The sequence below is a fragment of the Macaca mulatta genome, chromosome 11, assembly GCF_049350105.2.
Source record: "Macaca mulatta isolate MMU2019108-1 chromosome 11, T2T-MMU8v2.0, whole genome shotgun sequence".
NCBI classification, from domain to species: Eukaryota; Metazoa; Chordata; class Mammalia; order Primates; family Cercopithecidae; genus Macaca; species Macaca mulatta.
The window spans coordinates 120,970,091-121,257,079 of record NC_133416.1 but is presented as its reverse complement, the minus strand read 5'-3'; the positions used below and the strand labels follow the sequence as shown (position 1 = coordinate 121,257,079).

Genomic DNA, 286,989 nt, shown 5'->3' with positions numbered 1-286,989 from the left:
GGCTTCCTTATAAGAAGAGATTAGGACACAGACGTTGATAAAGGGAGAATATCATATGAACTTGAAGATGGCCATCTACAAGTCAAGGAGAAGGGACCTCAAAGAATCACGTTTGCCAATAACTTGATCTCAGACTTCTAGCCTCCAGAATCATGAGAAAATTAATTTGTTATTTAGGCCATCCCATCTGCAATACTTTGTGACGTCAGCCCTAGCAAACTAATACACCATGAAATTGAAAACCAGTATTAGACACAAAAGATAACTTTAATAAAATCCTTTTCCTTTGTTGTGTCTTTTTATGCCTCATGATGCCTCCAGTGCTAAGCATACCACACTTTGAGAAAAACTATATATTCTCATCTACTAAATGAGGGTTTTAGATTAGGATAGAGGCCCAAGAGAGGCAGTGGCATGTCAAGGTCGCAGGGCATGTTGATTGACAGAATTGGAATGAGAGTCAAAGCTTCCTAACTCCCAAGCCATCAACCCAAACTGGCTTAGGAGGTTCTAAGAAACATTTCTTGGCCCTAACTGTCTCTGCAATTCATGGGGAATTTCTAGCATCAAATAGAGTGGACAACCTCTTAATGCAAAGAAATACAATTTCATGCAAAATTGAAAGAGGAGGAAGATCTTTAATATTATGTCAATTGTATTAGGGTTCTCTAGAGGGACAGGACGAATAGGATAGATGTATACATGAAAGGGAGTTTATTAAGGATCATTGACTCATGTGATCACAAGGTGAAGTCCCACAATAGGCTGTCTGCAAGCTGAGGAGCAAGGAAGCCAGTGTGAGTCCCAAAACCTCAAAAGTAAGGAAGCCAACAGTATTGCCTTCAGTCTGTGGCTGAAGGCAGGAGTGCACCTGGAAACCACTGGTATAAGTCCAAGAGTCCAAAAGCTGAAGAATTTAGAGTCTGATGTTTGAGGGCAGGAAGCATCCAGCAGGGGAGAAAGATGAAGGCTGGAAGACTCAACCAGTCTAGTCCTTCCACGTTCCTCTGCCTGCTTTTATCCTAGCTGCACTAGCAGCTGATTAGATGGTGCCCACTCAGAGTGAGGGTAGGTCTGCCTTTCCCAGTCCACTGACTCAAATGTTAATTTCCTTTGGCAACATCCTCACAGACACACCCAGGAACAATACTTTGCATCCTTCAATCCAATCAAGTTGACAATATTAACCATCACAATTTATTGGTCCATTTTCATACTGCTATGAAGAAATACTGAGGACTGGGTAGTTTATTAAGAAAAAGAGGTTTAATTGATTCACAGTTCCACATGGCTGGGGAGGCCTCACAATCATGGCAGAAGGCAAAGGAGGAGCAAAGGTATGTCTTACATGGCAGCAGGGCAAGAGAGCATATGCAGGGGAACCGCCTTCTATAAAACCATCAGATTGCAAAAATTTTCTCCCATTCTGTAGGTTGCCTGTTCACTCTGATGGTAGTTTCTTTTGCTGTGTAGAAGTTCTTTAGTTTAATTAGATCCCGTTTGTCGATTTTGGCTTTTGTTGCCATTGCTTTTGGTGTTTTAGACATGAAGTCCTTGCCCATGCCTATGTCCTGAATGGTATTGCCTAGGATTTCTTCTAGGGTTTTTATGGTTTTAGGTCTAACATTTAAGTCTCTAATCCATCTTGAATTAATTTTTGTATAAGGTGTGAGGAAGGGATCCATTTTCAGCTTTCTACTTATGGCTGGCCAGTTTTCCCAGCACCATTTATTAAATAGGGAATCCATTCCCCATTTCTTATTTTTGTCAGGCTTGTCAAAGATCAGATGGTTGTAGATGTGTGGTATTATTTCTGAGGGCTCTGTTCTGTTCCATTGGTCTGTATCTCTGTTTTGGTACCAGTACCATGCTGTTTTGGCTACCGTATAGTTTGAAATCAGGTAGTGTGATGCCTCCAGCTTTGTTCTTTGCAATCTACTCATCTGGAAAAGGGCAAATATCCAGAACCTACAGAGAACTCAAACAAATTTACAAGAAAAAAACAACCCCATCAAAAAGTGGGCAAAGGATATGAACAGACACTTCTCAAAAGACATTTATGCAGCCAACAGACACATGAAAAAGTGTTCATTACTGGCTATCAGACAAGTGGAAATCAAAACCACAATGAGATGCCATCTCACACCAGTTAGAATGGTGATCATTAAAAAGTCAGGAAACAACAGGTACTGGAGAGGATGTGAAGAAATAGGAACACTTTTACACTGTTGGTGGGACTGTAAACTAGTTCAACCATTGTGGAAGACAGTGTAGCGATTCCTCAAGGATCCAGAACTAGAAATACCATTTGACCCAGCCATCCCATTACTGGGTATATACCCAAAGGATTATAAATCATGCTGCTATAAAGACGCATGCACACATATGTTTATTGCAGCACTATTCACAATAGCAAAGACTTGGAACCAACCCAAATGTCCATCAATGATAGACTGGATTAAGAAAATATGGCACATATACACCATGGAATACTATGCAGCCATAAAAAAGGATGAGTTCATGTCCTTTGTAGGGACATGGATGAAGCTGGGAACCATCATTCTCGGCAAACTATTGCAAGGACAAAAAACCAAACACCGCATGTTCTCACTCATAGGTCAGAATTGAACAATGAGAACACTTGGACACAGGAAGGGGAACATCATACACTGGGGCCTGTTGTGGGGTTGGGGGAGGGAAAAGGGATAGCATTAGGAGATATACCTAACGTAAATGACGAGTAAATGGGTGGAGTACACCAACATGGCACATGTATACATATGTAACAAGCCTGCACGTTGTGCATATGTACCCTAGAACTTAAAGTACAAAAAAAATTAATAAAACCATCAGATCTTGTGAGACTTATTTACTGTCACAAGAATAGCAGAGGAAAAACCCACCCCCGTAATTCAATTACTTCCCACCAGGTCCCTCCCACAAAACGTGGGGATTATGGGAACTACAATTCAAGATGAGATTTGGAGGGGGGACACAGCCAAGCCATATCATCACTCATTAAAACTTTACTATGAATGTATTTGCTGTGTTTCCTTAGTGGGATCAGGTCCAGGGCAGCATAGACATACTGGTGAGAACCAAGAGCTGAAACAGTGCCAAAAGCTATTGAAGAGTGAGAGATCCCTGCCATGGTCTGAATGTTTGTGTCCCTGCAAAATTCTTGTGTTGAAATCCTCAACTCAAAGGTGATAGCATTAGGAGATGCAGCCTTTTTGAAGGTGATTAGGTCATGGAGCCCTCATGAACAGTATTAGCAGCCTTATAAAAGAGGCCCCAGAGAAATCTCTTGTCCCTTCCACCATGCAAGGACAGAGTCAAAAGGTGCCATGTATGAACCAGGAAAGAGACCCTCATCAGACACTGAATCTGTTGGCACCTTGATCTTGAACCTCCCAGCCTCCAGGACTGTAAAGCATACATTTCTGTACTTTATATGCTACCCAGTTCATGCTATTTTATTTATATAGACTCTATAGTCTAACAGACTAAGACAGTTTCTAATTCATTTCTTTGCCTGGAGTACTCCCTGCCAACACAGATATACAATCGTAAAACTCAAGCATGCCATGCTGCATGATCTATTAGAGAGGTAAATCTAATACTATTCTATGCAATAATGTTTTCTGAACCCTTCGTGTATGCTAGACTCTTTGCTTGGGTTCTCTTACACTTCTCATTGATAAATCTACGAGGGAAGTCATATCATTGTGCCCATTTTTCAGACTCTCAACCTCTCCATCCTGCTATCTGGGGGATTTGAAAATCATGATTCTGCATGTGCCATTCCCTTTGCCTGCATTGTTCCTTCTTTTCTTGTTCCCTGAGTATTTTGAATTTGTCCTCCAAGATTTATCTCCAACATCACCACTTCTCTGAAGCCTTCCCAGGTTCCCCTTTCCAAACATCTGAGAAGTGCTCTGAGCCTCCATATTACCTCAGTTTCCTTTTTACATGCAGATCCTTGCCATGCACTGTGATATGATACATGCAATGTGACACTCAGTATCTGGATCCGGGCAGTGTGCTCCTTCATTCCAGGAAATGTGTCTAATTCATCTCAGAATCTATTCTTTGTGCACTAGTTCATTCGGTTGACACTCTAAAAGGATGGAATCCTTGTTGCTCTTGTTCACAAGTGAATAAACATTCCCTGATGTGCAGTGCACCACAGGGTTTTAGAGAAAAAGGTTGGCTTTCTTTTCTTAATTCATTGGCACACATATGGGGTCTGCTTGCCCTGGCTGCTGGACTGTTGTCACAGAGGGGGCTGGTGCTGAGGGGAATCACTGGGATTGTTCTATTAGAAGCTCCCAGCACCCAGTCCTCTGCCTCTCTCTTCCTCAGTTAAGGGCCCTTACATTTGCCCACACGGATAATCCAGGATAATCTATCCATTTTAAGGTAAAACAAGTGGCAGCCTTAATTCATCTGCAGCTTTAATTCCCTTTACCATGTTACGTAATGCATGCACAGGGTTCCAGGGATTCGGACATCGACATCCTTAAGAGGCCTTATTCTGCTAACCATACCAGTAGCACGTGTGCTCCCATCCCAAGTCATGACAACCAGGTATATCTCCAAACATTGTCAAATGTCCCCTGGGGAGAGGGCAAAATCCGCCTTACTGGAGAATCATTGATTTAGAGAATTCCTAAGAATTGTAAGGCCTTGCTTCCGATATTTGCTCTTTCTTGTGACAGTAAGAATTGTGGCTGGGCTGGGTGGCTCACATCTATAATCCTAGCATTTTGGGAGGCTGAGGCAGGAGGATCACTTGAGACCAGCATGCAAGACCAGCCTGGGTAACATAGTGAAACCCCCATCTCTATCAAAAAAAAAAAAAAAAAAAAAAAAAAAAAAAAAAAAAAAAACGCCAGGCAGGGTGTCATGCACCCGTAGTCCCAGCTACTCAGGAGGCTGGGGAGGGACAGTTGCTTGAGTCTAGTAGGTCAAGGCTGCAGTGAGCCAAGACCACGCCATTGCACTCCAGTCTGGGCTACAGAGTGAGATCTGTCTCAAAAAAAGAAAAAAAATGAATTGCAGGGAGTCTGGGGGTGAAGTGAATTACACCAAATGACCAAATGGTGCTGAATGACTTAGTCTGAGACTCCATTTCCTCATTTGTACCAGGAGGAAAATAAAAACATGTACTTCTAGAGTTGCAGAGAACATTAAAGGAGGAAATGTATGGAAATGGCTCTTAGTGCCTGGGGAACAGAGATGCTTAAATATTAGATCCTGAGAAAAATTGTCTTGAGTAGAGACATAGTATTAATACTAACTGTCTAGCTTTGGGTGTTGCCCAAATTAGAGCCCAACACAAAGGTTATTTGGGCAAGTGGTCCGCAGGAGTGGAAGCAGGGAGCTGGGGTGAGGTGAGATAGGGAAGGAGAGAAAGCTGATTTGCAGGTGCATTATTCAGTTGGGTTCCACTAGGGACACGTGGTCTCAGTCTCACCTGGGCACCCTCAGGGAAACCACGTAGCACCTGCCCCAAATGTTTCCACCCAAGACAAGGGACAGAGGCATGGAGAGTTCCTAATTAACCTACACTATGCGATGGCCTCCATTCAAATCCCAGCTTCACCACTGGCTAGTCATGTCACCTGAAGTCATATCACCTCTTTCTGCATCAACCTCCTCATCAATGGGGATGTTGATGGCACCAATTTCATAGGTGGTTGCAAGGAAGAGATGAAATCACACATATAAAGTGCTTAGCAGGCTGGGCACAGTGGCTTATCCCTGTTATCCCACACTTTGAGAAGCCGAGGTGGGATTTGAGACCAGCCTGAGCAACAGAGCGTGACCCTGTGTCTCCAAAACAAACACAAAAAAGTAGCCAGGCATAGTGGCATGCACCCATAGTCTCAGCCACTCAGGAGTCTGAGGCAGGAAGACTGCTAGAGGCCAGATGTTCAAGGCTATGGTGAGCTATTACCACATCACTGCCCCAGCCTGGGCAACAGAGCTCACTGCAAAATTAAAAACTGCTTAGTAGTAAGTATTTAATTAAAGGAAGTTCATAATATGGGAACAGTGTAAATATGAATATCAGACCCCACTGCCTGGGGAAGGGCTTCTGCCCTACTTGCTCTCCCTTTGTGAAATGCTGGAAAATGGACCTCAGTGTCCTCATCTGTAAGACAGAAAAATAATAAAACCTGCCTCAGAGGGTTAGAGGGAGGAGTAAGTGAGACAAAGCACGTAAGTGTTCAAAGGGCATCTAGCATAGAGGTGTCCAGGCTTGGCACTGTTGTAACTCACTCTCTGTGTTAGCTGCATTAGAAAGCAGCTTCAGAGAGTAAACAGACTGGGGCCTGAGTCATGTGTGGGGGTTCAGAATGAGCCGAGGTCAGAAAGGGCTCCATGCTAGACTCTGAGGTGATGGGGATGAGTCCTAGGGAAGCCAGCATGGAGCCCAGAGTGTTGTCCTATCTCACGCCTCTAGGTGAAGGTAGAAACCCAAGAGGGACCTACCATAGGGGTCCAGCTGTGTCAAAGGAGATGTGGGGGACTCATTACAGTGCTTCTGTCATTAGAAGACCTGAATTCCAGGGGCAAGGCGCGGTGGCTGACGCATGTAATCCCAGCACTTTGGGAGGCCGAGGCAGGCAGGTCACCTGAGGTCAGGAGTTCGATACCAGCCTGGCTAACATGGTGAAACCCTGTCTCTACTAAAAATACAAAAAATTAGTTGGGTGTGGTGGTGCACACCTGTAATCCCAGGTACTTGGGAGGCTGAGGCAGGACAATTGCTTGAACCTGGGATGCAGAAGTTGCAGTGCGCTGATGTTATGCCACTGCACTCCAGCCTGGGTGACAGAGCGAGATTCCATCTAAGAAAAAAAAAGACCTGAATTCCAGACCCTGCTCTGCCCCAGTCTTGTTGTGAGACCTTGGGTGAGTCCCCACTCCTCGCTGGGTCCCAGCTGAGCAGACAGACTGTAGACTGCAGAACAGCCCAGGGTTCTCTCTCTTTCTAGCACTCCGTCCGTCCATCCATCTCTCCTTCCCCAGATGCTCATGTGATCCCAGGTGATCCTGTGCATTGGGAGCCTCAGGGCTACTGTGTCCTGGCAGAGCTTACTTGTCCAATGATTGTCACCTGGCTAACTAGACTTGACCACATGCCTGTCCCGTTGGACACAGTGCTCTTCAGTCCTTTCTACCAAGGCTCTGTCTGCCACTGCCCTGCAGCGGGTTCCGTGTCTCCTCCCTCTCAGTTTCCTTTATTACCTTTTCCCCACCCTTGGCTGGTTCTGAATTCTGGGTAACAAATGTCACCAAGAGACCAGCAGAGACATTAGCAACCTCATAACCACTTTTATGATCAGTGAAATTTAACAGACCTCTCGTGTGGCCTAGGGAAGGTCATCCTCCCTTCTCCTTCCCCTTCCTCTTTGGTTGCCGCGAGGTAGGTGCATGAATCGTGTCTTTTTATTTTCTGTATTTTCTGATGTGTTGACATCTGGGGCTTCACTGATCCTGGAGAGAATGTCCTTCCCAGGGGTAGCTAATTTCTAGAGATATTAAGGAATTCATCTGCAAGTGCACCTGTCATGTGTAAACCAAACAATCTGAAGTCCACAGCCCAGCCACCTTTTCTACTGGGCTCTCACACTCAGGCCACTATTCCCCTGCCTTAATCACCCCAGGGCTGGGGCAAAAAACTAGGGACAGCCCCTCTGTGCCTATGCTCCAGAACCTGCTGGAATTATCCCAGTTTGCCAATCCTAAGCATACTTACCCTGCCTTGTCTTGTCTTCCTGCAAAAGCCACAATAAAGGTTCTTGCCCACGTTTTGCCTCCCTCCGCCACTACCTTCTGGCCAACTCTGGTGCTGCCCCGTGCTGCCTTCCATAGGTGATATGTCTCCTGTTTCTAGGGTCACGTGAGGAAACCTTCTTTCTTCATAACAGTCATTTCCATGTCTGTGTATCTTACCATCCACGATTAAAATAAATCCTGGGTACATTTTAAAGACTGGGGTGGACCATCTTGCATTGGTGGTTCAGAATGGTATAGAAAGTGTGCACACAGCATTAAATGATCTTGAGAAAGCCAATACCACACACATTAACTCACTCATTTGTTTATTTCTATTCAACCCTTTAGGTTACCCAGAGAAGAAAGTCTCAGCTTGGTGCTGTTAAGATTTTAACATGTCTGTTTAAATAGACAAACGACCCTAAAGACTTTATTTCATTTGGTCAAAAATAAATGTCATTTTTATTACATTTGTGATGATGGTTCCCTGCAAGTGACAGCAAATAGAGCTGATTTTCCATTTGCAACCTACTAGTCAGGGTCCCTACAGGATTACACAGTGCAGTTAGGATGATCTACAAAAGCACTTGTTGCAGGAGTATGGCAGGGTGGAAGGGGGACCAAGAGGGAGGACACAGGATCCTGGGTAGCAGAAGCAAAATTGTTGCCACTCTTAGACCAGAAGGGACCAGGGGGAGGAACTATCACAACCTGTAAGCAAAGGGAGATGTGCAGAGCTGGCCGACTTGAGAGAAGCAGGGATCTTCATGGTCAGGCCAAGACCATCTCCAAGGGAGGGAGCCACACAGACCAACAATCTGACCTAACTCTCCTTTGTCTACGCTCCTGCTTCAGGTTGGCCAGAACCAACCAGAAGTCAGGGCTAGGGGGGGTACATGGATGGTGCTTACAGGTCAGCCTTGCAGGACACAGAACAGGGTGGAGAGTAGGTCTAGAGGGGTAGAGAATGGGGTGGGGGAAATAGAAGAGATCCTATACAGAAGCAAACAGATAGACAGACAGAAACCAAATTACTTCCCGTGCCTGAACAGAAGACAGAGAATCACCCCACCTCCAAAACATATATTCTACAATATATATTAATATATAACATATCAGCTGGGTGATATATTACAGGGTGGCTCATGCCTGTAATCCCAGCACTTTGGGATGCCGAGGCGGGTGGATCACCTGAGGTCAGGAGTTTCAGACCAGCCTGGCCAACATGACAAAACCCCGTCTTTACTAAAAATACAAAAAAATAGCCAAGCGTGGTGGCGGGCGCCTATAATCCCAGCTACTCGGGAGGCTGAGGCAAGACAATTGCTTGAACCTGGGAGGCGGAGGTTACAGTGAACTGAGATCATGCCATTGCACTCCAGCCTAAGTGATAGAGTGAGACTCTGTCTCAAAAAAAACAAACAAATAAATATATATATATATGTGTGTGTGTGTGTGTTTTTGTGTGTGTGTGTGTATCAACCATATGTTGTAATTATATACCGTAATATATAATATATGTTATTATCACATATCTATAATTTACATTCCTTAGAGAAGAAGAATTTGCATTATCTTTGAATTCTTATCAAGTTTCCATATAACAGGAGCCTTCTCCATTATTTTACTTTGAACAACAAAGTATTACTTGGGGAAGACACTTAGCCTAAAAAGGTGTTTCCTACACTCTGTTGCACAGTGGAGTCACCTGGGATGTTTTTAAAGGCCTGAAGCCAGGCCCCACCCCCAGAAAACCTGACTGTAATTGGTCTGAGCTGGGCTTGGCATAAGGAGTTTTCAGCACTTGCTGATGAGGTCAAGCCTGAGAACCCCCACCTAGAACAATCTCAGTCTCTGCAAGTGTGCAATGCTCGTGGAAACCACCTGGCACTTATAACTCCTCGTTAGCCTAAATCCCTAATTCAGTCAGGGCGTAATTATTCCTGGCGGGATAAGTTCACCATAGCGTGTGCTGGATGCCACAGTCGAGAAGCCTCTTAAAGATGATCATTTAATGAAATATACTAAGGGACTGCATTGTAGAGAATAAAGATACCTCCAAGACAAATCAAAAACTCAACCATCCTAATAGTAGGCAAAACTGTTCCTGTGGCTTGCAATACAACTTCCAGTGTCACTATCTCTCATCTGCTAAATTGTATCCCCCAAAATTCATATGTTAAATTCCTAAACCAAGTGTGGTGGTCGTGTCTGTAGGCCCAGCTCCCAGGGAAGCTGGGGTGGGAGAATTGTTGAGCCTGGAAGTTTGAGGCTGCAGTGAGCACAGCCATCCCACCCTAATGCACCTGATCTCGTCTGAAGCTGCCGCAAGCTATCACTGCACCATGGCACTCCAGCCTGGGTAACACAATGAGACGCTGTATCTAAAAATTAATTAAATTCCTAACTCCAGTACCTCAGAATGGAATTGTATTTGGAGATGGGGGTGGGGGGTTGTTGTTGGGGGGTGTGTGTGTGTGTGTGTGTGTGTGTGTTTTGAGACAGAGTTTCGCTCTTGTCACCTAGGCTGGAGTGCAATGGCATATTCTCGGCTCACTGCAACCTCCGCCTCCCAGGTTCAAGCGATTCTCCCGGCCTAGCCTCCCAAGTAGCTGGGATTACAGGTGCCCGCCACCATGACCGGCTAATTTTTGTATTTCTAGTAGAGAGGGAGTTTCACCATATTGGCCAAGCTGGTCTCAAACTCCTGACCTCAGGTGATCTACGTGCCTCAGCCCCCCAAAGAGTTGGAATCACAAGCATGAGCCACCACAGCCGGCCAGAGATAGGGCCTTTAAAGAGGTAATTTAGCTGAAGGAGGCTGTTGGGGTGGGCCCTAATCCAATATGATTGGTTTCCTAAGGAGAGATTAGGACACAGACACACCCACAGAGGGATGACCACGTGAAGACACAGGGAGGAGGCCATCAACAAGCCGAGAGAGAGGCCCCAGAAGCAGCCAGTCCTGCCTACACCTTGATGTTGAACTTCTAGCCCCCGGAATGGTGAGAGAAGACGTTTCTGTTTAAGCTACCCAGTCTGTAGCACTTTGTTACAGAAGCTGGTGCAGACACATACAATGCTATACACGGGTTTTTAAAGTGCTGCATTTCAGACAACTTGTTTTTAACACAGGACTGCCAGCCACCTAGTCAAAGCTTTTCCTCTTATGAATGAAGAATAAGAGACAGGGCTCTGGAGCCATGGGATCGCTTCTCTCTCTTCCCCATTTCACTTCCCTGACCCTTTCCGAGTGCTTCCTGGGCTCATGTCCCAAACAAACTACTGTCACTGGATTCATTGTCTCTAGGTTGGCTTCTAGGGGAGTCCAGCCCAAGATACCTCCCAAACCAGGGGTTTGAGTCTTTGATCCCTCTGCTGATGCAGGCTGAGGTTGTTTTCATGTGTCTGATATGCTTGGCTAGGCTTGTATCCACCAAGGCAGGTAATATTAGGATATTAGGAGAAGACGGCTTCCCAGGGTGCTGCCTGAGCTGCCCAGCATCGCAACCTTCCTCTGGAGCACACGGCAGCCTCCCTTGCTCCTGTCCCACCTCAAAGAGGCAAAGTGCCTGCAATTCTAGATATCACAAGGCCCAGGTCAGAGCCCCATGCAGGCTCTCAGCCTGGACACCCTCTCATCTCTCCACCCTCAACATGCTACAATTTATGCAACAGATTTTTTTTCAAATTCCATTCAAAAGGGGGTGACTATTAGCCTGTAGAGAGTCTTATGGGGGCAGGGGGTGGAATGGCTAAACTAGGATATTCTTAGGATCCAGAGACCTGCAGATCACTAAGTGGCACATTTGAAACACACACGCACAAACTTCCCTAAATGTTGAGAACACAAGACCAAGTTATCACATTCTTAATGCACTAGACAGAAAAGAGTTAAAAAGAAATCTCTCTTCATCAGCTTGCCCATGCTTGGGTGGTGCCCAACCAAGATGCATTTCCTTTGGCTGTAAGATTGTTTTATGGGCTGCTTTTGGAAAAGACGTAGAATAAGGTTTTTGAAAAATCATCAAACGCTTCCAAGAAAACTCAAAATTCTCACCAGCATGGGAGGTGGTTTTCCCTTCCCTGGTCATAAGCTGCCCAGGAGCCCTGGGGAGTCCTGCCAGTTCCCTGGACAGGGCCAGCTGAGCCCAGGGCAGAGGAGGTCAGGCTCACAGAGATGCCAGTGGACCATCCTGGGCAGGGCAACCCTGCAGGGCTCACAAGTGGCTCATTCTCTCCAAGACAGCTGGGCACTGGGCTCGGGAGAAAAGGCAGAGACTGTATGTATCTTGGCAGAGCCCGGGAGGAGGGTCCAGGAGATAGTCATTTTACAAGAAGGGTATTTGCGTCTCCCATCCTTGTGGAGAAGAAAGCCAGGGTGGCCATGTGCGGTGGCTCACGCCTGTAATCCCAGCACTCTGGGAGGCCGAGGCGGGTGGATCACCTGAGGTTGGGGGAGTTTGAGACCAGCCTGACCAACACAGAGAAACCCTATCTCTACCAAAAATACAAAATTAGCCAGACATGGTGGTGCATGCCTGTAATCCCAGCTATTCAGGAGGCTGAGGCAGGAGAATCGCTTGAACCCGGGCGGCAGAGGTTGCAGTGAGCCGAGATCGCACCATTGCACATTGCACTCCAGCCTGGGTAACAAGAGTGAAACTCCGTCTCAAAATAAAATAAAAATAAAAATAAAAATAAAAGAGAGCGAGCACCAGGGTGGGCTCTGAAACAGCTGGAGCCTTTGGTGGACTGCAAACATAAAGAAGCCTTCGTGATTGGTGTGATTTGGCTCTGTGTCCCCAACCAAATCTCATCTTGTAGCTCCCATAACTCCCATGTGTTGTGGGAGGGACCCAGTGGGAGGTGATTGAATTATGGAGGTGGGCCTTCCTGTGTTGTTCTGATGATGGTGAATGGCTCTCATGAGATCTGATGGTTTTAAAAACCAGCGTTGCCCTGCACAAGCTCTCTCTTTGCCTGCTGCCATCCACATCCCAAGATGTGACTTGCTCCTCCTTGCCTTCTGCCATGATTGTGAGGCCTCCCAGCCACGGGAAACTGTGAGTTCAATTAAGCCTCTTTCTTTTGTAAATTGCCCCGTCTCTGGTATGTCTTTAGCAGCAGCATGAAAACAGACTAATGCAGTGATCTAAGTAGGTCAGTCTCTCTTTTTAGAGAGAGAGATTGTGCAGTAGAAAGATGCAAATGTGGGAAGACCAGAAATGAGAGTCCCACTTCCTGGTAGCAGTGGGGAAGCAGAAACAGGAGAGTGGATCCTCTGATTCAGCCACATGACCCATCAGGACAGAACTAATCTTGAGCCAAAATCTCCCCATCTTCAAAACTAGGGCTCAGATCAGTAGCCACCAAACTACCATCTTCTGCTACCCCAGGAGGAAAATAAGGAAATGTCTGGAAGATGCTTCAGATTATCAGTTTATTGTGACATACTATTAGGAATAGACTTAGTAGAGGTATGTCACCTCTGGTCTGCAGGTAAAGCTGATATGTGAGAATCCTATGGATTAGGTGGCTCAGCCCACCTTCCACTAATAGGATGATTTACCATCCTGGTTTGCCTGGGACTCTCCTGGTTTTAATGTAGAAAAGTCTTGCATCCTGGGAAACCCCTCTCTGCTAGGAAAAGGCATGTGGTTCATTAGTCTTGCTAACTACACACATACACAAATAAATACACCCCTAGCCAACCCTGATCTTTTCAAGGATATTGGTGAATCAAGTGCAAACATTATTCCCACATTCCTCTTGACCCTCCAGGCACAATGCTGAGTCCCATGTACGTGGTCCATAAATGCTGTAGATGTAGCTGACATCCCCCTCACCCTTCTCATCCCCTTTGACACTAATGTACCCATTCTTTAAATGCTGCAAGTACTGCAGGCAGCTTACAACCACCAACCACCATGCCTGGAGAATTAACTTTGACTGAGTCAAGCCACTTCATCCAGAGATGCAGACCCCTGGAGGCCATACCACTCCTCACTGGGGGCAGCCAATCATTGACTGATATAGGGACAATTCTGTAATGCAGTTTATGCTCCAGTATCCCCCTGAGGGTCAGACCAAGGCTAGACTGCACCTGAGACCACATCCTGGCTCAGCCCCTCCCCAACTTCTGGACTCTGCTTCTACAAATCCCAACCTAGGGCAATACATGCTGTCCTCTTCCCCTCCACAGTACCTCCTGAGGCTATGCCCTTCTTTCTATTGCTGCTACCAGAGTTGAAGCCACCACCATCTCTCATGGGTGACCACACAGCCTCCACCCTGTCTCCCTGCCTCCACTCCTCCCTTCAATCCCCCCATTTTCTTCAAAATGACCAGAGGGAGCTTTTAAAAGTAAAAATCAGCTCAAGATACTTGTCTTTGTCCATTCAGGCTGCTATAACAAAATATCATACACTAGGTATAACAAAATACCATATGCTAGGTAGCTTAGGAACAACAGAAATGTCTCACTGTTCCAGAGGCTGGGAAGTTCAAGGTCAAGGTGCCCGGTAAGAGTCCATTTTCCGGCTTAGAGATGGTGCCTTCTTGCCACGTCTTCACATGGTGAAAGGGACTAGCAAGCTCTCTGTGGCATCTTTTATAAGACACTAATCCCTTTCCTGAGGGCTCTGTCCCCATGACCTAATCACCTGCCAAAGGCCCCACCTGCTAAGACTAGTGCCTTAAGGGTTAGGATTTCACAGGACACAAACATTCAGACCAGAGCACTCCCCTCTGCAAATCCTTCTGCAAATCTAACATCTTTTTTTTTTTTTTTTTTTTTTTTGGGACGGAATCTTGCTCTGTCACCCAGGCTGGAGTGCAGTGGCACAACCTCGGCTCACTGCAACCTCTGCCTCCCAGTTTCAAGCGATTCTTCTGCCTCAGCCTCCCAAGTAGTTGGGACTACAAGCGTGGGCCCCCATGCCCGGCTAATTTTTGTATTTTTTTAGTAGAGACTGGATTTCACCATATCAGTCAGGCTGGTCTTGAAATCCTAACCTCGTGATCTGCCCACCTTGGCCTCCCAAAGTGCTAGGATTACAGGCTTGAGCCACCGCACCTGGCTTCTAACACCCTTTTATGGAGAAAACAAAAAAATACTCGACAACTTAGGAATCGAAGGGAACTTCCTCAACCTGATAAAGAGCATCTGTAAGAAACCAGGGCCACACCTGATTTCTTATGGTGGCTCACACCTATAATCCCAGCACTTTGGGAGGCCAAGGTGGGCAGATCACTTTGAGCCCAGGAGTTCAAGATCAGCATGGGCAACATGGTGAGACCCCCACCTCTACAAAAAATACAAAAATTAGCCAGGCATGGTGGTGCATGCCTGTAGTCCCAGTTACTCGGGAGGCAGAGGGAGGAGGATTGCTCAAGCCCAGGAGGTGGAGGCTGTAGTGAGCTATGATCATGCCACCACACTCCAACCTGGGTGACAGAGCCAGAACTTGTCTCAAGAAAAGAGAAAAAAACCCAACAGTAAACATCATACTTAATGATAAAAAACTGAAAGCATTTCCCTTAAGATCAGGAACATGATAGGAATGGCCATTCTTGCCACTTCTAGTCACTATTTTGCTGAAGAGTCAAACCAGGGAATTAGGCAAGAAATAGAAAAGCAATCATATTAGAAAGGAGGGATGGAGTAAAACTCTGTTTGTGGTTACTGTGATCTTGTGGGGCACGTGGAGGGTAAGGTCCTAATTTGTAGCACTTGCTGACTTCTGAGGTGTAAATACACCCACTGCATTTGAGGTCAAGCTACTGATATGATGTCACTGAACGTAGAACTGAGAAGAAATGCACAGAATTGGTCCTCTCAACTATGACAATATACACAGAGGGGACCTCACCACTCATTACAATCCTTCCTCTGAAATCCCTTCTCTCACCCTCACTCACACACTGTCCGGAACAGAGCAGGCATTTGATAAATAAATTGAATGGGGAAAATCCCATCTGTGGCTTTCCATTTCTCTTAAGATCTAAAGTCTTTGCAGTGGCCTGCATGTCCCTGCATCATCTGGCCTCTGCCCACCCTTCCAGCTTCATCTCGCACTGCATCTCCCCCTTCTCTCTGTACTCAGCTGCACGGTCCTCCTTTGTCTCCCCCAGTGATCTAAGTTCTTCCCACTGCTGGGCTTTTGCACATGCTATTCCTGCTACCTGGAATGCTGACTTCTCTTGGCTAAGCCTTACTCCTCTCTCAGGCCTTGGTTTATTGTGGCATTTCTCAACCAGGGAACATTTGGAAATGTCTGGAGACTTTTTTAGAAAAATAAAGATACAGGGTCTTGCTCTGTCACCCAGGCTGGAATCCAATGTCATGGTCATAGCTCACTGCAGCCTTGACTTCCAGGGCTCAATCGATCCTCCTCCCTCAGCCTCCTGCAAAGCTGGGACCACAGGCGCATGACACATAGCCAAGTTGTTTTAACTTTTTTTCTTTTTTTTTTTTTTGGCAGGACAGGGTCTTGCTATGTTGCCCAGGCTGGTCTCGAACTCCTGAACTCAAGTGGTCCTCCATCCTCAGCCTCCCAAAGTGCTGGGATTACAGGCATGATCCACCACACCTGGCCTGGAGACATTTTTTATTATCACAACTGGAGGAATCCTACTGGCCTCTCGGATAGAGGCCAGAGATTCTGCTCCATATCCTAAAATGCCCAGGACAGCCCTTCCCAACAAGGAATTACCCAGCTCAAAGTGTCAATAGTAGCAAGATGGAGAAACCACGATTCAATATGAGATCACCTTCCCTGATCACCTCATTAACTGATGGAGGTTTCCCCTGTTGTTCTCTCTCATGATACTCAAGTCTCTCCTTGTACCACTTATGCACAATTTGGACCTGGGCCACAGTAGACAGTCTTATATATTTGAGAAGATATTCGGGAGGTGGGGGGTTTAGAAGGATCTAAACCTCCCTGCTTTATGTCAGGTTTGCAGAGGCAGGAACTGACCTGAGGAGTCTTGCACAAGTGATTTATTAAGGACGTGCTCCAGGAGAAACCAACAGACAATGAGGGGAGCAAAACTGGGGAAGGGAAGAAGCCAAGCCAGCGTAAGATTTCAGCAAAGCCTCAGCACTAGCTGAGCCTTTGGGGAGCTCTCAGCATAAATTACGGCTCTGAGTGTGTCCCCACTCACTCAAGGCAGAGAAGCTGGGTTTTCATGCTTCTGCACGTGTCAGTCTTCAGCTAGGGGTCACCCCAGATCTCCACTCCCTCCCAATGCCATCAGTCCTCTGGGCTTGCGGGCAGAGCAGCTGGTAGCCTCAAAGCAGGCCTTCAGAGAGAGCCACAGTCGCAACCACAAGAGGCCAGAGCTCCTAGAAGCCAGAGAATATTTTCACAGAAGCAGTAAAAGAAAGAGAATCTGACTGGGACATCAACAGTGCAAATCTGCTAGACAGCTGGGTGATCAGATTAAAACGAATTAACCTCGTGGGACTTCTGTTGGTGTACAAAGTAGTGGCTCCTGTTCCTGGATATGTCCCTCCTTCTCAGGAGCCCGCAGAAAGCTCCCTAGTATGAGTCGGCATCTGTGATATGACCTCACTGGGCATTTATACCAAAGCCCTGCCAACAGTTTCTGCCACCGTGCTCCTCTGGTTGTGAAAGTTACAGATTTCTCTCCCTGCTTCTACAAAGCAGGGATTTATGCTTCTGCAAAGGTAGCTCATAACAAAAGAACATCTGTATATCAAACCTGCTTGACTTGGTCAACCAAGATGTTTCTTCACTCCCCTATGAAGCCACCAATGGGCTTGAGGATATTGGAGAGCTTCCGAAAGTTGTCTTCAAAATTCTATGTGGATATGAGTTCTCTGTAGAGCAGATCCGTTGTTTGGTTTGATTATCCAGGTGGCTCATGACCCAAAATAAATCCAAGATAAAAGTTCCTCTGTTTGGTGGAATTGAATTTTCTATATTAGGATGTTTATTAGTTTGCTAGGGCTGTTTAAACAAAACACTACAGGCTGGGCACGGTGACTCATACCTGTAATCCCACACTTTGGGAGGCCAAGGTGGGAGGATCACTTGAGCCCAGGAGTTCAAGACCAGCCTGGGCAATATAGCAATACCCTGTCTCTACAAAAAAAAAAAAAAAAAAAAATCTTAAAAATTAGCCAGGCAGGAGCTGTGCACTGTAGTCCCACCTACCTGGAAGGCAGAGGTGGAAGGATCACTTGAGCCCAGGAGTTCGAAGCTGCAGTGAGCACTGATCGCGCCACCGCACTCCATCCTGAGCGAAAGGGTGAGCCCTGATCTCAAACAAAACAAAACCACAGATTGGGTGGCTCATACCAGATAAACAATAAATTGACTGTCTTACAGTTCAGGAAGAACAGAAGTCCAAGACCCAGGGTGGCATGATCGGTCACCTCTGAGGGCTCTGTGGGTGAACCTGGCCCATGCCTCTCTCTGGCTTCTGACAATTGCTGGCATCTTTGGCATTCCTTGGCTTGTAGATGTTTCACCCGGATCCCTGTCTTCACCTTGACATGGTGTTCTCCGTGTGTGTGTGTGTGTGTGTGTGTGTCTGTGTCCACATTTCCCCTTTTTATAAAGATACAAATTCTATAAGATTTAGGGCCACCCTATCCGGTATGACCTCATCCCAACAAATTACATCTGTGACTACCTTTTTAAAAATTTGTTTTTGAGACAGGGATTTTCTCTGCTACCCAGGCTGGAGTGCCGTGGTATGACCACAGCTCACTGCAGCCTCAACCTCCTGGGCTCACAGGATCCTCCTACTCCAGCCTCCTGAGGAGCTGGGACCACAGGTGTGCATCACCATGTCACCATGCCTGGGTAACTTTTTTTTTTCTTGTAGAGATTGGGGGGTTCTCTCTATGTTGTCCAGGCTGGTCTCCAACTCCTCAAGTAATCCAACTCAGCCTCCCAAAGTGCTGGGATTACAAGCATGAGCCACTGCACTCAACCTACCTATTTCTAAATAAGGTGACATTTTGAGATACTGGCGGTCAGGACATAAACATGTGATTATTTGGGAAACACAATTCGGCCCATAACAGAGCGTCTTAAAGTGGGATAGGCCAATATCTTGAGTTGTCAGGGATGGTGCTGGGGCAAAGGACGGAAGAAAAGTGTTCATCCGACTAGAGGGTGGGAAGGAGGAAGGACACCTGAGAGTGGAGAGGACTGGTTGACTATGGGGAGAATGAGCCAGCCTCAGCCCATGGGCTCTGAGAAGCCTCCCTAGTTGCATCCAGTGTCTCCAGTTCCGTTCATGCACCCCTTTCTGTTTACTCAGGCTCATCCCTTACCCCTACTGCTGGTGGGGCAAGCAGCCGCAGGTCAGCCGCCACCAGCTTGGTGCAGGAGCTTGTGGATACCCTCAGTAAAGCAAGGGCCACACCATCACACAAGCTAAAAGCTGGATGAGTTAAAAGCCACAGGACCGTCTTGACCAATGGGGGAAGGGAGCCCATGGATAACTGCTTCTCTCCCTCCTGCCCTGGGCAGACACTTCTGAGGTGCCTCTCACAAGGTTTCACAGATCCTGCAAAATATGCACCAGATGCCTATAGTGGTGGCCAAGTCCTCTCCTTCCTGCACTGTCCCTTTTTGCTTCTCCCTGGGATCATGTATTAGTCTGTTCTAATGCTGCTAGTAAAGACATACTGGAGGCTGAGTGGGGTGGCTCCCACCTGTAATTCCAGCACTTTGGGAGGCTCAGGAGGGGGCGGATCATTGGAGGTCAGGAGTTCGAGACTAGCCTGGCCAACATGGTAAAAACCCATCTCTACTAGAAAAAAACTACACAAATTAGCTGGGCATGGTGGTGCATGCCTGTAATCCTAACTACTTGGGAGGCTGAGGCATGAGAATCGCTTGAACCCGGGAGGCAGAGGTGGCAGTGAGCCGAGACTGCACCACTGCACTCCAGCCTGGGCAACAGAGTGAGACTCCATCTCAAAAAATAAAAACAAAGACATACCTGAGACTGGGTAATTTATAAAGGAAATTTATAAAGTTCTGCAGCCAGGACTTGGAGCTTTGAAGCCCCGCCTACCAATGTGTGACCTTGGACAAGTTACTTAGACTTCTTGTGCCTCTGTTTTTCTCATCTGTAAAATGGGCATGATAATAGCACTAGCCTCATAGTGTGGTGGCAAGGTTTATGAAGGTCAGTGCCTATCTCATCTGATTCTTAGTGGAGGAGACAGTGACTGGAAGGGTATACAAGAGGGGTTTCCGTGGGGACTGGGAATGCTCTGCTTCTCTACTTGGCTGCTGGTTCCAGTGGGTGGGTACAGTCATTGATAAGTCAAATGTGCTGATCAGTGCACTCTTCTGTATATATTGTATATTTTAATGAGAAGTCTAAAGCAAAAAATAAAATAACCTGCTGCTGCTTGTGGTGGTGATATTATTAAACTCCAAGCTGTAGGAGAAAGTGGATGCATTTTTGGTTAATATAAAATGCCCAGTGGCATTGCCTTGGGCTCCTTTTTATTGGTAGCACTCCTGAGCGGAGCCCAACCAGCCAATTCAGGGCAACTCCCAGGTGGGAATATACTGGGCTGGTTCCTCATTGCATGACCTCTCATCTCAAGACCTCAGTTTCTCCACTGGTAAAATGGAAAGAAATTGTCCCTGTCTAATTCCAAAGTCCTGTCATGGTTTTCCATTTTACACGTGGCAAAACTGAGATTCGAAATGGTTCATTACAAACTCACAGGCACTAAAGCTTTCGGGAAGACCAGACTCTCTCATTCCCTCCCTGGCTGGTCCCAGGAATAAGAACAGGAATAATCCCAGCACAGCAACAAGAGGTGATGTATATGAGCTCTTACGCCTGGAACCAGGCACTGTTCTATTCCTTACCTCATTTTGTGCTCACATTATTGTCCCATTTTACAGGAAAGCAAACTGAGGCTCAGAGAGTCAAGGTCACAGAGGCAAAGCTCATGTTTCTACCCACTGCCCTTCCGCCAGGTCCTTCGGATTTTGTGGGTTGCTTCTGTGCCCTTCCCCTGCCCCCATCCCTGTTCCTCCCTACTCCCAAGCCTATCCTTTCCCTCCCCCACACGTGTATTTAGCCAGGCTGGGTCCCAGCCAAGTCTCGGCTGTCACAGCGTTCCCATCTTTGATCACCCGTCAGCCCAGATGTTGGGCTGATCAAAGGCAGCTGTTACCCAGTCCCTCCCCAAAGCACAGGATTATGGATGCACGTAGGAGAGAGGTGGGAGGGCGGGAAGGTGGGGGAACAGCCATGTGACAATGGAGACACGCTAGGCCACTGTGGAGTGATAGGCTGGGTCAAGGGGGAGCCAGCCGGGCTTGGGGACCTACTTCTGTCGCTGTAAGGTCTCAGAAGGACCAAGGTCCACCAACACTGAGCAGAGAAACTGATGCTTAACTTTGAAAATCCTGGAGCTCGATTCAGGGCCCTAGCCTCAAAATGAGCTAAGAAACAAAATCTCAGAGATGAAGGAAGAGGTTGCCAGTGATGAAGGAAGAGGTTGCCAGTAGCTCTACCCATGACAATAATATACATCTGTTACCTGACTCAAAGCGCTGGCTCCAGCCATCTTTTCTCCCAGGTTTCTCAAGAACTGAATTTTCTGTTTACAATTAATTAAATAAAAAATGCATGAAACAGCATGTAGGAGATAGCCTTGTGACATTTTACTTTTAAAAATACAGTTATAAGAACCGAGAAAACAAACACACACACACTGGAAGTGCATACACCAGAATATTCAGTGGCTGGCCATGTGTGGGTAGGGAGAAGGCATTTCCCTTTGCTTTTTTTTTTCTTCATCGACTCAATAAAATTTACGAGCATGTTTCCAAATAATAACACCTAAGATGTATCAAATGTTCACTGGATTACAGAAACAGGCTCATCTCTATTTGGTGGAATTAATATGTTATTTTTACAAAAAAGAATTATAAAATTTAAGCAAAATATAAAATGGTATATATAATTCAATAACAATTTTCTAAAAGGCATGATGAGAGAGATGAAATAGATTGATAGATGATGCATACATAGATGATTGATTGATACATAGATGATAGATAGATAGATAGATAGATAGATAGATAGATAGATAGATAGACAGACAGACAGACGTGATATAAGGTTGAAAAAAATGCTGGAATATACAAGGAGCCCCCAGCACCTGCAACCTAATTGGCAAGTAGCAAACCCCAACTACCCTCTCTCGCCCCAGTTTCCAATTCCCATATGGTCTCATTCTCCTTCCAGACTCAACTAGGGTCCCCTCTTTCCACTTTCTCTTGGTTTATCTTCACCGACCAACCTCTTTCCACTTTCTCTTGGTTTATCTTCACCGACCAACCTCTTTCCACTTTCTCTTGGTTTATCTTCACCGACCAACCTGGGCAGGTGAGGGCCTTCTCTGTGGCCTTCAGGCTCTCAGATAAACTGCCCGAAGTGACAATCAAAATATCTAAACCTGGTAAGCTGCAGTAATAACCCATCGCCATCAACTCTGACCCAATCAAAAGAGATATTTACAATAAAAAAAAAAACTGGTCTAACCCACCTTGCTGTACAGCAACCAAACATCAACTCTGCTTAGCCTTAGCCCTCATCACACTGAATCACAAAATTCTATTTCCCACCTGTCTCCCTCTGAAGAATGTCAACAACTGAAGAAAAGGATCTGTGTCCCACCATCTTGATCAATCAATGTTTTCTTTATTCTCTTTTTCTTTTTTTTTTTTTGTTTGTTTGTTTGTTTGAGAAAGAGTCTTGCTCTGTCACCCAGGCTGGAGAGCAGTGGTGCAATCTCGGCTCACTGCAACCTCTGCCTTGTAGGTTCAAGCAATTCTCCTGCCTCAGCCTCACGAGTAGCTGGGAGTACAGGTGCCCACCACCAGGCCCAGCTAATTTTTGTATTTTTAGTAGAGACAGGGTTTCGCCATGCTGGCCAGGCTGGTCTCTAACTCCTCACCTCCAGTGATCTGCACACCTCAGCCTCCCAAAGTGCTGGGATTACAGGTATGAGCTACTGCGCCTGGCCAGATCAATCAATATTTTCTCAATGCCAACTGGCATCCAATCTCACTGCTTACTAGCTCTTTGCTCTTAGCCTTCTCTGTAAAATGGGCCAATAAAGACACCTGCCTTGTGGTTTGCCCGAAAAGGGATAATGCATCCAAAGTGTTTAGTGTAATTAACATGCTCATTCAACAAATGGTAGTTGTTTATTATTATTTTGAGTGTGTTAGTCTTATGGATTTATAGATTGAAAAGGGAGTTCTCTCCAGGAGGGAAGAAGAGATGAATTGGGCAGTCTGGAGGTGCCACCTAAGTACTGAAAAGCTCTGCCTCGATGCTCTCAGAGCTGGAATCTCCCCACCCTTCCACCCTGGCCCCTAAGAGCATGAGACCAAAGAGGAGGCTGATCAATCAACAGGACTTTAAAGGCCAGTCGGCTTTCATACACTGTGTCCTCCCAATGTTTCTTTTAACTACATGGTAACACTCATTTGTTTAGAACTCACAGCAAATACATCTTGGAGAGGACTTTGATCCCTGGCAGCTGTGTACGTGTGAGTGAGGCAGAGTCTCAGGGGCAGAGAGAGCCTGGAAAGGAGGCGGACTGGTCTTGTGGCTCTCATGCCCTCTGGGCTTGGCACTTCATCCCGCAGCCCCCTCCCCAGCAAGGCTGCACTTGGTGGCAGAATGGAGAGAAAAGCCAAGTCAGAGAGCCCTGCATTCAAATCCTGGGTCTGCCACTTTTCAGATGTGTGACCTTGGGCAAGTCACTCAACCTCCATGGCATCACCTTCTTTATCTACGAAATAGGCATCATAATAGTCCTTGGATAGGTATGGTGGCTCATGCCAGTAATCCTAGCACTTCGGGGGACTGAGGTGGGAGGATTCCTTGAGCCCAGGAGTTCAACACCAGCCTGGGCAACATAGTGAGACCCTGTGTCTACAAAAGATATATATATACAAATATTAGCCAGGCGTGGTGGTGTGTGCCTGTAATCCTGGCTGCTCAGGAGGTGGGATTATCACCTAAGCCTAGGAGGTCGAGGCTGCTGTGAGTTGAGATCATGCCACTGTACTCCAGTCTGAGCAACAGAGTATGACCCTGTCTCAACAATAATGATAGTTTTTGAAGCCAGTAGTTTGCACAGGAGTAGATGGATCAAGCATGTATTAATAAAGTGCCTTGGGATAAGGTAGGAACTTAAACATTTGAATGAACCAATACTTTGGCTCTGCTTGTGAGAAAGGCAGCCTAACATTGTAGTCATAATGTTACCATGCGACCTGTACAAATTACAGTATAACACTGGAATTAAAATGTGACAGATCACATCCCTACTGTCTGGCTGTATGACCTTGGGTAAGTTACTTCCCCTTTCTGAACCCTGGTCTCCTCATTTATAAAATAGAAATCATAATAGTATCTCCCTAATAGGGAGGTTAGCATGAAAATTAACTAAGGCAGTTACTTTCAAGTGCTTACAGCAGTAGTCAGCACATTGTACAAACTCAATATTACCTTCTTCATCATTATGAGTCACTTGGCAACATGGAGTGGAAAGGGGACCCAGGCAATGCAGATCTTAGCTTAGGAGGCATGTGCCCAGAACTGGAGGTGGGGTATTGGTGATGAGAGTTTTATGCCGTAACTACCAAAGAGGAGGCCACATCCCCTTTGAGGAAGACAGGTCTTAGAGCTCCCACCCCAGCCCTCACCCCATCCTTACTTTAATCTCAGCACCTTGGCCCAGCCTTGCCCTCTGATCCTAAGACATCATTCAAAATCCCCTTTTGGGGTTGCCCCAAGGTCTTATTTTGTCACCTTATGACCTCATTTAACCTTAATTACCTCCTTAGAGGCCCTATCTCAAATACAGTTGCATAGGAGGCTAGGACTTCAACATATGAATTGGGACGGGAGGATACAATTCAGTCCACACAAGCCTGCTCTTCCCTTTTTGAGAAGCATTTGAGTCCCCCTTCCATTTGTTTTGTTTTGTTTTTTTGGGACAAGGTCTCACTGTTACCCAGGAGTGCGGTGACGCGATCATGGCTCACTGCAGTTTCAAACTCCCACCTCAGCCTCCTGAGTAGCTGGGACTACAAGCATGCACAACCATGCCCGGCTAATTTTTTGTATTTTTTGTAGAAAGGGGGTCTAGCTATGTTGCCCAGGCTGGTTTGAATTTTTGGACTCAAGTGATCCTCCTGCCTTAGCCTACCAAAGTGCTGGGATTACAGGCATGAGCCACCGGGCCTGAACTCCCTCCCATTTGGGTTGAATTGAATTTGCCTTCAAGTTCATAGAAGCACAAAATAAACCCTTCAGCCTAACCAAGAAGGGAAAATGGTCATGAATATGCCCCTTTCCCCCCGAAGAAAACTGGCACTCTTTATAACTATCCAGCTGACAGGAAAATGTCACTGAGCTGTGCATCGTCTTTGAGATGACCATCCATCCCGTGCCTAGAATTTACCTTCTCTCCACTGTAACTAATAGAGAAACACAACTTCCATTGACAAGCAGGGAAGTCTAGTGTTTCTCAGCTTCCAAAATGCTCTGCTCAACAGGAGCTTGTTTAATTCTCACACCCACACCTAGGATGCAGGATCCCACACACAGCTCCAATCCCACATGTTTTTTCTCACAATGCAGCTGACACTCCCCGAATCCCACCCCAGCAAGAGGCCAGGTCTGTGTCCCCGCCCTTAAATTCATTTGGGGCCATGACTGCTCTGCCCAATAGGGTATAGTAGAAGTGATGCTCCATGACTTTAGAGGCCAGATTTTAAAACTATATACAGTTTCTGCTTGTCTCTCTTGCTCCCAGGGAAAACCACCTTGGAGGCCAGCCGCCATGCTGTGAGGAAGCTGAAACAAGCCTAGGTTAAGAACTTACGTGAAGAGGCCTCTGAGGTCCCAGACAAGCCAGCCCACCTGTGTCCCATTTGAATTCTAACCCATGTGAATCCATGAGCATAATGAATGGATATGCTATACCATCAGGTTTGGGATAATTTGCTATGCAACCTTAGTACCTAGAAAAACAATGTGTTCGCTTTCTAGAGCTGCTGTAACAAATTATCACAGTCTGCTTGCCTTAAAACAACAGAATTCATTCATGCAGAGTTCTGGAGGCCAGAAGTTCAGAGTCAAGGTGTCAGCAGGGCTCTGCTCCCTCTGTGGGCTCTGGGGGGAGTCCGTGCCTTTTCCTTAGTTTCTGGTGTTGTTGGCAAATCTTGGCATTCTCTGTCTTACAGATGCATCGCTCCAGGCTGGGCCTCCATTGTCACTTGGTGTCCTCCCAGTGTGTCTGTGTCTGTTCTCTTCTTATAAGGACTTTGGTCATATTGGAGTAGGGCTCACCCTACTGCAGTAGACCTCAACTTAATTTGATTATATCTGTAAAGATCCTGTTTCCAAATAAGGTCACACACATGAAAATTAGGACTTCAACATCTCTTTTGGAGAAACATAATTCAATCCATAACAAATAGTCAAGATAGGTACTCCATTTTGCAGATGAGAAAACCGAGGCTCAGAGAGGTAGAGTGACTTTCCCAAGGTCACACAGCTGGGGAAGTCACTCTACCTCTACTTCTAATGACTGAGATGAGCTTGGAACCCAGGTTTTAGTCTAGAGGTTTGTCTTCATGGCACCAGCTCAGAGAGGTTAAGTAATTACCCTAAGGCCACACAGCTTCCAAGTTTAGCTGCTGAATTTTGAACCCAGATATTAAGTGACAAATCAAAACGCTACTCTCCTAAGCCTCACTGATTACACTGGGTCAGAAGGGCAAGTTCCCTAAGGGAGTGAAGAAGGCAGACTTTTCTGGAGGATTCCAGGAAACACTTATGAAAGGATCCTGGGTTCTGACATTGCTGAGAAGTCAAGCAACTTCCCCAACCTCACTTCACTAAATCATCTCTCCAAGATGCTCAGAGACTTAATCCTCAGGCTTAATGACATTGCAACAGATTGATGGTTTTCTCCTCCTTGTCCCGAGGGTCAAGGACTTAACCCTCAAGAGGGAGCCCAGAGATCATGAGTCCTACCTGCACATCCCCACAGGGAGAAGGGGAGGTGATGGGAAGCTTCCAGAAGGCTTGTTTGCTGTCTGCCCTTCTCCACACCCACCTTCCCCATGCTGCTTAGTGCTGTGGGAGACGGCCTGGAACAGATCCTGCAGGTTCTGCTGCGCCCTCTGGCTTCCAGTTTGGTTTGGCCAAAGGGGATCTCCAACAGGAGATCACAGGGAGGGAAGCATGTTGGGCTGGGTCATTTATTCCAACAGCTCCTCCCTGCAGGGTTACCTTGGGCTGGTCGCATGCCTGACAGGCCCCAGCTCCCATCAGACACAGCCCGCATCCCTTTGATGGGTCCAGAGGCCTTGCTCTCCCCTCCCTCTTCAGTACTAGACACATCCTGCTCCTGACTGTAGTGGCCCTGAACACCGTGCTCTCCCGCACCCTGCACACACATCGGTAAACGTTCCCCTTTACCAAACTTTCCTCAATTTCCTCAATTTGAATTGAGGCCAGAGCCAGGTTGATACAAGAGGTATTGCACTCGCTAACCATTTTCTGACTACAATTGCCTTTTAATTTTTCAGATTCCACCAGGCCACCGCACTAAGCATCCCCATCTTATAAGCTCAGGACGTGCTATTTCTTTCAGGTTCTACTGGGCCTGGCCAGGCAGTTGACGCTTCAGTGGTTCCTCCAGTGGTTCAGGAACCAGGATGGATTCAGGTCACTAGGTTCCTCCCATGACCCAAGCCACTTTGTGCCACTGAGTTCAAAGTGTGCTAGGATTTGCAAGAAGGGGCCTTTCTAGACGGGGAAGCTGCAAGACCTCAGGCACAGCCCTGTGCTGGGAAGTGTCTGTGACACTCTTCCTTAAGCCATCTGTTTCCTGAAATATCTCTGCACCATGTTAGAGGCAACAGGGAGTAATAGTTAAGAAGACAAATTTTGCAGCCAGACAGACTTGAGTCCAGCTCTGCCTCTCAATGCATGACATACGACGAGTCCCTCACTTCAGCCTCCTCAGCATGTAAAATAGGAAAACCAGTAGAACCCACGTTGGAGGCCAGTGGTAAGGATTTCATTAGGATAATTCATAGTGCATAGCAAGCCCTAAGCAATTAGTAAGTGCTGCTGAATTTTTATTTTTATTTTTTTGAGATAGGGTCTCACTCTCACGACTCAGGCTGGAGGGCAGTGGTGTGATCACAGCTCACCGCAGCTTCAGCCTCCTGGGTTCAAGGGGTCCTCTTGCCTCAGCCTCCAAGGTAGCTGGGGCTATGGACGCATGCCACAATGCCGGCTAATTTTTTTGTATTTTTAGTAGAGATGGGGTGTTGGCATGTTGCCCAGGCTGATCTCGAACTTCTGGGCTCGGGCGATCCCCACTACCTTAGCCTCCCAAAGTTGCTCATTTATTTAAGAGAGGATAAGAATAAGTGCTTAGGAGTGCTGACCACAGCCAGGAACTGTGTGATGCACTTTCCGCTTATTAACGCATTTGATTATCACAGCACACCTATGTAGGATCCACTGTCATCACTATCCCCATATTGCAGGTAAGAAAAATGAGGAACAGAGAGGTTAAGTGTCTTGCCCACGGTGACACAGCTCTTAAGAGGCAGAGCTGGGATTACAAACCCAGGCAGATGACTCCAAAGTGCATGCTTTCATCCACTCCATGAAAACACCTCCTGGGATCTGGGGGCTGTTCTGGATTACGTCCACTCGGCCTGAATCCCACCAGTTAATCAAGTGCTCCCGGTTACTGTTGGGTGTCCCCTTCTTGCGAATGTATGGAATACAGTCAGGTTTGAGGTTCTTTGGGGGTAGGACTCCTGACTCTCACATTTATTCAGTCACCCCGTTTTCCCAAGCTCAAAATTAAGCCATTTGCAATCAAATGGATAACTCTTTTTTTCCTAATCAGTCAAGGTGTTTTAAACAAAGTGTTTCCAAAGCACCAAAGCTAACGCACATTGCAATGTACATAAGTTACTGTTGTTGAAGAGGGGAAAATCCACCCAAATCTGGAGCTGTCCTGGAGAATGGAGATCTTGGCTGGGTATACACGTGCATGCTGGGCACACAGCAGGTGCGCTGGTTATGAGCCATGTGTCCCCCTCAACCGCCCAGCTCTGTGCCCAGGAGGCTGGCCCATTGGACTGCATCACCCATGGCTCCCTTACCTGTTGTCCTTCACCTTCTGGCTGGGGTCAGCCCATGGGAGGCACCGACAGGCGATTGCAGCAGGAGGGGGAAGAAGAGGCAGTTAGAGCCCCAGGCCCAGCCAGGGCTCTGCTGGTCCTCTCTAAGTAGTCCAGTAACCTCACTCCCTCTCCCTGCATCTGGGTTCCTTTCCTGTGGCTGCTGTAATAAATGACCACACACATTGAAAACAATGCAAATTTATTTTCTCACAGCCCTGGAAGCTAGAAGCCTGAAATCAGCATGGCTGGGTTAAAATTTAGGTTATCAGCAGGTCCCCTTTGAAGGCTCTAGGGGAGAACCCACCCCATTCTCCCTTCCGATTTCAGGGGCCTGCCAACTTTCCTTGGCTTGTGGCTGCATCACACCAGTCTTCAAGGCTGACACCCTTTAGTTTCTCTGCATTCCATCTCCACAGTGCTATTTTTTTTTTTTTTTTTTTGAGATAGGGTCTCACTCTGTTGCCCAGGCTGGAGTGCAGTGGTACAATCTCAGCTCACTGCAACCTCCACTTCCTGGGTTCTAGTAATCCTCCCACCTCAACCTCCCAAGTAGCTGGGACTACAGGTGTGTTTCACCACACCTGGCTAATTTTTGTATGTTTTGTAGAGACGGGTTTTACCATGTTGGCCAGGCTGACTTCGAGCTCCTGACCTCAAGCTATCTGCCCACCTCGGCCTTCCAAAGTGTTGGGATTACAAGCGTGAGCCACCACACCTGGCTCCATCTCTGCTGTGTGTCAAATCTCCCTCTGCCTCCCCCTGTAAGGGTACATGCGATGGCATGTAGGGATAATCTCTCATCCCAAGAGCCTTAACTTCATCACATCTGTAAAGACCTCTCCCCTTTTTTTGAGGGAGTGCGTATCTTGCAAGGGGCCATTTCTCAGCCTACCGTGACTCCCACTGTTGCAGGTTCCTGGTGCCCTAGGACTTCTTGGCATTTCCTTATCCTGGCCCCACCTTCATAGAAGTAGCTGCAAAACTTCAGTGGCCTCTTCCTTGCATAAGACCCTCATGAGCTCAGTTTCCCTGCCCAGCCAGATAGCTCCTTCTTGCTGTCTGTACTGAGGCCCCTCTGGCTTCTTTAACTTCCTCCCGGTTCAAATCTACATATTTATTTATGCAGAAAAATTTATTGACCAACTAGAGCTGGACGCTCTGTTCATCAGGGTCCTTCCAGTGAGAAGGCCGGATTCTGTCTCCCTACAGGGGCAAAATCAGGAATAAGATCCATCCATTGTGCACAAGGCCAGCTTGGGCACGTCTCTCGCTGTTGTGAAAGTCCCAGCTCTCCTAATTCAGCCTCCTAAGGATTTTTCGCATTGCTGCTAAGGCGCTGCACGGGCTTATCCACGGTCCTCTGGCGTCCCCTGCTGGTAATTATATAGAATTGTAGGCAGTTTTTCTAACACCCTCACAAAGATCAGCTGAGTTAAGATGCCTCTCACCTAATAAGAAAAAGAGAAAAGGAGATGAGAAGTGGGGACTGGCAATTAGCGAGAATACTGGGAGGCAAAAATGTAACACCAGCAAAGAGGCATCGACTGCAGCTATTCGATACATGGCATAGTGGATACAATGCAGATTCTGAATCTCTGTTCACTACTTCCTGGCTGAGTGAGCCCAGGTAAGTCACTTCACCTCTCTGTGCTTGAATTTCTTCATCTATAATAATTCTACCTACATCACTTGTTGCTGTGAGGTTTAAACGAGCTAGTCTGTTTTAACCAGTACCTGGCACATCAAAATACAATTTGGTTATTACTGCTGTTGGCATTGTGCTAGGCAGCATAAATATATTCTCTCTAATCCTCACCACGACCCTGGAAGTAGGCATTACTGGTCCTGCTTTGCAAATGAGGAATGAGGTTCAGAGAGGGTGACTGACTGACCCAAGGTCACACAGCATGAAGTGTCAGAGATGGGATTTGGACTCGGGTGTCTCTACCGCCTATGTTTCTTCTCTCTCCAGGGCTCCATGTCATCATCACGGATGAGTTACTTCATGGCTCTGACTTTCCAGGGCTCCCCTCGGAAGTGGAATGGAAGAGGACAACTGGAGAGATGATGATGATGCTTACTTCAAGAGAAAAGCCAGGAGGGGTAGGCAGGCACAGCCCATGGTTGAAGAGGAGGATTTTCCACTCATTTCAAAGCAGAAACTAGACTTGGACATGACCTTGGAGAAGCACAGCCCCTTCTCCTCCAAGATGGTGCCTATGAAGGTGAAGAACTTGTCCCATAATGAGTATATCATTCATTGTGATGGCAACAATGAACATAATGATGAATTATAGGAGTATGCCTTTTTTTTTTTTTTTTTTTTTTTTTGAGACCCAGAGTCTTGCTCTGTCACCCAGGCTGGAGTGCAGTGATACAATCTCGGCTCACATCAACCTCCACCTCCCGGGTTCAAGCCATTCTTGTGCCTCAGCCTCCCAAGTCTCTATAGGCGTGTGCCAACACATCCAGCTAATTTTTGTATTTTTAGTAGAGACATGATTTCGCCATGTTGGCCAGGCTGGTCTTGAAATCCTGGCCTCAGGTGATCTGCCTGCCTCGGCCCCCCAAAGTGTTGGGATTACAGGAGTGAGCCACCATGCCCAGCCAGAGTATGCCTTTTAATGTCAGTCTCTCTGACTAGACTATAACCCTCCTAAGGACAAGGAATATGTCTGTCCTGACCAGTGCTATACTCTCAGTTCCTGGAACAGGGTCTGGAACAGAGCAGGTGCTCAGTAACTATGTGAATAATAAGTGAGTGAATGAATGGTCATGTCTGCCTCCCTGAAGCAGAGCTCCCTGTCTAGTTGAACCACAATCAAATGTAGTGATGGGGCTGGTGTCATTGCTGACATCTCTAATCCCAGAACTTTGGGAGGCTGAGTTTGGCGGATCACTTGAACCCAGGAGTTTGAGACCAGCCAGGGCAACATGCAAAAACTCCATCTCTACAAAAATTGTTTTAAAAATTATCTGAGTGTGGTGGAGTGCACCTGTGGTCCCCGCTACTTGGGAGGCTGAAGTGGGAGAATCACCTGAGCCCAGGAAGTCAAGGCTGCAGTGAGCCACAGTTGTGCCACTGCTCTCCAACCTGGGTGAGAGAGTTAGACCCTGACTCAAAAAAAAAAAAAAAAAAAAAACCTCTCTTTCATTTCATTTATTTATTTATTTATTTATTTTTTCTGGCAAACCATTCCTTCAACCGAACTCTTTTTTAAGCCAGACCTTGATGATTCTCTGTATGTGTGAAAGTGGTATCAGCCCACAGCACTGCTGGAAAATTTAAAAAGGAGACAATGATTCCGATTTTAATTCCAACCCATCCCTAGATCACCCTGCCTGGGTCCTCACTGAGCATCACAGCCAGCCCCAGTGAAAGCGGCCCTGGAATTTGAGCCTCCAGAGCCTGGCATAAGACACCTCGATGGCTTGTCTTCTCAGAGTAAATTTAGCTTTTTCCCATCCATAGTCTGTTTGATGAATAATTTGTTATTTCTCCTCCTCCCAGGTGAATATTTCTGGTTCACTGCCAAGAGCAGGAGGGCCCCCCATCTCTAATGCTGGGCCCCCAGCAGGGCCCACCGGGGCCAAGGCTCAGCTGCCACCTGCCGCAGGTGAACTGCCTGGTCTCCGTGCAGGCGTGGCTGAAGCTAGTACATACCTGGTCTCCTGTTTCGAGTCATCCTGGCCACTTGGATTCTCCCTTGAGGCTCCTCTGCAATTGCCTGGGAGTAGGAGGATGCCCTTCAGAGATGCCTTTTTGGGGTGGGCAGTGAAATGCTGGGCTACATTGGTGACACTCAACATAGCAGATGGTGACACCCCAGGGCAACCATCTCTAGCACCCCCCTCCACTGGCTCCACTTCCTGGCCCCTAGGGGTGGTCACAGGTAGCAAGAAGCAAAGGGAGCCAAACTCGAACCTGGCCTTGGTCTCTACAATGTGATCTTGGGCAAGCGTTTCCTGCTTTCCGGGCCTCAGTTTCCCTGTATGTCAGCAGATGAGAAGAAGGTTGCCTCAGGACCTATGTACACCTTTAAAAAAAAAAAAAAAACTAAATTAACTAAAATGCACTCTCTCTGAGCCTTTCTACATACTAACAACATTTCTAAAAACCTATAGATTACTTGTTAATGACAAAAAGAAAAAATTTACAAAAGAGGAACCTGGCAGGCACCCCTCAGCCAAGCGATCAAAGTTACCATCACAGGCTGGGAGCGGTGGCTCACATCTGTATTCCTAGCACTTTGGGAGGCCAAGGTGGATGGATCACGAGGTCAAGAGATCAAGACCATCGTGGCCAATATGGTGAAACCTCGTCTCTACTAAAAATACAAAAATTAGCTGGGCTTGGTGGCGCATGCCTTAGTCCCAGCTACTCGTGAGGCTGAGGCAGGAGAATTGCTTGAACTTGGGAGGTGGAAGTTGCAGTGAGATCATGCCACTGTACTCCAGCCTGGCGGCAGAGCGAGACTCTGTCTCAAAAAAAATAAATAAAAAGTAAAGTTATCATCATCAGTTTTGAGGCAAATTGATGTCACATGCCTCTCAGTTTGGTGCGCTATAAAGGACACAGCACCATGTGAGCCTGCAGAATTGTTGCCAAAAAAGCAAGATGCAGCTGTGTGCTATCTTGATGACTTGGAATATACTTTGGCTATTAATACACATCTATAAATACAGAATTACTGCACCCTTCTTTTTTCACTTTCAAAATGTCTTTTAAGAGATATCTAATAGACCAGGTGCAGTGGCTTACACTTGTAATCCCAGCATTTGGGAGATGGAGGTAGGCAGATCACTTGAGGTCAGGGGTTCAAGACCAGCCTGGCCAACACGGTGAAACCCCACCTCTACTAAAAGTGCAAAAATTATGTCCGAGTGGTGGCACGTGCCTGTAATCCCAGCTACTCAGGAAGATGGGGCAGGAGAATCGCTTGAACCTGGGAGGCGGAGGCTGCAGTGAGCTGAGGTCACATCGCTGCACTCCAGCCTGGGCAAAAACAACAACAAAAGAAATATTTAATAAACTATTTTGGAGTAGTTTAAATTTACAGAAGAGTTGTGAAAACCTTACAGAGAGTTCCCAAATTCCCTGTACCCAGATTTCCTTATTGTCAGCATCACTCTGGAATGTTTGTCCCAATTAATGAACCAATACTGATACATTACTATTCATTCAAGTCCATGCTCTATTCAGACATTTTGTTTGTTTGTTTGTATCTAATGTCCTTTTTCTGTCCCAGCATCCCATATTCTGTTTATTCCTTAGGCTCTTCTTGGCTGTGACAGTTTCTCAGATTTCTCCTGTTTTCAATGGCCTTGACAGTGTTGAGGGCCACTGCCCAGGGATTTTGAAGGATGTCCTTCAACGGGGGTTGGTCTGATGTTTTCTCATAATTAGACTTTGGTTGTGGGTCTCTGGGGGGATGACCACAGATGTGAACGGTCATTTCCTATCAAGCGTACATACGTCAACATGACTCATCTCTGTTGATCTTAACCTTAGCCACCTGGCTCAGGTCACATTTCTCAGGTTTCTCCACCATAAAGCTACTCTTCTCCCTCCTTTTCTGTAATATAGTCTCTGGAAGTCATGATGCACAGCCCATACATAAGGCTTGGAAGTGATGTTTCTTCTTCTTCTCCTTCTCCTCCTCCTCTTCCTCCTCCTCCTCCTCCTTCTTCTTCTTCTTCTTCTTCTTCTTTTCTTCTTTTCTTCTTTTTTTGAGACAGGGTCTCACTCTGTTGCCCAGGCTGGAGTATAGTGGTGAAACCATGGCTCACTGCAGCCTCAACCTCCTGGGCTCAAGCAATCCTCCCACCTCAGCCCCCCAAGTAGCTGGGCCTACAGGTGCACACCACCATGCTTGGCTAATTTTCCATTTTTTGTAGAGATTGGGATCTTGCCATGTTGCCCAGGCTGGTCTCCTGGGCCCAAGCAATCCTCCCGCCTTGGCCTCCCAAAGAGCCAGGATTACAAGCTGTGAGCCACCATGCCCAGCCTTGAGGGACAAGTATTATCATAGATGATTTGAAATTCTCAATTTATTTATCCTCCACATGTATTTTATTTTCTATTACTTATTTATATCACTGGGCTTATGAATTTTTTTTTTGTACTTTGGGTTATAATCCAATACTACTTTATTTATTTATTTATTTATTTATTTAGAGACGGAGTTTCACTCTGTTGCCCAGGCTAGAGTACAGTGGTGCTATCTCGACTCACTGCAACCTCCACCTCCCAGGTTCAGGCAATTCTCCTGCCTTAGCCTCCCGAGTAGCTGGGATTACAGGCGCCACTACCATGCCTGGCTAATTTTTATATTTTTAGTAGAACTAAAAATACAACATGGTGTTTCACCATGTTGGCCAGGCTGGTCTCAAACTCCCGACCTCAGGTGATCCACCCGCCTCAGCCTCGCAAAGTGTTGGGATTACCGGCGCGAGCCACGGTGCCAGGCCATATTATTTACTTTGTTACTCAAAATATTCCAGCCTTGGGCACTGGAAGCCCTTTCAGTTGGCTCTTGTGTCCCATTAGGGAACAAATTTTGTTTTGAGCTTGTTCTTACTTTTTGGCATTACAAGATACTCCAGGTTCACCTGTGTATTCCCTGCCCCAGCCCTAGAAATAGCCATTACTCCAAAGAGCCCTGGTCCTTTTTATTAAAGAATGGATTTGAAATCAAGAGCTGAGCACTGCTTCATTCTTTTCTGAATATCTACATGATATTTTATCCATTGTCTCACCAGTTCTCTATTGATGGGCATTTTGGCTATTGCCCATCCTTGGTGATTGCAAACAATGTTGCAATAAATATTAATGTGTAAGCATAGCTATATGATACATTTCTACAAGTCCTCCCCAGTGCCTCTGAACCATGCCCAGCAGGGACAGAAGGATTGGGGCAAGAGAGCAACAGCTTTCTCCCTATTACCCCTCACCCTGAACAAAGCTGAATTCTCAGTTCCTGTGCACATTTTCACCTCTTGAAACTGCCGTCATCGCCCTGCCCGTCTCACGCCAAGCAAGGAAAGTTTCCTCCTCCTTTCTCTCCCAACCCCCAACCCTTACCCAAAATATCTTTTGCAATGCACCTATGGTTACCCATTGAGTCAATTCTTCAAGGTGTGGTCAATAAAGGGTCAGAAAACAATTCAAACCAAAGGTCTTGCCTCAGAGGGTCTGGTGGGGCACAGGATTGGGTGCCAGGGACACCCAGTACATAAATCAGATGCAATCTCTGCTTTCGTGGATAATGCTGCTACTGGGAGAGACCAACAAACAGACACATAAAAAGTAAGAAATGCCAGGTCATAATAACACGATGAAAAAACGGACTAGGCCAGGTGCAGTGGCTCACACCTGTAATCCCACCACTTTGGGAGGCCAAGGCGGGTGGATCACAAGGTCAAGAGATCGAGACCATCCTGGCCAACATGGTGAAACCCCATCTCTACTAAAAATACAAAAATTAGCCAGTGTGGTGGCATGCACCTGTAGTCTCAGCTACTCAGGAGGCTGGGACAGGACAATCGCTCAAACCTGGGAGGCAGAGGTTGCAGTGAGCTAAGATCACACCACTGCACTCCAGCCTGGCAACAGAGCAATACACTCTGTCTCAAGAAAAGAAGAAGAAAAACAGAAAAAAACGGACTGTAGGGTAGAATGGAGTGGTTGGTGCCCTTTCAGAGATGGTGGCCAGGAAGGGCTTTTCTGGGAAGATGAACTTTGATCAGAGACCTGAGGGAAGTGAGTGAGGGAGGGGACCCATGGAGGGGGAAAGGTGCTCCAGGCAGAGAACACGGCAAATTGCAAAGGTCTTGGGGCAGAAGCCTGCAGGAGGGGGTTGAGGACAAGCAGGGAGGCTGGACAGGATGAAGCAAAGTCAGAGACTGAGGTGACACCTTCTTCTTTTGGTCAGACCCCAGGGGCACTGGGAGGCTTCGGCAGTGAAGGCACTGGTCAGTCTGGCTTTTGTTTTAAAGAGTCCGCAGAAGTAAAAGACAGAACAAGGGGACCAATGAGGGTGTTGGTGGAATAACATGGGCAGGATGATGGTTTTGGTAGGCTGAATCATGTCTGCCAATGGTATCTACGTCCTAATCCCTGGGACCTGTAAGTACATCGCCTTCTACAGCAAAGGGACTTTTTCAGTTGATAAATTAAGGATCTTGAGATGAGGAGATAACCCTGGATTATCCAGGTGAGCCCAGTGTAGTGATAAATGTACAGCAGGAGGGTCAGAGCGAAGAGAAGATGTGACCACAGACCAGAGGGTCAAAGAGAGAACTTTGAGGATGGGGGCAGGAGCCACGAGCTAAGGGAAACAGGTTCTCCCCTGCAGCCTCCAGAGCCCTGCTGCCGCCTCTACCACCCTGCCACCCTCGGCTTTAGGGTTTCTGCTGTCCAGACTGCAGATCATAAATGCGTGTAGTTTTAAGCCACTAAATTTGGGGTTGTTACAGCAGCCGCAGGAAATGAATACAATATGTGCTTGGACTAGCCTGATAGCAGTGGAGACAGGCAAAAGATGATGTGTTCGGCAAATCTTTAAAAATTGGGGTTGGCAGAACTTGATGATGGGTTAGACATAGGCTGGTGAGTGAGGGGTGGGCTCAGGACGACCCCTAGGTTTCTAGCCAGAGCAGCTGGGTGCCCATTGGTCCCTCTCACTGGGACCAACTGACATAGGAAGGAAATCAAGTTTGCTTTCCTCTCCTCTCTCCATTATCTTCTAGAACCTTCTAGAATCCCTCCCCAATAACTGGCTTTTCTCCAGCTGGGAAGTTAATTCCCTCAGGGACCAGGCACTACTTCTCTCACGTCCTCAAGTACATACACTTATGCTTTTTGTTTTGGGATTTTTGTTTTGTTTTGTTTTTGAGGTAGGATCTCCCTCTGTTGCCCAAGCTGGAGTGTGGGGGCACAATTATAGCTCACTGCAGCCTCAACTTCCTGGGCTCAGGTGATCCTCCCACCTCAGCCTCCCAAGAAGCTGGGTCTACAGGCATGTGCCACCACACTTCACTAATTTTTGTACTTTTTTGTAGAGACAGGAGCTCACTATGTTGCCCAGGCTGGTCTTGAATTCCTGGGCTCGAGGGATCCTTCCATCTCGGCCTCCCAAAGAAGTACACTGATGAAGCCCAGGGATGGAGCTGGCTTAGACCGGACTGAATTTTTTAAACATCTAGGTATAATTGGAGAGCCCAGCCTGGTGGCATCGAGGTGCCTCTGGCTTAGTTCTGCTGGGAGAAAAAAGGAGGCAGGAGACAAAACAGGAAGGCTGGAGAGCAGGAAGACTAATAATAATGTTATAATGTCGCTGCTTATTAAATGCACGGGAATATATAACCTGAGAATGGTCCCTCCTCCTCACACATGTGGCGACCATATTTTCTGGACCCAGAATTGGGATGTGGGGATTCGTAATGGGCATTCCATTTTCTTTTAATACCTTTGAAAGACCTTCTGATTTGTGAAATTTTTTAGGGCAGGCTACATTGAATTGTACATTTTAATAAAGGCAGTTCATGAAAATAATAAAAGTACGTGAAACTAGGACTGGCTGGGCAACATTGGCCCTCTTGTAAAAGGCTAATATCTCAGAGCTGCCTCATAAAGCCTGCCCCAGCCCACCCTAACCAGGGTCACGGTTTGCAGCAAACAACCCCCCAGTTGTCATTTAATTCATATCACATATCAATAAATATCTGTTAAATATCACAGTGTGCAGGAAACAACCCTCCAGTTATTATTTAATTAAAGACATAACAATAAATATCTGTTGACTTTGAAACAGTGACCCGTAAGTCATTGACTCCAGGCTTGAGGGTACATTTTTACATGCATGTGTGTTTTAATTGAATAGACAAAGTCTACACAAGACAGAGAGAGGGTGAAATCTGATCTTCAGAGTAAACTACTACAAAGCAAGCAGATCTCATGGGTCGAATAGCAGCCCCCAAAAAGATATGCCTACATCCTAATCCTCAAAACCTGTGAATGTGACTCTTTTTGGAAAAAGGGTCTATGCAGATATAATTAGCTAAGGATCTCGAGATGAGATTGACCTGGATTTAGAGTGAGCCCTAAGCTCAATGGCAGGTGTCCTGCTAAGAGGAAGCATAGAGAGGTGGATCTGACTCAGACACCAGAGTGGAGAAGGTCATGTGAAAACAGAGGCAGAGATGGGAGCTATGCAGCCACAAGCCAAGGAATACCTACTGCCACCAGAAGCTGGAGGAGACAAAAAAGGATCCTCCCACCTTGAGCCTTTAGACAGGCCACTGCCCTGCTGACACCTTCATTTTAAATTCCTGGCCTCCAGAACTGCAAGAGAATACATTTCTGTTGTTTGAAGCCATCCAGTTTCTGGTAATTTAATACAGAAGCCATAGAAAACCAATACATCCCATAATCCTGTAACTTAAAACTACAGCTCATGGGGTAGCTTCCTGGTTTTGTAAATAAAGTTTTATTGGAACATGGCCACACATGTTAGCTCTGGATGTGTTCAAAATACAGCAGCAGGGTGGAGTCGTCGCATTAGAGACCACATAGCCCACCAAGCCTGAAATACTTACTCTCTGGCTGTTTAAGAAAAAGTTTGCCAATCTCTGGTTTAAAACATATACAGACCAGGCACAGTGGCGTGCACCTGTGATCCCAGCACTTTGGGAGGCCAAGGCGAGAGGATCACTTGAGCCCAGAAATTTGAAACCAGCCTGGGCAACAAAGCCAGACCCTGTCTCTACAAAAAATTTAAAAATTAACTGGGTGTGGTGATTCATGCCTGTAGTCCCAGCCACTTAGGAGGCTGAGGAAGGAGGATCACTTGTGCCCAGGAGGTCGAGGCAGCAGTAAGCCATGATCACACCACTGCACACAAGCTTGGGCGACAGAGCAAGACCTTGTCTCAGAAAAAAAAAAAAAAAAAAAAAAAAAGGCCGGGCACAGTCACTCCTGCCTGTAATCCAAGCACTTTGGGAGGCCGAGGCATGTGGATCACTTGAGGTCTGGAGTTTGAGACCAGCCTGGCCAACATAGTGAAACCCCATCTGTATTCAAAATACAAAAAATTAGCCAGGCATGGTGGTGTGCACCTATAATCCCAGTTACTGTCTCAAAAAAAAAAAAAAAAAAAAAAGACAAAACCCAAAATAGATACATAGAGATTTATTAGTCTCCCTACAATTTCACCCCTCCAAAGCCACCCTTCAGAAATGACCACAATTAATATACATGCTTGTTGACTTTACCCTATAGTTAAGTATAAATACATGCAGATGTAGTTTGTACATGATTAACATTTTTATGTATTAAAAATAATAGATAATTTTTTCATAATGAAATATCAAAATTACAAGAGGTTACTCAAGGTAAACGACATTTCCATCCATCCTTATACCCACTTCCTCAGTCCCCTCCCCAGAAGCAACTGCTGTTACCACTTCCTCACATATCTTTTGAGATCACCTTTGCTTACATAAGTCATATATAGTGTCCCCTCCAAATTCCTATGCTGGAGTCTTAACCTTTCATATCTCACAAAGTGACGTTGTTTGGAAACAGTCTTTACAGAAGTAACTATGTTAAAATGAGGTCATTAGGATGAGCTCTAATCCAATGTGACCGTTGTCTTTATAAAATGGGGAAGTTTGTACACAAACTCGTGGACACAGGGAGACTGTCATGTGGAGATGAAGGCTGAGGTTGGGGTGACGTGTCTACAGGCCAAGGAGTATCAAAGATTGTCAGCACACCACCAGAAGTGCGACAGGAGGAACAGATTCACCCCCATGGCTCTCAGAAGGAATCAGCACTGCCAACACCTTCATCTTGAACTTCTAGCCTTCAGAACTGCAAGACAATAAATTTGGAAATTTACGAGTACCCTGTCAACAAACATGACAACTATCTGTGTATCCTTGCCCACCTCCCTCCCGTTTTCTTTTTTTAACCTAAGTGACAGTATACGTAATAAATTACTTAGTACATTGCTGGTTTTCACTTAACGATATATTTTGGAGATTGTCCCATGTGCTAGTTCCTCTCCAACACCCCATCTCCTGTTCCCTGAGCTTGCTCCTCCACCCTGCTCTGTGCCCCAGATGCAATCTGTGTGCACTGCAACACCTGTGACCATGCCTCCAGCTTCCCGTTGGTTCAGCCAAGGGGAGGCTCCAGTAGGAAACTACAGCTGGGAAGAGAAAGAGGCGACAGGGTATTTATTCCCGACACACACACACCTGTGGTTCCACAGTGGCTGTATCTCTCTATAGCTCTAGTCCTTAAAGCACGCCCCTCTTCCACAGCTTCTGGCATCACTGAGGCCCTGGGATGACATGTCCCGCTCTGCCCTTCAGCCCCAGGGGTGGTGATAGCTCCCCACTGTTGCTGGGCCCTGGGGTTTGACCGTCCTTTGTTGGTTCCCTTAACCCTTCCGTATTCATTTTCTGTAGCTGCTGTCTCAAATTACCACAAATTAGATGGCATAACAATGCAAAGTTATTCTGTCACATTTCTGGAGGCCAGAAGCCCCCAAAGTACCAGCAGGGCCATGCTCCCTCCAAAACCTCCAGGGGAGAACCCTTCCTTGCTTATTCCAGCTTCCAGGTCTTCGTTGACTTGTGACTGCATCACTCCAGACTCTGCCTCCACCTTCACATGATGTTCTCTGTGTGTCCTTTAAGAGGGTCCTAGATTTAGGGTCTACCAGGATAATTCAGGATGATCTCATTTTGAGATCCTTAAGTACATTTGCAAAGACCCTTGATATGGTTTGGTTGTGTCCCCACCAAATCTCATCTTGAATTGTAGCTCCCATAATCCCCATGTGTACTGGGAGGGAGCCGGTGGGAGATAATTGAATCACGGGGGTGGTTTCCCCCACACTGTTCTCATGGTAGTGAATAAGTCTCACGAGATCTGATGGTTTTATAAGGGGAAAGCCTTTCACTTGGTTCTCATCCTCTCTTTGCCTGCCACCATATAAGACATCCCTCGCTCTTCCACCATGATTGTGAGGCCTCCTCAGTCATGTGGAACTGTGAGTCCATTAAATCTCTTTCCTTTATAAATTACCCAGTCTCGGGTATGTCTTCATTAGCGGCGTGAGAACAAACTAATACAACCCTTTTTGCAAATAAAGTCACATTTACAGCTTCCAGGGGTCAGGATGCCCCCAGTGTGTGTGGTGGTGAGGGGAGGGGGGATCATTCATCCCATTACACTGCCCACACTTCCGTAAATAGCTTCTTGTCCAGATTTTCTTTCATTAAATCTTTTTGAGTATACATCTGCGTCCTGCTGACTGATGCATTTCCTTCAAAAACATTTATAGCTACATACCTACCTGTTTTTTAACAACTGCATGGAATTCTGTTGAACGGACAGACCTTAATTTACAATTAGCATTTAATGAACTCCTATTACCTGTCTCTTCCTGGTGCCCGGTGTGATGCTTTGCAAAGATAGATCTAAGGACGCCCCTTTGGCAATATAATGTGGAGAGAACAAGTGGCCTCATCTATAACTCTCAACCTACACCGTGTGCTCCTCACCAGCGATTTCTGTAGGTTTATGCTGTGGCAGACGTATGAGCTCCCTGCATTTGGGTCTCAGTAGGAAAGAGGCATATTCGAGGACGCCATGCTTGAGCTGGTCTTAGAGAGGGGATGGGAGTGGGTTCAGAAAGATATTCCAGTGGCCAAAAGCACATGAAAGATGCTGTTTCATTAGTCATCGGGGAAATGCAAATCAAAACCATATTGAGTCACCATTGTACACCCACGAGAATGGCTATTATTATAAAGACCAATAACAAACATTGGAGGAGATGTGGGAGACATTTGAACCTTCATATACTGCTGCTAGGAATGTAAAATGGGGAAGCCATTTTGGATAACAGGTTAGCAGGTTCTAAAAGGTTAAGTATAGAGTTACCATATGATCAGGCAATCCTACTCCTAGGAATATAGCCAAGAGAAATAAGAACATATGCCAACACAGGAACTTATAGGTAAGTGTTCACAGTCAGATTATTCACAATAGCCACAAGGTGAAAACAACCCAAATGCCCATCAACTGATGAATAAATAAAATGTAGTACATCCATATATGTAATACTATTCAGCAAAAAAAGTGTGGTGGCTCACGTCTGTAATCCCAGCTCTTTGAAATGTTAAGGCAGGTGGATTGCTTGAGCCCAGGAATTCAAGACCAGCCTGGGTAACATGTTGAAACCTCGTGTTTACCAAAAAATTACCAAAAAAAAAAATTAGCCAGGCATGGTGGCATGTGCCTGTAGTCCCAGCTACTCAGGAGACTGAGGTGGGAGGATGGCTTGAGCCTGGGAGGCAGAGGTTGCAGTGAGCTGAGATTGTGCCACTGCACTCCAGTAGGGGTGACAGAGCCAGAAACTGTCTCAAATAAATAAACAAATAAATAAAGTGCTGATTCATGCTGCAACATGGAACAACCTTGAAAACATTATGCTAAGTGAAAGAAGTCAGTCACAAAAGACTACATATTGTATTATTCCATTTATATGAAATGTCCATAATAGACAAATCCATAGAGACAGAAAGTAGATTAGTGGTTATCAGGGGGAAGGGAGAGGGAAGAATTGGCAGGTTATAGCTAAAGGGTGCGGTGTTTCTTTGGGGGTAACGAAAATGTCCTAGCATTGACTGTGGTGATGGCTGCACACCTCTGTAAATATACTCAGCACCGTTTAATTGTGCACTTTAAGTGGGTGAATTGTATGGTTTGTGATAAAGCTGTTAACAATAAGAAGTGAGGAGGGAATGTCTTTTAGGTGAAGGAAATTGCAAAAGCGTGGGAGCAACGTCCAGTGCAGCTGAGGCACTGTGGGGAAACGGAAAGGAAATACTGTCATTCAAGAGCGAAAATAGGGGTTTTCACGGGCTGTCTCCATCCAAGAGTGGGTACTGAGAATGCTCAGAGAAGCAATAGGAAGATAACATCCCTTTTACATTCTCACCTCCTTAACCCCTAGCATAATAAAGAATTATTCCCATTTTACAGAAGTAGACACAAAGGCTCAGAGGCCATTTTGGCCAAGATATCTCAGCTAGAAGATCGGCCAGCTGAGAGTTCCAAACATTAGGAAGGGAGGCAAAATGCTTGTGGTGTTGGGGTTGAAGGCGTAGAGACTCATTGTAGGGCCCTAGGCAGCCCCTAGTTCGAATCTGACTTTCCAATTCATAGTTACAAGACTTTGAGCAAGCTGCTTTACACGCACGATTCCCAGTTTATCTGCCTGCAAAATGAGAGCCTTTATTTCCAACATGCTCATTCCAAGTATTTACACAAAAGGCTCAATACTTGATTTATGTTGGCTGGCAATCTCTCTAAGCTTCACTTTCCCCATTTCTACGAGGAACGCAAGGGTCCCTAATCTTGCCCCCGTTCTCAGGGCGGTCCTAGGGCTCAATAATAAAAATAAAGTAGGAAAACGGCGAGAACGCGACTGCCCTGTTGGCGCGACCCTTAACACCAAGCGGACCCAGCGCACGTTAGGGACCGGCACCCCCTGCTGCCTTCGCCGCTGCATTGGCATCTCCAGAATCCGCCCAAAACCCTGCGCCTGCGCAAAATGCAAGCGCCCGGGCCCACCCCTTGTAGGGTGTGACTTCCCTGAGTGGCTTTGATTTAGCCACGCCTACTTCCGGACAGATCAGGCAGAGGTCTCAGCCACATGACTGTGTTCCGGGTCGGCAAAGATGGCGGCGCCCAGGGCGGTAGCGTGAAAGTTGTTGGTGGAAGACGCTGTCCAGTTGTGTTGGAATCAAAACAGCGGGGACTCTGCGCCATGTCGCGATTGATCGTGAAGAATCTCCCGAATGGGGTGAGTGCAGAGGCAGGAGTTGGGAATCTGAAATGAGACCAGCCGGGAGCTGTGAGGTAGGGAGGAGATGCCTGGAGGTAATGGAAGATTTTTTGCTCTGGGGCAGGACTCCGGGCCAATTCCGAACTCAAAAAGGGCGGGATCCTGGGCTTATCCCCATTTGATCCCGGGGAAAGAGGAATAGTGACTGCTTACGGTTTCACAACCGGTTGTTTGGTACCTGACTCCTAACCCAACTCTTCCCGGGGAGGTGACAACTCCCACCTTGTGGCGAATGCCCTGCTCCCACAACCTCTTTCATTCCATCACTGTGTTTTAGTTGTTGACCTGGGATATTGTCCAACACTGTATTTATATTCCTCTCCCAGTCTGGAGACTGTTGGGGAAGACATGGGGAATATTAATCTGCGGACCTGCGTTCCAATTCCCACTCCCATCCTTAGGGCAAGTAGGAATACGGAGTGGGTAAAAGGCTTTACAGCATTTATCTAGTAAGTGGGGAGTGGTGACCCAGCCATAATTTTTTGTTTCGCTAGAGCCCAGCACAGAACTCGACACATGGTAGGCAAAATAGGTGAATGTACGTAATACTAGATGATTAGATGCGGTGGGCTCGAATGGATCATCCTTTTCTCTCTTTGTCGCGTTTTTTTTTTTTTTTTTTTTTAATGGATTACTGATCCATCCATCAGGTTAGACAGTGTCTCTTGATGCCTCGCTTTGTGGGATGAGGATTTTTAGCTGCACTTCCTTTCCCTCCCAAATTCAGCTTTGTTGTGCTTCACTGTGTAGTTGATTCTCTTATCATTGTTTGTCTTATATCCTTTTTTTTCTCTCTCTCTCTCGCATGTTTTTGTTTTGTTTTGTTTTTTGTTTTGTTTTGTTTTGTTTTGAAATGGAGTCTGGCCCTGTCGCCCAGGCTGGAGTGCGGTGGCGCAATCTCGGCAGTCTCCAGTCACTGCAACCTGTCCCTCCTGGGTTCAAGTGATTCTCCTGCCTCAGCCTCCCAAGTAGCTGGGACTACAGGCACGCGACACTACGCCTAACTAATTTTTGTATTTTTAGTAGAGACATGGGGTTTTGCCAGGTTGGCCAAACTGGTCTCGAACTCCTGACTTCAGGTGATCCACCGCCTGGGCCTCCCAAAGTGCTGGGATTACAGGCCTAAGCCACTGCGCCTGGCCCCAATTTCTGTTTTAATGTTGTGAGTTTTTTCCTTTCCTTTTTTTTTTTCCCCCTTTGTCAGGTGGGACAAAGGAACTTTGTAACACACGGTTTTCAAAATTCAAGCAGTATAGTAGTGTATATCATGAGTAGCAAAGTCTTTGCTCTGTCCTACCTTCCCTCTCTGTCCAGGAGGAACCATCTTCATTGATTTGTTTTTGGGACTCCTCACATGTATCTCTGTATATTCAAGGAGTGTACCTTCCTCCTTTTGACCTGCCTGCTCCAGTGACTATCTGCTAGCCCTCAACTATGAAAAATAAGGAATTTAGATCATCTGTTCCTCCCTTCCAGTGTCTGTAATATTCTTGTTTTTAATTCTCCTGTCATCATCTCTGAGCAGTATACTTAAAAATATCTATTTTAGCCTGGCTGCACTTCCTTTTCTTCCCAAATTCAGCTTTGTTGCACTTCACAGTGTAGTTGACTCTCTTATTGTTTGCCTTATCTCATGAATGAAAGAATAACAAAAACAAGGGCAGTTGCAGCTGACACTTGGAGAGTTTACTATGTACCAGGCACGGTTCCAGGTGCTTTAGGTAAAGTAACATTTAATCCTCACCTCATCCCTGTGAGGTAAGTTTTATGTTTACGTCCATTTTAAAGGTAAAGAAACCAAGATGCAGAGAGGTACAGGGATTTGCCTGAGCTCACACACTGGTGTAATTTATAGAGCAGGGGTTGAATTGAGCAATCTTTTTCTAGAATTTGCATTCCTCACTGCTACACCTGACTCTCTCTTACCATGATTGCCTGCACTGGTCTTAATTATTTTTCAACAAATATTTAGTAGTGAGTACTTGTGATATTGCCGACACTTTAGATAGAGGTGGATAAGCCTGGGTCCTTATTTTTAATGGAACTTGCAGGCTAGCAGAAAAGAGAGGCACCAGATCATTATGCTGCAAGGTGCCTCACTGAAATATGAACAGGGTGCTATGGGAGCACAGTGAGGGTTGGTTATCTCGTCCACCTAAGGCATCTAAGAAAGACCTCTTGGAATAGATGTTTGAACTGAGAATGAGGAGTTAGCCAGGGCCTGTCTTGGGAAATGTAACCCAGAGGGGACAACAAAAGTAAAACCTCAGAGGTGAGAAGGCTGTGAGGAGTTTGGCAAACGTAGTGCTGAAGCGGTTAGTCGGGGCAGATCTTGAAGAATTGCATGTTTTTCTTTAGATGCTTGTCCTTGAGACTTTGGTGCCAGAAAGTCACCAAAAGGTTTTTGACAAAGGAATGATGGATTCAGACTTGAGCCTGGTCTCTCCCAGGCACTGAGGACTTGAATTCACTGTCTTCTATATTTCTGAATTGAGTCACAAACCTTGATTCTGTAGGCCTTGGGCAGATCATTTATCCCTTATGAGTTTCATTTTCTCCTCTATAAAATGTGGATAAAAATTCCTAACTCACAGTGTGATTGAGATTTTGATGAGATCAGTTAGTAAGAAGCTACCTCAGAAAATGTCATCTTCTAGTTGGACTGCCAAGGCCTCTAGCTTCTTGCATTTTCAAACTTGTTTTGACTGTTTGTGGGCCCTGAATGTCCCCTCAACTCCACTACCACACACACTAATCTCCCAGTATCTGCTTAGAAAACTGAGTTGTGAGGGTAGCCTGGCTGCAGTGAAGATGGTGAGAAGCCAGGAGCCTGTTTTCCATAGGGTGGGGCTTCTTGACCAAATTATAATATTAGTGTGTTAGTTTTTTAATGCAGCTATAGCAAATTCGCACAAACTTACTGGCTTAAACAATCCAAATTTGTTATCTTACAGTTTTGCAAGTCAGAAATCCTAAAATCGAGGCTTTATCAGGGCTGCAGTCCTTCTGGGAAGCTTTATAGGAGCATCTGTCCCTTTGCCTTTTTTCAGCTTCTAGAAGCACCTGCCTTCCTTGGCTCATGGTTATGTACTCCATTTTTGGAGCCATTAGGATAACATCTTCCAATCTTCTCTGTTTCCATCTTCTCTCATCTTCCTGCCTCCCTCTCGTAAGGACCCATGAGGTGACATTGGGCCTGGCTGCATAATCCAGGTCATCTCTCCATCTCCACATCAGTCACACCTGCCAAGTCCCTTTTGCCATGTAAGGTAACATATCCACAGGTTCCAAGGATTAGGATGTGGGCATCTTTTTGTGGGAGGCTTCATTGACAAAGATATATAGAGCTTATCCTGCCTGTTCATTCATTCATTTATTCCGATAAGTATTTATTAGGTGTCTACTATGTAGCAGATGTAATACTACCTCTGTAATTGGTCTTATCCTCATAGGAGCCCCATAGGGTAGGAAGATGTCATCTGCAGCCATTATGAGTCATGATTTCCACATCAGTGAGTGGTTAAGGGACTTTCTCAAGGCCACACTACTCGTGCTAGAGTCACAGCTGGAACCTGTTGTAGCTAGAAAAGCACACTCTGCCCCTCTTCATCTAAGGCCACCCTTAGAGAATCTCATGACCTCAGGTTTCCAGCCCATTTCGTCCCCTTGCTCTGGGGACTTTCCCGTTTGTCTCTCATTCCTCTCCCTCTGTCCTAGATGAAGGAGGAGCGTTTCAGGCAGCTGTTTGCTGCCTTCGGCACGCTGACGGACTGCAGTCTGAAGTTCACCAAAGATGGCAAGTTCCGCAAGTTTGGCTTTATTGGCTTCAAGTCTGAGGAAGAGGCCCAAAAGGCACTGAAGCATTTCAACAAGAGCTTCATCGACACATCCCGGATCACAGTGAGTGGGCGAGAGTCTCACCCTTACCTGCTGTCGAGTGTGATGTTGTTTGATCTTTCACTCAACACTTGAGTTCAAAGACCATCCCTCTTCAGTTTGTGATGTCTTTGGTCTTCTTCCTCACTGATTCACACACTTTTATGTGCATACGAATCACCTGAGAGCTTGTTATAACAGCTTCCTGGGCCCGTCCCCAGAGCATCTGATTCAGTGCATGGAGGCAGGACCCAAGAATTCACACATCCAGCAAGCCCTCAGGTGACACCCATGCTGCTGGTCTGAGGCCCACACCTTGAGAACCACAGCTGTACCTCATCCATTCACTCATGCATTTAGCAAGCACTCAATGATGCTGGGAATTTAGAGAAAAAGGTGACGTCTCAGCCCCTGTCCTCACGGAGCCAGCTGCCTCTGGGCAGGCAGGGGGCTGATAGGTCAGTAGGCTGCTTTGGCTCAGTGACATCAGTGCTATGATGAGGTGAGCCTCAGGGACTGTGGGAGAACAAAGATCTCTAGCCTGACCAGGGAGGAGTCAGGAAAGCTTCCTGCAGGAGGGGGCTCCACTTCAGGTCACTCGTGTATTTAGTGTGACTTCGTAAAAACATCTCTAACGCTTTTTGAGAAGGAAAAAACAGATGATGGACAAATACATGTATGTCTCATGTGATCCCATTTAGACACAATCGTATTCCTCCATACATGTATGATAAATGCATAGAAGGCCATAGGATAGGATTTGTACCAAAATACTAATCATTCCTCTCTATGAGTGATAGGAATTGGAGTACTTTTTTTTTAACTTTCATTGTACTTTTGTATATTATTTGAATTTTGTACCATGAGTACATGTCATTATTATAGAAATAACAAGCCTGTTTTGAAAGTGTGCACAAAAGGGATTGTAACTGGCCAGGTGTGGTGGCTCATGCCTATGCCTGCACTTTGGGAGGCTGAGGTGGGAGGATCACTTGAGGCCAGGAGTTCAAGACCAGCCTGTGCAACATAGCAAGACTGCGTCTTTACAGAAATAAAAAAAATTAGCCGGGCATGGTGACATGTGCCTGCAGTCCTAGGTATTCAGAAGGCTGAGACAAGAGGCTCTCTTGAGCCCAAGAGTTTGAGGCTGCAGTGAGCTATGATCATGCCACTGCAGTCCAGCCTGGTCAATGGAGTGAGAGCCTGTGTCTTAAAAAGGACTGCAACCAGATGGCAGCTCCTTCCCCTAGGGGCAGTGGTTGGTTGACCAGCGTCAGCCTTAACCGTGGCTGGGAGTGGCTGGCAGTGGTGGATGCCTGAATAACTAGCACTCTCAAAGTCCTCTCAGAGGAGTGTATTGGAGGTTTTAGGGCCTGAATGGTGCGTCAGCTCAGACTGGGTCTCCAGTACTCTTCCGTCCCTCCAGTGGTCACCCCACTGTCCCTATCACTCTAGAATTGTTCTCTGGAGCCAGATAAGCTCACTTTATGATAATTAACCTAAGGCAGTGTGGGGTGACCCTGGTAGCCACTGCCCCACATTGCCCTGCCCAGAGCCTGATTGAGTTTTTGGCCCAGGTCATCTCGCCACCCTGTAGAGTGGATGGTTAAGAACTCAGGTTCCAGAGCCCAGAGACCCCCTGAGTACCAGTCTTCACTGTATCACTTACTGCCTGGGTAACCCAGAGCAATTGACTTCTTGGTGCTTCAGTTTCTTGATCTGAATTATAGAAAGTCGTAGCTGTCACTGATGTGAGAGGCTCAGTGTATCAGTACTTGCAGAGCACTTTAGACAGTACCTGGTATGTGGAATTCCTCAGTAAGTGGCAGCTATTACCATTACAGTATTACAGACTCATACTGATAGGCTGTTAAAGTATTACATTCTAGACTTGAAGAAGAAAGCCCAGGCTAAGGGGCGATGTGTAATCTACTTCAGCAAACTCAGCTAGGCAGTGGCAGTTGTCTAAAATGCCCGAGCTCCCAGGTGCCGAAGGGCAGCACCTAACACCTGGGTGCCGTGGCTCTTTTCCCACACAGGTGGAGTTCTGCAAGTCATTTGGGGACCCGGCCAAACCCAGAGCCTGGAGCAAACATGCCCAGAAACCAAGCCAGCCCAAGCAGCCTCCAAAAGACTCTACTACTCCAGAAATTAAGAAAGTATGTAAAGGGTCACTCTGGCCTCTGTCCCCAGTGCCAGCAGGGTAGTCACTCCCTTTTGGTTCCCGAAGATGGGCCCTCCCAAGTCAATGCAGTTCTGTTTCCCAGCTCTCTTCATCTGTGTGACCCTCACTCTCTGTGCCTTCTGTTTTCAGGACGAGAAGAAGAAAAAGGTGGCAGGTCAACTGGAGAAGGTGAGTCTGTCCTGTTGCCCAAGAGGGAGGGAGGGTGGGCAGCAGGTGGAAGAGGGTGGAGACTGGAGAGGGTAGAGGCTGGGAGAGGGTGGAGGCTGAAGAGGGTGAAGAGGAAGGAGGCTACAGAGGGTGGAGGCTGGAGAGGGCGGAAGCTGGGAGAGGGAGGAGTCTGGGAAAGGGAAGAGACTGGAGAGGGAGGAGGCTGGAGAGGGTGGAGGCTGGGAGAGGGAAGAGGCTGGAGAGGATGGAGGCTGGCCCTGGGAAGCAGAGAGCTGTGCCTCTGGTCTCGCCTGGCCTTGTCTTCATGTCCTCTTAGTTTTGTCTGGTGAGAAGTCAACTCTGCCTTCCTCAGAACTGACCCAGCTGAACCTCGGGGTCCTCTAGAGAATGGGGGAAATGAGCTTGAGGGATCTTCTCACCCTCCTAAGAGTCAGAAAGATCAAGCCCCACCTGAGCCTTCTCTGCCTCTTCCTCTCCGTTTTTCCCGTGTCCCTGCTGCCCGGGTTCTGGTGCCACCAGCTGAAGGAGGACACAGAGTTCCAGGAGTTTCTGTCAGTTCATCAGAGGCGGGCGCAGGCAGCCACTTGGGCGAACGATGGCCTGGATGCTGAGCCCTCGAAAGGGAAGAGCAAGCCGGCCAGCGACTACCTGAACTTCGACTCCGATTCTGGGCAGGAGAGTGAGGAGGAGGGAGCCGGGGAGGACCTGGAAGGTGAGGGCATGGGGACTGTGTGCTCCATGTGCACGGACCTGTGCTTGCCATTGGGCTCATCGGCACTGGGGGCCCCTCTGTACCAGACTCTAGGAGTCAGGTGAGCCCTTGAGCTCTCCAGTGGGGGTGATGATCCCTCTGCAGGTGCGTCTGCCTTCACTGATCCTACTTGGGTATTCAGTCAGTCAGTCAATCACTCAACAAATATTTCTTGAGCACCTACTATCTGCCAGGCATACTTCAGGCATTGGGACCATGTTGATAAGCAAAAGACAGAAGGGTCTGTTCCCCCATGGAGCTGTGATTATGGTTGTGGAGAGGAACAATAAGCAGATAAGTCCACTGTCGGGTATATCAGAGGATGATGAATGCTACAGAGAGAAAGCAGGAAAGGCGGACAGGAGAGTTATCAGGGAAGGCCTCCCTGAGGAGGTAAAGGAGTGAGCCTTTGTCCTCAGAAGGGGTTTGTGGTGTAGGGGGAGGCCTGGTGGGCAAGGGAGCAACTGCAGCACAGGAGAGTACTTGCTCAGTGGAGAGCTGGGAGTGTATTTGGGTCTGAAGGTGAGAGGATGTGCATTTAGTGCAGTTATGCCTGGTAATGTTTCTGTGCTAAGTTCACATCTGAGGAACTCAGGGGACTTAGTGGGACACGGTAGGGGAGGGGAGAAGAAAGGGGTTCCAGGCAGGGGAACAGCAAAGACACAGAGGAAAGGAAAATGCATGGGCTTGAGGGGCTTGATGTAGGTTGGGATGGCTGGAGCAGGAGGAGACAGTGGGAGAAGCCCACGCAGCCGTCCCTGATGAGGAGCTTGAGTTTCACCCTGAGCATCCAGAAACCCCTGGAAGGTGTTAAGCAGAGACTGACCGTCCTGTACCTACTCTGAAAAGTGCCGTGGAGGCTGCCATATAGAGAGAACTGGGGGAGACATGGCTGGCGGCAGGGAGCCAGGAGCTCAGTGTGTGGCACAGAGAATATCAAAGCTGCAGTAGCCCCACCCCATTTGGCACTGCTAATCAGAGGACTTATGGGGGATGCTGGGCACAGGGGCCATGGACACAGTGTGGTGAGGACACCAGGGCGTGCGGCCTCAGGCCTCTCACTAGGAGGACCATCTGCCATTTGCTGCCTCCGAACTCCGGTTTGCTCATAGCTATCACTGATCTCAGCCTCCCTGTCTTTCCAGAAGAGGCAGGCCTCGAACTGAAGGCAGCTGTGCAGAAGGAGCTGTCAGACATGGATTACCTGAAATCCAAGATGGTGAAGGCCGGGTCATCCTCTTCCTCGGAAGAAGAGGAAAGTGAAGATGAAGCCGTGCACTGTGATGAAGGGAGTGAGGCCGAGGAAGAGGCTTTCTCCGCCACCCCAATCCTGCAGGAAAGAGACGGCAAGGGTGCAGGCCAAGAGCAAGGGATGCCAGCTGGGAAAAAGAGACCGCCGGAGGCCAGAGCTGAGGTGCGTGTGTATCCCGCAGATGCCAAGGGAGGAGGTCCGCTCTCCTGCTTGCCCATGGTCCCCACAGCTCCTCTGTTAGGAGAGTGGAATGTTGGGGAAAGACGCAGCTCTGCAGTCCAAAGGCTTCCCGATCTTGGCCCTGCCACTTGCTCGCCGTGTGTCCTTTCTGCATTTCTTTTCTGTTTTTATTTTTATTTTATTTTATTTTGTTGAGACAGAGTCTCCCTCTGTCGCCCGGGCTGGAGTGTGGTGGTGCGATCTCAGCTCACTGCAACCTGCGCTTCCTGGGTTCAAGTGATTCTCCTGCCTCAGCCTCCCGAGTAGCTGTGATTATAGTCATGCACTACCACACCCAGCTAATTTTTTGTATTTTTAGTCAAGATGGGGTTTTGCCATGTCAGCCAGGCTGGTCTCAAACTCCTGACCTCAAGTGATCCACTCACCTTAACCTCCCAAAGTGCTGGGATTACAGGCATGAACCACTGCACCCAGCCTCTGCATTTATTTTCTGTTGCTAACCTGGAGAGGTCACCTGCCTTCCAGAAATTGCCTATAAGTAGGGTAACAAATTATTATGCGCACTAAGTTAAAAGTGAGATGCTAGTCCAATGGGGTGCCAGGCTGTGGATGTAGTTACTGCAGGTCTAATGACTACAGATACAGTGACCAGCTATCCTGGGCAAACTGGAGCAGCCCGGTCAACACACCCACATCCCACCAATGGGGCGGGAGTGAGCTGAGTGATGGCTCTGAGCCTTTATCCTTTGTATTTAGTAACAACACAGGCAGAGGGGTGCAGAGCAGTCATCAGCAATAATAGGGAGGATCAACTGAGCCTGCGCTACACACTAGGCACCATGCCTGCCATGCCGTTGCATTTCATTATGATCTTGAGGGCAGGTATTGCTCTTGTTCCATTTTACAGATGAGGAAACTGAGGCCTGGAGAAGGAAAGTGCCTCAGCCAAGGTCATGGCTGGGAAGTGGTGGGTTCAGGACTTAGCCCCAGGTCTTTGGGGTCTGAAGTCAAGATCATAAACGTGGGCGCTTCCCTGGAAGTCAGCCAGCTCGTCTCCGACCTGGGAGTCCTCTCTGCATCAGAGACAGAGCAGTTTGACATGTTGTCCAGGTCCCTGTTCCCTCTTTCTGTGAAGTATCACTTCTCTCCCTGCCTAGCCCTGTATTTTCTTTTTTTTTTTTTTCCTCTTTGTTTAAGACAGTCTTGCTCTGTCACCCAGGCTGGAGTGCGATGGTGCAGTCTCAGCTCACTGCAGCCTCGGCCTCCCGGGTTCAAGTGATTCTTATGCCTCAGCCTCCTGAGTAGCTGGGATTACAGGCACATGCCACCACGCCCAGCTAATTTTTGTATTTTTAGTAGAGATAGAGTTTCACCATATTAGCCGGGCTGATCTCGAGCTCCTGGCCTCAAGTAATCAACCCACCTCAGCCTCCCAAATTGCTGGGATTACAGGCGTGAGCCACTGCACCTGGCCCCAGCCCTGTATTTTCAAATGAGATGAAAGCAGGCTTCATCCTCCTCTTTTGTTTCCTCTTTTCCCTTTCTTCCTCCCTCCTTTCATTTTCTGCCTCTTCTAATTATGCACCCTGTCCTTTTTTTTTCCCCCAAAATTGTATATTTCAGAGAGGTAGTAGAGTGTGGGGAAGTTAGAATTATGAGTTCAAATCCTAGCTCCATCATTTAGTAGCTGTTGGTCCTTAGGTGAGATACTTTACTTCCTTCAGCCTCTTAATTTTCATCTACAAAAAGACACTCATGGTAGCACTGCTCCCTGCCTCTGGTTTCTGACCCTGTGGCTAAGTATATGCTGGAATTCTGGAATCTTCAGATTTTAGGAAGAGAACCCTCTGGAATGAAGTACCCCCAGCAGGGCTCACTCCCCTCTGCCTACCTTGTTACTAAATACAGGATAAAAGGCAGCACCCCATTGTCTTTTTCTGCAATGCATAGACAAGACTGCTTGCGCTGCGTGAATCAGCATAAGCTATAAATGGGCCCACATCCACTCACGGCAGGCTTTGCTGGGAAGTGCATTTGAGTCGGGGCAGGTTTTGTTGCCATAAAAGTTACTAGAAACTTAGGTTTTTCAGAGCTGTTTGTATTCCAGAATTGCGGGGAAAAGACATCCGGAACCCATAATCCCCATTGGATTGTTGTAAAGATTTAGTAGATCACTGGCATCTGTAAAGTGCTTGACTCAGTGTCTGGCACTGATAAGCCCTGCATAGTGGTACTGACAGCCCTGTTCTTCAGGGCTCCTTCCCATTCTCACCCTGCCCCTCCCTGTGGCCCCAGGGCTCCTGTCCAAGTGCCCATAGCTTGCCAGGCTCTGGTTCCAGCCCTCATCTCAGGGGCACATGGAGACTTGGCATCACCTAGCCCCACCTCTGGCCAGACTCCATGCACGGTAGACATGGATTCTTCCCAGCGTTCCCCAGTTCTCCCTAACAGCAGGCACCTTCTCTGGCACTGAAATGTCCCAGTGTGCCACCTCCTGCAGCTGTATGAAGGGTTAATGTGGCCACTTCTGTTTGTTTTTCTGATCACTCAGACAGAGAAACCAGCAAACCAGAAGGAACCCACCACCTGCCACACCGTGAAGCTGCGGGGGGCCCCGTTCAATGTCACAGAGGTATGTGCTGACTGAGGACAAGGGTCGGGAGCCTGTGGGAGCAGAAGACGAGGGTGGGAAGGCCAGGAGCCTTTGGTGCATGGGGGCGTTAGAGTCCGTTGAGGACATGAGCTGGAAGGAACTGGGGCCAAAAAGGCTGAGAAATAAGATCTCTGGCTTGTCAGGGTCAGGAAACAGGGATGGCTACACCAAGACAAAGGAGGTCTGGTTTCACTCACTGGTACCCATACCAGGGTGGACACACTCTGTTAAAGAAAAGCGTGGGGGTTGGGTCAGCCAGTAAATATTTAAGGCTTCGTGATCAACATGTCTCTGTTGTGACTACTCATGCTGCTCTTATAGCAAGGAAGCGGTCTCAGAATGTAGGTAAAAATAGATAAAACTTTATTTATAAAAACAGGCAGTGGGCCAGATTTGGCCTGTGGACTGTAGTTTGCTGCCTTTGGGTCTGTAACAGCGGAAGAACACTTTTAATTTTCACTTTTCATGAAAGTAATAGAAGTTCAATATAGAAAATTCAAAACTGTGTAGCTAAATAAAACATATTTAAAAATTGCCTCTAAGTAGGATGACTACTAAATTATCATCTACACTAAATTGAGAGTGAGAAGGGTGCTACCCCAACGGGGTGCCAGGCTGTGGATGTAATTACCACAGGTCTAATGACTCCAGATACAGTGACAACTCATCCCAGGCAAACTGGGGCTGTCCGGCCAACACACCTGTGTCCTACCCAGTGACATCCACTGCTACATTTTGGATGTGTCTTCTTAGATGGTTTTTGTTTTGTTTTCCTTTGTTTTTTGTGGTTTTTTTTCTTTTCTTTTTTTTTTTTTTTGTGAGACAGGGTCTTGCTGTGTTGCCCAGGCTGTAGTACAGTAGTGCCATCATCGCTCACTGAAGCCTCTTCTTGGACGTTTTTGTCTTTGTATGTCTAAGAAGCAATCCTTTACTGGGAACTCTTTGGAAACCCCTTTTTCCTCCTCATCACGATATGTCATAGACCTCTTTGAGTATTGAAGATACTCTGTTACAGCAGCAGTTTTTATACTCATGCTCTTCCTTACTCAGGGTAAACTTCTACAGGTTTACTCAGCCCCCTAAATTGGGACATGGGAGTTATATCCAATTTTTTTTTGTTATAATAATTCAGTTCCTTGGGATCAGGGGTGAGCAGACTTCGTCTGTAAAGGCCAGATGGTAAATATTTTAGGCTTTGTAAGCCATTTCATCTCTGTCACATATTCATTGTTTTCTCTTTTTTTGGTAAATAATCCTGTAAGATGTAAAAACCATTTTTAGCTTGCAAGCCAGACAAAAGCAGACCATGGTGGTATTTGGCCCACGGGCCACAGTTTGCTGATCTTTGCTCCAGATAAATATTCTGTGTAGGCGCATGCGTGTACAATTCTAAGGCTTTGGCACAGAGTATCAGTTGCCCTCTGGGAGCATTGCTAGTTGATACTCCCTGTAGCAGAGTCTACAAGTGCCCATTTTCCTGAACCCTGGGTATTATTAATGTTTTATCAGTGATAGGTAAAAATAAAAATTAACATCTCATGTTAATTTATATTTTAAATTACTTATAAGATGGATCATACTCTCTCACATTTGTAGATCGTGTATATCTTGTTATTGTTGTTTTGAGACAGGGTTTCGCTTTTATCTCCCAGGCTGGAGTACAATGGTGCAATATCAGCTCACTGCAACCTCCACCTCCAGGGTTCAAGTGATTCTCCTGCCGCAGCCTCCCGGGTAGCTGGGATTACAGGCACACGTCACCATGCCTAGCTAATTTTTGTATTTTTAGTTAGAGACAGGGTTTCACCATGTTGGCCAGGCTGGTCTCAAACAGCTGACCTCAGGTGATCCTCCCACCTTGGGCTCCCAAAGTGCTGGTATTACAGGCGTGAGCCACCCCACCTGGCCAATATATCTTCTCTTTTGGAAAGTGCCCGTTCATGTCTTTTGCCCTTTTTTCTCTTGAAATCTTTTTTTGTTCTAGTACTCTATGTTTATAAATTTCCAAATTACAACTTATCAAACTTCAGAGTAGCAAGCATTTAGGTTTTATTAAAGTCACTGAGTTGTCTTGTAATTTTGTCAGAATTCTTTCAGTACCAACCATTCTGAAAATCACATGCTTTAATTAACAAAGCAAAAACCACGAGGTGGCTGCTTGCAAAACTAATACACAAAAACCAAATACTCAAGCTTACCGAGAAGTGAAAAAAGCCAGATTTAATCCCAAGTATATAAAATTATCTATGGGAGAAACAATGCCTTAAAATGCTGATAGTGACATCGCTATTTTAATGCTGATAGTGACACTGCTATTTTATATTTATATTACTCATTTCTTCAATTTTCTTTTTCAAATTTTTTCCAAGGTAATTGGAGAAGAGATATGTATAAGGAAAGAGAAAAAGTAAAGAATGAAACACTTTGTAATCCTTTCTGATTCAGAAATTTGCCCCATGTCTTTTCGTTGGGTTGTATTTTTATTATGTGGTTGGTAAGGGGAAAAAAATTTCTTACAGAAAAATGTTACGGAATTCCTGGCACCCCTGAAACCAGTGGCCATTCGAATTGTGAGAAACGCTCATGGGAATAAAACAGGTAAGATCTGGGATGTTTCCGGGTGGGAAAGGGGGCAGACAGTGAAGATGGAAGGTTGGGGTAGTTGAATAAGGGAGAATTTTTAAGGGCACCCGTTTTTCTTCCTATTTGTGGTCCTCAGTCATGTGGATGTGGTCAGCCTGGGCAGGTCAAAGCTGCATCTCTTGCCCCAGCCTTTGGAGGCCTGGTGTATAGGGATGGAGTTTTCACCTGTGCTTTTCATCCTTCCCTTCCTCATGTTAGCCTTTGCCTATCCCAGTGGGCTCACCTATTGCACTGAAACAAATGCCATCAGGTGCTGGGGTTTGCTGGGCTAAGTCCACAGGCAGCTCTGCCGGTGCACAGGGCTCTGAGTTGCTGAGCCTATGTGGTGTTGCCCCGTGCCACCCTCCCCGCAGGTTTACACTCTGGGCAACCAGGCACCTCCTTTGGCTTCAGAGCCCTGGGTTCCGGCGTCCCTGAGATGAGCAGTGTGGCTGGAAGGCAGAGTGTCTGAGCTCAGGAAGGTGGGCACCGCCTGTGCCTACTCCTCCTTGCTGGCCAGACCAGGGCACTGCGGGAGATTCAGCAGCAGACTTGCTGCCTCTCAAGAGAACCACGCTGAGGCCCTCTAGCTGCAGGGAGGCTGGAGGCTGGAAGCCGCTGGATGTGTACTCTGTCTTTGGCAAGAAGACACTGGCCTGGGCAAAGCAGTTGAGATCTGCCTAGGCTGACACCTGGGGAAGAAAGTGTGCTTGAGGGATGGTCTCCTCACTGTCACGTTTCTGCGTTTCTTCCCCAACTCTCCTCTTATCAGGAAAGTCCCGCTTACCCGGCCGACCATTCAGCCACCCATCCTTCTCCCTGCAGACTGATTCCAGGGCAGGGTGAGGTCAGGGGAAAGGGCTCTGCCTAGGTGCAGATCTCGGGTAGGAGCCCTATGACCTTGGACAAGGGACTTAGCCTCAGTTTTTTTTGTTTGTTTGTTTGTTTTCTGTGCAGTCAGGTAAACCTGTCCCACCAAGTTGCGTGAATGGTTCTGTGTACAGCATTTAGTGCCGTGCTAAGCCCCTGTTGCACACTCAGTGAAAGCTGCTGTTAATATTCATGGTGGTGGTGGTGATGGTGGTGGTACCCTTGCTTTTATGGCACGTCAGAGAACAGAGAGGGAGCAGGAAGAAGCATATCTGAGTTGTCGGGGTCAAGAGAAAACCATATTGGAGGCCCTGGAGTTGGAGGGAGCTGGGATCCAAGCATGAAATGTTGAAAAGCAGCAGAATGTCCCCTGCAGGAGAGCTGGGGAGGAGGCAGGCTGGGCCTCTTAAGCTTCAGGGGCCTCATTAAAGACTGTGTGAGTCTCAGCTACTCAGGAATCTGAAGTGGGAAGATTACTTGAGCCTAGGAGTTCAAATCCAGCCTGGACAACATAGCAAGACCCAATCTCAAAAAGAAAAAGATTGTGGGCTTCAGTCAGGATGCAGGGGCCCCTGGGAGCTTAGAGCAGGGGAGGGCAGTGATCAGATTTAGGATGGTCCCTGGCTGGTGAAGAATGGGTCCTGGAGCCAGGCGTTTGCCATCCTCTAAGGGAGGATCAGTGGTGATGGGGCCCAGGGTGTGGCCATGGAGAGGAGGAGGGAGAAGGATGGACGATGTTTATAGGGATGGATGAGGTGCCTGGATATAAGAAAGGAGGACACAGAGGAGTCACCGAAAGCATCTAAACAGACTTGTGATTAAAGGCAGAAAACCCAAGGGCTTTGGACCAAGTAATAGACATTGCCAGCTGTTAGCTGGGTGCCCCGGGAGGATTTCCTTAATGCCCCAGAAAAGCAGGGGAATGGTCCTCATCTTGTTGCCTCATGGGGTTGAGGCCCAAAGAGGTCAGGAAGCGGAGCCTCTTGTGCTAGAGGAAAGACTCCCCCATTTGCTTGTTTTTTTGTGCAAGTCAAGGCCTCAGGCGCCCAGGAGCAGAGTGGGTGTGGAGACGGTGCTTCCAGCACCTAGATGGGTCCTCATGCTTCAGCCACAGGCCCTTCTCCAGAGAATGGCTTGGAGCAGGTGCCAGTCAGGGGTGGGGGGAGGCTTGGAGGGAGACAGAAATGCCTCCTGGGCTTCCGACTCCTGGCATTCAGCATCTTCATCCACAACACCAGGCTGGGGTCTGGATGCTCCCTGCAGAGGGAAATTGGTCTGTGGGTGGGAGAGAGAGAGGGAGACCCTTTGTATTTTGGAGATTTGGCAAAAGTATAGGTTTCTCCCTCACTTTCTGCTCCTAGCACAGTAGGGGTATTCCTCTGGGTACCCACAAATGTCTGCAAGGCCTGCAAATTTTACCTCTGTCATTGTCCTCTGTCAGGATACATCTTTGTGGATTTCAGCAATGAAGAGGAAGTTAAGCAAGCTCTAAAATGCAACCGGGAGTACATGGGTAAGGAAGCCCTGGCCACGTGCCGTCTTTGTGTTACAGGATTTCTTCGTTCCTTCATTTCCTTTACACGTTCTTGTTGAGTACTGACTCTCTGCAGACACTGTTCTAGGCACTGGGGACACAGCAGGGAGCAAACAGACCCAAATCCCTGCCCTTCCGGAGCTGACAGAGAGTAAACTGACTTAGCAGGGAGAGACAGGTAGTTAAATGTGTGATCCATGCTACAGGAAAGCACACAGGAGGCACGGGTCCTGGGGAAGGCAGGGATTTGAGGAGGCTTGGCTTTAAACAGGGTCCTGTCTGCTTTGGCCTCACCGAGGGGCGACATTGGTACACAAACCTGCAGTTGAGGAGGCAGGCTCTGGCTCTACAGGCAGGATGTTCAGTAGAGGGAACAGCACCTGCAAATTCCCTAGAGTTGGGAGGTCTTTGGAACAATACCCAGGGATGTAATCTTTGACCAATCCCTGGGCAAGACAAGTGATTTGAATCCAGCCGTCAACCCCAGTGAAGACTTGAGTTGTGTTAGAGAAGATGGAGGGCCTTGGGAATCTCGTTAGCAAGTCAGGAGGTGGGTATTTATTGAACAGCTAGTAGTGCCTGTGCAGGATACAGTGATAATAGTACCCTAATCAGGCACACGGGCTGTGCATGTAAATAAATCATCAGCAGGTAAGTACCCAGGGCTGGGCTGTCACCTAAGACCTTTCCCAAGGCAGAACAACAAGCAGTGCCAGAGAATACAGCCCGGAGTTTAGAGACTGCATCGCTGTGGTCTGGGATAACTCAGGCAGGCTCCCTCCAGGGCTGAAGCTGAACTGGCAGGGTGAGTGAGATTTGGGTTCAGGCCTGGGGTTGGCTTACGCTGCCACCCCAGGTGACAGGGCAGGTGTTGGGTGCTGTCATCTGCCACATTGATTGTGTTTTCTGGAAGGCAGCAGAGAAGAGTTTGGAGTCACCAGCAGGGAGTCGCTGGCAAGTTCCAGGCCTGCCCCTGGAGCCCTGACTCCTCTTCATTGCAGGCGGGCGCTACATCGAGGTGTTCAGGGAAAAGAACGTCCCCACCACCAATGTTGCGCCAAAGAATACCACCAAATCCTGGCAAGGCCGGATGCTCGGGGAGAACGAAGAGGAGGAGGACCTGGCCGAGTCCGGAAGGCTCTTTGTACGGAACCTGCCCTACACCAGCACCGAGGAGGACCTGGAGAAGCTCTTCTCCAAATACGGTAGGGGCGAGGCCCCTGGGCTGTGGATAGCCCAGCGGCTGTGGGAACCAGGCTCTGACTCTGACATCCTGGGTTCAAGTCCCAGTGTGCACACGACTCCACATCTCTTGCCTCAGTTTTCTCTTCTGTAAAATGGGACCAAGTACCCCTGAGCTGCTGTGAGGATTCAGTGACATGATGAATGCAGGGATTTGCAGGACAGGAAGTAAAAGGTATTAATAGCATCTCTGGCATCTTTTGCTGTCTGAGCTCTCTAACTTCTCCAAATTCAGAATTGAAGCGATTTGGATGACTTTTTTGAGATTCTCGCTTGCTGTCCAAACTCTTGCCACTCAGTATTGGAATTGAGTAACTGTACAGGTTTCGCCTGACGAGTATACCTACATGGCGTTCCTCCGTATCTGAATTCTTCATTATGTAAAGTCCTCTTATCCAAGCTGAGCACCAAATAGATTTGACAGTGTCAAGGTTAGTGGTGTTGTTGCTGTTATTTCTCAGACCATGGGCTTGAGGGCCCATAGTCCAGCTTGGTGACAATAGGCTGTGTGTGTTTGTAGAGTTACCATTGTTGAAGGGCAGGAAGGGAGGGTTCAGGATGAGGGGAGGTCTTGATACCTTTGAGATCCCAGCGGTGTCTCCCCATGTCTATTCAGAGGCCAGCTGTAGGTTGTGGAGGATCGGAGCTGTAGGTTGAACACCTGATGTAGGCCCCGTTGTCAGGGTAAGGATGCCCTGAGTAGGGCCTGCCATCAGGAAAACTGATCTGACCTCCAAGGCTGGGGCCTGCCCCCAGTGGAACTGTGTGTTGCATTCACTGATCTGCTCACCAGATCCTTCACACAGGCTGGCATCCCGGCTTACACTGCATGGCTGGGCTGAGTGGGCATTCTTTGATATACCCCAAACGTCTATTTGGGAAGGAAAGACCCAGAGAGGGGACGCGGTCACACCCTGGGGTCCAGAGTGGAAAGCACTGCAGAAAGGGTGTGCTTTAATTTGAGCATGATGCTAATATCATCATAGAAGACGCTTCTTTGGCACTAACTCTAGCAAGCACTGTTTAGTGCACTATGCACGCATTAACACATTTAGTTGTTGCAGCTGCCCATGAACTAGGTACCGTTGTGCCGTTATACAGATGAAAAGACTGAGGCATGGGGAGGCTCAGTGATTTGCTCAAGGCAGGCTACATGTGTAGTAGGTGAGAACCACGTTCTTCCCTGGGGCTGAGTGGCCTGGCCCACCAGAGACCGACACTTCTCCTGTCCTCAGGTCCCCTGTCTGAGCTCCACTACCCCATCGACAGCCTGACCAAGAAACCCAAGGGTTTTGCATTCGTCACCTTCATGTTCCCTGAGCATGCTGTAAAGGCCTACTCGGAGGTGGACGGGCAGGTATTCCAGGTGAGGCCCCTCCTGGCCTGGCCGGGAGGCTGCGGGACTCATGTGGTCAGGAAAGGCTGTGTGTGTGTGTGTGTGTGTCTCTGTGTATATGTGGACACAAGCATCTACTTTGTGGGCTCATGTGGTCAGGAAAGGCTGTGTATGTGTGTCTGTGTGTGTTTGTGGACACAGGCGTCCACTTTGTGGGCCTAAGAAAACGTGCAGTGGCATGCTAAGTCACCGCCAAGCCACTAGAAGGTAAGAAATCGCATGAGGGCAGGGTCTGATCTGTTCTGGTCACTGATCTGTGGCACCTACACTTGTGTCTGGCACATAGCAGGCACTGAAAAATTATTCCTTGAATGGATGAATTTGCTCTCCATTTCTATAGATCCCATCTTGGAAGAGGAGTAAGAAGAAAGGAATTTTTACAGAGGCATATTAAAATGGCCACAGTGGAATATAAGAAACTTCTCTTTTCCCAGTGTTACCAAGTCATCTACTTAGCATACATCCTCAAGCCCCAGGCTACCTCATCCTCACCCGTTTTCCTTTGCTCGTTCATTCATTTATTCATGATTTCTTGACCCCCTTGTTGCCATCGGGCCAGACCTGGCCCCCCGGCGTGAAGCTCACATTCTCACTCACCGGTGCAGGGACAGGATGCGATGCAGGCTTGAGGGGCGGGGAGAGGGCTGCGGGTGCGGGTTATACACTGATCGAAGTTTCCTGTGTGTAGCTGTGTCAGGTGGCCTCCTTACAACGTCGAGTCCCTGTGTCAGGTGGGAAGAGAGTGGTTACGTACCTGACCTCTCTCCCGCCGTCTGATCAGTGCCGGGTCCGCCTTACTCGTGGCAGAAGCCAACATCCTTCACCAGGAAGCACGGCTTAAAGGCAGGGTTTCTGTTTACTCCCTTCCTGTCATCCCCGTCCAGGGCAGGATGCTCCACGTGTTACCATCCACCATCAAGAAGGAAGCCAGCGAGGACGCCAGTGCCCTGGGATCGTCATCCTACAAGAAAAAGAAGGAGGCCCAGGACAAAGCCACCAGCACCAGGTCCTCAGTGTCCCTGAAGCTGCTGAGCCCCAACCCCGACCGTCTACCATCCTCACCCTGTGCTTTCTAAGCTGCCTGGGTCTTCTGACTCCTGATGAGTTTAGTTCATACCTTACCAAGCTTCAGTTTTCTCATCTGTAAAATCGGAGAATGATAGTAGTGCCTTACTTTTGTGGTGCTGTAAGGTTTCAATGAGTGAATGTATGTGAAGTTCTTAGTCCCTGACACAGATGAAGCACTGCTAGGGATGGTCCCTGTCATCGGGTTGTCTTCAGGCCCTGTATATGTAGCCCATGATAGGGAAATTGGAGAAACGTAGAAAGGCAGGCCTAGGAGCCCATTTCTTACAGGATTCATGTCTGAGAGCAAGTTCCCCTCCTCCAGCTTGGTCTGATCTCCCTGTTCTGCCTCCTGCCTCTTAGCTCTCACAACTGGAACACATTATTCATGGGGCCGAATGCCGTGGCTGATGCCATCGCACAGAAGTACAATGCCACCAAGAGTCAAGTTTTTGACCACGTGAGTAAAGCCGACCAATCCTCTCTGGGATCTGGGCCAAACTGAAGGGGAGAAAGAACAGGAGGCACGTTGTGCTGCTGTCAGCTGTGAGGCTGGGGCCTCCAGGGCTTTCCTCTTGGGCCTTCCCAGAGGTCTCTGGAATGGAAGGTGCTCTCCCAGCCGTCCCTTTGGAAACATCCCCAGCCAGCCTCTAGCCCTGGCTTCTCATGCCCTTGTGTGGAGCCACCCCAGAGAATGTGATTGACAGTAGTGTTGACAGGTGACATTCCTGAGCCTTCCACTGGGCCACAAGCATTAGTGCATGGTACTTCTCACAATGGCCATGTGAAGTAGGGGTTCTTGTATCCCACTGTGCAGATGAAGAAATCAAGACCCAGGGACACAATAACTTGTCCAAGGTCACAGACTTGCAAAGAGGTGGAGGTGGGAGGACACCAGGTCTGGCCAGCTCCGGTGCCTTGGCTCTGAACCGTGTCTCACGATTTCCGCAGCCCAGGCAGCCCAGGTCTCTGAAGCCAGGGGAGGGGTCACTGGGTTCCGTTCCTCTTTCTCTCCCGAGTCTAGCCTTATTCCTTCTGAATTCTCCATCCATCCTGCTCCTCCACATCACATAGCTTTAAAAATCAACATGATGTTTTGATAGACATATAGATAGCGAAATACTTACCATAAGCTAGCCAATTAACATTTCCATTGTCTCACACTTGCCCTTTCTGTGTGTGTGGCAAAAAACACCTAAAATCTACTACAAAAGATTTTGCTAGAAGCAGAAATCTCCAGTGTTAACTCTAGTCCTCATGTTGTGTGTTTATATTAGATCTCTAGACTTATGCTGCTGACATATCTGCTCTTTTTGCTTTGGATCCTATATGTGCTTTGTACCTTCTATAAAAGGATACTTTTTAAAAGGTATATTCAAGTAGGTGTGTGTGTGTGTATATATACATCTATATATATATATATATACACATACACATTCTTATACACATATTTGTAATTTTTTTTTTATTTTTTTGAGACAAGTTGCTGTCACCCAGGCTGGAGTGCAGTGACATGACCATAGCTCATAGCTCACTGTAGCCTCCCAAATTCTTGGCTCAACCAATCCTCCCACCTCACTCTCCCGAGTGGCTAGGACTACAGATGCATGCCATCATGCCTAATTTATTTTTATTTTTGCAGCGATAGGGTCTCACTATGTTGCCCAGGCTGGTCTCAAACTTCTAGGCTCAAGTGATCATCCCACCTTGGCCTCCCAAAGTGTTGGGATTATAGGCAGGAGTCATATAAAGTATATTTTTATGTATATATAAAAATATATATATCAGTACAAAGTATACTTTATCTAAAGTACTTTGCAGAAAGCCTGAAAATACCCTGTTCTTTGTATATTTTGTATCCTCATACCTTCTTTTAAAATGCATGCATCTGGGCTGGGCACAGTGGCTCACACCTATAATTCCAGCACTTTGGAAGGCTGAGGCAGGCGGATCACTAGAGGTCAGGAGTTCAAGACCAGCCTGACTAGCATGGAGAAACCCCATCTCTACTAAAAATACAAAAATTAGCCTTGTGTGGTGGCACATGCCTGTAATCCCAGCTATTTGGGAGGCTGAGGCAAGAGAATCACTTGAACCCAGGAGGCAGGTTGCAATGAGTCGAGATCATGCCACTGCGCTCCAGCCCAGGCAACAGAGCAAGACTGTCTCAAAAAACAAACAAACAAAAAAACATGCATCTGGAGTTAGAGGCAGCTGAGTTCTTCCCAGGCAAACCTGGGAGTGTTTTTCATCAGATTAACAAAGGACATGGGTGGATTTGGCTCATAAGCTCCTTGCCCATTGCTGTCTACCAGGTACTGAAGGTCGGGGCTGTCCATTAGGGAATGTGAGCCACATGTGCAGTTGGAAATCATCTAGTGGCCACGTGTTTAAAAGGCTAAATGAAACAGGCAAAATTAATATTAATAATATATTTGATGTAACTCGGTTTATCCAAGATATTTTTGTTTGTTTGTTTGTTTCCGAGACAGAGTTTTGCTCTTGTTGCCCAGGCTGGAGTGCAACAGCATGATCTTGGCTCACCGAAACCTCTGCCTCTTGGGTTCAAGCAATTCTCCAGCCTCAGCCTCCCGAGTAGCTGGGATTGCAGGCATGCACTAATTTTGTATTTAGTATTTTTGTATTTTTAGTAGAGACAGGGTTTCTCCATGTTGGTCAGGCTGGTCTCGAACTCCCGACCTCAGGTGATCTATCTGCCTCAGCCTCCCAAAGTGCTGGAATTACAGGCCTGAGCCACTGTGTCGTCCAAAATATTATAATTTCAACATATGCACAATGTTAAAAAAAATTATAAGCTATTATAGTCTTTTTTTCCTCACGGAATTCCGTGTGTGTTTTCCACGGAGAGCACTTTGGATGCATCGCATTGCATTTCACAGAATGAGTGACTCTGAGGAGCTTGTGGCACTGTGTTGGATGGCACAGCTTTAGACCCAGGCCAGCTGGGGGCCTGCAGCCGCTTCATATCCCCCGAATACTCTGAGTTCTGGGAATGCAGCAACCCCCCAAAGAGGAGCAGTGAGGTTCCTGTGGTGCCTTCTGGTGAGCGAGAAGACACTGACACATTACCAGAGGTGCAGTGCAGCAGGCCTGGTAAGGACAGAGAACAGAAAAGCCAAGGGAGGGATGGGGTGTCACCGTGAGGCTGGACTGGTCAGCAACATGACACTTAAGCAGAAACCGAATGGAGCAAGGGAATGTGGGTAAGAGCCTTGGAGGCCAAGGTCAACAACTGCAGGATCCCTGCGGTGGGATGAGCTCAGCATGGGAGTGGCAGCAAAGACCCGTATGATGAGGGGAGGGAGACCCTGCAGGGGGACCCTGGGGTCCCGGATCTACTGTGTGAGACCTGGGAAGCCGGAGCCATTGGGGGCCAAGCACAGTGGCTCACACCTGTAATCCTGGCACTTTGGGAAGCTGAGGCAGGTGGATTGCTTTAAGCCCAGGAGTTCAAGACCAGCCTGGGCAATATGGTGAAACCCCATCCCATCTCTACAAAAAATATGAAAATGAGTTGGGTGTGGTGGCGTGCGTCTGTGGTCCCAGCTACTCAGGAGGCTGAGGTATGAAGATTGCATGAGTCTGGGAGATTGAAGCTGCAGTGAGACATGAACACACCACTGCACTCCAGCCTGGGGGACAGATATGACAGAGTGAGACACTGTTTTTTTTTTTTTTTTTTAAAAAAAAAAAAGGGCACAGAGCCACTGGGGGCATCTGATCAATGTAGGAAGATGAGCAGCATCAGTGGAATCCATTTCCATCCCAGCCTCTTCTGCAGGCTGTTGGGAGATGGGAGGGCCAGCAAGTCACCTGGCCAACAGCCAACCAGGACTCTTCCTTTCCTCTCCCACAGGAGACCAAGGGCAGTGTGGCCGTGCGCGTGGCTCTCGGGGAGACCCAACTCGTCCAGGAAGTGCGGCGCTTTCTCATAGACAACGGGGTCAGCCTGGATTCCTTCAGCCAGGTGAGTGCTCTCGGCAGCACCAGCCAGCGGCCACTGGAGAGTCGGGAATGGCCTTTCCAGGGGAGACGCAGATGGATTTAAGGATCTGGCCTTCTAAGGACTATTACTGATTTCTAAATTGTCTCTAAAGAAAGGAAGAAATGTTACATGGGCTCAGACAAGTGGCCTATCTGACCCTGATGCTGTCTGTCCAGAGCCATAGGTCTGCCTCTAACCCCACAGTTCCCCCACACAGATCGGGACCCCCAACATCTCACTCCCCTACCCAGTGGCTTCCCAGAGCATCTGTTGTCTGTTCGGGGACTTTGACCCTTCTTGAACGTAGCAGGGAAGAGTCCAGCACCTCCATGCGCCTGTTCTCCGCGAAGTAGCAGGTCTTAGATTTATGGATGACTGCAGCTTAGAGGGCCCCTAAGACATCATGAGACCCCTTCATTTTACAATCTGGGATACCAACGCTCAGAGAGTGGGGAGGTGACTTACAAAGTCAAACAGTATTTGTGAGAGGAGCCTGGACTAAAACTCAGGGCTTCTGATTCCCAAAACAGCCCTTTCAGCAGCCTTCCCAGGCCTTAAATTTTTGCCTCAAGATGGATAAGGAGGATGGATGGATGAAGATGGATAGGGGATGGATGGATGAATGGATGGATGGATGGATGGATGGATGGATGGATGGATGGATGGATGGATGGATGGAGGATGAATATGGATGGTGAATGAATGGATGGATCGACTGGATGGGTGGATGGATGGTGGATGAATATAGATGGTGGATGAATGAATGAATATAGATGGTGGATGAATGAATATAGATGATCGATGGATGGATGGATGGATGGATAGATAGACGGATAAAATAAATATACTAATAGCTAACATATATTAAGATTCACCAAAGCACTCTTCTAAGTTTACGTGTTTAATTGGCTCATTTCGTTCATATGGCCACCCTGTGAAAGCAGCAGTACTGTGCTTCCACTCTACAGAAGGAACCACAGTCACAGAGGGGTGAAGTCACTTCATAGCTCATAATGGCGGAACTGAATTTGAACACAGGCTTTCTGGCCCCAGAGTCTCTCTCTAACTGTAACACTGCAGCCTGAGTTGCACCTAAAAGGCCCACTGGTGCCCAGCCTTTCCCACCTGCAGATGGTTTTCACTCCCCTCACCTCACTTAATCTTCATATTAACCCTGTGTGGCCTCTATAAGATGGGTGTGACTGTTAGCCGATTTCGCAGATGAGAAAATTGAGGCCCACAGAAACAAGGTAATTGACCCAAAGTCTCAGGTTAAATTAGCAGCTGAGCTAAGACTTATTCCCAGATAGGCCATATGCCTAGATTTTTCCATTATATTTTATTGGCTCTTCTATTCTCCTCCAACATTACTTTTTAATAAAATTATTGCTAACGTTTTCAGAGTGCTCATATTACATGTACTTTTACTAACCGTTTTAATGAAAACTTTTCCTAGAGCTATCCTGTGAAATAGATGCTCTGTCCTTGCTGTCGCTGCAGGAGCTGAAGCACAGTTAAATACATTTCTCAAGGCTGAATAGCTAGTCTTTTAGTTTGAATTCTCCCAGAAGCAGATTCTGACACAAGGATTCAAGGGCAAACAGTATTGGGGGCTGTGCAGAAAAGCCTGGTGAGAAAGGGATGCGGGGAAGGGGAGGAGCCCAGGGTGCAGAGTGCTGCTGCAGTACGCTGCCCTGTGGTTGCCTGGAGCTCTGCCTAGGGGAAAGCCTGCAGCGCTCATACCTCAGTCTCATCCCACCCAAGGACAAGGGGACCAGCAACTCCTGAGAGCTGAGGGCTGCTCCCAGGGGGCGTTAACTCTGCAGCACATTCTGCTGGCTGCACGTGGTAGCAGGTGGGCGGTCTGTAGTTCAGGAGCCTTGGTACTGAGATGCAGACCCCAGCCCCTGGAAGCCTAGGAAGGTGCAGCCCTGCTCACGAGTGGAGGAGGGGCTGGGATTTGATCCAGGAGCTCCAGCTTCAGGGCCCCAGGCCTTACCCGCCTCTGTAGAGCTGCCTGGCAGCCTTGCAACAAGGATCATGCCAGAGAGGTTGGTTCCTCCTGGGTCCATCTCCTAAGTGCCTGGTTGCTGAGGTTCCAAATGGAGAACCTCATCTGGAGACCCCCACAATCCCTGCTGGTGTCAGCTGGGGACCCTCCTCCCTCCTGTGGTCCCACATGTGGGCATTTCCTCTCTGCAGGCTGCAGCAGAGCGAAGCAAGACTGTGATTCTGGTCAAGAACCTCCCGGCAGGCACCCTGGCGGCCGAGCTGCAGGAGACCTTCGGCCGTTTTGGCAGCCTAGGCCGCGTGCTGCTGCCAGAGGGTGGAATCACCGCCATCGTGGAGTTCCTGGAGCCCCTGGAGGCCCGCAGGGCCTTCAGGCATCTGGCCTATTCCAAGGTAGGGCTGCTGGAGACCCGGAGTCGATCTGGAGAAGGACCAGTGAGGGCTGCTTCAAGGGAGAGGGTGCACTGGACTGTGGATTCACAGATGTGGCACGTGGGAGCTCACGTGCCACTGGTCTGGATCATGGTTGAGTGTCATCCCTACCGCCTGAAAACCCATCTGGAAGGGAAGAATGGGAGAGGGAAGTTCTTTTTTTTTTTTTTTGAGACAAAATCTCGCTCTGTCGCCCAGGCTGGAGTGCAGTGGCGCGATCTCTGCTCTCTGCAAGCTCCGCCTCCCGGGTTCACGCCATTCTCCTGCCTCAGCCTCCCAAGTAGCTGGGACTACAGGCGCCCGCCACCACGCCTGGCTAATTTTTTTGTATTTTTAATAGAGACGGGGTTTCACCGTGTTCACCAGGATGGTCTTGATCTCCTGACCTCGTGATCCACCCACCTCGGCCTCCCAAAGTGCAGGTGTGAGCCACCACACCTGGCCGGGAGAGGGAAGTTCTAAACCATCCTCCAGAAAGCATGCCTTGGTTCCTTGCCTGACTCTAGCTTTTCTTTGGCTTTCTTTACCCATGTTAATTTGGATTAACATTTTAATTTTAATTAAATGTGTTCATTCTTTTTTTAAAAAAATGTATTTTATTTATTTTTAAAGACATGATCTCTCTCACCCAGGCTACAGTGCAGTGGCGCCATCTTCGTTCGCTGCAGCCTCGAGCTCTGGGACTCAAGCAATCCTCCCTCCTCAGCCTCCCATGTAGCTGAGACTACAGGCGTGCACCACCATGCCTGGCTAATTTTTTTATTTTTTGTGGAGGGCAAATTTCTGGCTAATTTCTCTATTTTTGTAGAGAAAAAGTTCTCCCTATTTTGCCCAAGAATGAGCATTCTTGATGCTTTTGCAATCTTGTAGCTACAATGAGATGAATGAAAGTCATTTCTGTAGGTGGGGCTGTCTCCTGGTTCTTGGTTTAGAAAAAAGCCAACAGTTGTGTATTAGTTTGCTGGCTGCGGCTGTCATAACAAATTTTCACAAGCCAGTTGGCTTGAAACAACAGAAATAGATCGTCCCATGGTTCCAAAGGCCACAGTCTGAAATCAAGGTGTCAGCAGGGTTGTGCTTCCTCTGAAGGCTCTAAGGAGTCTGATCTGTGTCTCTTCCAGCTTCTGGTGGCTCCAGGGATCCCTGGCCCATGGCTGCATCATTCCAGTTTCTCCCTTCATCCTCACGTGGTATTTCCTCTTCTCCTCTTAGTCTTCCTCTGTATTTCTCTTAGAAGGACACTTGTCATTGGATTTAGGGTCTGCCTGGATAATGCAAGATGATCTCATCTCAAAATCTTTCACTTAATGAAATTTGCGAAGATACTTTTTCCAAACAAGGGCGCATTCGTGGGTTCTAGGGGTTCAAGACATAGACATACCCTGTGGGGCCACTGCAAGTGTTTTCTGTTTATACGGCACTTTAGCACTTTGCAGACCTTGGTCTCCCCCAGCAATTCTGAGAGATAGGTATTCGTGTCCCCCCAGCAATTCTGAGAGATAGATATTCATGTCCCCCAGCAATTCTGAGAGATAGATATTCATGTCCCCCAGCAATTCTGAGAGATAGATATTCATGTCCCCCAGCAATTCTGAGAGAGAGATATTCATGTCCCCCAGCAATTCTGAGAGAGAGATATTCATGTCCCCCAGCAATTCTGAGAGAGAGATATTCATGTCCCCCAGCAATTCTGAGAGATAGATATTCATGTCCCCCAGCAATTCTGAGAGATATTCATGTCCCCCAGCAATTCTGAGAGATAGATATTCATGTCCCCCAGCAATTCTGAGAGAGAGATATTCATGTCCCCCAGCAATTCTGAGAGATAGATATTCATGTCCCCCAGCAATTCTGAGAGATAGATATTCATGTCCCCCAATAATTCTGAGAGATAGATATTCATGTCCCCCAATAATTCTGAGAGATAGATATTCATGTCCCCCAGCAATTCTGAGAGATAGATATTCATGTCCCCCAGCAATTCTGAGAGAGAGATATTCATGTCCCCCAGCAATTCTGAGAGATAGATATTCATGTCCCCCAGCAATTCTGAGAGATAGATATTCATGTCCCCCAGCAATTCTGAGAGAGAGATATTCATGTCCCCCAGCAATTCTGAGATAGATATTCATGTCCCCCAGCAATTCTGAGAGATAGATATTCATGTCCTCCAATAATTCTGAGAGGTAGATATTCATGTCCCCCAGCAATTCTGAGAGATAGATATTCATGTCCCCCAGCAATTCTGAGAGATAGATATTCATGTCCCCCAATAATTCTGAGAGATAGATATTCATGTCCCCATTTTGCTGGCAAGGAAATGATTTCTCATTCTCTGCCACTTTAACCCCATAATAGTGTTTAGCTTGGGACTCTGTGGTCACTAAGCTCTCAGGAAGTCAGTCTGTGCCTGAGCCATAAGAAAAATTATCTAGGTGGGGCCCCATGACTGAGATGTGAGCATCCTTTGGAATGTGACACCATCCTTTCTTCCTTCTGCTTTGGGAGGACATGTCCACCACCAAAGGCTCTCTCTGTGTGAGCCACAGTTTGAGAGCACTGACTAGGTGAGGCCTCCTGTTTTGGGCGGTGTCTATTTCACCAACAAGAAGACTGCTGTCTTCATTTTGCACATATGGAAACTGATGGCCTCTCTGATGCCCTGGCCCACAATCGCACAGCTCAGTGTGATGCAGCTCGCTGTCTGCACACCAGTCTGTTTCACTCTGAAGCATGTGTATGTTTCTGAAACATAACTAATTTGCAAGGCTTTCATGGAGTATGAAATTTGAAAAGATTCAAAAAGGGCATTTGTTGACACGTCTCGCTCCCACCCTGTCCTGCAGCTCCCCAGTGGCCGCCTAATGAGGCAGGTGTCATCAGTGTCTTGTTTATCACCCCCCGGCCCCCCCCTTTTTTTTTTTTAAGAGACAGGATTTCCCTGGAGTACAGTGGTGGAATCCTAGCTCACTGCAGCCTCAAACTCCTGAGCTCAAGGGATCCTCCCACCTCAGCTTCCTGAGTAGCTACAGGTGTGTGCCACTATGCCCAGCTATCCTTTTAAAAAAATAACATCTGCATGCACACACACGCGCATGCGTATACAGGTGTTGCCCGTGGTTATATGCACATAGAGAGAAAGTGTGTTCTCTTAATGGGTATTTCACACTTCCTCCTGGAGAGCTGCACTTTACCAATGATGTGCTCTCTCCTCGTCCCACTCCCATCTAAAGTATAAAACTTTAGCGTTTCATACTCTGATTGGAAAAAACACAAAGAGGGCCTTGGAGCTGCCGTATGTCTGGTGGCAACAGAGACTAAAGCCTCTCTCCTGTACCCTGAGATGAAGCACGGGGGCGAGTGTTGTCCTCAGGGAGTAGACAGCAGTCAGGGCTCTGGGCTGGGCTCCTTCCGGCTCCATTCTTGGGTGAATTGCCCACCCTCTGTGACCCTTGGGCTGTGATCTGCATGGGACTGAGTCCCTCCCTAGCAGTGTGTTGTAATGAGGACCCACAGGGCCATCACTCTTGTCTCTGCAGTTCCACCATGTCCCCCTGTATCTGGAGTGGGCTCCAGTTGGCGTCTTCTCCAGCGCAGCCCCACAGAAGAAAAAGCTCCAAGACACACCTTTGGAACCTGCGGAAAAGGATGAAGCAGAGCCAGAAACAGGTAAGAGCTGAGTCTGAGACCAGGATGCCTTGGGATAACAGGTGAGGGAAAGGAGGAGGGTGAGGGGCAGCGGGAAGTTTCTCATCAAGCCTCTGGTTTAAAATTCTTTGTTCATGCTAGAGACTAGTGGGGCTCAGACTCAGATTTTATGGGCATGTCCTGTAAAAACCAGTGTCAAAATTATGGATGCAGCATGCTTTTAGTTTGTCAATTAAAGCTTGTAGGGGAAAAAAACTATAATCTATTAACAAGGATTCAAAGCAGAGCAAGTGTAAACAACCTTCCTATTTCAAAGACGGGCCAGAATGGCTCATGGGGAGGGTGGCTGGTACGGGAGATACTTATTCTCATGTCCTTGGAGTGGCAGTGCCCTCTGATGTCCAGTGACTGCAAAGGCAGGAAAGGAAGGGGAAGCCGTGGCCCCTGGGGGCCAGAGAGCACAGCCCCCACCCCCTGGCTAATGCTTCCTAGCTGGGGAAAGGGGTATCATTGGACTTTGGGACCGGGCAGTACTTTCTTGTCAGGACTGCTTTGCAAATCACAAGACATTTCACATCCCTGGCCTGTGCCTCTGAGTGTCATGAGTGCCCCCAGTCCTTGTGACAACCTGGAACACCCCCATGCTTTCCTAGATGCCCACAGTGGGCAGTGTAGCCCCCGCATTGAGGACCTCGTAGTCTGAGAACCATGACCACATCTTAGAAGCCAAGACGAACAGGACCATGGTCATTCTATCTAGATGTTAAGATTTTCCTTGTCAGTAGTAACCACTCCCCTATACACACCCACATTACAGCAACCAGTTGTTTAATTTATTAAAATAAGGATGTTAAAAAAAAAACAAAGTAGTAAGTCCTTAGCTACTCTCTCCTTTGTTCTCGTATTTTTTTTTTATAAGGACATTTCATAGTTTAAAAAAAAAAATAGTTGGGGAGCAACATTCTCAGATTTAAGATTTTTTTTTTTTTTTTTTTGAGACAGAGTCTTGCTCTGTTGCCCAGGCTGGAGTGCACGATCTCGGCTCACTGCAACCTCTACCTCCTGGGTTCAAGCAATTCTCCTGCCTCAGCCTCCCGAGTAGCTGGGACTACAGGCGCCCGCCACCACACCTGGCTAGTATTTTTGTATTTTTAGTAGAGACAGGGTTTCACCATATTGGCCAGGCTGGTCTGGAATTCCTGGCCTCAAGTGATCTGCCTGCCTCAGCCTCCCAAAGTGCTGGGATTACAGGCATAAGCCACCATGCCCAGTCTAAGATTTTAATCAAATAGACTTTGCTGTACCTAACCTCCCCTGCCCTGTCCGCATTTCTCATTTCCGTGTTTCACTGTGGATCTTCAGGACTGGCTCAGCCAGCGCAAGGCATTTAGAAGTGCTGGTCTGGAGGCCTGTTTCAGTCAGGAAGCAAAATCCTTCAGTCCCTTTGCGGTGTGAGGACCCAGAAGCATCCCCTGTCGTTGGGGTTAATGATGATTGGTGTAAACCTTGTGAAAACCTGTCTCCTGCTCCCGCTCGTTTATGAGTTAGCTCTCTCCACTCCATTTGGATCAGGGTCTCCTTCAAAACCTGTGCTTGCTCCCATCAAAACAAAATTCTCTTTATGTCATCCTGGCTTGTTCTTCACTGTCTCCCCCAAATCACAGCTGCCTTGGTTTTCAGTTCAGTTACTACCCTTGAACCTAAGTAATGTGTTTTTTTGGCCCAAAGCAAGTTCTCCTTCGAAACACAGAGATCATCCAGGACTGAGCGGCACTGAAATCAAATCCGGAGGAGGCCTCTTCCTGCAGCCTTGGGTGGCAACAGGAGGCAGGCGGGGGACACGTGGTGCCTCCCAAGGTGACCGCTTCCACCAGGCTTTTCATTTCCTTGTGTCCTGGGGATTCTCCCTGTCTGCTGTCTCCTTTGTTCTGTAACACTTGTCACAATTTCTATTTATTCTGTTTGTTTGTTACTCGTATTTGTTCCCTATCTATCTCAGCCAGACGTTGAGTTGTGAAGGCAGGGAGTGGGGCGCTCTCCTTCACTGCCCGGTACCGAGCACCCCGGGAGGCGCAGGCATAGGGAAGCTCGGTTCACAGGTGTCAAGGGAGTGAGTGAACGCAGGAGAATCTGCCTCTTTGTCCCTTGGAAAGATGGGGCTGGGTCATACTTGTCTTTCTCCCAAGCCTCTGGCACATAGTAGAAGCTTAGTTAGGTTTGAACGTTTGGTTTTGGTTTTTAGCCCTGCCTCAGAACACAGTGGTGACAGTAATACCATCTATCAGAATAATAGTGGGGGCTCCCATTTGTCCCCACCCGCACAAATGGCCCTTTATTTTATTTCAAATGCTCATCACTTCCTGGAATTGTGTCATGAATGGGTTCCTTTCCCTGGTGTTGCTCTGTCTGACTCTGCCCCTGGAATGGCCACTCCACACGCCGAGAGCCCGTTGACCTTGCTCATGGCAGTATCCTAGCACCCAGGAATGTGCCCCCGTGGCTGGTAGTGATCAGGAAGTGCGTGTGAGCGAACCCAAGAGCAAAAGCAGCAGTTATGCCATGCCGGGCATGGTTCTAAGCCCTTGGCGTCCTCATCATGTACGGCCTAGAGCTCCTGGAGAAATGGCCCTGAGATTTCCAGTAAGCAGCCACTCTGTGACTGGACAAACCACCTGCCTCTCTGAGGCTCAGTTTCCATATCTGTAAAATGGGTGTTGTATCTGCCCCGGCCCCCGAGGGCGTGGTGGGATGTCACATGCACATTACCAGTCTTCTGCTGCTGTTGGTGACCGAGTAATATAAATCACAGTGCATTTTTGAGAGGCTGAGGCAGGAGGATCATTTGAGTCCAGAAGTTCAAGACAATCCTGCACAACATGACAAAACCCCATTTCTACGAAAAATACAAAAATTAGCTGGGCGTGGTGGTGCATGCCTTGTTGTCCCAGCTACTCAGGAGGCTGAGTTTGGAGGATCACTTGAGCCTGGGAGATCGAGGCTGCAGTGAGCCGAGATTATACCACTACACCCAGCCTGGGTGACAGAGCGAGACCCTATCTCAAAAATTAAATTTAGAAAAATATGTCACAGTGAATAGTCTTTAACTCACCATGGGCACCAGCCCTGAGCCAGCAGCCGAGCTGGGCGATCAAGATGGATACCACACAGATGCACAGACCCCCTTCCCCAGGAACTCCTGAGCTGTGGAGGACAATAGAGCTGTTGGGGGACAAGTGAGATGTCACAAGTAGTAATAGAAGTGGGCCCTGAGTACAGCAATGTCTGCAGCACAGCACAGGGTGTGTCGCGGAGATAGTGTGCTGTGGTTTACCATCAGAGTGTTTTCCCACCCCCTGCCCCGCGGGTCCCCCAGCTTTCTGGGTCTACATTGCAGGTTTGAGCATGTCCCCAACAGCCCCTACCTCCCAGAGGGGCTGCTTTCCAGGGCCTGACCATGACTCACACAAAGAAGGCCTTAGAGCCCGGCCGGCCGCCGGGCCTCCTTCGGCCCGGGAAGTTGTGCGTGTCTGTACTAATTCCAAGCCCTACTGCGTCCTGCGTCATTGGTGAATTCCCACAGAGCTGATCTCCAGGGCCTCCTCCTGCCCTCTCACTGCAGGCAGCCTGTGCACAGCCCCTCCTGGCTGGTGCTGTTCTTTTCACCTGCTCCTCCCCCACCCCCGCCCTCTTTGCATTGTTCTCGAAGCTTCGCCAGATCCCCAACTCCCCCGTGGTATGAAGACAAGGAGGGCTGAGGGGGACTCAGCCAGCCCCCAAAGCCCTGGATTTTCTCAGGCTCCCAAGGAAGAAGAGTAGGAGGGGAGTGGACATAGCTTTTTTTTTATTTTACCCCCTTCCTTTCTGCAAAGCTCTCCTGTTCTCTGTACCAGTCTCGAGGGAGGGGGACAGCATGTTTTATCTCCCCACAACCAAGACCCTCACCTCCAGATAAAGGGCTCAGAGTGGGGGGAGGTCCTGAAAAGCTGCTTGCAACTGATAACAGTCTTTGCTGTCAGCTCCAGCGCCGAGAGCAGGGAAAGGGGAGGAGGCCGCAGTAAATTCTGTGGCCTGATTATAATAAAGCCCCATGTGGCGATGCGTGACTGGATTTGATTGTGCTAACTACAGATGGAAGCACATTTCCCCCTGCCTCTCCCAGCCCCCTCCAGCCCACCTTGCTTTTAGATCCTTCCCCTCACTCCCCCACCCCCAGGCCCAACCCTGATTCCTGTCTCACTTCTTCCCTCTTTTTCTGGTTCCTGGTGATTTTGTTGGCAAACATCTGTTTGAGTTTCACAATACCTTATTTTTTTCTTTCCCATCTTTCTTTTGTCTCCTGACTTGGGGCCAGCAGCAGAAGTGCTTTTTAAAATGACCTTTGGCTTCATGGCCTTGGCTCCTGGCTGTCTCCACGCCTCTCTGGACACAGCCTGGCCTGGTGACTCGGGGAGCAGAAGCTGACTGGCAGTGGCGCCCAGCTGTGAACTCGGATGCCTGGCCTTGGCTGGCCTTCCTGGGAGCATGAAGCCAGCAGCTCACCCTGCAGGGAGAAGGGGAAGGAGGGCCGGGGGCTCCCCACACTGGGTTGTCTTACCTCTCACAGGGTTAGGGATTTCCAACATTTTCCCCTGGATTTCTCTCTCATCGAGGCCTGCTGGGCAGTGTGGGTAGCAGGGATGATATTGAGAACAAAACTGTTCTCTCGCAGCACTCACTGCAGGCCCAGGCTCAGGTCTCACAGCCTGTTCTGCATTCATTCTCATCATCGTCCTGCAAGTAGGCACCATGATGGCCAGCCCCTTTTTAGATGGAAAGAAGGAAGCACAGAGTTTGCATGACTTGAGCAAGGTCACACATGTGGAGAGAGCTGGGATGTGACCTGAAGCCATCAACTCTGAGGCCTATGCTTTTACCTAAAACCCCACAGCTCCTCTTGATCACAGTAAGGGCTGTTTCGTGATCGCTGTGTTCTAGGCACATGCCGAGTGCCCAACATACTCATCGTCCACAAGTAGATCTGTTCTGAGCCCAGTGCTGGAGATGCGGCGCCAACTGAGTCAGACTGGGTCCTGTCCTCAAGCTCTCCGTGTAGCTGGGGAGCACAGATAGAGAAGCAAACTGCTTCATACGGTGATGCCAGAACAGGACAGGGCTCTGAAAACAGGAAAGCAGAAGAATGGAACAGCGAGTGGCTGGGCCTGGGCTGGAGACTGCTTGAACTAGAGTGGACAGGATGAGCTCCCTGCGGGGAGGCTGTGTGAGAAGGAGCCAGGCCTGGGAAAGCAGCAGACCAGCAGAATAGGCAGAGGCCAGCAGGTGCAAAGGCCCCGTGGTAGGGAGCGGGGCTTGGCAGGCTCGACAACCAGAAAAGAGACCAGTGTGTTTAGAATGGAGGTGACAGGAGAGAAGGGAAAAGGGTAAGGGATGAAGTCAGGGAAAGTGGTGAGCCAGAGAGAGGGGCAGAGGGCACAGCAGCAAGGAGGCTCTTCAGTCATTCTGGTGAGGTGAGAGGTGATGGAGCCATGGCCTGGCATGTGGAGGAAGTAGTGGATACTTGCATTTCCAAACAGCCCAGCAAAGCGCAGGTGTATGAGGACTGCTGGCAAAGATAACAACTCTTCCCGCTTTGAAGCACACCGGCCACCGCTCATGGACCTGGGAGGCCATGCTGAGGGCTGCTGGGCACTCCACATTGTTTCCCTTGTAAGACTTGGGAACTCCTGGAATGCCACGCTGGGGACTGGCTGGGTTCCAGGGCCTTGTGGGAGAGAGGGGGAAGGGCCATTATCTTTGTCAGTGGTCTGTATACACCTGTGTTTTGCTGGGTTTTGAAACAACCTATACAACATATCCTATACAATATACTCACATTAATTTACAGTTCATTTAAACTTCAAATGTAGATTTTGCATTCCTTCTTGTTCATAATTATTATATCATCGTCCTTTTAAAATTTGGTAATTGAGTTTACAGTCACCCACTGTTCTGTTTACCAGTGTTCCTACAAATTAGTATGACTTTGGGGTTTTTGTTTGTGTATGTATTTTTGGTATCAGGGGAGAGGTGGTTTTCATAAACTCCATTTTATAAGGGTGCTGAGACAGCAGTGAAGTTACTCGCCCAGGGTCATGCAGCTAGGTTGTGGCAGGGCTGGGACTAGGCCTGCCCTCGTCTTCCAGGGCCCTTCTCCAGTAGATCTCTAAAGACCGTGATACCCTTGAATTGTTAGTTCTTCTAGGATCCAGGGTGAAGTTTCAGGTGTAGGGTGGTGGTTGCTGTGAACGCAAGGTTCGGGGAAAGAACGGACATCTCCAGGGTCATCCAGAGCCTGCGCTGTTGGAGGAAAGGCAGACCCCTTTGAGAACATCTTTCATTTCAAGCTGGGTGTTCCTCCCGAAGGGGAGGGTAAGAGGCTGACTTATGGGAGGTTGGAGATGCCGGGTGAGCCCCATGCCAGGCCAGCTGCACACCCAGATAATCAGTCTTCACCATCCTCACATTTCCCTCTTGTTCTTCCTGGGCTGGGGCTAAGGGCAGCTGATCTGCCAGGGAAGGGATCTATCCAATCCTGGTCTCAGCTCTGTTACTAAACCCAAACATCACACCTCCTTGGGCAGGTGCCTGGGCATTTAATGATGCCCTTTGTAGTACACCAGCCACCGCTCATGGACCAGGGAGGCAGTGTGGAGTCAACTCCAGCCACGCTAAGGGGTGCTGGGCTCCCCGGGTTGTTACCCTTGTGAGACTTGGAACTCCTGGAATGCCACACTGGGCACTGGCTGGGTTCCAGGGCCATGGGGGAGAAAGACAGAAGGGCATCTGCCAGTGCTCTGGGGCAGGCTAGATGCAGGGAGCACAGCACCGAGGTTTCAATGAGCTGGTGTACTTGTTGACTACTGCCTAATTTAAAAGTCACTTGCCATTAAGTTGCCAAGATTTAAAAACCACGGGATTTCCTCTGTAAAGCTGAATTTCCTGCTTCTCTTAATAGATCTGAATTCTGGCCACGCTAGGTTGACCTTTCTGTCAATTGGCCAGTGCCAAGAAGGGGCTGCTCCCTTAAAGTGGCCATGAGCCCTCTTGGTCACCATCCCCACTATGCTTTTTTCTATAAAATTTTTTTCCAGTCTTCCATGAACCTGTCTCATCAACCAGAAGGTGCCTGAGATTTCGGGTTCCGATGCGGCAGCCTCCAGAACTCTCCTTGGGCCCCCCGTTTTCTGTGATGTAGCTGCTGTGGTCATGAGTGAGACTGTACTCGGGACATCCAACCATGTGCCTGGTGCATGGTAGGGGACCTCATCAGTGTTCTTTCCTTTCTCCTTTAATCTCCAAGATGTCAAACGCCAAGGAGGGCCAGTGGGGTGGAAATATTCCCTGCTGAAGGTCATGGTTTTCATCTCCATTGAAGTTCTTGTCCAGGACCTGAAGTCTTAGCTGCCTTGCATAGCTTTAGTTCTCACCATTCGTGGTATTTTTTCCTCCAGCTTCATTTGAAAGTTGGGTTTTGAGTACAAAGGGCCACACCATGGAGTCTGTCTTGTTGGGTAAATTGTGTTAGTTTCTTGGTTGGGGGAGGAGCCTTTGTGTAGATTTCTTCTTTTTGTCCTGGTATCTGAGTCTCGACTCTGGGCTTACCAGAGGGAGGAAGGCAGTGTGTTCAACTGATGTTAAAGAGACAGGATTATCATGGTAGCTGTTTCTGTAAGGACTTAAAAGGGTTGTTTTATGACAAAGTGGTCGAAGCTTAATTAGGACTTGAAAGCATTAGGCTTCCATCAGAAAGGGCACGGCGGACAGAGGCATCTTTGGTGCTTGGCAGTGAGAGTGTGTGGGATGGAGCTGAACCCCGGAAAGCCCCCTTACATCATGCAGAAGTTTGAACTATGCAAGTGAAGGTGTGAGTAGAAGAAGCAGGCTGTCTCCATCAGCTCCAGCCTACCCGCCCATGGAACCTCCAGGTGCTTCTGCCAGGCTAGGGTGCAGGGTTTAACTCTTAAGGGAGGTCACTGGTCATCTGCTTAGAAACATTGAGGGTGAGGGATGTGAAGGCACAGCCTGAGAACTGCTCTGAAGAATTGCTAAGACAGTCTGATTTCCTGGGGGATATGGGAATAGCTTCAGAAGCCTTGTCTTTGGAGGAGGAATTTGTCTCCAGGTCCTAATCATGTGACTTGGGGAAATTGGGGAGCTTGAAACGAATTGAACACATTTCCTCCTAAGATTTCTCAAAAGATCATGACACTGCCCTGTTCCAACTTCCTGAGGCTTCTGTCAGCTGAGAATGAAATCTACATGCTTAGGGGCACTGCAGCTAGCAGGTCTAGTCTCCCTGTTCCCAACTCCCTGAGCTGCAGCCACACACAGACAACACGCACGCAGACACACACACACACACAGACACACACACCCCTTGCTAACTCACAGCTTCATATTTGCTCTTTAGAGAGCCTCTCTAAAGAGCCTCTCCCTAAAATGCTGTTCTTTCAGAGTAGGAGCGGCACAAAGTGCTAGCAGTGACAGGTTGAAATGACAACCATCCCTAATGCCATTCTCCAGAAATAAACCAGGAACACTTTATGCATCTCCTTCCTGTGATCCCTGTGTGTGTGTGTGTGTGTGTGTGTGTGTACACGCTTGTATGTTTTCTCATAAATGTGCAGATCGTGTTTTTTGTTTGTTTTTTGTTTTTGAGATGTAGTCTCACTCTGTCACCCAGGCTGGAGTGCAATGGCTTGATCACAGCAACCTCTGCCTCCCAGGTTCAGGCAATTCTTGTGCCTCAGCCTCCCGATTAGCTGGGATTATAGGTGCCCACCACCATGCCCGGCTAGTTTTTGTATTTTTAGTGGAGACAGGGTTTCACCATGTTGGCCAGGCTAGTCTTGAACTCCTGACCTCAAGTAATCTGCCCGCCTCAGCCACCCAGAGTGCTGGGATTACAGGCATGAGCCACTGCACCTGGCTTAGATCATGATTTAAATTACCTTGAACATTTTCTAAAATTACAGTATACACTTTTTTTAATATCTTAATTTTTCTCTAACTTTTTTGTGATGAGCTTTGTTGTGTGTCATTAAACGTTCTTTGGAAACGTCATTTTTAATGACTACATATTATTCCAGCTTTTGGTGGTTCTCTACCTTACCTAGTCTCTTGTTTGTGAACATCGAGTATTTCCAGTTTTTCCCTGTGATGCGTAACTCTGAATTTAATATGTGTAGACAAAACCACACTTTTTGTGTATATGCTTCCTGAAGTAATGCATATGAGGGATTTTGATGGTATATAACATTCTTTAGGCTCAAGGGAGTAGTATTTAGACTCTTCCTAAGGTTTGCTCCCATCCTATAATTTTTGAAAAGTTTTAAGTTGCATTTTAGTTTGAAAGTTCACTAAGGGCTATTGTTTTGAGGAAAAATAACATTTTGCTTAGGCTTGTGATTTAGTAAAACAGTTCACATGGTAATTTATTTTGAAGTTCAAATTAGTGTGAGCTGGTCCTGTTTAGGCTCTGTTTGGGGGCTGTGTTTCGTATTCCTTTCTCTTTACAACATAGCGGGGCAGGACTTTCTCTCTGTCTCAAGAGTTGCTGAAGCTCAGCACAAGTTGGGGATCCCAGTGCCCCTTTCTGCCACTGCCTGCAGAGGCAGAACCCCTTTACCTAGTAGGCTCTTTGCAGTTGGCCCCAGGGCTCTGGTGGGTTTGACATTATTTCATGGATTTGATGTTTTTGTCTTTGTTTTGATGGGGATTTAGTGCCTGATGGTGAAAGCCCAGAAGATGAAAATCCAACAGAGGAAGGAGTAGACAACTCTTCAGCAAACATGGAAGAGGAGGAGGAGGAAGAGGAAGAAGAAGAAGAGAGCCTCCCAGGGTGTACTCTGTTTATTAAGAATCTCAATTTTGACACAACAGAAGAGAAGCTGAAGGGAGTGAGTGGTTTCTCAGCCCAGCAGGGAGGAGTGTGGGATGGGAAACCCTAGTCTACTGATGTGGCTACTGCATTGATTCTGCCTTAAAACATGATGCGTGTTAATATGCACTTGGGGCAACAACCAGCACACCTACTTGACCCCTTCTCCTGGGGTGTCCAGTAGACAGCTCAACTGAAGACTAGAGCAGTAGCAAGGCTGGCCAGGGGGCCTGAGAGGGGCTACCACATATGCTTTGGAGACATACAGAATCTCTAGGGAGACCGTGTAATATGAAGGCAATAGTTGTTTCTATGATGTAAACTACCCAAAAGTCAATGTCAGCACAATCCTCTCAGCTTGCTGGGAATAATGGAGAAGCCACGTCAATGAATGAGGGTCTGGGCCTGACCTGGAATCCCTGGATGGGGTGAGATTTTTGCATTTATGGGAAGAGGGAAGGGGATGAAAGGGCAGGGAGCTCCAAATAGAAGGTTGGTAAAAGCCAAATGAGGGCTGTGCTGAGTGAGGGCAGGGGGCTTCTAGAAGGAATTGGACCAGCAATCAGGAAACAACGGGGCCTCCAGTTCCAAAGAAGTGGGGTCTGCAAGCTCCCCTACTGTGTGGCACCTCCCTCAGGAGACCCTTTATTTCTAGAGACTGGGCTTGGCACAGAATAAACACTCAATGGGTTTTTCAGTTTTTTGTTTTGTTTTAATGAATAACAACAGCAGGCTGATAGCCATCAACTTGCTCTGGGAAAGAAGCTGGCCATAAGAATGGACCTGATTGATTTCTAAAAATCCCTCTGAACCCTAAAATTCTATCATGGGGTCAAGAGAGAAGACAGTGTCCACTGAGCCTCAGGGGTAGGAACATGGTGGGCAGATGATACGGAGGCAAACGTTGGGGTGTGGTAGAGAGGCAGAGGGCCACAGCCCCTCTGTGACCCTCTGGCTCGGCCTCTGTGATGTGACTGTCCCTTTACCTATCAGAAGAGCGGCCCCAGCAGCAGAGATACCCTGACTAAAGCAGCAGCGTTTAAGGAGCTAAGATTTACCTTATTAAGCAAATGGAAACCCACCCTTAGACTTGCCTTTGGCTACTTCCTGGTTCCATTTTTGTTTTGCTTTGCTTTTAAACAGTGGCATGTGCTGGTAGCATCCAAAAGGTAGATAGATTTGAATATGTCAGATAGATTTGAACTTTAGTTTTATTTTTTTTCTGGTGCGGGTCTGGTATGGGAACATCATTATCTGGGATCATTGTTTCCTGGGAGATGCACGCAAACAGCAGCCCAAGAGCATCCTCTGAATTCAAGGATTCTGGAGCTGGAAGTCACAGCCAAGATGACCTAGTTCACTCTCTTCATGGAACATGGCTGGAGGCTGAGCTTCAGAGAGGCTGGTTCACTGTCCTTAGGTCACACAGTCCACTTGAGGCCCTCAGGGGAAGAGCCCCTAGTTCCCAGGGCTCCTGTCTCACGCCCTGAGTGGAGAGCCGTGGTTAGCCATCAGCCTCCTTGGGCTTGGATCCCAGCTTTGCTCCATGCTAATGATGTGACCCTGAGTGAGTCTGTCAGCCTTTCTGTGCCATAGTTTCTTCATCTGTAACATGGGGATGTTAATAGACTCTTCTCATGGAGTTGTTTTGATGACTGGGTGAAGGAGATATTCCAAGTAAAGCACCTGACACTTTAAACACAAGAGTCAGTAAGCAGCTGCTGCTCGTAGTATTTGTTTCTCAAGATTCTCCCGGGCCCCTGGGCTTCCCCGTTGCCCATTGGTGAATGGGCACCTGCCTTTCCCTGGGCCCCGTGTGTGGTGCTGCAGACACAGTCGGGAACCAGGTAAACATGGATTTTGCTGTGATTGGGTTTCAAATTCTAGCAAAGGAGACAGAAAAAGTTAAGGGGAAAATAGAATAGACTATGACTTAAAATTTTTGTAAAAATTATTTTGGCATTTGGTGCAGGGGGCAGTGAGAGGCCCGGACTGGGACAGTAGACCCCATGCTCCGGAACTTAGGCCCGGCTTCCCGATTGCATGATCTACAGTCAGTCTCTCACTGTTCTGTGTCCCACTTCCTTCTTCTAAAACTGGAACAAGAAACAAGCCCAGCTGCTCTTATGGGGAACCCTAGGGGACTGTCCAGGTTACTTAAAGAAGGTCATCACTCATCACCTCAAAATGTTTTGGGGACCCCAAGTTGTCCATATGGCAAATTTGAGGGTATAGTGTTTGACAGGGGCCCTTGCCTGCATAGTGGTTTAGAGCTGCTGATGATACTTGTTACTTTCTTATCCAGGTGTTTTCAAAAGTGGGGACAGTGAAGAGCTGCTCTATCTCCAAGAAGAAGAACAAAACAGGTATTCCGCATGAAATTCGGAAAGTATTCAGTATTCAGCCGGAAAGAGTGGTTTCCAAAAGAAGCTCCAGCTTCAGACAAGGAGTTGAGGGAGTTCTCCCTTGCACATTTTGAAGGTTCTCTTTTTTTCTGAAGCATGGTCGGCCTCAGACTCTTTGAAAGTAGCCCCTCTTTCTGTTCCCCTGGAGTCTCCTGCTTTCCAGTCGAAGCAGCCTCTCGGGTCAGATCCTCCTAGAGCCTCCAGCACCTCAAACCGCCGGGGTGGTTTCAGAGTGGTGCCATTTGTGGGCAGAGAGCGAGGACCCTGGATGGTATCTAGAGGCTCTGCCTCCTCCCAGCACGTCTGTGCTCTGAAAGTTTGCTAGGAAATAGCAAGAAACAACCAGTCTTGCGCTCTCCCTCTTCCCTTCTGAGGGAGATAACCCAATTGTAGATCTTCTGGAACATTCCACTGAGTCATTAACCACACAGATTTTCCTGAGTTACTAACCATGCACCTCCCAGGCCAGTGGGTACATGGGCAGGCAGAGAGCACTCTCGTGTCTCCATTCGGCCCTGGGTGCTATCCTGAGTCTCCTGGCCTCTGCTGGGCTGTTCTCCAGCCCTGGCTTCCTGCAGGGGATACGTCCTTGCTTTTGCGCAGCCGTGCCAGCCCTATCCTGAGTCCCTTTGGTTTGGCAGGATTTGTAGGAATACTACATGTGTCAGCCCACACTGTGTCCTGAGCACCTGCTGAATGCAAAGTACTGGGTGGCCAGAATGTCTACTGTTGAGTTATTCCTCAAACAGTCCCCAGGCCCCACCAGGCAGCAGGCACGGTGTTAGTTATATATAAGACTGAGGGAGACGCAGCCCTGCCCGCAGCATGCACACAGTCTAGCTGGAGAGAGAAATGCGCTGGTGGTTACATTAGAGTGCAGCAAGAGGTTGGATGGCAGAGACAGGAGTCCAGCACAGGGGATGGATGCCACATCAGCCCAAGGCTGGGAGGGTTAGGGGCGCAGAGCAGCCAGGCGGCGGGAACAAGGTATTCAGAGGCCACTCACACTAGTGGTCGAGCCTGGGGAATTTGTTGAGAAAGAGGCAGGAGATATGCCTAGAAAGGTAGGCGAGTTCCAAACCATGACGTGGCTTTTATGCCACACACACAGAAGAGTTTTGACTTTTCCCCAGAAGTACTGGGGAGCCATGGAGGGTTCTAAGCAGACATATGGCACAGAAGTCAGAGCATCCTTGTATTCATTTACCAGGCTGCCATAAGAAAGTGTCACAGACTGGGTGGCTTAAATGACAGAAGTGTGTTGTCTCATAGCCATAGAGTCTAGAAGTCTAAGCTCAAGGTGCCAGTAGAGTTGGTACCTTCTGGGGGCTGTGAGGGAAGGTCTGTTCCAGGCCTGTCTCTGGGCTTATAGATGGCCGCCTCCATGTTCACAGGGCATCCTCCTTGTATATGCCCATCCCGTGTTCAAATCCACCCACACTTTTTTAAAAAGAACAGCAGTCATCCAATCATACTGGATTTAGGGTCCACCCTAATGACTGCATTTATTTTTATTTTTCGAGGCAGAGTCTGTCACCCAGGCTGGAGTACAGTGGTGTCATCTCAGCTCACTGCAACCTCTGTCTCCTGGGTTCAAATGATTCTTTGCCTCACCTTCCCCAGTAGCTGGGATACAGGCATGTGCCACCATGCCCGGCTAATTTTTGTATTTTTGGTAGAGATGGGGTTTCACCATGTTGGTCAGGCTGGTCTCGAACTCCTGACCTCAAGTGATCTGCTTGCCTTGGCCTCCCAAAGTGCTGGTAATACAAGCGTGAGCTTCCACGCCTGGCCTGTGACCTCATTTTAATTTGGTTACCTCTGTAAAGAGCTTGTCTCAGATAAGGTCACATCTGAGATACTGGGGGTCAGGATTTCTACATGTGAGTCTGGGAAGACACCGTTTACCCCTTAACATCCCTGTTCTCCAGAGTCTTCATATATAGTTTTGGATGCAAGGAAAGGCAGCTAAGTACCAAGTTAATGATGAGAAGGACCAGTTGTGAGGATTTCAGGAAAAAAAAAAAAGTTGTTGCTGAAGTCCAGGATGAGGGTACACCCAGACGGAGGCACACCCAGGCTAGCAGGTGGAGGTGGCTGTCCCTGCCTGTCACTGTGCCCAGTCAGATGCTCTGTGGGGCCAGCCTTGTCCTCCTGGGGAGTGCTCTTCAGCATGTTTTAGAAGTGGTTATCTGATCTTTCCATGTCATAAGCAGCTCTTAAAACATACACTCTCTTTTTCAAGGGCCTGTATTTGAGAGCCCTGTTCTCTGGGGCCCGTCCGTCACAGTTTGGGGAAAGTCTAGACAATGTGTGTCAGTCAGGGTTGCAGCAGGAGACAGAAAGCACTCTCAGCTGGGGTTGGAGCAGAGATGTCTGTAAGGAAGGGGCCAAGGTGTGGCTGGGCTAAGGGAGCCCACAGGGATGTCCAGGGAGTGGGTTCTGTAAGAAGAATGCCTTTTCCCCTGCCTTGCCTGGAGGGACATTAGAGGAAAGTGTGTGACCAGAGCTTAGCTGAGAGTTGGAGCCACGAGATAACCTGCAGGAGTGGTGGCCGTGGATTGGACATGGCCACTGCAGAGCCACCCAAAGCAAGGAGGCAGATGGGGACATGAGGAAGGATCCAGTACTCCAGCCTCTCTCTCCTCCATCCCCCCACCCCCCAATCCCAGATCAGAGCCTCTTGTTGGCTGATGCCAACAGGAAGCCAGGAATCTGGGGAGCCCAGGTAGAGCTGTCTATAGAGGTCAGCTTCCCATAGACACGGTGGCGGAGAGTGGATCTGCATAGTGTCAGTAACTCAGAGATGAACTTGACCTTCTCACAGTTGCCTTTCACACAGTCACTGCGCTTTTAAAATCTCATAGGTACACAGACATGCCAGCCCACCACCTGCAGCCTCAGCCTCCAAAAGAGAGCTTTCGAGGAGTATCTGCTTGAAGAACGAACATTTAAAGTCGCCGTGGGGTGGCACTGGCTGTCAGTTCTGTCTGAGCCATGTATGGGCAATTAATGGAATTCCTTAATGCACTTGGCTCTTATTTTGAACACCTGCTGTCAATGGAAAGGCAGGAGCATAGGTCTCACAAAGAGCACGGTAAAGGTAAAGATAGAAACTGCAAAGTGAGCCAAAGGTAGAGAGCCTCGAGCCTCATTTGAACCCATCAGACTGAAGTGAATCTTTGAATTCACAATAAAGAATAAACCTAACAAATATGTATAAGATGCTGGGGTGTGAGTGGAAGGTGGGGGGACATCAAATCTAATGTCAAGAGGGCAAGATGTAATTAGGGATCTTAATGTTTTTTAGTGCCCTATAAAAGCACTCCTCCCTCCCCAGTCATACATAGTGACGAAGCAGAAGTTTCTGATGAAATTTTTGCAGTATTCTTTGCTATCTGAACTCTTGCTGCTTGCATCCTAGAAGTAAGGAACCAGAGAAGTTTGAATAATGCAGTCGCCCACATGATCCAAACTTTATATCTGAAACCCAAGAACTGAATGGGATTGGCTGGTGAGAAATATTGTTTGTGAAGAGCAAGCCTTTGGTGCATTTGACTCTCACGCACATGTTCATTTTGGGCATTACGTGTGGAGGCAGAGGACTGCCCAGGTAGAAGTTTTGCCACTTGCCTTCATGATGGTCATCTCTCTTGGTTCAGTCTCCCTCCCAAAGCAGAATCCTATTATGAAGTTAATTATCATGTCAGTCATCTTTTAATTAATAGTCAAATGGGCCTCAGGTGGCAGCCATGTTAACTGCATTGACTGATTTCGTCAAGATGACTAGTAATAAACAGCAAGCCAGGAGCCGAGATTTTTGGGGAATGAAGGGGGTATGAAAATAAGAGAAAATACAGTGCAGGTCTGGGGGCCCGTCACAGCCCTTGCACTTGGCCTTGTGCTTCCACTTCACCCACTGGTGTGATTTCCACCTCTCTCTCTCTCTTAGGAGCACTGCTTTCCATGGGGTTTGGATTTGTGGAATACAGGAAGCCGGAGCAAGCCCAGAAAGCTCTCAAGCAGCTCCAGGTAAAGTAAGGATTCTCGGCTGAGGGCCGCGGAGGCGCTTGGCGGGTAGTAGGAGGTCCTGTCAGCCCTCTGAAATTGAGTGGGAATGTGTGTGAAGTCTACACTTGACCTGGCCCATTGCTTTCACCAGATCTCTAGGGGACTGTGGCCCAAGAAAAAATTAAGAACCTTTCCCAACACTCCACAGTCACCATAGTTCGTTCATTGGATCCATAGCACTATTATCAAGGGCCTGACATGTGCCAGGAGTGGTGCAAGGCCTGGGAGAGGTTGCTGATGTGGACCCCTCTTTCTGGTGGGGTAGACAGGCCATGGACCTCTGAATAAACATGCAGGACCAGGTTATGAAGACAAAGCTGCAAGTTGGGGGTGGAGGTGGGGCACTTAGGCTGTGTGGTCAGGGAAGGCCTCTCTAAGGAGGTGACAGTTGAGGCCACACCTACTTCGTCAGAAGTCAGCTGCACAGAGATCTGGGACGGAGGTAGTTTGGGAGGAGGGACCATGTGCAGAGGGTCTGAGGCAGGGGCTGTAAGGTGGGAATGAGCTTAGTACATTTGAAAAGCAAAGAGGCCACTGTGGCAGGGGCGACGTGGGGTGGCGGTTCAGGGTGCAGGATGAGGAGAGAGGTGTGCAGGGCAGGATCTTCTAGGCCATTTTACTGCTCAGCCTAAAGGCAGTAGGAGACCATTAGAGGGCCGTGAGCACACTGGCTTCTGCTCCAGCCTCTGCAGCTGCTGGTGTGGAGAGGGGACGGTGGCTGGGGGCAGGGGGCAGGTAGGAGACCCTTGAGTCATCCAGCCTTGGCCAGGGTGGGAGAAGGTGGGGAAAACAGGGCTGAACCGAAAACTGTTTGGACAAAGACTCAACATCCTGTTCAGACAGAGAAGGGAGATATGCCTTCCTGCTAGATCCTAAGTACAAGGACAGATCGGGACCCTCTAGCAGGAGGGGAGCTGGGGGAACGAGACAGCCTGGGATTGGCACCAAACCACAGGGCAAATTTTGCACCACCTGTAAGTTCCTTTTTTTTTTTTTTTGAGATGGAGTCTTGCTCTGTTGCCCATGCTGGAGTGCAGTGGCGCGATCTCGGCTCATTATAAGCTCTGCCTCCTGGGTTCACACCATTCTCCTGCCTCAGCCTCCTGAGTAGCTGGGACTACAGGCACCTGCCACCATGCCTGGCTAATTTGTTTGTATTTTTAGTAGAGACGGGGTTTCACCGCGTTAGCCAGAATGGTCTCGATCTCGACCTCATGATCCGCCCGCCTTGGCCTCCCAAAGTGCTGGGATTACAGGCGTGAGCCACCGTGCCCGGCCTAAGTTCTAATCCAGAAGCTCTGTGGCCTTGCCTGGGTTCCTTTATGGGATGTAGTGTCTTAGAGTTGGATGATGGTGCCTAGGACGGCCTTCAGCTAATGTGAAGGGGATTCAGTAGGTGTTAGTAGCTTGAGAAGGTGTCCTCTGCTCCCTTCATAATGCCCCACATCCTAGGCTCTTCCTGGTCAGGGGCTGTGTACTCATTTAACTTAAAATCGGCTCTGCAGGTTCAGTGGTCCGTATTTCTCTTTCACGTGATGTAAGATTCTATGAAATTTTACTTTGCACGTGTACTGTATTATGTTCTGGACATCATTGTGTGCATGCATATGTGAATATTGCCTCCAAGAATTGTTCCTACGAAGCTCTGCATGCTGTATTTTATGGGAGATTTAAGGGATTTTCAAGGGTAATTTTGCTAATACACCAGTTCCGCCTTGAGGGACCAATGTTAGTACCTAGCTTTAGATGCAACTCCACTATGATTTAGAATATTTTTCAGGAACATACAAACTAAACCCAACTCTCTCTGCAAGCCAGACCTATGGGCCTTACTTTGCCTGAACATGCTTATAAACAATGGAAAATTCCGTGTCCCTTGAATGACATCTAGGTCAAGGCCTACCTGTGACTTAAGAAAGCATCCAAGGGCTGAGTCTCTGACCACCAGCTGCTGCCTGGGCTCGGTGTGAGCCATTTCAGGGAAAGGCCATCCTCTGTCCTCGAGGCCAGCTAGCCCTGCTCGCTGGGGAACAGAGTCTGCCATCTGCGAGCCAGGGCTCTGCTCTGGTGAAGGGCAAGGATTCAGGTGAGGATTTCTAGGGACAGAGAGGTGAGCCATGTTGTCTTCTCTCTTAGGGTCACATCGTGGACGGCCACAAGCTGGAAGTGAGGATCTCGGAACGAGCCACTAAGTGAGTCTTCAGTGTCCTCAGTTCCCTTTCCTGTGAGCTGGGGTTTCCTGTTCTTGCTGCCGGCCGCCCTGGAGGCTGTCTCTCACCCTTAAATGTCCTTTCCACCCATCCCTTTACCATTTAGGACTCTTCCTAATTAAGATACCTAATTAAGTTAGCATTTACCAACTCCGACCCCTGTTTTCCCAGTGAACTATAACAGTGTTAGTCCTTTGGGTGAATGTTTAATGCACGGGGGTTTTTTTTAATAAGAAAAGGAACAAGTGCAGGAGAAACAGGCAAACAACACTCATCTTGGGATAAATAAACCAAGGAAGAGCTGGAGGTTGCTGGTGCTGTGGATGAACCAGAAGAAGCTGTAAAACCTAGATGTTCCTCTTTATGGAACATGCTTTCTTAGAGCTGAATGACAGTGCCTACGATGGCCTCCAATTAATGTTAGAGAGATTCTGTAGGTGTTAGAGATGGAGGCAGACCAATTTGCCCAATGACCAGTATACTGAAGTAGGGGATTATTTGGAGATTTAGCTTTGCTCCTCCATTTCTACTTGCTTGTATATCTAAATGAGCTATTACACCCGACGTGCCTCCAACAGTGTCCGGCACATAACAGGTGCCCAGCGTAAGCCATTATTGTCATTATCATCTACTTGCCTTGGGTGATAAAATGACTGCCTCTAACAGCCCTAGAACTGGTTTCAGATATTTATTCGGTAGTTTTCAGCAAGTTGGTCATTTGTTGTGGTCATCTGGCAAATTAGCTGCCAGCGAATTGACCTTTCTTTTTCCTTTTTTCTTTGTTGTTAATGCTTCCTGTGAAACCAGCTTGGGCCAGCTCTGGTGTTCTTCACCCATTGTGGTCTGTGCTATGTTAAGCATCCTTGGAGGGAAGAAGGCTTGGTACAGGGGCCCTCCTGAGCTGCCAGTATAACAGAAAGAGGTCAGGCTTTGAGCCCCACACCTGTAGTTTCTAATCCAGGAGCTCTGTGACCTTGCATGGGTGACTTTGCCTCTGAAGTGAAACGTGCTAACTAGAGGTTGTGTGTGAAGCATCTAGCACTTGCAGTGCCCATGAGCACTGAGCCGGCGGTTTCTGTCCAGTACCCTATCTCCAGAGAGCCTGCCTGAATTCAGCCTTGCAGGATCTCACTTCCTAGCCAGTGTTCATGGAACCATTGTTTTACTCAAGAAAAAATTACAGCAAGCCCACTGTGTACCATATCCTCCTCCTAGGCACTGGGGATGGCGTTTCCTTGGGAGTTTACACCCTAGGGCAGGCAGTGCTGTTCCATAGAAGCTTCTGCAGCAATGGAAATGTTCCACATCTCTTCTGTGCAACATGGTAGCCAATTGCCACAAGTGGCTATTTAGCTCTTGAGATGTAGCAAGTGCAACTGTTTTCGCTGTCTATTGCTGCATCACAAAGTATCCCAAAACTTATAGGCTGAAAACAAAACGTTGTCTCATAGTTTCATGGGTCAGGAATTCAGGAGCAGCTTAGCTGGGAATTCTGCCTCAGGGTCTCACATGAGGTTACAGTCAGGATGTCAGCTAGGGCTGCAGTCATCTGAAGGCTCAGCTGGGGCTTGTGGATCTGTCGTGAAGATGACACACTCACATGGCTGCTGGCAGGGGCCTCAGTTCCTCACCTTGGGGATCTCTTTCTGGGACTGTTTGAGTGTCCTCATGGCATGGCAGCGGGTCTCTCCAGAGTGAGTGATCCAAGAATGGGAAAGGAGGAGGCCACAATGTCTTCTGCAACCTAGTCTGAGAATTCACACGCCCTCCCTCTGCTGTGTCCTGCTGGTCACCCAGGCTGGCCCTGGTAGAGCGTGGGAAGGGATTACACAGGGTATGAACACCAAGAGCCAGGGATCATCGGACCATCTTGGAGCCTGATACCCCAGCAACTGAGGAAGTGAATTTGTAGTTTTGCTGCTTCTATTTTTTTTGAGACGGAGTCTCACCCTGTCACCCAGGCTGGACTGCAATGGTGTGATCTTTGCTCACTGCAACCTCCGCCTCCTGGGTTCGAGCAATTCTTGTGCCTCAGCCTCCCGTGTAACTGGGATTACAGGTGCCTGCCACCACACCTGGCTAATTTTTGTATTTTTAGTAGAGATAGGGTTTCACTATGTTGGCCAGGATGATCTTGAACTCCTGACCTCAGGTGATCCACCTAAGCCTCCCAAAGTGTTGGGATTACAGGTGTAAGCCACCATGCCTGGCCTAGTTTTGCTTTGTTTTAATTTAGATTTAACTAGCCACATGTGGCTGGTGGCCACTGTATGAGACAGCATAGCCCCCAGAATGACAAGACAAAAAAAAGAGCTGTGCTGGGTAGCTGTCCCCTTCCTTGCCGAGGGTTCAGGCTAGTCCCCTCCCTTCCAGGTGTGGCAGCCAAGGAACATGATTAAATTTGTAATGTACTAGCACAGGGGTCAGTGCCAGGAAGAGAAATGAAGCTGGTGGGGGTGTGGGTGAGGGGGTTGCCGTTTTAATGAAGACAGAGAAGGCCTGTGAGGAGGTGACATGGAGCAGGCCTGAAGGAGGTGAGTCCTAACGTGGTTATTATCATAACAGCTGCCATTTATTGAATGTTTACCACATGCTGGGTCCAGTACTGAGTCTGCTTATTAAATCTTCAGACAATCAAATTGGGTTGGCCTATCATTACACCCATTCTACAATGGAGGAAACTGAGGCCCAGAGTGGCCATGTTACTTGCCCAAGATCATAGAGATCCTAAGTATCCGATTTGGCATTCACACCCAGCTTGTTAACTCCCAGCCTTTCTCACTTCCCTACCCTGTTTTGGTGGAGTGGGAGGTTTCCCTGGGAGAGCAGGGGGACAGGTCAGGTAGCACTGCATTGGGGATGACCTTGAACGTGGGCTGAGAGTGTCCTCGCTCGCCCCCTGGTCCATCTTCATGGTTAGGCCCCCGCATGTTCCTCCTCGGGTTATTGATGAAGTGTCACAAACAAGACCTTTGGAAACCAACCAGGGCCTTTCTTTGCAACTGGAGAGAAAGACACAATAGAGATTGGGTTTGGTGAGAAACCAGCCCCACCCTTAGCGGGGCTCCTTAAGTCCCTGGTGGCCCCAGAGTCTCTCAAATGAAGGGCAGCAGCCACCCAGGCATGGATGTGTCCCCCTGACGTCTGCAGCTATTTTGGGTCCTGTCACCTTCCTCTCCTTTCAGGTTGGTCCCCCACCCCACGCACCCTCCTTGAATCCATCACCTGAATATTCTGATGGAGGCGTGGTGAAGTCAGTGTTGGGCAGGAGCTGCTGAAGCCCCGAATAACTCGAACCCTCTGCCCTCACCCTCCAGGCCAGCCGTGACATCGGCTCGGAAGAAACAAGTTCCCAGAATGCAGACCACCTCCAAGATCCTGGTGCGGAACATCCCCTTCCAGGCCCACAGCCGGGAGATCCGAGAGCTCTTCAGGTGAGAAGCGCTTGTTTAGTCCAGGGGACTGGTGTGTGGGCGGGGAGCCTGCCCGAGTCTCGGGGAAGGTAGCCTTTGGGTCCTGGATGGTTCCGCTGCAGGCCGGCTCAGTGGTCTTTCAAAGATCATCTTTTGGCTGCTTTTGATTTATCTCCCTTAATCTCAGTTGTGGCTCCCCAGAGCATTGTGCAGGAAAAAAGTCAAAACAGCCAGGTTTCCCCTCTCCAAGGCAGATGGAGAAAGGGCAGGCAGGCTTCCCTGTCCCCATCCACAAGGTGCAAGAGGGGCAGGGGCCCCAGTGGCTAAAATCCAGCCCTGCCCATGATCTGCTTGAAATTTCATCCAGGCCACCCCTTTGGTTTAAGGTGCTAGTTTTCCACCTTAGCCACACATTCCAGCCACCTGGCGATGGCTAAAACACACCTTTGCCAAGGCTGCATCCCCAGAGGGTTGGATTCCATTTTTCAACAGTGGGGTCCAGACATCGGTGTTGTGCTGAAAGCTCCCCAGGGGATCCTAATGTCCAGCCGGGGTTGGGGACCAGTGGCCTAAATGGCTCTACGGAAACGAAGGTGAATTACCTGCACACGTAAAGCAGTCCGTCAGCACCTGCTTGCACAGGCATGGGAAACACAGCTGTCACGGGGACCCAGCCGGTAACGGCAGCAGACTGGGTGGGGACTGAGCAGCAGGAGGGCCTCTCTCTGGCCATCCAGCTGGGATGCCACACAGGAACTCAGGCTTCATAAGACCAGTTCCCATGTTTTGAAAGAAACTAGCCATGTGGATTCTTAAGGGGAATTCATCAGCAACTAATTCACTTTTTAAAACCAAGACAAAGTCAGGCCTGCCCCAGGGCCGCTAGTTGGTGATCCCTATGCTGACGTGTTACAATGTTTGGCTTTTTCAGATTAGGTAGGCATCACCCAGCACCAAGCCCTGAATGAAAGAAATGTCCTTATATCAGGGCCTAAGAAGGGACTGCTTGAAGCCAAGGCCCTCCCCAGGCACGGGCAGGGTAGTAGAGAGACCATCTAGCTCTCAGAATGTAATGGCAGATGAAGTCAGCTTCACCCAAACACATTGTTGAGGCTTGGGTGGGATCCAGGACTGCTCGGGGGACCTGCAGCACCGTGACCTGCGTGTGGGTGAACATTTAGAATTCTACAAACTAGGTCTCGTTCATTCATTCTATGCTTGCACAAGGATCCGAGAGTGAAGCCTCTGTTAGAGTTGCCAGTTAGCATCTTGCAAGGTAATCTGTGGATACAAAATAAGCCTTGTGTTTTGGAGATGAAAAAGAATTATCTTTGTGTGGCATCTACCTTCTTTGCTTTCACTCTGTAGTTTGAAGCATAAGAAGTCACCTGGGGAACTTCAGAAATCTTTGTCCTCTTTTTCCCCTGTTTATTCTAAATCATACAATAGTATTCAGTTCATAAACAGATGTGGTGTGTGGTGAGCTGGGATCTGAGGCAGAGACCAATCCTGCCTGTATCTGGGAAACAGGATCTTAGCTATATGATCCCCGGGTATCCTGCACGGCAGGAACAGCCTGGCAAGATGGGGTCATGACCTGGGGGATGTTCGCCATTTCCCCAAACCTCGGTTGATCAGTCATCCCTCCAGGAAGGTATATATCCTTAGCCTCTCGGTGTGTCTGCTTACTTTAACATACTCTGCTTTTTAAAAGGAGTCCAATTTAAGAACTGCCAGATTAAAACAGGCTTGCTAAGAAGAGCACATGTTGATCAGGAAATAATATCCTGCCGAAATGACAGTTTCACTTGGTTCTGCAGTATATTTAGGATGACACTTATCCGGGGAAACAAAAGACCTCAAGGGAAGAGAGAGCACTTTGTTTGATCTCACGTATTATATTTATTTTTAGAAGACAGGGAATTAGTGTCCGCTGAACATAATTACATGTAGTGACTCTTCTCCTTGGCATTGTTCTGATGAGAGTTTTCTTAAACCCCTGGAAACGTAAGCCCTTCTTGGAGGGGCCATACCTGCTATTGTTGTTCACTCCGACCGGGGACGTAAGGCAGTTCTTCATTGCAGACAGCAGGGGTCGCTGTGAGCCTTCTCGGGGACTTCTCCGAGATTGTCCAGGGAAGCCCCAGACAGGATTTCAGACAAAGCCACTGGCCGGTAAAGGTCGTTAGCCAGGGAGAGGTTTCAGGGTTTCGGGGAACCAGGATGGTCCATTTGGCCAGGCAGGTTCTATGGGTTTATCCTACCAGGTGTAGTAAAAATCACAACTCCCTTTTATTACACGCTTGCTGCGTACTGAGCTCTGAGCTTGAATGCCTTCCCATGCAGAATCACCTCCTTTAAGCCACACAGCAGCCCTGTGAGGGATGGTCATCCCTTTTGCACCTGGACAGAAACTGGAGACGGAAACTAGGGAGACGAAGTGTCCTGCCTGAGACCACCCTGCTGAGTGGGGATTTGAATCTAAGTCAGCCTAACCCAGAGCCCCAGCTTGGAGCCACTCCTCTCTGCTGCCTGTTCTTTTGGGTCTAAAAGGAGCTGTCTTCCTCCAGATCATTCCAGTGGGAACCAAATGACAGCGAGTGTGTCATTTGTACCAGGCACTGTGCTAGCCACGAGGCATGTAGCTGTTTCAGGAGAGATTTAGGTCTCTCTGTAGGGGACCAGAGAGGAAACTGACAGTGACAGCCAGTGGGACAGGTGTGCAGGTGAGAGCGCAGGGCTCCGGAGATCATTCTCCAGGCAGGGCCTCAAGCTACCCTGCCTGCTGGAGGGGAGAGGAGGCGCCCTCCTAGCCGGAAGGAGCAGTGCCTGGGGCCCTTCCCGGAGGCCACCAGCCTTCCACTGGGTCCTCAGTGCACCGCACTCCAGCCCCTTAACTAACCAGCCCTGGATTAAACCAGACAGGCATCAAGAGGCACTGCATTTCCGTGTTTCTGTGCGATTGCTGTCTGGGGCGACTCAAAGATTATGTTTTTGGAAACTCAGAGAGAGGCACGGCAGTGGATTCGTGGACAACGATTCTCATCCTCTCTGTGGCTCTCTTTTGGGACCTCAGTTTCCCCTGGCATAAACTGGTGGTAGTAACACTGGTGATAACATGCACTGTAATTTGTGCTGATGCTGTGGTAATATGTGTGAGTGCTGATTTCTTTCTCATTTCCCCGGCCCTGTGTGCTGCGGTGCCTCATGTTTCTAGGGGCCCATTCATCACCATGGCCCGGTAAAGCAGTTTCATGTCCGCTTCTCAGTGAAGAAGCCAGCTCCGGAGCCCAAATTCCACCCACTGGGTCATCAGATGCCTCAGGCCGCCACCCTGCTCAGCAGCCTCAAGGACTATAAGGATTAAATGAGATTGTGCAGATGAGGCACTTAATCCAGCCCCTGGCAGGGTAGCAGGTAGTTAATAAATGTTGACTGTGGTGTTCAACAGCACCAAACCAGTGGAGCCAGGATTTGAACCCAGGGTTTGAATCTGACTTTATAGACAGAACCCAGGTCCACAACGGCAGTGCTGAAGCCTTGAAGGTCCTGGGCAGCGTTTTCCTGTTTTGTTTTGTTTTGTTTTGTTTCTGCAAAGGAAGGCTGTAATCCTGTAATCCTCTCTTCCTGCCCCATTCATCTGTGTTCTGGGGCAGAGAGTCAGGAAGGACCTTGAGGGACAGGCTGAGCCAGCCCCCCTCTACCCCCCAAAAGGAAATGTGGAAGACACACAAATGGCGGTGCCCCAGACTGTGCAAGTATGCAGGTACACACAAACTTCTCACCCCACCACTCGAGCAAGGATGGAAATGGCCGGTGGTCAGCTCACCCGGCCGGTGCCCAGAGTCTTAGGTCAGTATGGATCTAAAAGAAGGAAGGAAGGAGGTGGAGACTGGGCTTCCCACTACCCCACCCCCACCCCCACCCTGTCTGGGTTTGCTCTGGAGTAGGTGTGTTGCACGTGTGTTTTGCCATGTTGTTTATTTTTCTCTTTCCTTGTCTCCTCCGGGAAGTGCCCGGGGCAGAGAGGCAGGTCAGGGCCTGGATTGGGCCTAAGTGTGTACATGCAAATGAAGCCTACACTTGGGGCTCTCCTGCTGACACACAGCACCTGTGTGCAGAGCGCACGCGTTTGGTGGAGAGGGTCTTGTTTCCGCCCCCATTTCAAAAGCCGGAAGTGGTGTTAAAAACAGAGCTGGCTGATACAGGCATTCAGGAGGCATGGGACGCGGGGCGAACCACTTCCCAGGCAGTCTCTGTATCAGTCTGTCCACACAGCAGCCCAACATGGTAGGACTGTTAAACCTACCTTCTAGATGAGGAAACTAGGGTACAGACAGTAACGGTGCTATTCCTAGATGGACCCTGGCTTGCCCATTTCTGTCATAATCCATGGGGCTGCCTGGTTTGAGCCACCTGGGTTCCGGCAGGCGGTAGCCTGCATCTTCCAGGAAGGAGGCTCTGCAAACAGGGTCGGCCTCACACTTGGTTAAATGCACTGCTGTCACCTTCTTGAAATTCTTAGTAATGTTTGAACGAGGGGTCCTGGATTTTTATTTTGCACCAGGCCCTGCAAATTGTATAGCCAGTTCTGCCTGCAAACCAGTGGAAGAATCAGGAAGTTTGGAGCCAGGGTGTAGTGGCCATTGGCCAGGCTTAGTTTGCTCGTCTGCAGGATGGAAATGAAGAGTGTGTCTGCCTCCCCTGCCTCCCTGCCAAGGCGGTGAAAGGCTCAGGGAGAGGGTGGGTAGACAGGCTGACCAGAGGAGGGACGCCTTTATGGAAGCTTGTCTGTCACTGTCATGATCATCACGAAGGCCCTCTGTGGATTACTGCTAAGGAACGCGTTTCAGACCTGCCTGTCTGAGGATACCGCGGGAATGTCCAGGCAGCTCTGAAGTCCAGGCCAGGTCAAGTCATGGTGAAGAGTCAGTTCTGGTGATAAATCTGTGGGTTCAGTGCACTTCTCTCCCTTCCTGTGCTATGTCATGTTAGCTCTCCGGGCCTCAGTTTTCCTCATCTGTCAAATGAGGATGAAAAGAACCTGCCTTAGAGCTGGGTGATAAACGATGAGTCAAGTGTGTGAGACAGCTAGCATAGTGCTGGGCTCATGAAAAGCTCCCAGCCAGCGTAGCTGTTATTACTGTGTTTCCTTCTGGTGGCCTGCCACGCCAGGAACGCTGTTCGGTGTTAGGTTTAGGAAGACAGAGTTGAGCGGGTCTGGAGGTGAGAAGGAAGGCTTGGGTGGTTCACGCTTAGCCTGTCCACACACGGTACTCCAGAGTGCCCCGGCTCACTTTCCACCTGTGAGTTTCCGCTGTCTTCTCTGGGGACGCTGGCATCCACAGGTTCACAGTCAAGACCCGATTTCGCATTCTTCCTTCTCCGCTCCCTCCCTTCGTTTTTACCAACAGGTGGTTCACGTTGCCTTCCGGCCGGTGGAGTCAGATGGACATTTGTGAGAGAGTTACCTTCTTGATTGGGGTTTTGGGCAATTAGCTTTTCCTTTAGTGTGGCCCCTGAGAGAAAATCGCCCACGTGGCCGTCATCAGGGTAGCAGGTGCTAAAAGTCTGTTTCCACACTTTGGGAGTCCAAAGCAGGAGGATCTTTTGAAGCTAGGAATTCGACACCATCCTGGACAACATAGCAAGACCCCATCCTTACAACAAATACAAAAATTAGCTGAACTGTGTGGTGCTCGTGTAGTCCCAGCCACTCAGGAGGCTGAGGCAGGAAAATTGTTTGAGTCTGGCTGTCCGAGTTTACAGTGAGCTATAATTTGGCCACTGCAGTCCAGCCTGTGCAACAGAGTGAGGCCTTCTCTCTAAAAAAAATAGAACAAAAGGAGGCCTTTAGCACACTCCAGCACACTCTTCCACTGACTAACTCCTGACCCCTGGCCAGGGTAGCTCAGCCTGTCCTGCTGTCCTGCAGCCCCGTTACCATTGCACCCCAGCTGCCTCAGCTCCCCTTGGAACTGCTCCATGTGGTTGCTTACTGTACTGACCCTCAACCTCCGAATATAAGCTGGGACGCTCTGGCCCACTGTCATGTCCACAGGTGCCTGCTACATAGCTGGTGCTCTGATAATGTTAGTGGAGCGCATACCCACTGGGTGAAGCCTTTCTCTATACAATCCTGGTAGAAACGCAAAGTGTAAGGCACAGAGAGGTTCAGGAGTCTGCCCGAGGTCACACAGCCCTGAGGCAGCACAACCAGCTCCCCCTCCAGAGCTTCACTCGTCACCCTGGAACTCCTGCCATGGGTCAGGGATGTCTGGTGAGAGCAGCCAGCAGTTGCAGGCTGGCAGATGGAGAGCTACTTTTCTCCTTTTATCTCAGCATCTTTTTTTTTTTTTTTTTTTTTTTTTACTATTTTCTTCCTCGAGGTGTGAACCACCTGCTAGGGTGTGAATGGGCGAGAGTTCACAACAGGTGTCTGGAGATCTTAATTACATGGCTTGCATCTCCTGTCCCCCGCACACCTGTTGTGCCTGCTTTGTGGACAGCGTCTGTCCATCCCTGGCCTCCTGGCCTTCTCATTTCCTCTTGCAGTGGCCGTGACGGTGGAGGGAAGGCCGAGGACAGCTCGCTCGCCCACGCTCCCCACACACACCTCCGTTGTCTCCCCTGCGCAGGCACGGGGTCACTGCCCGACTGACTCCTGGTTGTCAGCAGTACTTTTCCAAAAGCTTTGAGCCCTTTAAGCCCTTTCATCTGCCAGGGCAGAGACGCAGAGCAGGCTGGGAGAGGACTTCCCATTTTCCAGGCTTTCCCTGAAGAAGCTCTGCAAAAATCAGGCTCGGGCAGCTCCTGAGAGCCTGCCAAGCAGGATGGGTTGAGTGAGGTGTGTGGGGTGGGAGAAAACCCTTAGCCAAGTTCTCAAAGGGATGGGTGAGGAGGATGAAGCTGACCCCAGGTGTCTCTCCTCTACACAAGTCGCCTCCTCCCACATCCACCTGCCCAGAGAGCCCCTAGGTCAGGGGGCATCGCAGCCACTGACCAGCTCCAGCTACGCTTGCTCATTATTGCCTGGTGCTTTGGGGCTTCTGCAGCAGAGTGAAGAGCTTGCAACCTCATCCATATGACCTCATCCTACCCTGATGAGGTATTTCCAAATATCGATGCTCTGGCCCTGGCTGGGAAAAGTTTGCCAACCCCTGGACTCAGTTAAACACAAGGCCTAAGTAGGGATGTGGCATGTCCTCACAGAGCACTGGGAACCTGAAGTCAGAGAACGGGGTTTGTGGTCTTCTAGTTTCAGTTACACAAATAAGGTATTTTTTTTCCTCCCCTTTATGAAACATACAGGGGTTACAAATAAAGCTAAGTCCTGTTGACCCCCTCAGAGGACTGGCTTCGAGGACCAGGTCATTTCCCCACTCTGCCCTGTTTTCCTATCAGGATATTCCCACTCTTCCTACTTTGCTGTGGTTTGACAGGATGGAATGAATGCATGCCCTCATTCATTCAGTGTGCACGCGGCGCCTCCTGTCTCCTCTGCACCGAGGGAGAGGCAGATTTATTCCCCTGGCATTCCTCTGGCGTCAGTGGAGCCTCTCTCTATACCAGGTGCATTGCTCGGCCCTGGGAAAGTGGCTGTGAATAAGGCACAGTTCCTGCCCTCATGGCTCTTGTGTTCTAATGGTGGTTGGCAGTAGGGGCAGTAAACAAATGAACAAATAAATTCTGTGACATGGTGGCATGAGCGCTCCGAAGACAGTTAAAGCAAGAGGTAGGAGGGATAAGAATGAGACCAGTACCAGTTTCTGTGGCTGCCATGACAACATGCCGCAAACGGGGGTCTTAAAACAGCAGACATGTATTCTCACAGTTCCAGAAGCCGGAAGTCCCAGTGCAAGGTGTGGGCAGGGCTGTGCTGCCTCCAAAGGCTGCAGGGGAGATCCTTCCTCACCTCCTCCCACTCCTGGCAGCTGCTGCCAATCCCTGCTATTGCTTAGCGTGGGGCTGTGTCAGTCCCATCCCTGCCTCTGTCATCTCTGGTGTTCTTCTTTCTGTGCCTTCTCCTGATAAGGACGTCAGGCATTGCATTGAGGACCCACACTAATCCATTTCACCCCATCTGACCTTGATCACATCTGCCAAGGTCCTATTTGGTAAGGTCACTTTACAGGTTTCAAGTAGACGTCATTTGGAAGACACCCAGTACAGGGAGTTTTAGAATGGGCAGTTAGGTAAGGCTTCTCCAAGGAGGGGACATTTGCATGGAGACCTGGGGGTGTGAAGGAGTGAGCACGTGCAGATCCAGAGACAGTAAATGCCGAGCCCTGACGAGGCAGGACCAGTCTTACCCCATGTGATGGCCAGCTAGCATGCATGCAGAAAAGCGCACAGATCCTAAGTGGACAGTGTGGCAAGTGGTCACAAATTCAGCACAACTGTGTAACCAGCACGTGGCTCAAGAGGCCGAGCATTTCCAGCTAGCCCCTGTCCAGCGCCTCCTTCCAGTCACTACCTGCCCCCCACCAAGAGCAGCCACTCTCTTAACTTCTAAAAGCATGTATTACTGTTGCCTGTTTTTGTACTTTCTGTAAATGGAACTGGAACATATATTCTCATTTGTGTCTGGCTTCTTTGCTCATCATTCTGTTTCTGAGATCCGCACATGTTGTTACGTTGCAGTTGTAATCCGTTCATTGTTGTGACCGTCTAGAATTCCATTGTATGAATATGTTGCAGTATACTTACCCATTTCGCCAATGAGCATTTGGGTAGTTGGCAGGGTTTGGGCTATTTCAAATACTGCTCCTGTGAGCATTTTTTCGGCATCCACATGCATGTGTCCCTGTAGAGTGTATGTGTAGGTATGGAATTGCAGGCTCACGGGGTATGCATATTTTAGCTTTAGCAGGTATTTATTTCCAGGCTGGTTTCCAAAGTGGTTGTATCAGTTTACACTTCCTTCCACGGTCAGTTTATGGTGTTCTGGTGCCTCTTCGTCCACACTTGGTGTTGTCTGTCTTTTCCTTAGCCATTCTGGTAGGTAGATGGTGGCTACAGTGGTATTACCGCATTATGGTTCTAATTTGTGCTTCCCTGGTAGTTTAGGAAGTCAAATGTTTTCTCATATGTTTATGAGCCATTTGGATATCTGTTGTCTCTTGTGGGATGTCTGTTCAAGTTTTTTGCCCACTTTTTAAAAACTGGCTTGTCTGATTTTTTAATTTATTTTTCTTTTCAATTGTCTAATTACTTTTTATTTAACTTTCTGAATACTGTACTGTGCAATTACAGTGTCTCCCATTCTGTAAGTCACTTTCACCTTCTCGGTGGTATCCTTTGATGAACAGAGGCTCTTCACTTAGATCTTGTCACTGTCATTTTTCTCCTTCCTGGTTAGAACTTTTTGTGTCTGCTAAAAGATCTTTGCCTCTTCTGAGCTCATGAAGGTGGCCACCTATATTTTTCTCTAAAAGGAAAGGCTTCTCTTTGACCCTTCATATCAAGGTATGCAATCCATCTGGCATTGATTTTTGTATATGGCGTGAGGTACAGACCAAGGAGCATTTTTTTTCCACGTGGATATTCAATTGGCCCAATATCATTTATTGCAAAGACCATTCTTTCCCCTCCCTCTGCAGCATTGATTTTGTCATAAATCAGGTGACTGTGTGTGAGGGTCTGCTTCTGACTCTAATCTGCTCCCCGGGTCTATTTGTCTGCCCCCATGCCAATACCAACCTGTGTTAATTACCAGGACTTTGTAATAGACTTGATATCCAGTGGCTTTGTTCTTTCCCGTGATTGCCTGGCTGGGGTTGGCCGTTAGCGCTTCAGGTCGTTGGGCTTTCTTGACTTACATTTGTAAAAGATCTTGTAAGGAGAAAAATCTCTCAGGGGGACGAGCAGGTATGAGGAGACCCAAGAGGGGGCTTTTACTTCACCTGGGCCAGAGCTGACTGTGGCTTGGACCAGACGTCAGCTGTGGAAGTGGGATGCCAGGTCAGTATGGGAATATGTTTGATGGTGTCTTTGGTGAGGGCTGTGCAGGCAGAGAGAGGGATCGCAGATGATGCCTATATTTAGGTCCTAAGCAGCTAGCTGGATAATTGGCCACATTTGGGGATGGGAAAGTCTGAGAGAGCCGCCATCTTGGCAGAATGTGCGTCCCTCACAGCCCCGCTCCACACACACACATCCTTTCCTTACCTGTCACAGTATAAATAATCACTGGCCACAGTCGTGATGCCAAGGTTGTGTGCCTCACCTCATCAGCCTGTGTGTCTATGTGTGTTTGGGGGCTTCTGTGAGCATTCCTGTTGGGATCCATGCATGTCAGCCTCGCACCAGCATTTGCAGTTTTGATGGTCCTCGCCGCCGCATTCTCTGCCTTCGTGAGCCAGGCACCATTGACGATACCTCCCGATGTCTGCACAGCACCTTACCCAAGGGCCCTGCAGGGACCTGAAGTGCTTTTGTGCTCAGGATTTCATTCATTCCTCCCCCAAGAAGCCTGGGGAACTGAAGCGTACAAGTCAGATGGCTTCCCAGCTATAAAACCCTGCACAAGTGGCAAAGCCATATTTGCACTCGCAGATACTCTTCCTGTGCTGTCTTTCCTATTATGAATACAAGGGAAAGAGTTTTTTTAACTCTTTCATGTGCCCATTCAGCACGTATCTGCTGATCCCTTACAACATGCCTATCTTCAGCAAGCATCACCCCTAAGGTTTTACTGTCCACTATGCTTATCAAGGGCCGTCCACAAATACCATGTGCTTATTGGGAGCTCAGCGCTGTACCAGTTTCATAGAGCCCCCTCCTACCCTCAGAATAACCACAGTCCAAGGAAATGATGACCTGCCTGGAAGATGAGCACAGGTACCAGGCAGTGACTGCAAAATGCCAGGGAATCAGTTCCACCAGGGGAATGGCCCCAAGACAGAATGTAGGAGTCCTTGCCTCATACCTTTTTATTTCGAAAAAAAGATCTTGAGTTCTTAGTGGACTCCAGGGTTCACCAGCTGTGGGATGTAGCTCAACAGAATTCTATGGTCCAGATCCCAAAGGTCTGAACTCCTCTATGGCATGACCACATCTTAAATCCATCTTTTAATGGGTAAAATGAATAAGTATATCCTCCTGTTTTAGGAGGGAGAGACGGGAACTACCCAGATTATATCAAGATAGAAGATCTAGGGTTGGCCAGCCTACAAAAGGAATGCCCAGGGGGAACATTAGGGGCTCTGACTCACAGCAAATGTTACTGAAAATCAGATTTCTGCTGAGGGTACAAACAAATGAATGTACATGTAACCGTCAGGATGGCGAAAATAAAAAATAGTGGTGACACAAGATGCTGACAATGATGCAGAGAAACTGGATTGTTTATGCATCGCTGGTGGGAACGAAAAATGGTACAGCCGCTCTGGGAAATTCCAAGTGTAGGCAGTTTTCTTACAAAGTAAAATGTGCACTGTCTCTATGAGCCAGCAATTACACTCTAGAGCATCACCACCAGAGAAATGACAACTCACGTTCACACAAAAACAGATTCACATGTCCGTCAACTGATGAGTGGATAAACAAAATGGGGTATGTTCATACAATGGAATGTTATTCGGCCATAAATAGGAATGGACTACTGATAATGTGGGTTTGAAAGCAGGATTCTGAGTGAAAGAAGCCAGACACAAATAAATGGGAATGGACTACTGATAACTTGGGTTTGAAAACATGATTCTGAGTGAAAGAAGCCAGACACAAAAGGCCACATATCCCATTATTGTGTATCTGTGGGTTCCACATCCACATATTCTGTACCCACAGATTCCACCAACCACAGATCGAAAATAATGCAGAAGGGACTTGAATGTCCTTGAATTTTGGTACCCATGAGGGTCCTGGAGCCCATCCCCTGTGGATACCGAGGGTCGACTAGGCACATCCATAGAGACTGAAAGTAGATTCACAGTTGCTTAGGGAAGGGGAAGGTAGGTTGGGAGTTACTAGATAAAGGGTACAGAACTTCTGTGTGAGATAACGAAAATCTTCTAAAATTGGCTGTGGTTGTGCAGCTCTGTAAATGTAGCAAAAACCATCCAGTTGTGTACTTTAAATGGGTGAACTGTAGAAGATGTGAATTATATCTCAATAAAGCTACTGCCACCTCTAATAAAAGAAATCTATACATGAATGTTCATAATACCTTTGTGCATAAATAGCCAAAACTTGGAAACAACCCAAATGTCTTTCAGTAGGAAAATGGCTAAACAAACTGGTATGTTCAAGGAATGGGATGCTGCTCAGCAGTGAAAAGGGACAAACTGTTGATTCACAAAACTGCGTGGCTAAATCTCCAGAGATTTATGCTAAATAGAACAAGATAATCCCGAAAAGATGACATACTGTGTGATTCCATTTATATAACGTTGTCTTTTTTTTTTTTTTTTTTTTTTTGAGACAGGGTCTCATTCTGTTATCCAGGCTAGAGTGCAGTAGTGTAATCATTGCTCACTGAAGCCTCAAACTCCTGGGCTCAAGGGATCCTCCTGCCCCAGCCTCCTGAGTAGCTGAGATTACAGGCACGTGCTACTATGCCCAGCTAATTTTTCAATTTTTTTGTAGAGACAGGGCTTGCTATGTTGCCCAGGCTGGTCTTGAACTCCTGAGCCCAAGCAATCCTCCCGTGTCGGCCTCCCAAAGTGCTGGGATTACAGGTGTGAGCCACCACGCATAGCTATATAATGTTCTTGAAATGACAAAATTAGAGAGACAAGTGGGAGGCAGGAGGGAGGGAGGTGGCTGTGTCTGTCAAAAGGTAGCTTAGGGGGTCCTTATGATTAAACCATTCTGTGTTTTCATTGTGGTGGACACTCGTAACTTCTCATAAGATTTCATGGAACTCAATTCATATATGCAAATGGCTGCATATAAAACTAGTGAAATCTGAATAAGGTCAATTATTAGTGTTGATTTTCTGATAATGATATTGTACTATAGTTTTACCAGATGTCACCACTGAGGGAAACTAGGTGAAGGGTGTATAAGATCTCTGTGATTCTTTCTTACAAGTGCATATAGATCTATAATTATCTCAAAATTAAAAGGTTTTTTAAAAGTGAATATCTCAAACCATAAAGCATTAGAAAAAGGCCATTTCCTGCAGTAATGAGTTGCCCGTCAAGTGGCAAGTGGTAAGCCAGTGATGTCAAGGTCAACTGTTTGTTAAGGATGCTTAAGAAGGAATCCCTGGGGCCGGGCATGGTGGCTCACACCTGTAATCCCAGCACTTTGGGAAGCTGAGGGGGGCGGATCACCTGAGGTCAGGAGTTCAAGACCAGCCTAGCCAACATGGTGAAACCCTGTCTCTACCAAAAATAGAAAAAAAATTAGCCGGGCGTGGTGGCGGGCCCCTGTAGTCCCAGCTACTTGGGAGGCTGAGGCAGGAGAATCACCTGAACCCAGGACGTGGAGGTTGCAGTGAGCCGAGATTACGCCACTGCACTCCAGCCTGGGTGACAGAGTCTCGCTCTGTCTCGAATGAATAAATGAATGAATGAATAAAAGAAGGAATTCCTGATGGAATGAGAGGCCAGGCTTACTCTCTATGTGAAACTTCCTCACCAAAGTATGCCAGCAGTAGTCTTTTATAGGGTCAAAGAAGGTAGAATCCTCTAGGCTTAGGGGTCAGCTGCAGGTGGTGGTTCCTGGGTCAGAAGGAAACTAATATTCAGCTGCCACAGAGTCAACAGGTAGGGGAGATAAGTGGGGGAAGAGAAATTATCCCAACTTTTATACTCCATATAGATAATTTACATAGTTTATTACTTAAATCTAGGCTAACTGTACCTAGGGAAATCAAAAGGCTGACCTAGTAAGTACATTTTATCTAGGATCTATTTTTATTTAGTAAGTTCATACATGAACCTTCTACTATAAAGAATGTAGAATATATTAAACTTCAGTTTACAGTGTGAGGAAACACTGGGAATCTTTCTAGACCCTTTTCAGAAAGCAAAGAAACCAGTGCGGAACTTTCTTGGGCTCCTATCTATCTGTGTCTCTCCAGATTCTCCATATTGCAGGATGGGCACAAAGCCATGTTTCTCAGAACATGCCCTTCCCTACTTAAGATCTCTGGGAATGCAGCCCCAAGGAGTTTGGGAGGGATGTGTACTGAGTGATACCGTCTTCATTGGAGAAGCTGGTTTTGCAGACTCTTCTCCTTTTTAATCATCCTACCAATAGTCCAGAGGATGATCAGAGGCTGTAAAAGTTACTGCTGCTCAAGTCAAGAGAAGTGCCACTTGCTCAGAGGACATACTTGGGTGAGCTGAGTTCTTGTCTTCATGCTGTCCTTCCTCCTCCTCCTCCATCAGGAGTTGACTGTCAGCTTGGAAATGAGCCAGTATGATTTTCCAAGTGAAAAAAAAATTCAGGTCACTAGCCAGGCAGTCAGGAGACCTGAATTCTGGCCTGGGCCCTGCTGCGTGACCTCCAGCGATTACATGACCTCTTGGGGCCTCATTTGTTGAGTGATTCCATGAAGAGTTTGGGATAGGCCTGCCATTTCCAAGCCAACACAAACCCATTGGTCATGGCTGCCTGGAACCCTGTGCGGGAGAATCGAGACTGTTTGGGCTCCGTGGAAAATGGCACCGAAATTGATTAGTGATGTCTGCCACAGACGTGGGGGCAGTGTCTTTGATAAGTCAACAGCTGCACGTACTTGCCAAAGAATATGTCATTTATCTGCCATGAGGCCATTTCCATCTGCCAGACTAACTGGTCGAGCAATCCCAAACCAGGGCCACGTGGAAGCCTGCTTGGTTTGCCTCCTTAAAAAAATAAATAATTAACCCTGAGCGCTGAGAAGGGTTTTTTTTTTTTTTTTTTTTGCTGTTGTTTTCATCCTTCCTTTGAGATTTCACAGGCTCGGTCTTCCGCTGCAGCTGGCGTTTTCCCTCACTGCACGCCTAGACTGGTTCCAGAGTGGGCGACAAAAGCTCAGACAGTGGAACAGGGTGCCCCAGGGAGAGCGTGCCTGTCCCGGGGGCAGGGTGGCATTGTATGCCCTCATTCCTCCCCTCCTGCCCCAAGCAGGCACTGCAGCTCACTCTAACCTTGCTTTCACACCTCCCCTGTCTGCATTCAGAGTCTTTTCAGCTGCAAGGTCTCTGTGCTTTGTCTGGGCTTGCTCAGAGGGCCGCCGTCGGCTCATTGTTGGAGCTGATAATTGTGCGCCATGTCTCCTAGCATTCTGGGTGCTGAAAGGCAGCAGGGAGCCCCAGACAGCTTGAGGGACTTCTCTTTAGGAACAGCTTCTCTCTGCTCACGCATCGCAGAGCTTTCCATGGAAAAGAGAGGTCTCAAACACTGCTTTTTAAAGTTAAGAAATAACTTGTCGGTTTAGCAAATATTTACTAAGCATCACTAATGAGGCAGGGACTGCCCCAGGTGCTAGGTTACAGAAACAACCATGAACTCCAGAAAGGGAAGGAACCATCTTGACTTAGAGGGAGGTGGATACAAGGCTTACTCCATTAAAACCCTCAGGATAGAGCCCCGGATTGTGCATGCTCTTTTGTCTTGACTTAGTAACTTGGTCTGATGAGTTCCCTGGAACTCAGTGTCTGTCTCTGTAAAATGGTGGGATTAACAGCTGTGTCTGGTTTGCTGTAAGATACAAGATCAGTGAGGCTAGTAAAGCACTTGGTATCACTCCCGGTTTAGGGTTGCTGTCATCTCTATTGTGACTCCTGCCTCGGACTTCTGTAATACACTTGGGCTGTGTAAGGAGCCAGGGGACTAGGCTGTGACTGCCAGCCCTGCTACTAACTAGCTGTGTGCTCTTAGGAAAGTCACCTCACCTTTCTGATCCTCCCCAAGGAAACTGAAGTAAGGGAATTCCCAACGACGTGATGGTCTCTGAGTTCATTCCTGAAGTAACATTGCGTGAAATCTTGGGCTGTCACAGTGTTTCTCAAACTTCAGCAATGTATAAAGAGCCCTTTTAAAGTAAAATAAAAATCTCACGGTCCTTCCCCATGGTGATAATGTAAATATTTTTATTATTATGTTATTTAACTATGTATAAATATAAAACTCAGAATAAACTGACAACTCTTGCTTATGGTTCTTTTAGGACTATAAAACCAAAACACAATTTCACGTTAAATACAAACAAAATTTAAAATCAATAAACTTCAAATTAACACCATTATTTTAGCGTGATAGATGATGTCGTTTTGCAGAAACTAAATTCAGAACGTGGGTTTTAATATTAGAAAGATGTAGCCTCAGGTCCAGATCTATAATCTGTTTCAGTTCTTTTACGTCAGTAATGCTAATGCAGAGAATGCCTGTTTGCATAAGTAAGTGCTTGTGCAGGATGAGAATACCGAATTGAAAGCTTCATTTGCTGGTTCAGCACGATTAGACCTCTTGCTTCTCTGAGTCTTGCCCATCATCAGACACCCCTTTTCATGCAGCAGTGCCTATTGGTTCTGTTCTGATCACTTAAAAATAAAAGTTAGCATTGTAGTGTTATTGAAATTATGAGTGAATGGATAACCAATTACTCTTGGAATTATGAACAGAAAAATGTTTCACTGTTCATCCCAGTGAATTGATCTCTTATTGCCAGTTGGTTAGGTGCAGAGACATGATCTGAACACTCTAGTGTCCAAAGGCGTCATGTCTGTGTCTGTAGGATGTCACTTGCCCATCACTGAAGTCCAGTACAGGCACTGAAATCTCTTCACGGTTCTGTCATGATACACATGTATGTACACATATTAAAAATTAAACTGTCTAAATAAAAACAGAAAAATCTGAAAATTATCCTACAAAAAGAGTAAATCCTCTCCACCCCCACCCCACCCTCAACACACATGCACAGGTATATATGCCCAAATGTAGCCGAGAGGCAGCAGACCCTAATTAGACAAACTGTTCCCTTAAATGGACTCTTACTTTAGTCCAAATTTCAGGTTCAGGATTCCTGTCAGGTTCACTTAGACCTGTAGATCTTTTTCCCAGCCAAGCCCACCTGTGGTTGAAATGCTGCTGGTTTTGATGCAATTTACCTATTGGAGTTAGTCATTTTGCTACTTGGCCACCAAGGTTAAATGAAGCTTCCGGTGCTCCATGGCATGTCCTGTGAGTCTGTTTACCTGCGAATGGGATGTGGCCGGAGGCTCCGATCAGGTAATCATAGAAGTCAAAGCAAGAGGTTGCTCAGTGAAGAGAGAAGGGCTACTACAGCTGGAGGCTTTGTGCACAGTCAAGCCTCGACTGCCAGCGTAATAATTCAGACGGTCAGTACCGTAATCTGCAGGAGTGGCAGCCTCTAGGATTGTGCAGTATTCAACCTGCACGACCAAACGTGGCTGCCCTGAGAGTCTATCAGATTGGTGTTTCTGTTTGTTTTTAAGAGACAGAGTCTTGCTGTATTGCCCAGGCCAATCTTGAACTCCTGGCCTCAAGTGATCCTCCCACCTCAGCCTCCTGAGTAGCCAGGATTGTAAGTGCGAGCCATCATACCTGGCTAGATTGGTGTTTGAATCTTACTTCCTTCAGCTGTCACACTTGGACAAGGTCATTTAAACACTCTGGGCCGGGTGCCATGACTCCCTGTAATCCCAGTGCTTTGGGAGGCCAAGGTAGGTGGATTACTTGAGGTCAGGAGCTTGAGACCAGCCTGGCCAGCAAGGTAAAACCCTGCTAAAAATACAAAATGTAGCTGGGTGTGGTGGCGGGCACCTTTAATCCTAGCTACTTGGGAGGCTGAGGCAGGAGAATCGCTTGGACCCAGGAAGCAAAGGTTGCAGTGAGCTGAGATCACGCCATTGCACTCCAGCCTGGGCGACAGAGAGAGACTCTGTCTCAAAAAAAATGAAAAAATAAACACTGACCGTCAGTATCTGCACCTATAAAATGGAGATCATAATAAATACTTGCCAGATCTATTGGGAGGGCTCAGTAAAGTAACAAGTAAAGCCGTTGGCCCAGAGCCATGGTTCCCAAACTGTGTGCCAAGACACCTCAGGGTGCCACAGTGAACTGACAGCTTCCCTGTGGGCTATTTCAGATTTCTGAGGAAAAACAGCCACATCTGTCAGAGATGTTATAAACTGCTACTGTCAAGTTGTTTAGCCTTAACTACTTAATAAACAGACTGTTAGGTATTTCTTTTGGCCTAGGAGTGCCATGAAAAAATCTTGCAGCCTAGTGTTTGGTGCAAAATCAGCACTCAATAAATAGGAGAGGTTCTTTTGTTGTGGTAGAACCAGAAAGGCTGTGCTGGCCTCAAGATTCCATTTTGTTTCGACTCTTCCTACATTTCTCCGTCGTCTTGGAGGCGCTGGGATTGGTATCCAGGGTTATTCACTGTTCCTCCTGCCTTCCCTCTCCTCACCTCTGTTCTCTTGCAAAATGCATTTCAGACATTGATTTCTCAGCCCAGATTTTGGAAAAAACCCAGCCTGCCTGCAGCCATCTCAAAGGGGTGTCACAAGAGCATCCAAAACATAAAAGTCTCAGAAGAAAATTAATTTTCTTCACTGTAATGTCTGTGCCTCCCAGTGTTCCTCACAAGAGCTGGTCCTCCAGGTTAGAGCCAGGGTGTGGCTCCTCCCATGGGGGGTGGAGCCTGTGGGGACAGCCTTGGCCTGAACCTTTAAGGCAGACACACCCTGGAGCCCAGAAATTGCCAGAGAATTGCTGCATTGCGGAGAATTCGGCTGGTTTTCCCTGCTCTGGGGCAAGCATACGAAGCACATTACAGGAAAGATAGGTGGACCCAGGGCCCAGGATATTTCTGTTTGGTTTGCTTTGTTTTGTTTTCACTTGCATCCTCATTCTAGCTACCTCCAGCGACCTCATGGATTGGGGTACCCTTTAGCTGACAGTTGACAGGTAATTACAGAAAAATGCTAATATGTGGTCATCTTTGACAGGCAAAAACAGCCTAATTATAATCGTTCATCCTTTGTTGTACCCCTACCATGCACCCAGCACACATGAGCTTTCTCTCCGTTTCTCCTCTCTGCATATATATCTATAGAGAGATATATAGATAGGTACATGTATATTTGAGAGAGAACGAAATGTATATCTTGGAATTTTATATATATATACATACTATACATAAAACATATCCCATATGTAATCCTATATATAGATATAGTATATATTTATGTATAACCCTATAGATATAGTGTATATCCTATATATGGGATTTTTTCTTTTTTAAAAAATGTAGTTGCACAATTAAAACATGAGTATGTTTTCTTTACTGAAAGAAAACTTTAAGGCCAAGATATCCTTTCATCCACTGCCACCCAAGTCTCGTGCCACCCTCCTCCCTGGAGAAATTTATGCCATTCATTTGCGAATCTCCTTCTAGATCTTTGTCTTTGAATTTTGTACATATGTGAACCTGTAGGCAGTGGATGTGATAGTGTTGTGTCCATTTAGAGAAAATGGTGGTGTGTTTTCTGTATCGTTAGGCGTCTTCCCCTCTCTGACGTGTGTCTGGCAATCTTGCCTGTTTCACCCGTGTAACTCTCCTCATCTTTCGTAATGCCCTACGTATGCTTCACTCTCAGGAGGCCAGGCAGCCCATTTCACAGATGAGGAGAGTGGGTTTGGAGCAGGGCACGTTGTGTGGTTGAGAGGTGGTCCTGACTGTTTCCCTCCCAGCAGCTCACCTTCCCTGCCCCCTCATCCCTCATGGACTGACACACACTCTCTCTGGTCCAACCAAGGTGAGGCATTGGGCTTCCTGGCAGGCCACCTTGCAGGCTAATGGAGAGTTACCATCAATATCATAGATGGCCACTTTCCAGGGAATTCAAATATCATAAAATATACTTAACATGGGAACTCGATAGAGTGTAATTGAAATCTTTGATGATCCAGGAGGTGATTCAGGACCTGCTGGGCCCCGTTTCATCCTTGCAAATATCAGCTATCACTGTGCATGCTACACAGAAGCCTTGATGAGTAAGGTTCCCTGGCTGCCAGCCTGTGTGGTTCTCATTGTGTGCCATGCCCCCTGCGATGGGCCTTGTCCGCTGGCCACAAGAGCAGGCTCAGGGAAGGGCTTTGCTCAGGTGAAGGACAGACCCTATCCGTTATCAAAATGGTCAGGCATATGGCTGTCCCAGTTGTGGCCTTAGCGTCGTCTCACAAGGGTGTATCCCACTTGACTGTCTGCAAAGCACTTCAGCCAGCACTTGGCCTCTGCTGTCAGATAGCACAGGCTTTGAGTCCTGGCCCAGACCTTCATTTGGAGAAGTAGGTTTGTAGCTTATTGTTCCCTTTTCAGGAAGATACAGCTCTGTAAGCAGGTAGATTCCTCATCTACTTCCAGAATAATTAAGATCTTAATTCATCCCTGCAGAATTTGAGAAAATGTCGGTTGAAAGAAAATTACAGTGCAACCCCCAGTCTAAGGAGTATGTTTATAAAGGGGCACAAAGCTTCAATCAGAGCTACCTGGCAACCAAAGCAAGAAATCCAAAGCAACTCTTACTCTGCCACCTAACTCACTGTGCCCGCTAACTGTTACTGTGCCACCCAGCCCTCTAAGGAGATGCCCCTCCCTCAGAGGGTACCAGGGGTTCTGGCAGGCTAGATTAAGCCTGTTATTTCTCAGGCTGGAGAGGGCATGTTCTGTTTGTATTTTGGTACCTAAAACTTCAAGATTAACCAGGCTTAGTCTCTTGCAGCTTAGTCTCATCAGTTTTACTCAGTAACATAGCACAAACTTATTTTTTGAATGTTACTGCACACATACTACCCTGTTGTGGCACAGGATGCAAAGTTGGCATGCAGGGTTAAAATAAGCACAAGATGACTTTGACTCACACTCCTGAACCTCTGGAATTGTGTGCTCCTCTCACCTACCATTCAGGGGAAGGGGAAAGATGTGTTGCCAGGAAGTTTTGAGACATCTTGGCCTAGCTCATAAGTGGAGAGAAAGAAAGAGGTAGAAAAGGGGGCTATGAAAGAGAGGGTGGTGCAGACCAGGAAAAGATGGAGTGCCCAGTGCTGATCTTCGGTGCCAAGCTTGTCCCACCTTGCTCGCCTGCGCTCTCTGAGTCTGTCATGTGTGCCGAGATAATACCATCCAGTAGAACTTTCTGCCGCAATAAAGATATTCTCCATCTACGCTGTCCAGTACAGTAGCTGCTGGCCCCGTGTGGCTCTTGAGCACTTGAAATCTGGCGAGTGTGACTGAGGAATTGAATTTTCACTTTACTCAATGTCAATTGAAAGAGCCAAAAACCTGTATCTTTCTCATTTTAGTCACATATGGCAGAGGCTGCCATATTGGGCACCACAGTTCTAGGTTCTTTAAAATGCTTATACATTTTGATCTAGTGACTCTTCCCCTAGAGCTCTATACTAAAGAAATCAATGGAAATGTGGACAAAGTTTTTAAATGCGAGGCTCTTCAACAGGGGGTTGCTTATGATAGCAAAAATTTAGAAGCACTACCAGAGTTCAGCAGTGAGAGGGGGCGGGATAAATGATGGAGGGAAAAGTCGTCCGCAGTGTTTATCAAGAATGTTAATGAGAGGAGAAATGCTTTTCCATCCAGCAATCAAGGGAAGAAAGCAAGAATCAAAACAGTAGGCCAGCCACAGTGGCTCACACCTGTAATTCCAGCACTTTTGGGAGGCCAAGGCGGGCAGGTTGCTTGAGCCCAGAAGTTCAAGAGCAGCATGTCTCTACAAAAAGTTAAAAATTAGGTGGCCAGGTGCAGTTGCTCACACCTGTAATCCCGGCACTTTGGGAGGCTGAGGCAGGCAGATTGCTTGAACCCAGAAATTCAAGACCAGCATGTCTCTACAAAAAATTAGAAATTAGACAGATATAGTGGCATGTGTCTGTAGTGCCAGTTACTCAGGAGACTAGGTGGGAGGATGGCTTGAGCCCAGAAGTTGGAGGCTGCTGTGAGCCATGATTGCACCACTGCACTCCAGCCTGTGTGACAGAGCAAGACCCCATCTCTCTTATTAAAAAAAAAAGAATCGGTAGATACAGTGTGATCCTTGAGTAGACCCACATAGACATATATGCATAGAAAAAAAGACTGGAAGGAAATGCACCCAAAATAAACATCGTTATTGGTGAGTTTTTAGGCACTTTTTATTTCCTTCCCCATATTACCATGCATTTGGCAAATTACCTACACCAAACACAGATACCACTTTAGAATCAGAAGAAAAAATATTTCTTCAAAATAAGACAGCTGTTCATTGCTCTGTCAGTTGTCAGGGGAGGGCGAGGAGGGTGTTTCGTGAGATACTCAGGTTCAAACCCAAGACCCATTTCACTTTTAATAAACCTTTTGAGTGACTGTCTGCATTCTCTCTTCCCCATCTCTGTTCAGCATTCCTCTTTAACTCTAAAGCTGACCCTTTTAAAAACCTAATTGCATTAAATGAAGCCAGGACAATACTGCTCTGCTGTCTTTTTGCCCAGCACTTTATATCATTTCAAAACTCTTTCTTACACAAAACTCTTTTGAATCTTACCCTATTAGCAAGTCAAAGTTTTACTCTTTCAAAATTCTTTCTCCTGATTATAAAACGAATCTCATTCCCCAGAGTTTGGGAAATTGAGCAAATGCAAAAGAAAACCAGCCCACTCCCCACTGGGCAACAATAGCAATCTCGTTTCTGTCTGCCTTGCCCATCATTTTTTCCTATGCCTCTGGAGGCAGGGCTGGTATTAATATCACCACTGCACAGATGAGGAGATAGCAGGTCAGAGAGGTTAAGTGACTCACCTGAGGTCTCATGGCTGGTTAAGTGGCAGATCCGAGGCCCAAGCCTGAGTTCTAGTCTGTGTTCTTTGCCTGGCTTTGTAGGTGAAGCTTGATGTAACCCCCAAATAGGCATCTCACCTATTCATAGGATGCTGAGAGCCTCTTATCCTTCCAAGTGCAGCGCTTAAAAGCCTTCTATAATGGCTCAGCTCACAGAGTAAGTTACACCGGGCTGATCCTTTCTTGACAGGAGTTTACTATTTAAAGTAGATACGGGTGACACAGACAGGGTTATTCAGGATGTGCGTTGTCACACACAAGCAGAATGATCTCAGTGTTTACCCGACACACGACGGAGGAATAAAGGCTTTCTACGGGGAAATGAGCGGGAAGACCGAGAGAATCATGTGGGAGAGGTTTGACTCCAGACAGTGTGATTACACTTTGTGGGGCAATTATACTCTGCCTACCTTAAATTTAAATCAAGTCCCTTTAACAGAGGCGTGTTCGCAAAAAAAAATTTTTTTTTTTCATCCCAGCCTGAACCATCACCTGGGCTTCTGTTAATATAGCAGAGCAGCAGCTGCAACCCAGAATGGTCTATTATTAAAAAGAAAAAGTCAGTGAATTTTTTTTAAGGGCCTCTAAGCCTCCTGGATGGATGTGGTGCGCGCTCTGCAATTTTTGGAGGCATATTATATCCTCGAGTAAGTGAAATGACAGCCCCTCCCTCCCTCTCCACCTGGACGATTCCAGCTCTGCCTTGAGAAGTAGAGAGTGATGCCAGGTCCAAACCAACCCTGGCAAATGGGAAAGAAGTTTAAGATCTGCCTGAGTCTCTACCCTCTCCTGCTGTCAGCCCCCTCCCTGCTGGAGAAACATGGAAAAGTGCTGACCACACTCTTTGTACTCCCTGGGGCTTATTGGTGCTTTTCTAAACAAGTTGTGGTAATGTTGACTTCCCCATGGGAGGAACAGCCCAAGTTTGAGCAAGAGAGAGTTGGCTGGACGAATAAAAGCATCCCAGCATCCCAGCTGTGGACAACAGAACGGGGCAGGAGATGGCGGGATGTTTCCTGGGAAGAAGGTTCTTTTCTCTTGCTGGGGATCCTGATGCAGCCTTCCTAGATTGGTGGCTAGGAAATAACCCCATGGGTGTTTCCACCTAAATATTCCATCAAGGCCAGGCCTGGTGGCTCATGCCTGTAATCCCAACACCTTGGTAGGCTGAGGCAGGAGGATCCCTTAAGGCCAGGAGTTTGAGACCAGCCTGGCCAACATAGCAAGACCCTGTCTCTACAAAAAAAGAAAAAACTGAAGTATTAGCCAGGCACAGTGGTATGCACCTGAAGTCTATAGTCCCAGCTACTTGGAAGGCTGAAGTAGGAGCATGGCTTGAGCCTGGGAGTTCGAGGCTACAGTGAGCTGTGATCGCGCCACTGCTCTCCAGCGTGGACGACACTGCAACACCCTGTCTCAAAAATTACATATATTCCACTGGCACATCCATTTGCATTGGGGAGCACACAGCATCCCTTAGGGGAAGGATCTTGGACATGTTCTGAAGTCCTGTGGGACACCCCCGCCCCGCCCTAAGGACATGGAATGGGGAGAAGCCAGCACTTCTAGCTGGTTGGTTTTTGTTTTTCAACCAGTCTCTCCACCATGGCCAGAGCTTCTCTCTACCATCCCCGAACGTTCCCCGACACGCTCAGAAGCCAGTGGGGTGGGGGTGATCGGCAGCGTGTTCCACTCATGAAGAGTCACTCATTTGTATCTCATTTTCGAGTTATTATCGAGCCACCGGTTGTGAGAGTATTTTGACAGCAACTGTCAGCAAGGTGCAAGTGGCTGCCATCGCCTCCGATTGGCTGCAGACACCTATGGCAGGATGCTGAATAATATTCCAGCCCACCCCTGCCCCCACCAGAGAGCAAGGCAAGGAAGAAGGGGGGTGCCAGGGGAGGAAAAGAAAACAGCAGAGCAGAGGAAGGGGAAACACCCTGGCCACTCACGGCCCAGAGCCAGCCTGGCTCAGCTCCGGCAGCCCCAGAATCATTAGCATTTTTCTGACCGCCACTAGAGAAGGCGGCCGTAAAAGACTCAGATTGTGTCTCGTGTTTTATTTAATTTATTTTATTTGAGGTTTTGGGCAGCAAGGGAGGGGGGAATGAGAGAGGATCCATCCAAACAACCATTTAGGCTTGTCAGAGTTCATTTATTGAATTAGCGAGGTTACCACTCCCGGGCTCCCAGCTGCCTGGGCTCCAGCCCAGAAAGCCAGAGGTAGCTGCAGCCTCGGAGCAGAGAGCTGGGAGCTGGAAAAGGAGGTACGGATCTGAGCACTGAGGCTCTCTGATCGATTACGCCTTTTCTTTGCTTTTTTCTCCTCAGCTTGATTGAAATGCAATGGAATGCATGTATTTTCCCTTCTTCCTTGAAGACTCCTCTAGCCATAATATAAATCCTTCCACATGTGTTTCTTTCCAAGAGCCGTGCATCCAGGCAATGGAATAAATAATGTTTTATATTCTCTGCCTTTTACCTAAGCAATTTAAAATTCGTTGTTTGTTTGGGTTTTGGGGTTTTTTGTTGTTGTTTTTTGTTTTTCTTTTAGTATGAAAAAAATGTCAGCAACACTAGAAAGCAGATGTTTGGTGATCGGGAAGCACGCACACTTTAGCTTTCAACTGAGGACCCGTGAGGCTGGTCTTAAGGGCAGGGTGACTGCAGGAGAATGCCGTCTTTGTGTCCCAGATGAGGGAGACCATGTGTCATTTTTGTTTGCTACCCCCCAAATTTCCCCACATTGACTCAGGCTTCAGCTGCTGTGCCCAGGTTTGGGCCGGAGCTGAGTTGGGTGCTATAGAGCGCAGCCCCCACGCTCCTGTGGGTTCTCCTTGCCTGTGTGTACCTGAGAGTGGAAGAGAGCCGCAGCTCGGGGTGTGTCCTTCCCCGTAGCAGTGCGGATCCACCGGGGGACATTTGGAAATGTCTAGAGTCACTTTTGGTTGTTGCAGCCTGGAGGGTGCTGCTGGCATCTAGTGGATGGAAGCCAGGGGTGCTTCTCGACATCCTACAGTGCACAGGACAGATGGGGCTGAGAGACTGTGGCCTGTAGGGAAAGGACCAGAGGGAAATGTGTGGAGGAAACAGCAGAGGAGCCGGGAGCATCCCAGTGTTTCTGTTGGCATGCGGGGAGAGGGCTGTCCTCTGCCTGTGGGCATTTCACATGGTTGGCCACCACCCACTAAATAACAGCCATGATCACAGTCATCGCAGTGTCTGAAACAGCCCCCTGAAGGCTTTCAAGGGAGTAGTACCGCCCATTAAGAACCACTGCCTTTATTTCTGTCTACATTTTATTTTTCTAGTGCTGACCATATGCTAAATGCCAACCTAAGTTCTCTAATATCCTTTTGGTCCTCACAGTAGTCCCACGAGGTTGAAGTTTTTACCTCCATTGTAGAGATGAAAACGGGAAGTACAGTTTACAGAGGCAGTGTCCCTGCCTACAGCTAAAATACAGGGAAGACAGGTTGAAAACCCAGCCCTGGCAGAGGCCAGTCTCTGCTTGTAACCACTCTGCTGAGCACTGCTCCTCTGGGAACCTCAGTTTCCTCATCTGTTGAATCGGGGAACTGATGCCTGTCCTCTCACGTGTTTCTCTTAAGAATCTTCAGAGAATGTACATAAAGGGGCTTTGAAAAAAATCATATACAATGTATGGAAATTGCCATACTGTTCCTGGGAAGAACCTAAAATCACGTGGACAGTGAAGAGCGTTCTTTATGGGCCCCACATTGATAGCTGAGACAGTGGCCACTGGAATATGGACTTAGAAGGTCAAGGTTTAAAGCCAGACAAGATTTGGGCTGAAATCTACAAAGTGGTTGCAAAGCAGAACCAAATAGTCTTTGACTGATGTGATGTTGGCTTCCACGGGATTCTGTTATTTGTTATGTCATTAAACAGATTGGTTATATAATGTCATTTCAGAGGGAATGTTTGTAAAGCGTTGAGTTTTTTCAGTAAAAGCAGTGCACATGCTGGCAGAGGCCCCTGACTCAGAAACTTAACAGAGCAGCATTCTCTTCTCTCTCTCTCTCTTTCTCCAGCTGTCTGATGGTTGGCCAGGGAGTGGGGAGAGCAAGTCCAGGGAGCTAACCACAGGTCCGGCTGTGTATCCGGGTGGCCTCAGGGACTTCTAAAACTTTGGGATGAGCCAGGCACAGTGGCTCACACCTGTAATCCCAACACTTTGGGAGTCTAAGCCAGGAGGATCAGTTGAGCCCCCAAGTTCAACAACAGCTTGGGCAATATAGTGAGACCTACCACCTCCACAGAAGATTTTAAACCTTAGCTGAGCATGGTGGTGCACTCTTGTAGTCCAGGTACTCAGGAGGCTGACGCAGGAGGATCACCTGAACCCGGGAGGTGGAAATTGCAGTGAGCTGAGATCACACCATTTGTACTCCAGCCTGGGGGACAGAGCAAGACTCTGTCACACTCAAAACAGTCGGGATGCCTGGGGCCACCCAGGATCAGTGGAATCAGATCTGCTAGATGTGGCCTTTTTTTTTTTTTTTTTTTTTTTTTTTTGAGATGGATTCTTGCTCCGTCACTCACACTGGAGTGCAGTGGCGTGATCTCTCGGGTTCAAGCAATTCTCCTGCCTCAGCCTCCCGAGTAGCTGGGACCACAAGTGTGTGCCGCCACGCCTGGCTACTTTTTTGTATTTTTAGCAGAGATTGTGTTTCACCGTGTTAACCAGGATGGTCTCGATCTCCTGACCTCGTGATGTGCCTGTCTCAGCCTCCCAAAGTGCTGGAATTACAGACGTGAGCTACCGTGCCCGGCTGATGTTGGCATTTTTTAAAACACTCCGTCAGGTGATTCAGATATGCAGCCATGGGTGAGAAAGGCTCCTCTAGATCAGAGATTGTCAAATTTATCCACAAAGGGCCAGACAGTCAAGAAGTTTAGCTTTGTGGGCCCCCCAGCTCTCCATCAGGATTACCCAACTCTGCCTACGGCTCAAAAAGCAAAGACAAGAAGTAAACAAGTAGGTGTGACTCTTCCAGTAAATCTGTATTATAGACGATGAAATTGGAACTTCATATGATTTTCTTGTGTCACAAAATGTTATTCTTGTGTTTTTCTTTCCCCAAAAATATTTTTTAGATGTAAAAGCCACCCTTGCTTCAATGGCTGTACAAAACAGGCAGTACAGTTTGCCAACCCCTGGTCTAGATGAACACTGAATTCTCTCTCAAGGCAGGCCATCTGTGTTCCTCTGAGAAACAGGCGTTCATCTCTAAAGTCCTCTGCACTTGCACACCCAGACCCCTCTGTCCTTGGGCTGCACGACCTGTGTGATGTTTACTGTTTGAGAAACTCATGTTAAAGTTGGAACTAATGGATTTTCTTGGAGGGGGACCCCATAGGATCCCCATCCAAAGAAAATGAGTGTTTGTTCCTCACGAAGACAAGAGCAAATCTTTGGCAGGCAGGGGCGGGGGGAACAAGAGAAACAACCACATTGTGAAAAGCATCTGTTAGGCCCAAACTACTGAGAAAGGCCACACCACAGTTACAAGGTCCATGGTGGACTATGCAGGGCTGAGTCTTTATCCAGCACAGGAGTAAGACTCCAGTGCAGCTGTTCATGCATTATTTTATGTGATTACTTATTCAAAAAAGCCTTGGAGGAATCTGCATCTATCTTAATGGGCCTGGGTCTGTCACTGGTTAAAATGGCAAAGCTGGCCAGGCACGGTGGCTCACACTTCTAATCTCAGCATTTCCGGAGGCAGAGGCAGGTGGATCACTTGAGCCCAGGAGTTTGAGACTAGTTTGGACAACGCAGTGTTGTCCCCATCTCTATAAAAAATTTAAAACTTAACTGGGCGTGGTGGTACATGCCTGTAGTCCCAACTACTCTGGAGGCTGGGGTGGGAGGATCTCTTGAGCCTACAAGGCAGAAGTTGCAGTGAGCTGTGGTCACACCACTGCATTCTAGCCTGAGCAACAGAATGAGACCCTGTCTCAAAAAAAAAAAAAAAAAAAAAAAAAAGAGAAAAGAAAAGGCAAAACTGAGAGAGGCAATATAAAAGCATATGATGTTAAAAGTATTTTAACTTAAAATAGAAAAGTTGCAAGAATATTATAAAGAGTTCCAGATACCCTTCACTCATATTCCCCAAAGTTAATGTTTATCATTCTCTCTATATTCCCATACCGGTTTTTCTGAACCATTTGAAAGTAAGTTACGTACATGATGCTACTTCACCTGTAAATATCTAAGAGTATATTTTAAAAAAAAAAAAAAAAAAAACAAGATCCTTTTTATACCTTATAGTACAATTATCAAAACCAGGAAATTAACCTAGAGACAGTGTTATCTTATCTATAGACCTTATTCCAAATGCTGCCACTTACTCTAATAATGTCCTTTGTAGAACCGGAAACAACTGATTGAGAACCCCATCCAGAACCACACGTTGCATTTCATTTTCATGTCTCTTTACTTTTCTTTAATTTTGGAAATGTTACCCTGTATTGCTTTCTTTTTCACAACCCTGACAGTTTTGAAAACTACAGGCCAGTTGCTTTGTAGAAGTTCCCCGATTGGGTTTGTGGGATGACTCATCCTGATTGGATGGGTTAGGATTCTTTTGTAGAAATACCAAAGATTTGTCCCATTGCTGGCGATGTTGTCTTCGATCATTTGGTTAAAGTAGTTTCCGCCAGATTTTCTCCACTAAGTTACTATTTGTCCCTTTGTAATTAAGAAATATGTTGGAAGATACTTCAGGACCCTGAAAATATCCTGTGTCTGGACTTACTTTACTAGTTTTAGCTTACACTGAAGATCCTTGCCTGAATTATTCATCACTGTGCTGGTGGCCAACTGATGATTGTGTAATTCCTTCATTCCTCCAACATGACATTCACTGATGGGTATTCTCCCCCGGGAAGGGCTTTTCTCCACATTCCATCTCCTCATATTTATTTACTTTCTTATTTTTTATCAGTGTGGGGTCAGTGGTTATTTTATTTAATGAGTTACAAATCATTATTATCATTATTTATTTTGTTTTGCAAATTGTCCCCAATTTGACCAGTGGGAACCCCTTCAAGGTAGATTGTGTTCTCTTGATGTGCCCCCATCATTTTGGGGGTTTTTTGTACTCTTAAGTTATTCTTTCTTAAGTGTTTTCTAAGAATATATTTCAGATTCATCTTCTACTTTCTCAGTGCCAGCCTGGAATCAGCCGTTTCTCCAGGGAGCCCTAGTTCTCTGCAGTGGGTGATGGTATTTAGAAGGCAAGATCTGGGTGCCAGGTGTGCTCATTGCTACAGGGTCTCGTTGCCTCCAGGACAGAGTTTCCCAACCTCGGCACATCTTGGGCTGTATAATTATTTGTGGTGGGAGGCCGTTCCATGCATTATGGGATGTTCAACAGCATCCCTGACCTCTACCCACTAGAGGCCAGTAGCATCCCTCACCCAGATATGACAACTAAAAATGCCTCCAGACATTGCCAGATGTCCTGCAGGGATAGAGGTGGGTACACAGAATTGCCCAATTGAGAATCAGCCTGTCTTAGCAAACAATACATGTGTGCATGTCTGTGTGTCTTGTGTGTGTGTGTATATATACTTTTTTTTTTGAGACAGTGTCTTACTCTGTCACCTAGGCTGGAGTGCAGTGATGCTGTAATGGATTACTGTAGCCACAAACTCCCAGGCTCAAGCAATCCTCCCACCTCAGCCTCCTGAGTAGCTGGGTCCACAAGCTTGCACCACCATGCCCGGCTAGTTTTTCTTTTTTTTTTTTTTTTTTTTGGTGGAGATGGAATATCCCTATGTTGCCCAGGCTGGTCTTGAACTCCTGGGTTCAAACTGTCCTCTCACTTCAGCCTTCCAAAGTGCTGAGATTACAGGCGTTAGCCACTGTGCCCAACATATATATTTTTAAATACACAAATGGATACATATACTTCTAGCTCTATTTCTGCATCTGTATTAAAATGATGAGTTCACACAGATACCTCCAGTTCCTGTTCAGGGTTATATTACAGGGTTCATTCTCTCCTCCCCACTTTTCATATTTATAGCTGCCTTCTCAGGCAGTGAGAAACCTCCTCCTGTTATCCAGGGCCGGTGGACAGGCAACTGAGTTCCCATGACGGCCCCATCTACAGCACGATGGCATCATGGGAAAGAGCAGAGACTCAGAAACCAGACAGACCTGGGTCCAAATCCCAGCTCAACACTGATCAGTCTCATGGCCTTGGCCAGGTTACCTAACCTGCCTGATTTCCTTATTTGTAAAATGGGAAAAATATCTGTAGGCACTGTTGTGGAATCACTGGTTATGGAAAGATAATAGCTGTCTTTGTGATTGAGAATTTGGAGTCAGTCACTCTGCCCTGTTAGTGTGCAGTGTTCTGCTGGAGCCTTCCAGAAGAAAAGAGAAGATGGACTACGAGAGGGATTGTTTCTTTCTCAATATTTGATAAGCCCCTTCTTTTCCGTCTTCCTTGACTGATAGCTCAGCCAGTTAATTCCAGCAGACACCCTGACCCACATGTGGCACCAAAGAGGGTTCTGTCTGCACTAGACAGCAGCTTCGCTTGCTTTCCTGCCAGACCTGGCCACCCCCAGCCCAGGCCTGCTTTGTCCAGAACACACCTGCAGTCAGTCTGTTCACCGTTTCCCACTGGCACTGTCACTCTGGTAGCCACAGGTGACTTCTGGAAATTTCTGGGCAGGAGTTTTCTTTAAAGGGGATGACCTGCCTTTTGCATGTCCTGTTCTTCAAAATTCTCTCTCTGTTTCTTCTCCCTCCTTCCCCACAACCTTTCTGTGTCTGTCTCTCTCTCCTTCCCTCTCTCTCTCTCTCTCTGTCTTTCTTTCTCACCTTTTGCCTTTTCCCAAAAATGTTTAGGCTTGGCAGCTTTTTAAGGCATCCCAAGGGCTTCATGTTGCCACCAACTGCCTCTCCTGGGAAAAATAGGGCTGCTTTAGTATTAACACCTGACCACACAGGGCTTGCAGACTCAGCATAAGAGCTGGGTCTTGAACTCTTGCATCTCTGGACTCTTAGTGGATCCAGAATTTCTCCAATGGTGTGGGGCATCTGAGGGTACCTGCCAGGGAGCTTCATTTGCCCAGTAAGCACATGCTTTTATATAGATTTGGGGTCACTGGGGAGGGGCTAATGGGAATCCAGAGGGGTAAGGTACCCCAAGCCGCTCCTTGGAGGCACCCCGGGGCTCAGCACAGGCCCCACTTCCCATAACTCTCAGTCCTCTCCCTCTCCCTGTGCCTCCAGCTCTCATTCAGAATCCACTCAGCTCCAGGGCCTTCTCTGGTTCTTTTCAGTACTGAGCAGGCTGTGCAAGTCATTCGTCTTGAGATTCCTTTTACTATGAGCCTAGAGTTCCTTTCAAATAAAATATGCTTGTTCTTTACCTTGGAGGAGGAAGAGTTTGCTAGAACACAGAATTCTGGTGATTTAGGTTCATACTTTAAGGTTTACAGAGCCTTAAACTCCCATGGAGGTGGCCAGGCCATTCCTTCACTTCACACAGGGTGCCAGTGACTTGCTCAAGGTCACTGAGCCCCACAGGCCAGGTTTGGGACAACTTTCAATGGCCAGTTAAGACAGAGAACCATGCCCTCCTTAAGACACCTGGTGCCTGTCCTATGCAAGAGAAATGGGGTTCTCTTTCTTTTCACCCCAAGCCATGAGGCCCCAGCACCTCTCTCCCCTGTACACCTGCCCCTCACTGTCTCCTCATCCCAGCTGCCAGAGCCCTTCTCCCCTTAGAGGGGAGAGCACATGAGCTGACCGATCTGAGACAGAACTCCCAGAGAACAGGGGCCATCAGAACTCTGTGACCAGCTCATGGGGCCCTGGAGGATTTGAGGACAGAAGCTCCGTTATAAGAGGGCCTAGCTGCACTGCATAGCCAGCAGCATAGTCAGTGACGCTTAGGACGTGTGTGCACCCCCAGCGGGTGGAGGGCATGTGGGTCGTCTCTGCAGGAAGGCTTTGCCTCTATGCCACAGAATAACTGCGCCTCCGCAGGAGACACTACCAGGCCTCAGTTCTTTCCAAGAGTTGGTGTTGCAAGGAAGCAACATGTGGTTTTCAGAAGGAAGGACTTTGTCCAGCTTGTGGAATAGACCTCCTCTTAAGTCAGGGAGCCAGGACAGTTGTTCACACCCATCCTCCAAACCATTAGTTAGCAGAGAAGGCAGCATTTTGCCTTCCTGTCCCTGCCATAGTTTCGTCTTCCATGCAATGGGCCCTTGAGGGAAAGAGGGAGGCTGCCAGGCCAGGGTTTTTACTAATATAAGCCGTCACTTTAAAGAAAGACACCCTAGGCTCTGGCTGCAAAAGGGAGGTAATTGGTGGCCAGAGGAAGACACCGTTTGGTGTAGACGTCCCTGCCGTTTTTCTAATTCACTTGGTTCCTCCCCCAAAAGTAGAGAAGTCAGGCATTCCCACCTGGGTCCTGGAAAAAACTGTTCTCACTCTTCCATCTCCCCAGCCGTGGGCCTCCTCTGGCTATGGGAACTTAGATTATTTTTTGGAGGTGGAGACGCCAAGCCACACGACACTTGTCCTCCTTCCTCCCTTCCCATGACAGATCGTTAAATTATTCCAGGGGAGCCAGAGCTCTGAGGCTAAATTACCACAACGGCCGTATCATGGCAACTGTACCTGTCTGTGGTTCTGCAGCTGCAGCTACCGAGAAACTCGCTCGAGAAAAGTCATTATCGGGGCTGGGTGGGGAATCCAAGACAGTGCGTGTTCCAGAACTCCCTCCTGCCTCCTCAGACCCATTAGAGCAGCGCCCCAGTGGAGGCAAGCCTTGCGTGTATAAGGAAGCAAATCGAGGGGATGATGGTGTTCAGGATGTGATGTGGGTACTGATGTTCACAGCCCAGAACTCACTGGTGTTTGCAGACTAGGGGACATTTGATGACAGCAGTGTTTTTAGGAAGGGGGCGCAAGGCAGAGAGAGCCTCTTTCTTTCTACGTTCCTGGTATTTGCCCTCATCTATTCATTTCTTGAATTATTGAGCACGTGAGAAGGCCGTGGGAGATGTGTTGTTGGCCAAGACCAGTAAGACCCCTGCAGTCATGGAGCTGACATACAAGTGGGGAAATGGGACAGTAAATCAGGGGCGTCAGAGAGTGGTCACGCGACACAGGCTTGTTACAGGGCGATGGGGTTGAGGGAGCCTGGGAGTGTAGCTCGCTGGGCCGGGAAGGTTTCCGTGGAAAGGCGTCTTAGACCTGAGGCCTGCAGAGACCTAGGCAGGGGGAGTGTCAGGTGTCCCAGCCCTGAGTAAGTAGGGCTGTAGCCCAGAGTCTCACCATTCACAGCTGTGACATCACCCTGCTTCCCCTGAAACTGAAACCACTTGAAAGATGACCCTCATGCAGAAAAATGTTTAGGACAAGGCTCACAGAACAAGAGCTGTCGTACCTGTCAGGATCTCAGCTAGAAACAGAATTCATGTCGCTGTGTTCAGTACTAACCGAATGGATCTTTACAGATGCGGGCAGGATCGTGGAACCCATGAGGAACCAGTGAGGGGTAGGGGATGCACACAGCGTGCCCAGAGACCAACCACAGCAAACAGAATCTGTCACCTCAGGGGGTGTCAGAGCAGATAAAAAGACAGGATTTCCCATTTAATTTGAATTTTAGATAAAATTTTTGTAAGTTTTCTTTTTTTTTTTTTTTTTTTTTGGTATAAATATGTCCCATACAGTACTTAGATGTACATGCAATACGTATTGGTTCTTTTTCTGGAATTTATACTTAAGTGGGCCTTCTTCATTTTATCTGGTGGCCTTCATCACCACCCCTGGGACCAGAGTGACAAGCTTGGGGGAGACAGTCAGAACCACCACTGAGCACAGAGGAGGGGCTGCCTGTGGAGCTGTCATTTTGGAGGGCAGAGCTGCTGCCAGAGAAGGGGCTTCTAAGCAAGAAGACACCAGGAAGAAATGCCTCAGCCCCTCCACCTGCCCACCAGGAGTCATAGTACTGCCCTCCATTGGGCATCTGGGAAAAGGGCAAATGGAGCCATGTACGAGCTGGGGTGGAGGAGGGCAGTATTTGTGCCAGGAGACTTAGGCTAAGGAGGGTTCCTGCAGTGGAATGCTGGATGTAGCCCGAGCTCCCCGGCAGCCTGGGGAGGAAGGGAAGCAAGTGATTCTCCTGGGCATTATGGATATGGGGATCAAGGCAGAACAGTGTTTTCTATGCACTAAGCTCTTAGGAGGAAGGAATGGGCAAGCCATCCAGCCATGGTGGGCGGGGCCAGTGTTTGAGGTGTCGGTGGGTTTTCTTTCTCCCCTTAAAAAAAGAAAAATCTGCATATATATAAAATGTATGTATGATCATTTTTACAGAAAAGAGTATGGAAAAATGCTAAACGTCTATCTTGTTTGTTCTCTCCAAACCAGAAGACCTTAGGTACAGATGACCCCAGGGAGCTGGGACAGCAGGACAGGGAGGGGACAGGTCCATACATAAGTGTGTCATTGCAGCCACTGCAATGAACATAACATGCAAGAAATGTACAGAATGTGGTCCAGAATTGCCCACTGGTGTCCTGTGCCCTGGTGGACCCCACAGAACACTGCCCCCGGCTTTCACTTTCCTTCCCCATGGATTGAGCAAACTCCCAGGGCAGGATGGGTAGCCAGGAGGGCCAGAATACTGGCAGGCACGGGGAAACCAAGTGCTCACAGGACCATCCACCGCAGCTGCAGCCACACTGCAAGACGGCGGAGATGGGACACACGGTCTAGTTCTTAGTTCTGCTTCCACAGGCAGCCCCTGCAGTCACTCCAGAGCTAATTCTCTGAAGGCCACTCACTCGCATGTGTGGACACACAACAGATACACATGCATAGACACATACGTGCATCTCCTCCCCCAATGTCACCCTCTCACCCCCCCTTTTTTTTTTCAATTCTTTGGCACCTGGCTTTTTTTCTTTTCACTCAGTTGCATGCCTTGGCTATGGTCCAGTTTAGGGAGCAGTTTTCTAATGTGCCTCCGCATAGGTGACCTTGGGCGGCTCTCCTGCCATCCCCGTGCTATGGGACGTTTGCTGAGTGAGGGTGAGTGTATGTATATGTGTGTCAGGGAGAATGGATGCACCCTCTTCCTTCTGGGCCCCATGTCTTGCCACTCTCAGGGCAGGGTGTTAAGGTAGCTTATCCCTTCTCCTAGTCACTTGCAGAAAAGAGCCAGTGTGGGGGCTGCAATCGCCGATGCCAGGTTCAGCTGTCTTCAGTGGCAGGATCCCTGAAAACTTATCCGTTATTAAGGCCCCTTCAGATAAATGACACATGGGGAGGCAGAGGTAGAGAGGCCTAATGAGGCTTTGTGCTAACCTCCCTAATTACCAGTTGACTTGATCTTCTCACTGCTTCTACTAAGTTCCCCCTGTAAGTGCCTGATTAAGGAAAACAAATAACTCAGGGAGTGAGGAGGTCAAGACACCTGGTGTTTAGGGTGACATGATGAGGACATAGTGGCAGAGAGGGGCCCTGGGCTGGGGATACAGTGGTGGTGTGATGCCTAAGGAGGGAGTGGAGTTTGGATGGGGAAGAGATCAGTTGAGAACAAGGGTCGTCGAAGTTTCTGTAAAGGGCCAGAGAGTAAATATCCTAGCTTCATGGGCCATGTGATTTCTGTCTCAAGATCTTTACCTCTGCCGTAGCTTGAAAGCAGCCGTAGACGAGACATAAGAGAATAAGCATAGCTGTGTTCTAGTAAAATCATATTTACCCCAAATATTTAGTAGGCCAGATTTGGCCGGTAGGCCCTGGTTTATTGAGCCCTTGTCTAAAAGAACCAGTCATTTTTTTCCTTTTTTTTCCTCTATATCATTTAAAATGGGAATTGCTATCCCAGTGCTGAGGGACATTAGAGAGCAGGAGCTGGGCCTCACTCACCATCTGTTCTGAACGTAGTAGGTGGCTGCACATAGTAGGTGATTTGTAACTGTGTGAGGAACCAAGCCCAACTTGGATTCTGAAGACCAGTCTACATGAGCTCTCATCCTGGGGATACCGTTCTTGGAGCTGCTGTCCTTTTGCGTTTCTCTTGCTTTCGTTGCTGCCTACTTGTAGCCGTCCTGATCCTCCCTTCAGCTCTTCCTTTTTGAGGCCTGTTTTAGTCAGGATGGACTAGATAGCGTTGCAGTAACAACTTAGCCTCAAACCTTAGTAGCTTACCCTAGCTACAGCATATGGATACGTCCAGGAGGTTCTGCTCCACATAGTCACTCAGGCCCCTGGGTTTCACCATGGCCAAGGAGGAGACAGCTGCAGCACCACACTCAGGCCTCTGCTCACACCTCACAAGCCAGACCTGGCCACAGGGCTCCCCCTAACTCCACCTCCCTTTAGTGTCTGGGAGGGGGAGTGGGAGCCATAGATACTTGGTAAGCAGGTAATGCTTCTTCTATGGTAACAAGCCCCACCCCCAATGTACTGTCAGTAAAAGTTCCTGGGACGGCACAGTTCCAACCTGTGGGTCTTTGTGGTTCACAGTCACCAATGGTCACTGGTGTATCAGAGGAAGGCCTCTCCCCAAAGGAAACCTTGTTTCAAGTAAAATCACCTCCAGACCCTAGAGAAGCTTCCCTGTTTTGATTTGGGGAGAGTGAGACAGGCCAAGCATCCTTGTGGCTGCAGGGGCAGCCCGCTAGTGGCATGGGGCCTTGGTCTGTGGGCTCCTAGTGCCATCTCTGTGACTTGACATTTTGCATGTAGGCAAGGGCAAGCACCTTCCCTTTCCTCATGTATAAAGTGGGATCTCAGCTCACTGTAGCTTTAACCTCCTGGGCTCAAGCATTCCTTCTACCTTAGCCCCCCAGTATCTGGGAACACAGGCGCACACCAACACGCCCAGCTAATTTTTGTATTTTTGGTATAGACGGGGTTTCACCATGTTGCCCAGGCTGGTCTCGAACTCCTGAGCCCAAATGATCCTCCCACCTCAGCCTCCCAAAATGCTGGGATTGCAAGCGTAAGCCACCATGCCCAGCCCCATTTTACTTCTTCCTGAATACTCACTATGTGCCCAGCTTTGTGTTCATTGCCATAGATTTATTATCTCTTTTAAGCCTTAACACAACTCTGTTGAGCATGGAGACCACTGTCCCCATTTCACAGATGGACAAGCCAAGGCCAAGTGGAGGAGAGAGGCTCATAAGCACTGGAGGCAGCTGGACTCCCAGGCTCACACTGGTGACCCCCACCTCCCAGCTGTAGACTTCCCTTTTTCCCAGTGTGGGTGGGGGCCACTACCAGCATGAGTTGCAGATTCTACCCTGCAGTTGCTGGAGCAACCCCCTACCCAGGTATAGAAACATCTGATCCAGACAGAATTTCTGTTTAATGGGGACTTGAATCCAGCCAGAGAATCCTAGTCTGGTTTTAATTATCTCCCACCTTGCCCCGTGAGGGTGTGAAAACCTTTGATTATTTTTCCTCTAACAATAATTCCCCACCCCACACCCACCCCGAGGCACACGTCACCACAGGCCTGCTGGAATAGTCGCTGTGAAAAAGCTGTGGCCACACTTCCACATCTTCCAAATGGAATAGAGGAGGAGGAAGTGAGGATGGGGGAGGCGCGGCTGAGATTCACACAAACAGCCCCTCTCCTGTGCGTGCACAGAGGCAGCCGGGAGATGAAGCACATCCTGGGCTTTGTGCATCGCCAGAGACACAATCATTGACTTTTCCCTCTGTGCAAACTTTGCAAATGATGCTCTTTAACGCGCTTGTGAGATAAACAGTGGCTGTTGCAAGGGGCCTCCTGGCCGTTGATTTTTCTCTTCTTTCTCTTCACTTCTGCTTCAGGCTCCTTGGTTTTGCTACACCCTAAATCCTATCTGATCCTAATTGGGTTTCTTATCAAGAAAAGAGCGTCCCACCTACATACACCAAGAAGTCCAAGGGTGGTCCCCACTTGGGCTGTCACATTTGCATGCTCTGACTCACATGTTCTGCCTTTTCCTATCGCCACCAGGAATCAGCCTTCCAGAGTCCATTCCTCTCGGTCCTGGACTCCAGGGCACGCACAGACCCAATTAGACCTCTTGGGCTCTCAGCTTCTGACTGACCATCCAATTCTAAACTTTTATAATTGAATCGAGTTCTTTGTTGGTTTATTTGGCCTCAAACAAATGGTCCACCTTGCAGATTCATTTCAACCCTTCCCTGCATCTTACAACTCACCAGTCATCCTGAGCTTGGGGTGTTTTATTGTTGTTTGATTTCCCAGACTTTTAAAAATAATGTTTGTCCCAGCAGAGTGAGTTGCTCTCCTCCCCATGAGCGCTGGCAGGCTCTGCGGCATGAATCACTGGCTCCTGTGCTCCCTGACCCCTGACATGTCCCTGGGAGGCCTCCAGCGCTTTCTGTCGAACGGCTGCACCGTGACTTTGCCGCTTGCATCTTCTGCAGAGGCGTCTTGGCTGTCATCTCCTGGTTGACAGCAGGCCTGGCTTTCTTGAGAAGCTCAGATGTTGAAGCTACTCAGTTACCTGAAGTACACCCCAATCTGTACCCCGCTGGTCTGGAAAAGTGGTCTCCTCATGGCTGTGACCTCTTGGTCTGGGACTTCCCAGGGAGACTCAGTGACCATGCCTGCTCCCTCTTTCTAACCATTGAGTAGGGCCATTTGGATGCTTGGGCCTTTTGCCAAGGGGATGGGGAGCATCTGAACTGGGCTTTCTAACATCATGGGGGTTCTGGAGTGTTCCTCCTCGTGGCAGGTGTCAGAAGCCTCTAGAATGCAAGCTCTTCAGAAGCCATCCTCCCAATCCATCATCTCCTCAGCCTCTTTTTCCACTTCTGCCATCATTTCCCAGTGGCTGGCAGGCTCCAGCTAGAACGTAAGAACTGAGTTCAAGGGCTGAAGTTGGTTACTGTCCCCAGAGTGGCACACAGTGTGCCACAGCAAATCCACAGTCAGACAGACTCGGACCCAAGTCCTGTGACCTCAGATAAGACCTCCCCTCGAGGTCTCACATACGTCCTGGAAGGCCTGCCGCCCAGCGGGTCGGCTGTGGGCCTGAAGGGAGGCAGCGCGTGTAGAGCATTCGGCATGGCCACGGCAGCTGCTCGGCAAGTGCTGCTTCCTCCCACTCCCCGTTTCTTATTTTAGGTATTGAGAGTCTGATCATGAGAGGGGCCAGAAATCAGAAAAGCCAGGAAAAGACAAGCATCCGTTAATAACTCCATCCATCAGCACACCACAGACACTTTTTACTGGGCAGCTACTGCGTGCCACGTGCTGTCAGAACTGTTCTGGGTGCCGGCCATTCAGTAGTCCAGCAAGGAAGAGCAACCATAAACAAATAGAGGGGAAAAAATGCACAGTAGAATGCAAAGTCCCATAACATCGAGGGGACAAATGAAGCAGGGTGACAGCAAATGCTAGTCGTGTGCAGACAAGCGTCCTGGGTCGGAGCGCCTTTGAGGTGGCACCCTCCACCTTGCTGCTGTTCTCTGTTGCTGTTTAGCAGGGCAATGACTGGGTTTCTAGGCTCATCTGTTTGTCTCTGTGCTAAGCAGATCTCCAGGGTGATGGTGAGATGTCTGGCTCTTGGCTCTCTGGTGCATAGCACTCCCCACTTGGTCCAGACACGTGTAACTCAGCTCATCACCCGCACAATGCGTCTCATTTCTCCCATCACTGAAAAATGAGGGGTTTCCCCAGTAAGTGACTTTGCCACCTTATACCTTTAAGTATCAGCCCTCTGAAAATGCTGACCATTCAGTGGAAATCTTCCTAAAATACACAGTGCCTTTTCTAACCAGTGCAAGGAATCCTGAGCCCAGGCCACAGTCTGGGGACACTGGTCAGATCTGTTGAGGTGTGTTTGCTGTTCGCCCCTGTCCTAAATAGCCCCAGGCTGCTGTGCTTTCTCAGTGGTTCTAATACGATGTTTTGATACTTTTTGTGTAATCAAGGGGTCAAAAAACTAAAGTCCACGTCCCCGTCATCCGTTTTTATAAATAAAGTTTTATTGGCATGCAGCCACACCCACTCATTTACATATCGGGGCCGCTTTTGCGCTACAGGGCAGAGTAGAGTAGTCGCAAAGCTAAAATTATTGACTGTCTGACTCTTTATAGAAAAAATGTGTGTATCCCTGGTCTAATTCGTGGCTGCTAGTTGTCACTTCTCGAAGCCTTTTAGGAACCTGCCAGTATTAATCCCAGTGCCCTTTTCAACTCCTGTGGGATGAGAAATGAAATAAACAAGTTTGTTTGTAAAATAAAAGTAAATAGGCTTTCAGTGGCTGGGCCATGGGGCAGGGCCAAGGGCTTTCCCATTGGTGACAGGCAGAAGCTTAGTATGTGGGTTTCAGGCATCATTTTGCTTGCCAGCGGCTCTTTTCTTTATTTTGGCTTCTCTGGAGTCTTGAGGAGTGGGTGACAACATCTCCTTGTGCAAGCTGTAGTAGTCATGTGGCCTTAACAGCATGTGACTTGCTTTGCTGTAAGCTCCTTGTTCCCTAAGTCTCTGTGCTGGCCCCTAAATGGTGGCATTGCCTCACATTCCATTTGTGCCCCGCAAGAGGAATCTGGTTCCCTAAACCATATGCAGGGGCCTCCTGCTGCCATTGGAGGGCCCCTGTCATAGAGATGCCCTCAGGAAACCATGTAGATGTGGATGTTGAGGTGTGTCACCTTGTGCTTCTCAGAGAGGTCAGCACCCTGATAGTCCCAAACGGCTATGTCGCGAATCTCAAATCTCTCTGAGATATCTTCCTCTTGACCAGTAAGCAGGAGCCGGTGTTGGTGACTATGGGCTGCTGCTTGGTGCTGTTACTGCGGAGACAATACATGAAGAGTTTTCTAATTTCCTAGGGAGTGGAACTTTCTACCTACCCACCTGTGCCCCTTGATCCCTACAGAACCCTGCAAGCTCAGTGGAAGTTCTTCCTGTATTTGTAAGATACAAACCCTACAAAGCTCAGTGGAAGTTCTTCCTGTATTTGTTGCTCTATTTTTCCATTGACAGCCCCCTTATTCTCATCACCTGCTCTCCTCGTTCCCTAGGTAGGAGAATCCAGGTCATTGGAAGATTCTTGCCTTAGCTCGAGGAGTCAAAACAGACTGGGAGAGCAGCACAGTGCAGGGCTGTGCAAGGCAACCCGAGGCCATCTGGATTCATGCTCTGCAGACCACATTAGGGTTCTGAGCACTGAAATGGATCTGAACCAAATGAAATTGATAGGGCCCTTTCAGTGTAGGTAGGAGTCGTGGCAGGGCAAGGAGTGGGCACAGTGTGGAGATAGCAGGTGCTAGGAAGTTGAGCGGCCACCCTGAATCCAGCCTTTTCAGGAGGCGTGGCTGGCAGCAGGCAGCAGGCGGCAGGAGTGGGTGTGAGCCGGTGACACAGTGTGTCTCCCTGCTTGCCATCGCCTGCTCACTCTGAAACAGTAGGTCCAGCTCCCTGCTCTGTTTTACAAGGGAGCTCACCCCATCTTCTCCTCCTGCCTTGTCACTAACTTGGTTTCCACCCTCAGCCCTCCAGGATCCTGAAACTTCATCTTCATAGCAACCCCAGGGGTAGTTAAATCCAGTACCAGAGGTTTCTAGATTTGGTGTTGACGTGGAGCAGCCCTGGGGGCCCAGGAGTTCACCCCTTAGTGGCTTTTCTTAGAGTGGCAGCAGAAATGGACAAAACAAAGGGTATCAAGTTATGCACAATGTTCACCACAGCTGGTGACTTCCTAGATTCTCTCCATCTCCTCTTGGAGTTTCTGGAGTTACCGTGGAGATATCAGGCCTGATGGAAATAATAGCAAAAAGCAAGATATGCAGCTGATTAATTCTTGAACCATTCTTAAGCTAACAAGCGAGCGGCTGGGTTTTTTCTGTTTCTGTTTTTGTTTTTCCTCTTTAATTTTTGTCCTTCCTCTTTTCAGACATTTCTTGTACTGAGGATGACGACGCCAAAGGGTGTTAAATTGGTTCTGAATGTCCACCTCTGGCTGGCCACATTTTAGTAACGATTTCATTAGCCTGAATTATCCACTTTATTTTCTTGTAATGGGATTAGCTGTACTTGAGGCAGCTGAAGACCAGAGGGGGAGAAAGTGGGGGAGAGTGTCCACTGTGTGTTTCATCAGCTCACTCAGGCAGAGGGATGGAACTGACCAGAATGCAGTACCGCAGGCCAGAAATCATGCCTCCATCCTCTCCTGAGAGGAGGAGCATGCACAGCTGTCCCAAGGGCTTGCTCCACCCAAGGGATGGCAGAGGTACCTGGGTCTGGCTGAGAGATACCTTCTTGGGGACAATTTCTTCTGATTATGTTGTAAAGCTAGTAGGACATGTGGATAAGAGGGAGATCTGCTGCTTTTTCAGAGCTCCACAAATCACAGCATCACATCTGGCCTCTTCTGCTTAGGCCCCTTTGCCATCTCAGCTCTTTGCTGGGAACTCCTGATGTTCACTAGGAAGGGTTGGACTCACTCAGCCAGCTCCTCGCTTTGAACACCAAAACACCGTAAGGGCTTAGGAGGGGTCACCTACTTGGCACCAGTACAGATCCTTTTCACAGACAGGTACATTACTCACAACAGCTCCCATTTCTTCAGTTCCTGATATATGCCAGGAGCCAACAACATTGTGTGTTGGTTGGAGCCCATTTTATAGGTGACAAAACTGAGCCTCAGAAAGGTGGTGGCAGGTGCCGGGCTGGGATCTGAACCAAAGTCTGGCCCCACAATTAGGTTCTTTTGGTGATGCTTGATGCTGTGACTTGGCCGCTCGCTATCAGAGCTCGACTTCCTCTGCAGAAGCTCCCTACTGTATACAGTCCCTGGTAAGTTAGAAGTGTTACCTGAATGTTAGTTAAAGACCAAGGCCTTGTGCCTTAATGTGTATGCTCAGCCCTCCTGAAATGACTGCCTTCTTTTCCTCTCCCACATCATACCTCCCAGCTGTGTTCCGTGGAATACCGGTGTCCTGAGAGATGCTAATAAGCTTTCCTTGTTTGGGAGTTTGAGAAACACTATGTCTTTTCCTTTCTCAGAGAAATCCTCCATGTACCTAACATATTAAAGGCACTGACAAGGTCTGCAGCAGAAAAGCTTGCTGAACTCTGTTTAAACAGATGTCTTCCAAACTTACCAAATCCCAGAAGACTTTACACACAGAATACCTATTAATATCTTTCAGGACAAGTTCAAGAAACACTGTTTTTGGAAAGTTATCTCTGATTTTTAAAACTCTATTTTTATGAAATTCTCTGCCCAAGGACTCTATTCAGGTTCAGCAGACAGTGTTCCCCCTTCAATTGCTTCTAAACCCCATGCACAGATCTACCCTGTCCACTGGGAGGCAACAGGTGAGGAGAGCATAGGCTTTGGGGTTTCGTCAGGCCTTGGTATGAGACCTGGCTCACCATCTAATAGCTTTGTACATTTTGGTAAATACCTTAAGCAACCAGAGACTCATTTTTCCTGTATGTAAAATGGGCACACAGCTGCCTCACAGGGTTACTGAGGATGCATAAGAGTAACAAATGGACTGTATTTAGCACAATGCCTGGCCTGTTGTGTGCTCTCAAATAAAGGGTGTGACTACAGAAGGTGCCTGTGATGGAGCAGGAGAAAAAATACTAGAATGTCCATTTCTACTTAGGTTTTATTTCGTCCTTCTAAATTTCCTATTTGTTTATTTATTGAGACAGAGTCTCACTCTCGAAGAGGCTAGAGTGCAGTGGTGCAGTCACGGCTCACTGCCACCTCTGTCTCCAGGTTCAAGCAATTCTCCTGCCTCAGCCTCCCCACTAGCTGGGCTGTTTACAGGTGCACGCCACCACACCTGGCTAATTTTTGTTTTGTGTTTTTAGTAGAAATGGGGCCTCACCATGTTGGCCAGGGTAGTCCAAACCCCAAGTTACTCACCCACCTCAGGCTCCCAAAGTACTAGGATTACAGGCATGAGTCCCCGTAGCTGACCTTAAATTTCCTAATTTTTATTTAAAGATCTACGTAGAGAATGAAATAGCAGTACATGCACATACCATTTATCAGTTTTAAACTGTACATATATTGGGGATGCATGCTGAAAATTTGCTGAAAGTGTGCACCAACCCTGGGTTGGAGGGGATTGAAAACCACTGGCTTAAAATCCGCGCCCCCTGGAGGCCAGAGCACATCAGGTCCACTATTCTTTCCCAGCCCAGAGCTTGGTGCCTGCACACAGGATATGCTTGGGAAGTATTTGCCTGGTGATTGCAGGATCCATAGTATCTGAATGACGAGTCCCATGAAAATTCCTATCAAGCTTCAAATTGTGGTTTGAGTGCTGGAGATTGGTGAGGGATGATTCATTCATTAAGTGTAGCCACAAATGTGTTCACATCTGAGGTAGATGCTGTGCAGCAAATTGCCATGGCAAGACCCTCTCTGTCCCCAAAGAGCTTAGAATCCTGCAGAGGCTACATTATGTGAACGCAACTGAGAGGACTGGTAGGCTGCAAGGGCCAAAGGAGAGGTCAGAAAGGCCCTGTTGCTTGTCCCAAGCCCTAACCCCAGGTCATAAAGAGGTAAGAGGATTCCTCATTTTGGGAAGTAGACCAGCCCTTATGATCTCTTGAAACCAGAATCAGAATGGAGCTCAAATGTAGAACATGGCACCCAAGGCAGCCCACAGACTCCTTCTGTTGTTTTTGGCAACACAGTGTCTTGACTTTGTTACCAATATTTTAAAATCTCATGTCTTAAAAGAATCTGGATCACTAGCTTCTTTGGAAGAAGGGGAAGATCTGCTAGTCCCAGGCCCAGATGTCCACCTGACTGTCTAGATTAGGGCTGAGTGGCCCCTGTCCCTTCCAGTGAGGCAGTGGGCCTCAACCCTGAGCAGGCCCACACTCACCTAGAGGGCTTGGTGCAGCCCCAGAGCTTCTGATCCAGAAAGACAAGAGGTGGGCAGAACATTGCATTTTTGACACGCTCCCAGGTGATGCTGATGCTGCCAGTCCAGGGATCAGTCCAGGCTGGAAATGATTTGCCCAGGTTCACCCAGTTGATGAGGGGCAGAGCCAGGCCAGGAGCCTACTTTTTCCAGTGCCAAATCCGCCCCCATCCAAAGCTTCCAGGAGAGTCCATGGGTTCCATCTGAAACACAGGCCCTGACTCTGATTTAGAAATACCATTTAAGTGCTCATCCCTGGGATTTCTCATCTAGAACACGAGAGGCTCACGCTTGCCTGGAAAGGACCCCAATGAAAGGCTATTGAGAAAAGCTAAATGCCATCCTCCACACCTCTTTTTTTCACTTTCTTGGAAACTAGGCCATTTTTCAGCCTCCAGGAGGCAAAAATGAAAGGGAATATTGCGTTGATGGCGATAAGGTAACCTTTCTACACCTGGCTCTCACCATGATGAGCAGTAACTGGAGAAGTTCAGTCTCAAAGGCACTCTCTAAGAAGAGAGAGCAAGAACAGAAGAGGAAGAAACTCCACACCTAAATATGCCTCCATTAAATGGCTTCCAAAGCCATTGCCCCTTGTCAGAGTAGGCTTGACCCTGCACTTTGTACACACTCATCAACATAACATTCTGCAGGAGGGAAAGCATCTCAGTGCAGGGCAAAACATGCTGAGACTCCTTGTTTGTGTCTGCATCTTGGCCAGGGTTGCCTGTGGAGGAGCCAGTGTCTTCTCTTTCCCACCAAGCAGCACATGATTTGAACATCGTTATCCAGACAGTATTCCTTTGGTAAATGATCTAGCTGGCCCGCCCCCTTTTTTTTTTCTTGCTGTGATTATTTATTGCCTGGAAGGAATAAACATGAATACTTTGGAAAGAATGTTGATTCTTGAGGGCCAAATGCTCCTTGTAATAGCATATGGTTGCACTACATAAAAGAGCATCATCCTGTGGGACGGAAAGACTGAATATGTTGCCCCCAAGTGTGACTGTGCCTCCACAAGAGCATATAGTTATATGAGATAATGCATGTGAAGTATGGGGACCTGGCACTTAGGGAGTGGTCAATAGATGATGAATCCATGATTAAATGAATGGATACAATGTTTTCTGAGTGCTAGACACAGTCTCAGGTTCTGTAGACACAACAGAGTATAAGACCCCTGACATCTTAGAGTCCACTTTCAGTCTCTAGCAAAATAAGAGGAAAGATAAAAAAGTAAACGAGCCATTTCAGACAGTGCTCAGATGTGACAGGCGGGGGCTGGTGTGCAAAGGAGGCAACGTTAGATAGGGTGGTCACAGAAGGCCTCTTTGAGGAGGTGGCATTTCAGCTGAAAATTGAATGGCAAGAAAGAGTCAGTTGTGAAAACAACTAGGCAAGCAGGGTTCCAGGTGATGCAAAAAGCAAGTGCAAAGGCCCTGAGGTAAGCATACGTTTGGTGGGTTCAGGGAATGGGGAAAGCCAGTGTAGATTCTTCATAGTAAATGAGGGGGTGCAGGGCATGAGATAAGATTGGAGAGCAAGAAAAGTAAGTCTGATCAGGCACAGCCTTGAGTCCCAAGTAAGGAACTCAGAAATTATTCTAAGGATACAAAAACCATTAGAGCATTAAGCAATTTGGAAGAGATGATGACTGGCACATACACACAAAACTCAAGGCACTAGTGGCCATGGAAACCCACTGTGGGAATGGTGAGGACTAACAGATATTCATGAAACTTGGGACAGTATAGCCATTGAAACCCACCGTGGGAGTGCTGATGACTAGCACATACTTGTGAAACTCGGGGCACTAGTACCCATTGAAACCCACCAGATTGATTGGATTAGCCTCTGTTAGAGAGTTGGATGAGGCAGGCTTGAGACCAGCCCTCACCAAAGGCTTTAGTTTGTATACATCTCAGGAAAAGTGAGAATTTTAGATGATAGTTCTGTTCCCAAGCCTCCCTCCGCTACAGAAATTTCCCATTATAGACGAAGGGATAGGTTTGCCCCTAGCTGTGCAGTTGGTCTCTCTCTCCAGCTTGCCACAACTGGGGCCCTTGGCCACATGGGAACTCTGTAAGGGAAGGGGAATGTGAGACAGGACACGGTGCAAGGCAGCTGCCATCTTACCATATTTGTTGCTCAGTGGGAATGGTTCCATGGGTCCATAAGTTCACTGGTGGGGCCCTTCTTTAGGATGAGGCCAGGGGAGCAGTAAGCAAAGATCAGGCATCCTCAGCTCTAGACCTTTACCAGTTGAGATAAGTGACTTTATCCCAGAGTCTTCTTGTGCCTCTGAGGAAGAGGGGAGGGAGCTCACTGGCTGCTTCCCAGCTAAGAGGCTTCCCATGCAGCTGCCCCCAGTCAAGGTGAGGGCACCCTGAGAACAAGGTTAATGCTTGACCTGCTGGTAACTCCCTCCCTGTGCTCTGCATCATCTTTGACTGCTTGCGGATAAGTGGACTAATCGTGTGAGCTCTTAGCAAAGCACAGACCTGTGGGGCACACTGCCCGCTTTGAGCCTAGCTCAGCCTGATGCTGCCCAAGGAACCCTGGGCAAGTCACTTCACCCCTTGTAGTAGTTAAGGGCTCACCGAGACCTTGGAGAAATCATGTTCCTTCTTTGAGCCTCAGTTTTCTCCATCTAGGAAATGGTATTGACATCGCTCAGCTCACATGGGCCTTATGAGTTCATGTCCAGCATGTGCTGACATGCTGCAGGGCACGTAAGCACTGAGGAAGTACCCAGTGAATGGACAGATGTGCGTGTATGTGCGTCATGTGTGTTAGAAAATTGGTGGGGGTGGCATATTTGAAAGGCTTTTTAATGCCAAGAGATTTAGCTATTTTTTCTTACCTCTAGGTGGAGCACAAGCAACCTGCAGTTTATTCTTATCATGAAACCACCCCTTCATCTTGTTCAGATCACACCGTTGTTCTGACTCAGGGTCTCTTGGGTGGTGGCAGACTTTTTTTCTCAACAATGCCTTGGGCGCAGGTGGGGAGAAGTTATGCCAGCAAACTCCCCCAATGACTCAGCATTTCTGCTGGGATTCTGGCTCTTCCAGCAGATCCAAATAGTGAGGGAGACTTATGTCCTGGAAGCAGAGGGCCCTAGGCTTGACCCCACTTGGTGCCAGCATGCAGGCTGTGGGGTTAAGCCGGACTCCCAGCCTACCCAGGCTCCAGGTACCAGCACAGCTGCAAAACTGTCCAGCTCCGCATCTCTGGAGGGTTCTCACTTCCTCTGCTCCACCCTTCCTCTCACTTCTTTCGCCCTGAGCCTGTCGCTTCAATCAGGGAGGGAGAGAGAGACCCAAGATGATTCATCCTTTCTCGGTAGCAGCTGCTGGCCAAGGCTGGGGCGAGACCAGTCAGGGGGCACACAGTTTGCATGGAGGGAGGAAATCCCCACCCACCCGCACGCTGGCTGCCCCCCACACACACATACGTATTGTGTCTGCCTTCAGGCCTGTGTGCAAACACAATTTACATCCCCCGACTTGTTTATGAGTGCTGGGCGTAATTGGCTTGCCTCACGCAGCACCTCGGAGCCCCGTCCCACCTCCTCCCGCTCCTCCCTTCTCTCCCCCTCACCCCCCCAACACTCCTCAAAAGAAATTAGAAACGTGACAACAAACTCCAGTTGTGGAAAACCCACAAACCCACCACCAATCATGTGCCTGGCATGGCAGAGGGGGTGGGGCTCAGGGTGGGGGAGTAATTGGTGAACCCAGGGTGAATGAAATAATTGGAAAAGTGAGGTGTGAGTTTGTTACCGAAGTGTGAGCATGGTGGGGGAGGGAAGGAGGGCTGTGTTTAAAAGCCCGGTATGTCCTCTTTATTCACAGCTTCTGATACAGTAATTGCTACTTTGTGGTTTCTATTATCTGCACAGTGGGGAGTGTGGTGTGCGTCTCCTTCCGAGCGGCAGAGTTGGTCTCAGGGAGGAGTTCCTGGGTGCCCCGTGATTTTCTTCCTCCCCAGTCCCTGGTGTCCCTGCGCAGCTTCACCCCGACAGTGGCCTAAGCTCCCAGAAGACAAAGGTTCACGCACAACTTCCTTCAAAAGCTGCTCTTAAAAACAGCTTCGTAGACCTTGCTGTCAGATAAGAACCTTAATAATGGCTGGTATTTATATATCGCTTATCTCCAAGGAGCTAAAGGTACTTCATTGATTTCTTCTCCCCCAACCTTTTTTTTTTCTTTTTAATTCTCTTTCGATAGCTCTCTGAGATCATTAGTATTGGCCTCATATGATCCCATACCGTTATACAAGCAACCAAGCCACTCACTGTCCAGCTTTGTTCTTGGGCTGAGAGAAGCAGCCCGGATGAAAAAGACCCGGGTTTTGAGTTCCTGGGTCCGTGGGACATGGGCAAGTCGCTTTTCTTCTCTGGCCCTTGGTTTTCCCATCTGTAAAACAGAGGCATGGAGATGATGTATTTAAAAAACCGCATATTGCAGGCACTCATTGGTAGCGGAGATGATGGCAGCAATGATGGTGTCTTGAAGCCTCATCCATGCATTTCAGGAAGTGTCCACAGACATTGGGAAGTTCCTTCTAAGATCTAACCCTGATCTTTCAGCTCCTCCTTAAGCTTCAGTTCTCTCTTGTCCTGTTCTTACAAGGAAGGAAGAAACCTGCTCACCGTAGCCATTTCTCTGACCCTGAAGAATAACAGGATTTCTGAAGCTTCCAGTCTTCATAGGCGGCATTTCATTTGTCATGCTGATGTCTGCCTGGAAACCCCCGACCACAACCGGGACCTCCCCAAGGCCCTTCAGCTGCCTGGGATGGGATTCCCAGCTCCCTGATCCCTGCCCACGATTCCTGGTAGATCCAGGCTGCCCTTCTGTCCCGGCTTTCCCTGCCGAACTCTCAAATGCCACTTCTGCAGGCCACGAAAGCATGGCTCCTGCAGCCGCTCCTCAACGGCGTTTTTCTCTACCTTTTAATTATTTTTCTCGCCTTTCTCTGGACCCTTAGCTGCTTACAATGCACACAGCATCCACAGCTTGCAATGTGCTGCAGAGAGGGAGGAATTAACCTCAACAGTCTTTCTCTCTCTCTCTCTCTCTCTCTCTCTCTCTCTCTCTCTCTCTCTTTCTCTCTCACACCACCCCCCTCCCATGACCCCTTCTCCCCTTCACACACACACACACACACACACAGTCTGGCTTACCAGAAATCTGGGCAGAGGTCATTGAGACCATCAAGGGATAGGAGATTATAGCCCTTGTGGGCAGAAGTAGAGGGTTTGCACACAGTGTGGGCAGAAAGAACTGGGACTCGGTCTACCCCCACCTTGCCTGGTGGTCTTAGGGAAGTCACTGGACCCCTGGGAGTCTACACAAGGCATTCCTAGCCACCCCGCATGGGGTCTTCCTGCTTCACCGCAGACCTGACCAAGACTCAGGAAGAAAGAGGCCCCAGCTCTTACAAGTGGCCAGTCCCCGTCCAGATGATGCAAGGGGGTTGAGTCATTGTGCAGCAGAAAGAGAGCTCGGGCATAACGTCAGACATGCCTGGATTCACATTCTAACCCTGCCGCCTGTGAAGAAGGACCCCTGGCTCCCAGAGCTGCGGTTTCTTCATCTGTAACACGGGAATGATAAGGCTAACAATAGTTCACATTAGTGCTATGTGTATTTCATTTCACCCTCATCACCACTCTCTGAGGGTAGGTGTAATTTACCCATGGTAATGTCCACCTTCCAGGGCTACCATTTGCTTGTTCATTCATTCCAAAATACCTTCAGGCTTCTACCCTGAGCCAGACGCTGGGCTCACTGCCGCAGGTCCAGTGATGAGCAAGATAGATGGGGCCTGGACTCTTGCAGAGCTGAGCCCTAGCCCCGGCCAGGGAAGGCAGAGAAGTAAACAGGCATGCACCCCACAGACCCCTGGTCGGGGAGCACGGTGAGCGGTGACACTGTGGATGGGGGCAGTCACCCCAGCCTTGAGGGGTTGGGAAAGACATCTCGGGGCTAGTGCAGTTAGGTGAGGCCAAGGCAGGGATGGAGGAACCAGCTCACCCAGTGGCTGTCTGTGTCTGTGTTGAGAAAGCAGCCAGCCTGGTTTTCCCTGTGCCTCTTAGTTGCCTCATACCAGCTCTGAATGCTCTCAGGCTCCAGCCCCTTAGCCACCGGATGTGCCATCCCTGCGGTGCCAGTGGCCTTCTGAAGACCTGGACCCAAAGAACCATTCTTCTGAATGAGCTTACAAGAAAATTTGTCCATGCCCTGCCCTCCCTGTTCAAAGCCAGCATGGCAGAGGGGCTTTGGTGGAGGGAAGAGAGACAGTGTCTGTCATGGGATGGATCCGCCTTTAGGTGGCAGAATGAAGCAGGGTTTGCGGGCTTGACTCCTCAGCTCTCCAACCTCACCTTGTCCCCACCTGCCCAGCCTCTGGTCCCCAGTCCCGGCTCCCCTCCAGCAGGGAAACCTGACCGGGCTCCACTCCCCACATTCCTGGCTCCTTCCCCTCCCTGGGAGGCTGGCCTTGTCACCAGTGCATCTCTGTTGTTTTTCGTTGCCCACACAGAGGAGGCACCAGGAGGGGGGAGCAGAGCTGGTGGGGAGAGCTCTGAGGAGACGTGCAGATTCATTTTGAGGATTCATAATGCCGCATTTACACACCGTCCTGCCTTCAGAAATTGGGCTGGCAGATGCCTGGTCATGCTGGCAGGGCTGTGGGTTAACGCTTTGGATTTAGCTTATATCATTTCATGAGAGCTTACGGCCTTTACTGTGTTTTTTACCCAATCGGTCTTTGGCCCCAAAGCATCCTAGACCATCGTGCATATGTGTGTGCCCAGGCAGCCGAAAGTGTGTGTAGATTTTCAAAAAAAATAATACCTCTCTTCAGATGCCGTGCACATTAAATATTTATCGGCAGCAATTTGTACGTATATATTTGATAAATGGACATTAGGAAAAGATTGGGGGGTGGGAAGTGAGACAGGGAGGCAAGGAGGCCTGAGAAAGCCCTATCCCTTTGTCCTACAATTTCTCAAAGGTTTAATCTGGAGGAGAGGAGAGGAGGGAACCAGGGGGGATGGTCCAAGGCTGTGGTTACCGGTTTGATCCCTGTCAGGAGAAGCCAACCCATTTTCTTCTCCAGAGCTTTGCCTGACTTTGGCTTGGAAGATATCGAAATGAAAGCTCAGAGGGAGGGGAAGCAGGGTTTAGAGGGAGTCGCTGCGTGTCATTTGAGCGCTAAAGAAACACATGTCCCAAACGTCCCAGGTCCTGGAGAAGGGGCCCCATCCCATTTGCTCAGCCTGGGGTTGCCATGTGCTCAGCTCAGACATAGAGGCAGTTTGGAAAGGTCAGGCAACCCTGCTGGTCCCATGTCCAGAGCCCCGACTCGCACACATGGGCAGCACCTTGACCTGCCCAGGCCCCCCAACCCGAGCCTGGCTACTTGTGTACTAGGCAGGGTCCTCCCCAGTGCATAGTTACCCCACAGGGAAGTGGGGCCCCATGGGGGCAGAGAGTCTCTAGCTAGTTGCAGAGGAACTGAAAATTCTCCATTCACATCTCCAGCCCGATTGTTGCCTCCCTGCCCTGCCTGATGGCCCGGGCCTGGGAGAAGGCCGCTCGTGCCCCTGAGCTGACACGTGCAAGCATCTGCATGCCTGCATGCACTTGTCTTTTATAACCCAAAGGGATTTACGTGTGAGAATCAGTCCTGCCTTCCCGACCTCACTTGCAGGCCTCTAGTCTTAAACCCCTATATCTTGTCTTTTGTTTTTAGCACCTTTGGGGAGTTGAAGACGGTCCGCCTGCCAAAGAAGATGACCGGGACAGGCACACACAGAGGCTTCGGCTTTGTGGACTTCCTCACTAAGCAGGATGCAAAGGTGAGACCGTGGCTCCCTTCCCCACCTGTCCCGGCCTCCCCTTTCCAGGACCCGTTATAGGAGAGGCAGCCAGGCCTCTAACACACAGAGTCACCTCCTCACGCAGGTGTTCTCTTTTTGCCTTTGATTCTGCTTAATGTGTACAACATCCTTGGAGAAGATCCTGGGGATTTTGTATTCGGAGGAAGAAGCAGTTTCTCTGTCCCCCTTCCCTCCCCCTGTTTCATGTATGCAGGAACCTGGGACATAAACTGGGGATGGGAAGCAAATGCGTTTCCCAGGCCTCTCCAAGTCATCAAGAAAATTCCTCAGTTCAGGTGGCCCCGTGGGGTAGGCAGCATGGGAAATGCCACACAGAACAGTGCGGAGAGGGCAGAGCACTTGGAAAGGAGAGTAAGAGGCACCCAAGAAGCAGCCAAGGGAATGCATCTTTCCCTTCCTTTCTTCTGCTCATGGCCGGGGGTTCTGTTTTGTGCTGGTTGTCTGTGAGGGCAGCCCCGGCAGGTGCAGCTGCATGGAAGCGTGTGTACCGAAATCCCTCCAGGCTCCTTGAGAACCTTTTATTTTTTAAGCAAGGCGGTATCTCCAAATTGGTTCAGTGCAGCACAGCCAGGCTTTGCTCCTGCAGTGGGTGCTGGGCCCAGCCGCCGATGTGGGGCAGAGGCTGTGTGAACAAGGGCCCGGCTGTACCCAAAGCCACTGCCCTCGTGGCACCGAGCTCCAGGTCAGAATCCAGAAGGAAGGTAGTGGCAGAGCTGTCACAGTGGGCTGCCTTCCGTGAGCTCTGCCCGCAGGCGACCTGTCCCCTCTCAGCCTCGCTGTTCCTCAAGGCTAAAATAAAGTGACAGGGAGGTCTCATTAATGGCTGGGATCCCCTCCACCTCTGACAAGCTGTTCCTCAGAAGAACAGTGAACATTTCCTGGAATCACAGCCATTGGGCTTTAGCAGTCTGGCATCACAAGAGGCCCAGGGTGTGGGTCAGCTGTGCAGAACCAAAGGTGGCAGCTCCGGGACACAGCTGCGGCCTTTGTGGGCCCTGGGAACACACACAGGCAGAGAAGGTGCACTGGGACCCTCGGAGAGCCTCGCCAGCCACCTTTGTCTCTGAGTCTTGAGCCTCAAGTGCCTGTTTTGTTGACACATGGCCATATTTGTCCAGACATCTGCTCCTCTCTCCTCCTGGCTGGCAGCCTTTCCCTCGCCTCACGTCAGGGACAGCAGGGAACCCACCTTGCATGCAGCAGGTCGCGGCCCTCACCCTCACAGCGGGGCAGGCACGTGGTGCCCTGCGTTGGCTCAGGGTAGCAGCAGAGGGCTGCCTTTCAGAGCTCCCACCCGTGGCAGCTCAACCCACACTGGCCTTCCCTGTGCCACAGTTTTCTCATCTGTGAAACGAGAATGATGGCTGTGCCCCCCTGCCAGGGTTAGAGCAGGTGATGCATGGGAGACACTGACTCGGTCCTGGCATGTGGTGGGCACTCGATACTGGTACACCGTTTCCTTCTCAGAGCCACCCTTGGTCCACGGATTCATGCCCACATGTGGTGCTCTGTGGACAGAACAGAGTACAGGGCAGCATCTTTTCTCCACTGCATTCCACTGAGCTCTGGGTGCCTGAGGGGATTGGGCAGTGATGGTGTAGAAGTGTTGTCATCTATCTTATATCAGAGTTCCTGTAGGAGGCTGTGCTTGGGGGAGAAATGAGGGATTCACTCTCTGCTCCTCAGAAATGTCTCTTACAAAGACCAGTGCGAGAGCTTGTCATTACAGCACAAACTTCAAAGCCAGACTGCCTGAGTTTGAACCCCAGGGCTGCCACGAATCTCCCGTGTGACCTTGGGCAAGTGACATCCTTTCTGTGTGCCTCAGTTTCCCCCCTCATAAAATGGTCATAGGGTTTTCCATATTTTCATAGAGTCATCGTGGGGTTTGAGTGGGGTGATGATTTAGAAAAGGGCCTGGCCGCTGTGTACTGGCTGTTGGCTGTGATGAGGAGATGGAAGGCGGCAGTGATGACAATGGTGGTGGTCTGAAATAAGAAAGGGTTTTCCCCTTCTTATTTGGCCACCCACTGGGCCTCTTTTCTCACCCATCCACTGGACCTCTTGTGATGCCAACCTTTAAAGCCCAATGGGTGCTCCTCCAGGAAACGCTCACTGCTTCTCTGAGGAAGAGCTTGTCAGAGGTAGAGGGGATTCCGGCCATTGATGAGAGCAGAGCGCAAAGGCACTGGAGCCCCTCACTGGAAGCCCTCTTTCAGCACCCAGAGGTTCATGCCAGGTTGACACAGCCCTTGGGACATGGAGGGTCCAACCAGGGCGGGCGCCAGCCGTGAGCCCTTTGACATGTCATCGTTGGCTCAGTTTTGCTCGTCAGCTTTATTAGGACAGAAGGTGGACTCCCAGGTAATCGGGGCAGTGCGTGCCACTGAGGAAGTTCACCTAGCACCCAGGGGTCCCGTGCTTGCCACCCCGGTCCCGGATGCGGATGTTCATTCTGAAGCCCAGCACAGCCCTCTAGTGATTTATGGAGGTGACAGCTCCTCCCCCTCCATCCCTTGCCTGCCTTTACCCCGGGCTCCGGGAGGAGAAAGGGCAGCCGAGGACAGTACAGGCTCAACTCACAGCCTCTCAAGGATTGGCCCTTCTCCCTGTCAGGCGGCTGTTTCTGGCCCCTCCATCCCTGTAGCAACTCTTCCCTCTCCCACACTGGGGCTTGCGCCACGGAACGCAGTGGTCTGCCAGGAAGGAGGAGCCCATCACAAGCACATCTTTCCTGCAAGGATCCCTTTGCTCTTTTTGTTTCCTGGGGAAGCTGCCATTGCTTTCTCCCTCCCCGGCTCCAGGTCTGTCTGGAGAACTTTATTGTCTTCTGAGTGGAACATTTAGCGCTCTCCACTGACCCGCAGAGTCGTGCACACTGCATATTAGTGAATAGGATTCTGAATATTGTAAATATCTAGTTAGCTCGAGGGTGGGCGTGAGTTTGAAGAGGGAGAGCAGTAGTGCCAGAGACATGGAGTCAAAAGCACTGGTGATCTTTTTTATCTCAGCAGAAGGAATTTAGTGAGAACCCAGGGCTGGTAGAGGAGCCTCCATGATTCCAGCCTCTCAGGGCCAGCTCCCATGCATCCTCCCCGTGTCAAAGCTCTTAGGGAAGGAGACTTCCTTCAGAAACCCTTCCCAGGGTTCAGTTCTACCCTGACCCACTCAGATCCCCCGCCAAGGGCACAGATCCCATTTCCTGTCGTGGCACCCTCAGTGAAGATAAATAGTCGCCCACTGCATTGGCATCGGCCACCTCTTCAGCCAGGAGGTCTACCCCAAGCAATCCTCAGATGGGAGGAAAGAAGGGAGGGATAAGTTGAAAGGAGGGGGCAGCTCAGCTCATTGTAGAAGCTGAGGCTGGAAAAGGAATGGAGAAATGAATGGTTTCTGGGAGGGGCCAGTGCTGCGGCTTGAACCCCGGTATCACGACTCCCAGAACAGTGCCCTTTCCCCATCATCCATCAGTCCATTTGCCTGCTGGCAGAGGATAGAAGAATTAAGGCATCTCCTCAACACCACAGTCCTTGCTGTGGCCCTGAGCACATGCCGTCTCCACTGTCCCTGAACTGAGGGGTTCTGAGTTGTCTGACCTTTCTCCATGAGACCCACGTCCCACTGTGCATATCCTCGAGGGCTCTGTGATATCCATCAAGCCCCTTCTGGATTAAGCACACATACCCCCAAACTGGAAAGAGAATCCTAGCAAGAGGCTCCTCGAAGGCTGTTGTGGCCGAGCTCAGAGTAACCAGGCAACTGATGATAATAGCAAGAGGCTCCCACGAGCGTGCTGGCTTTGTATGTGACATTCACCGCACTCGCACTGCCCCACCCCAAGCTGCAGCAGCCCCAGCATCAGGCGGGAGATTTGCATCCAGTCTCCCTCCCCAGTCTTGCTGAGCATTTGCTTAGCTCCAGCGCTGAAGCCACCGTGGAGCCCTATGAATTGATGGGAAGCCCAGACCCTGGTCTGTTACTGAGCTGCTCCGGTGAACCGGGGGTGGGTCCTGACCATCTGCCCTCGTCACGGGCCCTGGTGACCAGAGGCCTGCTCAGAGGAAGCAGGATCGATGAGCTGGCATATTCTCCCAACCTAGGACATTCTATCAGCCCCTGATGTCCCGGGCAGTAAATGTCAGTCCCTCTGAAAGTGCTGGTGTTATCTAAACCTCCAGGTGTGATGATCTGGCATTTCTCAAGAGCCTTCCCCACGTGTGGAGGGAAGCAGGGGACAGAGGTTGATGGAGGAAGGAGAATAGGGGTGGTATAGGAAGTCAGTGGTCTCCTGGGGGGCCTGGGTCTACACCGTGTACACGGCTGTCAGTTGTGTTATCAGCGCCACGCAACCAGGGGAACACACAACCTGGAAGTTTCTAAAAGGGCAATATCTTTGAGTTGATAAAAACTGTCAACTTCTGGAAGCCCATCGTCTTTGGCAGAGACGGTGCAGGACATTTGCATATATAAGTTTTAATCCTCACGGGACTCTAGGAGATAGGTGATAGGAAGCCATTTGATGACTGGGGAAACCAAGGCTCAAAGGGACAAAGTTGCTTGCTCAAGATCATATAGCGGTACTTGGCAGAGCTGGGAAAAATCTAATTCCAAAGCCTGTATCCAGGGATTCCTCCTCCCTTCGTTCACTGATTCACTTAAATTCTGTGTATCTCCACACCAGGCTCTGGGTAGCGCCTCTTCTCCCTACCATGCCCACCATCTCTCACCCAGCCCTGACACCTCACCAAGGAGAAGGACTCTCGAATTAGAGGGACACTTTGGAGGAAGGCCAAGAGATTGTCCCTTAGAACGTCTCTTGGGAACAAGTCCAGAATGAAATCAACTCCTCCCAGCCCCCAGAGGAGGAGTGGGCATTCAGTGAGCTGTCCCCACTAGCACACACTACCGTGCTGCCTTCAAACCCTGCCAATCCCCAGGAGTAGCCTCACTGAGGAGGCAGCAGCCTTTCACCTGGGCAGCTGTACTGGGGACTCCCTACCAGGTGCACTCATCCCCATTGGCTGAGTGGCCACCAATAGCCATTGTGATTCCAGTTAGAAGCCGCCACCTCCTCTCTCTTTACCCAGACCAGGCTGGTCCTGGAGGAAGAAAGGAAGGGCACCACGGAAAGGGAAGACCACAAAGAATAGACTTGCAGCCCAGAAGCCAGAATATTAATTTTTTCCCATGCAATGCGCCTTTAATTTTTCCCTTCCCCAGGCCTGCCGTGCCTTTGTACTTTTGCAGTTGCAGCTGTTTTTATTTGCCGCCGCTGCTGTTGTTTTAAAAGGTCTATTTTCACATGGAATGTTATCCAATTAGCAGAGCAATGTGTTGGCTTAAATAAACACTTGGGGGGAGCCGGCTGTAGGGAGACGCGATGGTGGTTGGCGTTGGCAGGCAGAGCTGTTCACACTGTGGTAAACAACCACAGCTTTCATTGTAGGGTCGCACCAGTTAATGTCTCCTTCCTCATTTCTCGCTTTTCCACTCTGCCAAGGGTGGGAGCAGAGGAAGGGATGTGGATATGTGGCCCAGGCCCTCCCCAGCCTGGGGGTGGCCGGTGTTTTGGGAGAGGCTCCCACTGGGCCTCTTGAGGAATATTTTGTGAACCTACTGTCTTCACCTGGCAGATTCCACCCAAACAGGACCTGTAGTGGAAGGGACCAATGAGGAGCAAGCCAGACGAAGCTCATTAAGGCAGGGATAGCCTTCCTCCTCACCGGGTGCCCAGCGCACCCAGCACAGTGCTGAGCCATGTTGTGTGCACAGTAAACAATCACTATTAGATTGTCAGTGGCATGCATTCAACACGTTTGCTTAAACTGAGGGCAGAGAAGGAGGAGCGTGCTGCACGGTGGTTAGCGTGGCCTGTGACATGAAGCGGCCTCTTTGCAGCTATGCGAACGTGGACAAGGGACTTCAGATCCCTCTAGCCCAAGTGACTCGTCACCACACAGGCAATAATAAGGCTCCCCTTGAGGCGTTTGTGAAGACGAAGCAGAATGTTGCGTGCAAAGCGTTTAACACAGGCTGTGGCACGTGACACCAAAGAAGTGAGGGTGGCTGAGTGTTCCTCTGGGACCCTGGGGATCAGAGGTGCTGCAGCCTGAAACCTAGGTGTCCATTGTCCTGTGTGTCCCAAAGTGTTAACCGGAAGCAAATTCAGGAATTGGAGTTTTGTCTCCACTTTTCTGTTCAGGTGTGCATGTGACGTGTGTGTGCTCACAACTCTGTTGTAATTGTGGGCTTTTTGCCAAGTTTTCTTCAGCAGAGCCCAGGAGGAATGGAAAATGTGTTTGGATCCCGAGCTTGCATTTCAAGGCAGGCTCGGCCAGCACACATATGTATGGGCTGAGACCTGGGATCAGGACAGGCTGCCCTCCTCAGACTGGCAGGTGAGCAGCCCTTGTAGCCAAGGTGCAGTGCCAGGACGGATCCCTCTGCTAATTGTGTCCCTGGAGCTTCTGTGTGGATTGAGGCCTGCACAGTCCTACAGAGATGAGAGTGAGAAGGACTCAGGTTCAGACGTCCTCATTTCATATTTATCGGGCAGGCAGTACTAGTCATCAAGGAAAGGTAAAACTCCCAGCCAAGTTGACAGCTTTCCTCCCTTTTAACAGCTTTAAAATAATTTTTTTTTTTTTTTTAGACAATCTCACTCTGTCCCCCAGGCTGAAGTGCGGTGGCACGTTCTCTGCTCCCTGCAACCTCCACCTCCTAGGTTCAAGGGATTCTCCTGCCTCAGCCTCCCAAGTAGCTGGGATCTCAGGCGTGCACCCCCATGCCTGGCTAATTTTTGTATTTTTAGTAGAGACGGGGTTTCTCCAGGTTGGCCAGGCTAGTCTCGAACTCCTGGCCTCAAATGATTCCCCCCGCCTCGGCAAAGTGCTGGGATCACAGGCATGAGGCACCGCACCTGGCCTAAAATAATTTAAATTAAAAAAAAAAAAAAAAACTTTACCACGAATGGCACCAGCAACAGGTACCAGGAATTAGGCCCTTCCCATTATGCCAGGCGTTGGGCTAAAGGAAGAGTTGCTGTCTTATTTATGCTTCCCAGCAGTTCTGAGACGCTGCAGCACCCCCATTTTACAGTTGAAAAAGTAAAAACTTAGAGAAGTTTATTGAAAGTTGCAGGCCCAGGGCTGTGCCTGAGGGAGAGCTCAGAGCCTCAGCTGCGCCTGCTGCCATGGCCTTGTGGCTTGGTGCCCTTGGGTCCCTGGCATTGGCCCTCTCTCCCTAGTGGCTCTCTTTCCTCTCTCAGGGATGCTATAAATTGGCAGAGGTCCAAAGTGTGTCCCATCTTTGTCGCCTCGTCTCTTGTTTGCCTCACAGTCAGCTCCCCAGAGACTTAGAGTCGAATCACACTGAGCTGAGCGAGCTAAGGAATGAGTGAGTGAGAGAGAGAGGTACCTTTGTCTGAAGAGTTCAGACAGCATCACCTGAAAGCGGACTCTGGATGTCTCTCCTAGGAGTTCACCCTCAGCTCCATGGTGTCATTTCTGGGAAGGGACTGGGGTAGGAATCACCCAAGATTGTGCAGGGAGCCTGACTTACTCTGGGCAAACTCCTGCCTAGCAGACAGCTACGCCTGTGAGGAGAGAAGCAGCTAGTGATAGATAGGTAGAGAAAGGATCTGTCTCTCTCTCAGGGTGATGGCATTAAAACACCCCAGGGAGGCAGACCCTCCTCCCAGAAGTCCCTTTGACCACCTCTGCAGAGAGCCCCCAACAGTGCCAGCCACTTATTCTGGGTGTTGGGGGCACAACGGGTTTGGGAGGGGTTGGTGTTATCCCTGTTTGGACAGATTTAGCATCTGCTGAGAGATGCAGCCCTCTGGCTTTGCCAGAGACAGCTCCCTGGGAGCAGGAGGGGCCAGGAGAATGCCTTGGTCTTCTAAAGACAGGAATACTATCCTCAGCTCTGCCCAGAAGCCATGGCCCTGGGCAGTTCTTCGCAGCCCCTTGGGATGGGAGTGCTGCCAAGGGCGTGCAATGCCTTTTGTTGCTGTGAGAGGAGGTCTGTCTCCAGGGAAGCTGCAGAAAGGTCAGGCCCAGCGCTGCACTGGCAGCCTTCCAGTGCCTTCCCAGTTCTTGAAAGAGGCCGCCAGGCCGGGCCACAGTCTAGCCTGCGGCTGTCAACCCCACACCACCTTAGCAGATTGCCTTCTAAGGGAATTCAGAAAAGGCGGCAGGAGGCCAGGCCTCTTGATGCCTGGAGTCCATGGCTGGAGTCAGAGGAGCTCAAAGAGCTATGATTTCAGGACAGCAGAGCCAGAGAGCTGGATCATGAGGGCAGCCCTGAAGTCTGGCTAGACCTGCTCAGAGCTTTCCTGGGTGGGCCTCAAATTCTGAGTAGGGCCAAGGCATGCGAGACACCCAGGGATCTGGCAGGAAACAGAATCTACCCCCACCCCCAGGTGGTGTGAATGAAGAGGTGTTGATGGAGGTATAGGTAGGGAGAAGGGACTCCCAGGGATGGCAAAGCCCCCAGAACTGTCATCTCACTTAGGCCAAGAGGAGGGTTGGAAGGAAAGGCAGGGCTAGAGCTGCTGAGAAGAGACCTTGAGCAGGAGCTACAGCCCTGCGGGGAGGGGGAGGGACGCAGCACCAACCTCTCTCCTCCCTATTCCCCTCTTCCCTCTTCACCTCTTCCCTCCAGTCTCCCAGCAGTGCCGCCCATTTGCTTCCCCTCAGTAGATACCAGAGGCCGAGGAAGCCCTCGTCACACTGTGCAGAGTCGACTCCCAAAGTGTAGAGGATGGGGGAGGGGGGCCCAGGAATAACCAGTCCTGGCCATCAATGATGGCAGGAAGTGCTCCCAAGAATGGAAGTAGCTTCTCTTCTGTGACATTCGTTTTGCTGGACTCCTGCATCCTCGGGGTTCTGTGCTGGATCTTCAGGCCTCTCCAGCAAACCAGCTGGGGGTCTGACATGGGATCTCTCAAGCCCTCGTGGTGCAGGTTACTGTTCCTGTCCTGCAAGGCCCCGAGCCAGGCATGTTGGGAGCAGAGCCATACCCAAGATTATTTGTGTATCGTTTCAAAAGGCCAAATGTCCCCCTCATCTGGATGGTTGGGGACTACCTGCTCTCTCAGAATGGGACACGCTGTTATCCCCGTGGCGTTTGTAGTCTATAAAGTGCAGGGGTTTGAAGGGAACTGTGGCAGGACATCTAAGCCAGCCCTCCGTCCCCAGCTAGGACCAGCCTAACCATCTACCCCAGTCTGGAGACGTGTTCTCAAGACCCCCAGTGAAGGAGACGCCACAGTGTGCTTTGTGAACATTGACTGAGTGGCCTCTGCCCCAGCACCAGGCTGAGGATCTTAAGCATGCAGCGCCTTCCCTCCAGGGTTCAAAGTCGAGTCAGGAAGACTGGCACACAGAAGGCATTATGGGGCAGGGAGCAGGTTCTGGAAACGGAGGCCGGGTGTCCAGGGCACAGGGAGGGTGCCTGGCTGTTGCCTGTGCAGGAGGGGCAGAACCCTCCCTGGGCCGTCTGTGTAAGAGGCCCAGAGACAACATGTAGAGGCCAAAAGGAAGAAGGAGAAGGAAGTTGACCTGCATACAAGCTTTGGCCAGTGCCTCAGTTTCCCAGTCACTGAAATGGGAGAATAATACCTGTTCTCAGGAGTGGGCTGAGGTGATATGCTTGGAGTTCTGTGGAGCTAGGAGATAGGATCATCCATACTAAAAAGGCCTTTGATGCCACAAAAGGAAAATCAGACAGACTTGGAGAGGAGCAAAGGTCTAATAACTCCTCCGTCTCCTGAGATGAACAAGCCCGGGGGCTGTTTTGGCAGAGGAGCACCATGCCTGCAGTTGAGGTTTAGAAAAACGCTTGTGAGAAGGTGGAGGTCAAGTTTTAATGGGATCACGTGTAGGCGGAGACCAGGGAGGATGCTGCTAGTGAACCTCTCTGGCTTGCACTTTCCCGTCTGTGATGGCTGGAACCTTCCAAACTCCTCACAGTCTTTCCTGTGCCAACCCAAAAGCCCCTTGAGGCCCGGGCCTGCATCTTCCTCCTCCTCCACACCTGCCTTACCTCCTAGAATGTGTCAACTACAACAAGCTCTTGTTACGCTCTTTTAATGAAACACAATTACTCTGGATTATCCGAGGCCAATTTTAGCCTCAAATCACTATCCTCATACCGCCTGCGACAGTTTGAGGCCACCATATTCCAGCCACCCAGGCAGTGGGAACTCGGGAACGCAACCTGATTTCATATTAACCTGCAGAGACTAGAACTCAGCAGGGTAATTCTGCTATTTTTGGAGAACCACGTATTGTGCTCTAACTTCAAATACGAAAGAGCTTTTGTGTCTTACCTTCCCTTGTCCCTGCTCTTTAGCCTGATAATGAAAAGTGGAAGCATACATCATCATCACAGCAGCCAATCTTAAGTGCCACATGTTATGTGCCAGGCAGTGTTCTAAGTGTCAGACTGAACAGTTCTCTGAATTCTCACTACTCTTTGCTGCTGCCCTCCTTTTACATATGAGGAAGCTCGGGCTCAGAGAGAGAGGTTCAGCAGCTTGCCTGAGATCACACAGCTCGTAAGCAGTGGAGCAGGGATTTGAACCAAGGCAGGCCAGCAGCAGAGCCCACCCTCTCTAACTGCCATGCCACCTCCCCTCTTACCGTGAAGAGCTCTTCCAGAGAGAGGCCAGTAACGTGTCAGAGGAGTGCAGAGGAAAGAGAGGAAGATTTGTGAGAGGTGATGTCACAAAGAAACCAGGAGAGGGAATTTTTGGTGACTCCTGCAATGAATGGAGGTCTCCAGGGCTTTCTGTGGTACAGGAATGGAGAACTGGCTTCTAAGGGAGAGAAAGAAACATTGAAATCTAACAGTGGGAATCAGAGAGGCTGGGGTTGGGGCCTCTCACCCAGACCTACCTCCTGAGATCTTATTCCATTCTTGAGAGTTCCAGCCTAGCATTCACCAGATGCATCCCCTTGGCCACCCCCACCCCACCGTGTCCCCGGGACCACAGCTCCTCAGGGACCCTGGCACGAGGATGGAACATCCGCCATGCCAGACTCCCCACCAATTCCTCTCCCCCGCCTTAAAACCCCAACTCCCCCTGTCAAGCCGTTTCTCTGCCTCGCCAGCTGAGAACGCGTGTGTTTTAAAGCTCTGAATGGGCCATTTCGGCTCGGAGTCCAGATGCATTTTTATATCCACATGGAAAAAAATGCACAGGCTCTGCTGGCAGTCAGAAAGAGTTTTTTAAATTAAAGTTAAAAAAAAAAAAAGGAAAGAAAAAGTTTTCTGCACCTGGTCCTTCTCAGAACAGCACAGAGGAGAACAAAGCGTTTCTTTAATTTGGCCACATGTCTGGTTTTAAAAAGATGCATGTTCTAGTCGCCTCCCTTTTGTCTTTTCGGATTCATTTGTTTATCGAATGTATATTATGTGCTGCCCTCTGTGCACGTTTTGTGTAAGTCCCATAGCCAGCCCCAACATGGATGAGGAAACTGAGGCAGTTGATTACCCAAGGGCACTGCGTCCTTTCCCTAGCGCTACTGTAACAAAATGCCACAGACTGGATGGCTTCAAACCACAGAAATGGGCCGGGTACAGTGGCTCAGGCCTGTAATCCCAGGACTTTGGGAAGCTGAGGCAGGAGGATCACTAGAGTTCAGGAGTTCAAGACCAGCCAGGGCAATGTAAGGAGACCCCATCTCTACAAAAAGTGAAAAACTTAGGCATTGTAGCACGTGCCTTGTGGTCCCAGCTACTCAGTAGGCCAAGGTGGGAGAATCGCCTGAGCCCAGGAATTCGAGGATACAGTGAGCCATGATCATGCCACTGCACTCCATCCTGAGTGACAGAGCGAGACCTTGCCTCAGAAAGCATTTTAAAAATCCAGAAATGTGTCTCACGGTTCTAGAGGCTGGAAGTCCAAAATCAAGTGCTGGCAGGATTGGTTCCTTCCGAGGGAAACCCTGTTTGGTGCCTCTCCCTGGCTGCTGGGGACAGCTGGCATCCTTGGTTTGTAGACTCATCACCCAGTATCTGCCTCCATCTCCCCACGGCATTCACCCTGTGTTTCTGTCTTCACATGGCCATCCAATGACACTAGTCATTGGCTCAGAGCCTTTCATTTTCCAGTATGACCTCGTCTTGACTGATTACATCTGCAACTACCTATTTCCAAATAAGGTCACATTCTGAAGTACAGGGGGTCAGGACTCAACATGACCCCTCTTGCGGGACATGGTCCAACTGTAAGTGCTACATTGTAGATAAGGAGCACCGTTGGATGGGTTTCCATCCAGACCCTTCCAGTTATATGATTCGTCACGGCATAAAAGAAACAAGAGCAGCAAACCCCTCCTCTGCTTGTACCAACTGGTGCTCTCTGCAACCCACAAGCAAAGCAAAGGGCCTTCTTAGCCACTGTTGCTCTCCACTGCCAATGCTTGAGCACCTGGAGCCTACTGCTTTTTAAACCAATGCCTGCCCGAAAGCTCTCTGCTGACAGAAAGCAGCTACAGATGTGATGTCTATGGTAACAAAACAACAGCAACGAGAAGTAACATCTATTGAGTAATTATGGTGTGCCCTTACTGTTCTAGACACTGTGTTGACTCGTTTTTGTCCCTAGAACCCCTGAGATTGGCATATATGAGCATACTTGTTTTATAGGTAAGGAAAACAGAGTCAAGGCAGATTTCTTTAACTTGCCCAAGATCTTCAAGTTAGGACCTGCAGGTTCTGTCCTTCCTAAGCAGGGTGACCTCAGACTGTGCCATAGGAGTGTTTGGGGATGAGCCCATCAACTCAGGATGTTCCTGTCCAGTGCCATTGAACTTGAGACCTAGCGATGTTTAAGACGGTACTGATCACTACCATATGAGTCCATTCCCATGAAATGTCCAGAATATGCAAATCCATAGAGACAGAAAGCAGACTGGTGGTTGCCAAGGGCTGGGGGACTGCTAGCTAAGGGGTGTGGGGTTTCCTTTGGGGGTGATGAAAACGTTCTAAAATGGATTTGGTGACATTTCGCACAGCTCTGTGATGATACTAAAAGCCATTGAATTGTCTTCAGACAAGCGGTGTATACAGTATGTGGATTCTATCTCGGTATAGCTGTTGAAAAGCAGGAAGAGGAACCAGGCAGCATGTGGGAGTCGGGAAGAGCAAAGAGTGAGCGGGAACAGCCTGTGCCAGGACCCAGGCTGCTGAGCTGGGGGTGGGAGCTGGGAGTGCAGGGCTGGGGGAACCAGCGAGGAGGCAAAGGGCACTGGCAGCGGAGGCGGAAGGGGCCCTCCAAACAGCGTGGGGGACAGAGTCACCAGGGCAGTGAAGGAGAGCGGCACCCAGTGACACCCAGAGGCCTGCACGCTTGTCATCTGGCGGCCAGCCAGGGCTCGGCTTTCTCAAGTGGCCACCATGCAGACAGCCGGGTGGGAGGCGAGCCCACTAATGGGGTCGCCCTCCACAGATCGGATGACACGCAGCAAATAGACGGCTGCCTCGGCCCAGGCACCAATTACAGCCCAGACGGCGGATATATTGACTGCTCAGTCACTTGCAGCTTTCTCCCTGGGAACGCAACCCACTAATTAAATAGATGCACCCAACTGCTCCCCAAACCCTCGCTGGAGATCAGATGTCACGGGGCCAGAACCTGGGCTTTGGCTGGCGGGCAGAGTGGAGTGTCTGCCGCACTGATCCAGCTGATGTGCAGTTTCGTTTCTTGTCCCTCTGCAGAGAGCCTTCAATGCCCTGTGTCACAGCACCCACTTGTACGGCCGGAGGCTGGTGCTGGAGTGGGCTGACTCCGAGGTGACCCTGCAGGCCCTAAGGCGGAAGACGGCCGCGCACTTTCACGGTAGGAGCGGGACCGTCTTTTGGGCTGATTCATGGGCCCCCTGGGGAACACAAGAGGTGGGGCATCTGAGAGAACTACCCTTACCCAGCAGGCTATGGGCACAAGGGCTGCCAAGCACCTCCTGCTGGGTATCCTCCCACAGCCCCTCCAGACCTGCTCTCCACCTTTCTTGGGCACTCCCTGCCAGGAGGCTGGCCTGTGTGAAAGCATCCGGGTTCTGTGCCCTTTTGGGTTGCGGTCAGGTTGGGTCACTGGGCGCCTTGGCAGGAAGAGACAGAGGTCAGAGTGTGTATCCACTCCCTGCCTGCCGGGTTGCCAGGCCACAGCTCGCAGCTGCTGGCCCTGTCCTGACAGTGCTCTGTGTTCAGATTCCAGTGTTCACGGGGCAGGGATGCTCACGGCCTTCCTGGTGGCCGGCCCTGGGGACCACACTCTTGCTGATCACTTGCCTCCATGACCCCGGTGGAGGATCATCCACTCCCTGCTGGAGGGCTGATGCCCACAGGTCTCACTCCCCTCTTACCCACCTTGGTGGTGTCATGTGGCCTCAGTGACTATTCAGGTGGTGGCCAGAAAATACTGAGTGCCCGCTGTGCCCTCATGTACCCATGTGAAGGTAACCAAGCAGGGTCCAAGGCTCAGGTGGAAAAGGCTGGGACACATTCCTCATCAGGTGGGCTAGAGAGGCCTCACTGCAGAGGTGTACCCAAGAAAGGGCTGCCTAAGCAGGAGGCCAGGGGCAGGGAGACCCCAAGGTTGGAGCAAGCTCGATGTGTGTGAGAAACAGGGAGGCCGGCATGGCTGGAGCTGAGGGGAGGAGAGAGGGAGCAGATGAGGTCGGCAGGGCCTCGTCTTCTCCAAGAGGTTGTGTTGAGTCAGGTGAGGAGAGGTTGAGACAGCCTCAAGAATCACTCCACCCTGGGCACATGGAAGGTATGGCAGGTGCCCCTTGCTGTCCGGTACACACCCTCCAAACTTGGGATATCAAGGGGTACCTGACCTTGATCCCCATCTCCACACCTCTGCCTCCCATCGCAAAGTGCTTCCACTGTGGCCTGGGCCCGGCAGCAAAACAGCGGCTGCTGGCTTCCCACCCACTTTGGATCCTGCTTACTTGGCGGTGGGTCACCCAGCTGGGGAGCTTCTCTGCCTTTTGCATGCCCAGAAAAGCCAGGCTCCGTCATGGGGAACAGTCCTGTCTGTAGTGCTACCTGTGGTGCTCTGAGGTCTTCCTGGCACACCGCCGCATTCCTCCCCATCTCATTGTCGCCTGGGTCCCAGGTCTCAACTGCTTTCTTGGCTGGAGCCGTCATCGTGCCCTCATCCATCCCTTCCCTGTGGGGCAGCTCAGGGCCTCGGGTGTCACCTGGGTGCAGACTGGGTGTTTGCTGCCAGCATCCCCCAACGCCGCTTCTCTGGGTAGACATGGAACCTGGAGCCAGGAGTGATTGTTCCCTCTCCTGACCGGTGCGGCTCTGTTGCCAAACCAGGCAGCACCTTGGAAACAGTTTCTCTTATGGAGATGGGAGCCTTCCAGTGGGGGCACTGGTCTTCCTTAGGGCGAAACGACTGGGCTTCTGAGAAGCAGTGTCCCAGCAATGCAGCAGGACTGCATCCCCCACAAGTGGACATGGAACTCCAGAGATAGCAGGGAAGCCCCTTGATTCTAGCCCAGCTGCCACACCCTTCAGAACACTGCCTCCTGCCCACGCCCATGGTCTTCCCAGACTCCTCCTACCTCCCACTGCACCTCCCACAGAGTTCATTGTTCCCCAGACTCCAGGCAGGATTGGGTGCCTTTGCACACGCTGTTCCCTCTGCTTAGAATGCCTTGCCCCTCACTTTTTTTTTTTTTTTTTAACCTGGTAAATGCCTTCAGAACCCAGATAGAATGACACCTCCTCCAGGAAGCCTTCCCTGTTCCCTCCCCCTCCACAAGTATCAGTAATTTCTCCATCCTCTACTCTCCTCTTCTGTCACTGTGCTTTCTTGCCATGCTGTAACTTATTTCTTTATGGTTTGTTATCCTCTCTGGACCCGTGCCTCCCCCACGTGGAGGCTGTGTCATGCTCATCTCTGTTAGTGATCAGTTCTTCCCTGGGTCCCCCGTGCCCAGCACAGTACCTGGCACATGCCAGGCTCCCAGTCTCAGGCTGGGGAATATTTGAGCTTAGACAAATATGGAACCAGAGAAGTGAAGGCTAAATACACAGTTGCAAGCTCACAACTCAATAAGGCCCCAAATCCTGATGTGCAGAAAGAGAGCCTGTCCTTATCGACAACATTGACAAGCCCAAATGCTCCCGTCGGCAAATGTTTGCATAAGGGACTCTCCCCAGAGCGGAGACGGGGGCCCACCTCCCCCTCACCCCCATCCCCCACACCCGGGGCCAGCTGAGGAGTGCAGGCTCAGCGGTTCTGCCCTGCCTTAGAGAGAAGCCCCCTTCAATAAATCGAGTTCCAGAGACAGCACTATTGCCTCGCCACAGTGGAAAGACTTGGCTGGCAGCATTTCTGTGGGATTGGCTGTCTCCACAGCCACTTACCAGCCAGGCCAAGGCCAGACGGGCAGATCAAATGGTAACAGTAACAATGACAGTTCTTCATTTGCCTACATCTTCCAATTCACTCCCCAGCAGCTCCATGAGATTAGCCCCATTTCACAGATGAGAGAACTGAGGCCTGCCAAACACTGCAGTCATTTATGACGAGTAGTGTTTATTAAGCACTTACTGTGCATCAGGGAGCCGTCCTCACACCGGCATCATCTCAGTGCTCACAGCAACTGTGGCAGCTGTAGGCAGTGCTGTGTCTAAGCGAGGAAGTGACAGGGCTCGGACGTGAACTCCAGACCGGCTGTAGAGCCTCCCACCCCACTCACCGGCCCCAACTATGTTATACTATCTAACGTCACAAAAAAAACTACTGGCCATGTGCAGTGGCTCCGGCCTGTAATCCCAGCACTTTGTGAGGCCGAGGTGGGTGGATCACTTGAGGTCAGGAATTTGAGACCGTCCTGACCAACATGGTGAAACCCCATCTCTACTTAAAATACAAAATAAATAGCCGGACTTGGAGGTACATGCCTATAGTCCCAGCTGCTTGGGAGGCTGAGGCAGGAGAATCACTTGAACCCGGGAGGTGGAGGTTACAGTGAGCCAAGATCACACCGCTGCACTCCAGCCTGGGTGGCAGATCGACACTCTGTCTCAAAAAAAAAGAGAAAAAGAAAAAGTCCCAGGCCCTCATTAACCTGGGGTGAGTGTTTACTGACTGCATGGCTTTGGCCCTCTGACTCATCCAGACCATGAACCTAAGATCTGTAGGGTTGCTTCAGAAATTGAGAGAATGAATAACGAATCATAATGACAAGCACTGCTGGCCCTTCAGGATTGGCACAGCATATGCTTGTGGAAGGCCCTGTCGTGTGCGTGTTTCGTTGTTCCCATTGTACAGATGAGGAAGCTGACATGCATAGATGAGATAAGGCCCCTGAGGGTGGGCTTGAGTGTCAGAGCCACGTGTTTCCACCCCTCTGAGTCCCTCTGGAAAAGCACTGCCCTCCCAGGTTCTGGAAGGGGACATCGCCTCTGGGCTCCCCAAGAGTGTCAAAAGATGAGCACTTAGGGACCCTCCCCCAGTGCCACGGGAGATGGGCCAAGGCCCCAGGAGGGAAGAGAATTCACACAGGAGCCTCATAGAAAGACCCTGTCATGCAATGGCAGCTTACAGGGGTATAGGCAGTGCCAACGGAGCAGCAGGATGCTGGGGCTCCCAGAGGGGAGCAGCGTCAGAGCTCTTACCGCCCCAGTGGCTGAAAGGGCAGGGGAGGAAGTGATGTTCCTGGGTTCCAGTGAGGACAGGAGCCTAGGAGCAGCTACCAGTGGGCACTGCAGTGTGGAGGGACAGTGCCAGAGGACAGCATCAAGGCATGAAGAAGGGGCTAGGGACAGAACAGCTGCAGCTCTCTCTCCTGCGGCCCTCTGCTCTCCGGCCGCAGCCTCTCATCAGGCCATCCCACCTGTCGGCCACAGGCCCAGATTGTCCCTGTGACACATTCAGTAGGGTCAGCCTTCCGGGGATGAGCAGAACAGAGGATGGATGTGGAGGGACCAGATAGAGAATGTCCAGCATGTATGGTGACCTATATACATGTCAGGGCAGTTGCCAGGGGTAGGGGTTGTGTTTTCCTGGGGGCAGGAACAGCCCTGAGAAACAGTGCCCAGGTTGGAGAGGATGCTGATACGGTCCTGGATATGACCCATCCACAGGGGTCAAGGCCAAGCACTGCGGAGTGTCAGACCTCCCTGCTGGCCTCACCTGTGTGGACCAGGAAGTGGCCTGAGAGTTTGGAGCCAAAGAATCTGAATTCCTCATGGCATTTTTCAGCACTGTTTTCCAAAGAAACATGATAATCCCTTAAAAACAAAAGAACACACTGTAGAATACAGCAAGATGTAAGATGGGGATTGTTTTTTAACTAAGAATCCATGGAACTTTCTCTTCCAGTATGGCTGGCCTCAGAGGGACTGGGAACGCCTGGTGATTGCGTTTGTGTCTATGTGTGTGTCTGGCAAGAGAATCTTTTGTTTTCATCAGATTTTCTAGGAGGTCATGGGCCCCAAAAGGTTTAGGAACCACCAGCTTAGGAAAAAGAGCATCAACTTTGGAGTCAGCAAGTCCCGGATTCTGCATTCTGGCTGTGTGTCCCAGGGCAAGTCCCGGATTCTGCATTCTGGCTGTGTGTCCCAGGGCAAGTCCCGGATTCTGCATTCTGGCTGTGTGTCCCAGGGCAAGTCCCGGATTCTGCATTCTGGCTGTGTGTCCCAGGGCAAGTCCCGGATTCTGCATTCTGGCCGTGTGTCCCAGGGCAAGTCCCGGATTCTGCATCCTGGCTGTGTGTCCCAGGGCAAGTCCCAGGCTACTGTCCTGGGGCAAGTCGCTGTGCACTGTGGGCTTCTGTTTTCTCATTTGAAAGATGTTGTTAACAGGGGTACCCCTTCTGGAATTGATTTGACAGTGATCAGGGAAGTAACAAAAGCCATAGTAGCGGCTTTCCTTACTGGGGACCAGGAACTCTTCTAAATCCCTTGCTGTGAGGGGTCTCATGTCATTCACACACCACCCCTGTGAGTGAGATGCCGTTCATCTCCCCATTCTACAGATGAGGGAACTGAGTCACGCAGAGATGAAGCACCTTGCCCAAGGTCACATGGTAGTGAATGGTTAAACTTGGACAATATTCAGGTTTACCTCTCTATCCGTCCTCCCCTGGGAGTGTGACACTGGATTGGGAAAGTGAGGTGATGCCTGGAGTGTGTCCAGCACAGAGCAGGCATGCTGGAGATGTCAGTCTCTCTCACCCACTGAGACACCCGTTGTCCGATTGATGTCTCTGGGACACAGGAGGTGCCCACAGCAGCCTCAAATGTTCAGAATAGGCCCTCCGGCCTCCTGCCCTCCTGGCCAGACCCTTCTCCCCACCCTGTGCCCTTTTCCCATGGAGAAAAATACCCAGTTCATTTGTGTCAAAATCCGCATTGTTCAGAGCTCCTGGGGCCCTGGCAGACCCTAAGGGCAGGTGGTGTCCGTGCCCAGTTCCCTCTCCCGGCTCTAGCCTCAGCCCTGAACTCTGCCAGGAAGGCACTCAGATCTCAGGTGGAGGCTGCCGAGCTCTGAGGCCGCAACAAAGAGCTCCCTGCAGAATGTGAGCCGCAGAATGAAAGGCAGGCATCCTAACCGTTCAGCAGGGCCTGGCAGGAAGATGCCGGTGACACTGTGGCCTGTGAGCTGCACTCAGGGACAGTGGGAGGTGGCCAGAGCAGATAGAGTGGAGCTTTGGCACTAGCCGAAGCCCTGATGTGGTCGGTGCCACCAGCATGAATTACCCTGGAGTGCCCCTGCCCCTGGACTCAGTTTCCCAGCTCCCAGGACTGGCCTTATCTCCCCTGGGTCCCTGAGGCACCGAGGTCATAGTAGAACGTTCAATTTGTAGTTCAAGCTAAATAATACCAATTATTATTATCATTACTGTAACTAGCAATCTTCAGTCAAGCCTTACTTGACAGCCAGGTACTATCTGCAAGTTTTCATGGGTACGAGTCCTGCAGAATCCTGGGAGGTAAACACAGGTTCTCAGATAACATCATTTTATCATAATTGATAAGAAAAAAATGGCTTCCCATCCAGGGCCACTGTCTGTGTGCAGTTTGCGTGTTCTTCCCGTGCAGTTTGCATGCTCTCCCCATGGAGTTTGCGTGCTCACCCTGTGGAGTTTGTGTGTTCGCCCCATGTGGTTTTCTCCAGGTCCTGTAATTTCCTCCCACATCCCAAAGCCATGCACGCTAGGTGAATTGGCACGTCTCAGTGGTCCCAGAGTGGGTGAGTGCAGTTATGTGTGTGATGGGTGCCCTACCCGGGGTGGGTTCCCTCCCAGTGTCCTGAGCTACCAGGAGAGTCTCTGGCCACCTGCAGCCCTGAACTGGAATCATTGGGTAAATCATTGTCTTCCTTGTTTTTATTAATCTGTCTTAAACGTATATAGTGCTCACATTTATTTCAGTGTTTAATATTTAGAAGTTTTGGTGTCTTTACTCAGAAGTTTGGTGATGTTTTTGTTATTAGAAATACATTTCTGTGTAGGAGTTTAGCTCTTGTTTACATCCATTAGCCTGTGGTAACATTGAGTTTGTTATACATCTTTTCACTGAAAGTTGCGAGATTTCCAAGAACCTATGAACCTGTCAATTTACTGTACTGTCGCAATCCTCTGTTTTAGAGGTGAGAAAACTAAAGCACAGAGAGGGCAAGTAACTTGCCCAAGGGCACCCAGCTACTGACCACAGAGCCAGGATTCAAACCTGTATTTTCCACCGTCCTGCTGTACTGAGCCTTTGCATCAGCTGATCTGAGCAGCTGCCCCTTGCATTTTACCCGAATGTGTCCTCATACCTGTTCTGTGACCTCAGGCAAGTCGCTCTGCCTCAGCTCTGTCATTGGTACGATGGGGCCACGGCGCCCACCTTGTTAGGGAAATTGTGGGGCTCAAAGGGGAGGATGCCTGTAAAGGAGATGGCACACAGCTCCTGGCACTTCACGTGCAGTCAACAAATAGGATTGTCGAGGGGCCTCATTGTCCTTCGGGGCACTCACTCTTCCTTTTCTAGGTTGCCAAAAACACTCCCACTTTCCTTGCATTCCCGTCAGGCCAGGCTAAGGAGGATGCTCTCTGGGCAAAGGACTGAGACAGACGAGCCCTGGTGTTTAGAAGCCTGGGCAGTAGCACGTATGTGTGTGTGTGTGTGTGTGTGTGTGTGTGTGTTTGTGTCTTCGTATGTAGTAAGTAGGAGGATGGGTATGCCTGACACATAAGCATTGCTTGGGACGTGTGTGTGTGTATGTGTGTGTAGTAAGTAGGAGGATGGGTATGCCTGACACATAAGCATTGCTTGGGACGTGTGTGTGTGTAGTAAGTAGGAGGGTGTGTATGCCTGACACATAAGCATTGCTTGGGATGTGTGTGTGTGTGTGTGTGTGTGTGTGTGTAGTAAGTAGGAGGATGGGTATGCCTGACACATAAGCATTGCTTGGGACGTGTGTGTGTGTGTTGTAAGTAGGAGGATGGGTATGCCTGACACATAAGCATTGCTTGGGACGTGTGTGTGTGTGTGTGTGTGTGTGTATGTAGTAAGTAGGAGGATGGGTATGCCTGACACATAAGCATTGCTTGGGACGTGTGTGTGTGTGTGTGTAGTAAGTAGGAGGGTGAGTATGCCTGACACATAAGCATTGCTTAGGATGTGTGTGTGTGTGTGTGTAGTAAGTAGGAGGATGGGTATGCCTGACACATAAGCATTGCTTGGGATATGTGTGTGTGTGTGTGTGTGTGTGTGTGTGTAGTAAGTAGGAGGATGGGTATGCCTGACACATAAGCATTGCTTGGGACGTGTGTGTGTGTGTGTGTTGTAAGTAGGAGGATGGGTATGCCTGACACATAAGCATTGCTTGGGACGTGTGTGTGTGTGTGTGTGTAGTAAGTAGGAGGATGGGTATGCCTGACACATAAGCATTGCTTGGGACGTGTGTGTGTAGTAAGTAGGAGGATGGGTATGCCTGACACATAAGCATTGCTTGGGACGTGTGTGTGTGTGTGTGTGTGTGTGTGTGTGTATAGTAAGTAGGAGGATGGGTATGCCTGACACATAAGCATTGCTTGGGACGTGTGTGTGTGTAGTAAGTAGGAGGGTGAGTATGCCTGACACATAAGCATTGCTTAGGATGTGTGTGTTTGGGGGTGGGGTAAGGAAGAGTACAGGTATGCCTGACACATAAGCATTGCTTGGGGTAGAATGTTTACATCTAACCACAGATGCCACCTGTTCTTCCTTGTCTCCAAGGCATAGCACAGAGCCTGGCACCTAGTAGGAGCTTATTAGTGCCCAGGTGCCATGAGGAAGAGGAGGACTCATTGCTGCTCAAGCAGCAACCGTAATGTCCTGCCTTCTAAGGCAGTTACAAGAACTCATGCTCCACACCCAGTCTCCAGCTCTCTGCTTATCCAGGTTCCTTGTTGGCAGCCAAAAGAAGCTTGCTGTAAACCCCCCATCCCCTCCCCACCAAGCGGAAGCCTTCGTTTTATCCATTGTCCCTGTATAATGGCAGGGCATTATATTTTTCCTTGCAAGTTGATGCTTGCAAAACACCTGTCAAATTGAACAGCGAAGGACAGGGCTTTGAAAGTCATTGTAAAAGTTGGCCTGAGTAGGCAAAGACCTTGACACCAGACAGAGATGCTTTCAAAAGGGAATAGCAAGACAGACGTTTTTCCACCAAACTGCCCTCCCCGTCTCGCCTGTCCTCTTCCTGCCCCTGCCCGCTGCCCCACACCTCCCTCCCTTCCTTGCCGGCCAAGAATCAGGTTTCTCATCTCCAGCGCAGCAGCCCCGTGGTAGGTAAAGTGCTATTCTTCACTGCCTTGCATGTGGGAGTTTGAAAAGAGAGAGCAAGGAGGGAAGAAAGAGGAAAGTCCGCCGCTGGCTGTGTCCTTTTCTTCCCGAGCGTGTTACAAACCAGCAGGGTCACGGCATCAAGAAGCTTTCAGGGCCGCGGCAGGCCACAGTACCTGCGAGCGCAGCCGAGAGAATATAATGGTATGGAAGAAATCCGTGCGCAGAACCCTCTGTTTTACAGCACTCACAGCCAGGGAGGCCGGGCAAACAGGCTTTTATTTGGCTGGGAGCGTGGCTCTGCTTCCCGTGTTGTCTTATTCCAGCTGGGGAGGACTGATGGGCTGTGGTTAGCGTTTCTACCTTTCACCTCCAGAGCTGGGAGCGCAGACATGACCAGCATGGTGAGTGGCTGGCAGTGGCGCCTTCCCCCGCCTGCCCAAGCCAGACTGGGCTGGGGCGGGAGATCTATGAGCAGAGCGCCCAGAGAAGTGCTCTTCCGGCACAGACGGGTGGCTGTCCCCATGGGTCGCCGGCCTCTAGCAAACAGTCACCTTCCCAGCCTCACGGGGGGCAGGGAAGGAGCCTGCTTGCTAGAGCCCTGGTCCCAGCAGCCCCCACTGACCCCGGCCCCCACTGCCTCCCGGCCAGAGTGTCAAAGATGCAGCTTTTCCCCTACACCCCTCCTTCTCGTGATTCCCTTGTCATGCCCCTCCCCTCGTCCTCCTCAAGTGCCACAACCTGCCATCAGGTGCTCACGTGTGCAATTAAGATCCTTCTCCATGTGACATTTTATCCTCTGAGGGGATACAAGGCCCTTTGTCCACCCTGCGTGGGCCCCATATCTAGCACAGAGAGGAGGCGCTCAGTGACCATTTGTGGGGTGAAAAAATAAACATAAATAAGAACCTAATCATCAGAATGATGATTAGAATTTAATTGAACATCTAATAGATGCTGGACACTGTGTGAGTGTTAACTCGGTTCATCTTCACTGTCACCCCACAAGGAAGGAAGCCGGGGCTCAGAAAAGCTGGCTAATGTGCTCCAGGCCCCATGCTTAGCCACAGGTGTGCAGTCGGCACTGGAGCCCTGTGTGGTCTGAAGCCAGATATTCCTAACCGGGTGCTTCGAAGCACCGCTGGTCTGAAAAGGCAATCATGTAAGTTCTTATAAAGATCAAGTCGGGGGAAAAGGAAAGAAAGAGGATGAGAGAGCTTTGTCATGGACCTACCATGTGCAGAGAGTGATACCGGGTGCTTTTACATAACTCAGTCTCATTTCAGGCTCACAGCTGCCTGAAGAACAGTGTTGCTCCCATTTTACTGTAGCACAAACCAAGACCCAGAGCAGCCTAGTGCCTGGCCTGAAGGCACACAGGTCTGGACACTGCAGAACTGTAGTTAATGTCTATACCTGCGTGTTCTATCACACCCTGTATCCTCAGCACCTCCTAAATCCCAAATTGCCCTCTCTTTATTGGATCTGGACAGTTGCAAACCACAGCCTGTAATCTGTTTTTATAAATAAAGTTTTATTGCAACACAGCCATGCCCATTTGTTCATATATTGTCTAGGGCTATTTTCTTCCACTGCAAGGACAAAGTTGAGTGGTTGTGACAGAGACCCCACGGCCCACCAAGCCTAAAGTATTTACTTTTTGGCTCTTCACAGAAAGGGCTTGCAGCCCCTAGGCCTTGTGAAGTGGCTGCCCTTATTTTATCCAAAAGCCAGGGGTGGCTAGTTCCTCCCATGGTGAGTCCCCCCTTTCTCAGAGTATATAATTCTAGAGGCATCATAGCTGCACCCCCAGTGCCCTGGGCTTAGATCTCCAGCTTCCCCGGATGGGAGGCCCCCATTCATTCATTCATTCATTCAACAGTTCTTCACTGATGACCGTATTATCAAGCTGTGCTCTCGGCACTGAGGGCAAAGCAGTGTACAAAAGAGAAAGTCCTCCCCCGTGGAGCTCATACTTGAGTGAGAGAGACAGATGATTGCCCCCTCCCCTGCCCCACCAAAAAAAATAAGTGGCAACAAAGTTCTGATGATACCAAGTCCTGGAGTGGAAATTAGAAAGGGTAACATATGGTTGGATGCAGTGGCTCACACCTGTAATCCCAGTGCTTTGAGAGGCCAAGGCAGGAGGATCACTTGAGCCTAGGAGTTTGAGACCAGCCTGAGCCACATAACGAGACCCCGTCTCTTAAAAAAGAAAAAATTAAAAAATTAGCCAGGCATGGTGGCACACAGCTGTAGTCCCAGCTACTCAGGAGGCTGAGGTGGGAAGATCGCTTGAGCCCAGGAGTTCAGGGCTGCAGCACGCCATGATTGTGCCCCTACACTCCAGCCTGGGCAACAAAGCAAGACTCTGTCTCTTTAAAAAAAGAAAAGAAAACAAAAGAAAAATAGCATAATGAGCTCTTCAGGGCCAGAGAGGGAAAGGAGAGATTCCAAATATGGTGGTTGGAAAGTCTTTCTGCCGAGTCAGCATTTCTGTGTGATACGAAGGGAACAACCAGCCAAAGATCTGGGGGAAACCATCCCAGGTAGCAGAAGCCACAAGTGCCAAGGTCCTAGGGCAGAGTGTGTTCAAAACAGGCAGAGAAGCCAGCAGGGGTTCCTCCCGGGGCCTTGTGTGGCCTGCCAGGAAGCCCAGCTTATATTCAAGGTACAGTGGGAAGCTCCTAGAAGATTTGAGAAGAGTCTCAGGACCTGATTCACACTGTCAGACCTCATCCCCTGCATTGTAGAGGGGCAAGAATGGAGGGCAGAGGTCCCATCCAGGCCAGCAAGGGCCCTGGAGCAGAGGCTGTGGAGGTGGGGAAGCAGGTGGATTGAGCATTTTTGGTAAAGGTAGAGCCAGCCAGACTTGCTTCTGGAAGGCAGGAGAAAAATCAAAACTGGTGCATAGTTTTTACTCCAAGCCACTCACAGGATGATGGTGCTGCGTGGTGAGCGGAGGCCTAGGAAGCCGGGAAGAACAGGTGGCTGGGCGGGGGTGTTCTGAACGTGTTGGATTTGAGACACCTATTAGGACTCCCCTCGATGTCAGGCAGATAGATCTATGAGTTGAGAGCTCAGGGGCGAAGTCTGGGCTGAGATATAAATTTGGAAGTCATCAGCAGACAGATGATATTTAAAGCCTGCAAGAGTTCATCCCCCTCCCCACTCCCATAACTTAATCATCATTCACAGGACCATACATTTTCAAAAGACTGGAGACGAGAGAGCCCGTTATCCCCACGTCAACCTTTGTGAATAGGCCGCCTTGATCTTGCCCATGAAAACATAATCATCGGGCTTTCAAACTCACAGTCAGGAAAGTTCAAGCAAGGATGTGAAGTCACAGAATTTATTATTCAGAATATCCCTTGGTCGTGGTTCCTTCCATCCACCTGGAGACAGAGGTTTTCTATAAGCTTCCCATTTTCATTCCTTCACCTGGGTCCTTCTTGTTTTCTCCTGAAGACTTGGCTGTGGCAGCCCTTCCTCTGGAGGTGTTAAAGGCCTAAGCAGGAGGCGGGCAAAGAGAGAGACTGTCCCGGATTGCCACAGCAGGTCCTGACAGGAACGGCTGAGACTGGGTGGGGCATGGGGATATGCAGCTGTTTTATCCCTGACCTCTTTGATCACTTCTCAGCCAAAAGTGGTGCCTCACGCCTGTAATCCCAGCATTTTGGTAGGCCAAGGTGGGTGGATCACTTGACCCCAGGAGTTCGAGACCAGCCTGGCCAACACAGTGAAGCCCTGTCTCCACTAGAAATACAAAAATTAGCCGCGCATGGTGGTGCGAGCCTGTAATCCCAGCTACTCAGGAGGCTGAGGCAGCAGAATTGCTCGAACCTGGGAGACGAAGTTGCAGTGAGCCGAGATCACGCCACTGCACTCCAGCCTGGGCAACAGCATGAGACTTAGTCTCAAAAAAACAAAAAAAAAGGAAAGAAAAGAAAAAAGAAATGATCACTTTTTGTGTTCACGGTAGTGTGTCTTAATCTATCTCCAGCTCCTGGTCACGTTGGGAAGTGGTTCCAGGAGAGGTTGAGGTTGCCCGGGAAACCCACTCTTTCTCACACCCCTGGCTCCCACAGCTGCTGGAGGCCGAATCCAGAGGAGGAAAATCAAGGAGAGGGAATTCTTTTGGTCAAGGCAGTTCCCAAGTGTGCACCCAAGTGGTGCACATGGCTGGCCGTGCAGGGAGCCATGATCGGAGAGCAAAATGCTTCTCCCTACAGCGGTGCGGGGAGGCTGGGGGGCCTGGAGGTCAGCTGGAGCAGGTAGGGCCCAGTCAACCCCTCCTACTTCCTTCCACTCCCCACGCCCGAGCCTCGCTGGGCGGTGTTTTGGAAATAATTCCAAGTGCTTCGGCAATATCCCGCACACTCTCCTCCCCTTCCCCCGGGAGCGGCTGTCCGTGCGGGGAAGGTACTTGCTCCCAATCCAGCTAAATTGTTATTGACTTGTGTTCTCTGCGTTCCGCAAACATTTCACTCAGCCGTCGCCAGCAAGGCCAGGAATCCCTGCTAGGGCTAACGGGGAAGCCAGCTGTGCCGGGCCATTTCTCGTGCTCTTCCTCATCGATCACGGAATTAAACTGACAGAAGGAGAATTTCAGAGCGACTTGGGAGGGGCAGGGGCTGGGCCGGGATTGGCCGAGGGTTTGGGCGCTTGGGGACCAGAGTGCTAGAAACAGGGACAGGAGGAGGGTGGGTTTCCCTCCAGGGTTGTAGCTGGTGGTAGGGAGCGGCCAGTTTTATTTCTGAACTGTAGGCTGGCCCAGCCCGGAGAAACCCAAGGAAAACACACAGACAAGGTTTTTATTACTGCTTCATGACCACAAGTGAAACTAGTGGGGTTTAGTAGACAGAGAGGAGAGAGAGAAAAGAGCAGAGACCACAATCGCAAGTTGTCGGATGAAATTAGATCTCTATTTTGCCTACCGGATACGAAAACAATGGTTTTGAATGAATCATCACTATTTTTGTATTGGAAGATTTAACCTGAAAATCAAGATTCTGACCTCTTTTGAAAAATCAGATTTGGCCAGCCTGGTTCCACATTCCTACAGGGCACCAGGCCCAAGGAATGGCTGCGCATTTATACGAAGGCTGGGCTTCCCCTTGCCCACAATGCGTAGTCCTCCCTGTAATCTCCCCCTACCCCCTGGACTGTTTGATGTCATCATATTCCTATCTGGACCCTCGAGCCTTTGCATTTACACAGCCTGGTGCAGACACCACTACACCTTGGCCCCATGAGATGTTACCAGCTGCTCCCTTTCAGCCTGTGCCCTCCAACCCAGGGCCTATGCCAAAAGAGAAGAGATCAGTAGCTGATGTGGACCAAATCCTAAGACTTGGGAGATTCCTCCAGACCCAAGGCAGAGAAGTAGGGGACACCTTCCCACCTTTCCTGGTTCTTTTTCCCTTTTCCCGGTGTCACCTTCACCGGGACACTCCCCTTGCTTCCCAGCCCGCACAGGTCTCCCAGCATCTGTAACTAACACAAACATGTGGGAACAAGTCTAGAAGCTCCCAGGCATAGCCCACGCCTACAGCCCTAGCTCAGGATAAATCCACGGGAATCCGGGCTGCAGCGCCTTCGCCGGCCCCTGTGTATGGGGTTGTGCGTGGCCAGTTGTGGAATTCTGCACACACACAAGACACCCAGAGCACAGAGCGAAGTTACTCCACCCACCAGCCCAGTCTCCAGCCGCTCAGGGAGCCCAAGTCCTCAGCACCAAGATTAATAACAGCGGTCATCATAGCAGTCATAATATCCCATGCCCACCCCAGGCCATTTGCATCGGAACCTCTGGAGGTAGGATCCAGGCATCAGTGGTTTCCTAGCTGATTCTATCAGACAGCTGGATTGAGAACCAATGGCCTTTGAAAAGAAAATTGCTGCTACACGGCCCAGTTCTGTTCATGCCTTTCCTGTTGAGACCCCCCTGCCTAGGGAGGCTGGGCTATTGTCCCCAGCCGGCAGGGCAGGCTTTGCTGTGCTGTGCCAGCAAGGCTAGAGCCAGCCCCGTCTGAGCTCAAGGTCCTGCTTGGAGAATGTGGCCACTTGACTCTTCAAAGCCCTAGTGTGGCTGCTTCCTCATCTGAAAAGTGGGACAATGATGTTACCCAGCTGGTGGAATTTCTGTAGGAAAGTCCAGAGCCAGCAGGCCTCTGAGGAGTGGTCCCTGCGGCTCGCCCCTCAGCCTTATCTTGGGCAGCTGGATTTCCCCTTTGCTGGGCACTGCCTGTCCTCTGGGGTGGCCTCACAGGACCCTTTGATCATTAGCTTTCATGTTTGCCTGGCACCTCAACATGCCAGGCCCTGGGCTAAGTGCTCTCATGCTTTATCTCATCAGATCCCCTGTGGTGGGTGCTACTACTGTGTCCTGTCTACAGAAGAGTAAGTTTGGTGACTCAGAGAAGGCTGGGACCACTAAGTGGCAGCGCTCAGGTCCCACCTCGTCTTGTCTGCCCGGAGCCCTAGTGTGGCCCCGTGGCTGGTGGTTTAGTTTATCCTGTGGAGTTTTTTTCACTGCCATATCCCTAGCATCATTCCTGGCACATAGAATGTGTTCGGTCATGCTTGCTAAGAGTGACTGAAGGCAGGAACCCTTAGGGTTCCCATGAGGTAAGCAGAACAGGCACCATCCCCGTTTAACAGGTGGGAGCACTGAGTGACGTAAGGAGCTTAGCAGCTCCTGGGAGTCCCGCAGTGGCAGAGGCCAGTCTGCAGCCCAGGGTCCTGCCCACCCGCTCTGTGCAAGGACTCTCTCACATCACACCTAGTTCTTAGAAGGACTCACTGTGTTTTAAAAAGCTACAACTGGCTAGATGTGGTGGCTTACGCCTATAATCCCAGCACTTTAGGAGGCCAGGGCGGGTGGATCGCTTGAGCTCATGAGTTCAAGACCAGCCTGGCCAGCATGGTGAAATCTCGATTCTACTAAAAATACAAAAATTAGTTGGGCGTGGTGGTGCACGCCTGTAATCCCAGCTATTCGGGAGGCTGAGCACAAGAATCACTCGAACCCGGAAAGCAGAGGTTGCAGTGAGCCGAGATCACGCAACTGCACTCACCTGGGCAACAGAGTGAGATTCTGTCTATTTAAAAAAAAAAAAAAAAAAAAAAGGCACAACCCTAAAACAGCTTCCTGTATCAGTAAAGGGCCATTGGCTTGGTCTTAGGGGCCAGGCCAATCTCCTGAAGAGCACCTTTTATTCTGTGCGTATCTAATGTGTGCCTGCTGCACAGAGAGCCCTGAGGTGCAGACCCATCTGGGTATGAGAGCTCTGCCCATGGGGGCTGCAAGATCTGAAGCCAGGGAGGACGGGTAGAGACCCAGGCACAGGCACCAGCAGCTGAGGGTGGGGATCTGGCTCAGGCAGCCTCCCAAGCCAGGCCAGCCCCCTGCGGTACCCATACCGTGACATCCTCATACTCCCCAAGGGTGGGAGCTACAGGTGGCTGGTGTCCCCCAGCAGCCCGGGACTGCACACCAGTGAGTCTGAAGATTGTGGTGCCTCATTCTGGCCTCCACCTGCCCCATCCTCCTTCCTCCCCTTGTCCTCCTGTGCCCCCGGCCCATGCCCTTCACCCCGGCCTCTTGGAGTCAGTTCTGTCTCCGACTTAGCGGAGTTTGTCAAAGCCTTGCTTATCCTCTGTCTCGGGAAGTAGCAACTTGGGAGCCTCCAGGAACAGGTCGAAAAGCTCCCGTAAGTGAGGCCTCCGGTCTCCAGGGGCAGCTAGTACACAGCCTCGTCAGTTACCTGTAGGCAGGGAGGGGACAGGTCTGCCACGCTCACAGGTTAGCCATTCCAGGTTCAAGAGAAACTAGAGGTGCAGATTGTCATGTAGCATCTCCCTGTTTTTGAACATTAGTCACTGATTTCTTTATTCATGGCAAATCATGTCAGCAAATCCAGATGCTCTAATGTGGGCCCACAGTGGGAGGCCCTGCTGCATCCCATTGGTCACTTTTTTTTTTTTTTTTTTTTTTGAGACAAGAGTCCAGAGCTGCTATTGCCATCCTCATGTTATAGAGGAGGGGAGTGGCCCACCCTCATGCTCTCAGTAACAGATTCTGTCAATAGCAGTAAGAATGACCAACCTGTATTGACATTCTTGCCGTTTGCTCGGCACTATTGTGAAGGCCTTACATACATATATTCGTTCTTTTAATACCCTTACACACCCTAGGCGTGTGAATGTCATCACCATTCAGTAACTGCAGAAACTGAGAGGAGCCCAGAGAGGTGAAGCAACTTACCCAAGGTTGCCCAGCCAGGAGCAGCAGGGTTTCATCCTGGCAGCTCACCCGCCCAGCAACCCGCATCTAGCACCCTCCATCCTGCACCTCAGGCCTCTCCACTCAGAATCCAGCCCTGGGCTTCCTGGCCCAGCGCTTTTCCCCTCCCCAAGCTGTTCATGCCTGCCTCTTCCCAGGGTTCCTCTCAGAACTCCCTTCTCCTCTTATCAGCCACGCTCTTCTCGCCCGGCTTGCCTTTCCTCAACGTCTGCTTCTGGAACAAAACCCCAAGAAGCGCTTTCTCTTGTCCTCCCGACACACCCCCGCCCCCCGCCCGCGCCTTTCTCCCTGCCTGCGCCTTTCTCCCTGCCTGCCTGGGCCTCCCATGCAGGGCCGACAGCGCCAGCCAGGGAAGGGAGAGACACAGGCTGGCATTCTGTCAAGGAATTAATTGAAAAATAAAATCATTAGGTGGGAACTCCAGAAATGCAAAAATGGTAGTCGGAGGTTGGGGGGGAGGGGGGCAGGACTGGGGGGTTGTCGGGGGACGGCTGAGCTTTTTGTCAAGTTAATTTCTCGGGTATTGATGTTTGGTGACATTCACTTGTTGTTTATCTTCGGGTGCAGCTGTAATACTGAAAGAAAATGCACAGCTTGTTTCGTTTATTTATTTTACACCTTTCTCCGGTTCTGCATTATGTTTGTTTGGTGAAAACCCACTGAGGCTTTTGATGTCGGGGAAGTGGGATTTCAGCAGCTGTTCCCTGCAAACAGGGTGCTCCTCAAGGAAGCAGGGCCGGCGGGAGGTGCGGGGTGTCATTTGGTGGGAACTCAGGGCCTGACACATCCTCCAGGGGGGCAGTTGGGGGCCCAGCCTGAACCCTGGCAGATATGCCTGGCCCAGGAGCACAGTAATGGCTCCTGAGTAGTGGGCCCCTGGGCATCCCAGGCCCCACCTGTGAACCTGATCATCTTTATAGCCGCCTGCTGAGATGTCCCCTATTTCTGTCCCCACTGTATAGTCAGGAAGCCAAGGCCCAGAGAGCTGAAGTGACTGTCCCACGGTCACTTGGCTGGTCAGTGGCTGAGCTAGAACCTCAGATCATGTGACTCCCATAGCCATGGAATTGCCTGTCACCATTGTGCCTTCCACGTCCCTTGCCCCACAGTGAGTCAGCAGATGCCCCTGTTTCCAGTGTGCAAACCGAGAAGGCGGGGCTCACACTTCCGCTGGCCTTGATGAACCAAATCATCTCATTCCTTTACCTGCCGACTGTGTACTGCTCATGTCTCATAAGCCAGCCTCCGTGTGAGAGCCCCCGCCCTGTGAGCTCGCACTGCCCCAGTGGCCAGGAGAGACACGAAATCAACACCTTTCCTATCCATAATAGTAACACAGGTGTTGGTCTCTGCACCATCGACTGAGCCCTAACCAGGAGCCAGGCATTGCCCTTTTTACTCATTTCAGCCCCACCACAACCCCTAGTATTCCCATTTTACAGGTTAGAAATTTGAGGCACAACTATCTGGTTCTTTCTCCATCTCCCCCTGCCAGACCAAAAAGCCTTAGGTGGGGCCAAACCAGGCTTGTTCCCCACCATGCCTGACCCAGAGCAGGTGCTGCAGGTGTCTCTGTCGTGTGAGGGAATGAGAGCATGAATGAAGGCTCTGAACAACTGTTCTTGGCCTCATCTCTGCTGCCGTTTGTCCTTCAGCAACCTACACTCCTTGACCCTCAAGTTTCCCTATCATTCACTCCCTCAGTCTCTCAGCACACTTTTATTGAGCATCTACTATGTGCCAGGCACAGTTCTGGGCATTGAGAATGGAACAGTGGATAAAACAGATAGAAACCCCTGCCCTCCTAGGGCTGACGTTCCAGCCAGGAAGACAGATAGTAAAGTGGAAATATGACACACAGTGAGACTGGGAGACATGCTGTGGGGGAAGTGGACAGGAAAGGGATTAGGAAGTGTACGTCAGGGCACTCTGGAGGACTTGGGATTTTCAATAAGGAGGGAAGCTTCACTGAAAAGGTAAGGCCCCTGAGTGGCTCCGTGGAGGAAGAGCATTCCAGACCAAGGGAACAGCAGGTGCAAGGCCCTGAGGTGGGAGTGCTGGAGCCAGGAGCCAGGAAGGGGCCCGAGTGCCTGAGCAGAGTGGGAGGGAAGCAGAGAGGGGGCGCAGCCTGCTCAGTGGCCCTGGCAGCCAACGTAACAGCTTTAGCTTTTCCCCAGGTGAGATGGTGCCCCTGGAGGCTTGAGCAAAGGAGCGGCATGCTGTGATGGAAGATTTAACAAGCTCCCTCTGGCTGCCATTCAAGACCGGACTCCTAGGAGGGAGGGCAGAGGAAGCCAGAGGCAATGGTGGTGCGGCCCAGGGGTGCAGGAGCACGGGGAAGAAGCGCCCCAAGTCCGGGTGTATCTTAAAGGTTGAGCCTACACAATGGATGGGGTGAGAACTCGCCCCTCGCCTGTCCCTCCAAGTTGTCAGGATGTGGGAAAGAAGAAAAAATTCCATGCCGCCACCACTGGCCATCCCTTAGACCCCAGGCCAGGCCTGTCCCAGGAAGGCAGGGACCCCCGCCCCAGGAGTGAGCTGCCACCCCAACCCATGTTAGCAGATGGGAGGGGCGCCAGCGATTGCCTGCAGGCCCTGTTTTGTTACGTTTCTATTTTCCAGCTCCTATTACCTGCCCACAAATTCAATTTCCAGAGGCCATTGTACACCTCCAGGACTGGCGATTATAAGGAAACCAAGAGAGTCTAGGAGGGCGTGAGGAAGGAGAGGAAGCCGGCATCTGAACCCCAGGCCACCAGTCCCCACCACCCCAGCCCACCCTGTCCCCCTCTCCCTTTTCATGATTAACAATGATGGGTACAGCTGCCAGACCTTGAGGCTCCCAGGTGGCAGGCAGGTGGGCGCCTCCCGCACCTTCCGCACCCTCGCCATGGGCAGGCTCTGCCGTCTCTCTCACCCTTGCTCTGTCTGCTCATTCCCTTTTCTGGGATATTTCACAAGCACTCGCTGGGTGCCAGGCAGCGTACTAAGGCTAGGGACACAGCAATGAGTGAGACAACATCCCACACAAAGAAAGGCCTGCGGCAGTGTGGATAATAAAAAGTGTCAGGGGGTGGGGTGGCATTGGAGCTCAGGGGTAGAGGGAGAGGGAGATCTGGGTGCTGCCAGTGCAAAGGTCTTGAGCAGGGGGAGGTGGGCCAGCTCCAGTGACGCCTCCAGAGGAGCTTGGGGCTTTCTTAGGGAGTGGTACATCTGACACACATGGTTTAGAGGGATCCCTTGGTGGGAGGGGGATCTCTAGTGAGGGGCTGAGAGGTACTTGGATTGGGATACAGCCATGGAGATAAGGAGAAATGAGGTCAATGTTTGAATTGATTTGGGAGGGATGAGATTGAAGAAACAGTTTCAGAGGTAAAATCACTCGCCCAGGAACACACAAAGGGAAACCAAGTCTTCATCTCCTGGCCAAGCACTGTGCTGGCCCTGGGGAGGTCTCGGTAGAAAAGGCTAGGCGGAGAGATAGAGGTAAAGGGCCTCAGGGTGATTTATTCAGGGAGGTGTTTGAGCCATGGAAAGGGAGGAAATTTGGACAGCCTCTTTACACTGCCTCTGTACAAATCAAGCCTTATCTGCGAGCGAGGCTGCCCATTGACTAGCGGTTAGACTAGCAGAGGGACTGGCAGAGGAAGCCAGCCTGGATCCCAGCCTCACTTTTTTCCTGGAGGGCCAAGGGACCCCACACATCCTCTCCTGCCACCATTGATCCCCTTGGAGTTCTATGCCCAGCACCCGAGACTTCCATGAAAAGCAGAAAGACTGTGGGTTTAGGTGTGACTGGGGTTCGAATCCTGGCTCCACCGTTTCCTAGCTGGGTGACCTCAGGCCTGCCTGTCCGTGCCTCACTTCCACCACCTGCGTACCACCTGCCTGTGGGGTTGCTGACAGAAATGGAGCAGTGGCTCATGATGGTACCTAATTAGGAGGTGCTTGTGGGACTGAGCCCACAGTGCCCCTTCCTACCTCCATGCTTTTCTTCATGACCCTGAATTCCCTCTCCTCACAGAAAACTCCTCTGCATTCTTCAAAGCCCAAGTCAAATAGTCCTCCTCTTCACAGCCACCTCTAATTGTCATTCCTTCCATGCCTTCTCTGGAATCCTTGAGCTTTGCATCTGTTCTATTCACCCACCACTTACTGAGCACCTGCTCTATGCCAGCCATGTACTACACCATTAGCCTGGCCTCCAGGAAAACAGAAACAGCTTCTATTTGTCTCCCCAGCCGTGGCCCACTGCTTGGCTCAGCCTCTCTGAAGGGTTTCAGCTTCCTGCAAACCAAGCTCTGACCTGCTGTGAGGAAGTAGCACAGGAGACCCCCCCTCCCTCTTTTTTCTCGAGGGAATCCTTTCCCCTGTGGGTGGAAGATGGGGAGGGGATGGCCAGGGAAGCAGGAGAGTTTCTGAGAGTGCGAGGGAGGCAGCCCCGTCATGGCGATGCTGAGACTAACCCTAGTGTTTCTCTCTCCTGCTCATTCCCCCTTTGATTCTCTCCCCTACTCCTTGTCTTTCTTCATTGCCCCATCCTCTCTCCCCCACCTCTGTATCTTCTCTCCCTCCACTCCCCCCCCCACTTCCCTCTCTCACATTTTCTCACTGCTTTTCTGTCTCCCTGCACCCTTGTTCTGCTCATCTCTCCCCTCTCCCTCCTTCCTCTGTCATTTCTCTCTTCCTGCCTCCCAACCCTCTCGGCTGTTCTTTTCTCCTCTCTTGCCATCTGGGCTCCCACAGAGCCCCCGAAGAAAAAGCGGTCTGTGGTGTTGGACGAGATCCTGGAGCAGCTGGAAGGCAGTGACAGCGACAGCGAGGAGCAGACCCTTCAGCTGTGAGCTGGCGCTGAGAGGGTGCGTGGCTCTGGGGCCCTGGGGACCCGGACAGCCGCTCCAGCTTCTGCACTCCCCACCGTGTGGGCTGGGGCGTGGGGCGGGGAGCGGCAGGGAGCCCCGCCCTGCACTGGTCTAAGGTCGGAGGAGACAGGGGATGAGGAAGGCCTCAGGCCACTGCCCAACAGCCCAGGCATCCTGGGTTTCACCAGTGACACGTTCTAGCAGACACGGACTGCGCACCTGCTCTGTGGCAGACACGGAAGAGCGCAAGGGAGCAGGGAGTGTGGGAGTGCAAGGGAGGAGCCACGTTAGGAAGAGAGACTTGGGGACAGCTGCACAGGGAGCCAGGAGCCCTGCTCCCCCTGTCCCCACCCCAGGAGAGTGAGGGGACAAGGGCCGGCTCTCTGGCATCAGGCTGCCTGGACATGAAACCCCGTCTCCAAGCTCAAGCTGGGAGACCCTGGCCCAGTTTCCTTATCTCCCAGGGCCCAGCATTGCCCTTGCTAGCTAGTTCTTACCTCATAAGGTTTTAGAGAGAAATAAACGCAATAATGCATGAAGAGCGCCGAGCATGATGCTGAGCCCTGTTCTTACTCTCCCTCCAGGGCTGCTGAGCTAGAATTCCCACCTATGGCTTTCCAAGGGACTGTTCACAGCTTGGGACTTGGTCTCTGTCCTGCCCCATCCTCATCACTTGGGACCACGAGCCCTGGTTCAGTCACCCAGGGAAGCCTCCCAGCAGCTCATGAAGCATCGAGCTCCAAGCCCAGATGCCAGGCTCCCCGGCTGAGCCGAATGATGTCACTCATGGCGGATGCGTTCTGCTCATGGGCCCAGAGCCCTGTGAAATGCATCAAGGTCCTCTCCGCTGGCCAACAGCATCCTCAGGCTTCTGTCAAGTGCCCGTGTTCACATTTTCTCCAGCCTGAGACGCAGCTTCCTGCCTGGAAGGGTCTGTGCCAGCACCAGCCAGAGGGCAAGACGGAGAGGGCAGAGCAAGAACTGCACGGCATCTGACTGCGGTCTGAATCCAGGCATTGCCATTCCCTGAAGTGTGACCTCAGACTAATGACGTCCTGTCTGAGCCTCCGTTTTTCTCTCTAGGAAATGGGGGTGATAATTGTGCCTACCTCAGATAGACAGTGCCAGAGTTAAGTGAGTCAAGCCAAGTAAAGCCCAGAGAAGATTCTCATCAGCACTTTTGTTGCGTCTTCATTTAGAATCACTGGGTGGGGCTCCAAGTGAGAGTGTGGGAATCTTCAGACTCTGTGCATAAAGCATGGTCTGTGCGTTTCGGTGGGGATGAGGTTCCGGTCTTCATCCAGTTTTCAGAGTGGGCCAGAGCCCAGGCAAGGCCACACACAGCTGGCAGCCTGCAAGACCAAGTGTATGCCTCGTGTCTTCTAGGGCAGGCACCCCCCTAGCCATCCAAGCTCATCCCTGAGAATTCATGGTAACAGAAGAGACAGAATGGCTCATTCCCCAGCCCTTTGCTTTTTCTTTTTTTTAGAGACGGGGTACAGTGGCATGATCATAGCTCACTGCAGCCTTAAGTGGTCCTCCCACCTTAGCCTCCCAAAGTGCTGGGATTACAGGTGTGAGCCATCACACCCAGCCACATTCTCCAGCTTTTATAGTGGGGTGGCTCGTAGAGTCACATTGACCACAGCCTTCTGGATGTGGGGGCTGAATGGTGAGGTCTCTGTTAAACCACACCCAGGCCAACCCTCAGGTGACCAGGCTCCCAAGTTGCTGTGAATCATGTGGAATTATAGGGCTGGAGAACCTACCCCATGCCTTCCCACTGCTCAGATCCGTGAGCTGGATCATGTCCTGTTCAACAGCACCTGGCTTCTTCTGGCTGAACCGTCTTGTCTGTACAATTTGTACTCACATTTCCACAACATCAGAGCCAGCGAGTATGGCCAGCTGGTCACCAAAAATCAGGTCTAGACCCACAGGCCTGGAGCAGAGGCAGGCGTCTTGGGGCACTGACTTAACTGGCCCAGAGGATGCTTCTAGAACCTCCCCCCAGAGCAGGATTCAGCATCGTCCAGGGCTTGGTGTGGGATGAACAAACATGGGTTCCATAACAGTCCACCACTCTCCAGCCTCGTGAGCCTGGGCAAGTGACTTAACCTGCTGAGTTCTCAGTCTCCTCATCTTTAAAATGGGGTGATCCAAGTAGCATCTCTGTCACAAAAGCGTCCTCATGCCCAGGCAGCTGCAGGCCCCTGCCGGAGCTCACACAGTGGAATGATGGGAATCAGGGCTGTCCGACCCTTCCTGCGTCACTGCCTTCCCTGTGGCCAAAAGAAAAAGCTGGTGAGCTGGGGGAGGTTCAGGAACTGCAGGAGAATGAAAAGTGGCAAGAGGAGGAGAGCTTCCAGCCTTTCTCCAGGCCTGGCCCGGAATTGGCAGTGCAGAGTGAGGCAACCTGGAGACCATATACTGAGGCTGGCCTCTGCGCCCCTGCCCCAGGCACTCGCTGTTTGGAAGGGGCAGATCTGTAAGCACACAGGAGTAGTGGAGTCCACTCCCACAGAGATCTCGGGGTGCCCTTTCTTGCCGCGCCCACTAGACTGCACCCTCATCTCCTCTCCTCCGGCTCAGCTGTCCTCGTGCAGCCAGTGTGGCCTGACTGATCCGTGAGCTGGATGGTTTGCCTGGTCCAGAGGAGGGGCTTCGTCTCTTCTTCCTTTGGAGGAGAGAGACTGGTGAAAGCGTCTTACGAGAAATTCCTCTGTCCAGCATGTGGGGGTTGAACTGGAAGACTCTAAGCCTTCAAGCCAAGGCAGCAAGGGACTGATAGTCACTGCTGTCACTGGGAGGGGGACACGGGAGCTTTCCGAAAGGCAGCTTTGGTTGTGTTTGCAGCAATGATGGGACGTTGGTAGACCCAGACACCCAGAAGATCTGGGAGAGAAATTCCAGAAATAACCCACCGAGGGGGCACTGAGGAAGGAGTATTGCTCCAGGGCGGTGAACCTCCTGACCCAGGTCAGGACTGCTGCAGGGGGCAGGAAACTGGCTCAGCCACATCTCAGAGGGGCTGTGACCCGTCCCCTGCCGATATGGTCACCAGAGAGCCAGGAAAGAGAACCATGACAGGCTGGACCAGAGCACATGCCTGGGAAAGGAGAGGTGACACCAAGGGGCCAAAGGGACACAGGGAGGTGGGAGATCAGCAGGACACGTGCCTCAGAAAAGCCAGAGGCACACATCTGGACAAGGCCTGGGACCCAGTGTTCAGAGCGCGGCTCAGTTAGCTGGGAGGAACGGAGATAGGCTGTTTCCAGAGTTGGGGGCTGGCTAGACCCGCATCTACTGTCCTCACGTCCGTCTCCCACCCGCTGTGGGTCTCAGGGGCCTGGCCCCTTGAGCTGCGTCTCTGAAGCTCCCTTGTCAAGAGGCTTGTATTCAGTTTGGCCAACGATGGGCACTAGCAGGCACCCGGAAGGCTGGTAGAAGAGACACTCCAAGCATCCCACCTTCTCCCTCTGTCCCCTGTGGCGTCTTCACCATGGGTCCACCCCTGGATGGGTGAGGAGGGCCCTGGTATCTCTACTGTAGGATGCACACAGTCAGACTGCAGGAGGGAGATGGGTGGTCAGACAGGTCCTGGAGAACGGACAGGGGTGAGGGACAGTGGGGCCTGGAGGAGGGACAGGCGTGAGAGACAGTGGTGACGGAAGGAGGAGAGTGGAACGCACAGGCCCTGACTCCAAAGGCCTGCGTTAGAATCTCTAGGCTCTCAGTGTCTCCAGACCTTGCGTTCCATGTCTTTCAAATGGGTCCAGGAATTCCTGCCTCATTGAATTGGTTAAGACAGAAACAGAAGGTCATGAATGGAAAGTAGTTAGCAGACTGTGTCATGCCTGGTGAGTGCTTAGTAATGGTAGTTGCCATCATTATTGTGAAAATAACTTCAAAACAAGGCAAGCTTGTTGGGCTGCACCCAGCAGATGTCAGGCCAGCTGGGCCCACGTCCAGAGGCTGGGGCAGGATAGGGACTCACAGAGCACTGCGCCATGTTGGGGAGGAGGCTGTGATCCAGGAAGGAGCCTGTAGGAGGTGCCCCCCTGCCCACTGGCCCCAGTAGGCAAACCAGCACATTGTGCACCTGGCTATTCCTGCACAGAACCAAAGTTCAAGCCCAGATGGGCCAGTGGTTGTTGGGAAACAGCTGAACACCCCACCAGGAGCAGCTGCCTGTCTGTTGCTATGTCTGTGTGTCTGTTCCTAACCCTTTCTTTTTTTTTTTTTTTTTTTTTTTTTTGAGACAAAGTCTCGCTCTGTTCCCCAGGCTGGAGTGCAGTAGCATGATCTGGGCTCACCTCCCTGGTTCAAGCAATTCTCCCGCCTCAGCCTCCCAAGTAGCTGGGATTACAGCTGTGCACTACCACACCCAGCTAATTGTTTGTATTTTTTGTAGAGACGGGGTTTCACCATGTAGACCAGGCTGGTCTCGAATTCCTGACCTCAAGTGATCCACCTGCCTCGGCCTCCCAAAGTGTGGGGACTATAGATGTGAGCCGCCACGCCTGGCTAATTTAGTGGAGACAAGGTTTCACCATGTGGGCCAGACTGGTCTCGAACTCCCAACCTCAAGTGATCCACCCACCTCGGCCTCCCAAAGTGCTGGGATTACAGGTGTGAGCCACCACGCCCAGCCTGTTCCTAATCCTTTCAACTGGGAGTGTCACGTGGGTGAGGACTCCGTGGCCACAGTAGCAGAACTGTCTCTTCTGAAAACCAGACTCTGGGGACCCTGGGTCAGCACCTCTAGGTCATTCCACAGACTTACACAGTTTAAAGAAAGAGCCAGCAAACATGGGGTGATCCTGGGGTGCCAGTGGGATCCCAAGCCAGGCCCGGAGGTCTGCCTGTTTCCTCCCCAGAAACTTGAGGGGGCATCCTCCGCCGGTTTGCACTGGGCACGGGGGCTGGAGAGCCATGAGGCCACTGAGCTCAGCATGCTGTCACTTCTCAGGAAGTTGTGAGGGTGAGAATAGCCGGGCCCACTCTGCAGAGGGGAAGAACGGGTACAGGCCACAGGCACAGGCTGATAGAGTGAGTCTCCTCCCTCATTCATTCATTCATCCATCAGACACCTGCTGGGCATCTGCTGTGTGCGAGGCACTGTGCTGGGTGCCCCAGACATAAGACAGAAACTCGGGTCGCCCTGTGTGCCTCCACACGGGCCTTCCCTGCTGGGTGGACACAGGCTGTCTCCTAGGCTTTAAGCCCCGTGCATCAGGTGGAAGACAATTTCCAGCGGCCTCTGGCCGCTTGTTTTTCCTCCTCTCCTTTTCCTGCCGCCTTGGTCTTTTTTGTCTTTTGTGCAGGGCCGTCTCTCGCAGCGCCCGTCTGTGCTCCGCAGCGTCTAGGAAAGGATTAGTGTGAGCGGAGCATGCAGGCTTTGGTGAACAGAGCCGAGCTTGGTTTCAACATCTAATTCAATTTGTTCTGCCGAGATTGAAATATGAAATGGTTGCCAGTCAAACGTTCAAAGGACGGGGAAGGGAGAGTGAGCGCCTGCTGAAATTTAAATTTTAATGAAAATGACTTTAACCCTTTGGTACACCTTGCAAAATGTAACCCATCCTCCCATCCTGTGAGAGCGGCCTCTTGGGTTGGAGCTTTCCACCCGCTTCTCTTCCGCTGAGCTTCACTAATAATATGTCATCATTTTTTTCAGCCATCTTAATAATAAAAGATTAATAGAATACTTTCCTAATAATAATCTATTCACCCATGCTGCCTAGGCCATTGAAATAGGCACCTTGCCTGGATGACTTTCCCTAAGCCCCATCCTAGACAAGCCCAGGCCCCTTGTTGGATGCGCTCATCACACCGAACGCCTCCGTAGCTCCTTACGGCTGTGAACAGTTTCTGTGTTTTTATTTCATGTCTGACCTCTCTCTCTGGACTGGAAGCCCCAGGAGAGCAGGGTCCATGCCTGTTTTGTGCGTGCTGCATCGTGGAGTAGATGCTTAGTAAATACTCATTGAAGGAAATCGGTGGCCCCACTTTGTCCTTCTAGCAACTGTGAGAGGGAAGTTGACGGGAGATGTAGAAATGGAGAGGTGGGTGACATTCCCAAGACGGCACTGCACAGAGGGCTGCCACCAGGCTCACGCTTAGCTCGCTCCTGCACAAGCCCAAGCCCCTACCTCCCAGAGCAGTGATGGCAGTTCCCACATGCAGGGGACTCGGCCCTATGCCGGGCTTTAGAGGCACACCCTGCGTCTCGCTCCTGCCGCGGGGCCTGGACTGCTGTCTCCTCTTTACAGCGAGGGAGGCCCAATGTGTGCCGACTCGAGCCCTGTCCTGAAGGCAGCGTGGGTGAAGGGCTGTCTCTCCTCACCCCTGATGAGGTTCTCCTGTTCAGCTCCTGCTTGCCATGGAACCCCCAGTGTGTTTTTCGTTTTGTTTTTAAATATCAAATGCTATCAATGCCGGGCCAGTGGGCATGCGTGGCAGCTCATTATGGCTGTGGACAGACAGTGCCAGGCATTGCCCAGGCATCATAGGTTTTCAGGGTAGAGAGTGGGGTGATGGGGGCAGCCCTGAGACCACCTTCAGGACAGTTCGCTTCCGAGGACTGAGTCCTTGTCTTCATCCTCCAGGGCTCATACAGACCAGGAGCCTAAGGGAGAGGTTCCAACCTGAAACGCCCAGCAAATGTGTGTTGAGCTTTTGTGCACCAGGCATGGCCATGATGCTGGGAATGCAGGAGTGGACACAGCAGATAAGAGTCCCTGGCCTCGAGGACCTGGTAGTCAAATGTGGGGAGACCCAGACACGCGTGGACAGAGGATTGCTTCCCTGGCACTGCTGAGGCTCCGTTCTCTCTGGGGATGTCTGGCAGGGTCAAGGAAGGGCTCCCTGAGGAGGTGGCATGTGAGCAGAGCCGGGAGGAAGGGGACAGCTCTGTGTGCTCAAGGGAGAGCGAGGGGGACAGCCCAGGCCACAGAAAAAGCCAGGGAGAGTGGGCAGGGGGCCGCCAACCCAGCTCAGGCTTGGGTGTCACGTCTGGGCCTGTGGAGGGGAGCAGAGCCAGCCCAGTCTGCCACCATGTTGAGGATCAGTAGCAGAAGGACAAGGACCGAAGGAGGGACAGGTGTTCAGAAGCCATTGCCGTGGCCAGGAGAGCAGGGAGGGGGTGACTCAGAGCAGGGAGGTGGCAGTGGAGGGGTGAGGTGGCCCAAGCCTGTAGACAGATTGAAGATGCAGCCAGTGGCCTAAAGGTTTGGCTGTGGGCTGTGCACAACCAAGGCTAGCGCCCTGGCTGTAGCCCAAGCAGTGGGAAGAAGAAAGCTAGTGTGCGCTGAGACCACTGCAGGAAGAGCCGGCTCAGAGGGAAGTAGGAACTGGCTTTAAACTTGGTAAGCTGTTGACTGCTAAGAGGTAGAGAACACACTGGAGGATTTGTGTCTCAGGTTGAGGAGAGAGGGTTGGACCGAGGTATAATGGGAAATTCTCCTTTGGTTAAGAAATCTAAGAGGGGCCATTCTCGGTGCTTCACTCCTGTAATCCCAGCACTTTGGGAGGCTGTGGTGGGAAGACGGCTTTGAGGCCAGGAGTTCGAGACCAGCCTGGGCAACATAGGGAGACCCCATCTCTACAAATAACTTTTAAAATTAGTCCACTGTGGTGATGTGGGCCTGTGGTCCCATCTACTCAGGAGGCTGAGGTGGGAGGATCACTTGAGCCCAGGAGGTCGAGGCTAAAGTGAGCCGTGGTCACACCACTGCATTCCAGTCTGGGCAATGGAGTGAGATGCTGTCTCCCAGAAAAAAAAAAAAAGGGGAAAAAAAAGAAATGTAAGAGTCAGCATGGGAACTAACAGCCCCGTGTAGACAGACCTGGGAAATCTCATAGCTCCAAAATTTCAAGTTAATTTTTTTTTTTTTTTTTGAGACGGAGTCTCACTCTGTCACCCAGGCTGGAGTGCAGTGGTGTGATCTCAGCTCACTGCAGCCCCTGCCTCTCTGGGTTCAAGCAATCCTCCCACTTCAGCCTCCCAAGTAGCTGAGATTACAGGCATGCACCACCATGCCTGGCTAAGTTTTGTATTTTTGGTAGAGGTGAGGTTTTGCCATGTTGGCCAGACTGGTCACGAACTCCTAACCTCAGGTAATCCTCCCACCTCGTCCTCCCAAAGTGCTGGGATTACAGGCATGAGCCACTGCACTGGCCTCAAGGTCATTTTGAAGCCACTTCTAGATGGTTCCAAACTCCTTTGGCCCCAGAACCCATTTCCCAAACAAATGTCTTAAACAGATTAAGCAAGAATTGCTTTGTTCCAAGTCAGGGTGCAGGGCCTGACCTTCCCCACCCAGACTCCTCTTGCCGCCCAACACCTCAGCGATTTGAAAAACACTGACCTAGGCCTGGCGCGGTGGCTCATGCCTATAATCCCAGCACTTTGGGAGGCTGAGGTGGGTGCATCACAAAGTCAGGAGATCAAGACCATCCTGGCTAACATGGTGAAACCCTGTCTCTACTAAAAATACAAAAAGTTAGCTGGGCATGGTGGCACATGCCTGTAGTCCCAGCTACTCAGGGAGCTGAGGCAGGAGAATCGCTTGAACCCAGGAAGTGGAGGTTGCAGTGAGCCAAGATCACGCCACTGCATCCCAGCCTGGGTGATAGAGTGAGACTCCATCTCAAAAAAAAATAACACTGAACTAAAAAATGTCTCCCAAATCACAGAGCATGGACCTCTGTGCTTCAGGAGATGGTATAGGTGGACTGTACGCTTTTCTTTTTGATTTTTAACTCACAAGTTTATTTTTACATGTATGCCACAAATACAAACCTGTATTTGTTTAGGTCATCAAACCAATGGCCTTGCTAAGCTGTAAGGATTACCAGTGAATTTGTATAAAGACAAGTATTAAAAACAGGACTTTCATAAGGCAAAGTAGTAAAAAAGGGACGTGAATGATTGAAATCAGGGGTGGGCAAACCATGGCCCTCTTTTTTTTTTTTTTTTTTTTTTTTTTGCTGCTATTGCCTGGTTTTGTAAATTTTTATTGGAATACAGCCATGCCCATTAGTTTGCATATTGTCAGTAGCACATATGCTGAGTAAAACTTTATTGACAAGACCAGGCAACAGTAGCAGTAAAAAAAAAAAAAAAAAAAAAAAAAAACTGTGGTTTGGCAACCCCTGATTTCAATCATTCATGTCCTTTTTTTTTTTTTTTTTTTTTTTGAGATGGAGTCTCACTCTATCGCCCAGGCTGGAGTGCAGTGGCCAGATCTCAGCTCACTGCAAGCTCCGCCTCCCGGGTTTACGCCATTCTCCTGCCTCAGCCTTCCGAGTAGCTGGGACTACAGGCGCCCGCCACCTTGCCCGGCTAGTTTTTTGTATTTTTTAGTAGAGACGGAGTTTCACCGTGTTGGCCAGGATGGTCTCGATCTCCTGACCTCGTGATCCACCCATCTCGGCCTCCCAAAGTGCTGGGATTACAGGCTTGAGTCACCACGCCCAGCTCATGTCCCTTCTTAACTACTTTGCCACTTAGCCACAATGTGACCTTGAGCAACCTGCTTAACCTCTCTGTGCCTGGTGTTCTCACCTTTGAACCGTGAACAGGACAGACTCCTGCAGATGCCAGGATTAAGTGAGAGCTGAGAATGGTGCCAGCCCCACATGAGCACTACACAAGCCTCAGCTGTTGTTACCCCATCCCCCCAACATAAAGGCAGTGCCCTCCTGCACCCCGACAGGCTTGGGCTATCACCCGCCACCCAGGAGGCCGGGGTATTTCAACACAAGCCCCAGGCCAAGGCCTTCTGGATCGGCAGCAAAGTAAAAGGGGCCCTGCAATCTAATTATAGCATTGCTAGAAGCCAGGGCTGCGTTCCCCTCCAGCTTCCTTAATAAGCCCACTTCCCCGTAATTGCAGATTTCATGGAAGCGGTCCACGGGGGCCACCACGTCCCATCCTTGGGCTTAGGCCAACAGCAGACATTTTGTTGTGCAGAGTTCTGCATAGCAGCTGCTCCTGCCTTTCCTGGAGACTGTCAGGAGCCCTCCCTTCTCCTGGTCCCCAGGAAGATTCCAGGTGATAACGTCGCTGCCACCTTGCACACCTGCAGTTTACAAAGCACTTTCGCAGGTGGGAGCTGAGTCACTAGGCAGGGGCTGTCACTGCTGTGGCACAGATGAGGAAACTGAGGCTCCAGGAAAGGAGGGGAGCAGCCCGTGGCCAATGTTCCAGAAAGAAGGCAGTCTCCTTTCCCAGGCTGTGGCTCCACGAAGAGCCTCCTCTCCTTCCCCTCTGGCTTCGTGGAAGAGGAGGACAGGAAGCTGGAAACGTGGCAGGAAACACCGCATCCCGTGAACCGTTCTCAGACTGCATTCCCCAGAGGTGCTGAGATGTGAGGCTGAAGGAGTGGAGTCCAGCGCCCTTAACCCCTCCACCTCCCAGGATTTTATATTCCTGGGCTCAGTTGCCCAGCCCTCATAGTGTACGCATCTCACTGCAGTCCTTGTGAGCTGCGAGGTATTTTGTGGACCCTGAACACAAGTCACAACTTCACCCAGTGCTCAACCAAAGAACAGCACCCACCCCAGTGCTGGGGGACAGCCTGCTGTGTTCGCCTCCCAGAGCAACAGTATATATAGGTCAGGGAATGTGTTGGTTCCTGTGACAGACCCAGACATTAGTGAGCTTGAATGAGATGGAGGCGGATTTCTGTCACGTGACAGTTGGAAGGTGAGCAGGCCTGGTCTGACAGCAGCAGGGGCCCAGCCCTCTGAACTGTCGCTCTGACATGCCTCCATGGCCCAGACAGCACCCCACTGTGCTGCCACCATCCAGCCACTGAGAGTGGGGAGGAAGAAGAGCGCTTGCCCTACCCTTCAAGGACACAGCCTGGGCATTCACTTTGACCAGAATATGGTCACCTGGTTAAGCCTAGCTGCAAGAAATGCTGGGAAATGGTCTTTCTCCTGGGCAGCCGTATGCCCCCCAAAACATGCAGCCCCTCGTTCTACAGGAAGCAGGAAAACAAATGCTGGAGGCAGCCAGCAGCCTCAGCCACAGATCGTTGGGTGCTGCCTGGGGCCTTCCCAGGGCATTTTCAAGGTCAATTTGACTGTCCTTGATTTCGACCTTTTGAGCTGACGTTGGAACTGAACCCCATGTAAGCATTGTTTAAAGACTCATGAATCACAGCCGTAAAAAAGGATGAGTTCTTGTTCTTTGCAGGGACATGGATGAAGCTGGAAACTATCATTCTCAGCAAACTACCACAGGAACAGAAAACCAAACACCACATGTTCTCATTCATAAGTGGGAGTTGAACAATGAGAAGGCATGGACACAGGGAGGGGAATGTCACACACCAGGCCTGTCGGGGGGTGGGGGGCTAGGGAAGGGATAGCATTAGGAGAAATACCTAATGTAGGTGATGGGTTGATAGGTGCAGCAAACCACCATGGCATGTGTATACCTATGTGACAAACCTGCACGTTCTTCAGATGTACCCCAGAACTTTATATTATAAAAAGTATATTTAAAAAAAAAAAGACTCATGAATCTAATGTGTTCAACATTTTTTTTTTTTTTTTGAGACAGGATCTTGCTCCGTCACCCAGGCTGGAGTGCGGTGGTGTGATCATGGCTCACTGCAGCCTCAACCTCCCAGGCTCAAGTCATCCTCTTGCCTCAGCCTTCTGAATAGCTGGGACTACAGGCATGCACCACCATGCTCAGCTAATTTTTTAGTTTTTTGTAAGGAAGGGGTCTCCCTGTGTTGCCCAGGCTAGCCTCAAACTCCTGGGCTCAAGTAATCCTCCTGCCGTGGCTTCCCAAAGTTCTGGGATTACAGGTGTGAGCCATTGTGCCTGGCCTCATCACATTCTTAAACCAAGAAAAGTTAACCCACTTTTCTTAACCCACTGCCTTAGACACTAGTGCTGGTTGTCAGTGAAAAACTCTAAAGTAACGTGTGGATCTTGTTGCTTACACATTAAGACAAAATGCCAATTTGGGGGGCTGGGGGAATAAGGCATCAAGTTTTCCCCATGTGTAGATTCACTCCTGTCTGGCCAAGTGCACCCTCGGGGTGTTGCCTACGCAGAGGCTGTCTTTTCCCTAACGTCCTTCTTTTCCGCAGATCTTCAGAAAGGCTTTCACTGATAGGGCAGTTGGTTAATTTCCTGTGACTGCTGTAACAAAATACCTCAAACTGGGGGGCTTAAAGCAACAGAAAGTTATACTTTCACAGTTCCAGAGTCCACAGGTCTGAAATCCAGGTGTGAGAAGGGCTGTGCTGCCTCCCGAGGCTCTAGGGGAGGATCCTTGCTCGACTTATTTCTGAGACAGAGTCTTGCTCCATCACCCACGCTGGAGTGCAATGGCACGATCTCGGCTCACTGAAACCTCTGCCTCCCGAGTAGCTGGGATTACAGGCGCCCGCCATCACACCCAACTAATTTTTGTATTTTTAGTAGAGACGAGGTATCTTGATTGGCCAGGCTAATCTTGAACTCCTGACCTCAGGTGATCCACCTGCCTCAGCCTCCCAAAGTGTTGGGATGACAGATGTGAGCCACCATGCCCAGCCTACCTTTCTCTTCTAAGGACAATTGGCATTGAATTTAGGGCTCACCCATAATCTCATCTCAAGATCATTAGTTATATGTACAAAGACCCTTTTTTCCCAAATAAGGTCATATTTACAGGTTGCAGGTGGACATATATTTTGGGGGAGGTCACCATTCAACCCTCTGCAGACCATCTGAGTTTTTCTTGCTCTACAAGCATTTAATGAGCACCTCCTATTGGCCATCCCTGAACTGGCGACCAGGGGTCCAGCTTTCAACACAGCAGGATCGGCCAGGCTGGGTGGCTCACGCCTGTAATCCCAGCACTTTGGGAGGCTGAGGCAGGCGGATCACTTGAGGTCAGGAGTTTGAGACCAGCTTGGCCAACATGGTGAAACCCCAACTCTACTAAAATAAAAAACTTAGCTGGACGCTGTGGCTCATGCCTCTAATCTCAGCACTTTGGGAGGTCGAGGCGGGCAGATCACTTGAGGTCAGGAGTTCAAGACCAGCCTAGCCAACATGGCAAAACCCCGTCTCTACTAAAAATACAAAAAATTAGCCGGTCGTGCAGGCGGGTGCCTGTAGTCCCAGCTACTTAGGAGGCACGAGAATCACTTGAACCCGGGAGGTGGAGGTTGCATTGAGCTGAGATGGCACCACTGCACTACAGCCTGGGCGACAGAGCGAGACTCTGTCTCGAAAACAAGCAAACATACAACACAGTAGGCTCACTGCTGCTGTGAAAGTTCACAGTCTGTTGGGGAGATGGCCAAGTAACAGGTGGTCATGGTGCCAAGGGAGAAGTGGGGCAAGTGTCCAAAGGAAGGGTGGGGAGGGCTTCCCAAAAGACATGGTTTCTAAACTGTGTCCCAGGAGGTGAGTAGTGGCTACCCTGAGAGGCAGACTTACCCTGAGGGCAGCAGAGAGCCCCTGAAGGTCCAAGAGCAGGAGAGCAGCCATGCCCAGCTGCCTGTGAAGCTGCCACCTCCTCTCCCTCCACACCCTGACACTCAGGGACACGCCCCTGCAGCGCACACTCCCAGGGAAGGCATTCCTCTAGTGGACCTTCCCTCCACCACCTCTCTGCAGAAATAACACCCTCACCCCACGAAGCCCGACCTGTTCTCTCCCTGGCTGACTTTGAAGCCGTGGTTGTAGCAGAGTGGGTAGGTTCCGATGATGGGTGCAGAAGGCAGAGGCTAGAGCGAGGCAGCCAAGGCCAGGAATGCCAGGAGCCACCAGAAGCTGGAAGGGCCAAGGAAGGATCCTCCCCTAGAGCTTCTGAGGAAGCACAGCCCTGCTCACATCTGGATTTCAGCTTGTGTACTCCGGAGCTATGAAAACATAACTTCAAAGCATGTTCCTGAGGGTGGGGCAGGTACCACTCCAGGGGGCCTGGAGTGAGTTGCGGGGAATGGAAATAGGTAGAGAAGGCAACTCGGGGACAGGGTTCAGCTGAGGGCAAGGCTACCTTCAGGCAGGACCATGACTTGCAGCCGCACAGCACAGGACACTTAGTCTGAGCTAAAGAATATTTGCTTAATGAGTGAGCTTATATCATCTGTATATAAAACCTAGAAACATGTCTGGTTTGCTGAAGACTGACTACATGGGTGGGTGCTGAGCCGCATTTCAACTGTAAATGCTAACTAATTGCAAGAGACAGAAGGCCATTGTCTTTTAAGCAGAGGCCTGAAAGCCAGTTCCGGCATCGGAACCTAAAGAAGGGACACGGGAATCCCAGGCCATAATTGCAGCAGTGGTCACAATTACTGAGCCTTACTCTGGGCCAGGCACTATAAGCCAGGGAGTTCTCATGACAGCCAGAATTGATGGGGTTGTTGTCCCCATTTGACAAGTGAAACCAGTGCAGAGAGATGGCACGCCTTGCCCAAATTTGCAAGGCTATTAGTGGGATTAGTCAAGAGACTTTAAGGGCCCTTTCTCTGTCTACAAGAAAGCAATAAACAATCAAAGATAAAGAATAAAGTTATTCAAAGAACAGTCAGTGACTTTCTACATAGGAACCTGGCTATGGTTGGGATGGAGGGGGTGAAATCCCAATTACCAGGCCCTCCTTGTACCAAATGAATTAATACTAATGAGGTTGAGTCTTAAGACTCTGTATTGAACCAGGCACCTTCTCCCCTGCCTCCATGATATGGTTTGGATTTATGTCCCCCCAATCTCATGTCAAATAGTAATCCCCAGTGTTGGAGGTGGGGCCTGGTAGGAGGTGATTGAATCATGGGAGTGGTTTCTCACGAATGCTTTAACACCATCCCCCTGGGTGCTGTTCTCGTGATACTAAGTGAGTTCTCCTGAGATCTGGTTGTTTAAAAGTACGTGATGGCTCTTGCCTGTAATCCCAGCACTTTGGGAAACCAAGGTGGGCAGATCACGAGGTCAAGAGATCAAGACCATCCTGGCCAACAAGGTGAAACCCCATCTCTACTGAAAATACAAAAATTAACTGGGCATGGTGGTGCACGCCTGTAGTCCCAGCTTCTCGGGGGGCTGAGGCAGGAGAATTGCTTGAACCAGGGAGGAGGAGGTTGCAGTGAACCAAGATCGCACCACTGCACTCCGGCCTGGGCAACCGAGTGAGACTCCATCTCAAAAAAAAAAAAAAAAAAAGCATGTAGCACCTTCCGCCTCTCTCTTCCTCCTGCTCTGGCCATGTAAGATGTGCCTGCCTACCCTTTACCTTTTGCCATGGTTGTAAGTTTCTTGAGGCCTCCCCAGGAGCAGAAGTTGCTATGCTTCCTGTATAGCCCATGGAACCATGAACCAATTAAAACCTCTTTTCTTTCGGAATTACCCAGTCTCAGGTATTTCTTTATATCAGTGTGAGAATGCAAATACACCCCATCCCTGCAATTTGTCTGTATCCCAGTTTGGGATCCACTGTTATGAAGTGTACATGTATATTTTCTGCCTTCAGGTATCAGATTCTTTGCTGTAAACATAGAATGTAATGTACCTCCTTTCAAACAATCATGGGAACATGTATAAAAGAGCACCATATATAAGGCTACCAAAGAAAACCTCAATACATTCCAGAAAGAGGAAATAATAGTGATTACATCCTTTGACTACATGCAATAAAAGTAGAAATTTGTATCAAAACAGGAGAAAGAAAAGCTCTTATAAATTAAAACTCTCAAAGAACTTGAGTCAAAAATAAACACTGAAATTGCATAATATATTCTAAAACCAGCAGTAATAGAAATACTCATGGTTCTGATGACAGCTAAAGCTATGCCTAGAGGAAAAGTCATAGCCTTAAATATCTGCTACATACACAAGTTCTGCCAGTTCCATCTTGTATTAGTTATCTATTGCTGTTTAATGAACAATCACAAGACTCAGTGACTTAAAACATTACATGCTTATTTACCTCAGGAGTCTGTAGTTGAGGTAGGTAGTCTTTGTCCAGCTTGGTCATTCATGCCTCTGCCTTCAGCCACAGGTTAATTAAGTGGCTTTGCAGATCTTGGCTGGGCTCTTCCATATCTCAGAGCTGTCTCTTTGTCTGGCCTGGCCTCAGGCTGAACTGACTCAGTGCTCTTTCATCCTCCAACTGGCCAGCCTAGGCATCTTTTCATGGGTGAGGCAGAGGAGCCAGAGAAGAAGAGTTTATTCAAAGCCTCTTGTGCCAAGTTTGCTACTTGCCCCATTGGTCAAAGCAAGTCACATGGTGGAGCTTCGAGTCAGCAAGGGAGGGGTCTATCAGAAGGCATGGATATGGGCTGGAAAGGGACAAAAAACTGGGACCATGAATATAGTCAGTCTCCTACATACCTCTTAAATATATCTTGCATCCGTCATCTTCCTTGGGGACCATCTTTGTGCCAGCCCCCATGTGCTGCCTAGATTAGTGGGACAGCCTCCCGCTCCCCTTTCCCTCACCCCACTCCCCGAGTTACCACCTGCTCATCCTTGAGGTCTAGACATCACTTCCTCTGAGCAGTCCACTGACTACCCAAGACAGGTGCTCTCCCTCTGGTCCTCTGTACGGCTTGCCACAGCTGTAGGGTAGTTCCCTCACTGTACTATAGAGTCTGTGTGCCCTGCCACCCTGCTGCCAGCAATTTGAGGACAGAAACCATGCCTTATTCACAGCAGCATCCACAAGCGAGAGGCACCCGCTAAGTGTTTGCTAGAATGCAGGTAGCCCCTAGTCTGACCCCTTGAGAAACGGGGCATTCAGAGACTTATTGCCAAAACCAGGAAAGTTCTGGCCAGCAGGTGAGCTCAGCCTCACCCATAGTTGTCTTGCAACTTCAGGAGCATTTGTGCTGCCAAGGGACCCAGATGGCACTCCCCAAGCCCCAGGTGTGAGTGGGCCAGCGAATTAACTCCCTCCTGCCAGGAGGGTCTGTGCTCTTTGTCTTGCTCGTCACTGTGGTCCAACCGGCTTGATTGTCACAGCCAGGTGGATCCCAGGACCACCCAGAGGTCACTGACAGGTTCCCTCGGACCAGGCAGCCTCCAGTCCCAATCATCTTTAAGGAAGGGAAGCCAGCCCAGCCAGCTCAAAGCCAATCCCTCCTTCCCTGCCAGGGCAGATGGCAAACCGGACCCCTTTCCTTCCCCCCACCCACCTCCTCTGTAGCAGACCTTGCACGTACCCACACGTTCGTTCACTCTCCCGGCCTGTTCAGATTGGCCGCGGTGTGGATTGGAAATGGTGCCCATCCCCGGTTTAAAAAGTGCCCCCAGGGCTCTTCAACAGCCAGATCTAGTTCATTCTGATTCCCAAGACTCAGTCATTTCAAACCCCATTTTCCCTGGGAAACCTTTGAATTTAGAAATCTGAGTTTTGGATTTAGCCTCATTTCTCTGCATTCTGCTTCCTCTCCAATTCCCTAGGCCTCCCTGCCCTCACTGTGGAGCCCTGAATCAGGGGCGAGCGGCCCCACCCTGCCTCACCACCCAGCTGGGGCGGCCTCGTTTCTGGGGGGAGATGAAAAACCAGCTCGTCCTTGTTCCTGCCCAGAGAAGCCCAGATTTTTAACTTCCTGGTGTCTTAAAAACAGTCCGATTCTTCAGTCTCTCTTCTCTCTGGTTAGGTAGGTGATCTACTTAGGATATTGTACTCTGGGTACAGCACGCCAACATGGCACATGTGTACATATGTAACAAACCTGCACGTTGTGCACATGTACCCTAGAACTTAAAGTATAATTTAAAAAAAAAAAAAAAAGAATAGTGTACTCATACCTCTCTCCTTGCCGTCCACCCAGCAGACTCAGTAAAGCAGTTTTCAAAATGAGGCGGGATGGTGGATGGGAAGGGGTGCAGTCAGCGTTTGTGTTTTCTGAGTTGACTGCTGTGTTTTTACTTTGATTGCATCTTGCCTGAGAGTCCTGACTTCTGGGGCAGAAGCCATTGACCCCCCCAAGATGAGATGCCAGTGCTTCCAAGAAACCCAGGCCCTGGCCAGTCACGGTGGCTCACACCTGTAACTCTAGCACTTTAAGAGGCTGAGGTGGGCGGATCACCTGAGGTCGGGAGTTCAAGACCAGCCTGGCCAACATGGTTAAACCCTGTCTCTACTAAAAATACAAAAATTAGCCAGGCATGGTGGTGGGTGCCTATAGTCTCAGCTACTTGGGAGGCTGAGGCAGGAGAATCACTTGAACCCAGGAGGCGGAGGTTGAGTGACTGAGATCGTACCACTGCACTCCAGCCTAGGCGACACAGTGAGATTCTTGTCTCAAAAAAAAAAAAAAAAGAGAAAGAAACCCAGGAAACCCAGTTCCTTAGGAGTGAGAGGTCAAGCTTCTCCCTTTAATCTGGAATCACAGGCTGGAAAATCACCCCAACCAGGATTCTCCTTCCCGATTCCCGCATCTCTGCATCTGCTTCCTCATCTGAAAACAGGGATAATGTGTCTATTCCTTCCCAGGGGTGTTAGGAAGACCCAGGAGATGAGTGTTGAGCCACCGCAGAGTGCCTGGTTTGCAGGAAACACGTAAACCATTTATTCCACCGAGTTTTGCTAAATGCTGCCCAGTGCCAGGCACCGGTTGGTAAGCCAAGGATCCACATCTAGGTCCCCCATGGAAGTCATCCCCACACATCCAGACCCAAAATGACAACCAGTGACACCTGTGTAATGTGTATGCAGGGGCGGTGCAGGGTGCCACGAGAGAAGGATGCTGGGGGCCTCCTTCAGACGGACAATGAGCAGGTTTCTCTAGGAAGTGATTTTCCAGCCAAGGGAGAGTAGGAGGCAGCTGAGCAAAGGGAAAAGGAGGTTCAGGAGGGAGGAGCAGCCTGTGCAAAGGTGCAGCAGCGGGAACTGAGTGCGTGGCTGCCGGCTCCCCTCCAAATCCAGCCCCCAGCCCCTCTTCTCCATCACCCGCCCCACTGGAAAGCCCGCTGGCGCCTCCAGTCCCAGGATGGAACACCATCAGCGGGGGGCTGCTCCCAGGACACTGAACTGTCCCCATCTGGGGGCCGACGCCTTGGGTCAGGGCTGCGCAGGTGCCCCTGTCCTCAGACCGGCCTCCTCCCCGAGGCAGGGAGTCACGTGGCAGCTGACTGAGGTTTCAGATGTGACCACTCATGAATATCAATGAGGCCTGGTAATTCACAGTAAGTGAGATCCAGATTGACTAATAAGCAAGGCTTTCACCCCAAACTGGGTCTGGGGAAGGAGAGTGGCAGCAGCGGGCAGCGGGCAGGTGTGGGCATGATGTGACCAGAATTGGAAAGCCTGACAGCAGAGCCACAGGCAACAAGGTGGCCGTGGTCGCCTGCTTGCTCACTGGAGGGGCCGCCAAACAGCCTGGGGAGCGGGGGTCCCCTCACAGGCAGCAGGCTCTAAGCCCTAGCACAGGGCATATGTAGCCCAAGGGAATGCTTCAGAAACCCCTGCAGTGTGATGAGGGACCAGGGGCTGGTAGGCTTCCTCAGGGTACAAGGAGGCAGCTGTCGGCCCCAGGCAGGGCTGAGGAAAGGGCTGCACCCTTTCAGGGATGTCTGATACCCACCCTAGTGTTTTGGTTGGCATCAGGAACGTGAGAGCCCTCCGGGTCTCTTCTCCATCCCGGCTGAGAGCCAGTGCCTCTCTCTGCAGCTGTGGGGTCCGACTGGGGATCCCAGGAGAGATGAGTTGTCTGGGTAGAGTGCTCCAGAAGGGGTGAGACTCCCGGGCCATGGTCCAGGCAAGAGAGCACCCTGAGAGCTCGGGACTCTGAGAGTCGAGGGTGACACCCGGCCCTGTTCTGAGCCCTTCCTGCGAGCTACGGGCTGAATCTCACCAGAACCAGCTGGAAGTCTGAATTGTGGACAGTTTCATGGGAACCAGCCAGAGTGCCGAGTGAAAATCCGGCTCTACTGCTTACGAGCTCTGTGACCTCAAGGTGGTTACCTGGCTGTTCTGTGCCTCAGTTTCCTCCTCTGTAAAAACAGGGATGAGAGGAACACCCATCTCCGAGGATTAACTGAGCGTACCTGGGTGTGTCGCCTCCCAGCTGTGTGACTCAGGCAAGCACTGTGCCTCCCTGAGCCACGTCCCCATCTGTAGGGTGAAGTCAGGAGACTGAAATGAGAGGTAGAAAGCCCCCTGCACACCATGGGCATTGGATGAGGGTTGCTTTCCTCCTTCCCTCCACCTCCCCCGTTGGAGTCTTGGTTCATCCACTACCCTGACATGTGATTGTCATCATTGCCCTACCCATGGGTTAACTCATTCAACCCTCACACCATCCCACAAGATGGGTACCATTATTGCCATCCTTGTCTCCCATGAGGAAGCAGGAGCCCAGAGAGGGCCCGTCACTTGCTCAAGACCCCACAGCTCATGGTTGAGCCAGGGTTAGAACCAGGTGGACTGACTCTGGGTCTGTGCTCTCCACCTGGTGCTGTACCCCTCAGCTGGCTGGGTCAGTCTTTGCCTAATGTCTTAAATACAGGCATGTGCTCCTGCCCATTGGAGAAAGCAATGGAAGGCTCTGGAAACTGGATATCTCCCTCCAGCCCCCAGCTGCAGGCTGCTGGTGGCTGAGAGAACTTCCCCTTCCCTCACGCACTGGAAGGAGCGTTGGGTTTTCGGCAGGAGCTGATGGGGGGATTTGCAGAGAACCAATCATACCGAATCCTTTATTTTCCTGGTGCAGCGCCGTCTTGGTGCCACTGTCCCTAGCCGTTAAGAGGTGATCGGTTCCCAGAAGCAGCTGCATACTCCCACTCATGGCGTCTGCTGCAGCCCAGCTCCAGGAGAGGACAGCTTCTCCGCCTTCAAAAGATTCCTTTCCGTCAGAGACAGCGGTCAACCCAGAGTAGGGACAGGAGAAATGTGGGGCTGAAATCAGAAGACGCCGCATCCATCCGGGCACATCTTGAACAGGTTCTCGGGCTGGGGATTGTGTCTTAAAGACGGTAACCAGCCTTCTTTGAGAGCTAAATTCAAGGTCCTGGGGATTCAATGATAAATTGAATCCATCGCTCCATTATCCAATCCTCCCCACAGCCCCATGGGTACTGCTGTCTCCCTCATTTTACAGATGAGGAAACTGAGGCTCAGGGCTGCTCTGGGGGCTTCTCAGCGCCAAATGACTTGGAATAAGCTGGCATCCTGCTGGGTGTCTGACTTCCAGCCCCAAGACTGGACCCCCAACTGAAGGCTGGCTACAGAGAGCCCAGAGAATTTGCTCATTCATCAGAACAGACATTAACTAGCACCTTTCCGGGCTGGTCCTGGCCTTAGTGTCCATGGGGAAGAGGGTGGACACAGCCTCTGGTCACAGGGGGAGCCACAGGCTGGTGGGGGAGCAGACAGTTCCAACAATTATGGAGGATTGAGAATGCCGAGGTCGGGGCACACTCGGGGCCCTGTTGGACGTGTGTGTTTGTGTGTACCCGCATGTGGAAAGGGACAGCAAGCCACAGACATACAGTTCCGTGGTCACCCCGAGCTTAGCCTTGGCCTTCAGAAAGCACCAGGTACTGCCTTTACTCACCCAAACAGTAGCCAGGACACGGATTCAGTGCCCTCCAGGCCCCCTCCCCAGCCACACTGCCTGTTTTTCTGATGTGGGATGACATAAAAGGTAGTTTTAAAACCAGCAGATTGGGGGGTTTGTTTTGTTTTTTGTTTCTGAGACAGAGTCTCACTCTGTTGCCCAGGCTGGAGTACAGTGTTTGGATCTCAGCTCACTGCAACCTCCACCTCCCAGGTTCAAGCAACTGTTGTGCCTCAGCCTCCAAAGCGGCTGGGAGTGCACCACCACACCCAGCTAATTTTTTTGTTGTTGTATTTTTAGTAGAGACGGGGTCTCACCACGTTGGTCAGGCTGGTCTTGAACTCCTGACCTCAAGTGATCCGCCTGCCTCAGCCTCCCAGAGTGCTGGGATTACAGGCATGAGCCACCATGCCCAGCCAAAACCAGCAGGCTTTGTAACCCGGGGAGGCAGGTGAGCAGGTTGTCTGCCTTCATCACAGACAAGCTGTGTTGGTGTGGACGCCTCCAGCCAGGACATCTTGAACATGACGTCAAGTCTTGTGCAGAGGGGCCTGGGGAGACCAGGCATCAGGGTTCTCCCAAGGCCACTGCTGACAGTGGGCTGGGTGTTAGGCCTGGAGTGGCCCCAGGAAAATGAGACAGCGCCACTGGGACTCTGATGGAGCAGTGTTTTCGGCACACGGTCAAGCTGGGGGGCAGCTCAGGACTCATCAGTCTCAGTTTCCCTTCTCTAATACACAAGTGGCATTTCTCCCACCTGAAAAAAAGCACCCCAGCGCCTGTAATCCCAGCACTTTGGAAGGCCGGGACGGGCAGATCACCTGAGGTCAGGAGTTCGAGACCAGCCTGACCAACATGGAGAAGCCCTGTCTCTACTAAAAATACAAAAATTAGCCAGGCATGGTGGTGGGCACCTGTAATCCCAGTTACTTGGGAGGCTGAGGTAGGAGAATCGCTTGAACCCAGGAGGCGGAGGTTGTGGTGAGCTGAGATCGCGCCACTGCACTCCAACCTGCACAACAAGAGTTAAACTCCATCTCAAAAAAAAAAAAAAAAAAAAAAAAAAAGAAAAGAAAAAAACACCCCAGGCACACTATGTTCCATTTCACTCTGGCATGTGTGAGCATCCAGTTCTCCTGGATCATGAATTCCATGATCACTGACCCTGTTCTAAGTCCTCTAGGTGAATGAACTCATTCAGCCTTTGAAACAGATACTAGTGTTCTCCCCTTTTTCCAGACAAAAAGCAAGGCACAGAGCAGTGTCGTGGAGTGCCCAAGACCACAGAGCTTCTAAGTGGCATGACCAGGCTTAGAAGCCAGGGAATCTGGCCCCAGGGCCTATGCCCCTGACCACAGCACACCGTAACTTTGGGATGGTCCCTCCCACGCCTGCATGTGCTCCTGGCAGGGGGCTCCCAACAGGCGGGACCTCTGTCTGCACCACTCAGCCTATGGAAGTCAGAGCCCATCAAGAGATGAGCTTTGGTGGGGCACGGTGGCTCACGCCTGTAATCCTAGCATTTTTGGAGGCCGAGGTGGGTGGATCACGAGGTCAGGAGATTGAGACCATCCTGGCTAACACAGTGAAACCCCGTCTCTACTAAAAATGCAAAAAATTAGCTGGGCATGGCGGCGGGTGCTTATAGTCTCAGCTACTTGGGAGGCTGAGGCAGGAGAATGGCGTGAACTCGGAAGGCGGAGCTTGCAGTGAGCCGAGATCCTACCACTGCACTCCAGCCTAGGTGACAGAGCGAGACTCAGTCTCAAAAAAAAAAAAAAAGATGAGCTTGAAAAGTACACTCTGCGCATCTTCTCCCAGTTTGTGCGGTCACCCAGCCCTTTGCTGGAAGGTGTGAGTCAGCCAGACGGGAAAGGTTTGAATTGTAAGGAAACAGGATGTAGGTTGGGTGAGCACCCCCTCTCCTCATCAAATGTTAAATGCTAAAGGACATGTCCAGGAGTGGGTGGGCAGAAGGTCAAGAACCAGGGCATGGCCCAGGACCCTGCACTGTGGCCGAGTCCAGCCCTGCCCACCTGCCTCTGGGATCCTCGTGGCCCTGTTCCATCTCTATAAAGTGGGGATCCACTTATTTGGTAAGTGTATATTGAAAGGCACCTAAGTGCCAAGCCCTGTTCTAGGCACTGGGGATCCCGCAGTGAAGAAAATGGACAAAAAGGCCCACCCCCCTGAAGCTCACATCTCACTCCCAGAGACAGACATTCAGCAAGTCAGAACGTAATGTCAGGCAGAGGAGGCTGCAATGTCATCAGAGCAAGGGGCAGGCACCACATTGGTCAGGGAATGCCTTTACTCAGGACCCAGGCATGGCCTCACGGATGAGGTGACAGTCATGCTACTGCCACCCTGAGGATGACCGGGAGGAAGCTTGTCCAAGGCCCCTCAACACAGGGCCTGCACATAGTAAGTGCTCAATAAACGGCCACCACTGGTGTGGTGCCTGTTCTTGTTATTTACATTCCTATTCTCGGTCCCATCGATTCTTAAGCGGATGCCAGGTCAGCTCGAAATTTCCCCATCTAAACTGCAAAGATGAGCGATATTCATGAGGGGCCATGGGGAATAGATGGGCCAGCTCGCCACCGCTGCTAATTTTTATTTGCATCTCAAGTGGGCCTTGTCACCTTCCTGATGTGGGGAAGCACCATGAGGATCCGGGGGGGCAGGGGACACTTGCCCCCTGGTCGGAGGGAATCCAGGGGCTCTCTGCATCCATGGCTGGTGGCTGGAGAGGGTTTGCCATCGGAGCTCGGAAGGCCCAGCCCGCTGCCTCCCATGAAACACTGGGTAGTTTCTCATTTTCCCCTTGAGTAGTTTCACAGCCCAGTTAAACCTGCAGCAAAGGCTGGCTGGGATGGAGACCCAGGCCCAGGAAGGAGGCGGGTGAGGGGAAGCAAATATACCCCACACTGTGCCCTGCCCCCACCACAGACACAAAAAATATGAAATGGCCAGGAAGAGCTCAAAGGAGAAAGTGATTTACAAACACTGGCCCTGGCTCCAAGACAAGAATTCCCCAAATACAAAAAAAGACACCGCACAGAGATCCCACTTCAGGACATTTATTTTGCAAACTGAACAGCAAACCGCACAATGACATCCCGTTGCAGCTCCTTATCTTCTAAAGCAGCAATTTGCCCCCTAGTCCATTTCCCTAAAGTGTGGTTCGGCTGCAGAATTCTTGCTCTGATTGTGATAGCCGGGGTGTGATCGTCTTTAGTTATAGGGGAGTTGGAAGTGCTACTTTTGAGAATCTGCCCTCCCCCAGATGCTCATTCACAATGCCAGCCCATAACCGTGTGAGGGAGGCTCTTATGCCTATTTTTCAGGTGCAGCAACTGAGGCTCAGAGAGGTGTGGTGACTTGCCCAGGGTCACACAGCTCAGAAACGACAGACTCAGGACTCAGGCTTCAGGCCCATCCACCCCCACTCCCCACCCCCGTCTGTCTGACTCTGAAGTCAGTGTTCTTTCCAGAAGATACCTGGATGGGCCGGAGCAGCGAGGGAGAAAACAGGGCCATCATCTTGCAAACAGTTTCTGGCCTGGGGTCCAGGCAGTCCCAGCTGGCTGCAGCTGTGACAGCATCAATTTACCCTCAGGCTCACTGGTCCCCTTTGCAGCTCACTTTCAATCAGTGCCAGCAGCTGGAATGAGACCCTCCCGCCAGTGTCAGCCCTGGCCTACAGGCAGGGTCAGGCACCACGCGTGGGCATCTCGGGGTGCTTTCTCTGCCCTCGTAGGGCTCTGGAATAGGGGTTACCGGGGGCCGTCAGGCTGGGCAACACGAGTCCAGCTTCTTGGAGCCTCAAAGTGTCAAAGGCTGCTGGAGCCGAGCCCCCACCGTATCCCTGCTGCCTTTGCCCAGTGGTCTCCAGCCTCATGGTAATAATTCTCATTGCGATTAGAATTGTCTGCTCCACTTCAGCCACTAGGGCCACCTTGCAGTGCCTTATGCTCTGTCCCCTTCTTTTCTCCAGGTCTCTGCTCAGATGTGGCCTCATTGGAGAGGCCTTCCCTTCCATCCTGTGTAAAGCACCGCCCCCGACATGCTCTGTCCCCAACTCATTTGATTTTCTTCCTAGCACTTATCATCCTCTGACATACTTCATATTTATTTGTTTATTGCTTCTCCTCGCTCCCCAACTAGAATGTTCCATGAGGGTGGGGGTGTGTTATCTTGGTCTCTGTTGAGTCCCCAGTGCCCAGAACGACGCTTGGACAAAGGCACATGGATAGGGAGTGAATGAGTTTGTAGGCAGCACCGCGGGCTCCCTCCTTAGTCATCACCACCCTTCAAGGTAAGTCATCTTTTCCCCACTTCACAGATCAGAAGACTGACGTCTGAGTATCACGCAACTCGAAGCAGGAGAACCTAGTTTCCTTGACACTGAAATGGCCACCCTGCACAAAAGCAGAGAGCCCCATGTCACCCTTTGATGGCACCAGCACAACAGGGAACTCTGTCCTCCACGAAGGTGGGAAGTTCAACTCCTGGCAAGCCTCCGCAGCTTTCAAAAAAGAAAAAAGAGGGATCAAATCAAACTAGAAGTTGGAAACTTGGGCTGGCCCGCCTGGCTCTGAGTCCCTAGCGAGGCCACAGCCGCTGTCTGTGCCCGAGCCGGGAGCGGGGCAGAGAGTGGCAGGCCGCCGGGTCTGGGGGCTTGCTGGCAGCCGGCCGGCTGCGGGCTCGCCTGACTTAGTTAGAATGCAGCCGTTAGATCGCTGCATCCTCTCTGATGGCTGCGAGTGATTGACACTTACAAATTACCCAGCCGAAAGTGTCGAGTCTTTGACCCCTGAGTAACATCTTTGGCAAGCCTGAGATTTGCCAGCATTTTGTCATCTAATTACTACAAATCCCTTGAAAATTCACTGGCTGGTGAATTTTTAATGCGGGGCAATTTCAATGTGATGCATGGTCCAGATGGGTTCTTGCGTTTCTCACCTCTCTCTCTCTCTCTTTCTCCTCTTCTCTCCCTCTCATTCTGTCTCCATTCCTCTTTGCTTAACTTTTTTATTTCCTAACCTCCCAAACTTTTGAATGAGCCAGTAGTAACAGGCGCCCCACCCGAGTGTTTGGGTAGAGCAGTTGCAGGATGGCTGTCTTCACATCTGATCATTTTCATGCCGTGTTCTTTGGAAATGGACTTACAGACCAGTCACCAGAAAAATGCCTCCCAGAGAAACGCGTGGGTTCACCTTCTCCTGCTAGACTTCCCCAACCAGCACAATAAACAAAGCGGCATAAACAAACCAGCTTCCTTCACGAAGTACCTTGTGAGTGGTCACTTTCCCCAGGCAAGCGGGCTGGTGACTGTCTGCAAGGTTGGTTGCATTTGCACTAAACTCTCGGGCAAAGCTAGTGTTTCATCACAATTGTTTTCTTTTAACTCATTGCTAAGGTCCTCCGAGGATGGTGCTCAGTGGGGGAGGGGTGAGATGGCTGCCTTTTGTGGAGCAGAGATGAAATCGTCTCTTCTTCCCTGCATACTTGGACATTCAGTGCTGACCAGGCCTCCAGGCTTCTCACATCTGGACGGGGAAGCTGGGCTTTCTCCAGCCCAGTGCCACACTGCCCCATGTTGTAGAATGAACTTGAGACTTCAACACAGAGGAAGGCAGGCCTCCCAGTGCTTAGGGTTTCTTCCCCAAAGGAGCAAAGTAATCTTCAAACCATGAGTGAAAAGTAGCCCATGTATGAGAAATTCACGTTCCATTCTCTAAAGACTCAACCACCCCGTTCCGGCATGGTTTTAGAATATTTATTATTCTTTTTTCTTTTACCTCTGATATGTATATTGGGTTCTTATATCTAAATACAAAAACAAGATGTCTTTTAAACTTTGTGCCCCAAACAGCCGTCTGTGCAGACGCTCCCTGCATTGACAAGACGGAGGGTGGAAATCAGTCACCGCATGTTCCCGCTGTTGACCTCCTAGAGATAAGTCCCTTCTGCCACCTCCGCCAGCGTCCCCACCCCCTCCCTCCTTCCCCCTATTCAGGGAAACGAGGTTTCGCTTTTCAGCCCCCTTTCTGGTTACATATGTACACGGCTGATAAAATATTCCTCTTCACCCCTTCTCCCCGTGGGACCCGCCGTCTTACGGGAAAAGGGTTTGTATGACAGCGACCACAACAGACGACGTGTCGCCTGGAAACCGCAGTGGGGGGCAGTGACTCTCTCTCCCCTCTCCTTTTTATTCAAATTCCCTCTCCTGGTTTTGATAACGGCATCATTGCTGGAGAGAAAAGGCTGGGGCTTCCTCCGTGGAACTCTGGCCGAGGCCCAGATGGTCACCCTCCTGTCCTTGAGTGAGAGGGAGAATACCACTGAGGTCCCGACCGTTTGCTCCCTGGCAACGGGCACCTGAGGCCACCCGGTGCTGCGAGGAGGTCGGTTCTGCCCTCCTGCAAAGCAGGCAAGGTCTGTCTTCTGCACAGCAGGCTCAGTTGGTTCTACACGGAGCTCACTCTCCCTTCGTGGCCAGGATGGTTGGGGCCAGAGAATTTGGGTGGGGGAAATTTCCACAGAAGCAAACATAGCTGGCTGGATGGAGTCCAGCAATGGGAGAAGGAGGGGCTGGGCCCTGTGCATGGAGAGGAGGAGGTCTCGGCTGCTGAGATTGTCCAGGAAGGATGGAGATAAAGGAAGGTCTGCGAGGTTTGCCCCAAGGGTTCGGGGAGACTCTAGACAGTGCCTTTGCAGAGACAGATTTCTGCTTGTCTCTCCACCCACTTCATTCTCTCATGTCTCCCTTCATGTGTAACTGATGTTCTCCAAATCCAGAATATTCCAGAAGCAGAAGATGGAGCAAAGGAAGATTCAGGGAGGTTGCAGGCCAGAGAGAGACTTCTTTCTCCAAGCTTCCTGACAACCTCCTTTGCCAAAAAGCAACACTTCTCTTTGTTCAGAGTTCACAGAAGCAGGGAATTGGCACTCAGCATTTTGAAAGCTGGGCGTCATCTCTGGAATTGCCATTTGCAAAGGTCTGTGATTAACCAGGCATGGGGCTTGGCGCTGAGGGGCAGAGATGCAGGCCCTGTGGTGAAAGAGCTTAAAACGGCGTGTGGGGTTCAGAAGACAAGAATGAATTGAATGAACTCCATGTGGAAGGTGCAGAGGCTTCTGAAAGATCAGAACAAGGTGGGGTTCAGATATTAATGCTATGAGCACTTAATAAGATCCACTAGGTGCTGAGCACAAGAGTGGCAAAGATGAGAGACACAGTCCCTGGTCTTGGAGGGCTGAAGTGTACTGGGAATGATCTTGGCGTGCAGATGACCTCTTAAAAAGGGGGCATCCAGGTGGGAGGTTGCCACAGTGAAGGACCCACTTCACACATGCACTGAGAACCCTGTAGTTGGGTGGAACAGGGCTGTTTTCAAGCTAACCTATTTCAAACAAAGGTGCACATGTGCATTACATGTAAAATAGAGCCCGGTCCCTCCATATGGAGGCCCGATTTGCATGAGCTGGCAGCTAGCAACATGGAGTCCTTGTTGAAAGAAATGCATTTGGACCTAAAAATAACACGGCCACTGCAAATGACAAATTCCGTTATCTGTTCGGTGAGGCCGCCTGCCTTCAGCCTGGTACTCCTTAAGATGGAATAATGAAGCAAAAAGCTGGCAACAAAATTTGCCTCTACTTCTTTCCCACACCTCAATATTCCTCTGCTTTTTTCTTCTTATTTTATTGCCTTATTTTGGCGTGTGTGTGTGTGTGTTTCCATGTACATGCATTTTTCTCCTAACAAGTGTTGTGGTAACCACTTAAAGTTCTGGACTTATTTGGGCCATGGTCCCCACTTGACAATATATACGAACAGTTGGGAGGCTATTGGAATTTTTCCCTCCTCCCTTTCACGTATTCACACATTCATTCAACAAACATTCATCAATATCTTTACAGTTTTTTGCACGTGGGCATACTATGGTAGGAGAGAAAGTTCTTCTGAGGTCTCCTGGGAAAACAGATAACAAGCCAGGAACAAAAACATTGGTCATTTCAGGCAGGGATGAGGGGTACAGAAAGGGCTGATTTCAGGTTGCAGTGGCCCGGGAAGGTCACCCTGAGGAGGTGACATTTCAGCCAAGACTTGAAGGCTAAGAAGATACCACCGATGTTTGCTGAGAATGCAGCTGGGGCCAGCAGTGCTTGGGTGGAGGGAAAAGAAAGTTCAAAGGTCCAGAAGCGGGGAGACTTTGTGTTTGAGGATGTAAAGTTGGCCCAGGTTTCCGGAACACAATCCATGTGTGAATGAACTAGAGAGACATTCAGCCTCATAGAAGCAACTGTTCATTGAAACTGGAAGGTTAAATGACACAACAGTGAGGTGCAGGAGATGGAGTGAAAACAGGACGCGGCAGACACTGTGGGATAACCGGTTATTTCCAATCCCCTTCACCAGTGCTGCCTTCCACTTGATTTCTCAGCCCTGATGGCAGCTAGGGGTTGTCCAAGACAGAGTTCTAGCCATGTCCACCATGGTTAAAAATACAAAAATTAGCAGGGCATGGTGGTGCACATCTGTAGTCCCAGCTACTCTGGAAGCTGAGGCTTGAGAATCACTTGAACCTGGGAGGCAGAGGTTGCAGTGAGCCAAGATCGTGCCACTGCACTCCAGCCTGGGCAACAGAGCGAGACTCTGTCTCAAACAACAACAACCACCAAAAGAATCACAAAGACAAACAAGCTATTTAATGCACACCAGTCACCTCCCTCCAGACTCTTCATTATATAAGAAGAATGGCTCCCATCTGTTTAAGGCATAGTTGGCTTTTCTGTTACTTGCTCTCAAATGCATTCTTGAGTTGATCCATGGAGTAAGGGTTTGGGGCTATGGATGGGGTAATAACAATATGAGTGAGTCTGAATTCAAAAGTAGCAGCCTTAAGACTCTAAGATGGACACCATGCTTGAAATAGCCATCTCTGATGGTAAAATCAATCTATTACTTACTTAAATATCTCTGCTTCAAGTTCCATATTTTGGGGGAAGGGCTAAGATGAAATGAATCAAGATAGGCATGAATCCTTATTTTATGTGTGACCCTCATTTCACCCAAAAGCAAGTTTGGTGGACAGATAGCACCATTGGAGAAAGACTGCTTCCAATCCCCTTCACCAGTGCTGCCTTCCACTTGACTTCTCAGCCCTGATGGCAGCTAGGGGGTGTCCAAGACAGAGTTCTAGCCAATCAGACATTGAGCCTGAATGGGGAAGGGCTGAAGATGATGGAAAATGAACAACAGTGGAAAGTAGAACATCTTTCCACATGAGCTCTGCTATCCCCTGGGCTTCCAGGATTTGAGGCATATTGTGACAATAAACTTTTTGTGGAATAGGAAAAAAAAGTTATGGGATGTGCAGATTCATTATACAATGTTAGAAAACAAACAAAAAAAAGAACGGTTATTTGCTTTTTGTGTTCTCTCAAGGCCCATGTAAATTCTTGTAAAGTAAAAGTCTGCAATGAAATATAAATCATACGGATGGCCACAAGTTCTAGATAGCATAGAGTTAACGTCTCAAAATCATGGAAGGCTGAGAGCACAAATGACATGGGATGAGATGAAACTGTGAGTCTTGTTTCTAAGAATCTGGCATCAGGGCAGTCCCCATCCTATCCACTTAATCTAATGCCAGCAAGTGTTAAGGTCCAGTTGGACCAAGAGAAACCATCATGCCCAAGGAGAAGGCATCCACTGTACAGTGTAAATGCTAAATACGCAGCTCTCTGCCTAAGTGTGTGGCATATTGACTTGTAACCAACTGATATAGTTTGGCTTTGACCCCACCCGAATTTAATCTTGAATTTTAGTTCCCATAATCCCCATGTGTTGTGGGAGGGACCAGGTAGAGATAATTAAATCATGGGGGCCATTTCCCCTACCTGTTCTCATGATATTGAGTTAGTTCTCACAAGATCTGATGGTTTTATAAGGGGTTTCCCCCTTCACTAGGCACTCAATCTTCTTCTCCCCACCGCCATGTGAGGAAGGACGTGTTTGCTTCCCCTTCTGCCATGATTATAAGTTTGCTGAGGCCTTCCCAGCCAAACTGAACTGAGAGTCAATTAAACCTCTTTCCTTTGTAAATTACCCAGTCTCAGGTATGTCTTTATTAGCAGTGTGAGAATGGACTAATATACCAACAAACATTTGTTGAAGAAATACCTACCTACTCTGCACATACTGCCCCATGTGCTGGAATCATCTAAGACCATAGGGTTATCATAAAAGATGGATGTCAAGGTAGCTGTCCCAGAAATAATATAGAATATTCTGCATGCCACATTTGCCTCTAGGGAATGTGCTTCCAGTGGCATTTCAACCATGACATGGTTGTTCTGCACCTAGATACCTCCAGACATGGCTGAGCACGGTGGCTCATGCCTGTAATCACAGCACTTTGGGAGGCCGAGGTAGGAGGGTTGCTTGCTCCCTAGGTAACCATGTGCAACCGAAAGGCTTTGATAAAAAATGCTGACATCTTGGAAGAGATGCAATAGGAGTTGGTGGAGTGCACTACTCGGGCGCTAGAGAAATAGAATACACAGAAGGACATTCCAGCTCATATCAAGAAGGAATTTGACAAGAAGCCCAATCCCACGTGACTTGCATCGTGGGGAGGAACTTCAGGAATTATGTGACACGTGAAACCAAATGCTTCATCTGCTTCCACCTTGGCCAAGTGACCACTCTTCTATTCAAATCTGGTTAAAAGCATGGACGGTGCCACACACCCAGTGATCCATCCAAAATCAAGGACTGTACCCTAAGTCCCAAAAACCAGAGACTGAAATTTTTAGCCTTGATCTTGGAACCCTCATTGTGTTTTACACAAGGCAGTCACTGAACTAGTTTGTTATGGTTATAAAACAATTAGCAAAACCACCTACATTTGTATTTCTTTTCTTTTCTTTTCTTTTCTTTTTTTGAAAAAAACACACCCAGTCTGGAGTGTGCAGTGGCACGATCTCAGCTCTCTGCAATCTCTGCCTCCCTGGGTTCAAGTGATTCTCCTACTTCAGCCTCCTGAGTAGCTGGGATTACAGGCACATGCCATCATACTCAGCTAATTTTTGCATTTTTAGTGGAGACGGGGTTTCCCCATGTTGCCCAGGCTGGTCTCGAACTCCTGGCCTCAAGTGATTTGCCTGACTTGGGCTCCCAGAGTGCTGGGATTACAGGCGTGAGCACTGCACCTGGCCTTGTATTTATTTTCTATTCCATATCTCTGCCCCATGTTATTTTCTCTCAAAATCCATTCCTTTGAAAAATAAATATGTTGCAGATGTGGAAAAAAAAAAAAAAAGGAAAATTGGACTTGGAGTGCAACATGAAAGGAGAAAGGAATAAAATGTCATTACAATAAGAATATAGACAAAGGATCTATATACAAATGTCCATAGCAGCATTATTTGCAATAGTGAAAGACTGGAAACAACCCAAATGTCTGTCAACAGAGGATGGATAAATAAATTGTGGTATATCCACACAACAGAATACAGTTCAGCTGTGAAAAAGAAACCACTGACATCCACAGCAGCACTGGCCTGAAGTTCAAGAACGTGCAAAACTGAAGGTGGTAACAAGATAGCAATGGCCTTTGGAGAAGAGAAACGTTCTATATTTTAATCTGGGTGATAGGTACACAGTGTATACATAGGTCAAAATTCATCAACATGTGCATATTATCTAATTTATACCTCAGTTTCAAAAACATAGGAAGGGTAGAAATGTACACATGTAGATAGTAGTTATAAAGCATATCATATGATTCAGACCAGACCTAGATAAATATCCAGATCACCTAGGGAGTTTCTGAAAAACATTCATGTCTGGCCTGGTGTGGTGACTCACACCTGTAATCCCAGCACTTTGAGAGGCTGGCAGCCTCTTGAGGACAGGAGTTCAAGACCAGCCTGGGCAACATGGCAAAACCCTGTCTCTCCAAAAAAGTTTAAAAATTAGCTGGGCATGGGTGGCCTGTTCCTGTAGTCCCAGTACTCAGGAGGCTGAGATGGGAGGATAGCTGGAACCCAGGAAGTCGAGGCTGCAGTGAGCCATGATGACGCCACTGAACTCCATCCTGGGTGACAGAGTGAGACCCTGTCTTAAAAACAAACAAACGAAAAACATCCAGGCCTTGATTCTATCCCTAGAGATTTTGGAATAATTTATCTGGGACATTGGTGACGTTTTCGTTTCCCGGATAATTTTGAAGGGCAAAGTTCTCAACCTTGGTTGAGAACTGCTACTCTAATGAGCCAATCCACAAGTACTTACGGAGCCCTGAGCTTCTAAACTAGCCCTGGCCCCAGGCCTTCTATCTGAAGAGCAGCCCTGCCCTCTCTCCCTCCAGGCGTTTGCTGTCTGTTAGAGGAAGCAAGACAGCAGAAATTACTTAGCAACAGGATTGTCTTTAGCGCCCAGAAATCACCAGAAAGAAGGTGGCATAGACCTCATATCAGGGAAGAAAAGCCTCTGATGGATCAAACCTAAGCAGTTAGAGAGAGGAAGGAGAAACATCCTGGGATGGAACAGCATAAATGGAGGCACAGAGGCAGCTCAGCCTCAGTGGTATGAAGGGCACTACCCATCTCTCAGGGCCCAGCCCAACTGGGATCCCCTTCCTCTTCTCTGCCTCCTCCTCACCTCTTGTGACCTTTGTACATCCCTTGATTTACTTCTCTGCAGGGTAGTTGTCCTTTCTGTGAGTCTATCTCCCTGTTAAACCACAAGCTTCCCAAATATCGAGACTGCATTAGTTTATTTCAAACTACCCAGCTCTAACCCAATTTCTCCGATAGAGAGAGAGATATAGTTTCTGACAGAGAACTGGGAAGTGGAGCTGACCAGGGAACCTAATAGATCTTGCCCAAAGTCGCTCAGCTTGTAAGTGGTGGAAATTAACTCAGATGTCCAGGCTCAGATGTGGACATCATCTGTTTGCCGCCTTTGATCCACCCTTTACTATTCTCTACCTTGCTCTGTGCCTGGTGGCAGAGCCCATGTGGGCTGCATCCATAGATCCCCTTTCAGGCTTCTGGTTGTGTTTGGCCAATAGGAAGCAGTGGCAGAAGATGGGAGGTCAGGGGGAGAAAGAGGTTGGGGTATTAATGCCCCTGATGCCCTGTTGTGGGAGCACCATGAGTTGGTCATGTCTTGTGCCAGAGGTCATAGCTCCTAACCAGCAGTTCTCTCCAGCAGGGGCAGCAGTGTTTCTTGGCCTTCTTTTCTTCCTTCTTTTCCTTCCTTCCTTTCTTTCTTTCCTTTTCTTTCTTTCTCTCTCTCTTTCTGTATTTCTTTCTTTCCTTATTTCTCTCTCTCTTTCCTCTTTCTTTCTCTTTCTCTTTCTTTCTTTCCTTCTTTCTCCCTTCCTTCCTTCTTCTTCTTTCTTTCTTTCTTTTCTTTCCTTTCTTTTTCTTTCTTTCCTTTCTTTCTTCTTTCTCTCTTCTTTCTTTCTCTCTCTTTCTTTCTTTCCTTCTTTACTTCTCTCTCTCATGCACGCTCTTTCCTTCCTTCCTTCCTTCCTTCCTTCCTTCCTTCCTTCCTTCCCTCCCTCCCTCCCTCCCTCCCTCCCTCTCTCCCTCCCTCCCTCTCTCTCTCTCTCTCTCTCTTTCTTTCTTTCTTTCTTTCTTTCTTTCTTTCTTTCTTTCTTTCTTTCTTTCTTTCTTTCTTTCTTTCTTTCTTTCTTTCTTTCTTTCTTTTCTTTCTTTCTTTGACAGAGTCTTATTCTGTTGCCCAGGCTGGAGTATAGTGGCGCAATCACAGCTCACTGCAGCCTTGACCTCCTGGGCTCAGGTGATCCTCCCACCTCAGCCTCCTGAGTAGCTGGGACCACAGGCATGCGGCATCACACCGAGCTAATTTTTCTATTTTTTGCAGAGATGGAGGTTTCTCTATGTTTCCCAGCTGGTCTCAAACTCTTGGGCTCAAGCGATGTGCCTGCCTCAGACTCCCAAAGTGCTGGGATTACAGGTGTGAGCCACTGTACTCAGCCAACCTTTTAAAAAATGATCATCCCCCTAAGAAGACTTTCTAGACTTTTTTCTAATCACTAATCCTCCCCATGAAATTACAATACTGCAGATATACTGTTCCTGTTTATGTGCTGTATGTATATTTGTGCTTCCTACAAACAGAGTAAGATCTGTTTCACCTCCCAATAATCAATTTTTGCCCCTTTTGGGGGGTGAAATTGATCCTATTAAGAAAGCATGAGCTCCCTGGGTACCACCAGTAGCTTCTGCCTCACCTTACCTTATAGGGACAAGGTGTAATGGCTCCTCACTGCCACCAGTCCCAAGTAGCTTCATTCCCCGTTCTGATGTCTCTTAACCTCATCCACATATTTGTTCCTTTAAACCTCCCTCAATTACAATTTCATTCCTCCCAGAACCCTGGCTGTTGGAGATTCAGTGACAGAACCAAGACCATACAACAGGAATGTTCTGGGATGTTGTAGAAGTAAGATTTGAGAGTTGAGAGTCATCCACAGCTCCCCCAATCCCCAAACCTCTGTCCTTCCCACTGGCAGAGCCTGGCATGACTTGCCCCTCTTGTGGTTAACTGCCCTGGAGCTTATCTGTGAAAGAAATACCTCTGGCTTCACAGCTGCATTCTAGAACCTTTTCAAGAGCATTCAAAATTTCCTCAGTTGGGCAGAAAATGCATGACTTGCTGAGGGAAAACTAGGGACAGAAGGGAAGGAGAAGAATTTTAGCCTCTTTAACAAGGCAGACAGATATCCTGATTATTCACCTCCAACCTGCAAAGACAGCCAGTTTCTTTGTGAGTCAGCCTTGAGTTTGAATTCTTTGAATCTATTTCTTAAAGATAAAGCATTCCATATTAAATGATGGTTGGCCAAGGAACCTCCTTTCCTATTGCCAGCCTCCTTCCCCAGCAGATTTGGGATTTTCACCTTCCTTGTGGCCCCCGAGGATGTTTCTCAGTAAGCATAATTTCCTAACGGGAGAGTTCATGTTTTCACCTTGGGTCCTGAGTCTTACAGAGTGAGCCACAAACTCACTCTTGATGAATAAGGGAGCCCTTTCCTGCCCAGGAGTCCTGATTTGCCTCTTTGCTGATTTCACCTGCTTCTCCATTTGCTCCTTCTTTACAATCAGCCCACATTTTCTGCCCAGTATAACCAATAACTTGCTGCCCCTCCAAGTAAAAGCCAGTAAAGGTATTTGCTCTGCACTGTTTTAAGGGGCGGCAGAGAGCTTTTAGAGGAGATGGCAAGAAAGAGTGCCCTCTGGTGGCAAAGTTCAGCCTCTCCTCCAGGAACTGCAGCAATTCCGTTCTGGCCCCAAACTTGCATAACCTCTTGCCTTCTGTTAGAGGAAAATGAATGGCCTTGCAGTTAGTTATGAGATACACAGTCCTTACAAGGCAGTTTAGCAATCAACACTGTTACTTGAGAAAGCCTCTTGGGGACCTCACTACTTATCCCTGTAACAGCCTCATACAAGACTCTCCTGAGAGGAATTCGACAAAACACTATTTTCTCCATATTATTACACATCCATTGCTGATTTTATGACCCTTAAGGGTGGCTGTTTCTGGCTACTGTTCAGCTGGCCTGATCCTTAATCACCCCTTTTTCCTGCCACTAGCCTGCCTCAACTACCACATCTCCCAGAATGCCCCATAGCCAAAGCCCTGGGTTAGAGCTGGATGTGTCACAGCTCCTTCTATCACAACCAGGTAGGTTTCCAAAGAACAAAAGTTCTCAGACTTTTGGGGTTTCAGGATACTTTTACACTCATAAAATATTGAGGATTTCAAAGAGCTTTTATTTATGTAAGCTATGTGTATCCATATTTAGTGTTTTAGAAATTAAAACTGAGACATTTAAAAGGCTTATTTTAAAATAATAATTATAAAGTCATTATATATTAACATTACATATTTTATAGAAAGCTAATCATGTTGTAAAAATAAAAATTTAATGAGAAAGACAAGGCACAGTGGCTCACAGCTGTAATCCCAGCACTTTGGGAGGCTGAAACAGGCAAATTAGCTGAGGTTAGGAGTTTGAGACCAGACTGGCCAACATGGTGAAACCCCATCTCTACTAAAAATACAAAAAATTAGCCAGATGTGGTGGTGGGCACCTATAATCCCAGCTACTCGGGAGGCTGAGGCAGGAGAATTGCTTGAACCCAGGAGGTGGAGGTTACGGAGTGGCATTGTTCTACATTTTTGCAAATGTCTGGCTGAACAGAAAACACCTGGATTCTCTTTCTTTCTTTCTTTCTTTTTTGAGACAGGATCTCACTCTGTCTGTCACCCAGTTTGGAGTGCAGTGGCATGATCTCAGCTCACTCACTGCAACCTCCGCCCCCAGGCTCAAGTGATCCTCCCACTACAGTTTTCTGAGTAGCTGGGACCACATGCCACCACACCTGGCTAGTTTTTTGTATTTTTGGTAGAGACAAGTTCTCACCGTGTTGCCCAGGCTGGTCTTGAACTCCTAAGCTGAAGTGATCCACCTGTCTCAGCCTCCCAAAGTGTTGGGGTTACAGGCATGAGCCACCGCTCCTGGCAACACCTGGATTCTTAAACCCTCTTTTGCAACCTGTTGTTTTGCTTGAGGCATATGAAGAAAATCTAGTTGTACAAAAATATGAGGTGAGAAATGGAAAAGCCCCCCAGGTTCCCTGGAAGGATTTCTGGGGCCATGAAGAGTCCTTAGAACACTGCTTAGAGATTCAAACTCTGGCTTCTCCTTAGTAGAAAAGCAGATCTTTGCAGGAAGCAGAGAGCCTGTGTTAAGGCTCAGGGGTTCTTAACTCTCTTGGGTTAATGACCACTTTGAGTATCTGATGAAAGAGAAAGATCTTTGCCTGGGAAGAAAACCGTTTTTAGTGGATGCAAAAGGGGTGTGCATGCGCATAATTTCAGAGGTTTCACTAACCCTGTGAGGCCCATCTCTGACCCCAAAGTGACAGCAGGGGTTGGGAAAGAGGGAGGTCATAGTTGCTTCTAGTCCCTGAATAAGGACACACTCCCTCTAATCCATTCAATGCAAAGTCATGTTCACAGCTAATTAGTAACAACAACAGCTACTATTTGGGGGCAATCTTTACGGTATGTCAGGCACTGCTGTCTGTTTTATAGACTTTACCTAAGTTACTCCTCACATTATAGACTTTACCTAAGTTACTCCTCACAAGAGCCCTCCATGCTATTATTATTCCCATTTTATAGATGGTGAAACTGGGACCCAGAGAGGCAAAGTCACTCATCCAAGGTCACACAGTAGGAGTACACCAGCTTAGTCTGCTAACCACAGCCTTGCTCAGACCCCAGTGCTAGAAGTTTTACAACTGGTGTGTGTATGTGTGTGTGTGCTGTTTTAAGCAGGAGAACCTGTTTTCCTAAACAATTCATAATATGTAAAACAAAGAGAGGCTAGGCTGATTAAAGTGCTGGGCTGGGGTGAGTGTATTCCAGTGTTCTTCCTCTACCCTTTCTATGTACTCAGCGCTGTTCTAAGCACATTACATGTGTGAATTTATTTGGTTTTCCCTACAACCTACAATCTATAACTGTGTCTGTTTTACAGACAAGGAAGCAGATTCGGAGAGGTTGAGCAATCTGCATAAGGCCACACAGAGAATGCCAGTGCTGGGTGAGGAACTCAGTGAGTCATGTGTATGTGTGTGTGTGTGTGTGCGCGCGCGCGCGCACGCATGCATGTGCATATGCATGTGTGTGTGTACCTTTTTATAATCATGATGTTTGCATGGGAAAGTCTGGCAAAGCAGATACCCATTAGCGGTGGTTATACTGAAAGGGTTGAGAAAAAAGAGGGACCTTTACTTGCTAAACCTTTTCTTGTAATGTTTGAAATTTTAAATCAGAAAAATAAAATAGAGATTTTTTTTTTTAGAAATAATAAGACTTAGTATGTCAACCTGTGGAGCAGGCCCTGAGCATGTAGCGTAGTGTCTGGGCATGTAGGTGTATGTGATTGGCAGGGCGGGAGAAAGAAACTTCCAGAAAGCCACAAGCTGGGGAAAAGTTGCCAGGTCCTAGGCACAGGGGTGGAGAGTGAGGTGATGCAATTGAATCACAGGGGCCTCATGACCGTGCTGCCTCCCCCATGAAGTCCTCCAGGTGTGCACTCACATGTGGTAGACACTGGGGTACTCCCAGAAAAATCTGCATGGGCCTCAAGCCTCTAGAATCTGCTGGGGCATGGGCCTGGCCCACTGGGGTGCTCACAGTCATCCTGCGGTGTGAACACCCCCTGCAAAGTCCCCCACCGAGTTCACAAGACAGGAGATTCTCATTTTCACCCAGAAGACAGCCTGTCTGTCGGATGGCTAGGAGCCTCCTTCTATTTTTTTTTTTTTTCCTGAATGATAATTTTCCCTCTTTTTTGTAGCTAAAAATCACCCAGGCTTGTCCAGACGAGAGGGCAGAAAATTATGCGGTGAAAGAGAAGGGAAGATAATTTCTCTGGGTCACAGACGTTCTCACTTGTCATCCGTCTGCAGGAGGAGAAGTGGAGAGGGAGGGAGAGCGAGCGCGAGATGCAGGGATTGAGAATGAAAATGAAGGCTGGCCCAAATCCATCACTGTCCTCCTCGGCTCTCCCTGGGGGGGATAAGTCTGGAGGAGGGGGACCACGGGAGGGAGGGGAGAGGATGGCGCTTAGCTCTGATCGAAGGGAGGGAGGAAGAACCGAGCCACGCATGGAGCCCTGCCCTCCTGTCCCAGCTACTCAGACCCACTTCCCCACTCTGGGCCTCAGTTTCCCCATTAAGAAAATAAGGATAATAAAACCCTCCTGCACTCACCACCTACACACCTTCCTGCACAACACACATGCATAGGAAATAACAGATGGGAACATTTCAGAGAATCTGGACCATGAAAACAAAGGTATGGGAGGAACAGGATCGATATTCTCCAAAGACAGATGAAGCCTGCAGGTAGGGACCAGAACAAGCCAGGGTTCAAATCCCAGTGCCGTCCCTAAGAGGACCTGTGAAAATTGCAACCCCTTTCTGTGCCTCAGTTTCCCCATTTATAATCTGGGGATAATAATGCACCCTATCTCATAGGGCTATTGTGAGGACAAATTGAGAATGATAGATAAAGTGTCTGGCATCTTGTAATCACTCAATAGTAGTAATAAGAGAAATAACAGAAAATGACAAAGGAACTACCAACAGCCACCCATATTCTCACTGCCCCAATTTGACAGTGGGTAATGCCTTGGAGTTGCCATTTCTCATGTGTATAAAAAGCTCTCAAGAGCTTTTAAAGTGAGAGTTTGAAAAAAGAAAGAAGCAGAATTTATCATCAAACAAATCTGGTTAGAGTCCTAGATCTATCACCCATGGTGTGACCCTTGGCAAGTCACTTTACTTCCTCGGGCCTCAGTTTCCCCATCTGCAAAGAGCAGGTTGCAGTATCTCACAGGGTTGCTGGAAGGATTAGCAATACTGTGTGTGACCTGCCTAGTATAGTGATGACTGGAGGTTCTCCAAACTCTTTCAATAAAAGGCTAGATAGTATTTTCTGTTTTGCAGGCCAGATGGTCTTTGCTGCAATGACTCAACTGTGCCATTGTAGCAGAGTCGAGTAAAGCAGCTGTAAACAGTATGTAAACAAATGGTGTGACTGTGTTCCAATAACACACATTTACAAAAACAAGCCACAGGCCAGATTTGGCCCATGGGTTACAGTTTGTTGACCCCTGGTCTAATGGAACAAAACCATAGCATGAGAAACTCACCCAAATCAGCACTCTGTCAGGCTGAAATCACCCCAGTTGTGTGTATGAACATCAGGACTGCAGGAAAACACAGGCAATTCTGAAAGCTGAATCAGTTTCCCAACCATTTCCTTAAGCCAGCCCTGGATGTCCTTCCTCCCTGACCTGTCCTGGACTTGCCCTTCCAAGTGCATGCCTCCTGTCACTCCCTGCTGCCCCACTGTCCTGCCCTGTGGCCCTCCAAAAACTTGTTCCTTGAAGTTTTCCCTGTTGGGAATGCCTCTTTCCCTGGCTGGTCAGTGCAGAGTTGACCTTCAAGAGTTGGCTCACATACCAAGCTGAATTTTTTGAGGAACTACTAGAGCACTACCTAAAGCAAAATGGCAAATGCGGAGCATACGTTATGCAAGCTCCCTTCCTGTACCAAGGCAGACATTACTAATCAATCAAGACAATCTTTCCCGCCTCAGGTAGCCATTAAATCAAACAGAGTTGCTTTTGTGATAAAAGCTAATTGCCATTCAGGCCCCATAAGAAGAAAGAGAATAGCTGCTTTAGTGCTAGTTTATTTTATGACTGGGAAAGTCCTGAAGTCCGAGATAAAAGTGTTTGTAAAATCCTTAGCACAACACCAGGCAGTTGCTATGAACCCCATAAATGGGAGCTTCTGAGGTTACTGGCTCCAACTTGGGCTTCTGATGGTCTTGTCTGGAAGATTTGGGCCCACATGGAAGAAACTGGGTCTAGCAAATCCTGGGAGAAGCTTCAAGGGTAGTTAGTTAAACCCTAGGATCTTCTGCTTTCTAGTAATTCAGGTCTCCTATTTGTCATAAGAGGAAGAGTGGGAAAATACTAATGAAACAGCCCCAGACTTCCCGAGGTGGGGGCACATATGCAGGGGAAGGAAGGGGTGACCATTCTACGGGGCTTTAAAGTCTCCTTTTGCTTTAAAAAAAATCAAAATCCCCTACTTCAGCTTCTCTTCATTTTTTTCTTTTTCTTTCTTTTTTTGTTTTTTGAGAAGGAATCTTACTCTGTCACCCAGGCTGGAGTGCAGTGCCATGATCTCAGCTCACTGCAACCTCCAGCTCCCAGGTTCCAGTGATTCTCCTGCCTCAGCCTCCCTAGTAGCTGTGACTACAGGCACCCACCATCACTCCCAGCTAATTTTTGTATTTTTAGTAGAGATGGGATTTCACCATATTGACCAGGCTGGTCTCGTGATGCACCCACCTCAGCCTCCCAAAGTGCTGGGAATATGGGCATGAGCCACAATGCCTGGCCACTTCTCTTCATTTCTTTGAGTTTGTTACACTCCCTCCTGTCTTAGGGCCTTGGCACCTGCTGTTCTCTTTGCCTGAAATGCCTTTCCCTGCCCATTTTACCTAATTGATGTTTACTCATCCTTTAGATCCCAGCTCTGATGTCCTTTCCCTGGAGAAGCCTTCCTCGATAGCCTGACTGTTCCCTCCTTAAACACTCTCCTTCGTGCCAGGTTGAGTCTGTGATCTGGTAACATCATCTCCTCCACTGGGTGGTAAACCCCATGAGAACAATGAGTAATGATGTCTGTTCATTGATCAACTGATTCATTCATTCATTCACTCAACAAATATTTATTGAAGACCTATCATGTGCTAGATTGGATGGTCAGGGAGACCAGGAAGCAGGAAAAAGGGAGATTCTCATAAGAAAATGAATGCAAAAAAACTGTGACTGGGCAAAGTGAGTGAGGGGGTGAGAGTGAGAGAAGGGAGGAGTGGGAAGAGCTGAGATCAAGTGGGAGGTTGACTTTAATACAAAAAGCAAAGGGAGACTGTCTCAGTCAGTGAGCGCTACAATAATGCTGCAAAACGAATTACCCCAACATTCAGTGGCTTAAAACAATAAGCATTAAGTGTGAGTACATGAGTCTAGGTGTCATAGTCCTTCTGGTTTTGTCTGGGCCCTTTCATGCCTCTGTGGTCAGCTGGGGTCACTTAGGTGGCTCTGATGATCTAGGCTGGCCTTTCCCACTTGTTTGAGGGTCAGCTTGCTGGCAGTGGGTCTAGAATGGCCCTGCTGGGAGGACTTAGCTCTCCCCCATGTGATCACTTATCCTCCAGCCCAGCCTTTTTCTCAAAGTGGAAGCAGGGCTACTGGTGAGACAGCATGGAAGCCACAAGGTCTTGGAATTGTCACAGTGTCACTTCTGCAAAATTCTATTGGTCAAACCAAGTCCAGCCCAAGTTCAAGGGGTGGGGAAATTGAAGCTCCTCCCATGAAAAAGTAGAGTCTAAGTCACATGTCAAGGGGAGAACATGGAGATGTGGGAGAGCTGGAGCCACAGAAGGCGTGGAAGGTTTTAAGCAGGGCAGAGACACCATCCCACTACGGTTCATACAGATCTCTCTGGCTGCTGTGTGAGGAATGAACTACGGGGTGGCAAAAGGTAGGAAGAGTGGATAGAGGGAAGCCAGTTGGGTCCACCACTGATCTGTCCCTAGTGATAACATATGCCGGGACACAGGTGAGGCTTTCAGTGACTGTTGGATGTATGTATAGGTGGAAGATGATGGGTGGATGTTTTCGGCCACTGGTTGAACCAGCATTAACTGCAGGGGACACAACCCCTCAACTTGGCCCATTAGAAGCCCCCTCCCCTTCCCCCAGAGCTGTGATGAGGAGACAGCCTTCTTCCTTCCAAAGTTTAATTAAGTGATCTGCCTCCATGGGGTTAATCCTGTTACCGCTGCCCGGCTCTGACCACAGGGGAAAGCGTAGGGCGGTGTAAAATGTCAGTTGTCTAGAAGGCCTGATGGGGCACTGAAAGCCACTGGAATCTGGGGAAAGGTAGGGGGTGGGATGGAAGCCGGAGCCCCTCTGGGGGCAGGATATCTGCTTTCCAGACATAACACAAAGGGGCTAAGCTCAGTTTGAATCCCATCCCAGGAGGAGATGTGGAGGAGGAGGGAGTTTGCTAAGAAGCTTCTGGCTTGGATGGGCTTTGCTTTGACTGCTGCCCATCCGGGTACCACATTCCAGAGGGGAAACCTCAGCTGGCTCACATTCCTGCCTCTTCAGAGACTCACTTCCCCTCAAGGGCAGAGGGAAGAGGTGGGCAATCCCCAGTCCCAGGCACGCAGTTCTGGACCTGAAGAGATTGGGTTTGGATTCCCTATCAGCTGTGTCCTGTGTGACTTCAGGCATATTACCTAACCTCTCTGAGTCTCCATTTCCTCATCTATACAATGGGAATGGTAACACCGTCTTCGAGAGTCACTGAGAAGATGCAACTAATACCTAGAGTGGTGCCCTGTATGTAATGGGTGCTTCCTCCTACTGTTGTAATTGTCCCTCAGTATCCATGGGGGATTCATTCAAGGACACCCACTCCTCCCCCCCCAACACACAGATACCAAAATCCACAAACACTCAAGTCCTTGATATAAGGCATATGGAATAGTATTTTCATGTAACTTACACACATCCTCCATATACTTTAAATTGTCTCTAGATTACATACAATACCTGATACAATGTAAATACTCTGTAAATACTTGTTATACTGTATTTTTTGCAATTTTAAAATTGTATATTGGCATTTGTTATTTTGTTTTAAATATTCTTTATCCAAGGTTGGGTGAATCCACAGAGGTGAAACCATGGATATATGGAGAGTCAACTGTATTTCATTTATCACGTGGAATGGTCATCTTTTGTCTTTACTAGCCATTCATGGATTCCTTGGGAGCAAAGACTGTGCCCTAGACATAGGGTCACTCTGGAGGCACCTGCCACCTCATGACCAGTGACCAGTGACCAGCGACCAGCATCCACAGAGGTCTGCAGAACATAGGCTGAGTCACCTTACCAGGCAGCTCTGCTCACTGCCAGATCTCACCCTTTGGCCTAGGGCTTGGCAGGTGTTGCCTTCTGTTTTCACGTGTGATTCATTCATTCATTCATTCATTCATTCATTCATTCATTCATCAGTGAATATTTGTTGATGCTATTTCAGTTTCCCTGCCTATAAAATGGGGGCATGGGGAGGGGACCGTTGGATAAGGCAATTCCTTCTTGTCTAACATGTGATGAGAAACTAACATGTCTCTAACCTGAGACTGAGAAACCCCTCCCCCTTTTCCCTGGAAGCAACTCCTGTATCTGTTCCCTGCCTGATATTTCTCCCCAAAGGCAGAAATCATGGCAGTTCCCAGTTACAGGAACTCAGGACACTTGTTGAAGTGAGAGAGTTTCTTAAGAGCAGTTGCTATTTGGGACAAAGACCCAGGAACTAAGGTGGGGGTCAGGTAGAGAATAGAGCGGGAGAGGTGGGGACATAAAATATGCCCCAAACTCACCCTGGCTCATTACTCTAGCAATCGCCAGCATGTGCCAAGAGCTTTCCATTCTCCGTTTGTTGTCCTTATAGTTCATTCTCCCAATAGATGAAAACCAGAGGTCCAGAGAGCTGCACAACATTACAGCTGGTGTGTAGGGAGGCTAGGCTATCAACCAGATAATCTAACTTCATGGTGGCCTGTGCTTTTAACCTCTTTGCTCTATGGCTTCTTGAGTCAGTTTCCCACCTACCAAGTGGGGCTCTCAGTATCTTCCTTGCAGACCTAGCAAGGGCATTCAGAAGAGTTCTTCCTGTGGGAGGTGAGGGCTGTCAGAAAGGCAGAGACCATGATGGCAAGCGGTCGAGACCATCCAGGCTCTGACGTCAGACTTCCTAGCTCAGGGAGCTAGGGAAACAATTCACCCTCTCTGGACCTCAGTTTTATCATCTGCCAAATGGGGTGGATTTGTTGGACCTACCTCCTAGGATGGCTGGGAGGGTGGCAGAGCTGTGAGTGATATGCCTGGCGCAGAGAGAACAGATCAAAGAGGCTCCCCCAGCATCTGGCTTGTAAATCGTCCACATGTGAGCATCCACTGGAGACTCGGGAAGAGGCAAGTCTCCCTGTTACTATTGTGGTCTCAAGAAATGGCAACCCCAAAGCACTCCATAAAACCCAAGCAGTAGTTAAGTTGGACTTCTGAGTGAACAGGAGTAATTAGTGCACTTCCCACAGAGAGTAAAACCCAAATGTCAGCCAATGCCAGGGCCATTAAAGCTGTCCTCGGCTACAGCTCTTGCCTGCTGCTGGCTGGGTCTCCGCCTCCCTGCTGACCTTCTCAAAGGCAGAGGACAGCACAGCAGGGAGCTGCCTAGACCTGCGGACTGGACACGGGGACAGAAGACGGGCTTTGTGTTTTTCTCAGCTCTGGTACCAACATCTCCTTGAGTCTCATCTTTCTCATCTGTCAAATGGGCTATATCTGCCTTATAGGGTTGTAGGGAGAATTCGGTTTGGCCATGTGTCTAAAATGTTAGGCAAATGATAGCCCTTCTGGATGATGTAAGTAATACCACAAGGGCAAACAGTGTCCAAGACATAGTAGGTATAGTAGATGCTGCTGGTATCCCACTCAGATGTCTTTACTCACGGACCTGTCCCCCACTGTTCCTCTAGGCTGTCAGTATCTTCCATGTCCAGAGGAGGAACCAGAGCTCTGCTAATGGGAGCTGCAATTGAGTAAGAAGTTTTGCCACGTGCAGCCCCTAAGGCGGCCCACAGCCAATGCTGTTTGATACAGGGTACAAAAGGCCAGCCCTTGGCCTCAGGGTTGGCGGCAGCTCTGTGGGACCAGTAACACCCCATAGTTCCCTATGGGATCTGACTGAAGTTGGACTCTAGTTACAATCATGTCTGCCCAAATTCTTCTCCTGCTCTGCCCTGCTTCCCTAACCTCTCACAGGTTTTTCCTGCAAACACAGCCTCCATAAAAGACTTTATGTGAATCCTAAGGCTTTAAGGCTCTTCCTAGAAAGGGCCTAATTTAAGATCGCAGGTGTTCAGTAAATGCTTGTTGAGTCAACACATTGCCTGTTATCAAACAAACAAACAAACAAACAAACAAACCGGACTGGGACCAGGTGAGGCAAGAGAGGTGCCGAAGGCCCAAACTTTAAGGAAGGGTCCATTCTTGGAGTCATGCAAATGCCCAGCCCTGCTGAAAAACCAGAACCCGTTTAAGCATCAATCAATCAAGAAGCAGCTATGTAAACTATAGGACACCTTAAGAGAAGATGGAAGGTCATGGTCATGACATGGATTCCTGAGTCAGCTGGAGATAGACCTGAGCTCCAGTCTTGGCTCCACCACGAAACTGCCACTTTGCACAAGTCACCTCACTTCTCTGAACCTCTGTTTCCTCATCTCCAAAATGTGCATGATAATAGCCCCCTCATATGGCTGTTGGAAGATTTGATGAGATTGTGTTAATGTACTTTGCACACAGTAGGTACTCAAAAAAGAGTAGCCATTGTAATGGCCTTTAGAAGCACTTAGAGCAATTTTCTGAAAGTGCCTTACACGGGACGTCTCCTTCGCATCCCTGCCTTGTGCTCCCATCCCAGTTACCTGCTAGACCTGATGATTCTGATTCTCATGTAGAGCACAGTAGAACACATGATTAATTTCTAGTGATGGATACATTCCCTCGGCTTACCCATGTGTGGATGAATCCATATCTAAGGGATCTTCTAATCAGAACTGTGATTAAAATGAGGCGTGCATAAATGCATCCATTCTATGAATTGGCCCAAGCAGCTAAAGGAAAAATCACAATAAACAAGATAGATTTACCCTTCCAGAGGTGAGATGACAAAGCTCAGGCTTTGAAGACCCACATCTGGCTGTGTCTGATTCCACCACCCATTACATGGTCTAAAGCAAGCTGTATTTTTTTTTCTGAGCCTCAGGTTATGTGTCTGCAAAATGGGCGTGATAAAGCTCATAACACTAACACTGACATAATGCTATGTGCCTATGTATTGGGCTAAATTTATTTATTTACATGACCCCTGAAGTCTGTAAGGTTGGTATTAGAATGATCTCCATTTTCCAGATGAGGCAGAGAAACCATCCAGAGGGAGAATTGGCAATTTCAGAAGTAGGGAGCATCTTAATTTCTAGCAGAAACTGGGATAAACCCGGGGTACGAGATAAAAATGGGAGATTCAACCATAAAAGTTTGGGAAATTAAATGATGCTATGACTATCTGGGATGCTCGCTGGACAGAGCCCGCATGAGGGCAGGGCAAGTTAAATTATCTTCATGAGTATCCCTGTGTTCAGTAAAACCCAAGCTTTCTTTTTCTTTTTTTTTTTTTTTTTTGAGACAGAGTCTTACCCTGTCACCCAGGCTGGAGTGCAGTGGCGTGATCTTGGCTCACTGCAACCTCTGCCTCCCGGGTGCAAGCGTTTCTCATGCCTCAGCCTCCCGAGTAGCTGGGATTACAGGCATGTGCTACCACGCCCAGCTAATTTTTGTATTTTTTGTAGAGACGGGGGTTTCACCATGTTGGCGAGGCTAGTCTCGAACTCCACACCTCAAGTGATCCACCTGCCTCGGCCTTCCAAAGTGCTGGGATTGCAGGCGTGAGCCACCATGCCTAGCTGACTTTTCTATTTTGAGTTGTTTGCAGGTCCAGTCTTTTTTTTTTTTTTCTTTCTTTCTTTCCAGCATTACCTATTCCTTGTTCCTATATTCCTACATTCTCAGTCTGTGGAGCTTGGATGAGGCTGAATCATCTTCAGATACAAGGGTGATCACATGACCCAGTACCCGCCAAAGGAGTCCAGCCCCTGGCCTCATTGATTGGTTCCAGGATAGGCATGTGACCAAGGTTTGGCCAATTAGAACATTACAGCTCTCTAACTACACTCATTGGCCTTGGGATGGGCACATGACCAAGTTGGTCCAATCGGAGCCAAGCCAGGGACATTTCCCTGGAGTGGCTGGAAAAGAGGAATCTCTCGAAATTCTGCAACTGCTAACGGTGAGGAAGGGGTAAGCTAGAGACTTCCGGGGGCCATCTCGTGGGACGTGAGAAGGAAGCCAACACCCAGGAAGCAGGATCGGGGAAGAGAGACACACACACAAAGCCCTGATGATCTTGTTTGAGCCTCTGGGTCCAGCTAAGCCTAAAGTCTTCCATTCCTGGATTCTTGTTACATGGAACAATACATTTCGTTTTTTTGCTTAAGTCGGTGTGAGTTGGGTTTCTACTACAGCAACTTAAAAAGCTCTCTCTGACACAACTGTCTGGCCCGTTTGCATTATTTTTTTTCCCAAAAGCAGCTTTCCTCCCAACATTATGTGATGCCATTTTTTTTTTTTTTTTGTGGCGTGATCTAGCTTTGTCGCCCAGGCTGGAGTGCAGTGGCACAATCTGGGCTCACTGAAACCTCTGCCTCCCGGGTTCAAGTGATTCTCATGCCTCAGCCTCCCGAGTAGCTGGGATTACAGGCGTGTGCTACCACGCCCAGCTAATTTTTGTATTTTTGGCAGAGATGGGGTTTCACCATGTTGGCCAGGCTGGTCTCGAACTCCTGAGTTCAAGTGATCCACCTGCCTCGGCCTCTCAAAGTGCTGGGATTACAGGTTTAAGCCACCACACCCGGCCATGTGATGCTATTTCTAAGCACCAGTGTGGAAGAGTGTCAAATGTGGCATCAGACTGCTGAGGCCGAGGCAGGTGGATTTGGATCAAATTCCTGCTGCTCCCTCCGGACCTGAAGCCCTTAGGCAAGGCCTTTCATCTCTCAAAGCCTCGGTAACCTCATCTATAAAGTGGGGATATTAATATCTCCCCTCACAGTGCAGATGAAACAGGAAACGTTTGTTAAACATTTTCACATGCTGTTCCTTCTGCACAGAATGCTCTTCCTTCTCTTCTTTGCTGACTTAGCATCTATTCAACTTCAGAGTCTCAGCTCACGAGTTATTTTGTCAGAGCTATCTCCCTAACCTCTTTGGCCAAGGCCGGTTGCTCTGTGAAATTGTCACATCCTCTGGAGCTTTCATTACTGAATCAATGCGTTGTTCTAGGCACAACTGTGTGATTAATGTCCACCTCCCCCACTAGAATGTAAGTTCCAGGGGGACGGGGAAGTGTCAGTTTCTGCTCACCACTATGTCTCCAGTACCCTGCACAGAGCAGGCCTTTAAGAATTGGTCAATGCATTAACTGCTATTGTACTAGACTGTAATCAGAAGTTTTAGGGGGTTGGGTGCTCAGGCCTATAGTCCCAGTGATTTAGGAGGCCATGGGAGGATTGCTTGAGCCCAGGAGGGTGAGACCAACCTGGGCAACATAGCGAGACCCCCATCTCTACAAAAAAAATTTAACAATTAGCCGGATATGGTGGTGCATCCTTGTAGTCCTAGCTATTTGAGAAGCTGAAGTAGGAAGATGGCTAAAGCCCAGGAGTTAGAGGCTGCGGTGAGCTAGGATCCTGTCACTGCACTCCAGCCTGGGTGACCTTGTCTCCAAAGATAAAAATTAAAAATTGAAAAAAAAAGTTTTAGGTAAGTAGTGTTTCTTTGGACTCAGCCTACATAGAAGTGGGCATCTGAAATTACCAGGATGCTATGATTCCAGCAAGTGTCCACGTGGGTTCATCCGACCCAAAACCAATGGAGATGAGCGTTGGTCTCTATATGACTAGCCTGAGCTATGCAGATGGCAGGTCTTCATCCATCAGCCAATGGATAGTCACTGTTCCCTTAGGTCCAAGAAGGCAGGAACAGTGGCACACAGAAGGACAAGTGGCCTTCAAAGAACCCATAGAAGGGATGAGCTTAAAAGGAATGAGATGAAGGCTGGGTGTGGTGGGTCATACTTGTAATCCCAGAGACTCAGGAGGCCTAGACAGGAGGATTGTTTGAGGCCAGGAGTCTGAGACCAGCCTGGGCAGCATAGTGAGACCCCTGTCTCTATTTTTAAAAGTTTAAAAATTAGCAAGGACTGGTTAATTAGCACACACCTGTCCTCACAGCTACTCAGGAGGCTAAGGTAGAAGGATCACTTGAGCCCAGGAGTTCAAGGCTGCAGTGAGCCATGATGATACCACTGTACTCCAGCCTAGAATGCAGGTTAGATGCTAGGTTAACGAAGAAGATGCTAATTTTAACAAGGAAAAGCATTCTGTGCAGTAGGAACAGCATGTGCAAAGGTTTAACACATATTTTCATGTTGCATCTGCACTGAGGGGGATGTTGATATCCCCATTTTATTCATGAGGCTACTGAGCATTTGAGATATGAAAGGCACTCCAGCCTTTTATTCTTTTCTTGAGACAGGAAAAGAATAAAATGAAATAAGGATATTGTGGGCTCTGGAGAAGGCCTACCTGGGTTTGTAACTCACCCCTGTCACTGACTAGCTGTGTGGCTTTAGACAGCCTTGATCCATCTCAAAGACTTGCTTTCCTCATCAATAAAATGGAGATGTCATCCCTGTGTTGCAAGGAGACAGACTGGCTGGGTCCAAGTCTGCTCCTCCCTTCGCGTTGTGTGAACACGGCTCACTGGTTTACCATTTGGTGCCTCAGTTTCCTTGACTGTAGGATGGGGTAGCAACAGAATCTAATTCTTAGAGAGGTTGGAACGATGAGGCCATTTAATGAATTAAGTGCCAGCCACCAACCTTGAATTTAATAGAGACTCAATGTATGTGGCTACTGCTATTCTTCTACTACTCCTATATTAGTATTATTAGTAGTAATATTAATATAATGAATGAGCTGGCTTATGCCAAGCAGCCAACACTGCCTGGGGCATGATCAGGCCCTTTCTCTTCTGATGTGTGTCCTGGCTCTGGCCACTGGCTGACCCACCCCAATTAGGTGACTCTCATGTTAATATTGACACACAAAGGAACCAGCTGGCGACCTCTGAACTCATCCCACTTGGGATCACAGGCTGATTTTGGCCCCAGCCCTCAACTTTGAGAGCCGGACTCGTAATCTCCTTTGACACCAAAAAGAGTTGGCCTCACCCCGACCTTTGCTCCCTGCTTCACTGATTTCTGGTGTTTCCTGGGCCTGATGGGCGTCACGTTGCCCATAGCATGGATGTGGCCTGGAGTGAGTGGAGGGAGGCCTGGATGGGCCAGTGCTTGGGGGAAGGAGTAGGGAGGGACAGGGCAAGTGGAGGCCTTTGGCTCAGGAAAACACAGCTGCAGCCGGGTGCAGTGACTCATGCCTTTAATCCCAGCACTTTGGGAGGCCTTGTGGGGAGGTTTGCTTGAGGCCAGGAGTTCAAGATTAACCAGGGCAATGCAGCAAAATCCTGTCTCTCAAAAAAAAACCCAAAAAATTAATTAGCTGGGCGTGGCGGTGCACACCTATAGTTCCAGCTACTCAAAAGTGAGAGGTAGGAGGATGGCTTGAGGCCAGGAGTTCGAGACCAGCCTGGGCAATGAGCAAGACCCCAATTTCTACAAAAATAAAATAATTAGCCAAGTGTGGTGGCACAAACCTGTAGTCCTAGCTACTCAGGAGGCTGAGATGGGAGGATCACTGAGTCCAGGAATTCAAGGTTACAGCGAGCTATGATGGCACCACTGCACTCCAGCCTGGGCGACAGAGTGAGACTTTGTTTCTGTATAAACAGATAAATCAAGCTCACCTGTAGAGGATGGATCCATGGGGACAGATTGCCAGAAAGGGATGTCTGTTAGGAGGACAACAGTCCACGAGAAGATGACAGTGAGTGCATGTGATTGCTGGCCAGAAACGGAGCTGGCAGAAGAGTCACCGGGAAAGTGGAATGTACAGGGCCCCAACCATTAGCCTGAGGGGTGTAGGGAGGAGATTCTCAGGGAGGAGGTCTCTTCTCAAATGTACTCAACACAGGGTTTTGTCCCCTGTTGCTCTGGGCTTACAAGGAAGGAATACAGATGCCTTGCTCAGTGCTCCCCAACCCCCTGCCACCGCCGTGGGTGGGTGGTCTGCATGAGAAATGACCCTTGTGCCTCTTCCCCAACACCAGCACCAACCCTGTGCCCTGACCCCAAAACCAGCCTCAGCCCTACCTACCCCAACACTGAGCCCGGGAAACAGACCTAGAACCGGGTGATGCCTGAGAGGAGTTACCATGGCAACAGATGTGCTGGCACAGAGATAGGGAGTTTTGCTGACCATCCTCAGCCCGCTGGCCGCCCCATAGAGGGGTGCATGAACCATAAACTGTCTTTGCAGCTGGCCCTGGGGACTTGGCACTCGACATCCCGCCAAAGGCGAGGTCTCCTACAGACTAGTCACTAGTCACAGAGCACCAGGCCAACCTCCTGATGGAGTTCTCTGGCTCTTCCAGCTTTCTCTACGTGACACCTTTGATTACAGCCCCTCTGGGAGACCGTCTGCTTCCATTTTCTTCTTGGGGCTCTCTCCCCCTTGCACTGTGGATAGAAGATGAGCTTCTGAACCTCCTTTCTGTGATGGGCCTGGAGCTCGCAGGTGCAGTGGGGGAGGATGAAAGAAGGGTCAAAAGAACTGAGGTTAGGGGTGAGGCCTCTGGAGCCAGACCTGCCTGAATTTGACTCTGGCTCTGTCACTCACTGGCTGTGTGGCCTTGGGCCAGTTACTTAATGTCTCTGAGCCTCCTTTCATCATCTGCAAACTGGTAGTGATTTCAGTAGCACTCACCTTGTTAGGTTGTGGTGAGGATTAAATGAGATAATATGTGATCAATCTTAGGACAGGGCGTGGCAGAACATAAACACTTAATGTCTATAACCTCTTGCCTTCACTAAAATCACCCCATTCCTGGGAAGAGAGGAACACGTTTTTGGCCATGAGAATTCAGGGGGTTAAGTAAAAGTGTAAAAGAGTGAATGAGTGAGAATTGAGAGTTTTGGGAATTAGAAAGAAGGGTGCTTTCTTTTTTTTGAGACAGAGTTTCGCTCTTATTGCCCAGGCTGGAGTGCAATGGTGTGATCTCGGCTCACTGCAACCTCCACCTCCCAAATTCAAGCGATTCTCCTGCCTCAGCCTCCCAAGTAGTTGAGATTACAGGCGCCTGCCACCACAGCCAGCTAATTTTTTGTATTTTTAGTAAATGTGGGGTTTCACCATGTTGGCCAGGCTGGTCTTGAACTCCTGACCTCAGGTGATCCGCCCACGTCAGCCTCTCAAAGTGCTGGGATTACCGGCGTGAGCCACCATGCCCAGCTGAAGGGTGCTTTCTTAATATACTCTGCAGTAGACAGTAAGTTTTCAGGGAGCAGAAAGCAAAGTAAAAGTCTGTCTGATTTCCCCCAATTCTTCCAACACCCGGCACAGGGCTGGGCACAAGGCTTTATTTCCACAGTCTGAAAATGCCATCCATTATAAGAGGCAGCATCCATTTAACTAGAGTATTTCTCTTTCTTTTTCTTTTTTAAGATGGAGTCTCGCTCGGTCACCCAGGCTAGAGTGCAGTGGTGTGATCTCTGCTCACTGCAACTTCCGCCTCCCAAGTTCATGCATTTCTTGTGCCTTGAACTCTTGGGTAGCTGGGACTATAGGCATGTATCACATGCCCGGCTAATTTTTGTATTATTAGTAGAGACAGGGTTTTGCCATGTTGGACAGGCTAGTCTCAAACTCCTGACCTCAAGTGATTTGCCTGCCTCAGCCTTCCAAAGTGCCAAAGCAAATAAAAATGGGTGTTATATATGTACTAGATCCCAGTATCAAAATGTTAAAAAGAAAAAAAAAAAGTTCATCTTAAAGTTGGAGAAATAAAATAATAGGTCATTAATAAATGGTAATTGACTGTGTGAATGAATGGTTGCAGGAAATGACAATACAATAGAATGCCGTCAAATACTCACTATGCTCACTATACTCACCAATACTGGAAGAGTTAGAAAAGGGATCCACCATAACAAGCAGTGTGCATCTGGGAAGACTTCCTGGAAGAGGCAGTCTGTGAGTGGGAATAAGCAAAAACTAAGTTATCTGACTTGGGGAGAGGAAGAAATGGTGGTTAAGCATAAGGGGCAGAGTCTTGATAAATTACGAGGCTGTGTGACCACCATCATCCCCCTCCTTAGGTAATGGAGAATGTCAGAATTATCCAGGGAGGTGACTTCTATGTCAGCTCAGAGAAGCCAGGACCAGATCAGACATGAGTCCCAGGGCATGGGCCTGCACCAGGTTAGGTCCACAGAGGGCTTAAGGCACTGGAGGCAAAGCAGCCCAGCTGCTCCTTAGCTGGGCAACTCTGGACTGGCTATTTGGCTTCTCTGGGCATCAGATCCCTCCTCACCCAGGAAGCAGGGCAGACGACAGGGTTCTGAGGTCAGGCATGTGCAGAATCTGGTATATGGAAGGTGCTTCATGAATATTAATTTATAATAGAATATTTTTTTTTTTTTTTTTTTGAAAAGTTTTGAAAGGTAAAGGCCATTAGCTTGGAGGCAGAAGACAGACCTCCTTGACTGCTGAATTCTTCCCGGCCTGAAATTGGAGCATTCCAGGCTCCTCAGATGAGTCATAAGCTGCCAAGATTGTGAGCCTCTGGGTGAGTATGAGTAGAACCGGCTACTTCCTTTGCGGGGCTCAGTGAAAAATGCAAATGAGAGGTCGGCGCTAAATATGGGAATGTGCCCATCAAGCTGCTTCTGTGGCCTCGCGCCTCGCAGCAGTCACAGAGCCTTCAGCTGGAATCCTGGCAAGCACTGCGGGCCCTCCCATGGTCTGGGATGTGCTTAATCTGAACACGGCCCTGTGGAGTAGGTGCTATTGTTATCCTCATATTACAGATGGGGAAACTGAGGCACAGAGGGACCACCAGCTGAACCGCCAAAGGACCGGCAGCTGGTGGCGTGGCTTTTAAAAGGGAACCTATGCCCCCGGATCTGGAGGCATGTTACCCCACTAACCCCTTCTTTTAGGGTGAAATACACATTCTGCGAAATGGAGGCAGCTTGTAGTGGGGGTGAAGCCAGATGCGAGGGCCCGGGCAGCCGGATTTTCAATCCCAGTCCCCAGGGCACCTCCTTCCCACCGTACCCCGCTTCCTCCAGCAGGGAGCCCCCTCCCTCCAGCAGAACAGGGTCTGGCCTCGCCAACTTGCTACCGGGGCTGGGGGCCAAGAGTTAACGTCGGAAGGGAGCTCGGGAGAGTGTGAGAGCTAAAGGACATGTCAAATCAATCATATTTAAACAAAAGCCTCTCCCGCCCAAGGGCCCTTTTAAAAGCTGCTTATTTAATTAAAAGTCCCATTTTCCATATTTATGGCCCTTATTCAGTTAAATATTAACCGCTGGGGCCAGGGCTAGTGTGTGCTTTGTGAGCGGTGTGCGGGGAGGTTCATTACCGCGGCCGGGATTTATCAGACGGTGTTGCGGCCGTGGCGGATCAATGCGGCCTGCCCTGGACAAACATGCGGGGGGCGGCGCGGGGGCCGGGTGGGGGCGGGGGCGGGGACCCCGAGGGCGCCTCCTCGCTCTCCGGCTGGGACTCAGCGACTCGGGGACGCCTTGTCTCTCTCCCTGTCTCTCTCACTTCACGTGCTGTCCCTGGGGCTCCGTCATACGCCCGGAGTCAGAGACAGAGAGACAGTGAGACCCAGAGGGAGATCCAGAGAGCGAGAGACCCAGAGACAGTGAGAGACCCAGAGAGAGACAGGGAGACAGTGAGATCCAGAGAGCGAGAGACCCAGAGACAGTGAGAGACCCAGAGAGAGACAGGGAGACAGTGAGATCCAGAGAGCGAGAGACCCAGAGACAGTGAGAGACCCAGAGAGAGACAGGGAGACAGTGAGATCCAGAGAGCGAGAGACCCAGAGACAGTGAGAGACCCAGAGAGAGACAGGGAGACAGTGAGATCCAGAGAGAGAGAGATACAGAGACAGTGAGAGATACAGAGAGACAGTGAGACCCTGAGAGAGGCCCAGAGGTAGATACAGAGAGATAGTGAGAGACCCAGAGAGGCACCCGAAGACAGTGAGAGACCTAGAGAGACAGTGGGAGACACAGAGACAGGGAGACACCCAGACAGAGACACAGAGACAGTGAGAGACACAGAGACAGTGAGAGACACAGAGACACAGAGACAGTGAGAGACACAGAGACACAGAGACAGTGAGAGACAGTGAGAGACACAGAGACAGGGAGACACCCAGACAGAGACACAGAGACAGTGAGAGACACAGAGACTGAGAGACACCCAGACAGAGACACAGAGACAGTGAGAGACACAGAGACTGAGAGATCCAGAGACCCAGTGAGACAGACACAGAGAGACATCCAGAGAGAGACACGGAGAGATATAGAGACACTCCCAGGGAGACATAGAGACAGTCAGAGACTCAGAGAGACAGAGATAGGGAGACATCCAGAGAGAGACACAGAGACAATGAGAGACACAAGGAAAGACACAGAAAGTGAGAGACACAAAGAAACAGAGACTGAGAGACCGTGAGAGACAGTGAGAGACCCAGCGAGACAGAGACAGAGACAAGAAGACACCAGAGACACAGAGACAGTGAGAGACACAGAGAGATCTAGAGACACTCCCAGGGAGACATAGAGACTGAGAAAGCAGAGAGACAGTGAGAAACAGCGGGTCATGTTTTTCCATGTCTGGCTGTGTCTAGGTCAAGACCAGGTCCACACTTCTTAAAATCCAATGAGAAATGAAAATGTTAAAAAAGTAATAAGAATTTCCTGTGTGTGGCTGCACAGGCGGCATGCCCTGGGCCCTGGCAGCCTCTCTCTCTTACTGGGTGCTGGGGTGGGGCTGCAGGGGTACCAGGCATAGGGGTTAGGCTGGTGGAAGGCCCATAAGAACCCGCTCACTGCTCTTCCAGGCTCCATTCCCTGGGGAGATAGGCAAAAAGTAAAAAGAGGGAAAGGGGGAAATCTGGCATCTGCTAAAGATTTGACCTCACTCAGCTGCGGGGACGGGCAGAAAGAAAATAGCCACAGAAGAGGCCCAGATCCAAGCAGAGGCTCTCATGACTGCAAAACATGCATCACACGCAGAGCTTTATCCAGGGCTTCCCTGCACCAGGCACCAGTGCTGGCCAGTGCTGGCCAGTGCTGGCCAGTGTTAACTCACGTCATCCTCACTTCCATCCTATATAGGTCGCACCCTTTTGATCACCATTTTACAGATGGGAAAACTGAGGTTCCGGGCAGGTAGGGAGTGATCCTAGGGTCACTCAACCAGGGAGGGGCAGACCCAGGCTGTCTCCTCCTCGTCACACAGTAGAAATCACCAGAGCTGCTCAGACCCAGGTGGGGACCATCCTTGCCCTCTACAAGTTCCTGACCCTCCCTGAGCCTCAGTTTCCTCATCTGTGAAATAGGGGAATAAGATTTTGGGGGGCATTTTGTATCATGTTTTGTGGTTGCTCCATCCCAGGTCCTCCACCCCACCCTGCTGCTCCTGACCACTGCTGTTGGTCTCTGAACTCGCTGATATGACTCTCAGGGTGTCAGGGACAAAGCCGAATGCACTTCCCCATCTTCCGAGTGCTCAAGGGGGCAGGGCTTTCTCTGGCCCTCACTGCAGGAAAAGGTGCACTATAGAACCACAGACAATCCCACCTCTGCCATTTACTGGTTCTGCAAACTTAGGCTGCCTCACATCACCACTCAGAGCCTCAGTGTCTCCAGCTGCAAAATGGGGATAATGATAGACCCTCCTCCTAGTTGTTCTGAGGATTCAATAACATACTTCTTGTAATGGCTTAGCAGTGCGTGGCATGCAGTGAGCATCATTGCCAGCCCCATAAGAGCCTGCAGGGGCTGCACAAATGCTGCCAGCCTGTGCCTCCAAGGTGCCATCTCTGAGGGGCAGTGGGGCTCCATCAGTTCCAGCCCTGAGACCCAGCCAGTCTCCTGAGTGGCCTGGCAGAGGGAGGCTTCAGCTCCAGTGCCACCTCTGGCCCTCCTGTGACCTTGGACCTGGAACATGCCACTGCCTCTCCTGGGGCCTCAGCTTACCCATCTGTGGAATGAGGGGATTATTGGGTTTAGAAAAATCTCTCTGGGCTATTGCAGGGCTAATGCATCTCCACAGCAGACAGGGTGAAGAATTTAACCTAAATGTGAAAATATCATTGAAATGTGCCCATTTATGCACAGGAAGGACTGTGTGACAACCAGGGCAAGTGCCCAGCTCCTGAGAGCTGTCTGTTAGGTGCCAACAGCCAGGCTGGGTAAGACATCTGCTATGTCACACACATGCATGCACACACATGGCCATGGGCACATGCACACACAAACATACATGCATGTACACACACATGCCCACATGGACACACGAACACACACACATGCATGTACACAATGCACATAGGGCATGGGCATGCTCATGCATGCATATGAATGCATGCATGGGCACTGGCCTGCACACACACATACATGCGTACACATGCATGGACGCACATGCATACATGGGCATGAGCGCACATTCACATGAGCACTATGCACACATGCATGCTCTTGCATGCATATACTCAGGCACATGCACACACACGGACATGCACACACATGTGCACACACACGGACATGCACACACACACACGTGACACATGCACAAGGGCATGCATCCCATCACATCTTTTGCCCCACGCTCTGCTTCTCCATTCGGATCCTGTTAGGAGCCTGGTGCCTGATTTCTCCCACCACTACCCCCTCCCCAAAAAGAAAAAAAATCCGAAAAGCCAGATTAGAACTTCACACACGCATCGCTGGAAAAAATCTATGTCTCATTTTCATATCTAGCAAAATAAAATGACAGAAGAGCACTCCAGCAAACCCCTAGAGGGGGAAGCGTGTCTGCCGAAGATGAGGGGTGGTGGTGGGGAGACACCTTTCCCAAAGGGAGGAGGCCCCAGGGCCAGAGGCACGGGCGGGAGCGTTGGGCCTGGCGAGAGGCTAGAGGATGAAATCGATCAGGCCGTTTTGTCCTGGGGCTGGAGGAAGGCTGGGGGGTCCTGGGAAGAGTCTAGGGGGTTGAATGGAGGTTAGAGAGGCAGCGACAGGGGGAAAGAGGAGAAATAAAATCCTGGGGATGGTGGTGTGAGTGAGGGAGCTGGAGAGAGAGAGAGAGAGAGAGAGAGAGACACCAGGTTATCAGAGAAGTGTGAAGACAATAATACAATCTGACATTTCTGAAACAAGACCCCCCGGTTGCCATGGCAACGTCTCATGTGGGAGCAGCTCCCAGGAGACGGCTCCGAGATGTACTATAAATGATGTTTGATTAGAATTTAAATCATTTAGGCAGAGAGAAGATAGGCCTTTTGTCAGCAAGGGGACCTGGGGGTGGGGAGGGAGGGGGGCCGGGGTTGTGGCGGGGGAGGGGGCGCTGCTGGAGCCAGCCTGGGCGTGGGGAGCGGGATCGGAGGTCAGCCAGGGGGTTGATTACTTTTGCCCTCAGCTTCTTTCCCGTTTACAGTAACCTTTCCATGGTGGCCGGAGGGACTCAGAGGGCAGGAGAGGAGAGACCTGGGCGGGGGCTGGGGGTGTGGGAGGGGAGTAAGGGAGAGCAGCAGAGATGGAGGGAGAGATGCAGAGAGACAGAGAGGAACGGACAGAGCAGAGAGACAGAAGCGGGAGAGAGAAGCAGGAAGAGAGAGGAGAGGGAAAGGAGAGGAAGAGAGACAGACACAGATGGGCAGAAACGGTGAGAGAGACAGAAAGAAGAGAGACCAGGAAATGGACTGAGAGACACAGATAGATGGTACAGAGACAGAGAGAGACCGAGAGACACAAAGGCGGAGACCTGGAGTGAAAACGAGGACTCTTGTATCCACACACTTGGAATCATTTTCCAGCCTTTGAAAAATGCATCAGGAATGTGGGTGCCCATGTTGAGTCCTGAACTTAGAAAAAGCTCTGCCTCCACCTCCCACTTTGGCCCCCATCTACGGGGAGATTCCTTGGCCCTGGAGTTCCTGGGGAGGGGTTAGTGACCCTGGAAAAGAGGCGCCATGGGCTTCTGGTCCTAAGAAAAATGGGCCAATTTTACTGAGCTGCCCTGTAAAATCTTGGACAAACCACCTCACTGCTCTGAGCCTCAGTTTCCCCATCTGTAACATAAGAAGTGTTATAGATGGAGAGTCAGATCAGCCTATGGGCAATGAGCCCCCTGTTCCCCATTCAGTTTTTATTTTTAGTTGCATTAGTTGCCAGCATTTAAAAGTTGGGAGAGTTTGCAAAAAATGTTTAATTTCTGGGTTCTTAAAAAAGTAGGAAAATCTATGCGTGCTGGGCCTGAATTTCCACATGGCAGCCATGTGCTGGAAAGGAGTAGTAGTCCCTACTTTTAAGCAGAGTATGAGGTCTCCAGCACCATTCCCTATTGTCTTACACCCAGCTACTTTTCACACCTTCATGGTGACTGCCTGCCCTCTGTAGGAATTTGTGGGGTTTTTGTTTGTTTTTTGGAGACAGAGTCTCACTCTGTCACACTGGCTGGAGTATGGTGGTGTGATCACAGCCCACTGCAGCCTCGACCTCCCTTCTGGGCTTTAGTGATCTTCCCCCCTCAGCCTCCTGAATAGCTGGAACTGTAGGTATATACCGTCACACCCGACTAATTTTTGTATTTTTTGTAGAGATGGGTTTCATCATGTTGCCCAAGCCAGTCTCCAACTCCTGGGCTTAAGCGATCCTCCTGCCTCAGCCTCCCAGAGTGCTGGTGGACTTTCAAACTCTGCAAATAAACTCCAGGATCCTTATGGCTCTAGCAATCTATTAACACGTGGATTGTAGACCTCATACCTCAGTCACCATGGCTTTGGGCACCCAGGATAATAGAGTTCATGGGGGTGATCACAGAGTCAGAGCGAACTATACGGCCATCCTCATACGCACAGTCGGTGCTCAGTAAATGTTTAATTAATACAGGAAGATGAGCCAAAATGATTAGGGAGACTGAAATGAGAACCATTATGGGAAATAGGGTAGCTTTTTGAGAAAATGAACTTGTACCACTGGGCACTGAGGATAAAAGTGACCTGCTTGGGAGAATCCCAGGAAGCAGATGGGAGGGAATTTGTAAGGAGGGAAAGAGCTGCTTTCAAAGAGGCCATCTTGAAGTTCTCTATCTTGGCACCTTCCTCATACCCACCAGGGCACTTGTCACAATCTGGAAGTTTTTGTTTGTGTATTGGCCTGTGTGTGTGGCCTCTCCTCCCCGAGGAGACTGTGAACTCCACGAGGATAGAAACTACATCTGGCACAGCCAGTGCTGTAGCCCCAGCACCCAGCGCATAGTGGCTGCTTAGGAAGCTCTGGATGAATAAATGAGGGAATGAGTCCCCTTTTCTCACATACTTCTTCTCCCATTTTTGCTCTGAGTATTTGAAAGCTATCTGAGTCCTGTCCTCATACTTTATTGACGATGATGATGATGATGATGATGATGAAGACAAGGTCTGACTTTGTGGCCCAGGCTGCAGTGCAGTGGCGTGATTACGGCTCACTGCAGCCTCCACCTCCCAGGCTGAAGTGATCCTCCCACTTCAGCCTCCCGAGTAGCTGGGACTACAGACGTGCACCACCATGCCTGGCTAATTTTTTATTTTTATTTTTGTAGAGGTGGGGTCTCATCATGTTGCCCAGGCTGGTCTCAAACTCCTGAGCTCAAGGGATCCTCCTGCCTCTGCTTCCCAAAGTGCTGGGATTACAGACATGAGCTACTGTGCTCGGTCCCTCATGCTGTATTATTAAATGCAAGCAGTTTGCTTTTATGTTTTGTTCATTTAAGGGAGCACTTCCCTTACTAGGGGTGCCAATAATGTGACCCTGGGCTAGTAAGAGGCACTTAATGTCTCTGAACTTCAATTTCCTCACCTTCAAAGTAGGGCTAATACCTTCATTCTGAGACTGTTCTAAAATTTAGGTGACAGGTCTATAACAGTGTCTGGCATGGAATAGGTGCTCAATAAGTAGAAGCAATTTTAATGGTTGTAGACACAGATAATCTACTAGCATGTGGTAGTCATATAAGTAATAAGAAGACCCAAGGGAAGAGGCAAATCTTAGGGTGATGTGGAGATAGGGAAGAATTTGGAATTCCTTTAGCAACGTTCTTCTTAGGCAGAGCTGTGATCCCAAGAGAATTTTCCTTTCTCAATTTTAGGATTTTGAAGCTTTACAATTGAGGAGGATGGTGGATTCACCCTCCACCTTTACTATCTTACAGTTCTGGAGGTCAAAAGCTTGACATGGGACTCGCTGTGCTAAAAATCAAGAACTGCACCCTTAGAGGCTTAGGGGAGAATTGTTTCCTTGCCTTTTCCAGCTTCTAGAAGCTGCCCTTAATCCTTGGCTCATGGCCCCTTCCTTCATCTTCAACCGATAATGGCCATGGAACCTCTTGACCCTTCCAACTCCAATCATATCGGTAATGCCTGCCTGGAGCACTGTGTGGGGAATGATGTTGCAGCCATGTCTGGACTTATGGAGCAAGAATGCTGTAATTGATTAGTGGATGTCTGCCATGGGCAGGGATGGAGTTACTTAGTTGCACAGTGCTTGGCACACAGGAACTGCTTGTGGCAGCTGCCTCTGGTTACCTGTGTCATGGTGTCCCCTTGGCCCAACTCTAATTTAAAGTTGCAGCTGCTGTGGGCCATTCTGTGCAAGCAGACTGAAATTCGCCATGGTGACAGCACGTAGCCTCCGGCATGAGCTGTGTGTCTTTCCTGTTTCAGTCTTAGGCCCTGTTGGATGCGATGGGTGTCCACTCAACCATACACAATGCAGCCTGGACATGGAGGGTTATGACTTGTATTACTTTTCTACAGTGACTATATCAAATTCTCACACACTGGGTGGCTTGAAACAATACCCCCTCACTATCTTACAGTTCCAGAGGTCAAAAGCCTGACATGGGACTCACTGTGCTAAAAATCAAGAACTGCACCCTTAGAGACTTAGGGAAGAATTGTTTCCTTGCCTTTTCCAGCTTCTAGAAGCTGCCCTTAATCCTTGGCTCATGGCCCCTTCCTTTATCTTCAAAGCCAGCAATGTTTTGGGCTGAATCTTTCTCCCATTGCCATCTCTGCTTGTCCCTGTCTCATCCCCTCACTTCCACTTACCAGAGCTCTCGTGGTTACACGGTGCCCACCAGATAGCCCAGCATGGTCTTCCTGTTTGAAGGTCAGCTGGTTAGCAATCTTCACTTCATCTGCACCCTTAATTCCCTTTGCCGTGTAACCGAACATTTCGCAGGCTCTGGAGATTAGGAAATGCACAGCTTTAGGGGTCATCATTCTGCCTACCACATCGCCCCTGGGGTCAGCCCCTTGCGACAGTGAGGGACCGTGGATGCTGTTGCAGTCTTCTGGTCTTCAGTAGACAATTCTGGAAAGCATTCTCTACACCCCTCAACAGGTTCCAGAGAAATCGGGTCTTTGTTGTCTGTAGTGGCACTTTTACATTGACGCTCCTCCTTCCCTGACTTACTCTCCCTCATCCCTCACTCCTGCTTCCAGAGATCACTGGTCAAATAAGTTATCTGTGCCCAAGTCCTTGTCTCAAGCTCTGCTTTCAGGAGAATCCAAACTAAAACAGTTCTGGCCAGGTGCAGTGGTTCACACCTGTAATCCCAACACTTTGGGAAGCCGAGGTAGGCGGATCACTTGAGGTTAGGAGTTCAAGACCAGCCTGGCCAATATGGCAAAACCCCATCTCTACTAAAGAGACAAAAAAGCTGGGCATGGTGATGGGTGCCTGTAATCTCAGCTAAGGAGACTGAGGCAGGAGAATCACTTGAACCTTGGAGGCGGAGGTTGCAGCGAGCCGAGATCACACCACTGCAGTCCAATCTGGGTGACAGAGTGAGACTCTGTCTCAAAAACATAAAATAAACAATTTTCCGTAAATGTTGGCTATTACATTGGTCAAGCTAGATGTGATAGATACCTGGCACAAAGTGGCTTAAGCAAAAAGCAATTTATTTTCTCATTGACTGAAAAGTTAATGGTTATATCTAAGACTTCAGGCACAGCTGGATCCAGGTCCTCAAACAATGGCCTCAATAGTTTGTCTTTTTTGAAACCTCACTTGTACTTTCCTGTGTTGGCTTCAGCCTCAGGCACCCTTTCCCCATACATTGGCAATGACGGTCTCCAGTTGCTCAGCCAGTGACCACAACAAAATGATAAAATGATTGTGACTTTTACCCGATAGTGCCAGGAAACGCACAAATAGGCATCCTTGTTCCTCAGTTCTGATTGGCTCATCTTGGGGCACATGCCCGTGCCTGGACCAGTCACTATGGGAGAGGGGATGTGGCACTGCCATTGGCCTTGGGTCACACGAATTGGGGGTGGAGTCAGCTACATCAAGGCCACCTGGCCTGAGAGGGAGCAAGCTGCGTTTCCCCTAAAAACACTGGAGTGCTTCTCACATAACAAGGAGTCAAGTACAAATCGCAGACGTCCTCTACAAATGCGATCATCGTGTACTGTTAATTTTAGGTAAATCTCTTGCAAGGATGGGAGACAAGATGCCGCCCAGCAGGTGGAGGCCTGGAGCTGGGAGGACGGGAAGCCAGGCGTTGTGCCAGTCATCAGTGCCAACCGGTCCTGGCTGCAGGGAATTCTTGGGATCAGAAATCCACAGTCTGAGAACTTGTCTATAATTTTGCAATTTCTATTTTCTTTGCTACAAAGCAGAGAGAAAGCCAAAAGACAATAAAGTTCCTCTCAAAAATGCCAGGCTGTTTGCGCCGGATAAAATGGCATGTGAAGAGTGAAAGAGCCTTTTGTTGAGGCTTGGGGAGAAAGAAAAAGGGGCTGAGAGCGAGGGAAAATGTATGGGAAGCCCCCCTCCCCCACCTGGGGAAGAGGCAAAACAGAGATGGGAGGGAGAAGAGGGTTCCTCTTGCATGAGCTGAGCCCAGGGAAGGTTTGAGTGTCATTGATCATCAGGGATCATACAGACCTGGATGAGACACTCTCCCGCCACTTTCTAGTGGTGTGGGCTTGGATGTGTTTTAGAAACTCTCTGAACCTCGGTTTTCCCATCTGTAAAATGGGGCTGGTGATAGTACTTCCTCATATGCCTTAGGTGAAGATTGAATGAAATAACATATACAAAGCCATTAGCCTAACATGCTTGGCATGTGATCAAGAATTAATAGTAACTGTTATTAGGATTGCCGTTTTTACTCTGATTCCTTATACCTGTCAATAGTCAGGGTCATCTGTCTCAAGGAAAACGGGTTCCCAGCTTGCTTTTAATCAGAAGGTGGGAAGTGCAGCGGGTACAGAGACCTAGTATGCTGTGTTCATCCCCCGTTGCTGCTGTCACAAATTACCACGAACCTGGAGGCTTACAATAACAAACATCTATTCTCTTACAGTTCTGAAGGTCAGAAGTGCTGAGACTGGGCGTAGTGGTGCATGCCTGTAGTCCCAGCTACTTGGGAGGCTGAGGCAGGAGGATCGCTTGAGTCCAGGAGTTCAGGGCTAGCCTTGGCAATATAGCCAAGGGTCAGACCCACACCAAAAGACTCACCCAGCCAACTCACAGAGTCACAAACAAAATCAATCATTGTTCTGAGTTTTGATAGGGTTTTTTTTTTTTTTTAAGACCCTATCTCTTAAAAAACAAAAAAAGTCCTAAAATCAAGGCATTGGTAGGGCTACATTCCTCCTGGAGGCTCTAGGGGAGCACCTGTTTCTTTGCCTTTTCCAGCTTGTAGAGGCCACCTGCATTCCTTGGCCTGTAGCTCCTTCTTCCTTCTTCAAGGTCAGCTGTGTAGCATCTTCTAGTCTCTCTCTCTCTGCGTCCATCATCACTTCTCCTTCTCTGACTCTGCCTCCCTCTTATAAAGATCCTTGTGGCAACATTGGACTCACCCAGATAATCCAGGACCATTTCCCCAGCTCAAGATCTTTAAGTGAATCACACCCACAAAATCCTTTTTGCCATGGAAGGTCACATAGTCAAAGGTTCTGGAGATTAGGATGTGGACATTTGGCGGCGGGGGGCATTATTTAGTGTGGCATCTATGCTAAGCCTAGACAACAGGAAGGCACATAAGCTGAGTTGGCTTTGGGTCAGTTGGTGTTTATGACACAGCAACCCACCCCCAAATTTAGGACTCAGAATAACGATTGATTTTGTCTGTGACTCTGTGAGTTGGCTGGGTGACAGTTTTGGTGTGGGCTGGCTCTGCTGGTCTTGGCTGGTCTTGCTCATGTATCTGCAGGCAGCTGGTAGGTTGAACATTGGCTGAATGATCTAGACCTCACTCCCATGTCTGGCGGCTGGCTGGCTGTCTGCAGGGATAGGGATCTCTCATCATCCAATGGGCTGGCGCAGGATTCCTTGCTTTTAGGCATCAGGTTCCAAGAGCAGAAGCTACAAGGCCACTTAAGGCTGAGGCTTGAAATGGGCACAACATTACTTCCCCTGCATTCTGGAGACAAAGCAAGACACAGAGCCAGGTCAGGTTCAAGGACTGGGGAAACAGACTGGGGAAACAGACTCTACCTCCTAATAGAAAGAGCTCCTAGATATCATGGCCACTTCTGCAGTCCATCGCAGGGCCAGTGCCAGGCGCTGTGCTAAGTGCTTTCATTACACTATCTCATTCCATCCTCATAATAACCCTTTGAGATAATAAGCACCATTTAGAGGTCCCCAACTTATAGACGGAAACACTAAAGCTCACAGAGGTGCAACCATTTGCCTAAGGTCGAACAGCTAGTGAGTGGCAGAGTGGGGACTTAGCCCTTATGTCATGAGCCACAGTAGACCCTTCTAGCAAAAGACATGCATTTGGAGATGGCTGACCAGCATTAGAGAGGCTGGCTAGAGGGGAAACATGAGTCTCACTTGATACTGTTGCCCAAGCACTGAACTCACCAGCTCTGCTGCTAACCCCTACGTGGCTTCCCAGGCCCCATCTCCTGGGAGGCTGAGAGGATTCCCAGCAGGGCATCTTTTTTGAGGAGCTGGGAGCCCTTCCCTCACCCATCCAGGAATATGGGAAATGGGCCTATCACTTATTGCTCCTTTTCCACCTATGCAGGAAAGGGAGGAAGGACAGCTGGCTGGGGTGGAGGTGCCTGTCACTTTCCCTGTGAGTCTGACCTTTTTGTGCCATCTCCTCTACCCCCAGGTGGGTTCAAGCCCCCACTGCTTCTAACCTGGATGACACCAGAGCCTCCTCCCTGGTCTCCCTGCTTCCATCCTGGCCTTACTGCCCCCCACATCCATTTCCCACTTGGTGGCCAGGGTGAGCCTCTGACAACCTAAGTCAGATCCTATCACTCCTTCCACGGCTCCCATCTCACTCAGGCTAAAACCAAGCACCTACCAGATCCTGCCTGTGACCTCTCTGATCTCCCCTGATCCCTACCACCCTGGCCTGGGCGCCCCAGGTACCCGCCCACTCAAGGGACTCCAACCTGCCTGGAACATTCCACCTCTAGATAGCCATATGGCTCACTCCTTTACTTCATGCCAGTGGCTTCTCAAATGTCCCTTTGCCCCAGCCAGGCATGGTGGCTCACATCTTTAATCCCAGCACTTTGGGAGGCTGAGATGGAAAGATTACCTTGAGGCCGGGAGTTCAAGACCATCCTGGGCAACATAGCAAGACCCCCATCTCTACAAATGTCCCTTTGCTGGGAGGTGGGGTTTTTCCCTCCCCTCCCCTCCCCTCCTCTCCTTTTTTTGCATCTAAAATAGTGACCCTTATCTTTCTTGTCTGGCCTTTTATTCTGTTTTGCTCTTCCTCCATAGTATGTCCTCCTAGACATGATTCTGTGTGTCGATGTATTTATTTACCATCTGCCGCCTCCAACAGACTGTCACCTCTACCAGGGCAGGATTTCTTTTTCTACCTATTCTCTGCTGTGTTCCCAGTGCTAAGGCAGTGCCTGGTGTTGGCACATAGTAGTTGCTCAGTAAATACACTTTGTGCTGATAAATGAATGAACAAACGAGTGAATGAATGGCAGTAACCCCCCGGACCCCTTGCTCTCTGGGGGCACTGGGCACAGGAGGAGCCTTATGGGAGCTAAGAGCCTAGAGGACCCTCATGATGCAGGTAGTTCTTACCTGGATTCCCCATGGGTTGAGGCACCAACAGGAGAGAAGGTGGCCAGCTCCCTGAAGTCACTGGGTGCCCTCACCGTTTCTCCTTACAGTATCCCCTCCCCCACCTCCTTGGACGTTCATTCTTCCATTGCTGCCCACTGCTCATTAAGCAGGATCTGCTCTGTCTCCTGAATCTTCTCTGAAAGAGGCTTCTCCCAGCTTGTAGGAGAAATGCCTTGCAGGTGAAGATGGCGAGGAGGTTGGCCCTGAAATAGCCCAGCCCCTTTAAGAGACAAGCGGGGAGGAGCATCATTCAGGTGCTTCTCTGGGAAATGAACCAGGTCAGCTTCTCTTTGAGGGGCAGTGCTGACCACTCAGAGGCGGTAGTGCCTGTGGAGAAAAGGGAGGAGTCCTGAATCTGGGCCCTGCAATCATCTGTGCATTTGGCCTTGGGGACTTGCTTAAACTCTCTGTGCCTTGGTTTCCTCATTTGCAGAGTGGGCATCATGCTATCTAACTCACAATATACAATGTACACTATGGCTTGAAGCTTCCAATGCCTGCAGGGGCTGGGCAGGTGGGAAGACAGGTGAAAGGGGTTGAGGGATGGGCAACATGTGAGCCCCGGCCCCTGTATGTGGGTGGCCACTATTCAGTCTTTGCCATGCAGGAAGAGGGGCTCAGAAAAGCCAAACGTGCCAATTTTGCTTAAACCAGATTTTGCTTAAAGGTGAAATTTTTTTACCTTTAAAAACGACAGCACATTCAGATTAAAAGCACTAAAAGGGATACAAGAAATCTGTCTATTAACAAGTTTGCAACCTGTGTTTCAGCCCAGCTATAGAGGGGAAACTGAGGCAAAGAGAATAGGAGCTGGTCACCCAGAAAGATAGAGGGAGAAGTGTTTGTCAACACTTATAGAGGGAGGGCAAGGGACAGACAACCCCTGATCCACTTTTGCTTTGGAGGACCAGAAGGCTGTGGCTGCCTTTAGAACTGGTTCATACTGAAACACAGAGACCTCCTTCTTTCCTTCCCTCTCCCATGATGAGGGATGGTGTCTTAGACCATATGGACTGCTGTAGCAAAAATACCATAGGCTGGTTGACTTATAAACAAGAGAAATGTATTGCTGTTAGTTCTGGAGGCTGGAAAGTCCAAGATCAAGATGGCAGCAGATCAGGTGTCTGGTGAGGACTTGTTTTCTAGTTCATAGATGGCACCTTCTAGCTGTGTCCTCACATGGTGGGAGGGGTAAGGGATTTTTCAGGGGTCTCTTTTATAAGGGGACTAATCTCATTCATGTGGGCTCCACCCTCATGACCTAACCACCCCCCAAAGGCCCACCTCCTAATACCATCACATTAAGGGCAAGGAATTTTGGGGGCACACAAACATTAGACCACAGCAGATGGCATGGATGGGATTGAGGGAGAGAAAGTGTCAGAGCCAACATAGAAGTTTCTTTTCTCTTTTTTGTCCCCCTACTTGGTGACTAAACAACATTTCTCCAATCTGGTTGGGGTGGGAATCTGTTGGATGGGGTAGATAGGAGTGAGGTCTTCCAGCCTGGCATGACCTCCATTTTCCAAGATAATGTTCATCTTAAAATAACCTACTTCAATGAACATTCAGCCAAAAGACAAAATAAAGGCATTGCTAGGTAGTGTGCAGCCACTCTGTCATAGTCTTTTTTTTTTTTTAATGAACACAAATTCCTTGACTCTCTTCTTACTGAGAAGTGAGGTCTATGTCCCCCCACTTGAATTTGGATGAGCTTGTGACTCACTTATAGCCAAGAATATGGAAGAAGTGATGTTGTGTGAACTCCTCATGCCTGTGAGCCTCTCTCTGGAAAGTTCAGCGCCCCTGAGCCCAGCGTGCTGAAGAAGCCACTTGGGGAAGCCCCTGTTGTCAGGGAGCCAGCATCACCTGCCAGTCACTAGAAGTGAGCCAATCAGAAGTGAGCCATCTCAGACATCCAGCCCGGCTGAGCCTTCAACTGGCTGCTGACCCAACCAACATGTGAACTGCAACCGCATGAGAGACCCTCAAGTGACAACCGCCCAGCTGAGCCTTTCCCAAGTTTCTGGCCCACAAAACCCAGAACAAAATAAAACGACTGTTTTAAGCCTTTAAGGAGCAGGGTAATTTGTTACACAGCAACAGTAAGTGGGACACATTCCCAAACCTAACTAAGAGGAGGAAATTTCCTCTTGATAAAAATGCTGATTTTTTAAATTCATCCTAGACCTTCATAAGTCAAAATCTTCTGTGGATAAGGTGTAAGAATCTGCAATTTTTTTTTTTTTTTTAAGACAAGCTTTCCCACCCCAGGTGATTCAGATGCACAGCCAACTTTGGAAATTTAAGACCTTGGAAGAGAGTCACATTGCCTCTCTGAGTCTTAGCTTCCTTGTCTGTGAATTGGGGAGGAGTGAGGGTTGGTGTGAGTATCAAAGAAGATGCTGCAGGTAAAGTCTTTAATAAGGCCGGCCAGACGTGGTGGCTCACGCCTGTAATCCTAGCACTTTGGGAGGCCAAGGCGGGCGGATCATGAATTCAGCCTGGCCAATATGATGAAACACTGTCTCTACTAAAAATACAAAAAAAAAAAAAAAACTAGCCAGGTATGGTGGCAGGCACCTGTAATCCCAGCTACTCAGGAGGCTGAGGCAGGAGAAATGCTTCAGCCCGGGAGGCGAAGGTTGCAGTGAGCTGAGATCACGCCACTGCTCTCCAGCCTGAGTGACAGAGCAAGACTCTGAAAACAAACAAACAAACAAACAAACAACAAAGAAACGGCTTTAATAAGGCCAAGGCATATGGAAAGGACTCAGGATTGGAATTGAAGAATTAACCGTGGTATCAGTATCATTGATACCAATACTGTTGTTTTTTGTAACTACTTCACTATCATGGGTTGAATAGTGGCATCAAAAAGATATGTCCAGTTCCTAACCCCTGATGCCTGTGGATGTGACCTTATTTGGAAATAGAGCCTTTGCAGATGTAGTTAAAGATCTCAAGATGAGCTTGTCCTAGATTTAGGGTGGGTCTTACATCCAATGACGAGTGCCCTTTTAAGATATAGAAAAGGAGAAGACGACCACATGCAGACCCACAAGAAGATGGAAGCAGAGACTGTAGTGAAGGAGCCACAAGCCAAGGAATGGCTGGAGCCACCAGGAGCTGAAAGAGGCAACGGATGATCCTCTCCTGACGACTTCAGAGGGAGCATGGCCCTGCTGACACCTTGATTTTGGATTTCTGGCCACATAGTTTGTAGCAGTTTATTACAGCTGCCGTTGGAAGCTAATGCACCACTGTTCACCAGGCACCACACCCAGCACTGGAAACAGCAAAGTGAGGAAGGGGCCCAGTGTTTCCCTAGATACAATGTCCTCAAAAGCAAGAGCTATCCTGTGACGATTCACAGAAGGGACATGGAGTCACAGTGATGAACACAGGTGTCTATGACTTCCACCGAACCTAGAGAAGACTTCCTCAAGTGGGCATTTCTTCCATCACCCTCCAATGAGAACCAGGAACTTGAATACTCAATTCTAACTCAACAGTGGATCACAGGTTGTTTGCCTTCTGATGCTGACCTGAGTGTAGCCATAGAGCTTTGAGAATCGAGACCAGAATGCTATGAATTCATCCACTCACCAAATATTTCCAGAGGTCCCCTTCTGTAAAAGGAACCAGGCCAGGCACAAGGTCCCTGCCCACACCAAGCCCAGAGTCTGGAGGAGGCTGCGGACCAGTGCACGGACAGACAGGGTGGGAAGGCAGCTGTTGGAGGCAGGGTGGTGCTGTGGTTAGGATTCTGGGCTCTGAAGCCTGCCAGAGCTGGGATTCCAGCTTTATCACTCCCTGACTGTGTGGCCTTGGGCAAGCCACTTAACCCTTTTATGTCTCTGTTCCCTCATCTCTAAATGGGGGACAACAATCACACCACCTTCAGAGGTTGGTGCTTGTGAGGACTAAATGAGAAAAACCAGGCAAGTACTGAGCACAGTGCCTGGCACAGAGTAAGTGATGAATAAAGGCGTCAGGTGATGAAGAAGGCTGGGGATGGGTAGGAGAGATTGTTCTGGCAGAGGGAACAGCAAGTGCAAAGGCCTGGAGGGAACACAAGGATGGCAGCTTTAGATACCAGATGGCTTCGGCAAGCCAGAGCCCAGAGGACAGAAGGTCCTAACCTAGTCTGGGTCACAGCCCAAACTGGGAAAGCCAAAATCAGGAAAATGCACCTAGTACTCACCAAATACCATCCCTGATTTCAGGCAAGTCACGGACCAGGTTACCAACCACAGCTCTATTGACATTTTGGGCCAGATAATTACTTGGGGTAGCGACTGTCCTGTGCATTATAGGATGTTAGCACCATCTTTGACCTCCACCCACTAAAGGCCACTAGCACCTCCTGCCCCAGTTGTTATGATCAGACTGCCTCCAGACATTGCCAAATGTCTCCTGGGGACACAATTACCCTTGGTTGAGAACCAAGGCCCTAAACCATCTCTCTCAGATCCTGCAGCCTGGGCCACCTGCCTCTTTCCATCTCTCCTGAAATGTGGCTACCAGATATGGGATGGATGCTCATCTTGACTGTACTGGCCTGGAGGAGCCTGGGCAGAGGAAACGGCACTGGAAAAAGAGTCATTTAGGAGCTTAAGGCACTCAGAGAACTTACTAAAACACCAAATCTCAGGTCCCTCCAGGGGCGTGGATTCAAGCAGTGCAGTAGCATGGAGATGCACTGGCTTGCCTTCAAGAAAAGCCTCCTTGCCTCGCTGCAGGGGTGTGGTCTGTGGATAACTTCTAGCTCATCCGTGTTTGCTTCCTTCAAGGTCCTGCTTTTTCTGGGCTGCCCCTGGCCAGTGGCTGAGCGAGGCCCTGGGAGATGAGGGCATGATCTCCTTAGGGTGGCACCTGGCCAGTGAGCATGGCAGTGGCACCAGGGCCATGGTCATTTCTGCCCAACTCAGGACTCCTCTAACCACCTTTGATCTGTAGCTCCCCACTGGGCTGGCAGAAATGTGTCATATCTGCACATCTGTGGTCTGACCCAACCTCATGCCCCATCCTGCTTCCTCCCTTTGTTCTATCCAGGTGTTAGAGCCCAGCAAACCCTTTGCACTTCCAACTAACATAGATGCTCAGGGTAGAGCCTAGAAATCTGAGTTTCAAAATTGTTCCCCAAGTAAGGCCATTGCTCAGTGAGGTCCGGGAGCCTCCAGGCTAAACACACTCCCAGTTCTCTGCCAGCGCTGACATTCTAGGGTTTTATGATTTGGGAGAAACTTGATTTGGCCTGGGGGTGTGTTTGCATGGGTGCAATAAACCATACTGTCACGGGTTTTATGGTTTCCTTCTCTGGGCACTACTGGCAGTGAATTTGAAAGGCTTCCCACCTGAAGAGGAAGAAGAAACCTGGGCTTGTGTTGTTCCGATTTGAGTTCCTACCTAGAGGAAGGGATATCTCTAGGTCTGATAACTTTCTCATCAGAAAGAGTCAGGAGCCATCATTGTCCCCATTTTACAGATGAGGGGAAAAGTATACCCTAAAGGAAGGAATAAGGACTTCAGAGTCTGCAGATAGTTTGTGGTGGACTTTAAGATAATCACTTACTCTCCCTAAGCCTCAGTTTCCTCATCTGCAAAATGAGGCAGTCAGTCATTCGTGAACTTTATTGAGTCCTTACTGTGTTGAGCACAGTTATCAGGAATGGGGATTCAGCTGTGAATAAGACAAATAAGATGGAACACATGTCATGGGGTTTGCATTCTAGAAGGGAGATGGGCAATAGACAGATGAACAAATAGTTTCAGATAGGGCGAGTGCTATGAAGACGGAGAAATGGGGTGATGAGGCAATGATGGGAACTGGGGTGAGGGTAGGCAGTAACTGGATGACAAGAGACAGCGACATTTAAATGAGACCTCAAGGATGAGAAGAAATTGTCCACTGGAGGAATGGTGTGCCAGGCAGAGGGAACAGCAAATGCAGAAACCTGAAGTGGGGAGGGAACGAGCTTGGTGTGGGAAAGGAACCTCCCAGAGGTGCAGCAGGTGAGGGGATGAGGGTGGAGAGGTTCCCCGTGTCCATGAGAACTTCAGCTATTACTGTCCCTGAGAGGGGCAGCTCCTGGAGTTTACAGCAGAAGAAAGCCGTGGTGAAGCTCACTTAGAAAATGACTAAGGCTTACTTAGAAGATAATTCACTTTGGCTCCCTTAGGAAAGGACTAAGGCTCACTTAGGAGCTTCCATTTTTAGGACAAAGGACTTGCCCAAGGCCACAAAGCCTACCACCCCAGCTTCTTCTCCCAGTCATTCCCCTCTAGCACAGGAGAAGGCAAACCAGGCTGGAAAGTGCAGAGGCAGACCCCAATACAGCAGGTGTTCCTCCAAGCAGACCAAGTTGGGACAGAAGGGGCGACAAATCAGCCCCACAGAGCAAAGCACATGGAGCACTTTGAGGACCTGGACTGCTTCTGACCATGGGGTCACATGGCCAGCTCTAACTACCCCTCCCCATGGAGGGGGATCTGGGCTAATAGCCAGGGAGACTGGGGTTATAAATTATATGGGGTTGGACAGAGGCAAAGTAGAGGCTGGCATGTAGCTTTAAATGGGTTTCTCCAACTCTGAGGTCTCCCTTTTGTTCCTTAAGCTTTTGTAACCCACAGCTTTGCAGTCCCCAGAGAACTGTGCCTGAACTCACTGGTGAATTGGAATTTTTTTCTTTCATTATTTTATTTACTTATTTTCCAGTTTTATTGAGGTATAATTGAAAAGTTAAAATGGCATATATTCAAGATGACCAATGTGATGATTTGATCTATGAATACACTGCAAAATGATTACCACAATCAAGTTAATTTTTTAGTGGCCACTCTGGGCAAGGGAGGTACAGTTTCTGGTTTTGAGGCTGTTGTTTTGTTTTTGTTCCTGGGAAGCTGCAGCCTCCATGATTGGACACCCGCATTTCTTGGGAAGCTTTTGAACGCTATGACTTCTGGTCTCACCACTACCCCTCCACTTCAGGCTCTCATGGGTTCAGTCCTGGATGCTGTAATAACTTCTTCCCTCTCTTCCTAGGTGCTAGCCAGGATCACTTCCTCCCAAGTCATCCCAGAGGGAGGGCAGGAGGGAGAATGAAATGAAAGAGAGAGGGAGAGAAAGGAAGGAAGAGAAGGAGGGAGAATGGAGGGATGTATGGATTTGGATGTATGGGTTCCATTCTTTCTACCCTGGCAAATGCTTACTCATCCTTCAGTGTCCATCCAAAGTGGCACCTCTTCCTGGGCACCATCTCCAGAGTCTCTTTCAAGCAGGTAGCTACATCCCACAAAACAACCACCCATCTGACCATGCAAGTGTGTGGGGGAATGAAGACCAGCCCGGGAGTCTGAGATGAATGTCTTGCTTCTTGCTCTGCCGCTGACTCACAGGGTACCCCAAGCAAGTCCCTTCACCTCCTAGGTCTCAGTTTCTCCATTTATACCACTAAGGTAGTGGACCTGATGGCCTCAAGTCTCAACATTTTTATTCCCTGAAAAGAAACTCTTGGTGCCGAGTGGTCTTCTTCTGCCCTGGCATCTCACCTTTCAAACACTTGTCTCTTCTCACCACACCCACCACTTAGTATGTGCTCTTGGAGAACACCCAGGACCCAGGGTCTCTGCACACATCATGAGTCCAGCTCAGCATTTGAGGTGGAATCAGAGGAAAGGAAGGAGAGTGGAGGGAATAGTCAGTATTTTGGCAAGCTCATAATACTTTCCCCCTTTGTCTAGAAACTTCAACCCAATTTCCCTTTGAAGGCACTACCTCCTTCCCCCAGTCATGAATGAGTACAGGTCTCAAGCCTGGACAACCAAATGCACAGTGCTTGGTTCAACTCTGGACCTGTGACTCAAGCCAGACCAAGGGAGTGACATGCAGGGCTTTGCCTGGAACTATTCTGAAAGGGGCACTCTCTTTCTGCTGGGCTACTGATAATATGTGCATCCATGATAGGAAAGCCTGCCTGATAATGAAGCTAATAAGAGAAGAGCGGAGCCAAGAGATGCTGGGAAAGCAGATGTCTGAAAATATCATTTGAGCCCCTGGGTCCAGCTGCACCTGAAGCCACTACTATCCCTTGGACTTTGCGGTTATTTGAGTCCATAAATACCCTTTGGCATTAAGCCAGATTGCATCTTAAGTCATATAGAAATAAGAGAAATGAAAAAAGAAATGAGAAAAGAAATTGAAAAGAGAGACAGCAGACAACTGATTTTCTACTGAAGCTTCCAGAAGGAATCAACTCTGCCAACACCTTGATTTTGGACTTGTGGCCTTCAGAACTGTGAAATGATAGACGTCTGTTATTTTAAGGCACCTAGTGTGTAACATTTCATCACAACAGCCCTAGGAAATGAATACAGGGAGGAAAATCCTACAGCACAGAGGCATGGAGGTGCCAGAATGCCCCGTCTGCCTGAAGAGTAGATGGAGATGAGGCTGGAATTGTCCATCCTAGCTGCCCAGACCCATGTGCCTTTGTTTTATGTAGTTACAGCGCCTATGATACATATTTGCTATCACATATGTCACTATGAACCTCCTCGGGAGGACGGAGAAGTCAAATACCTTAATTATTCCAACACAAGCTTGCGTGAACAGATAATCATCACTACGAGTATATTGTGTGCCTGCTAAGCACCAGGCCTGAGATAAGGAAGCATTTGCTGTGGTGAATGTTCCCTCCAAAGCTCATGCTAAAATTTAATTGCCATTGCAACAGTGTTGCAAGGTGAGAACTTTAAGAGATGATCAGGTCATGAGAACTCTGCCCTCGTGAATGGATTAATACCGTTATCACAGTAGTGGACCCCCCTTTTCTCTTGCCGTCTGTCTCTCATGTTAGCTTGTGCTTCCGCCTTTCATCATGGAATAACACAGCAAGAAGCCCCTCACCAGAGGCACCTTGATATTGGACTCCCCAGCCTCCAGAACTGTGAGAAATACATGTCTTTTCCTTATAAATTACCCAGTATATGGTATTCTGTTATAGCGGTGGTAAATGGACTAAGCATTTTGCGTACATTATCTGTCATATTAAAAATGTTTTTACCCAGGAACATAGATTCAAGTTACCCTGAATATACATTATCTCCCTACATTATCTCTTTTAATCCTTACCTATTAGATAGATATTGCTATTATCCCCATTTTGCAGGTAAAACCTCAAACTCCCAAAGAACTCCTGCATTGAGGAAAGTAAAACCAATAGCTACCATGTTCAGTGGTCCCCTTTACCCATGGTACAGTACAGTATGCTAAGATATTTTGAGAAAGAGAGAGGCCGCATTCACATATCTTTTATTGCAGTATATTGTTACAGTTGTTCTATTTTATTTGTCATTGTTGTTAGTCTCTTACTGTACCTAATTTATAAATTAAGCTTTATCACAAGCATGTGTGTATAGGAAAAAACAGTACAGATGTTCCTCAACTCACAATGGGGTTATGTCCTGATAAACCCTTTGTTCAGCTGAAAATATCTTTAAGTTGAAAATGCATTTAATACCTCTACCTCTAACCTACCAAACATCAGAGCTTAGCCTAGCATACCTTCAATATCCTCAAAACACTTACACATGAAACACTTAAAACAGCCTACAGCTGAAAAAAAAAAAAAATCTAACACAAACCTATTGTATAACAAAGCATTGAATATGTCATCTCTTCATTTAATTTCATTTCATTTTATTTCATTTTATTTATTTATTTTTTTAGAGACAGGCTGCTCTGTTACTCAGGCTGGAGTGCAGTGGCGTGATCATAGCTCATTGCAATCCTGAACTCCTGGGCTCAGGCCATCCTCCCATCTCAACCTCCTGAGTAGCTACAATGCAAGTGCATGCCACCACACCTGGCAAATCTTTTAATTTTTATTTTTGTGGAGACGAGGTCTTACTATGTTTCCCAGGGTGATCTTGAACTCTTAGCCTCAAATGATCCTCCCACCTTGGCCTCCCAAAGTGCTGGGATTACAGGCGTGAACCTGTGCCCAACTTCTTCTTATATGTTGAACACTGTACTTAAAGTAAGAAATTGAATGGTTGTATGGGTACTGTATGTTTTCTGCTGAATGCATATCACTCTCACACCATCGTAAAGTTAGAAAATTATAAGTCTAACCATCATATGTTGGGGACCATCTGTGTGTTACTATCCATGGTTTTAGGTATCCACTAAAAGTCTTGAAATGTATCCTCTTCAGGTCAGGAGGCACTGCTGTAATAATAAAAACAGCTTGCACTTCCACAAGATTCAGACATGCCAGATAGTGGTCTAAGAGCTTTGCATGCATATTAATTCATTTCACTCTCACAGTAACCTGATGAGGGACTTACTATGATTCTTCCCATTTTACAGGTGAGGAAACAGAAATAAAAAGACACCAAGGGCTTGCGCAAGCTTGAGCTGGAATTTGCACCCAGGTCGCCTCACTCCAGCTGCCTCTCATTTACTGCAGGCCTGTCGGGTGCCAGGCACTGTGCTGGCACATATTCTACATATTTCATCCTCCCAGCCTCTCAGTGACCAAGTGCAGAAATTGCTGTGACCATTTCATACTGAATATTTGAAGGATAAGCAAGTGATAGTGGCACACAAAGGGACACCTACTATGGTGCTTCCTTCATCCTTATTTGGTTTTGGACACGTTCCCTGCCTAACTCACCAGACTCTCCAAGGGCATGGAACATGCCTAATGGAGCCTTGGATCCTGCATGTATTGCACGGTTCCTGGCACATAGTAGATGCACATGTTTCTTGAACTAACCCATCATCTGCACGCCCTTTTGCATGTGACATGGCCCTCCTCCTCTCATGACTGCCACAGCCGTGCTCATCACCCTGGGCACCAGAAGGCAGAAGGCTGGTGAAGCGATTTGGCTGAATTCACTGCCTCCCTCTTGACGGAGGGACCGGGGTGAGGAGGGGGAGGTGGCAGCAGGATCCACTCCAATGGTGCCTGCATAGACCTATATATCACCCAATACAAATAGAGCCACTCCGAGAAGTATTGAGCAGAGTTCAGGCAGACAGTGCGAGGGGAGCTGGCCTCCTCGTCCATCAGTGCCACTGCTGCTGCCCAGGGGTGAGGACCATGGTGGGGCCCCTTGCAGGTGCCCCCACAGAGCCCCCCGCCCCTAGTTGCCCCCTCTGCAGATGGGTGGAGGATGATGGTTCCATAGGGATATGATTTTATTGTATAAATCTCCTTTTGTGGCCCTGCCTGTTTTGGATCTAAGCAGGAGGGGTGGTGGGCAAATAGAAGGTGACAGCAGGACATTTATTGTTCTGATGGACCAATAGGGAAGCTGGGGTGGAGGCCAGCAGCGGCAGCAGTTAGGTCAGTGTGGTTGGTGGTACTTATAGCCGATAGGATCTAGATGAGTCCAAGACAGACCACTGCAGAGAGAGCCAGCCCCCACCACAGCCCCATCAGTAAGCCTGTGGGTAGGGAACAAGCTGGACAGCACTGTGCAACCTGGCATGGATGGGTGGAAGGTGTGGATTTTCACAGCAAGGTTGGGGAAGGTGGATAAAAGGGTGGCAGTGGGAACAGCTTGGGCAGCGATCTGGGGAGAGAACAAGAGACCCCTGGACACATACTGTCTCTTTCACATTCTATCTTTCCATGTCTCTGCCTCTGTCTCCTCGTCTATGTTTGGTTTTCCTTTTTCTCTCTTGTCCCTTTCCTTCCCTTCATTCCTCCTTCTCTGCCCCTTTTCCCTTCCCCTTCTCTCTCTCCATCTCTTTCTGTCTCTCCTTCCCTCCCTCTCTCTCTCTCTCCCTCTGTTTTTTCTCTGGGTGTGGATGTGACTTTCTGACTTATTCTCCCCTCCTCCTCCCTCCTTCTCCACCTCTCCTCCTTACTCTCCCCTCCTCCTCCCTCCTTCTCCACCTCTCCTCTCTCTTTGTAGGTATTCACTACAGCTAGCATTTAGTGGGTGTGTGCTTTGTTCCGGACACTCTTCTGAGCTCTTCACACATACGTGCATACATTCATTCCTCGATCCTCACACTGCCAGTAGAGCAGATATTGCTCCTGGCTCCTGGTATCTCTTTCTGAGGGCCTTGTTTGCATCCGGACCCAGGATGCTCATGAGTGACTTTTCTGGAATCCAAGCACATTGTGCCTGTTAATAGTGATGATGACGATCATGATAATCGTGAAGATAAAAAATTATCAGGCATTTTCTCTGTACTAAATCCTTTACGTATATCATCTCCAGGAATCCCCTGGGTACCTCCAAGAAGTAGGCATTATTATCCCCACTCTACAGATGAGGAAACTGAGGCCGAGAGAGGTTAAATAAGTTGATCAAGTTCACACAGTTGATAAGACATGAAGCAGGGCTGGAAACAAGGTCTTCTGGAACTTCACCTCACTGATCTGCTACAGGAGGGAGTCTGGGAAGCCTTGGGAAGCCCATTCAGGGCTGGAACTCTGGTCTACAAATCATCCCTCCCTGGGAACCTGGCTCAGGGGCCAGCCCCATCAGTGTCTCAGCAGAAACCACTGGTCATCTTAGCTATAGCCTTTCACCAAGGAAGAATGCCTGAAATCATATCCATGCCCAGGAAAGGCTGACAATTACAGTTGAGCTTTCCATCAAGATGGCTGCTCTTGACTCAGATTGGGTCAGAAATTAAAATAGGAAATTCAAGGTTGTAACACTTTGGTCATGGCTCACATACAGTTCTTCTTTAACAAAATCCCTAATATGGAGTAATCAATATTTTTGAGGTGTGTGCCAGGTCAACACCCTTCTTCACTGAGAACCTCACATTTCCTCATCCCCTAATGGAGAAAGCTCTTGGAGGCCATGTTGGTGTCATGTGACCCTGCTTCCCAGGCTGATTGGATCAAGGGTGATCACCTGATCCAAGATGGGCTGATCAGATCCTCTCTCACCTCAAGTTTGGAATTGGGAATCTAATCTTTTTTCTTTTTACTTTTTAAAAACTGTCATATAAAATAGTTTTATTATTTTTAAATTATGTAAATAATACATGCCGATTGTAAAAAATATTCAAGCTTTTACATAAAAATAGAAGGAAGGCAATAAAAATTACCTGAAAGTCCATCATCCTGTTAGCCATTTATATTTGGTGACCATTCTTTCATTCATTTCTTTGTGTATTAACTCACACACATATATCTAATTTTATATGGATGGAATTTTAAATGAATGGGCTCATGTCATATGAGCTGGTTAAATACAGTCAATTTTTTTCTTATAATGGAGGGGCTTTTTCTTTATTCCTCCCTCACACCCTCTCTCCTCACTTTGTCCCCTTCTTTTTGAGTACCTTCACTTCCTTACCCCTCCCCCACCCCAGACCTAGCCCTAGTAACCAGTTCATAACCTGATGTAAATGTTTTTGTGGTAAAAAAGCTGCATAATGGTCTCCAAAAGAGATCCATGTGGAACCTGTGAGTGTTTCCTTATATGGCAAAAAGGACTTGCAAATGTGATTAGATTAAGAGCCTTGAGATGAGGAGGTTATCTGGATTATCTGAGTGGTCCTAATGTAACCACAAGCAACCTTATAAAAGGGATGCAGGAAGAAACCAAGTTAGGGAAGAAGGCAACGTAAAGACAGAAGGAAAAAATGCAGTGATGCAGGTATGAGCCAATGAATACCAAAGCTGCCTCTAGAACCTGGAAAGAGCAAGGAATGGTTTCTTCCTTGGAGCCTCCAGAAGCAGTCAGTCCTATCAACATCTTGCTTTTCGCCCTGTAAGGCTGATTTTAGATTTCTGACCTCCAGAGCTGTAAGAGAAAAAATTTGTGTTCTTTGGCCACTAAGTACATGGTAATTTTTCACAGCAACAATAGAAAACCATTACAAATTTTAGTACCAAGAGTGGAGTGCTACTGTAACAAGTACCTACACAAGTGCAAGTGACTCTGGAATTGGGTGATAGGTAGAATTGTAAGAATTTGGAGGTACATGGTAGAAAAGGCCTAGACTGCCTTAAACAGACTGTTGATACAAATGTGGATGTTCAGCACTTTAGGCAGCTGAAGTGAATGGATCACTTGAGCCCAGGAGTTGGAAACCAGCCTGGGCAACATGGCAAAATCCCATCTCTACAAAAACTACAAAAATTAGCCTGCTGTGGCGGGATATACCTGTGGTCCCAGCTACTTGGGAGACTGAGGTGGGAGGATCGCTTAAGCCTGGGAGGCAGAGGTTGCAATGAGCCAAGATTGTGCCACTGCACTCTTGGGTGGGTGACAGAGTGAGACTCTGTTTCAAAAGAAAAGAAAAAAAAAGAAAAGAAAAAAGAAAAGAAAAGAGGATGTTAAAGCTGTTGCTGGTGAGGGCTCAGAAATAATAGTGGACCATGATGGAGAAAGTCCGTATCATCTTAAGAGAGTATCTAAATCGTCAAAAACTGTCTGATGATAGAAATGTGAATACTAACGATTCTGCCAATGAACGCTCAGAAGGAAATAAAAACATGTTTTTGGAAAGTAGAGGAAAGGGGATACTTGTTATATAGTGTAAGAAAGCCTAGCTGAATTCTGTCCTGCAATTATGTGGAAGCCAGGACTTGCAAATGATGAATTTCTATATTTTAACTGAGAAGATGTCCAAGCAAAGTGTTGAAAGTGTAGCCTGGCTTCTTTTTGCTGCTTATAGTAAAATGTGAGAGGAAAGAAAAAACTTCAGAGAAGAACTATTAAACAAAAAGGAACCAGGGCTTGAAGATTTGAGATATTATCAGACTATTCGGATTGCAAATGATGCTAACATTAGTAGATTCACTGTCAGCAAAGCATGCTCTGGAGAGAAAGCCAAGGGTATGGCTGGAAAGCACCTTACTAGTGCCTCAGAAAGATCCAAAGGTCACAATATTGAGTCACATACAGGGCTTTTTGAAGGGATCAAACGTGACTTTTTGATTCCCTCAGCCATCTCAGCGGAAGACAGGAATAGAGATGAGGTGACCCAGGAAAGATTTGTGGAGGAGCCTTGTCTAATGAAGTGAATCTCTGTGATATGCATGGGAAATCCACAAGGTTTCTGAGACTATTGTACCAGGAGAAACACTGTCACCTTGGACTAAGAGGGACAGAGAGATGACAAACTGAAAAAGGCTATCAGTCTCTCAAAATTCTACAGGCAGGAAATAGGCTGATGGTAGTACTCAGCTGAAAACATGCCATCATTTTTTTAAATAAGAAAAGAAAAGAAAGATGGCTGGGTGCAGCGGTTCATGCATTTAATCCCAGCACTTTGGGAGGCAAGGCAGGAGGATTGCCTGAGCCCAGGAGTTAGACCAGCCTGGGCAACATGGCAAGATCCCATCTCTACTAAAAAAAAAAAAAAAAAAAAAAGGAACATGACTCAGAAAGCTAAGCCAAGTGCCCAGATGGCATCAGCAACAAGGAACTAGTACACCTTCCAGACTTCCAAACGAATACACCTTCCCTTGTCCATGTTCTGATCACCACATTAAGTTATCTGTTCCTGACTGAGGATATGTAAACTCAGCAGGTGCAAGGTGACCACATTAAACCATATGTGTAGATCTAAGTAGTTGTAACTGATATGGAGAAGCCTGGAGAGACAGAGAGACAGAGAGAGAGAGAGAGAGAGAGAGAGAGAGAGAGAGAGAGAGAGAGGAAGAGGTTGGGGGAGAGGGAAGACCGGGGAATACAGAAGAGATGCTCAGTGCCTGGGGTCCTGACAACCTCCCCTTCTCTGCTACAGGGGACTCAAGAGCCAGCTCTCCTTCCTGTCCTTGGGACCGGCACACACACTGTGCTTCTCAGTAGCCAAGAAGTTTGCTTCCTTCTCATCCAGGGTTCTCTTCTAGAGTTTCTGAGAAAAAACGTTTTGCAACAGGTCTTCTGGATCTACTAAGTCTGGAACTATGTATCCAGGTGATGTCAGCTTCTAGCTGTTCCTCCCAGGAAAGCCTGCAGTTTTGGAGGAGCCGTCATCCTCTACAGAGCTAGCCCAGTGGAGGGCTGATAAGGGCAAGGGGTACACTCCCCACTCTACTAACCCCTCTACCTTTAGATTTCCACCAAGCCAGCACATCAGTCTAGCCAGTGAGTCAGAGTTTATCAAAGGGCTGTGTGACCTTGGGAAAAATAGTTAACTACTCTGGGCCTCAAATTCTTCATTTCTGAAATAGGCATTATAATAGTGCCTATCTTATAGCATTGCTGTGAGAGTTAGTTAACAAACTAACAGCATGTTGTGAAAATGCTTAACACAGTACCTGGGACAGAGTAAGGGCCCAATAAAAGTGATAATAATAATATTAAATATTAGACTAAGGAGTTAGTTACTGTTTCACTCATTGCTGCTGCCTTTATTCACAGCTGCTAGTCCATCAAAATCATTCTCTCTTTTTTTTTTCGTTTTTAGCAAGGTCTGTCTCTGTTGCCTAGGCTAGTGTGCAGTGGCATGCTCTCAGCTACTGCAACCTCCACCTCCTGGGCTTAAGCCAACCTCCCACCTTAGCCTCCCAAGTAGCTAGGACTATAGGCATACACCACCGTGCCTGGCTAATTTTTTGTTGTTGTATTTTTTGTAGAGATGGGGTTTCACTTTGTTACCAGGATGGTATTAAACTCATGAGCTCAAGTGATCAGCCTGCCACAGCTTCCCAAAGTGCTGGGATTACAGGCATGAGCCACCACGCCTGGCCCATCAAAATAGTTCTTATTAAGCACTGGCAAGGGGGTGAAAATCATCTGTTGTATGTTTAACCCCAAGACCGCTTTTAAAATGGAATGTAGGAGATTCCCAGCCTCTTCCAGGGTCATAGCAGTAAGGCCAGGTGATCACTGCCGTGTGGAACTGCCTCTTTTCACCAGCCTAGATTTGCCACTTTCGAATCAGTGGATCTCATCTCTTAGTCACTGATTAAAATCACCTGGGAATTTCAAAACAATGCTAATACCTGCTGACCCTGAATATCTGGGCTTGTGGCCAGGGCACTGGTATCTTTAAAAGCTTTCCAGTTAGCGTTGCCAGATGAAATACAGGACACCCAGTTAAATTTGAATTTCAAATAAACAATAAATAAAAATTTTTAGTATAAGTATATCCCAAATTTTGCATGAGATCTCCTTATATGCCCCTAGTTATTCCTTGTCTATCTGAATTTCTAATTTAACTGGCCATCCTGTGTTTTTATTTGCCAACTCTGGCAACCATACACCCAGAAAATTCTGAGGACCCAGTGAAGATAGGGTAGCACTGGCATCAATGACATCCTTTGGAATTCAAAAAATCCAAAGAGCTAACTCTCACAGTAAACTGAGGGCTGGGCTTCAGCGTTCATACTGTGGTTAGCGGGTAATTTTCTCACCCCTTGTGTGGGCATACTAACGCATACCACTCTCGGAAACTCTCAAGAGAAGTAAGAGTCTGGTACTCAAGCCTGACTGCAGATATCCTGCCTCTGCTACACCGACCCGTGTCTCTTCGCCGCGGCCGTTCTACACATCACATCCATCCCCACAATATAATGTACTTTGGTATGCTGTAAGCAAAACCCCTCTTATTACACTTTGTAAGAGTCTAATTTATTTGCTTTAGGTCTAAAGTCCAGCAGGAGAGGGAGCAGACCTGTCTCATCTTCTAGTCGTCTATTGTATCTCAATACAATGTCTGGGACAGGAGAAACACCCAATACATATGGGCAGAATAAATAAATGACACAGTTCTGGAGTGGCAGCAGATCAATTTCCTGGTCTGTGTCTCTTCAATGGACAAGTCGATACATCTCTGCTGCTCCACGTGTAGTCCATGGACCAGGCCCATTCTCATCACCTGGGAGCTCATGAGCAATGCCGCATCTCAGGGTCCCACCCCAGACATCTGCATCGGCTGAATCCGGTTCACCACTCGCTTGAGGGTAATTGCATATAAGTCTCCAAGTCTCAGTTTCCTCAGCTGAAAAATAAAAGGTAATAAAGCCCTTTACTGCCTCTTCCTAGCGCTGTTGCCCATATCAGGTGAGAGAATGGACTGGAAGGTGCAAACTTGAATATGCTGTTTACAAGATGACATCATTCCTGTTATGAGTGGTTGGAGGGTTATAAAATAGTACCCTGCTTCCTCAACTTCTTTCTAGCTAACCCTCTCCCTCTCTTTGTTTCTCTGCTCCCAAGTTCCCAGTCCCTAAATAAAACCCAGCTTCCCCTTCCTGCTTCTTCTGCCCGCCCCTCCCCTTGGAGTCTCTCATAGCAGGCAGAATTGTCCAGGTGCTTGTCAGTTTTTGTGGCTTGAAACAAGCTTTTGCACGTGTCTGTCTGAAGGAGGTCAGCGTGGGGGGTGGCTAGGGGGTGAGTGGGACCGTTTCAAACAGGCTCAAGTCCCCTGCGTTCGGTTTTGTCTTGTTGCAAATGTGTCGTTTGATGCAGGCCTGATCAAACACGTCCCTGAGCTGGAGGATGTGGGGATGGAGAGAGGAATTAACATTTTTCTCTCTGCTGAGCCTGCCGGCGTCCCGCCCCCTCCTGCATTTGGCCTCATGGGGATAGCATCCAATTATAGATGGACCTCAAAGTCCAGCGTCTGCCTTCACATCCCGCACCAGCTCCTGAGGTTTTCAAAGGAGTGAGCTAACATCTATTAATGTTTTCGACGTACCGAGCTGTGTGCTGGGTGCTTTACAAACATTTTTATGGGGTTACTGGGGGAATAAAATGAAACACAGGGTTAATGCATTTCCTGAAATCGAAAATTCCATCAACTGTAGCTTTGCCCCTAGATTTAATAACAACCACATTAAATGTATGTGTCCACTGCTTTCTGGCTACTTGAAGGGTGGTCCGTGAACCAGCAGCATCCATGTCACCTGAGAACTTGGGAGAAGTGCAGAATCTTGGCCTCCACCTCAGACCTCCTGAATCAGAATCTGTATTTTTAACAATACCCCCAGGGCATTTTTGTGCCCACTGATGTCTGAGAGGCACTGGATTAAAAAACCTACTTTGATTTTGGCATCTTTAAAATGTGGGGGGAAATGCATGTTTTGGAATCAAGAACATAGGGAGATTTTCATTTCAAACGAGGAAATTGGGGCTCAGAGAGGCAAAGTCACTTGTCCAAGTTCACACAGCTTGAAAATGGTAGAGCCAGATCTCCAAGGGCCATCCTGTCAGAAGCTTCAAAGGGAGGGATTGAGAGTGGCAGCAGCAGAGGAAGGGACGAGGGAATTTATCCCTCCGATCTTCCCACCACACTACACTTTACTCCACCTCTCAAATGGAGGACATCATTGCCATCAGTGATAATCAATACGTGGTTTTTGATGTCAGCTGAAGATAGTTACCAAGGACCAGCTGTGTATTCCCAATCACCTTGAGAGACTGGCCTTGCAACCAGTATGGGCCTGGCTGTGAATATTTCCAGGTTTTATAAAATGCTTTGCAGAGCTTTCATGTTGATGATGTTGGTGTGCCATATTGTAATTAGCAAATATCGGGTGATCATTTGCATGGAAGAGCTCCCTGCTTGCCAGGCAGGTCTCATATATGTGTCACTCCCTCAGAGAGGCCTTTTCTAACCATGTGGTCTCAGTGTGGCCTTTGTCTTTGTCTAGCACATCACCGTGTCTTAACTCTTGGTGTGGCACTTGTCATTGACTGACATGATATTGCTTATTTGACTTGTCTTTTGTCTGTCTTCCCTACCTGGAATGTCAGCCCCAGAAGGGCAGGGATTCAGGCCAGGCGTGGTGGCTCACGCCTGTAATCCCAGCACTTTGGGAGACCAAGGCGGGTGGATCACCTGGGGTCAGGAGTTTGAGACCAGCCTGGCCAACATAGTGAAACCCCGTCTGTACTAAAAATACAAAAGAATTAGCCAGGCGTGGTGGTAGGAACCTGTAATCCCAACTACTTGGGAGACTGAGGCAGGAGAATCTCTTGAACCTGGGAGGTGGAGGTTGCAGTGAGCTGAGATCACACCACTGCACTCCAGCCTGAGCTACAAGAAGGAAATTCCATCTTGAAAATTAAAAAAAAAAAAAAGGGTGGGGGGAACAGGGATTCCATCTGCATAGTTTACCACTAGATCCCCAGTGCCTAGAGAGGGCCTGGCACACAGTGAGTGCTCAATAGATATGTAAATCAATGAATAAATAAAGGCATTTGTTGGCTGGCTGGCTGGATAAATGATGGATAGATGGGTAGATAAATAGAAATCAATGGATGAATGAATGTATGGAAAATTGATAGGCCGGGTGCGGTGACTCATGCCTGTAATCCCAGCACTTTGGGAAGCTGAGGTGGGAGGATCACCTGAGATCAGGAGTTCAAAACCAGTCTGGCCAACGTGGCAAAACCCTATCTCTACTAAAAATATAAAACTTAGTTGAGCATGGTGGTGTGCACCTGTAATCCCAGCTACTCAGGAGGCAGAGGTTGCAGTGAGCCGAGATCTCGCCACTGCACTACAGCATGGGCAGCAGCGAGATTCCATCTCATGGAAAAAAGAAAGAAAGAAAGAAAATTGATAGATAAGGATGAACGGATACATGAAAACTGGATGGATGGATGGATGGATGGATGGATGGATGGATGGATAGATGGAAAACTGATGGATGAATAAGGATGGATGGATGAATGGACGGATGGGTGGATGAATAGATGCATGGATGGATGGAGTTTAGATAGTCTGGGGTTTGGGGAAGGGTTTGCTTTCCCATTCTAGACTTTGAATCTCCAAAGGAACGTTTCTAATGAAAATCACTTTAAAATATCATCCCCATCAAAACTGAAACAAGGCACGTCTCCTCAAAGAGGAAAAAAAAAATTAAAGTAGCATTTACCTGGCGACAATGGCTTATCTCTGATCTTCAAACAAATAAGGTATTTTGAAAATCAAAACAAATGAAAGTCATCTCCTTCTTTTCTGCTCTGTGTTTCTCTCCTGTGGGAGGTTGGGGTTCGCCTATAATTCAATGAGGCTGAAACTGAACCTTTTCCTCCCAGACTTTTGCTAGATTGGGGATAGTTCCAAACTGATGGTCACCACATTCCCACTCCCTCTGAACCAGCCCTGGCATTCGCCCATAGGGCATCTTTGTACAAATTAGAGAAAGGCTTCCCATCTTCCAGGTGGATACAACCCTGGGCCTGGGGCAATGGCTTAGTAAACAGACCGCTCCCCCTCACTAGGCATCTCCTTGGCCTAGCACCTTTGTTGCAGGGACCAACCTGCCTGTCTGTATGTGGCAGCCTCTTCTGACCCTGGTTTGTTTCAGTCTCAGAGGCTCTAAGCCACTGGTGGCCTTGCCACATCTTATGAGTCCCAACCTAATCTTTATAGATTTATCTTTCAGAAACTCACTCACCAGGTTAGAGAGAGTCTGGGTTTTTTGTTGTGTGTGTGTTTTTTGTTTGTTTGTTTGTTTGTTTTGAAGCGGAGTCTTGATCTGTCACCCAGGCTGCAGTGCAGTGGCGCGATCTCGGCTCACTGCATCCTCCGCCTCCTGGGTTCAAGCGATTCTCCTGCCTCAGTCTCCTGAGTAGCTGGGATTACAGGTTTGTGCCACCATGCCCAGCTAATTTTTGTATTTTTAGTAGAGATGGGGTTTCACCATGTTGGCCAGGTTGGTCTCAAACTCCTGACCTCAAGTTATATGCCTGCCCCGGCCTCCCAAAGTGCTGGGATTATAGGCATGAGTCACCACACCTGGCCTAAAAAAAAATCTGTTCTTAGTTTTCTATGCAGCCAACAGAGGAACCCAGCAAAGGGCCCTCTCAGCCCATCCTCTTCTCTCTCTGTCTCTGTCTCCATCTGTTTCTCTCTGTTTCTGTCTGTGCAATTAATTCTGTCTCTCCCCGCGGCATCCGTGGGCCCGGTGCCTCCTCTTGTCCTGGCCCAAATCTGCCTCTCCTTCTGAATTGCTGTTTCTCAGAGTCTTTCCAGGAAGGACCCCTTGTCCTAGAATCATCTGCAATTAATCTGTCTCTGCGATTAATTGCTATAGTCTTCAGCAATAACAATATCCCAAAACTGCCAGCGATGAGGGCTCCACCAGGGGGCAGTCTGAATGATGAGATGCAGCCGCCTTCCCTCCGCTCTGGGGACAGATGTGGACAGATGGACAGACCAGTGTCTCTGCCCACCTGAGGATGGTCCTGAGGACCGCGGTCAGGATCCAGGCTTCGAAGATAGGGTAGAGAATGCAGCCCAGCCATGGGAAGCACATACATAGGACTTAGACCTGGATTCAGGTCTGCCACACTGGTTCAGTGGATGTGAGTTCAGACAAGCAACTTGACCTCCCAGACCCTCTGTTTCTTCTTCTGTGAAACAGGAATAAAGATGCTCATATTGCAGGGGCGTGAGGATTAGATATAAAGGGCTGGGGTTGATCTTCTAATGGGAGCCTTTTGAAAAGTGGAGGGAGGGCAGGGTTAGCGGGGAAGATGTGCAGGTAGCTGACCTCAACTAGTGACGAGGACTTGTTGCTCCAAGTGCCAGGAGCCAGAGGATGCTAGGAGAGGGGAAGGCATGACAAGATGCCCTGGGCATTTTCCCCATCAATGGGTGGCGGCATTACTCATCTGGGGTTAGAAACACCTTCAGGCCACATCTTGTCCTCCATGGCCTCCTGATCAGAAAGAACTTAGAATTCAGATTCAGAGCCCGTGGGTTCCAGTCTCAACTCACTTGCTGGGCCCTTGGGCTGGCTACTTCAGACTCAGTCTCCCCAAGTGCAAAATGGTGATGAGAAGTCCCCCTCAAGGAGCGGCTGTGAGGATGAAAGGCACAGGGGGCAGAAGCACTCTGGAAACCCCTTACTCACTGGGAGGTGCTTCATGATGTGGGTGAGCACTTTATACACTGTAGGGTGCTTCATCCACTGAAAAGGACATTACAAAATTCAAGCTTGTTGACTCTGGTCCCTGTCTGGCCCAAGTCATCTGACAGACCTCCCCTTGAGGAAATGTGAGTGCTCAGCTGGTCTAGCTCTGTGGATAGGATCCACAGGCTTGAGATCTTGGCAGAGGGAGGCCAGATGGCTGGAAGGGCAGGGCCCCAGCAACGGTAAACCACTGGCTGGAGAGCTCCTGCCTCCCACCCTGGGGTGGGGCTCCGCTGCCTCCTTGGGTCCTGTGCATCCTCCTGTCCTGGCCCACATCTACCTCTTCTTCTGAATTGGTGTTGCTCAGAGTCTTTCCAGGGAGGACCCATTTTCCCAGAATCACCTGCAGTTTTTGGTGGAAGTCAGGGTTTTACTCTGCAGACTTCTGGTCTTCTCCTGAAACATACCCACTGAATTGCCATCTCTGGGGATGGGACCCTGGAACCTGCATTTTATTGTGACAGAATCTCGTTCTGTCTCCCAGGCTGGAGTGCACTGGTGTGACCTTGGCTCACTACAACCTCCGCCTCCAGGGTTCAAGTGCTTCTCGTGTTTAATCCTCCCAAGTACTAGGATTACAGGCACATGCCACCATGCCTAGCTAATTGTTGTGTATCTTGTAGAGATGAGGTTTCACCATGTTGCCCAGGCTGATCTCAAACTCCTGAGCTCAAGCAATCCTCCCACCTTGGCCTCCGAAAGTGCTGGGATCACAGGCATAAGCCACTGTGCCCGGCCTGGAATCTGAATTTTAACAAGCTCCCTGAAGGGCCCTGGTGTTCGATGATGTCTCAGAAGCATTAGATGAGCCCCTGTCCAAGGTGTTGCCTGTCCCAGTGCCTGGCACATAGCAGACATCCAACATAGGCTGGTTGAATGAACACCTAAACAAGCGAAACCTCTATGGGCCTCGGTTTCCTCATCTGTGAAATGGGAAGGATAATCATCTCTGCCTTGCCTACTATTTTTTGAGGTGATTTAACTCACCTCATACTTTTGAGGTGATACACCTGATACTTTTGAGGTTTAAGTGTGGCCAGAGTAGGAACTCTCCACAGAAAATGACATGAGAGATGGAAGGTACACAGGGCAGAGAGAGAAGAGAGACAGACAGAGAGACAGAGAGATAAAGGCAGACAGAGACAGAGACAGAGAGGCACACAGAGAGAGAGAGAGAGACAGAGAGAGAGAGAGAAAGAGAGAGAGAGAGAGAGAGAGAGCGAGCCTTCATGTTCATAAGCAACAAGGAAAGCAAGCTGTGGCCAGAGAAACCTAGTGATGCTCTCTGCACCTGAATCCCTGGAAGAGTGGCTTCCTGCCCACGAACCATCTGCCTTAGTTTGGAGTCCCCCAAAAGCAGATCTTGAGACAAGGACTTGGGTGCAGGTTGTTTATTTGGGAGGGGAGAAAGTGGAAAAGTGAGGCAGAAAAGGGAAAAACAATGCAGTTTTTGTTAAGGCGCAGGTTACTTACAGGGTGTCAGTCCATGGGGACCCTCAGAGGGGCCATGCAGATCCCACCTCAGAACTTTCCCACCGAGGGACATAGAAGTTGTGGCATTTCTCCACCTACTCCCATTGCTTTTGGAGACATTAGCTCCTCAGCTTTTCCTGGCTGCCCTGTGCACCTTGGTGAAAGGCTTTGGCCAGAAAAGCAGGAGGCTGCGGGTAGGTACATAGAAGGGTGTGGGGGCAGCTGGCAGCTCACGGAATGTCCTCGCCAGCTGCAGATGAGCTCTGAGCTCAGCAAGGGAAGGTGAGGGATCCCCAGCCTCTGTTGCTCTCTCCTGGTGTGCGCCTGGCCAGCCCCACTAAGCCAAGCCAGACCCGTCCTTCAAAACCAACCCCGGCCCTCCCAGCCTCGAAGGCTTCTTCTCCATCCACCCTCACCTTCACCGTCTCCCCTTTAAAAAGTGGCAATAATTTGAATCATTTTGATGGCTTTAGGTTACATGTGCTGACAAAAACTGCAAGGAGGGAGGGAGAGAAGGGAGGCAGGGAGGGAGGGAGTCAGGGAGGGAGGGAGTCAGGGAGGGAGGGAGGGGAGGAAGAAAGGAAGGAAAGAAGGGAGGGAGGGAGTCAGGGAGGGAGGGAGGGAGTCAGGGAGGGAGGGAGGGGAGGAAGAAAGGAAGGAAGGGAGGGAGGGAGGGAGGGAGGGAGGGAGGGAAAAGGGCATTCAGTACTTCCCATGGCACTTTCATATCTGTTATCTCATTAAAACCACTGTGAGGAGTCTATCCAGTAGGTAGCATCATCCATGTTTTCTAATGACAAGAAAACTGAGGCCCATAGGGGTGATGTCACTTGCCTAAGCTCACACAGCTAAATAGATAGCCCAACCTTGGGCTTTAAAACATGTGTTCTTTCCTGCCTTCTCCCATTGCCCCCTCTGGATGTTTACTTATTTGCAGGTGAACACTGTCAGTCCTTAACTAGATCCTGCTGCTCAGGGCACAGCCTGCAATCTCGCAGCCCAGCAGCGTCAACAGCTACTAGAGCTTGTTAGGAATGCAGAGTCCCTGGTCCCAGAGCTACTGAATCAGAATCTGCATTTTAATGAGGTCCCCAGGGCATGTGTGTACGTGTTAAAGGTTGAGAACCGCTGTCCTAGACAGTCTTTGAGGAAGAGGACAGCATCTTCCTTTTATTTCTCATATTCCAGGACAGCATTTTCTTGGTCCAATGCAAATGTTAAAAAAAAAAAAAAAAAAGTGAGTAATAAATGCTTGTGGGTCAAAGACTGATTCCACGTGGCTGATGGGGAGGGTCTCTGGTTAGTCATGAACCTCACAAGCCTGTGCGCCTGGACGTGGCAGGCCAGGACCATACATGTGGACCTGGTCACATTATTGGATGTCTATTGAGCACTAACACTGTGCGATGCATTGCACAGGGCATAGATTTGTGTGTCTGCCGGGCAGTGACCCGAATTCAGTGCTGGCTGGAGTGCCGGGTGCATTGGGGGAGATCAATATGCAATTATAATTATTATTACCATTAATAATAAATGCTACATGGTCTGGACAAAAGAAGCTGCAATGTGAGATGGGTGTCTGCCTCTGAGCCCTTCACACTGAGCCCTGTGCAGTTATGGAGCTCCTCTCTTTACGCAGGAGAGCGGGGAGGGCGTTGGGGTTCTGGCAGCCCCTGCTTCTGTGGCATGTGGATTCACAGCCTCCCTGGGAGAGTGGGAGAGGCCAGGGGACCCACAGGGAAAGCAAGTCTTTCTTGGATGGAGGTCAGGGTGTTGGTGGTTTATGAGGAGACTCCAGAAGATTCCCTTGGATGGGCCAGCTCAGAGGACCTCACTGCCCCCCTGGCCTGGGGAAGAGCTCATTGCCCAGTCCCCAATGCAGAGGGCTCTGCACAGCCTCTTGGAGAGCACTGCTGCCCTTGAATGCATGCATTGCATGGTGGCCACATTGCCTGATGGTGAGGCACACAAGCTTAGCAGCCAGGCCACATGGGCTCCAATCTTGGCTTTATCACCTATGAACCATGTGTCCTCAGACAGGTTGCTTAGCCTCTCTGGGCCTCAGTTCACTCATTCCCAAAATGGTTATAATGACAGTGCCCAACCCATGGCGCTTCTGTGACAATTGAAACAATGGGCATAAAGTGCCTTGCTCATAGTGACCATTCCAATGTTCACCGTCATTGTTTACTTTCCTGTGTCTTGTCCTTCACTGAAACCTGAGAAGGGTTTGGTACATGTGGGTTTATCAGTGGCTCCATGAATAATCATGACCAGCATTTACTCACTGCTGACTCTGCCAAGTACTATTTGAAACATAACTCAGTTCATCTTTGCACCAATTCCTGGAGGAAAAAGTGATTACTATTTCCATTTTACAGATGCAGGAACCAAGGCAGAGAGAAGAATGAATTTGCCCAGTGTCATACAGTTAGTAAAAGATGGCACCAGAATTTGAACCCAGACAGTCAGAGTCCAGAGCCCATGTTCCTCACCTTGTAATAGACTGCTTTTGAATGAATGAGGGAAGGAGACAGGGACAGAAGGAGGGAGGGAAGGATGGGAGAAGGAAGAAAGGGAGGAAGGAAGAGAAAAAGGAGGGAAGGAGAAAGGGAGAAGAGAGAGGGAGGGAGGGAGGGAAGAGAGAGAAGGAAGGAAAGAAGGAAAGAAGGGAAGGAAGGAAGGGAGGGAGGGAGAAGAGACTGGAAGGAAAGAAGGAAGGAAGGGAAGGAGAGGAGGAGGAAAGAAGGAGAGAGGGAGATATAAAAGAGATCATTAGGTAAACAGTTCGTACATGAACTAATGGGTAGATGAAAGAGTAAGAACTGACCTCCAAGAGTCATTAAGATTAAAATGAGTAAAGGTTCTGGGTCTGGTACATAGTAAGTGTTCAGTGAACATTAGCAGTGGTGATGATGGTCAAGACAGTGATGACAATGAAGATAGAACAGCTGAGTGGAGAAATATAAGAATGACAGCAGATGGTACCAGTGGCTTGACATTTGGAGGGTTTGACCAGCCAGATCTCTGGAGAAACCAGGATGTGAGACACACAGAGGCTTGGATTTCTCTCTCCATTCCACAGATAGGGCACTCAGAGACACCAAGAGTGGAGAGACACTCTCCCAAGGCCACATGGCTGATATTGGAAACAGAATTCGATTCCAGAACAACTTTCTGGGCACAGCCACTGTCCTTCAAGGCTCCTGGACTGGCATCTCACTGTATTGGCATGAGCAGATTTTCTAAAGGACTGAGACAGAAGTGTGGAGAAAAAAAATATATGTTTTCCCATTCAGCCAGCATTTATTGAGCACCTATAGTGTGCCTGATCTTGTGCAACAGGTTTTCTGACATGTTGAGTGATTTCTCTGCACCTGTCCTCTGCCTTCTGTAGGGCAAAACCTTGGAGATGAGTAATGGACAGAACCCTGAGCAGCTGACTTCAGAGGAAAAGGGGTTTCTGGTTGTATTAGTCAGGTTATGCTGCAATGACAAGCAGCCCCCAAATCTCAGCCCCTGAAAACAACTAACTCATCAAAGGCTGACATCTCACCTGTGGGTTGGTGAGGGCTACACCCCACATTGTCCTCCCCACCAGGTGCCAGGCTGATGGGAGCTCTTGCTGGTGGAACACAGCTGGTTGGTGATGGGATGGGGGACGAGGAGATGGAAAAACACGTTGCCATGTTTGGACTTCAGCCTACAGGGCCACGCTTCACTGCTGCTCCCATTTCACTGGTCAAAGCAAGTCACACAGCCATGCCTCATGTGAGGGGGTGGGGAGGGCAATACCACCACGTGGTCACCACACACAGTCCCCATGCAGATTCACAGGGAGAAGGCGAGGCTGCTGGTGGCTTGTGTACATTAGTGAAACCTTGAGAGATGGCAGGCTGGGGTGAGGAGTCATGGGCATGGGGAATAGTGTTAGGGATCAGCCTAGGGCTGGGATCAGGGTTTAGTCTATGACTAGAATTGGGCTTCAGTCTGGGATTAGGGTCAGGGCTCGGTCTGGAGCAAGGATCAGGCTTCAGTATGTGACTGGGGTCGGGACTCAATCTTTGACCAGATTTGGGGCTGTCTGGGATTAGGGTCAAGAGTCATACTGGGACTAAGATTAGGGCTCACATTGTAATTGGGATACTCTGTGATTGTGCTCAAGGCTCAGGCTATAACAAGGGTTGGGGCTCAGCCTATGACTGGGATCAGGGTTCAGTCTGTGACTGGGATCAGGGCTCAGTCTGTGCTTGGGATCAGGGCTCAGTCTGTAACTGAGATCAGGTCTCAGTCTGGAGCAAGAGTCAGGGCTTACTCTGGGGCCTGAATGAGGGTCCAGCTCTCCACCAGCATGAGGATCCCCTATGACCCATCAGTACCTCCACACTAGACTGTTCTAAGGTTGGAGCCTCACACCCAGCACCACTGATCTGCAGCATCAGCCTCAGCCCCAGGCCTCGGAGCCCGGGAGCCCTGCCTCCACTGACCCGCATGCGTGTCCCAAAGTGGAGCCTTCCCCCATCCCTTGTCCAGCAGCGTCAGATCAGCCCAGTGTGGCCCAGTGCCACCGTGGGCGCCCTGGGCCCCTCGTCCCCGCCTGCCCTCCACGCACCTCCCTCCCGCCTCCTCCCTCTGCCACCAGCTGCCGGCTCCGTCTGCTCAGTCTCTCCCTCTCCCGCCTCTGCCTTAGAGACAGCTATAAGTCTCCCGTGAAATATATACAGTGTAAATATATAAAAAGCTTGTGCCTGCCTGCTGCTTATGTATTCATGAAATAGTAAATAAATTTTATGGGATAATTTGAAGGCTGCCAGGAAGCCGGGAGATGAAAACGAAGGCCTAATGAGATGGAGTATCGGGGCGGCACACGCGCAATCGATCGGCGGCTGCCTGGCCCGAGCTGGGACGAGCCCATCTCCTGTGGCCCGGGGCCTCGCTGACGAGACACTTCGGAGGGGCTTCCGGGGGCCATAAACCACGGTGGCGCGGTGCGGTGCGGGGGAGGCCCGGGCTCTGGAAGCGGTGATGGGGTACTGACAGCCTCCTGCTGGGAGGCACGGGCTGAGTTCTTTTCCTAGCTCTGCCAGAGACCCGCTGTGTGACCTTGAGTCAGTCATGCTCCCTCTGTGTGCCTCAGTTTCTCCACATGTGTGATGAGGGGATTGAGCCAGAAGGTCCCTGGGCTGGGGCCTGTGGCTGTGACAGTCTTCCCGTAGCCCCCTGGCCCTCCCCTTCCTGACACTATTGCAGTGTATAACAATATGTTGATTTCATGCTTACTAAATGAATATCTGTCTCTCCCCTAAACCTCAGCTCCATTTGGGCAGGGTCTAGGTCTCCTTTGCTTACTGTTTAGTACCCCTTCTGTCTGCCATATAGGAGGGTCCCATGGGTTGGGCTAAGTGCCGTGGCTCACGCCTGTCATCCCAGCACTTTGGGAGGCTGAGAAGGGTGGATTGTTTGAGGCCTGCCTGGGCAACATGGCAAAACCTCATCTCTACTAAAAATTAAAAAAATATATATATATAGCAGGTGTCGTGGTGCATGCCTGTAGTCCCAGCTACTCGGGAGGCTGAGCGGGGAGGGTAGGGAGGCAGAGGTTGCAGTGAGCCGAGATTGTGCCACTGCTCTCCAGCCTGGGTGACAGAGCGAGACTCCATCTCAAAAACAAACAAACATTATAGATTGGATGGTTAATGGAATGAATGAATGAGAGTGAGAGAAAAATTCAGAACAGATCCAATGTCACCCACTCCACCACACCACCACATGGTGCAAGCCACCATCATCTCCCACTCAGACTATTGTATTAGCTCCTCTCTGGTCTCTGTCACCACCCTGGCCCCCTACAGTCTACCTCCCCACAACCCCCAGAGGAATCCTGTTAGACTAATAGATCAGCTCCTCCTGTGCTCAACATCCTCCCATGGCTCCCATCTCCCTCAGAGAAACAGCCAAAGTCTTCTCCATGTCAGATGAGGCCTGTATGATCTGCTGCCGGCCCCTCTGGCCACCCCAACCCCTGCTGCGTGCACACTCCTCCCTCCCTCCACTCCAGCCCCTGGCTGCCCACCACAGGGCCTTTGCACTGGCTGTTTGATTCTGCCTGCAGTTGTTTCCCTGTTACAGCCCCATAGCAAATGTCCTCATCCTTTTCAAGTCATTGCTAAAAACATGTTCTCTCTATGAGGCTACCCACCTTACCTAAAAATGCACCCAGCCTTCCCCTGGCACTCCCTGACCCCTGTCCTGCTGTAACCACCCCTGCCCACTACCTTCTGAAATCTACTTCTTGTTTGTTTGCTCTCAGCCTTTCACCCATGAGAAAGTGACCTTCGTAAGGGCAGAGCGTTTGCTGGGTTTGTTCATCGCAGGGTCCCCAGCACCTAGAACACTGGCTGGCCCACAGCAGATGCTCGGGCAATAGTGACTGGAGGAATAAATGAATGAATGAATATCTAAGGGACCTTCCAAGGCAGATCTCATTTTTTTTTTTTTTTTCTTAGCGACAGGGTCTCACTCTGTCACCCAGGCTGGAGTGCAATGGTGCAATCATAGCTCACTGCAGACTCCACCTCCTGGACTCAAGTGATCCTCATGCCTCAGCCTCTAAAAGCACTGGGATTATAGGCATGAGCCACCATGCCTGGCCTTAACTTAATTAAAAACAAACAAACAAACAAACTGGCCAGGGGCAGTGGCTCATGCCTGTAATCCCAAACTTTGGGAGCCCAAGGCAGGAGGATCATTTGAGGCCAGGAGTTTGAGATCAGACTGGGCAACATAGGGAGACCCCATTTCTATGAAAACATTTTTAAAATCAGCCTGACATAGTGGCCCTCGCCTCAAGTCGTTGC

General features: G+C 49.1%; 1 protein-coding gene, 1 long non-coding RNA gene and 1 pseudogene across 3 annotated transcripts; all 3 read left to right on the top strand.

Moving 5' to 3' along the window:
• Positions 1-44,810: 44,810 nt before the first annotated feature.
• RBM19 (RNA binding motif protein 19) lies at positions 44,811-187,705 on the top strand. 2 transcript variants are annotated; one of them, XM_015152890.3, is made up of 25 exons: positions 44,811-44,947; positions 48,707-48,889; positions 50,905-51,024; positions 51,180-51,218; positions 51,738-51,930; positions 53,115-53,383; positions 55,953-56,033; positions 58,574-58,652; positions 60,988-61,059; positions 62,082-62,285; positions 63,558-63,688; positions 64,603-64,724; positions 65,147-65,243; positions 68,661-68,771; positions 70,992-71,192; positions 74,771-74,900; positions 84,639-84,814; positions 87,101-87,161; positions 91,153-91,232; positions 93,408-93,463; positions 96,799-96,915; positions 150,417-150,522; positions 164,293-164,413; positions 186,416-186,528; positions 187,116-187,705. In XM_015152890.3, exons 1-24 carry the CDS (start codon positions 44,912-44,914, stop codon positions 186,511-186,513), a joined length of 2,883 nt encoding a protein of 960 aa, XP_015008376.3. In that variant the 5' UTR covers positions 44,811-44,911; the 3' UTR covers positions 186,514-186,528; positions 187,116-187,705. The 2 variants fall into 2 exon arrangements, with proteins under 2 accessions (XP_015008376.3, XP_077809350.1); XM_077953224.1 differs by lacking the exons at positions 186,416-186,528; positions 187,116-187,705 and adding an exon at positions 183,847-184,063.
• Positions 187,706-218,540: 30,835 nt separating this feature from the next.
• Positions 218,541-218,809, top strand: LOC114671078 (dynein light chain 1, cytoplasmic pseudogene; annotated as a pseudogene).
• A 16,839-nt stretch (positions 218,810-235,648) lies between these two features.
• Positions 235,649-264,861, top strand: LOC114670956 (uncharacterized). The gene is made up of 3 exons (XR_013400713.1): positions 235,649-235,717; positions 242,088-242,221; positions 262,837-264,861. It is a non-coding gene; the product is annotated as an uncharacterized LOC114670956 (long non-coding RNA).
• Positions 264,862-286,989: the final 22,128 nt, after the last annotated feature.

What these genes read in the sequence shown, in the direction of transcription:
- RBM19 (XM_015152890.3), top strand. Translation starts at nt 44,912, where the DNA reads ATGTCGCGATTGATCGTGAAGAATCTCCCGAATGGG. An exon ending in GAAGCTCTTCTCCAAATACG is followed by an intron (nt 62,286 to 63,557) that starts GTAGGGGCGAGG and finishes TCCTGTCCTCAG; the next exon opens with GTCCCCTGTCTGAGCTCCAC. An exon ending in GACAAAGCCACCAGCACCAG is followed by an intron (nt 64,725 to 65,146) that starts GTCCTCAGTGTC and finishes CCTGCCTCTTAG; the next exon opens with CTCTCACAACTGGAACACAT.